General features: G+C 43.6%; 9 protein-coding genes across 21 annotated transcripts; 4 read left to right on the forward strand and 5 right to left on the reverse strand.

Annotated features, from left to right (window-relative positions):
* The first annotated feature begins 18,375 nt into the window (after nt 1–18,375).
* On the forward strand, nt 18,376–36,782 carry DRD3 (dopamine receptor D3). Of its 2 annotated transcripts, none has more exons than XM_027727618.2 (7): nt 18,376–18,411; nt 24,677–24,968; nt 30,001–30,113; nt 31,327–31,469; nt 32,532–32,728; nt 33,585–33,930; nt 34,749–36,782. In XM_027727618.2, the coding sequence occupies exons 2-7, from the start codon at nt 24,687–24,689 to the stop codon at nt 34,943–34,945; spliced, it is 1,278 nt and encodes a 425-aa protein (XP_027583419.2). In that variant the 5' UTR covers nt 18,376–18,411; nt 24,677–24,686; the 3' UTR covers nt 34,946–36,782. The 2 variants fall into 2 exon arrangements, with proteins under 2 accessions (XP_027583419.2, XP_039244398.1); XM_039388464.1 differs by lacking the exon at nt 18,376–18,411 and adding an exon at nt 22,299–22,346.
* An 8,148-nt stretch (nt 36,783–44,930) lies between these two features.
* On the reverse strand, nt 44,931–59,403 carry QTRT2 (queuine tRNA-ribosyltransferase accessory subunit 2). Of its 2 annotated transcripts, none has more exons than XM_027727644.2 (8): nt 59,106–59,403; nt 57,977–58,032; nt 55,584–55,660; nt 52,779–52,988; nt 51,611–51,810; nt 48,856–49,007; nt 47,303–47,420; nt 44,931–46,222 (listed from the first exon to the last, which is right to left on the reverse strand). In XM_027727644.2, the coding sequence occupies exons 1-8, from the start codon at nt 59,306–59,308 to the stop codon at nt 45,961–45,963; spliced, it is 1,278 nt and encodes a 425-aa protein (XP_027583445.1). In that variant the 5' UTR covers nt 59,309–59,403; the 3' UTR covers nt 44,931–45,960. The 2 variants fall into 2 exon arrangements, with proteins under 2 accessions (XP_027583445.1, XP_027583444.1); XM_027727643.2 differs by having other exon boundaries at nt 47,303–47,423.
* On the forward strand, nt 59,364–80,958 carry CCDC191 (coiled-coil domain containing 191). Of its 3 annotated transcripts, none has more exons than XM_027727635.2 (16): nt 59,364–59,461; nt 61,548–61,684; nt 63,985–64,113; nt 64,653–64,831; nt 65,329–65,552; nt 66,335–66,491; nt 68,292–68,482; nt 69,215–69,464; nt 70,786–71,240; nt 71,749–71,843; nt 73,376–73,458; nt 74,864–74,965; nt 76,116–76,259; nt 77,446–77,598; nt 78,000–78,154; nt 79,643–80,958. In XM_027727635.2, the coding sequence occupies exons 2-16, from the start codon at nt 61,645–61,647 to the stop codon at nt 79,773–79,775; spliced, it is 2,490 nt and encodes an 829-aa protein (XP_027583436.2). In that variant the 5' UTR covers nt 59,364–59,461; nt 61,548–61,644; the 3' UTR covers nt 79,776–80,958. The 3 variants fall into 3 exon arrangements, with proteins under 3 accessions (XP_027583436.2, XP_027583431.2, XP_039244369.1); XM_027727630.2 differs by having other exon boundaries at nt 59,385–59,461; nt 61,555–61,684; XM_039388435.1 differs by lacking the exon at nt 59,364–59,461 and having other exon boundaries at nt 61,573–61,684; nt 63,951–64,113.
* A 3,086-nt stretch (nt 80,959–84,044) lies between these two features.
* Nucleotides 84,045–91,242, reverse strand: ZDHHC23 (zinc finger DHHC-type palmitoyltransferase 23). 3 transcript variants are annotated; one of them, XM_027727640.2, is made up of 5 exons: nt 91,086–91,242; nt 90,182–90,868; nt 89,356–89,523; nt 88,406–88,560; nt 84,045–88,316 (listed from the first exon to the last, which is right to left on the reverse strand). In XM_027727640.2, the coding sequence occupies exons 1-5, from the start codon at nt 91,190–91,192 to the stop codon at nt 88,252–88,254; spliced, it is 1,182 nt and encodes a 393-aa protein (XP_027583441.1). In that variant the 5' UTR covers nt 91,193–91,242; the 3' UTR covers nt 84,045–88,251. The 3 variants fall into 3 exon arrangements, with proteins under 3 accessions (XP_027583441.1, XP_027583443.1, XP_027583440.1); XM_027727642.2 differs by lacking the exon at nt 88,406–88,560; XM_027727639.2 differs by having other exon boundaries at nt 84,045–88,560.
* A 1,147-nt stretch (nt 91,243–92,389) lies between these two features.
* On the reverse strand, nt 92,390–145,537 carry GRAMD1C (GRAM domain containing 1C). 6 transcript variants are annotated; one of them, XM_027727528.2, is made up of 18 exons: nt 145,445–145,537; nt 143,983–144,111; nt 126,891–126,975; nt 123,555–123,658; nt 121,721–121,816; nt 120,445–120,525; nt 114,218–114,336; nt 112,947–113,067; nt 108,955–109,114; nt 102,035–102,178; nt 101,116–101,234; nt 99,887–100,029; nt 98,115–98,218; nt 97,237–97,416; nt 95,679–95,736; nt 95,057–95,167; nt 94,132–94,237; nt 92,390–92,611 (listed from the first exon to the last, which is right to left on the reverse strand). In XM_027727528.2, the coding sequence occupies exons 1-18, from the start codon at nt 145,520–145,522 to the stop codon at nt 92,534–92,536; spliced, it is 2,016 nt and encodes a 671-aa protein (XP_027583329.1). In that variant the 5' UTR covers nt 145,523–145,537; the 3' UTR covers nt 92,390–92,533. The 6 variants fall into 6 exon arrangements, 5 of the variants coding, with proteins under 5 accessions (XP_027583329.1, XP_027583328.1, XP_027583331.1 ...); XM_027727527.2 differs by having other exon boundaries at nt 102,035–102,181; XM_027727530.2 differs by lacking the exon at nt 145,445–145,537 and adding an exon at nt 145,105–145,204 and having other exon boundaries at nt 102,035–102,181.
* On the forward strand, nt 145,529–155,502 carry LOC113991317. Its single transcript, XM_027727537.2, has 5 exons — nt 145,529–146,519; nt 148,513–148,614; nt 152,208–152,654; nt 154,196–154,337; nt 155,399–155,502. The coding sequence occupies exons 2-5, from the start codon at nt 148,548–148,550 to the stop codon at nt 155,406–155,408; spliced, it is 666 nt and encodes a 221-aa protein (XP_027583338.1). The 5' UTR covers nt 145,529–146,519; nt 148,513–148,547; the 3' UTR covers nt 155,409–155,502.
* Nucleotides 155,503–157,395: 1,893 nt separating this feature from the next.
* On the reverse strand, nt 157,396–169,833 carry LOC113991357 (phospholipase A2-like). Its single transcript, XM_027727625.2, has 4 exons — nt 169,784–169,833; nt 166,411–166,576; nt 160,723–160,829; nt 157,396–157,630 (listed from the first exon to the last, which is right to left on the reverse strand). Exons 1-4 carry the CDS (start codon nt 169,824–169,826, stop codon nt 157,467–157,469), a joined length of 480 nt encoding a protein of 159 aa, XP_027583426.1. The 5' UTR covers nt 169,827–169,833; the 3' UTR covers nt 157,396–157,466.
* A 20,414-nt stretch (nt 169,834–190,247) lies between these two features.
* On the reverse strand, nt 190,248–198,263 carry CLDND1 (claudin domain containing 1). 2 transcript variants are annotated; one of them, XM_027727627.2, is made up of 6 exons: nt 198,237–198,263; nt 197,700–197,878; nt 193,394–193,692; nt 192,121–192,228; nt 191,607–191,744; nt 190,248–191,513 (listed from the first exon to the last, which is right to left on the reverse strand). In XM_027727627.2, the coding sequence occupies exons 3-6, from the start codon at nt 193,680–193,682 to the stop codon at nt 191,293–191,295; spliced, it is 756 nt and encodes a 251-aa protein (XP_027583428.1). In that variant the 5' UTR covers nt 193,683–193,692; nt 197,700–197,878; nt 198,237–198,263; the 3' UTR covers nt 190,248–191,292. The 2 variants fall into 2 exon arrangements, with proteins under 2 accessions (XP_027583428.1, XP_027583429.1); XM_027727628.2 differs by lacking the exon at nt 198,237–198,263 and adding an exon at nt 198,026–198,118.
* Nucleotides 198,264–205,116: 6,853 nt separating this feature from the next.
* Nucleotides 205,117–206,628, forward strand: GPR15 (G protein-coupled receptor 15). Its single transcript, XM_039388452.1, has one exon. It carries the CDS (start codon nt 205,117–205,119, stop codon nt 206,221–206,223), a length of 1,107 nt encoding a protein of 368 aa, XP_039244386.1. The 3' UTR covers nt 206,224–206,628.
* Nucleotides 206,629–219,104: the final 12,476 nt, after the last annotated feature.

A 219,104-nucleotide genomic window follows, 5' to 3' on the forward strand; every position in this document is an offset into this window, starting at 1 on the left:
GCTGGCACTTGGGAGACACACACAATGAAAGACAGAACTAGGGAGAGTCAGATGTATACATCCATAAGACAGAGGTCATTAATCATTGTAAAGGAAGCTGTATTGGGAATGACACAGCTGTGTCAGAATTGAAAACAGTTCAAATATTCAACCTCTAAAGCAATTTCCCTTCCACCACCTCCTGCCTTCCCTCTTTGCCAATGGTGCTGCCCAGTAATAGCTGCCTACACTGAGGCCTGTCACTGCCCCATTTGCTTTTAGTGTTGTCAAATCCAAGGAGTTTAGCATAGTCAAGCTTTCCACTGCAATCATGTTTTCCATGGGGTATGTGAATGCCAGTTATTTTGCTTTAAATGCACTTTAAATAAAAAAAAAATCAAATCAAAGCTCCAGACTGTTTCAAATACATAGGAGAAGATAGTGCATATGTGTTTGAACCCAGTTGACGTTATCTCCAGTTAAAGTGTACTCCATGCAGTGTGTATGTATAGAACAATGTGTATGCATACAAACACACACGTCAACCTTAAATATCAACAGACTAACCTTTCTCCTTAAGCTCATGAAACCAGATGATACACAAACACAGCAGCAGCAGAGGAATTATGGTTGGGTTCTTGAAATAGATCACAAAAAACAAAAACAACTACTTGGTCCTTTCTGTACATTCAATAATTACAGAAGGAATTGGGTTGTAACCAGAATAAAAAGGAACGGTGCTAAATGAATGAATGGGCAAAAAAAAAAAAAAAAAAAAAAAAGACTAGACAAAAAACTCAGCCCAATAACACAGTTTGACTTTTATACTAATTCTCACATTGGGTTGATTTGTTACCTTTTTTTTTTTTTTTTTGGTTTATATGAAAATAAAATTCCATCTAAACTAATCCACCACAACGATAACAACAACAAAGTAAGCAAACAAAAATGCATCCTGGCCTGAGGAAGCTCTTGTTTATGGAGGATGTCAGAAGTCTCAAAACTCTCGGCCTTGCTCTCACGTACCACATGCTCAATCAGTCCTTTTTTTAAAATGTCTGAAACTGAAAGAAAAATTTAAAAAAAAAAAGAAAAAAAAAACTTTTTGAAGCACCTTATGTGGCTGCCCATTCCTGGAGTGGGAGCTGCCTTTTTTTCTTTGAGCACCTTACTGATGTGTTAATGCTATCTGCTGTCTTTTTGTTCCCGAGTGGCTGGCTGTTGGCATGGGCACGGGGCGTGCGGGGTGCGGGGATGGCTGGGTGGGGGCTGCAGTGCTACACACACACACACACACACACACACACACACACACACACACACACACACACACGTGGGCACCGGCCTTCCTGCAACACGCTGCACATGCACGTGGAGGGGGCATCCAGCCGCATTCCCATTCCCCGCGGCGCTACCTTGAACCCAGGTGGAAATTTGTTGGTCAGTCTTTGCTAAATGGTGGAGGGGAGGGCACACACTTCTTGTGTGCGAATGTAAAAGATAAAAATTGGACATTTTCCTCTTGGGGACAGAAGAAATTCCCAGCATTCAACAGATGCCGAGTGAATGGGAAACTGCACCCAGGCCTAAATCCTGAGGTCTTTATGCAGGCAGCCAATGATGATGACCTCGGGCGCCGGCTTGCCAACATTGAGACTTCAGGATTTGGCACAGGAGTGGCAGGGATCCTCCACAGGAGATGGGTCTCTGCAGGTGCCGACACACGTTGCCATGGTCATACATGTCGTTGGACACCCACCCATCCTCACCCCCCGAGCACGCACTGCTGCCTGCACACACACACACACACACCCACACCCGCTGTACAGGCATCTCTCTCGAGAAACATGGTTTGTGACAATGTGAAGAGCAGGTCAAAAGTTTTGAGGGGTTAAGTTCCTTTTTTTTCTCTCATTATACTCTGTAAATGGTATGTCAGTTATCAAAAACAAGCAAATAGAAAATTGTTAAAAAAAAAAAAACCTTGCATACGCCTTTTCTATCAAGTGCTTTAAAATATAGAATAAATACACACATCCTGCCAGTTTTTTCTTACAGTGAGAGTATCCTTACCTGCCATTTAATATTAGCCTCGTATTTTTCTCACGTATATTTACCTGTGACTTGTATTTGTTATTTAAAACAGGAAAAAAAATAAAAAAAGAAAATTAACTGTAGCGCTTCATTATACTATATTATTATTATTATTATTGTGACATTTTGGAATACTGTGAAGTTTTATCTCTTGCATATACTTTATACGGAAGTATTACGCCTTAAAAAAATATGGAAATAAATTTTACAAGGTTTCTGTTTTGTGTGGAAGAGTAATTGATGTTGCTAAGAATGATGTTTGTTTTTTGTTTTTTTTTTTTAATGTTACCAGCACTTTTTTTGTAAGTTTCACTTTCTGAGGTATTGTACAAGTTCACACTGTTTGTGAAGTTTGAATATGAAGGAATAATTAAAAAAAAAAAGACAAAAGAACGTGGCAGGTGTCTTTGTGTGTTCCTTTTTCTATGGAGGACATGGAAAGTGGATGGCAAGTGTCCTGCGGACCCCTCTTAGCTCTGATGCAGCGTGGCATGAGTCCTGCTGGTGGCTGTCTGCAAGATCAGCCACAAACTTTACCATGTTGGGGTTACTGTCAAGTCTGAACATCAGCAGTATTTGATGTTGGGGCCAGATGCCTGGAAGTCTGGGGTACTGGTGTCTGAGGTACTGTTCAGAGATAAAATTAGTGAGTTTCTGTTCTTCCAGTTTTAAGAACTCTGCACCAAGTCTATCAAAGCAAGGCATTCCACTTGCTCAGCCCTTGTCAGCCCCCTCCAAATATCAGAAACATATTCTGCCAGTCAGTTCAGACTCTGAAACAGCAAGGTGCTCCTTGGGAGCAGCAGGATCCACACTCATACTGAAAAGTCTCATTTCACCTGGATTTCCCCTTCTTGACAATGTCTAGTCCTCAATCCTCTAGTTTCCATATCTTTCTTTCCTCTATTATTGCAACAAGTGCATTAAAAAAAAAATCCCTAAAAGCTACTAATTACTCTATTGAACAGTGACAAAGAACAACAGCTAATAGTTTGTGTGGGTTCATGCTATTCACTAACAATTTTTCCTGCAGACCTAAAGTTGAAATGATCAAAATTCCCCAGTGGCTGTGTGCGACTGAGACATTGCTGAATGAAACAGGCACAATGCTACACTTGAGCAGCTTTTAAAAGCAAACTTTTAAAATGGAGCCAATTTTGTTAACTATGATATTTTAAAAGTTACTGAAGATGTAAGTAGTTCTACCCTTTGGCTTTGTCCTCTCAGCCCTGCCATTTTCATAGTGGATATCATTCTTAACTTTCCATATTTTCACTACAGTTTCCCCTCCATTACCAATTCACCACTGAGTTGCAATATCTTAAGTTTTATGCCTTTCATTTAAAACATTTGGTTGCCAAGCCCCACCAAACTCAATCCTAGGTCACACTTGAGGCATTGCCATAGAAATGCAGAAAATGTTGCCATAAGTTACAGCAGATGTGATGTGTGATGTGTGATGTGAAAAACAAGGCACAGACATTGCGAAGCTCAGGCTGCTGAGGCTGAGAATTAGTACTTTTGAGCAAATCAGAACTGGAAATGCGGACCTAAACTGAGCTCCTGCTCACTGCCCAAACACTGCTCCCACTAAACCAAAACCATATTGGATACAGAAAAGCCCCTAATTTAATTTCCAGGTCACATATTACAGTTAGGTTTACTTTAGGATAACCAGCTTTGTGCTTGGAGCAGAGTGAGACCCAAAGGTGAGACTGTGGTACTCTCTTCTAATTTTCTCCTTGTGAAAATTAGGACCATTTTGGCCTTTTGTTATCTGCTGCATGCAAAACAGTTACCTTCTTCATTTTCCACAATAGGATGAAGGACAGCTGTCCCCACGGAATCCTCTGACCCAAAAGTGGTAGAAAGGAAAGGATTCCCCCCTGGGAGAAACCATGTTGGATAAACCACTCCATAAACAGCTATAAGGGGAGTTTTTGCATGGAACTAAAATCCTGTTTGTCAGCCACCATTAGCAGAAAAGCCAAGCTACCTCATGCCTAACTCCTCACATCTCCCTCTGAGTCAGGAGGACAAATTCACAGACTCTGAATACTGAGGTTTGCTGGGCCACGGTTGGCCCAAGCCACAGCCTTCTGCGGCACGTCCCCTGTGTTTGTCCCTGGCAGAGGCCACCCTAGGGAGGCTGAGACAGCAAGAACCCGGGTTCAGTCCTACCTGACCTCTTGGCTGTGAGGCTTTGCTGCCACCATTTGTGACGTGTGATGGTCACTTGTCTTCTCTTCCTCCCTGCATGGAGGAGCAAGCAGCCCTCTAACCCTTCAGGAGGGGCCTCCACCGCACAACCTTTCAGCCAGTCACACAACAACTTCACTCATCTCCACCAAACAGCTCCTTTTCCTGCATCTGCAACCCTCTTCCAACGCCTGGTCCTGCTTTTACAGAACTCAGAGGAGCCAGAGAGACCTAGATACAACTCATGCCAGGAAAAACAACTGATCTCATATCCACACGCTCTCCCCTCTCAGCCTCTCCCTCCTTCCTCTTCACCAAATCAACCCATTTTTATTGCAATGTTCCTGCCACTGATTAGTACCAGCATTTCAGGAAGTTTGGGAGATGCATTGGTATGACCCAACCAAGGGTCTTACTGTCTCCTGAGGAGGTTTTGGGTGAGAACTCAGTGGAGGAGTAAGAAGGAGATGAGGAATAGAGGTGATGTGGGATGTGTGTCTATACCAACTCCATAGTCTGGAGCGCTCCTCAGAGGTGTCACACACTCAGTCGATGAGGTAGAAACTCCTATAGGAAACCTATCAGCAGTCAAGGAAGAAATAGTCTCCCAAGCTGTACCCTCACCTTTGGTCTGTGAGGGAGAGGGTGGTCCCCTGTGGCTTCTCTGTGGGACAGAGTCGATGCAGCTGTAAGGTGTTCCAGCACACACAAACACACAAAATAAGCCTAAAATGAGGATCCTGACATGAGCCCCTCCTCAGAATTGCACCTGTAATAGCTGGGAGTGGGGAAAATGAAATTGCATAGAAATATACTTCTAGAAATATACTGCATGTCCTCAGTAAACACTTAGAAGGACATGGAGATCTCTCACACAGACACACATGGCATGCACATGCAGATGTTCATTCCTACCATCACAGAGAGGTTTCCTTACCCTGAGCCCCCAGGGGACCCTGAGTGCTGGCCTCAGCTCAACCCCCTAGGAGGCTTGGACCTCAGACCCCAAAATGGATCAGAACACAAAAGCACAAAATTAGGGTGGGTTCAACACCCTCCTTCAGAGCTGCTAAGTCAGAAACTTTTTGCCTGGAGACATTTGTTTTAGTTTGAAATGCTCAACTGAGACCCAGCTGGCTCTAGCTGCTTGCCAAGAGCTGGGACAGCAGGTGCTACCCCAGGGAGAGCAGCCATGACTTGACAGGGTCTGGTCAGGTTCCTTGGCCCAACGTGGAGGTGCACCAGTTGTCCCCCAGTACAGTAAGGGCCACGTGGCTGCGTGGTCCCCTCACCTCACCATGCGTGGGTCCAACCTCTGTTAGAGGCAAGTGGCAAATGTTAATAAGCCCTGCCTTGTTGAGTTATTTCATGCTTAAAATAATCACAGATGGGCTGGTCCATGGCCACAGCTCTCCCTTACCTGCTGGGATGAAGTAGCAGCCTAAATCTACCAGCAGTGCATGCACTCCCTCTTCAGACTGCAAGGTTGGCGAAGGGAGTGCAGCATTATGTTCCTGAGCTAAACATGGTCCCAAGAGTGCTCCTTTCAGGGCTTTCCCCAGTCCTCAGGCTCCTTGCAGCCATGAAACTGGGCAGTGGATGTTGTTTGGAGCAGTAGCCTCCATTCTTAACACCTCCATTCCCCTCCTCTGCCTGGGACCAGACATTGCTGGAGTTCACAAGCCACTTGCAACTTTCTCCATCCAGGTCTGTATGCCCAGACACACGACAAAATAGATGTATGGCTGAGTGTATTGATCATGCAAGGGGTGTACATCAAGCCATATGACAAGGTAGGAGCCGCAACAGCAAACAACCCCCTCCAGAGTCACCATAACCAGCCAACAACCATTCCTAGACCACCAGCAGGGAGGTGAAGCTTCACTGTCAGCTGGCAAACATGGCTGCAGTTCTGTCAAGATCAGTCTTAAGTTGTTGTCATTGGCTTTTTTCTGAAGACCTTTCACTTCAAGAGTCAATGGCTAAATTGTCCACACAGGAAAAAAATAATCCTGTTGATGTACAGTTGTTTATAACATTGAGAAAGAAATGCAAGATCTGTATTTGGAGATTTGTGGCCCAATGTTCAGACTACGGCACCACTCCTAAATCAGGATTTTCAGAAATGTATATTTAAAGCTTCACATTCACATATCTCAGAGTATGGAAAATGGAACATAACTTTTTTTAAAAAAAAAGAACAGGAACCTCAAATTTTTTTCAAGTCACTTTCTCATAGAACTAGAAATACCTCCTTGTGCCAAAACCAGGATGAATAATCCCCATTTCCCATGAAAATGTGGGAGGTTCAAGTAATTTTTATCAAAACTTCAACTTTTGGTAAGTGCTGATAAAAAAAAGTTAAATTACAGTCAAATTTCCTTAAAAATAGCTTGGTTTCTTCAGAAGGGCTGCAGTCCTAATGTTCCAGGCGGATCCCATGGGATACAGAACAGTTGCAAACAGCAGCTCTGATTTCTGAGGCCCACACAGATTTATGAAATGCTTTGAGGTCAGGTCCGTGGGGGCAGTTCTGTGTCTCTCACATGGCTCTGTTTCAAAGGGGGCAAAACATCTACACAGCTCCTCAGAGCTGAGCCCCAGACCCTTCTGAAAGCAGGATGTAGCTGCTTTTGAAATATTGCTTTGCTTTTAAAATACCTGTTTTCCTGCAATTTTCCTTGGCTGACCCATTTACTAGTGGGTCTGTGCACTGAAACCCGAGTCTGAAGCACAATAGGAGAATGAAATATTAAATATTATCTCACCTTTGGGAGCCACAGGAAAGTGCCCTTATACAATTGTATGGAGAGAGACCAGAGGAATACTGCCATCATGGCCCCTACTGCACGTCTTTTTGAGTATCAGAGATGCTCTTCATGGTCCTAGTGAAATGGGGTTGACTGTGCTTCAAGGCCTTGGCATAGGAGTTTCTTTTAGTAATCATCAGTATCCCCATCATCATCAATGACAACTCTGCAACACCTATACAGACACTGTGCAATACATCTTGCAGACTAAGTCATTATATTAGGAGGGAAGGCATATATATCATTAATCCAAGGAATTAAAAGTGTCTGTGGAAACTGAGCTGAACCAACAAAGCTCTCTGTGCCTACAAACCGGCAGACAAGATCTCCCTACCCACATCAGTCCCAGTATAGGACTCAAACATGGGTGGAGAAAAGTACTCAGCTCCCATGTCCCCCTCAGTGGTAGCCCTTGTGCCATTAGAAGGTTGTAGGCAACAATGATTTAGCACCTCTTTCACCCAGAGACTGTCCTTGTAGCACAGCACTGATGAACATCTCACCAATGGCGTGGCTGAGCCTTTCCCCAGTTTTAAATTCTCTGGCTGTGTTACAGGGATTTCATGCCAGGCTTTTCTGCCCAAGCCAGAAGAAGCGCATGATAACAGCACTGGCAGTATTACTGACCACAATACCATCTCTCTCATCTTGTCTCATTAAAATAAGTAAGTGAAGAATCCCACTATTTAGACAAATTCTATTTTCCATGTAGAAACACTGTCTGTCATCCATCGGCCAGCTGAATGAGGCTGAGCCAGCTGTCTGGGAGAGACTAAAAACAAAGCAATCAAAGGAAAGAAAGAAAACAAACAAACAAGCAAACAGCAGGAGCCCAACTTCCCCAGACAACAGTAAAACCCTCTTTTTTCTTTTCTTGTGAGATTTTGGAGGCCTGAAGCATTAAGAGAAAAACTGAGTGATAAAAGCAACTTACCCCCACTGCAAATGAATGGCAGCATTTCAGACAAACCCAGGAGTTCTCATTCCCTGTCTGAACCTCAGGAAAGCCATCATAACCCAGCATCTTCCTAGGACCGTACTTGGACCAGCATGAAGATGCTGATCACACACCAGCACAGACCCCTTGGGAGAAGCAACCAGGCCACACTGCCATGAAGCCACAAAAGTTCACAAGCAATAGCTCTCACAGTTCCCACTCCAGCAGGCATTGCTATTACGGATAGAATTTAAGAGATTATTTTAAAGTTATTCTCTGAAATAAGTATAAATGCTCACGCCACCAACGTGCAGTCAGTTGCATGTGTCTGCAAATGCATTTCTAGTTCCCAGTGTAGCAGCTGTAGGGTGGGAGACAACCCCTCCTGCATCCCTTCTGGTGGAAATAACCTGTAAGGACACCGCTCTGATTTTTCGTGGGAGAATGAAGAGGGGAGAAGCATCTGCAAGCTCATGGCTTTAGTGATGAGGGGAGAAGGAAAGTTTCTCAGCCAAAGAGATCCTCGTCCTTTGAAATTTGTGACCTGCACACCCCATCTCACAAAGTGCTGGGTTTTGTGGCACCTCTACAACCACCCCAGCCCCCAAGAGGGGGGTGCAGGGCTGCAGCCTGGCCAGTCCACCAGCACAACTGTGCCCACAGGAGCTAAACCTGCCCCAGGGATTTGAACAGCAGTTGCTTTGCCTTTACCTAAGTCCTAGCCTTAAGATACAGAGCAAGCTGGCAAGACATCTCTAAAACTTTCAGCTACAACTTGTGCTTTCATGGGTCTTGAAACTCCCTCACGGAAGAAGAGCTGTTAACACATCTCTGCTAAGTCAGTCATACAGCTGAGCCCTGAATACTTGAGGTATTATGTGCCCAACACCTGTCTTTTGAGTCCTGCCTGGAGAAGCTTGCCAACCCTACACCCATCCAACACTGATCAAGGGCAGCTTTACTCAGACTTTCAAAAGTGACCACTGCCTTTCAGAAAGGATGGGTTTGCCAGCTCTCCAACATCAGTCAAATTATATTTTTTCTTCACTTCAACTTTCAATTTACATCTCCTCTGATGCATTACACTTCCCCCCACCCCCATCCTGCCAAACAAGCTGCAGGACAGACAGGGCAAAGCCTGGGTTGGTTTGGGGTGCACAGGTACAGCCATGACGGTCCTGCCAGCAAACACAGTTCTTGGTGCTCACGTCTCTCACCGCCTCCATCCCCTGCTTAACAGTGCACTGAAACTTCATCTGCTCTTAATTTTCCTACTCTTAATATTTTATCTCTTGCCTATCCAAACTCCTTTTAAAGCCAGGTAGGGTTGGCTCCAATGGGATTTACAATCCAGCGTATTGAGGTCAATAGCTTGACTTCACAGCTGCTCATGGCTTTTGGGATGCAAAAACTTTCATGGCCTTTACCAGCACTGACGGCTCAGGGCTGCAGATCTCCCAAGTGCCCCTTGGCTCAGAAGTGCATTAGTGACCTGAGCTAACCATAAATACAAGCTGCTAGGTTTAAGATCTCATGTGCAAAAGGAACCTCAAGGCATTTAAATCCTGTTTTCCCTCCTTCCCTTACCCTAGGTTTTAGATGACACCTATCTGAAACTATATATCTACCCACCGACCTCTTTTCATCAAACCTTTCTTTGGTCCATTTGCATCTGTTTACATGGGTTTGGGGAAGATATTTTAGTGCCTGTGATCCAGGCTTATTTGGGTTTATGTCTTTGGACAGTCTCCAAGGGACTTCATCCAAGGGACTTAATTAGTAACCATTAATAAAGCATTTAAACAGCTGCTTAGGAGAAAAACAGATCATAAACTCAAGTATTTTAGCAAGGTCATTAGTCTGCAGTTATATGTGAGACAGAAAAATGTTACCCAACCATCCTGCACTAGCCTTGGGTGATGTTTGAAAAAGTAGCAAAGAAATCTAGGTGCTGGTATCCTTCAGGTTCCTGGCAGTGAGGCTGGTACTGCAGAGCTGCTGCTCTTCTTGGATGTTTGGGAGTTAGGATGCCTGCAGGGGCCCAAGGGTGGCAGGCACACATATGTTGGCTACATAGATGGTTCATAAGATATGGATCCTGTGAGGCCTGATCTTGAAAGCATTTGTCTAAAAAAATATTACTACCTGAACATGCTCTTGAGTGGACTTTTTGGGAAAGGCCACCAGGAAACACCTCTCCTTTCACACCTACTCTTGAACTGTCCTCCAGTCAAAACACCTGTAGACCTATATGGCCAACCTATGGAAGTGATCTTAATGTGCACATTGAATCCAGAGCTTTAATTTCCCAGTTGTCCACTTGATGTATGTGCTGGTTGGAGGTCTGGTGAGAGCCAGCAGGTTTCTCTTCTAGCAAAAGAACAACAGGGCAGCAGCAAAGCTCTGTGAACTCCAGCCTGAGCAGACTGCACCAAGCACAGCTCAGCAGCTGTTGCATAGCAGCTTAATCCCATTTTCCCCCTTTGGAGGAGCCTCTCCTGAACCTAATATGCATTTGATATCTTTATCAAATTTCTAAAAGTTCGTGATAAAAAGTCCAAAATAATTTCTCCCCTTTTCTGTCATTACAAATCTGTGTCAGCAAATGACAGGAGACCATCCCTCACTCCTATGCATCAAAGCATGTATTTCCTCTTCTGCAAATGTCCTTAGTGTTTTAAGTGCTTGGAATAATTTAAACTTTCCCTCTAATATGTTGAAATACTTCAGAATCTGTAGGGAAGCATACAGACAACAAGAACTTCTATGGATATATTTAGTACCCCAAGGAAGGCTTAGACAAGGAATTAATTACTATGGTTGACCCATACTGACAATCACTGACCCACTGAGGCAAGAACAGCTGGTAAGCAAGACAAGTAACAGCAGTTTAGTTCTCTCCAGCCCCTCTTAGAATGATGACCAGTTTTGCACAGTGCTGGACTAAACTCTGGGCATTTAAAAGTTTCATAGCTTTTTGTTTTACTGAAAGAATATCTCATGTGAAGCTTCCACCATGGAAATTAAGAAAAAAAAGGGGGGAAAAAAAGAAAAAAAAAAAAGAAAAAAGAAAAGAAAAAAATGTAAAAACCCCAAAACAAACAAAAAACCCTCCAAACACCCAAGAAATAAAGCACTCAGAGTACAGCCAGCCTTCTATTCTATCACACTGTAGAGACCCCTGCTTTAGCCCTGGTGTGACAATCCCATCTTGGGCTGCAGGATGGCCTCCCAGTCCAGCTGTGCCCAGAGTCTCCTGCCTTGGTAGCACAGCCACAAGCGATGGTGCGAGAACTGCGTCACTGGTGCGTGCCAGCACACACCACACCGCGTGGAGTAGCTCTGACTCCCTTCCCAGCAGGTAAGACAAAGGAAGACACAGACATCTCTAATGAGGGACTGAAAAGATTAATGTTCTGCATTGAAAGAGAAAAAGTTAGAAAAATATCTAGTTCACTCACTGCATTTGGTGTCTTGCCTGACTTTTTGGGCTGTATCTATAATTAATGAATGCTGATGCTTTTTTCTGCATATCTGGAAGTTTCTTTCCTTTGACTAACACATTCATCCTGTAAATGTGCAGTTCCTCAATGCAGATACACTATAGCTACATCTTACTCGAAACAGTAGCATAAGCACAAGGCAAGGGGGCAAGCACTGATTCCGCGTAAGCAGCAGGAGGAATCCGGTGAACTGAATTGTTGATGGTGCAGAGTTTGCCTCAGGAACATTAATAACAACAACGTGATTGTTTTCTGTCTTTTGGTGTCAGTGCTGTTACATCCACATATTAAACCAGAGAAAGAATGGGTTCTCAATTTTTCCTACAGTTGCAGACCGATTGCAATTACTGTGAAGATTACCTCTCCAAAGCAAAAACACACTGCCTTTAGCATTGGCAGAGGAAGCCCCAAGACAGCTGGCTCTGCTAACCAGAGGTAGCTCCTGAAGGAAGATCCCCTATTGCCTGCAAGGTGACTGCCCACACTCCATTAGAGAGCTGGTGAGCCCATGGAGTGCACCATGGCTTGGGGGAGCTGGACCAGGAGGAGTCTGAGTCCTGACTGGAGATTGCCCAGTTACAGTGCAGAGGCTTCATCTGTTCTCCTGAGCATCTCTATACAACCAAGAGCTTTCAGGGGGTGAACTCAAGGCTAAAGTTTCAGTGGTTTAAAGAGAACCAGCAGATAGGTAACAGCTAGCAAAACACAGTTTATTTGTGGACTTCTTCCTAGGACCAAAGAGGGACAATTAGCAATCTCCTTTGGGTGTTCATATTTGAATCTTTCTGGATGCTGATGGGAGATGGGCCTCACAACAGCAGGCCTTTGCTTTGGGCAGTGCCAACTTATGAGCCAGGAACAGAATAAACAGAGCAAATAACAGAGCCATAAAAGTACAAATAACTTCACTGCTGCTCTCCTATGCCAGCCAGAGCAGACAAGACAGACAAATGGCTTTTCACTGATCAGTTTAACAAAAGGCACTTGACTTAATACCATTTTATGTTTCTCCTACGCTGAAGGTGGAAACACACAGAAATAGCATTTTTATTTCCTTATTTCTGCCTTTTGGAATGAAACCATAATCACTCCACTCCCGAGGAGGAGTTGAAATTTGACATGGGACTTGGGCTTGGAACTAGATGATCTTTAATGCCCCTTCCAAGCATTCTATGATTTTATGACTGCCTGGGAGGGCTGGCTGATCTGCAGACTGCTAGGGAAAGTCAAGTGGACAAGGTTGTGGGATGAGCAGCGCCTAAAATCCTCTTCAGTCACCTCATGTTACAGAGTGGGCCTGTTCTGCCAAGCACCAAAAAAGCTGAAGTTATGTACACCAGAGACCAAACCACAGTGAAAGTCGCTAAGTAGCCAAACCAAAGCAGAAACATGCATCATGGCATGTGTTGGTTTTGGCTGGGGTAGAGTTAATTTTCTTCACAGTAGCTGTGAAGAATGCACTTTGGATATGTGCTGGAGACAGCATTGATAATACAGAGATGTTTACATTATTGCTGAGTAGCTCTTACACAGACTCAAGGCCTTTTCTGCCCCTCACACCAGCGACTGGGCTGGCAGTGCAAAAAGGTTGGGAGGGGACACAGCCAGGCCAGCTGACCCCCACTGACCACATGGATATTCCAGACCATATTTCATCACGGTCAACATATAAAGTTGGGGCAAGAAGAAGGAAGGGGGGCTGTTAGAAGTAATGGCATTTGTCTTCCCAAGTCACTGTTAATGTGATGGAGCCCTGTTTTCCTGGGGACAGCTGAACACTTGCCTGCTCATGGGAAATGGGGAATTAATTCCTTCTTTTGCTTTGCTTGCATGGGCAGCTTTTGCTTTACCTATTAAACTGTCTTTATCTCAATGCATGAGTTTTCTTGCTTTTGTTCTTCTAATTCTCTCCTCCATCCCACTGGGAGGGAGGGAGTGAATGGCTGTGTGGGGTTTAGTTGCTGGCTGGGGTTAAACCACAACATGGCAGTGAAAAAAGACCCCTCATACTGGAATCCAGTGATGACCTCTTCAGAGCTGTGCATATAGAGCCCATTCTTGAGCATTAATGACATTCATTAATCTTCACTCATAAGAAGGTAGTTAGTGAAACTAGAAGAGAAAACACTCAGCACTGACAAAGATTGTTTTTTAAATGCCGTAATTATCCTGTGTGACTCACTGCCACACCATTATCACTGCTACCAAGAAGTTAGATATAGATTTTTTGGAAAAAAACACATAGCGTTTTTATGAGTCAGAAGACTCTACATAGCTGTGTTAGACAGGGAAGCCAATGCAGGATACCTCTTTCTTTCTTTGGAGCATTGGTCATGAGCAGGATTATGAAGCTCTTCTGCAATTCTACATTTTCTTTGAGTTGTTCCCTCTGGCTGAGCCACTGGGGTGCTCCACCCAAAAGGGCTGGGGTTTGGCTTAGTGCTGATGCCAGGATGCTGCAGTACCTCCAGCAGAGGCTGTTCCCCGGAGCGCAGCCCCTTGTGGGGCTGTGGGTGCTCAGACTCTCCCAGCATCCCACCTTACAGCCTCAGGCTGCAGCTTTGTTCACCACCAGCAGGACTGGGCTCCAAGAGAAAATGGGGAGATGCTGCTCCAGTGCCACCCACTGCAGTGGGGCACATCCAGCCTTGCCACTGGCAGGAGGGATGAAGACAGGGGATGTATCAAACTCAACAGAGCACCTACTACATGAAAAATCTCTTTTCAAATACATTTCCAGAGCCGTTGTGCATCCATTCTCACTCTGGGCAGCAACACCTTGTCCCCTCACATCCCACAAACAGGCCTGTGGGCTGCCATCACTGCTCTGTCACTGACCCCCCCTGTGCCCTGTGGCAGCCTCCTGTGCATCCCACCTCCCTCAACAGCCCTTCCACCAGCAGGAGCCAAGTCTCTGCGACTCCAGCTGCAGTCATCCCATGATGTAGGTCTTGCCTGTGTACAGGGAAATAGGTTCCTCTTATGGAGGTATGCCCAGCACTCAGCTTAGGATGATGTTCACCTTAGCCAGGGTCCTAGATGCTGAAGTAATAAAAATATTCAGTCCAAGTAATAAAAAAAAAAATAAAAATCAGTACAAGTAAGCAGAGCCCACGCACCCTCAGAGCAGATATGCTGGTCAGAGCACTCAGACCAAACCTGTTCATGAGATATTAACTATATGTGCAACCTCAGGTCTGGATTGGGGCACATCAGACCAATCCCCACATGAGTAGAAAAGCTCCTGCAGCAATTCCCTGTCAAATTTTGAGTCTGTGCTCAAAACCACCAGAGATTACAATTTTAAGAGGTAGGGTTTCAACAAAGGCAAAACAGCATTTTATTTCCCTGTGTTCTACTTCTAATTTAACACTTTTGAAAACGTTCAGCAGGAATCAGGCCACTGGCATGGAAAATTGCTACATGTAGCACAATTAAAAGGAGTGAAGCAGAAGGTCATTGAGCAGCATTCTGCAGTAGTGTTGAGCAAGTGATCCATAAGCATTGCTGCAGGAGTAGGACAGTGAAAGTATTACAGGCTTTCAGATGTTAAACAGAACATCTGCTCATCAGATCTAGCAAGCTAAATGCTATGGGGTTTTGGCTTTCAGGCATTTTCCATGGCGAGACATTCCCCCACAAAACCACTTTGCTCCCTGTCACCAGCCACCAGCCACAAGGAACCACTCTGTGGATTCAAGGAGCTGTGGTGGTCCAGATCCCATGGCACTCACAGCCTCAGGCCCACAGCACTTACTCCGCAACTCAGTCTGGGAGAAAAGGGTCCCAAAGTTGAAAATAAGTGCATGCAGGAACTCCTGATTTCTGGCTCTCAGAGGCTTGGCTTAATAGAAATAAATAAATTAGCCTGAAGCTCCGTAACACTTGTGCAACTGCCCTGCAGATGACTCTGATGGAGCTGTTGTTTGCATCTTCAGGAAAAAAGCACTTAGAGCCAGGTTTTGAAACCTGAGCAGCATGCAAATAGCAGTGAGATAATAAGATGCTGTTCTGAATTACACCTTAAACCGCTGCTCATCTTCTAATGCGCTTCAGGGATGCAGAGTAGAAAACCAGTGTAGCGGTTCTCACCATTTGCTGTCCCAGCAGACAGCCCAGAATAGAGGCTTGCATTGAAAAGTTTGCAAGAAACCACAGGTAAATCAGAGTTCACTGAGGCAAGTAGATGAGTAAGACTCAGGGCAGGTATTTGAGGGGGTGCAGAAGAGAAAGGGGAAGTCTGTGAGGCAGTATGATTTCAAGGCAGACAGAAAGCAGAGAGAGATTTCAGTTCACAGCCAGGGAAATGCATAAATGCTGCATCCACCCCAGCAATTTTCACTTGATATCATTTCATGGTGTGTCTCTATATAGCAGTTGAAGTACCTCTGAAAGCTATAATGAAGAGTACCAGAATGCAGCCTAATTTCTTGGCTCACTGTTCGGGCTATAATTTTGTGGGCCTTGCCTCAGCTCAGTGTTCCAGTGCTTTTAAGTAAAAATGGTTCAGATGTTTTTAGCTTCATAGCTCTTTGAAGAAAACATGACTTGTGCAATCCCACCATCTCAATCATACAGTAGCAAAAATCTTGAGCCCAGTGACCCAAGTCTGACAGGGGGAGTAGGAGCAAGCCTAAAGAGGATATTATTATTCCAAGCCCCATGCAAACTAGCAGCATGAGGAGGAAAAAGGCAGCAGCCCAGGCTCCACTGCTGCCTGCTGTCGCTGATGTGCTGCTGTTCTTGCTTGGAGAACTCTCCTACTCAGCCAGGGAGCAAAGAAGAACAAACAGTATTACAGTGGTGGGAGGAAGGCAGGGGTCTCAAACTCATGGGAGGGCAGACCCTACTCCTCCCATTGCTCCTGGAACAACAAATTTCTGAAAAAAAATAGAAATGAGATCTTCTGTTGTCTTTCCTAAAGTAGAAACTAAGTGTCCTGGAACATTCTTGCTCTACTCGTGGGTCATGCCTCAGGGCTAGAAAGTCAAAATTTAGCAGAGGTAACACTCCTGCATGACAGTTTGGTATGGCCATCTCAGTAAGAGGCAATTAGGACTGTCCAAGTCTATTTAGGAAGCATGATATCTCCCCAGTGAGCATCCTCTCTAGTGATAGGGATTTTTGCCACGCAGTCACACCACAGTCTGAAAAGGAGAGGCATCCAGAGCCACTGCCTAGTGAAAACATTGTGTGTGCATGCAGTCTCTTACTCGAACGGGAAAAGAGGATTAAAAATGTCTGATAGCTGTGAGATGAGCTTATTACTCTGACCAGCAGTGAGAACACCTCAGAGCTGTGGGCACCAGACAGCCAGATTGGAGCAGGAATCCCAGGTATAGGATATAATGCATCAGTACTATTACTGATGATGCCAAGACCCCAACAACCTCTCAGGATGGAGGAGGTGTGAGGGAAGAAGAGGGGCACAGGCACCACAGAAGGAGCTGATGCCACAGCAGACATTTCTAAGAAGGGATCCTGTTTGCTGAGGTTTCTCAGGCTGAAGCGATGGGGAGGAATGGGAGAAGTATTGCCTTGAGAAGACAATGTAGCTTTAGCATTTGGTTTGGCACATAGAACCTCTCCTCCTGTTCAAATTGAACAACTGTCCCCACAACCAGTCTTGCCTCCAGCAGTGCTTTGCTCCCTTCCAGTAATGCACAGCTGTCCCATGTGGAAGTTAAAAAAACTCCACCCCCTCCCTGCCCCCAGGCGTTTCTGTGGCAGGTGCTAAACCATAACCAGCCTTTCTGAGATTTAGGGCCACTTTGATAAATGACTTGACTGCCCCGGCTCCTGAAAGGCTGTGCCTCATGAGAGGGCATGGCGAGAGCCCCAGCAGCAGAGATTGTCACAGACCAAACAGGTTCATTTTCCAAGGAGCAAAAGAGGGACAGAGTAAAGACAGTCCTGCTGTTCCATGGTTTCTTTGCATGAAAATGTGAATAGGTTTCCCTGAAGAGCATAATGATATTTTTGAACACCGATGCCCTTTTTCTCACATAGGTATTTTTCCTCTCTTGTCTCCTGAAACTGCTCCACTCGGATGAGCCCCTTGGGCTCCCTGTGCATGGTGTAGCATGAAGCTTGTGGGGAGACACCATGAGGTGAGGTATAGCAGTGTGATCCGCTGACCCTCTCCACAGCCCTTCCTCTGTCAGGCTTCCCTGCAGAAGTCACCCTCTTCATTTTTAAAAGCTCCATCTCCTCTCCTCACAAGCAGCATCGATTGCCCAGTACTGGATGCAGAAGAAAACTAACTGTGGCAGGATCCATCCTTTCACTTGCACACTGCAAAACATGTGTTCTAACATGATCAAATTATAATGAAAGGAAAACAGGATCAAAACAGTAATTTTAGAGGGGAGTTTGGCAGGATGCTGGCTTTATCCGATCAGCCCGCTTCATGGGATGAAGTGCCTGAAGTCCCAGTTCTGCCTAATTAGAGAGAGCTCATCTACACCAGATTATGCCTGAGGTGAAACAGAAGAAGGACTTGGACATGAAAGTCCCAGCTTAATACCTAAGCAGTGGATGAGAAAGATTTGTTTTGCTACCACCTACCCTCGAAGTAATGTTGTTTAGCTGTATAAAATCCATTGCAGATGTGATTTGCATGACAAACATTCCCTGCGGGCTAAGCTCACATCTCTGTGTGCTGTGCAGGTTTGTGCCACCTCTTTCCAGACTGCCAGAAGAGGAAACAGGAAAAGTAAATGCTGAGCAGAAGGGAATCAATATCGGCAGGATCTGAATCTCCTGTGAATCTTATCTGACATAAACTGTGGTAGCTTCTTCAAGGAATCTGTCCTGCTTCTACGAGGTGCTATGCATACATTATCCTGAAGCTGATTGAATTCCTTTTTGGTCACCACTGTGAAAACAGGTGAGTTTTGTAAAAAATTTAAAGCTATCAAGGCCAAATAGGCATATCCTGCTTAGATGGTATGGGTATGAACTTGAGTTTCATCTGAAGTTTGCAGGTTGTGCCAGCCAGTAAAGTTCTGTTTACTTTACAACCATCAGGCAAGGCTATTTTCATGGCAGCATAGGATAACTCAGGTTGGGAAGGGTCCCCTGGAGGTGTCTAGCCCAGCATCCCGCTCCAAACAGGGACAGCCATGAGGTCAGATTAGGGCTTTATACAGGCAGGTATTGCAAATCCCCCGGGCTGCAGAGTACTTTAACAATACTCACTGTCAGGAGGGCATCCTTACTTGCAAAATGAATGATGGAAGATTAATTCCACCTGAGTGGCACAGTTTAGACACTGCACATCAAATACTGGCTGTAGTGACAGCAACTGAGGTGTGAAAGCAAATACCATTTGGAAACAATCTTTTAAGCTGCAGGAGTGGAGGGGACTAGCAATCCAGCCAGAGAGGGCAAGATGAAGAATGAGGAGCTTGGGAAGCAGAAGTAGTAAAGGACAAATAGGCTGGATGAAGCTACCAGAGGTTTAGGAACTGGACAGGATGCTGAGACTGTGGATAGAAACCAAAGGAAGAAACACAAGCACAGACTAGAGAGGGACATAAGGGAACAGGAGTGTACCAGCACTCACTGGACAAACTTAGTACAGAGGAATAATGGGACTGATGGCAAGGAGGTGGAGAAAATTGAGAGAATACTGACATTTATCCAAGTTATTTGAAATCTTTACCAAAGAGTTTGTGGACATACAGGACTGAAAAGAAGAAGTAAAGAAGCTGGCATTAGAGATGAGGGCAAAGAAATAGGCTGGAGGGAACCCAGAGGGAATGGACCAGGTTTAAGAACTATGGCCTCTCTCAACTTTCTGCACATGGGGCAGAAAGCCTGTGCTGGAGCTGGAGAACCAGAAGTCTGAGCAGTGAAACCTGCTGGCTCATTCTCTCATTTTGAGGTTCTCACTACTGACCTGTTCCTCTGCCATGCTCCAGTGATACATATTGTCACACCCAAGGCCTGCAACTTGTCCAGTGTTTAACTGGGGCAAATATATACCACACGCTTGATTTTGGGTAGGAGGAAGGCAAAGAGTTTATGAGAGAGACATTGCACACTGTATTAAAGAAGCTGTACTATTAAAAAAAATCATGGCAAATATCACAACAAGATTGCTTATGCAATTTTAATCCAACCTTACCTCTGTGTGTGGTACAACATATTCTAAATTAAATGATCCCATGAATTATTATCTTGCTCCACAAGACCTCTGCTGCAGAGCAAACACAAAAAAGTCATTAAGTCCTTACCCCAAAGGGATTCCAGTCTCAGGAAAACAAGGAGTCATGAAGGGAGCCATCCCAGGAAGAAGGTAGGGAGGGAGCACCGAGGAGAATGAGCTTCAATAGAGCAGCAACATTTCCAACTAGATTATGTTTGGACAAGAGAAGGTTTCAGGAACACCTTAGAGAAGCCTTCCTGTGCCTAAAGGGGCCTACAAGGAAGACAGAGAGAGACTTTTTACAAGGGCATATAGTGACAGAACAAGGGGGAATGGCTTTAAACTGAAAGAGGGTATGTTTAGATTAGATATTAGGAAGAAATTCTTTACAGTGAGGGCAGTGAAGCACTGAAACAGGTTGCCCAGAAAAGCTGTGGATATCTCATCTCTGAAAGTGCTCAAAGCCAGGTTGGAACTAGATGATCTTTAAGGTCCTTTCCAACCTAAACCAGTCTACAATTATTTTTGAGTCTATGATTATTTTTTATACTTATGAGTCCATGATTATTTTTTTTTTCTGGAGTCAGAGTAATATTAAGAAATTAGATAAAAAATAATTAAAGCAAGAAACAAGTTTAACAAGAGGGAATCCACTGACACAAAATGCAAAGCAAAAGGGAAGGTTTCAGCACTGGAAGATAAAGATGTGACAAAACAGCAGTGCTTTTGTGGTTAAAGCAGTGAATTCCCCCAGCTGCACCCCACTTATCTTAGAGGAAGGCAAGGCAATGTCTCCTTATTGATCAGTGCTTAGCTGCTACATGGAACAGATAACAGCAGTAAAGGCTGTTGCTGTAGCGCCTTGTGGTCCCATCATCCTAGAGCCAATGTGAGTACCTTGCTGGCCACAATCCTTTGGGAACTGCCCACAAACAAACTGCATTTAAAAACTGCTAAAGTGAAGTTAAAATGCCTCCATCTCTTTGCTAGCCCCACTGCGAGGAGCTGTGCTTACTGGCCATTCACACCCAGCCCGTGACTCACACAGCCCTCACCAGTAAGAACAAGCATTACAGTGTGTGCTTTCCCCTGAGGTTTTAACCACACAAGTGTGGGTGTGTTGGACCCTTTTCAAGCTCACAGCTAAAAATCCTTCTGCTGGGCATGGGCAGGAGGGCTTCCCCCCTTCCTTGACTGCTCCAGGCACAGTTAGCAAATGCATTTCCCCAAAGATGAGCAGCAAAGTACAGATGACAGCAGAAATTAACTGTATGCATATAATATAAGCACGGTAAGTGTAGTCCATGTCACACCATTTTGGAGCTCCCAAGGGAATAAAGGGGCTGTAGAGCCCTTCATGGGTCATTTGGTCCAATGGCCTAGCAGCTATATCCTCCAGCGAGGACACGTGTGAATGTGTTGCCCATAGGGACTGGGCAGTGACTCATCGCACTCATCCAGCGCCATCCACCGACCTGCCTTAGGGTCACAGTTAAAAGTTAAAGGCATTGGTGCTGATTAGTCCCCATCAAATCCTGTATGGGTACTTCCATCATGCCCAGGCAGGCTAAAGATGGCACTCTCACACCCCTCACACCTAATGGGTATGAGTGTTCTCTACAGCACTCCTCCATCCTACCACCCTTATCCACAGAGAGGTTAGCTTGGATAGCTGCAGTCAGCAGAGATAATCCAGGCAGCCAGAGTCCCAAGGCACACTTCTTAAGAGAAGTAAATTCTTACAGATAAACTCTGCTCTCCACAGTACCTTCTCTTTTGCTTGCCCACCTACAAGTTAACCTGTAGCCACCCTAACCAGTGGGTACATAAAGGGGAACAGGACTTTTCCTCCTCCCTCTTGGGGCCACAACTCCTGCATGCACAGCCCTGCAGCCGAGCATCCTGCACCCTCATGACAACCCACCACATGCCCCACTTGCTGTGCCAGAGAGGGTGGTGGGCACAACCCCGGGAGAGAAAAGGCCCACCGGGATCACTTGTATCCCCACAGAGCTCTTCCAGTGCCCACAGTCGGAGGAGAACTGTGCCTCAGAGACTTGATCTTAGACCTCAGGGGAAGACACATCTCAGAGACAGGGGTTGCAGCTATGGTCTGGCCATGGAAGATATGGCGCGTTGTCCCTACTGGCAGTGGTTCCTGGAGAAGGATACTTCCCAACATCACTCTCCTTTCCGATTACCTGCACTCTTTCATCTCAGGTTTAAGGCAGTTTATTTAAAGATAGACAGATATATTATCTCCCCATTCTCAAAACCATCTCTGCTTTGATCATTTTTTTCAACTAACTGTTTTTTAACCGACAACTTTCTATCCGCTGGGAGAGGCATCTCCCCCCGCTCCGCCGCAGCACCGGCGCCTCGGCTTCCCAGCTCCCGCTTCGCCTCCAGCCCCTCGGCAAAGCACACCCTGGCTCCAAAATTCGCCCGGACCCGTTTCGCCAGGTCCCTCTGGGAGAAGGGCAATCTCTGGGGGCAGCGCGGGGTCCCGGGGCAGGGGGCGGGCGGGGAGGAGGTGGCCAGCCCGGTCCCGCCCCGCAGCTCCGCAACGGGAAGGCGGCAGGAGGGAACGGGTCGGGCCGGGAGTCAACGGGACCGGGACCGGGACGGAGCCCCGCTGGGCGGCGGCGGTGCCACGGCCCGACGGGCCGGGGGTAAGTCCTGATTGCTGCCTCCCCGCTCCCCTCTCGCCCGGCGCCGGAGGTCCCCTTTCCTGCAGCCCCTCCGCCTCCCTCTCGCCCCTCACTTCCTCCCCCCCCGGTTTTCTCCAGCCTCCCTCGCCTCCGCCGGGCTCACGGCAGTCCGGGGTCGGGGGCAGGACAGGGAGCGGCGTCGCTGCCGCTGCCCCGCGGGTGCGGGAGCGGCGGGCGCGGAGCTGCACCCGCAACTGGAGACGGACCCAAAGGCGTCTGGACCCTACGCTCGGACACCAGACCCTTCCCTGCACTCTGTATCCCGCGCTTGGACCCGCCATCCGGGCCAGGACCTACACCCGGACCCCTCCGAGGCAGAGACCCATGGGAGGAATATCCCTTTTGCTCCCTTTCCTCTCTCCCTCCGCGTCCCCACGGCTGCGACTCTTGTCCCTGTCTCAGCTTGCCACCCTGTTGCCTAGGGTGGTGGGTGTCCTCCTACCCCCGTATGCGGGTATCCAGGTGCGCTGGCACTTGCCTGGTTTGGTAGCATCCTGGCCCGGTGCAGAGGGAGCAGGGCTGTAGGGTTGGGGGGCAGTTCAGGGATGGGCAGGGCTGGGGAGCTTGGTAGGGAAGACTGGCCTCCGGGTGAGAATCGGAAATAGCGCTCAAGGATGTAAGGGGAAGACAGGACAGATGACCCAGGGACGAACTGTGTAATATGGTGCCTTAAGCCTTCTGGTTATATTATGCATAATGTCTTGTTTATTCCCTCTTTTGGTTTTGCTTATCAGTCAGTTGTTAAATGTAGGGTTTCTTCCAGTGCTACAGAACCAGCCTTTCCTGGCCCCTGACAATACAGCATTCCCGGAGCAGGAGCTGTGTCGGTGCAAGGGATGCAACAAAATGAGTCCTGTTTGGGGTGGCTGCAGCTCAACTGTTTTATGAACAAACAGTCCTGGACTCAGCTCATGCTACAAGAGATCCTTGTGATCCAGTGGAAGGCTTAACTTCTTTGTCAGGGGCAGGCAGAAGAAAGAGAAGGAGAGACGAGAGCACAAGCACTTTCAAACAAAACACATGCCATAAGAGGTATCCTGAGGGTTCCACAGGACAGAGGGAAGTTCACTTTCCATCTCATTCAACCCTTGTCCTCTCCCAGCTAAAAAGCAGCAGGGGAGAGTGGCACCAGTTTCAAGGATGAGTATATCCCAAGGGACTGGAGCAATTTATACTTATTGCACAGCTACTCTTCCAGGAGTGTAGCTGTGTAGCAGCTATGCATCACAGATGCTGCTGTTCAAGGGGTGAGGTGAAACAGAGTAATATTTATACCACTGATATTGCAGTGTTTTGCCCTTGCCTTTCATACCTGTCACAGTGATGATGAGTTCACCAACGGGAGCAGTAGCAAAGAGAAAAAGATCAGATACAAGCAATTAAATGTCACAGAACAACCTTGGGACAGCAGCCTTCATATTTCTGGAAAAATTTATTCTCCTAAATCAAGAAAGGGTAGGTTCCTGAGCACAATCTTGAATCTATTGTAATAAAAAGAAACGCAGAATACCCTGCAAGCATCCTTCCATTATTTCATCCCAAACTTCGAGTTAGTTTGCTTTTCAGCACAGGTAGCACATCTTCTGACAAGGCATGGAAAACACAGAGCACAGTATGCATGAAATGGGAGCAGCAATGACAGTCGAGCTTTGGCAAGGCAGGCAGGGTCTGGGACAGAAACAAGCTGCAGGAAAAGAGAAATTCTGGAGATTGTGCTGTTGGACACCTAGGGATCAAGAGGCTATGTGAGCATTGCAGGTGCAGCCTCTCTGCCAGGATGCCGAGCACTCAAGTGTATGAAGTTACTGAAGACATTTTTTCATGAGGGAAGGGAGAGGATACTTCCCAGAAAAAAAGATACAAGGTCCAAGCTTGTGGCTAAAGCCCTAGTTTGGGTAACTGCATTGGATCTTCCTCAGCATTTCAAACTGTTGCCTTTCAGGCTGCACTCTTGCCCAGCTGACTTGTGCTGTGACTTTGGCGCCTCTTAAAACAGTTGCCACATCCCATACAGCTGCGTTGGTTGGTAAGAAGCACATTTCAGGTGCACCCAGGAGGTGAAATCTTGCATTCTTCTCTTGGCTTAGATTCAGTGAAAAACAGAACAGGCCAAGCAAGTCTTTAAGTAAAGCTCTGCTTATATATGAGCAGAAAAAAATCCTCTATGATTGGCTTAAAGTAACATTCGTAAAGGAAGTATGAAACTCATATACCACCCACAGAGGGTACTGTTCTCCACAATTATTGTAGAGCTCTGACTTTTCGGTCATCTCTCTCTTTTCTCTTTGCAGCGGCATCCCCATGGCCGTCTTCACAAGAGCCAGCAGTCATCCTAACACCACTAGCCCCATTCCCTGTGGGGCAAACAACACTACAGAGCCTGACCTGCCACATTCACATGCCTACTATGCCCTCTGCTACTGCCTCTTGATTTTGGCCATCATCTTTGGGAATGTGCTAGTTTGCTTAGCTGTGCTGAGGGAACGCACCTTGCAAACCACAACAAACTACCTTGTGGTGAGCCTGGCAGTGGCAGATTTGCTGGTGGCTACTTTGGTGATGCCATGGATGGTGTACCTAGAGGTGAGTGCATCTTGGGAAAGATCAGCAGAATTTAACCACACCACTGCATGCATGATCATGTTCCTAAGAAAGTCAGTGACGAAATTTAGACTAACCTGTGTGGAGCACTTCTGGAGCTGGCCTGCAGGATGTGTACAGCTTGAGTGTGTTACATCAAATGATTAAAAAAAAAAGGAATAAGTGCGTGTGTGTGTGTGGGAAGCCATCCCATTAGACTCTGCAATTTGATTGCAACTAAAAAATATTATTAAAAGTCCAATTTTATTAAAAGTCCAATTTTATTTCAGACTGGAAGAGTCTATCAGCTCAAGGGCATTAGAATCTTTAATGAAATCACATTATGCTTTGCATTAGAAAAGATTTGGCACTTGCTCTTGCTGTGGACAGGGTGGGACTGAGGCACATCTGCAGAGCAGCCTCTGCCCCCATGCAGTGCTGTGGTCACGATTTGTGAGCACAGCAGTAGGTCTGTTCCCTAGTTGTGTTTGTAGACCCATTTAAGACTAATTTCCATCTGTGGAGCTTGGATAATCAAAGTAGCTGATATAAGAGTCATCCAAACAACAGGGAAAGAACCCATACTCATCCTAAACTACCACTCCTGATGCTGTGCAGTGTCTCCTAGAGAACTGGGCTGTAGGACTCTAGCAAGACTAAGATTTAAAAAAGAGTCCAAAAAGTGTCAAAGTTGTTTCAATATTTGCTGCTGTTTGTGGATCAGTGATGCTACTGATGAAGCAGAAATGGCATAATGTTTCAATACACTATGAGCCTGGAAATTGCCAAAAAAAAAAAAAAATCATTGAGTCCCCAAAACTATGTACGATATCTATTCACCTACCGAATGTTTGCCAAACCAGATGTTTGAGAACTGGCCATTATTTATGGAGAAGCTAAAGGTGGATGAATGCCTCTTGTGAACATTCTACTTTACACTCCATTTTTTAGAGTTGTCTCTGGCCATGAAATATGTTATTTTATCAGTCATGCAGACCAGAACTGTCTCTTTCTGAGAAGTCTTTTGGGAAGGCTGTGACAAAGCAGCAATAGAAATATTTTATAGCCTCAAAATCCTCATCTCCACCTAATGAAGTTTCTAGTACAAAAATGCTGTTCAGCAATGTGTCTACCAATCTTCTGGGGTCAACAGGTAGGTCTAATATACCAACACTGCTGCCCCAGTTCTTTACTGATCTCTGATGCTTTGGCTGCCACAGCTGCTGAAGCTCACCAAGGTTTTTAAGACAGTGGCATTAGGGTATCCTGCCAGCTGAAGTTTGATGGCATTGACACCATCATGCCTTACAGTCATTGTATAAATGCAGGAGGACATGTAGCAGCATGGCTGGGAACATCCTTCTTAGTCTTCTCGCAACATCCAGTTCTGCCTCCAAAGGGGAAAAAAGTTTCAGAAGATGGTTGTCACTGAGATCCAGTCTGTTCAGAGCGTGAGAGTAACACTGTCTCCTCATCTGTGTCTCTCACACCTGAGCAGGAAGACCTACAACTGCTCTTTGAGCTCAAGGACTGGACTATTGTCAACGGGGGGACAGACAGCTGAGTTACTGCAGCTCAGCAGTTCACCACTTGTCAGCAGTCCTGACCTCGTGCATGTTCTTCATTTCTCCCACTGTGCAAAACCATGAGCAGCCATTTCACAGCTGCTGGAGCTAAGAGCACCCCCAAGAAGAAGCTCTCCTAAACACAAAACCCTTCAGTGAGCATGCTTAGAGGCACTGCTCCTTACATGCCAGTCATCACCTGATGCAACTTGGTTGTCTACTTTCCCATCTGTGTGCTCCTCATCGTGGCATCTTCATTCATATCTGAATTGCAGAGATTCTTTTGTTTATTTTAAGAATTCAGGAAAGTGATGGATTGGCATAAGTTTTTAAAAAAATATCATTGTGCATTCATAAACTGGAAAGCTTCCTATAGAGTTGGGAAGGTAAAAATAACACCACAATTTTGTAGATAAAGCAGGCTGGTCATCAAGAAAGATGAGGTGAGAATCTGACCTGAATAGTCTATATGGAGCTTTAGCATTTGACAGAGCCAGGATTTCATCTGGACACTGTTCCCACTTCTGCTGCACAGTCACTGAACGGTAATGAGAGATTGTATCAGCTCATCTCTCTGTGGTTTGCTCTCATCAGCTGTAAGAGAATAATATTTGACTATCCACCTCACCCAGGCAGATGTGAGGTCTCATTCAGTTAATACCTGGGATGTCCTTTGAGATTCCTGGACAAAAGGCACCAGAGGGATAAAGAACAGGTACCCTGCTAGCTCATGAAAACCAGAAATGCACACTAGCAAGTTCTAGCTGCTGTAACAAAAATGAGTGGAACAGAGCAATAAAAGGAAGAGCAGAAATAGAATTTTAAAAATTATGAGCTAGGCCTATAATATAAAGGCTCTTCTTCATTGTTAAATTCTGAAATAAATTCTGGGTTCACATACCCCATGGGTAAATATTAACGACTTCACTGACTTCAGCAGAGCTACTCCTCATTTTAGAAGGTATGGCTGGTGGAAGTCAGGATGGCTTTTAAGCCCAAACATTTTGATCTGTTGAGCATCCTCTTAACACAAGCTAGTCTAGTATGCAGATGGTGATATCTGAATGCATCATCCTGAGAGGGCTCACTTCAGAGCCATTCCCACCAGCACCTTCTTCAGTTTTAATAGTTCACGTTCTTGGGTTTAGCATTTTAATGTGCTCAAGACCTTGGAAACTCCCTCAGTTAAGTGTTTGCACATCTGCTGGTCTAGCAGCAGCTGGCTTTGGTGCAAACATCTGTCACTGACTCTTGGTGAAATATTCTTAAGACTCCACAGATCCCATAGAAACTGCATTGCTTTTTGCCTCAGACTGCAGAAACATCCCTTACTGCAAAGGTTTCCTGCATTTATTTTTTTAAATATATATTTTGAGGTGGTCAAGCAAATCTCACTGAGACTAAAGTAAAACCAAAGTAAAACCAGTGAGGAGGTTTCTTCGGAAGCTGAACCTACCTATTAAAATCCCTAATTTCAGAGGGACAGTCTTCAGTTTGCCTGTCTTGTAGCTCACCTAACTGTGCAGAAAAGCTCAATGGGTTTGGTTTGGCTTTTTCTCCTTCACTTACCTTTTTTTTAGAAGTAAACAAAGGAGTCCCACCAGTATCAGAGAACTGGAGAGGAAAGCACAGTTCCTTTCTTCATTCTGCAAGCCAATTCCCATTTCTCTCCCTGCATTCATTCAGGGTCAGAAGGTCTAACGGAGGACTGCCTGGTTCAATACCTGACTTCTGAAATGTAGCAGCTGGGTCCAGCAGAGAACGCCCTAAAGACACAGTTCATGCCAGCAAGTTTCTGTGCCATGTGTGGGAATGCTGCTACTATCAAAGCCATTTAAATTTCTCAGGATTATTTCTTAAACAACTCTCACAGAGTGAATTCTGTATTTATACAAGTCCTTCTCTCTGCAGGGACCTGCATCCTGTCTAGGCATCAACACTTGCTGCAGGGTTGATCCAGTACCTTAGAAGCCAAGCCTACTTGTGGCACCCTCTCCAGCCTGATCTGGGATGGGTATTTTTGAGTGAGTCTTAAAATCCTCCAAGAACGGATCCTGCACAGACTTACTAAGCAACTGCCTCCACTGTCTCACTGTCCTTGTGGTCAGCAAAGTTACCTTCATGACCAGTTTGCACCTTTCTTCCAGCTCATTCCTGTTGCCTCTTGTCCTCCCATGACACACTGCTGTGAAAAACCTGGCTGCATCTTCTTAGTAACCTTCCTCCAACTTTCCCAATAACCTCCCACTAGGCACTAGAGGGCTGTTAGCCTCCCGCCCCTCCAAGCCATCTCTTTTCCAGGCTGAAAAAGTCCTGTTCCCTTAGCTAGTCCTCACAGGACAAGTGCTGCTCCAGCCCCTAAGGACTGTTTTGGTGGACTTCACTGGACTCACTCCTGTTTATCAATGTTTTTCCTCTACTGGGGCCTCAAAACCAGATGCAGTATTCCAAATGTTGTCTAAATGTAAGCAGAGAGACTAGGAACTAGTACCAGTTTCTGGTAGCTTCCCAGGATGCAGCTGAAACAGCAGAATCTATGGGGCTGCAGGCTAAAATCGGGCTCTCTCCTGAGCATGGATTTTTCTCCCTCTTTCTCTCCTACCCCCTTCCCCACTCAGCACAGTGCAGGGTTTGTTTGCAGGTGGAGGCCAGGCTGCTCCTTGTTCATCTCCTACAAGGAGTGGGTGCTGAGACAGACCACCTTGCTCAGTCAGGCTGTCATCCCAGCCCCAAGGAGAACAAGGCCACAGGGCACTTGGAGGATATAATTTTCAACCAAAAATGTAATGTCAAGAATTTGATGGCTGGTCCAAAAAACACTTTTCTCCATCACAAAGATTGGCTGCAGCTGAGTTTTCACAACTTTCACAGTTCCGATTAAAAATTCAAAACAATGAGAACAACAGCTCAACATGGTAGCAAACCCAAGACCCTTTATCTGAATAGCCTATGAGTTCTCACTCAGATCTAATAATCAAAATTTAACTGAGATAAGAATCCAAATAAGGTTTTAGAGAAGCCTCGGTCTCAGGTCCCTGTTTCATACATAAATGCATAAAATTTGCAGTGCTTTTCCAGCTCACTGCCTGCGAAAGCACTCCATCAGCTGAGAAACACTTTCAGCCTTAGATTTTCTCAGATAATCCTTAATCAAGGGATATATACAGTGATATCAAATTTAAATCAATTTATTATGCTGGGCCTTGAGGGAAGGAATAGCTCCTGTTTTTTCATCCTGCCGCCCTCTGCAAGAGCAAATAAAGGAGTAAAATTAAGGTGAGGCTTATTTTCCATGACCTACTGTTGTGTTATATTGAACACAACATGGGTGCCTCGGTTTCCTTCTGCACATCACTGTGGACATGAATTTATCTAGCTGTTGAGATACATGTAAGGAGGTGCTCTCCTCCAGGTAACTTATCAGGACTTGGTGCAGAACAAGGCTGACAGTTTTGTGATTGCTGGTGCAGGTGACCGGAGGAGTCTGGACATTCAGCCGTATCTGTTGTGATATCTTCGTCACCATGGATGTAATGATGTGCACAGCCAGCATTTTAAACCTCTGTGCTATCAGCATCGACAGGTGAGAGACAACAACATCCAGGGGGATAGTCTGGATGTGGGGGTCGACCCTGTACCCCAGTGTGGCAAGGACAAGGAATTGGGGTGTGCACAGACAGCAGTGGTGTCTTCAGGACCACAAACCTCCCTGCAAGTCTGTTCCTGCCACTACTGCTAATAATGTGGGTCTGCCCACCATGAGCTAGAACAGGTCTGCACTGGAGGGCAGAGAGGCACAAGCAACAAGACATCCCCAGTAGGCAGTCAACCACGTCCTTATGCTTTTTGAAGGCAGGAACATCCAATTCCCATTCAGTCTCAAAGAGGGTTTCTCCTTCTGGAGATCTCACTCATGAAGTTTTAATAAAGAAAATCCTGCCATACACATAGGGAGAGGTGGAGATTATTGCTCTGTAATCTTCAGCTTTGCTCTTGTTTTCTGCATATTAAGACTGAACCTATTTTAAGCAATGCTGAGGGTTGGGAGCCAAGACCTTGGCACACGTGGTGCTGTTAGGACCAAGGAGTGGGAGAAGGAAAAAATACTGCATGCTGTACCTTTGTAATATGTGGTTCAAGGGTAATAATGCAAGGCAGCTCTCAGTGCTGGGTTGGTCCAGTGTTCTTTCATGGGCATCTTTATCACCATTTCATTTGGGCTCTGTCTGCAAGGAGCAGCCCCTAGGCTATCCTAAAGGCGAGACTCCTGGGCCTTCCAAATTCTAGCCTTGCTGAGCTGCACCCCCTGGGGCACCCTAGCAGCTGAAGGTCCTGGACACCTGCCCGTGGGCAATCCACTGTCTATCAGTCAGGCTGACACCAGACAAGGCAGCTGAGACAAAGAGTTTAGTAGATTGTGGTTTCTCCAGAGAGTGTTCTTTCCCAGCAGTGCACGTATAACTTTAGGGGCTTGAGGGTTGTGGGTTTCTTGGGGTTTCTAGATCCATCTGGTATCCCAAACCTTGTAGCTTCACATGCTGTCAGTTCTGCAGAGAGTTTTTCTGCAGTGCTGCCAACTAACTCTGATTTCCTCTATTCCTCCCTGCAATGCCCCACTTACCATTTCTGCAAATTGCCGATTCTATCACCTGATCTTCTGTTCTTTCCTCTTCCTTTTCTTCGCCACTTTCACCGTCATGTTCCCTATGTTGCTTTCATTTCTCCTCATAAAAACCTGGTCCTTTTCCACCCTCCATTCTTACCCCTCCTCTTCCTGGAGCTGGTTTGGTCTGCAGATACACCGCAGTGGTGAAACCAGTTCAATACCAGTACAGCACTGGGCAGAGCTCCTGCAGGAGGGTGTCTCTCATGATCGTGGTAGTCTGGATGCTGGCGTTTGCAGTGTCATGTCCTCTCCTCTTTGGCTTCAATACTACAGGTAGGTGATGTCCTGGACAACAGCATGCACGGAGGGGTTGGAAACTGTGTATGGCCAGGTCATATAATGGGGGTCCTGCAGACTTGCCAAGTTATAGGAAATTTTAAGGAACTGTAAGCACACTATGAAGGGTGAGAAAAATCTCCACGTGCTCTTGTCCATAAACTTGCCATTTGCTCAGACAGACACTGACTGTTGCTCTGAGGGCAGACCTACCTGCTCTACTGCCAAATCAATGCCCATCAAGGTGTCCAGGTCTACAGATTCCCATTAAACAATCACTTTGAGCACACAGAGCAAATCTCCAAACGTGCAGCACATACACACCTTGCCGATATCAACAGGTTCAGGCACACAATTTGATACAGGACACATCTCTAAACAGCAAGGGTTGCATATTAGCACTGCTTGTGAGAAACCTTCCCATCCAACTGGCTGTCTGCTTCCTCAATTAATCCCTTGAGGAGAGCAAACAATTTAGCCTCCACCTTGGAAACAGGTTGGTCTTTTTCCTTTCCCTCAGATAGGGCTAGAACCTGTTCTCCCTAGAGGCAGAGGAGCAGCGGAACCTTCCTTCCCACTGAGCCACGGGCAGAAGTCCTCTGCTCCCCATCCATCCTCTCTGCAGTGCTTGAGGCACGAAAGGGGATGAGGGTGGGAAATGCTGCTAGTCCAGACAGGTGGGGGTGAAGGCACATCTCTGCTTCTAAACAGCTCAGAGGCTGTCAAAGAAATAAGAGAAAGGATAAAAGGAGATAGGATCCTAGGAGAAAGGATAAAAGGAGATAGGATCCTCGGAGAAAGGATGGGAATAGACATGAGAAAAAATAACAGAGCTGTTGGCCAGAAAAGCAGGCAGATGCATGCTGGCTAATAATGCTAGATGGCCCTATGTAGAGTTAATTTTAAGTATCAGTTAGGTGAGTGGGTAAGCCACAGCATAATCTGCAGTCCTTAGACTGCCTTTGTCCCACCTTTGCCAACACATCAGAGCTTCCTTGTACTAAACTGAAGCAGCTCAGCCACTCCTCTCTCTCTCTCTCTCTCTCTTCTCCTCCCCAGGGGATCCTAGTGTCTGTTCCATATCCAACCCTAGTTTCATCATCTACTCCTCTTTGGTGTCCTTCTACCTCCCCTTCATGGTGACCCTGCTGCTCTATGTCCGGATTTATCTCGTGCTAAGACAAAGGCAAAAGAAGAGAACCCTCACCCGGCAGGGCAGCCACAGCGCCAGCACCAAACCGTGCCATGCACACAAAGTAAGATCCACATGAACGCAGTAGGAGCTGTCAAAAAAGACAGGGAATGCACCATCTCTTCTCCTCAAAGGGTCAAAACACAGAACAGAAAGGATAAGGGCATGACATGTTTTCATCCCATCCCTTGCTCATACACCATGATATTTGAGATGCAGAAGCTGCAGTTAAATCCATTTCAGCCCTCTAGAAAGAGGATACTCCTTGTGTATCTGCCCTCTAGAACTGGCAACTAGAAAAGAGCATAGCCTACTTCAATATTTCTTCAGAGCGAGGCTTTCTCAGCCATGCATAAGTCTGGCTAATTTCTTCATTTATTGATTTTAATGTCTTCACTTATTGATTTTCGCTCTATGAAGCTTCATTTTCAGGACTTCACAGGCTTTAACCTACATTATTAAAACAGAAAACCCTCTTCATCTGACAGACCTAAGAGGTCAAGATGCTCACAGTGCATGGGGCATTTGTTCCACTGACCTTTCTAGATGAAATATCTGCAACCATGGGAACCAGCACAACAGTTTGAAAGGAATTGCTGGTCACACATATCCACTCCTTTTACCCATTTTCGCACAGTGGAGCTACATTAAAAGGGTGGGGATATTGAGGGGAGCAGGGCCAACACAAAAATACAGATGAAAGGTCAGCAAGCAGGTGTTTCTGCTCTTATTGCTTTTATGTTTCTCCTTGGTGGGATGGAGGCAGTGCTGGTTCACCCCTCAGGTCAGTCCAGAGGATATAGTGCAAACCTAAGAGACAAGTGGGGCTAAGGATGACTCTTACAACTTTCTTCATCATCCTTTGTCCCATTGAACAGTTTGGATGGTTTCCAGTTCCTCTGTGGCATCCTCTTTTGCAGGAACACATGGAGAGAAAAGCTTTGCCAAATGGATGCCAAGGTACCTTTCCCCCCCGTCTCCCACTCAAATGCACAGGCCAGGAGATGTCTACCAAAAGGAAGTTGCTGACTGTCTTCAGCCTGCAGCGGTACCGGAGCTTCTGCCATGAGGCATCCCTCACCAAGACACCAGGGACTACACCAACCAGCAGGCAGGAAGAGAGGAGAACGTGTACTAAACCAGGAGTGGAGGTACAGAGGCTCAGCAATGGCAAAACCATCAGCTCTTTGAAGCTGGCACAGCAGCAGCCCCGACTGATCCAGCTCCGGGAGAGAAAGGCTACACAGATGCTAGCGATTGTCCTGGGTGAGTGAGAGCCACTCTGTCTAGTGGCATGCAAAGGGTGATGGCTTGGGACTTCCTGGAGCACAGAAGCTCCTAATATAGTACTGAGATTTTAAAAAATGCAAGCCAGGTCTGGGCTTCAGCTGTCACTGCTCCACAAACTCAGGAGAGAGAGTGGTGGGACATCTAGGGATCTAGAGCACTGCTCCCAGATGTTGAAAGCCAAGTATGTTAGTGTATTATTTGCCATGTTTTGTTAGCCTTGTGTTTTAAATCAGTCGCCAACAAGCTCTGCTAGAGGGAGCAACAGCCAACACCTTTGCTTTTGCTTTTCCTTTATTTTGCAATTATGAAGCTGGAACAATCCTAAGTTTCCATACATGCAGAAGCTCTTGGGCTCAGTTCCAGGAGTGGAAACTGAGGCAAGGAGCTGAGAGGAACCAGTTCATACAGCTGGACAGAGAAGCCAGCAGACTGGTGCCCCAGTCACCTGCTGTGGTCACCAGACTCACTGTTTCCCCTCATTAACTCAGTAGTAGCAGGGAAATAACTCAGCCCTAATTGTAACTGATTTAAGCAGCTGAGGCATCAGTCTTTTCCTCAAAGTGGTGGCCACTTGCTTTTGTCTCTCACCAGGCCACTTCTGAAGCCCCATCCATCCACTCACAAAGCTGGTCCCAAGAGCCCAAGCTTTTGCCAAGTCCCTCTGTGGCAGGAATAAATGTTGCCTTCAGTGTTTGTGAAATACAGACACATGCATGGGAATAGTAGTGCAGGCCCTTTTCCAAGTAGTTACTCCCCTGAACTCATGATTGTTTTCTTCCTCTCTCTAAACCCAGGCACATTCATAGTTTGCTGGCTGCCCTTCTTCTTGATTCACATCCTCAATGCCCACTGCCCATCCTGCCATGTGCCTCCAAGGCTTTACAGTGCCAGCACTTGGCTTGGCTACGTCAACAGTGCCCTCAACCCCATCATCTACACAACCTTCAACACTGACTTCCGCAAAGCCTTTCTCAAGATCCTGTGCTGCTGACTGCAGGGCCGGCACCGGGCTGCACGGGTTTGGAGCAGACTCCTGGGCCAAGGACAAGGCACAGGGCCCTTTCCTCCCTCTGCTTTACACACAGTGGAAAGGGATGTGCTCCGCTTGGCTGTGAGCAGTGGTGATCAGTGTGACATGGTCATTTTTGACATCCAGGCACCTTCTGCACCAGAGTGAAGAGCAGGAATATGCCCCACCTGCACGGCTGGATTCCCACACCAACCTCGGCGCTCCTGCTTAAGAGAGCACAAGTTCTTCCCATTTCTGGGGAGGGAGAAAGGGGAATAAGAAAAAGTAGTAAGCCAGTGAGTCCCTCAGCAGGGACAGTGGTGCTGAAAGGCAGACCTGGGTGTGCAGCAGTAGATCAGCCACAACAATGCACTGCTCCTGGGAGCTGCCAGGCTCACAGAGTATGCAGGACCCAAATGCAGATGGCATCTCTCATCTCTGTTGCCTACATGCTAAATACACATTCGTCCTCCCACAGCTGGAACCTCAACCTGCAAAAGGCACCCAGCTCATGCCTAGCAGTCCTAGTAAGAGGGCAAAACATGACCTCTTTGATAAGGATCCTGATCCCTTTGATCAGGAGCCAAGAGCAAAATCTGGACAAGGAAATTTGGAAAAGGAGCATCAATGGAGAATTGACAACTTTCCTGTTGTTTCAGTCAAAAGGTTTGCATGTAAAACTGGGTCAAAGTGCTTGAGAAAATCGACCTAGTTGCAAATGAAATCTTCCCTTGTGCTGCCAGCTTGTATTTTATTGCTCCTTGCAAGATGGAGAGGTGGCTGCCATCCCACTGGTAGGTCAGATCACCTGAGAAGTACAATATTATCCCACTGTCCTCTCTCTACCTGACCCAAAGACCAGATAGATTGGCTGCTACTTAACTACCACACACCCCAGTGATCTACTGAGCCACTAAGTGAACAAGGCCTATCATAGCTCCAGTCATGCCTGCAGTAGATTCAAACCTGTTTTTTCAGCTGGGATGGGTTGCATGCACCTCATCTCAAAACTTGTTCATGGTCTCTTTGGAACCAATCTTCACCTGTGCTCCTCTCCTCAACAGGAGCATTGCTAGATTAAGGGTTTGTAGCACCTGACTGCTGAAATAAATCTGATTACAGCCCACACCTAGGGGAGAGCTGTATCATAACATCCCTCCCAGTAAGAACGGACATGTGCCTCGGGATCAGCCCGAGGACTCTCCCTGGCTCCCCTTGCTAATGTTCTTGTCATCACATATGGCATCTGTATATGCCAGCATCCAGGAGCTGGACAAATACAGCCCTGCCATGGTCTCCTTTCCAAACAGCATTTTACAAAGCCATCTCCAGTAGTTCCTGGATGAAAACACCAGATGAGCCCTGACATACCATGTAAGCTGGTCTCATGTCAGGGCACTTTAATGCTCTTCTCCCTGTATAGGCAAACCTGATGTGAGACAGACAGCCTCAATACACTTCTCTCATTTTCCCCCCTTGCTCTACTGGATCAAGGCTTCAGCTCGCACTCCCAAGACTAGGCTTAGCTGTGCTGTTAGCCATGCTCCTTTGACAGCTTTGGGCACAACTCTGTGCTGTCCCTGCCTGTGTCAATGCCACAGCTTCTCCATCTGGGAAGGGCTTCCTCTATTTCCTAATATAGAGCCAAAGCCATTGTCCTCTGCCTCTGGAGCACATAGCAGAGCTCTAGCTGTTCCTTTGGTTTGTCTGGCTTTTGGGAGGAGGATCTTGTGGACAGCATGTGTCATTTGTGTGGGGAGGTGCCCTCCATACTGCACTGTAACTGCATTAATCCAATAAAACACAAGTGTTATTGGAAGTGTTGGTACCTTTGTGGTGAACATACCCCCTTCCATAAGCCTTTTCTCACCTGTAGCCCTCATAACACTTTCCTTGTAAAAAATTATCATCCACCTGGTCTTTATTATTACTTGCGCATTACTTGCGACTAGGAAAGAAATCGAGGGCTGCTGTAAGCACTTCCAGCAGATGAATTCTGAAAATAAGTTCAATTAGTTTGCCAGCTATGCCAGGCAGGCATGCAGTAGTGCTACTCCATCTGCTCAAAGACGCCGGACAGCACGGGAGGCACTCAGCACACAGGATGTTGGAGGTATCAGCTGAATGAATCAACCCGTGGACAGATTGCCGCTCATGTAATTCTCATTTGGACGCTTCATAACAGAGATCACCAGAGACCAGTTTCAGGTGCTTTATACATACAGTATACATACAGTCAGAAAGGAGGAAACGAGAAGAAAGATCTTTTAAAGGATGAGTAGGTCCATTTCAAGCTCTGGCCTAGCATCCCTCAGGGGTCATGTTTAGTTTGATTTTACTTGAATTTGAACCTGTTCTTCAAGCAGTGATCCCCAAGGTGATTCCAAATAGAGGTAAGAACAGGAGGTATGGCAGAAAACTAAGCAGTATTTTTGTATCCACACAGCTATAAAGGAAGGGGAAATTTCTATATCTAAACATTATGGTCCTTCCTTTAATAATTATGATTTGAACTTTCAGATCACAAAACTGACTGCAACCTCTTGAACTATAACCTGCCATGGACCAAAAAAAAAAAGCACCACAAACCCCTTTACACAATTAAAAAAACTCAACTCCAAAACAAAACAATCTCTTCTGCTTCCTCAAGTGCTGCTATAGGTGACCCCACAGAAAAGTCCAAGGAATCAAAGCATTCAAAGGTGCAAACAGCTGGTGCCCCTTTGCCCTCTCCAGCAAGCCAGAGTGACTGCTGAGGACCCCCCCAAGATCTGTGTTTCACACATCCCCATTCCTTATTTACAGTAGAACAATCTGCATTTTCTTCTTCCTCAGTGCCTCCTCCTAACCTTAATTTTCTACAACATTTTCCTCTTTGCTGTTTTGTTTCCCCTGGCTCCATGACTGGCTGGAAGAGGAGAGGTGAGCCGTGACTCTGCGCTCTGCTGGAGAACCACAGGCGTTCTCCAGGGTTTCATTCATGATAATCGCATTAGAAGAGCCTTTGGGGAATGCAGAAACCTCCTCCCCTGCAAAGAGGAAGAGGGAACTCAGAGACAGCCGCAGGCTGTAAATAATTCCCAATGTCAGGAGACCTGCTCTGACGGCACAGCTGGGCAGATGTGCAGGTGTAGCAAGGGGTCCTGCAGTGTCTGCTCACCTTCACCACGCAGCTGGAACAGGATACCTCAGGTCCCCTGTGCTCAATGCTATTTGTAAACAAGCCAGCAGACCGAATAGCCAGGAAGTATCTCTACTGTAGCTAAGGAGAGTTAAGACCCTTTGGAGATGAAGGAGATCTGGCAAAATCCACCGGGAAGAGCAGCCCCCCCTACAAGGTACAAGGCAACCATCCAAGTACTGCCTGTCTAGACGCATTTACAGCACGCCTGAGAAATGGACTGAAAAACACCATTTATCCCCTGCATCCGCCTTCTCCAAGCAGAGTGTCCCAGTCCACAGAGCTATGGGCTCTGACTGAGCTGCAGGAGCAGAGACAAAGGAGCCATTGAGCCCATATATCCCCACAGCTTGCTTCTCCACACACACACCCGGGGCTCCCCAGGGGTACATCTGTGATAGGTGTGCCACACCTTGCACATGTTAAACCTCAGGTCTAGCAGCAAAACCACCAGTTACCCAAGTTACTAAAACCTTAAATGATACCAAGCACCAAACTGAAGCCATCCAGAGCTAAAAACAACAGCTCCTATGTTGAGTTTTATATTGTAAAAATGTAAACAGAAAAGAAATCATAAAACACTCTACCTTGTCAGAGGCAGCAGCAGGCACTGGGTCATGCAGGAGTCTTTAAGCAGGAAAGCACAAAGGCCCATGGGGCAGAAAAAACAATCTTCCACAAGAGAAAGCTGACTACTGGGAAGGCAAGGAAATTATAGAGGAGGGGGGTTTCACCTGCTAGCACAGCCCAATGCTCTGCAGGTGACACTGCTCAACTAATATACTCCAGTGTACCTTCCAGCAGCTGTTGAACATGTTGTTTCAGCAATTCTGGCTGCACCTAGACATTAAAATCCACATTTGTCAGCCTAGAACAAAGGCAAAGCAAAGCCTTGTGGAAAATCTCCTTCCCCAGGTGATCATCCCTAGACTCCTTAGGAGATGGGCAGGCCAGATACTCAGCTGGACCCTGCTGTGGAGCTAAGCGCAAGCAGCTTCCCCCCTGGGGAGAGAGTGGGGGGTACACCTGGAGTCTGCCTCTCTGAGGGGGATTGAAGTGACCTGGGATCCTCTGTCCACAGCTGGGGCCAGCACAACTGTCTCAGGTTAGCAGCTCCTCTGGAAGGGGCAGCCTTATGCAAGACAGAGATTGGCTGAAGCTTATTGATGTTACTGGTGTGATGTTTTCTGAAGAATGTCTAATCAATGTCAGCATTTCAAGGAAGGATCAACAGACTGCAGGCTGCTGATATGGTGACACTTAAAAAACTACAAATAGGAACTGTGGACAACCCAGAGGACATGGGTAGCAGTCTGATTAGTTTCAGCCAAGTGTGTGATGGTTTGTTTGTGAAGTGATGACACAGTCTGGCAGCCTTCAACCTGCAAACACTCCTGGCTGTGAGGTGTCTCATCTCCCAGAAAGAATGGGCACATCAGTTCTTTCTCTGACCAATGCAAGTACCCCAAATTTGCATTAGCTTTTGAGAGAACCACTGAAGTGAATTTTTCCTTATCTAATGGTAATAATGAATTAACATTGTTGTCATCTCCTGGCATCTCAAAACTGTACATCTTCAAAGTCAGCATCAGCTGCTACATACCTCTTGCTGAATGACATTGAACAGGATGTAGAAGACATATCCCAGACCAATACTGCCTTTCAGTCTCAAAAGCCACTGAACTAGCTGTGCTCTGTTACTCTCCAGTCAGTCAGTCTCAAGACAGAGCAGTGACCTTTCTTGTTCTGCTTTCCCAGCATCACTCATGCCACTCTTCCTTGGTTTCATGCTGCCTCAAGTGTCAGATCAGGAGCCCATCAGCTCTGATGCCCACCACACCTTTCTCCAACAGGGATAAGTTTTCCCCCAGACACAGGCAGGGAATTCTCCTGAGCCTCCTTCATAATTCTGAATACACATCAGTGAACCTCTTCCTGCCAGACACTGGTCTCATCTCATTCCTGAATGCTTGTGGAAATGTGAGGCAAAGAAAACCCCTAGAGCCAAAAAAGAAAATGAACATAATTAAAAATTAATTGCAGTGTAATAATTTAAGTATCTCAGCAAGACAAGCACCAGGCTGTTTCCTGTTTGGTGATGTGGGGAAGACCTTTCTGGTTCCCTGCCCTGGGGACTCTTATAAGTTTTAATAAGTTTTACCCTGCAGCTGTGAGCATGGCAAATCGAATACCCCAAATAAAGACTACTTTTCACGAGGCACAAGCACATTTACTATGGGACTCAACATTTCTTTCTGCCACGCTATGCCATAGCAGAAGGGCTATGAGGCAGGTGGATTGCTCACCTTGCTATGCCTCAGCTGAGAGGCAGCAGCACTTCTGTCTCTCTGTGAGGGTCTGGTCAAAGGAGATGGTTAAGGCGACAGGACTTCCTTGAATATTTTTGATGGCACTGGCTGTGGGGAAGAGGGGAGCCAGGTACCAGTGTTGAGTCCAGCACTTAGTTCTCCTGTCAGCCTCAGGTCTGAAGGCCACAAGCATTACTCTGTAACCTTTTGCCTTTGTGAGCAGTATAGCAGCCATTGCTAAACTTCCTGAACAGCAACAGAATGCTTCTTCCTCCTCAAGACATGCACAAAACAAGGGATGTATAAAGGCACATTCCAGTGGCTTCTGCAACTTGATGTTGGCAGTGCTACACATGGACATACTGCATAACTCCCACTCCTTTCCTTGCTGGCCTTGCCAAATCCTCATCATCCTGTTTGCCTGTGCTCCTTCCTCCCAGACGCTCCATCTCCTGTTCCTTCCTTGAAGATCCTGCATCTCTTTGAAGACTTGGGCTGCCTGCCAGTCTCTGTGTTCTCTCCCATCCCAGTTTACTCACCTTTGTCTGAGGAAAGCGTCTGGCTTTCCTAAGGGTTGGTTTCTTCAGGTGTTTTTCAGCACGTGGTACCATTAAAGTTGTCATTACGTTGTAGACAGTTCCATTCTGGTCTGGGAAGGGCAGTATAAAAAAGCTCAAGACAGATTTGCAGCCTCTGCTGACTTCCTGCAAGATGCTGGCTAATCAGTACCTCCCCTGATTACCTCATCAAAAGGCAAACCAGATGTTCTCCTGTGGAAGGAGAAGCAATGAGCATAAAGCATTGCTACAAAGCTGCCTTTGTGTCACATGTTGCAACACATGTCCAACAGCCCAGAAAGGCAGTCAGCTCAAGAGCGCAAAGTGTCACACACAGAGCATGGGAATAGGTCCAGGAACTCTGGCCAAGGACCTTGAAACCACTACTTTCTTTTGTGAAAATCTCTGCTGGGACATTACATGTAAGAGCTGTAGTTTTCAGATCTTTTCATGATCACCAACCTGCAAATCAATCTGCTCTGCAAGTGCCAGGCAGGTGAGATACACCTTGTCCTGTGGATCTGCGGGCATGAACCACAGCCATTGTCCTTCACAGTGCTGTGGCCATCCCCTTGGACCAGAAAATGCTTTACACTGTAGCAGAGGGATAGGGAAGACAGAAAGCTGATTAATCCTGAGCTGCCTAGCAGATCCAGATGCCTTTAGTTATAATTTCTTTACTGTTGGCACTGTCCACCATACACAGCTTCCTAAATTTTCAGGCCGAAATTTGAAGTAATCCTGGTTAATCAGATAACCCTTTTTCATCCAAACCTCCTTCCTAAAGAGCTCTGCAAATGTTCAGACACACAAAGAGCTGCTAAACAGAGCAGATTTTCTCCAAAGTTTTTGTAATGATGGGGAGTAAGCAAGGCCAGGAGCTGGAGGAGCTATGTCAGAAACATGACAGAGCATCCCAATTTGTTGTACATTCACCTGAGCAATGTAATTAAATCATACAGACAACAGATGTAGACATAACCAGGCAGTTCATCATCACCTCACTGTAAGGCAGGGAAGGTATCGCCTTTCCGAGCCAATATGCCACTGGAGAGCGTCTGACAGACACCATCCCACTGGCAACATCAACAGGGAAGCATGAACATTTTGCTGCACCACTTTTGTGCCAGCACCAGCTTTGACAATCCAGATCCAACTTCTCAAAGGAATTTAAATTAATTCTCTTTTTGTTTGAAAAGTCCTGTCATGCCTCCAGAATGTGCATACGAAAGGATGGTAACATGTGCTTGAACATCTTTAATAGTCTAAGGAAGTGAGTGCTGCATTACCAGAAAAGAGATGAGGTCCCTAGTGAATTATGTAGTACAAATAAAACCATTAAACTGGCCTGCACCATCATCTATTTTGTGTATGCCTTCCACATCACAGAGGAAACATCTCTGAAATTACTGAGAGGAAGGTTTAAACATTTTATTGAGGGGCTTTCTCTGCCAACTCAGGTTATGAATCAAAACCCAACAGGGTTCAGGATGAAAAAAAATAACTACCCAATGCTTAAAAGCACCTCTGAAACACACCGGGAACTGATTTTTCTATGCATAAAAATCCCACGATCCAAAAGCCCTCTGAACCTTAGAGATGTAGAAATAAATTGAACGCCCTGCTGGAACACTTCCAGTCTTGGGCAGCTCCTGCAATCCTTCAGAGCCACAGTAGAGCAAACCTAGAAACTGTCAGACAAGGCTTGATATGTCTCTTGGATGCTGTGTCCTAATAATTTAGAGGATGGATGGGGTGGGTGAATGTGTGTGTGGGAGAAATTACATACCTCAAGGAAAAAAGAAAACATTTTTGTGATAAACCAATTTGATTTTTTTTCCTTAATACATTTTAAAGCATACTTTTGAAACTGCTTAAGAGTCTGCAATATTAAAATAGCTCTGAAAGGAGAAAGTTACTGAGCAGAATCCTGATGAAGTGGTCAGAAAGGCACAGGACTTGGCACTTAACATGAGGCCCTGCCAGTTATTCTCATCAGCATGAAAGATTTTTCTTTATCAAGGGGAAGGTTACACTAGAAGTTGCTAAGGGAAAGATTCTCAAGGGTCTAATCTTTTTGTAACACACCATCTCTTTTGTTTTCTGCTCTGCTCTTATTTATATTCTGCCCTTTGGAGATGGATGGCACTCAAGGATGTTTTTGCAGTCTTCTGTGCTTAGTGAAGTTAATTTAGCACAGACATTTTTCCTCTCCTTATTAATTCCAATTTTCACTTCTCCGTGAAAAGTTTAGTTTTTTCACGTAGTTTTCTTCCCCATATTAGGGCAAGAATTCTGTTTTTGAAAGAAATTAGATATCTGCTTTGAAATTAATAAAAAACTTTCTAAGTTAGCATGAAAAATGTTGCTGAACTTTTACAATGTGAAGAGGACTGACATATTGAGAAGTTGTCTACATACAACACATTAAGGTTGTTCCAGACTTAGTGCAGTTTGTTATTGTGTTAGACAGTGAGTAGATGTAGTTGGTCAATTCTTGCACAACAGAAAATGCAAAGCCAGAGCACACACATGTACACATATAAAAGCTAAGCAGAGAACCATAACAGGAAAGCCTGATGGGTATGACCAGAAAAGGAACACAGCAGTAGAGAAAAATCAGAAGGCCAGGAGGAAGAACAGAAGGGTTATTGAGAATGTCATGTTACTGGCACTTAGCTTAGCAGGTCACTAAGATCCCAGTACAGCTACATGCAGCTTCTGAGGACACCCAGGTTGGGAGACAAAGAAACGTTAATAAATCCTAATGATTCACAGAGCTGGGGCAGGACGGGGAAAATGATCAATCACAAGTAGCTTCCAAAAGATACAAAATGGCACTTCCACAACCAGCAGTAAGGTTACCAACCTAAGAAGCATGCAGGAGTATGTGCGAGGAGGACACAACAGCTGGTATTCCTTATCTTCCCTGTCTTCACAGAGCACCCCTGACTGACCTTTTGGACACAAACTTCTTGGTGCCTGAGTGCTGGGCTGACTTGGGCATTTTGGTGATTGAGTGTGCGGATAGAGCAGTATCAGTGAGTGAGAAAAAACCCTGTCCCTTCCCAAAAGGTTTAGCGCTGATACTCGCAACTAGAAACAGACACTGCAGAAACAAGGTTCAAACGCTACCATCATATCCTGCATTTCTCTTGAAAGCAGCATGAACCATTTTGGTTTCATTAGAATTCCCTGCCCTTTAAGTTAGGCAGACCTTCTATCTCACTCTGTGTATCCAGGACACCATCTCCAAGTTTCCCAGTGCTGCGTAAACTTTAACAACCTTGGAGTTGTACTACTCGGAGTGAGGACGATAATCCTATATTTTATGTCATTTCTGTGCTGAATCATTCTCTGTAATTTCTGTTTGAAGACAACAGCAGAGCAATATTTGCACCATTTCTTTAGGACCCTGTGGAACAGAAGTATAGTTAGTACAAATGGTGAATAAGACTGGAATGGTAGAAAGGACTCTGACAACCTTGTGTAGCTGCCCAAAGAGACAGCGGAGCTAAAAACTCCTTATACTCTATGGTAAAGTCATTCTGATGGCAGATATTAAAATCTTAAAATGTTAAAGAAATTGTGAAGAGCACACTACAGATTAATCCTTAATTGCTTTAAGGCCAGCAATTTTAACAGTAGTATTTTTTCAAGCTTAATTAAGGTAGTAGAATTCTTACGGAGAGAGGGATGGACAGGTGTCTTTCACACTTCCAGGTCTATTATGACATTCTTTTGAAGCAAATTATTTGGAACCCTGGTCCCTGACAGGATCCTACTCCTAGATACGGCTCTTCCTCCATCAGACTGCTAAGTCAAGTTTCCAGGAGACAGCTTCTTGAGTTCAAGCCCTCTGGTACATCACCTCTGTCACACACTGAGGAGCCAGTGTAACAAATAATAAATTTCTTTTATTGTTGCTTTGTAACATAAAATAATTAAATCCATGATTCCAAAATAAGGGGCATTTAAAAAAACTGAGTAAGAGGAATGTGACATAACTGTGTCATATTTTAAAACAAAAAGCCACAAGAATGTTTTCTAAATGCCTTTTCCTGTGACACATTTCTACCACAGCTCCATCTCACATAACACAGCTTGCTATGTGACCAGTGATAGGGCAGTTGGAAAGAATGATAGATTCATTATCATCCATGTGCTAACATGGGAGTGAAATCTGGAATAAGGGTACAAAATTAAAAAAAAAACCAAACAAACAAATCTCTACAGCAGGACATGGATTAAACATTTTCTCTGCTTTCTAGCTCTAATGTCACTGACTAGGACTCCTGAGGCAGGAGTTTTCAAGGCCAGGCCAAGGTGGAGGGCTTCCTCCAGGTCCAGAGAACACTGCAGTGCAGGCAGCCTGAGGGAGAAACACACAGCAGCACATCCAGTCAGTTCCTTTCAACGACACAGATGCTGGCAATGTCCTCAAGGACAGTATGTTAAACTGAGGTGGGACTTCTCATCAAGGAGCTAGATGATGAGATAACGACACCACTAGGTTTTTCTAGAAAGATAATTACTGTTGGGTATGGAACAAGAGTCTCAAAACGCTCCTGAGCCTTCAGGTAGCTCGGTTAATTTTACGTATATGCCCTGCTTTATCTTCAGTCACAAGTTCAATAACTTTGTCCTTGCACATAGAAAACCAACAGTGAGTATCTGAAAACAAGCTATGCATACTGGTCTTGTGAGCTGTCCAAGCTTTTCCATAACACCAAGAATGTACCAAGCCAATTAACCAAAAGTGACGTTTGGACAAGATCATCCTTCCCCACCAGGAAGTGAGATCTTCTTGAAATATCTCCTTCAGTTCCCTCCAGGAAGGAAAAAAGGCATTTTACTACTGACAGATCCAGGCGATCCTGCTGGAAGTCCACCTTACACAGTTCCACTGGATAAGGGTGTAGCCTGCAAACTCCTCTGTCCTCTCCGATCTCATTGGCTCAGCTTCGCATTTACTGGGCCTTGAAGTGCCTGCCTGAAGACAAGGTTTTTCAGTTGATCCAGTTTATTGTCTCTTAAGGCATCCCGTATGGCACTGAAGAAACCGAAGTAGTGCTGGAAGTTGTGCATCATGAGCAGGACACCGGCCAGCAGCTCATTGGTCACGAGGAGGTGATGGACGTAGGCACAAGTGTGCCTCTGACAACAGTAACAGGTGCATCCTTCCAGCAAAGGACCAAAGTCATCTTGGTATCTAAGGAAGAAGCAATGTTGGATAACATCAAAAGTCAGAAGACCCATTCAAGTTATAAAGAGTACCCAATTATTACCTGGCCTTTTGCAGGGACCTGAGCCCTGAGGTCCTGATTCCAGCTGCTCTAAGATTTATTGACAACTAAGAGCAGCACCACTGGCACAAAGGACTTCAAATATCATAGATGGTTTGAGTTGGAAGGGACCTCACCTAGCAGGTCATCTAGCTCCAAAACCGTGCCATGGGCAGAGACATCTTCCACTAGACCAGGTTGCTCAAAGCCCCAAGCCTCATCTTGCCAGAATTCACTTCGGAGCCAAAAGGCCACACATCTAAATCAGGATAACTCTGACTACATTACAGCTAACAGCAGAGAGAGGCCCTATCTGTGCCTTCCCTGACAGAAAAGCTGCAGTGCAAGACACCCCTCACTAGCTATCACAGCATTTATGAAGGAGAAACCTATCAAAACTATGGATTTACTGATTTCTCTATTCACAAAACAATATTCCCCTCTACTGTGAGATGCTGGAGAGAACAAAGCAACACAATTGTCTACTCAGACAGCCCAGAAGTACCTTAGGCAAAGAGAAGGAAGGACAAGTGGTAACAATGGTCAAAGTTTTTGCTAAGTATCTAGAAATGGCAGAATTGCTCAGCAGCTGCTTAAACTGAGTCAGAAAGCAGATGGTCTCTACAGTTTAAGTAAAATCCAGTATCTCAAGAAGACCTGAGTAAGATGTGGAAGACCAAAATGATCCCCAGACAAGCTTTGTAACCTATGGTATTTCAGATGGGCCACAGTTATGACCACAGTATGTCTGCTGGATAAATGATCAGAAAGTCCCTGGCTTTAGGTCAAGCAAAAGACAGTGCTTTCTGACATACACTGTTGCCTGATAACAAGCTAGAATGCTCATCCAACACTCTCTACTAAATGTCCAGAAGTACTGTCTTCAACAGCTTTATGTTTTATGAAGTCTCTCATCCAGCTCCTGACCATATGCAACCAAATACAGAAGTCAAAAGTATCCCATTTAGTGATACAGCTGCAGATACCCTCCTCACAAACTCACATACCTTTTGTCCTTCAGACATATCTCAAACGGTGTCATTTCTGGGTCAGCTTTGGAGATTTCATCCTGGTTTTCTTCAGCACCAATCTTCTCCAGGTCCTGGGCCCCATTTTGTGTTAAAACTGCTTAAAATAAAAAGACAACAGCCTTTTACAAACAGAGCAAGGGCAAAGGAAGGATAGCAACTTTAGAATAGGTATTTCTGCTACTCTCCTGCCACAGGTTTACACCTCTTTCTTATAGTAAGCAGCTATTTTCCTTAATTGCCATAGGTTAGTTAACTCATACACTTTTAGATGATTAAAACAACAAGAGACAACTGAAAACTAATCTACTAAAACTAATCAAAAGTTAGAGCTGAAACAACAGTATAACTCTTTGCTGCTCTACTGAGCTAAATTCTTAAAAAATAAGAACTTTTCATCTTTGATTTTATTGAGATTTTATTAGAGTAGACAGGCAACTCATTTGCATTCAATCATTCTACTTTCCATGCTGTGATCAAGACTCAGGGATTTAGATGCCTCTATTTTTTTATTTTTAAACAACTGAAATCAAAACAGGCTGGTAGCACTAATTCAGAAGATGTAGATTCCACATCTGCCTTTTCCGCACCTATTTGAAAAATAAAGAATCATCCCATAACTTTGTAGGTTTGCAATTTTAAGTTTGTTCTTAAGAAGGAGATGTATCTGGAAATACCAGTATTACTGTTTGCACAATCCATGTCTACTGACTTAAAAACAGGCACAGAACAAAACCACTCTCCTTACCCAGAATCTTATGATTTAAGAATATGGTGAAACAAGAGACCTTAAAGACAAGGGTTAAAAAAATAGCAGCAAGCACAAAGAAACAAGATGTTCTGTTCTATTCAGATGGTTTTGAATTATCCAGGCCTGAAAAGCCACTAGGTTTTACCCAAGAGAAAAAATGTAAAATGTTTCCCTGTATTAAAAATATTTAATAGGCCAAAACAAAACAGCTGCTTGAAACACATTTGATAGGTGCTTTAATGGGTGATATGCATGTTCCCATCTCATAGCATAATGAGGAAATAAGTTATGAACATCTCATTTTTGTTTTGATATGTACTGATGAGTGCAAGGACAAAGAGAAAAGCTGCCCAAAGAAATGGGAAACTTCTGACAGCTAGAAAGAAAGAACTTCAGAAACACATTATTATTACAGAGACATAGTCAGTTCATTCTACAAATCAAACATATTACATCTCCACTTAATAGGTCCATCCTTCTAAAGGTAACAGAAGATTTCCCAAGGGTATCAAACTAAAACCCTTCTATTCAGTAGGTGTTTAAGAAATATTTAATCATGTTTTGGCTAATCACATTTAGAGGCCTCAAGTTTTACTCAGTAGGTTTCACACCAAAGTACCCCACCTTCAAAAGCAACACTTGATAGTGGAATACCAGTTTTTCCAGTGGTTACTGTACTTATTTCAGGAACAAAACACTCAAGTACAGATTCCTCCAAAGTATGAATTCTTCTTGCCACAATGTAAACTGTAAAAATTGTAACGACCATCAAGAAGCCTACCTGCTGTTTCAGGATCTGGATGGCAGTCATAACTGAAAACCAAGGCACAGCCTCGCTCTGTCACTTGGAAGGGAAAGAAGCTCTCAAAAATGTCCACTCCCCTTTCAATGCACTCAAGCACCTCATCTGGTTTGCCCACACCATGAATGATTCTGTAAGAGACACACAGGAAGACAAATCTACAACATTCTGAGTAGAAGCAAGAAGGTACCTGAAGATCTTCAGGTCACGTGCAGCTCACGTAGCTTATCTCTGCAACTGCTAACCAGAAGGCAACTGGGGACAACAGTCACCACCCAGAATCCTGTGTGCTTCCAGTTCCCCACCTCCAGCATATCCAGTGCATAGCAGGCTTTTCATTATCTGCCATTTGGAAGACAGCAATAATCCCTCACTTCCTGCGGAACAAACTCATTCTGTTCATTATGTTTGAAGTGATTTGGTTTCTTTCACATACACATAAATACACTTAGATTCAAAACATCTGTGCCATAGAACAGATATTTTCCTTAGTCATGTTTGTGCCCCAGGGAACTACCGATTTCCAGACACATGGACCCTTTTGCTTGTTAACTGTTTAGAAGACAGTCTGAAAAGACTTGATCAAGAGCAGCAGAGACAGCAGTAGATGGCTGGTCAAAGATACAAGTCCTTCAGGTGACAGACACATCATATTGCACTTGGAAAACCTGCCTGGAGGAGAACGCACTACTGAGAAATGTCATCAGAAAGAGCTTCCTTCCTTTAGTCTTTCCTCGTCTTTACACTCTACCTGCTCAAATGATTTACCCAAAAACCTGGGCTGTAACATCTCCTGAGACACGGCCTTAAGAGCCAGGAAGAGCCCGGCTGGACTGCCGTCAATGGTAATAGAGATTCTGCTGTTAGCCAAATTTAGCTGGCAGGTTTGCCGATGGTGGGTGAAGCATAAGAGAGTAGAGCAGTGCCTGCTCTCCTGCAGGTGCATGGGCTGGGCTGACAGCAGTAGAAGTTAATGTAGGGCAATGATCTAAACAGATAATTAGGAAAATACACAGGAGCTGATAAATGAAGTCACAAGGTGCCATTTTTAGTCACTTTTCTAAGTACTCCAATTAAATTGATGAGAACAGAATAAGGATGGGAGAAGTTTACAGCATGAGTGTTTTATGTTTCAGGTTCCCACGGCAGGGAGAAAATGATGTGCAGAAGTCAGAACAGTAGATGTGCACACATGATCAAAGCCCTTGCTGAAACCTCTCTGCACAGTTAAGGACAAACATTTCTTTTTGCAAGGGTTCCGTTGCTACTGGAAAGGAAAACAAATTTTACCAAGAGACTTCAGCATCTTTAGATGCATAAAAGGACTCTTAAAAAGTACATTGATAAGGTTATTTCATTGTCACACAAAAAGCAGTCACTTCTTGAGTGAAGCACAGAAAGTGTTTGTCTTCTAGAGAATTTCATATTGAATTTCATATTGGGGTAGAACACAGGTGCATAACTACTTCTCCAGCCAGAATGGCAAGGGTGATTCAGGAACAAGGACTGTCTGAAATCCACCTGAGGTACTTACAAGACCCCTGGGGCTACCCAGCTTTCTTCCTACTGAGAGGTCAGAAACACTTGTCTTAACCAGACAAGCAAACTATTTGATAGATGAGGCAGATGCACAGGTAGCCAGTAAGGTTAGCTGAGCAGATTGGACTCTAATGCTCCCAGGGGATCTTTTAAGTAGCTCAACCAGACAGGATGGCAACAACACAGCAAGCCTTCTAATTGTCAGGAAAATTCAAACCCCAGGCATCATTAAGCAAGAACAAGCTGCAACACCAGACACGTGCTTTTGCATTTAATTTCCTTTTGAACATCATTAGGTCAGAGCAATGCTCAGCTAGCAGAGGGAAGCAGGACGACAATGGGGCCTCAGTCACTCTCTTTAGGAAATGATGAAAAAAGCACTCATATTATTTCTGTTGCAGGTGCTCTTGTAAGAGCAATCCAGCAAGCTCAACCCAATGCTAAGAAATCCCTCGTATTAGCACACATTTTTGGGAAGTCTTTAGTTACTGTTACTCCTTTGTACCATCAAAAAAGCTGCCACTCCTGTCCAGTCTCTGCCACGAATGTGATGGGCAAAACTAACTACTCAGATACACAATAAGCCCCACATTGTCCAAGAAGAGAATATCATTGTTTTAGGCGAGGCTGTACCACCTCTGGTAGTCCACAGGCTCAGTGTCTCAGGTACCAGGTCAGAGCTGGTTGCCAAAAGATCATGTAAACACTGGCTGCTTCTGTCAGCACCCGTCTCTGCAGCCATCCTGCAGCTGAGACCAGAGAGAACTGGAAACATGACAGTTTTTGATAAGGTCCTCATCATGAGATGAGGTCCCCTCATAAGATGAGGTACCTGCATAATATCTTGATAATAACATTCTTGTTTGAGCTGAACTTCAAGTAAATCATGGCCTCAAAGGCCAAATGCAAGCACCTCTGACATATCCTACCTGTAACTCTTTCTAAAAACTTATATATGACAAATGTGGAGAATACTCATACCCAGAGTATGAGTACAGCTTGGCGCCAATTGCAGCTAAAAACTGAAACAACAGTTGAAGCCTGCAGCCCGACAGTGGTAAAATTTATGCAGTCTGGCACATACAGAGCTGTGCAATACAGCGATTATTTCCTATAGGGATACTGCACAGCAGCCTGTAGAAGCTCCTCATAATAGAACAGATGGATTTCTTGGGATGTTGCCCACACGACTTACCTTGGTTTATCCTCTGGCAGCTCTGCTGTGACAGAAGCTATCAGTTTCAACTTGGTCTCCGTGGCCATGGCACATCCCTGGAAGCCATCTAGCAGAAAGCCACCCACAGGCCGCTTGGCAGTCTCCCTGGCTGATCTGAGCCTCTCTTCCAAGATATCTCCACCTTCAATTGCCCCAAACATTACACTTCCTTGTAGTTCCTGTCCCAGGAGAAAGCTACAAGTGTTAGAGTGTGCTCTGCCAAAGACATGCAAGACATCTCAAAGCCCAGACTTCAGATGCCTGCTACTTAAGCTCCACACTCCCAGGAACTTGCCAGAACCAGTGTTTCATCCCACGTAAGACTATTCCCCACACAACACTGTGAAGTCCATGTGAGAGTGTAAGAAATGGGATTAAGGGAGACAAGATTCTGCTCCTTACCTTGACACTAACTCACTGAGAATTTTGATGCCATTCTTCCCACCTCCCTATTACTAAAGGCAATAACCACACACCATCTTTGTACATGGCTTTTTATGGATGGCCCCTCAGCAATACATGTGTCAGTGCAGAATACAAAGCAGGTGCCATTATCCTGTCTGTCAGAACTCATCTCATAATGATCAGACCAGATCCCACAATGAATTCCCTTCCAGGAGATACTGATATCAGCTCCTGTCACCCATTTTCTTTCCCTTGTAGTGCACATTGAGATATATATCTCCTTTCACCAAAAGGGAGGAAAGTTTCAAAGCTGCTGGAAGAAATGAAGAACAGCACTGACTAATTCTATCAAGTCCTTTCTCCCTTGGAACTGAGGTGATTTCAGGGAAAAAAGATTGTTTTTCTCGACCTGAATGAGAAGATCTCACTTTGCCCATGCATATAGCAATAAGGTAAATGGAAGAAACGCACTACAGTCCAAAAGCAAGGAAAAAAAATTAGAAGTAGTTCTCCCCAACAAGTAAGGATGAGTATTCTAGTGCAGGAGACAATTTACTAAAGGGAGAAAGGAAAACTCCCTATGCTACTGGTTATACCTCATGTAGGACTGTCACCTGGGCATTCTCTGATATACATATGTGACACAATTTCCTATTAAATCACATCCTGGGACTGGCCCAGGATGCGGCACAGACCAAAAAGCAGATGCAGTGCTATTGCCTCAGTATTTTGGGGACCTTACCGGTGATTTTTCTTGCAGCTGAAGACATACATCCAGGAAGGAAAGTGACCTATCCACAGACTTCTTGGCTCTTTTTCTACCAACTTCCCCAGAAATGGTGTCTCCATCAGAGATGCACTGGAACCAGTCCGGCTGGATGACTCGCTGTATGTCCATGAATTTGGAAACTGTCATTTCCATGCGCCCTGAGCTTCCCCACAGGGAGACTGTCTGTCAGGGAAGAATAGGGATGAACATTAGTTGTGAAGGATAGCAGATCCTAAGGGTGAAAGGAGGGAAGGAATTGGTCTGGTGAAATACCAGATACTGGAATGATACCTTATTCAGCAAAGGCTGCAATGGCAAATACAGCTCACTAATTTTCTGTATACAAAACCAGGAAACTGTTTCCTTTTCCAAGCATTTAATCCATACCTCATATCTGAATATACATGAGTATATATAAACCATACAGACACCATACACACTGGGAAGAATACAAAAAGTTGTTAAGCAACTTAATCTTAGAACCCCATGTTATTTTTGAAAGCTATGTATTGCTCTTGCACTTGGTATTTCATCCTTAAGTGTGACTCTTGGGGATGGTCCTATGCAGGGCTAAGAGCTGGACTTGTGGGTCCCTTCCAAATCAGCATATTCTGTGATTCTGTTATTTAGGGTCCAAATTCAGCCACTTAAGAAGGGATTGAAATACCAAGTGCAAAAGCAATACACAGCTTTCAAAGCAAGCCAACATAAGAAATGGCAGGTGCTCATCAGGATTTCACCGAGTCTCTGTCTCAGTGTCTTCACACACTTTCTATTCTGTGTGTGCACTTGGGTCCCCACCTTCCATCATTATTCCATGCTACCCTCAAAAGATTTTAAAGCAAGACAAAAGCCCCTGCACAGAGAGATTATGTTACCTGAACACCTCCAGGTGAGTAGATGTCACCATTCAATCCACTAAACATTCAGATTCACAAAATGTTACTGCAAGTACTGCAACTACACATGCTACCACATTTCAGCCTATTTTACAGAATCTGCAATTAACCTGTGAGTGCAGCTTGGCTGTATTTTGTTGTATTATTGTTAGACTTGTGACACTGCTGCTCCAAAATTTTAAAGGGGTATTCAAGTAGTTAAGCATTGGTCTCAAGCCCTTTAGAATTTGGCTCTTTTCATCTACAATTCTGTCAAATGAGGAAGTGGGTTCAGCTATCAGAAACAGCACATAGCTTGAAGTGTTACGGGGACTTTTTGGGACCTGAAGGTTTAAACACATTCTGCTAGCCTATGCCAGACAGACAGATAAAGCAGTGCAGTTCTCATGCATACTAATTTGCAAATTGAATTCGATCAGCTGATGCAAAAAATATGAGAACAATTTTTTTATTTCGTCTCCACAAAGACCCAAAAGCATTGTGCTAGTACACCACATGCCTGTTGCCTGTCCATCCATCCATCCATCTCTCCTGATTACTTCTGGCCTCCTCAGCCAATTTCACTAAATTTGAGTAACAAAGACAGAAGTCTCCAAAGTAATAATATTGCTGTAAATTTCCCACTAAAATAAGGCAACTCCAAAGGAAGGAGATCCAAAATTAGTACCTGCAAAATAACAGGAAGACAGCAGCTGTACGTTGCTCTGAAGCAGCATGTTGATCAGATAGTACCTGCTGCCTCTTATTGTGAGAGCATTGAGGAACAGCTGGTGAAGGCAGGCAGAGGAAAGTCAGAACTGTCTGAGCCAAAGGGCAGAGTGTAATCACATCTAGTTACCTTCGTTCTGCTCTCGAGAGGAAAAAAGCAGCTTTAATAAATAAAATAGCCATGCAGCTTAGAGAACTGAGCATTATCCTGTGATTATTTAAATCCAGCCCGTGCTAGACTTTCTGGCACAGAATCCAGAGCTTTCTGTCCCATTGCTTTCAAAAAGCTATCATAAGCATTTGTCAGTAGAGATTCAGCTGCAGAAGGCCTTGTAACAAGGTGACAAATATCTTCACCAGCTTATTTTAAAAAAAAAGCTGAATCAAAGCTGCAACACCCAGGCTTAGATTGCTGCTATCACCTCATAGCTGCACAATGGTAGGACAAGCTTGAGATAATTCCTTCCCTGCAAAGAGGCAGGACTCAGCCTGGTTCCCAGCAGCAAAGAATATGCATTGATAGCTGAATGGCAGGAGTTATCCTCTGTCATTCAGTCACCTTTCACCAAATGTGACCATACCCAAACAAGCCTTGAGACTGACTGGATCTGAGCAGGTGCCAGGAGTGGGCCTCGCAGGACAAATTTGTGGCAGGTAGCCTGTGGATTGCATGGGGAATGTCTCTGCCTGTGGGATGGAACAGGAAAATGCCTGCAACACTATGCACTCCTGGATTGCTAAGCCACTCTCCTGTGAAAATTATAAGTTCTTCTCCTTTGTGGGCCTGTAGCAGACTAAATACACACACAGGGGTTCAGACTTATTGCTTATCAGTGGCATCACTGTAAGCTGGTACAGCAAATACACTAAAACACAGGTATTTTCTTTTACTACCATATTAACTACAACAGCATGGGAGGACAGAGCTCTCCCTTCTATCTGAATTGCCACTTAGCTGCTCGGGAATTGTTCAGGGAACATGCTGACAAGTAAGAACATGTACAGCTTTATTTAGTTGGAGGTAGGAGCATGTAAATGACATTCCTCTTTGTGCAAAGATTAGAAAAATAAGTCTTGTGGCTGTCTGAGCACACCCACAGAGATGAAGGGACTGGCAGCTTTCTCTTGAGAACTTTAGGTGGACCCTTTCAAGTCTTTACAGCTACTGTACCTTGTTGGTGTTGTAGCCAGATGGACAGGGACTGACTGGGTCATGAAGGGAGCAGTACAGCACAGCATCTGGCATACCTGGGAGCAGAGAGACAGACAGGAGTAGAGTTTCATGAACTAAAGCAAAGCTAATGCAAAGATGTGGCTTGTCAATTTGCAAAAGGGAACAGGGTATTCTCCCCCACACAAATACAGCCATTCTGACAAAGAAAATATTGATCATTTGTTATCTCAGCATCAAAGAAGGCAGACTTCTTCCTCAGTTTTACTATCTGCAGGGAGAAGAGCGCAGCATCAGGACAAACCATGAAATAATACCCTTTGGTTCTGCAAACTACATAGCTCCCTTGAGATTTATTTCTGTTTTTTCTTGATTAATACTTTACCTACTAAAATCTTCTAGACCCACCAGCTGACTCACTTGACCATTCAATTGATATACTGAAAACATCTGACATTTGACACAATCTAAACTGAGCAACAACCCCAAGCCTAGAACTTTTAAGGAAGGACATACAGAATCATAGAATGGTTTGGGTTGGAAGGGACCTTAAAGATCCTGTCTCATGGGCAGGTACACTTTCCACTAGACCAAGTTGCTTAAAGCCCCATCCAACCTGGCCTTGAGTACTTCCAGGGATGGAGTAGCCACAACTTCTTTGGGCAATCTGTTCCAGTGCCTCACCATCCTCATAGTAAAGAATACAGTACTGAGAGAAGGTATCAGCTACAAAAATGAGAAATATATCACCCCTGCAAGACTGGAGGCTTCAAATGTCAGAAAGGTAGACAGTATGTCTCAATGACAGTCTTCTCTTCACAGATAGTCACTGAAATTGGTAAAGCCTCTAGGAAGTTTCAGATAAAGAGATTCTTCAATTTTTCGTGAAGGAATAAGCTGCCCCAAAGCAGTCGAAGTTTACTGAGAGTTGGGTGCAAACTTCCTTTGGAAAGGCAAACCATAACTTTGTTTATATAATAAAATGTATGTCCCAAATTTTTATGTGCTTAAAAAAAAAAAAGCACACTATCAACATGGATTTTTTTTTCTTGCAAAGTCTGCTATATTCCATACACAAAGAATTGTCTGTAAATTATAGAAATTATGGACACATCATCACTTTCACAAGACTTACCCCGTACCCAAGTGTAACTTGAGATACCCAGAAAAAGCATCCCAGAGAAACTTGCTGTCTTGGCAGATAATCCTCCAGTCCTCTGAGCTGCCTCCCCAGATATAAATACAGGCTATGATACACATATTCACACAAGAGGCCAACCCTGCATTCACTGTGCATTCAGGGTCCTCTGCCACACAAGCCTGACACCAGTGATCTGAGCTGCACAGTGCACGTGGTCAGGCCTTCGCTGATCTGTTGTGACAACCAGAGGAAAAAACCAGGAGAGTTGCAAACACAGGAATTGCTGCTTTACTCATTCTTATCATCAAGGTGATAAGACAAAGATTCCATTCAGGAGCTGCTCCAAGAATGGAGTACAGGGACTAATGAACATCACAAAGGCTTGGTGTAGTAGCCAAAGGATGTGGCAACATTGACTGTTTTTCATATGACTATCCATAAATAAAATTCAGTTAATTCTTAAAATTGACTCTTTAAGATGGAAAAGTGGAAGAGGAATACAGAAAGCAAGTACAGTCCAAACGCTAAACAGACAGGAACAAAGAACAGGGGGAAAATGAGCTTCTCCACCTGCTTCTTTAGTTCCTCAGAGCTCCCACAAATCCAACGTGGGTCCTTCCCCCTAACATTTTCTCAGAACAGAAACAGCTCAGAGACAGAAGTGTCCACCAGCTGAGACTGATTTGATGCGGGTGCTTTACCTGTTTATTCTTCATACTGCATAAAGATTTCCTGTTGGAAATCTTTAGCTGAAATCAACTATTTTAAGGGAACCAAAAAAGACAGGAAATTATTTGAGCAGCTGTATGGGGAAGGCCCTTTTAATGAAAGTTTCTCATTCTCCTCATAAAAGAAGCCAGAAATTGCACCTGGCAAGATTCATTTGCAGCAGTGATTGGGAGCTACAGTGAAACCACTCTCAGTCCTAGTCTCAACTTTTGGGCTAAGTCCACCCCAGTCTGTGCTGAAGCTTGCAAGGAGAAGGCCAGGTGCAGAAAAAGAGGGGGGAAAAGCTTATTTTTGTACGCTGATTGAAGGATTTTTGGCCATACTATTGGCCAGAAGGATTTCTGACCATACCAATGTCAACATACTATTTCAAGTCTTCCTTAGTGCCACTCTGAGTGAGAAAATGCCTAAATGTGGAAAGTCTGTACCTCCATCTTTCTGCCTACTGTACCGCCTGAACATGCTCTAGTGGGATCCACCTGCATTTCCTCTCCAGACATACAAGCAAACATATGCACTTTACCTATAAATTTTGCAGCTCCTTCTTTATACTCTTCCAGGACATCATGAATTTCTGCCCTGCAATCCAGATACAGAAACACATTAACTAAGCAGACAGCTTTCAAAAAAGATCAGTGGTTTTATAAGTAAGGCTTCTGTTTCCATACTTATGCTTAACTGGATCGGTTAAGCACTGATTTCTGCCATCCAGCTATCAGGCAGTAAAGCAGGGACAGATAGAACTAAATTCCAGAGACACAGAGCTCAAGAATCATAGCCCACAACCTAAGGCACTCATAATTCTGTGGCAAACAGGCAGAGCTTTTACCTGCACTGACCAGTGCCCACTGACTTGCTGGAGAACACGGAGCCCCAGTGTGACTTCTTGAGTAGCATCACTAATGTGCATCATTGAGCAACAGCACAACCAGGGACTGGAGAGCTTCTAACAAGCTTTATGATGTTAATCTTTCCTTTCAGTTTCCACCTACCTAACTAGTTTTGAGAGTCAACTGTTGGTTCAATCTTACCTCAAATGTTTCCAGGATGGGGCATCTACCACCAATCTGGGCAACCTGTTACAGTGTTTAATTGTTCTCATTGTAAAACATTCCTTCCTTATATCTAGTCTACTCTCTTATAGTTTAAAACCATTATCTGTCGGGATAAGCCCTGCTAAAAAGTTTGTCCCCAGTTTTCTTATAAGCCCCTTTTAGGTACTGGGAGGCTGATATAAGGTCTCTCTAGAGTTTTCTCTTATCCTGGCTGAACAGCCCCAGCTTTTCTCAGCCTGTCGTCACAGGAGAGGTGCTCCAGCCCTCTGATCATCTTCGTGGCTTTCCTCTGGACTCACTCCAACAGGTCCATGTCCTCCCTATGTTGGGGACCCCACAGCTGGATGCAGTACTCCAGGTGGGGTCTCACCAGAGCAGAGCAGAGGGGGAGAATCATCTCCCTCGACCTGCTGGCCGAGATGGGAAGACGGCTGTGAAGTCACTACCGCGGGTTTGGCCTAAACACACTAAAAGCCACGCGGCCCTCCAGCTCCCTCACCTTCGCCGTTCCCACCGCGCCCCTGCACCTCCCTTCGACAGGGAAGCAGCAGAGGGACCCCCGAGCTCGCCACTTCCCCGCGCCCCCCCGGTACTCACAGGGCGGGCAGGGGCAGCTGCGCCACGCCGGGCACTCCGCGCACCTCCCGCAGCGTGTCGTGGGTGAGGTGCGGCGCCGAGCCGGTCCGCGTGTACAGCAGGCAGCCCGGCAGCGCCAGCGCCCCAGCCCCGCTCCTGCCCAGCCCCACCAGCGTGCCCAGCCGCCCGCAGCCCGCCCCGAGCAGCTGCAGCTTCATCTTCATCCTCGGCCCGGCAGCGCCCGGGGACGGAGGGAGCGCGGAGCTCCCTTCCCACCGCGCCGGGCGTCATCAGCGGGCGCCGCGCGCCGGCGCCGCCCTTCCGTTGCCGTGGCCGGGCAGCGGCTGCCGCTGCTCCGCTGGCGGCGCCTCCCGGAGGTAACGGGGCACGGCTCGGGGGGAGCGCCGGGGGCGGGATGGTCCCCTGGCATCCCGGCACGGCAGGGTCAGGGTCGAGGCTTCCCAAGCAGCGGCCGTGCGGTTTGCCGGCGGGGGGGTTGCATGGGGGGGGGGGGGGGGGGGGGGGGAGAGTCCGCGCAGGGCTCGAGCGAACGGCGCCAAAGTTGGCAGCGTTTAAACTTGGGTTCAGGAAGGGAGACGGGTGGTTGGAACGCTGTTGTGTTTCTTATCCTCCTGCCTAGGTTTGGGTCTGGTAGCGTGGAACAGTGGTGGAGTCGAGGTGGAGTAACTTGCGCGGTAACAATTCAGAGTCGGGTTGGAAGGGGCTCTGAGCAGCCCGAGGTGGTTGACGATCACAGAGTCATTAATGTTGGAAAAGACCTCTAAGATCATCAAGTCCAACCGTTAACCCAGCACCTCCGTGTTCACCCCAAATGCCACATCCACACGGTTTTTGAACTCTTCCAGAGATGGTGACTCAAGCACTTCCCTGGGCAGCCTGTTCCACTGCCTGTTCCTGCCTTTCAGTGAAGAGATTTTTCCTCATATCCAATCTAAATCTCCCATAGCACAACTTGAGGCTGTTCCCCCTTATCCTGTCATTTGTTTCCTGGGAGAAGAGGCTGACCCCAACTGGCTACAAACTCCTTTCAGGGAGTTGTAGAGAGTGATAAGGTCCCCCTGAGCCTCCTTTTCTCCAGGCTAAACAATCTCAGCTCTTTCAGATGCTTCTCATAGGGCTTAGCCTCCAGACCCTTCATCAGCCTTGTTGCCCTGGATATGCTCCAGCACCTCAATGCCTTTCCTGAATGAAGGGGCCCAGAACTGGGCCACAGGACTAGGGATGTGGCTTCCCCAGAGCTGAATACAGAGGGACAGTCACTGCCCTGGTCCTGCTGCCCACATTATTTCTGATACAGGCCAGGATGCCATTGGCCTTCTTGGCCACCTGGGCACACTGCTGGCTCATGTTCAGCCATCTCTCAAGCAGCACCCCCAGGGCCTTTTTCACTGGCCTGCTTTCCAGCCACTCTGCCCCAAGCCTGTAGCAATGCCTAGGGTGGTTGTGACCCAAGGGCAGGAATCAGCATTTGGCCATGTTGACTTCATACCATTGGCCTCAGCCCATCGATCTAGCCTGTCCAGACCCCTTTGCAGAGCCTTTCTACCCTCGAGTAGAGCAACACTCCCATCCAACTTGGTGTTATCAAAGATGTCCCTGCCCACGGCAGGGAGGTTGGACTAGATGACCTTTAAAGGTCCCTTCCAACCCAAACTCTATGAAGAGTAAGGTATCTCGTTGCTATGCAAAAAACTCATGGGTCAACACACAAAACTTGCTGTTGAGCAGTACCGCAGGTTGTACGGGCAAGTAATACAAGAGATTTACCCTAAAGCATCATCTCCTTCACCTACAACCACCTGACGTCAAAGAAAGAGAATTCTAGGGTGAACTTCCCTTTGTTTTGCTTTCTTCAGCACACCCATGCTCCCACCCTCAGCCTGCTTCTTATGGCAGGTATGAGTGTGCATCTGCCTCCTCAGGCAGCATCCCAGGCCTTTGGCAGCCACACAAAGGGAAGGAGTTATGCAGAAGTACAGACTGTCCGAGGTACAGGTGTTGCATGTGAAAACACAATGACACATCAGGACCATTTACATCTCAGAGAGATGAATACTGGACAGTCTCTCAGAGTACAGTGACCAGCCTGGCTATGACAAAAAGCTGGTATCAAATTTCATAGTTGCTGGTTGCTGGGGACTAGCTCAGCAAGTCGCCATCCAGTCCCCAGGGGCTGGGTGTTTGCATTCTCCCTGCGTGTTCTCCAACCTCTGTGATTGACACTAATTGCCAAATGAGTGTTTATTGCTTAATGACTTCTAAGTCAAATTTATCCAGTCAATCAAGCAATCAGAAAAACGTGTTTCAAAAGAAATCTATAACAGCTGTGCTATCTTGTGTTACATTCCCACTAATGTTTGCTATCTCTGGAGGAGAAACATGGGTATGGGAAATGTCAAAATTAATCTGCAGCAATACCTAGAAATGTTTTCCTTTCTTCAGTTTAAAGAGAGTGGACCAAGCTGTCTCTGAAGCTTTTTCCCATCAAAAGTCAAGCTATCCACAGGGGCCTTGGGGTCCTGTAACAAGTTTGGAAACCATGGAACAGCTGCAAGATCATGATGAGGCCTGTGAGGAAGGTGAGCTAAAATTCTGCTTGCCACAAGCTGTCTAAAATGAACTGTTCTTGATCCAGCCTTGCGGTTCTGGTCTGAACAGGCTCTTGCAAAGCTTGAGATCATAAGAAACCATTCCTAGTAGGATGTCTTTCATCTAATGGAGAAAGGCATAAGAAGGATCAGTTCCTGGAGTTCAAGGCAGATCTTAAATAGCATACCTAAGAGAAGGATCAGCTCTCTGTCTCTTGGAGTTATCAGGTCAAGACAGGGATAAATTCTGCCCTTGAAGACACACTGTATGGTCAAACACAAGTTAGTGGGCTGTAGGAAACCAGGTGAAATAACCTGACATATTTTTGGTACCAGGCCAGATGTGGAAATGGAGTTGCTCTGTGTAACTTTCACATCTATAAATAATTGTGTGGTTTTGCTTTGATTCCCATGCAACATTTTCCTCACTAATTAGCTAAATATGCCTTTTGTAATGCCTGCAGTCGCAACCCAAAGTTTGAAAATAAAGCTGTGGTAGATTTAAGAAACAAAAAGGAGGGAAATTATCTTCCATCAGTGCCAGAAGTATGTCTGCAGTGTAAAATGCTGATAGGAGACAGGATTTTAAAAACTGAGTTAACCATTCTTTTTAGAGTCAAAAAAGCCTTAAGGAACAGAACACTGACACATCTTAGGAGCATCCACTTCAATACAGGAACTCAGCTTTTTCACTTGTAATCATCAAGGTATCAACTAATAGCACAGCATACACTTGTCTGTTCACAGTGCACTGTCTGAATGCATTATACAGCACAGTGGCTCCAAAGGTGATCCAGCAGTCTTTGCTTTGGTGAAAAGCTTTGTCTTTTCCTTTGGTGGAAAGGTTGCTTGCTTTCCTCATGTTTTTTATTTTTGTTTGTCCTTCTCTGCTAGGGTTTTCCTTTTTATAGCTACCAATCCCTCAGGATTGTTCCTAGCTCAACTGAAATTCTTTTCTCTGGAATATGTTATTAGAATACTTAATGGTATTAACCTACACATAGCCCACTTAGCAAAGAAAGGTATCAATAAGAAGAGTACCAGAACCCCTTTACTCCAGTTACGATAAGATCACAAATCCTAGTCAAAAGAGTAACCCTTTCCCAAGTGACAAGTAGTTTTTCTCTCTTCTTTCTGTTATCAGATATATTTCCCTGTTCATGAGCTGGCCTGAGAGATAATAAAGGTGATTTGAAGGACAATAAACATTAGATTTATGTTTTCTTCAAAAAAACCCGTCCTTTTTTAAGAAAATTTGAAAAAGGCTTTATTGCCTTAGAAATACCAGGGAGCATCTTCACTTTGGATTAGAACTGGAGATTTGGAGCAGCTGCTTCCTCCTGTCTGTTGACTGTGTGCCTTTACAGGGAATGACTCGCACTCTAGTGGCTGCTGATCCCGGCTCTTTGCCCATCCTCACCACATGGATAGCTCAGGATGGCTCCGCTTCTTGGGGGGCTGCTCCTGAGTTTACAGCCCTGTGGTCTGCTTCAGGAGCAGTTTGGCCACCCGTGCAGCAAGGCCAGGTGGTTTGTTGAGGCAGCAGACAGGCAGCTGTCCTTGCTTTTGAGTAGAAACTCTGAAAAAGGAATATTGTGTTTTCCCACAGAAGAGTGGAGATGCAAGTAGTCCATAGAAGAATTTTATACCTAGTCGTTTGTTAGGTATTTGAGCTCACTGAGGTACCACATCCATCATGGGTGCATTCCTGTAGTGGCAGTCTTAATTCTGAGTACAGGTAGTCCCAGGTGAAGCTTGCCACCTGACAGATTTGTAATCTAGACTCACCAGTTGCTCCTCGAGCTGTGGTACTTGCAAAGGTTAACTTGTACACATGAAGCAAATGTTTGTCCAAACAGTGGTTCTTTTGTATTTAACATATGGCAACCATGGTTGTACATGTGGAAAATAGATCTAAGTGTCTGCGAGTGCAGTGGTAAAACATCTGAAAGCTATCTGAGTTATGAATTACCTCATGTGAATCCCATCTCCTTGATAAATGCTATAATAATCACATGAGTGATCTAAATGTCCACAGAATCTTGTAGGGAAAATGAAGTGGAGAAGAGTTCATATGTGACAGGCAGAAAGTTTGCCGCCTTCTCTTCTTGTTCTTTTACAGATCAAGATGAGAGCAGAACTATTAGCCTTATTTCATTTTCTGTTGCAGATCAGCTTTAAGTTATTCCCAACATGTTATATAACTATTCCAGAGACAGAGTCTTGCTAGCTTACACTTATCCATATATTTTTTAAGCAAGTGAAGTCATCAGTGTCTTCCTTCATGATAGCCCAAGAGCTGCTCAGGAACTGGATGAAGTCCAAACTGCAACTGGATCTGAGTGATGGAGAAGATGAAGTTGACTCTGTCCTTCTGGAAGTGACTTCTGCAGCCCCTCCAAAGTCTGAGCAGTTTGATGGTGAGAGCACTGCAAAGCAGTTCCTGATTTCCTCTCTGAGGATGTGCTGGGGAGGGGGGCCGAGTCTCCTGGCTTGTCACACTGAGAGCTAATAGTTGTTTTGAGGCCAGGATAGTGGACTCGGTAGAAACAAGATTAGATGTGGTGATTTTTCTCCCCCAGTTATTACAGCTTGCAGCTTGCTGTAAGGCTGCACAATTGTACCTCATAAACATTCAATGTCTCCCTTTGTAAAAGAATTTTTTTTTTTCTTTTTTGAAAGGGTATTTTTGAGGCCTGTCAAGTTTAACAGCGGTTTGAGATGCTCAGAGGCAAGGCAGTGAAAATTGAATGAAACATTGTTACTGCTCTAGCCTGTTCAATGGGAGACTGATTATGACTGGGGATAAATGGAGTGCAGTCAGTGTGTCTGTGTTCATCAGAAATGCATTCACAGTCTGGGGAAGTGATCCCTTTAATTACATTAGGCTTTGTGATCTGACACAGAGGGGTTTATTCATTTCAGACTAGCCTGAGATAATCTGAACTTCTCATTTCAGACTTGTGCAGCTATCTGGAACGTGAAATGGAAAGTTCTTCTGTCCAGAAATACCTACAGCATCTTTTGCAGAGTGAAGATGTGAACTGTGGGATAATGAAACATCTTAGACTTGAAGACATCAAAGAAAAACAAAAACTTGCAGATCCACGAATAATCATGGAGCTCAGACACAAGCAGGTGAGCAGGCAAGGCAGCGCAGTTAAGAGGAATAAGATGGAGGGTTACAGGATTAGAGTAAATGCTCAGTGATACCTGCCCACTATTCTCTCCCAGGCTGCAATAATCTCTGACTTGGAGGCAAATACCCAAGGATACTCTTCCACAGCTCAGCTGAAACATTACTGCACTTCCATGGGCATATTAGCCATTCAACAGTAGCTTACACAGTCATCTTCTACTACGTCTGTTCAGGTTACCCCCTTCCTTACTGACAAAAAAAGCTGCCACAGCAGTTAGTTCTGAGTTTTCTCCCATCAAGTAATACTGGTTTAATGTTACTCTCTGGAATGGATTGTTTTCTAATCTGAGAGCAGTATCTCTCCAGTCAGTGCCAGCTACGGATAGGGTTGCTTGCTTCATGTGAAAGGTGGATTGTGACCCACCCTGTCAGTGTACAATGAACCTCAAATTCTTCAGCCTTTCCTGTTTGCTTTTGTCTATTTCCTCCTTCCCAGGTGAAGGAAAACCGAATGAGGCGTCAGAAGGCATTAGAGCTTCAGAGACAAGAAGAGTCCCTGAAGAAAGCAATTCTGTCTGAAGCCAAGCTCCGAGCACAGGAGGAGGATAGAAGGAAGGCTCTGAAGGCCAAGAAGGAGGAGGAGGAGATCCAGAGGGAAATGGTGAAGCTGCGAAAGGAAATGGCTGAGAAGAGGCTCACTGTGGCAGAAACATGGAGAATGTAAGATGGAGAGGGAGGCAGGGAAAGAATGAAGAACACTTATCAGCTCCTTTTGTTAAATATAAGAGTAGTGGTGGTACTAAAGAAACAGCTGTTATTTCTCTTGTCAAAAACCCATCTCAAAACCTTTTAGTCCTTTGTTACCAACATCAGTGGCAGAGTTTATCACAGTGGGAAGATGGGCTAAAGATACTGTTATCCTCCCCTCAGCCATTACCAGTATGTGCACTGAATCACAAAGCAGGAGTGTGTTTGCACCACCAAAGATTCTCTCCATCAACTCCGTGGCCACATCCAGCCTTGTTAGTGTCTAATGCAGCATGGAAGCCAGTACACAGAAAAAAAGAAAAAAATAGTCTGTTGAAAGTCTAGCACTTGCAATACTTCCTCTGCTATGAGAGAATAAAGAGCATTCTTGGCTGAGAATTCTGCAGAGACAATTTTTTTCCTTCTGCTGAGCTTGGATTATCACAGAGATGTTAGTTTTAGGGATGCCATTTATTTACTTAGGCAGCCCTGAGATCCTAAACCTTCTCATATAAGTGCTTTAGTGAAATCTTTACTGAAATGCTTTACTATTTTCTTCTGCCTGCTATATTTTGGAAATGCTCAGACTGTTTAATCTCTGGGACCCCAAACCATTACAGAGTCAGTTTTTAAGAAGGCCGAGTTAAATAATCAGCAACTTTCTAAGCTGTAGAGATGATTCTCTTAGGACTGGCCAAAAAGATTATTAGATTGTATATAATTGCATTAGATCTGTATGTTTGTTCACTTTCCAGGGAGGGGAAGAGACAAGAGAAAATTCAGAAGCTGTCAATGCAGGAGGTACCCATTACTGTGTCACCACCCCTGGTCCTGAGGAAAGAAGAGCAAGGAGTGGAGAAACAGAGAAAGGCTGAGGAGCTGCTGCACAGGATTCACACCAGTAAGCAGAGAGTGAGCATCACCTCTCTTTATCTGAGACTCTGCACTACCTGCCCTCGGCTACCGTGTGCAAAACTGAAGTTAAAAGCCCTGGTTGTGTGGAATTTGTTATTTTTTCCAAGACCTCCTGATACTGGGAAAGTAGGAGAGCAGGGCAAAAAGTATCTTGTAAGACTAGGAGCAAGAAATCCTGAAGTCCAACCCCAGTGTGCCTGTGCCTCAAGTGGGACGTTTCACTTAGAGTTGCAAAAAAGATGTGTCTCTCACACATAAAGGCTTCTGCAGTCAAGGAATAGGCAGATTGTACAGGGAAGGCAGCAGAGCCTTAAGGAAGGAATTAAAAGGGGAAAGTGACAGAAAAGAGGCCGGGGAAGCATTTATTATGTGCGTGGAAAGGCATTTTAAAGATTGCCCTCCAGGAGCAGGGAGAAGAAAGAGAAGTGCTGCAGCCTGGGATGAATTTTGAGCTGTGTCTCCGGCAGTTGAAGCATGTCAGCACATCCGCAGTAACGGGTTCCTCACGGATCCACTCCTGCTGGGTGCAGTAGAATATTCTGTGTTATTGCAACAGCTCTTTTAATAATTCCCAGTAGGAACCTCTTTCTTTTACTTTCATTATTCTGATACCATGGTCAGCTCTGGGTTAAACATGGTGTATCAAATACTTGCAATTAAAGAGTGATCTCCTCGTACTGAATAATTTTATATGGGCAGTCTCAGCAAAGGGAATAAATTTCCTGAGTGCAGGTATGAATGCCATCCATCACATAATGTTTTTAATTAATAGAGCAGTCAAAATCATTAGTGTCTGCATATCTATATCTAGATATTTTTTTTTAATAGAAGAATCCCATAGCTTTTATGGTGATTCTCCTCATGGCTCACTCCATCAGCCCATCTGCTGGATTTGAGCTTGGCTGCTGTTAAGCAGTACACAACCTCTCTCCAGCACAGTCTAAGCTGTGAAGATAAGCCTGAATGAAACCACAGAACAATTTAGGACTGGCGTAATGTGAGAAGCCACAGCTTAGCTGAGCTAAGCAATGGTGACACTTTGATTACTTTCCCAAAGCAGAAAGAATAGCTAATGCACTGACTTTTTGTAAGTCTCCATTTGAAGATTTCAGTGAGTGAGAGGAACACAATTAACACAAGGCACTACGACAAAAGGGGAACAGCAGAGTCCTGTGAGTTGACCCACTTGGAGGATCAAAATGAACAGTGTCTGCAGTGACAGGGCTAGAATTATGGGGTAGATTAGATAGCAAATTGCTGTTCTGTACAATGTAAATCACTCCCAAAGGCATCAAGTCTAATTACACAATAGGGGAAAGGTTTGGCTTCCTACTGGAACAAGGATGAGCTGAGGCCGTGCCATAAATTCACTCTAGGAAGTGTCTTGATTTTTGTCTAAGTTAAAAAAAAAATTTAAAAAGCAACACTTCTTCACAGAAGCATTCTTAGCTGTAGCATCTTAGACATTTTCTAAATTTTGAAACATCTTCCCAGTCTCTAGAAATTCTATATTCCTCACCCATTTTATTCCTTTACACTTGGTGAACTAAGTGCATTTCACTCCAAAGCATAGAGACACATGATATGACGTGTCTTTCTAGATCCTTTCTGCTTTTTGTAGAAGACCTGCACATGCTCTGCATTACTTCTTCTTTACCCTCAAGGTAATTGTTGAAAGTGAGGATTCCAAAAAGAATCTCAAAAAGGAAAGTCAGATAAGGGGAAGGGCGGAGAGGATCAGCATTTGTGTGACTGGCTGTATCTTGCTCATTGGTTTTCTGAAACTCTCCCATGCAGTGCCTGCAACGACATTTCTCTGCTTGGCTGAAAGTCATTCTGGAGCAGAGAATCAAAATGGGAAAAGCCAGAGCCCTTGCTGATTGGAGATGCCAACTGAAGGCCCTGCGAGCCTGGAGAAATTATACTTGGGCCCAGAAAGTAGAGCAGGAGACACAGCAACTGGAAGTTCATCTCCAAAATCAAAACAGGTAGTGACCCTATACTGTGGAATTCCTCCTACTGCAGCAGTATTTGGGCAGAGCAGTGATCAGGGTCTGTAAAAGGAGCTTGTCAGTTAGCCAGCAGGAGGGAAACAGCAGCTTTTGGAGAAAATTGCTACATTGCCTGCAGTCTGCCAGAGGCGTTGTGGCACAGATGAAAAGGAGGACAGATATAAACAAGAGCTTTAGCCCTTTCCAACAAGCCTGTGTCTCATTCTCTCTGTAGGTATTTTTCCTGGAAATCTCACCCTGGCTTGCTCTGGACTCTGGAGAATATGAGTTGCCAAATTTATTCCTGATTAATATATTTATTTGCCATTTCAGTAATAGTATAGCAACGATCATTTTGGATAGTGCCTTTCATTAAGGAGGCTGTTGGATGAATTCCCTGTCATCCAGAGAAAATTTTGCTGTTGCAGGTGTCTGGCAGGCTTCAGTGGTGAGACACTGTCACTTCCTCTATGCTGGCCAGGGAACACGATACCTCTTTCGCAACTATCCCACAGCCCAGGATTGGCATAGGAACAGCAAAATGTGAACTAGGGAGACTTAATTCAAAATAGCAGGCATCCTTTTTGCCCTCTCACTCTCCTTGGAGGAAGTCTGTACAGCTTCAGAGGGCCTTCAGAGTTAAGCAACAAAAAGACTCAGGAAATTATGGGGCTTTGTGCCTGGGCAGAAGCCTTACTCCTGTCATAACACAAGCTCTTCCTCATTCAGGAAGAACCAACTGGCTGCAGAGTATAACCAGCAACGGCTCCTGCGCTGCTGCTTCATGGCCTGGCAGCGCTGGAGCCGAGCAGAGACGGAAAAGCGAGAGCTGCAGATCAAGAGGGAGGAGACGAAGAGAAAGATGGCACAGCTGCTGGAGGCTGTGTCACAGGGGAAGGGTGGTCTGCACAGGCCACTGGAGGTTAACCAGCCTGGGACAGCAGAAGTAATCCATCATCAAGATTTGCAGCAAGACAAGGTAAATCCTTCCCATGTAGTTTTGTCTGTTGGCATCCCAGGACTCTTACAAAGTACTTCTTTTGTGGAGTCTGAAATAAAGAGCACGTTGTCCCAGAGCAAGGCTTCTTTCCCAGGGCAACACCCCAATACCTGCCTGCAACTGTTCAGGAGAGAAGTCTAAAAATCAGAGGCAGATGTGAAGGACAATGGATGAGTTTTAAAAATAATCTCTAGTGCTGCCAGAGAACAGCCCTTCATGTACTGTGAGTTGCAATGAGCATCCCACCCCCAGATCACTTTTACTGAGAGATTAGTTACATCTTTGATGGCAGCTTAGACTTAAAAAGAGTAACTTGACTGCATGACAAGAGAATTTTTTTCATGCCAGTGCAGCTCTCTAGCATTTAAGTGTGGGGGGAAAAAAAAGGTTGTCACTGGCTGTTTTAGGATAATGCACATCACAAGGAGGTAGGAGAGAAGAATCAGAGGTTGCTTCCTTAAATTGTCATTTGTCAGGTCGGATCCTGACCTTTCTTTCTGTCTCTAAAACTTGTACTACAGCAGTATCCTGATCTCAGCATGAGAACTCACACACACATATTTCATGTGAAGCTTTTCATTTGCTTAAGTGTCAGCAAAAGTTGATTTCCTTCAGTGCTTATATTCTCCTAGTAGGCCCGTTTTATTTTTGATAAAATTTGTGCTGGAAGAATGGGACTGAATTTGGGGTTTGACCTAGGAACCAGAAAGCAGACATTATATCTGATGCCACTTCAGAGTATGACCATGTCAGAAAAGCCTCAGCCTCATTCCCCACTGTGCATCTGTTTCATGGTATTATTTATCAAGGCTGGAGAAGAGGCATGAGGAAGCAGCACTGTGTAGACTTCTCTTGCATTTTAAAAGGGACCATTCAGTCATGTAGATCACTTCAACAACTGTTTGTCCCTTTACTCTACATCTGAGTGCTGAGTGGAGGCAACAAAGTACAAAAAGGAGTGTGCTAGTCCTCCAGAAATAAGCTGTCCTAAGATGTGCTCCCTAGCAAAATATTCAGGATATATTCCTGCCAAAGCTCTTGCCTGATCAAGATTTCTTCCTCCCAGTGAAATGGCACAGAGCTCCTTAACAGTTCTTTCCCACAGCCTCTCATTTGTGCATAATGGGGCCCCTCTAGCCTGACTAGGAACTGAATAAAGATTGCATAGCTGAGATTACCCTACTTCTCAAGCATCTCACTTGATTTGCATTAAAAAAAACACTGTATAGTAAGGGCAGAAGAGTGCTTGGTTTCAATCAATGCCAAATTTTCCTCCTTTTTTTTTTTTTTTTTTCTCCAGCCAACTGAAACTTGCAACATAGAGAAGGAGCCTGATCAGACTAGAGACCACTCTTGTTGGGATACTGTTCATACATCTCATTTCTGCAGAAAACACAAATTTGTCTGGGAGATTACTGTAAAACATGCAGCCTTGAGTGTCCAGGACCAGGCTGTGTATAGGAATCAAGTAGCTACTGTCCTCCAGCAGTTTCAGGCACTTGGTCCAAAGACATCTCCTTCTTATGGAAGCTGTTTTGAGCACCGTCACGCCTTCCAGCAACGTCTGATTGAGGAGCAGAGGCAGCAGCTTCAGAAACAGCAAGAGCTGATCCTTAAGCTGCAAGAAAATCAGAGGCTGAGCAGAGATAAGGAAGAGGCAGCACAAACTACAGCTGTAACCCAGCTGATTGACAATTCTGTTTCTCAAACCAGAGAGGAAAAACAATCGAGATGCCAGCATACAATCCCTTTGAGGTATGTGCCCTCAATAAATCAGGGTCAGTTACTCAGCATGTCTCATTCCCACTCAAGTTGAGCCAGAATGTGCCAGGTACATTTCAGTCATACTAGTGCTATCTGCTCTTCCTCTCAGCTGTGTTTTAACCTCAAGGATAGTATCAGGCTAGCCATAGTTCTCTGTCCTTCCCCCTTTTTTGGAATGGCTTGACACCCCGTGATCCATACAGGATCCACTTAGAAATAGCAACACCAGTGTCACACATAGTAGCAGCAGGGATTTATTTTAGTTAGGAAAAAAGGTAACATCATCCTCAGTATTTCAGAACATACAGCAGCCCTGGAACTCAGTTCCTTTACAAGGATGCATCATTAATCCCATTTCAAGCAGAAGAAAGGTATATCAGGGATTCAGAATGAAAATGCAGCAAAATGGAGAACAGAAACTACAAGGCCATAGGTGGTAGGTGTGAAACATCATTTCACCACATTCATTGATCAATTTCTTAACTCTTTCCTTTCATAGTTCACCTGATTCTCATGGGCCAGAAAACACAGGGGTAGCAATGCAAGACAGGAGGCCCTCCAACCAGCTGACCTCAGCTCATCCAATACTGAAAGGTATTGTTCTAGATAGCAAAAACCATTTCTGATTGCTTTTCTCAACAGTTTGTCTCAAAATGTCTCTCTTCCTTTGCCTCAGCTTTGCTGGTTGATGATAGTATGTAAGTAAAACTCAGCACACTCTTTCCCAGCTTGACCAGTGCTGTGAGAGGGTGACCTATTTTCATGCCCATGTCATGTAAAACATAGGTCACTGCAAGACCCTTACATCCACACTTAGTACACTGTTGTAGCAGTTACTCCAAACACTTGTAATCATTTCTGGTGTGACAAGATCCAGAGAGAGAAGCTCTACAGGTTTTTTTGCCATCAGTCTCCCTTCATTACACATCCAAGAGACGCTTAAACTCACCAGTCATTTTCATCTGACTTTGACAGAGGTGTTGAGATTTCAAAAGGAATTAAGTACCTACCCAAGGTTTTCTGAGACAACAGTAGCCAGGCTGGGGAAGGAGGTCCAGATCCCTTCCTTTTGTGAGATATCTCCCTTTCTCTGGCCACACTGGAACAGCACATACACGATAAACACTAGTTGTCATGATCAGCATTAAAGGTTGTCTGGAATATGACTGTTGTGATATTTTAACAGTTTTGGGATCATCAGAGTTTGGTATTAGAAGTTGAGTTTGGCATTAGAAGTTGCCTTTCTTTGACTGTGTTGAGCTCCAATGCTACCTAGTCCAAGCCATCACTCACTCTGATTTACCTGAACTCTGTACACCTTAGAGACAGTAAGCATATTTTTCAGAGCCCTCAAGTGCTTTTGTCTAAAGATTCCCAAAACTTCAGTGAATAAGTTACCACTGGATGATTTTCCTTGGCAGAGGATCCTGGGACAACTGAAAGAGAAAAGACTGTGAGGAAACCTATTGTGTTCAAAACACTTTGATGCCCCCAGTTATCGATTTCTCCAGCCTGTGCTTTGTGACTGCAGAGGAGGCAAGCACAGGTTCCCAACTCCACTGTGTGTTCTGAGTGGTCACATCAGCACTGTAACACCTTTGCTGATGGCCAGCAAGATCATTGCATTGCAATTTATCTCCCAAAAGAAGCATTAAGCAGTAGTTTCTCACTAGCAGGACCAAATATCCCTATGTCACTGTGACAAGGATGCTTTCTGTCTTGAAATTGCTCTTTGAATAAGCAATTTCCTGGAGCTTCCTGGAGACCTCATAGCAATCACTGCTAAATCATGTGCCCTGAGCCTCAGCCCTCAATCAGGAAAGACAGGGACAAACTCTTTGAACACAGCTTATTTCATAACTGAGCCTCACGGCTGTGACTGTCAACCAAGGAGGGTGGAGTGAATGTAATTGCAGTAGTCCTGAGTCATCTCATAAGCATTTATAAGTTCCTTGTTCATGGCACTGCCAGCCGTAAGAGGCAGCGGAAGGCAAGTCCCTTTGTGCGGGCAGTGCCAGGGCAGTGCGGGCCTGGCAGTAGAGTGATGTGGTTATCCTTGTGCACCAAACTTCTGCCATTGTCCCATAGCTTATTTTCACTAAGCCTTATGTCCTCTGTTTCTGCAGGGATGGAGGAGAGAGCAATTCAGCGGGCAGAACAGAGGAGGAAACTAGAGGAAGCCAAACAAAGAAAAGCAGAGGAAAAACTGGTAATGGAAGCGGAAAATGAAATACAGTCTTTCACACCATTCCAGTTACAAGAAATGCTGATTTAACCCCAGAGTCAGCGACCAAGAAAAAGCCCTTTATCCAAAGGAGGAGTTTTTTAATTTGTGAGAAAGCAGATGTCCATCACACATCAAAAGAAGTAGTATTGTTGCTTTTGCATATGGCAATGAATATGCTGTATCGTGAGCAGACACTTCATATTGAAGTTTCAGTTCTAGAAGCAGCCTCCCTTACCACCCCCAACACTTTTTTCACACCTACCCATGACCATAGCTTGTCTTTGCTGAGAATGATAAGTGTGAAAGTGCATGCAGAGATCCACTTGATGGGACCTGGCAGTGGCGAGTTTCCCCTCCCTACCTTTCCTGTCTGGTCACGTACAGCTTGAGGACATGCAGTCTCTAGTAAAAGTCATCTTTCTACCAAATCTCTGTTGAAAAGAGAAGATACTGACAATGTTTGCATAGTTAATAAACAAATTCTGTGATACACATCCAATAAAGGAGCCTTCTTAGCTTCAGGGTATTAAGGTGTTACTGAAAACATTGCTAGTAAGTTGCATTAGGATTAGAAAGCTTATAACTGGGATCCTAAACCAACAGGCATTTCCTCTTTCTCCAAGCAAGAGATATATTCACATACATAGGAGGCTGAAGCGAGCCTTACAGAACACTTTAACCATAAAGTGGACAGACAACTTCAGGTTAGGTTTTCTCAGCTGCAGGTGCCACAATTGTAGAGATCAGAAAGCAAGCACAGTCATGGTAATCCTGCATGATGGTTGGTTTGGGTTTTAGGCCTTTGATGTGTACACCAAGAGCAGAAGCTTTGTGAAATGAGAGCAGAGTGTGGTTTGCAAGGAGAGGAGATAAATATTCAGAGAAGAATATTGTGCCAAATATGATAGTACTGAAGCAAGACAACTTTGATTTTCAGTGTTTGGGGAAAGAAATATTTGGGTACGTGTAATGCTGCTTTGCATGTAGAAATGAAACTTGAGAACAGAGCCCAGGGATTCAGAACTGACTTCAGTGATCAAGTTACCAATTAATGACTTGGTGTACAGTTTACATTTTTTTAGGGGAAGAGTGGACAAATACTATAACTTAGGGCAAAGAAAGATAAAGATATGTATAGGTAGTAGAAAGATAGATAGATAGATATAGGTAGATAGATAGATATAGGTAGTAAAAAGAACAGTCCCTCCTTCTCCCCTCTGCAGTTCATTGTTGAGCACAGATCATATTTAATATGTGACAAAGTCTGCTTCTTTCTGAAGTTTCAGGTGCTGGGCAATACTAGAGGAATACTAGGGAAGCGTAGAGGTCTGTGTTCACTGTAAGGGTCATATGAATCAAATTAAATTTCACCTTTCTCCATTTTAAGGCCCAGCTGAAGGCTGAAGAGGAAGCGCGACAGAGGAAGAAGGCTGAGGAAAAGGAAGCTCTGCGGGAAAAACGACGAGAGGAGAGAAGGCAGCAGAAGCTGGTAACCAAACACCTCACTTGTTTCTCTCTCTTTAGCAGGGATAGAGAAGAGCCATTACCCGCTAGTATTTGGTCAGCAGCCAGAGTAACGTGACATGAAGGTCTTCCTTAGTAGAGCAGAGTTCCACACAGAACTCAGAGAGGGTAGAGCACAGCACCTACTCTACAGACTCACCACCTTCCCCCTTTTTGACAACATTAGGGGAAGGGCTGTGTACCAAACACTCTAGGAAGTACCATAATGTCTGTCTGAAAAGCAGGACTAGAGGCCCCAGCGGGTGCTGAGATACAGCCACATCAGCCTCCACAGGGGCAGCATGTTCAGTCTGCTGCTTTCAGACTGCTCCTTTCACTTGTGTTCCCCATCCAGTGTACACAATGATACCAGTCACTAATACACAATTTAAAAGTAAACAAGCCTGACAGTTATATTAAGGGCGACTTTCCACCTGAAGAATAGAACCATCCTCTCATTGGGGCTAGCCTAGGAATAGCTGCACTTCATTACTGTTACTTGGAATGAGCTGTCCTAATAACTCAAATAGCACATTTTAAATCCTATAGGAATTTGACCTGCAACTACTGTTCTACTTGGTTTGAGTGTTTTAGAATGTTTGACCTAAATCCCTAAGTATTGGTCAAAAGTAATATCATACAGTTAGACAATACCCACATCCTTCCCCTACAATATAGGCTAGATTAAGTGGTAGGGTCCATGCATAAACTCAGAAAAATTTTTGGACGCGTTTTCCATCTAGTTTTATAAGCACAGAAAGCTGCACTCCCCAAATTCACTAAATCAGCCTGCCCCACATGGATGGAGGTCCATAAAAGGAGGTTCCTGCTACATCAGCCCTCCTGGTAGCCACAGATGACATGTCTGCTACAGTAGTACCAAACTGCAGTGCTGATACATGGCCCAAGGAAGTGTTCAGAAACACTGTCATCTCCCAGGAGAATTTTCAAGACAGTTTGCTTTCAAACACAGGTTCTAGTACATGGGGTCATCTCTGGTCTGCACTCCTAAAGATGATGCAGATCCCCATTTCCTGTCAGGTCAGAACCTCCAGCTCCGATATGATAATCTATTGTAATTGCTTAACATCCTCTTCATCCTGAGGGAATTAAAACTACTGCTTTTTGTATTGCAGAAAGAACTGGAGAAGCAGAGGAGGCTGGAGAAAGAGCAGCAGCTCCAGAAAAAGGCTAAAGATCACTATGAGAAGGTCCTGCTCAGAAAGCTGGGAATAGTGCCATGGAAAAGGCTGAGGGAGCAAGCCAAGGAAAAACTGGTGGTAAGTGCTGAGGATAAAGGAAATGACTGGTGCCACGGAAGGAAGAGAAAGAGTGCTGCTTCCTAGATGCAGCACTTAGCAGAAGCCTTAATAGGCTTTTAAATCGGGTAGAGACGGAAAAAGCAAAAATTCTCCCTGCACACCCTGCCCTATATTAGCTCTTTAAATCAGCCCATCTGACAATAATCATGAGAAGTCATCAAGTCCCACAAGGATGGCATCCTCATTTATAGCTGATTAAACAGGAACCAAAAGGACAGAGAAAGGAAAGCATTTCAATCTATTGAGAAGTCATCTTTTGTTAGCCTCCACTTGTCTGCAGTACTAACTGCCATACGATTTGATGCCAATAACACAGGGTAAGTTAGTGTGATATGGCCAAAAAATTAAATTGAAGTTATATGACATGAGCCTGTCAGTTCTGTTACTCCACAGCAAAGCTAATCAGTAAGACACCACCAAGCCAGTGTAGTTAGTTGTTGACCCCAGCCTATTATCGGGGCTTTCTTTCCCTGTCTCTGGAGTTGCTGCTGGTGCAGAGTTGGCCACTGCTAGTGGCAGGACACTACAGGTGATGATCCAGCAATCTATTCTATCCTGTCCATATCCTTCTGTGCAGAACAGTTCTGAGACCTTGATGCACGAATATTGCAAATGAAACATTTCTGTACGTGACTGGATCGACGTGCCTTACCAGAGGTACACTAACACTCAGCCATATCCTGAAGATTTAGCCAGAGCCCAGGGCTAAGCTGGCAAGCGTCCATTGAAGTCACTGGAACTGGAGCTACTCACAGTAGTTCACCAAATGCACACAGGCCTCCAGCTGGGAAGAAGTAGAGGGATACAAGCTGCTCCATATGTCCACCCTGCTGGTCAGCATTATGGACAGGGTTGGCCTAAACTGCTACAGGCCCTGCCTCTGCTCCATTTACAATATGTTAAACTGAGCATCTAATTCAAAAGGATATTCTCTAGAAGTGACAGCAGTGGCCTGATAGACTGGATTTGTTCCTTATGCTGACCCCTCTTTTTGTGGGGGGGTTATTCCAGCTGTCAGACATCTGCATTTTGGGGGCCCCAAAAAGCTGAGGTGATTTTCTAGTGCATCTGGTTTTCTGTAGCTTTATACTTACGTAGTCAGTAGTCCAAGTAACCAGCTGCTGTCTCTGCTGTCTTCACTCAGGTGGCACAAAGGCACCACTGCTTGGGCCTGCAGAGGAAATGCCTGATGACTTGGCTTCAGGACACCCAGCAGACTCTCATGGAGAAGATGTCTCAGGCTGAGGACTTCTATTCCCATATGTTACTGAGATGGGGCTTCAGGAACTGGCTAAAGGTTGGCCTGCACCAAAGTGGAGAAATGATACCAAGAGAGCTGGCTGCTGCCACAGTTTCCCCTCACCACACCCTCCTCACTTCACACACCTGTAGTACAACTTTTGCTGAGTTATACTGTCTCCATTCCAGCAACATATTCCCTTCTCCAGAGACTGTCTTTCAGCTCTTCACTCTCCATCATTCTCTTCCACCCAGAATTTTCTCCTACACACTACTCCTCCACCTTTGCACTCTCTCACCCTGCTGATTGTCCTCCTCTCCTGTGCCCACGACCCTTCACTGCCACAGTCTCACCACTGCTCTGTCTCTGTTTATTGGGTCAGAGGTTGGGAGAAAGAGGAGGGAAAAAAAAAAAAAGAAGCTATTCTTACCTGTTTCTCTGTCGTCCTCCTTCCCTAGTACAAGGATTATCTCTCCACTCAGGAGGAGAGAGCGAGTACCTTCCATGCAGCCTGCCTCATGAGGAAGTACTTGCGGGCATGGCTTGATCTTATCATGGAGGAAAAAAGGACGTTATGGGAGAAGCTGAAGATTGCTACTGAACACAGTAACAAGTAAGCATACACCCTCAGCAGCAGTTCTTTTTACTTAGATTTAATATACCAATAGACTATTTTAGGGATTACTTTTGACAGGTCAGTAATCTGCTCCCCAAGAGCACATGAAACAGGTTCTATACTGCTGGTATTTTGCTTCTGTAATATGGACAAACATCAGCAGAGGTTTATGCTGTTTCCATGCAGCCTGGAAAAGAAAATGTAGTGGTACCCTTCACAGGACTTTTAAATCTGCTGAAAGAGAATACAGTGAAAGCAGATAAGTAGCTGAAACTTTCTAAGCTGATTAACAGATCTGACCATGCAGCTTCTGCTAAAAGCTGCCTTAGGAAAATCTTTAAGTACAATTATAGCAAGCCAAATGATTGTGTAGGAATTACATAGTACTGTTTTGTCCACAGCAGATGATTTAGTTCACAAATCCAAAGTTGATCAACTATAAATCCTACTTAAGGAGTCTTTCAATTTGTGCTGTCGTCAGCCTGACTTGGCAGTGAGAACTAAAACAGATAGTTCTACCAGTCATGACTGGAGTTGGACACACCCAGTCCATTCCTTGTCCCATAAAATGCATTTTAACAGGAAGAAAAAGCTATTGTCAAAGTTCAGCAGAAAACTGAAGCATGCTCACCTGCCTCATTATGAAAGCATGTTAGCTGCATGCAGTCATGAATAAGCTGTGTCTGTACATAGCCCAAACAGGATCTGCAGCACCTTGGAAGAAAAATTAAATTAAATTCACCTCTTATGTGGTAAAGCAAACCTGTTCTAGCTTGCTGGGTCAGTAAGATCCGAACGGTGCATGATTTAACATTAACAAGCCAGCAAACTGGAGGAACCAGGAGAAATTCAGACGCAGGAAGAGACTGGGTTCATTCTACATATGACCTCCTATTAGGAGTGTAATCACCTGTTGTTCCTCATTACCTCTTCCTCTGCTCACTGATAAAAGGCAGTTCAGACATTGTCATAGCAAACTGTTCTTTAGACAGGACTGTTATTCCCTATCACCCATATGGGAAGCCAGGGCAGGGCATCTTTGGTGGGGTGATTAAAATCAAATAAGAATTGGAACCCAGCTGCCTGTACTCCCAAAGGGTTGGTCTGGACCAAAGGAGCCTGTATTTTTCCTGGAGAAACTTCTTCCAGAGGCTCTGTTTATTCTTCTAGAAACACCTTTCCTGTTCAGAGTGCTAAGTCAACAGCAGCTAATGAATTCTGTCGGAGGGAGGAGCAAAATTCTTGGTGGAGAGGAGTAGAAAAGGGGCAATGTGTTATTTTTCCCCAGCACGATTGACATATCAATGGAGCAATCTGCACCTAGATGCTTAACATGTCACAGCCCTGGCTAACAGCAGGACTATATCCCACAGCTGTTTTAGGGGAGTTCCCCCCTCAAATAGAAGTCATCTTTTTATTACCTGTTGTGTTTTGTACACATCTGCATATTGTCACTTTGTTCCTTTTGTCTCTAATTTCTTTAAGGAGACTTATACTGAATGCATTCAAGGCATGGAGGCAGTACCCATTGCTGATGAAAAAGGAAAGGGAGAGAGAAGAAAGGAGAAACCAGCTACGGAGGAGAGTAGCTGAAATTCTCCCCAACTTCCAAACCTGACAAAAGAGAGTCAAAGGAGATGGAAGGGAGACAAACAACCAGTTCTGTTCAATGCTATCTCCCTGCTGACTGACACAAGTCCAAGAAGAAGGCCTGCCAAGTGACAGCCAAAGAAAGCTCCCTGCGGTCACTGTTGTTGTAAACTAAGCATATATGGAAGCTTATCTGACAGTTTCACTTTGCACTTCACGGGGTCATTCCCCACAAGCTCCTCATGTGAAGCCTCTGTAAGGGTGTCTTGGCTGGTGGCTGTGAGGCCTAGGTAACCAAAGTCTAGCACGGGGTGTGTTTGAGGCCAAGGCCATTTCCACACACAGAGCTGCGGCACTAACGGGAGTCCTCCGCCAAAGGAAGCACAGGACTGAACTGCACCACTTTTTCCTTAAGCAGTAACCTGGTGCATTTCTGTTGCCAGTACTCTATAGAGTGAGAGCTCACTCAAAGAGCAGACAGACCTGACTGTCAGCTGACCCCCAACCACTGCTGCAAACTTGGCCACCCAGAGCACAGTTTCTGGCTAACTGTGCCACAAAAGTTTGGATGGGAGGAGGAGAGGGAAGAGCTGTTTATGGAAACCATATTTGCTAATGATCCAGATCATTGCATGGCATATGGATAATCTAAAACCTGGATTCTTTTTTGAGGGACTACCTTGCTGGTAGCACTGGCCAGTTCACAAGCACAGTGCTTTGACTGTGGCAGCAAGTGGTGATTCCAAGTTTATGAGCCTCATTGTCTTGTGATTTAAACACTTCCCAAGCTGTTTAACTGTAGTATTTCAGGGTGTATTGTGCAAGTCTGTCTGGGATGTTTCACTTGATACAGTACTTCAAAGAAAAAAAGACAAAAATCCAGGAAAAAGGCAGATGTGTTTTTTATATAAGCTAAAGCTGACATGATTAAAATGGAAGGTTTCTTACTTAACCTTAACCTGCAGCATAATGCAGACAGTGCAGTTCAGATACAGAATGTCTTAGCAACAGCATAAGGGCAGGAAGATGGAATCACTTCCCCCTCATAAGATAGGCAAAGCTCTCTCGAAAAGCATTTGGCAGCAGAGGAAGCACTTGAGTAACACCAGGAAGAGAAGACAACAGTTTACTGTTATGTTGTGTCAGATCATTTGTAAAACCCATATAAGCACTGAAAGTTTCCAATAAACCCAAATCTGAAATGAACACAACTGAGCTGGTGGTGCAGATTCTGTGTCAGAAGTCGGCTGAATGGCTCTAGACAGAAGTCCAGGGTCAGGAACCTAGACCAGCACTAAGCACTGCAGATAAAGATGACCTGCATAGGATAGGTCAGGTGCCCAAGCGCAGCAACAGGCTCCAGAGCTTTAGCTTTGGGAATTTGTCCACGTGGACAGCTCACAGGGATGTGGCCAGAGACCCTCCCTGCCCACACATGCCAGGCTGTCAAGCAGGCTCTTGGTGCAGGTCTGAAAACAACTGTCACTCCCAGATTCCCTCCCACATCCATCCTCTACCACACCTGAACGTTTACCATCTCCTAAAGGCTCTTTACAAACCTGACCACCAGGAGGTCAGACGAGCACATTATCCAAGTGCAGGGAGCTGAAGGTGCCTGCGTGGAGTGTGGGCGAGTACAGACCATCTGGCTACATTCAAAGGCAGATTGTGAGAGGAAGTGACAAGCTGAGAGAGGGCTGAATAACTCGTCTTGCAGCAAAGAACAGGCACTGCAGAAAGGTAGTGTTTTTCTCCCTGAGCCAAACAGGCAGGGAGAAGCAGAGCTGGGGGCTGAGCTACCCAAATAATGCCCCAGTGCAGCCAGCAGATACACTTGGTGCTAACAGCAGCACGCTGTGGCAGCACAGCAATCCACTTTCTCTTAGTACAATCCTCCCCTTTGGAAGCCTCTGCCATGTAGAGCCTAACAAGCTCCTGGAATACCTCTGAGCCAGCCCTTACGCTCCCATTTTACTGGTGGCCTTTTCCCAAGCTCACTTCCTCCTTAGTGAGGCTTGACAACAAACACAGCAAAGAAAGTCTCCAGCCCACCTTCCATCCGGATTCACGGCATAGGCAGGATAGTGACCCAGAGGACAAAAGGCAGAGTCACATCCTTCCTCAGCTGGAAGAGGGAAGGCAGCATTACAGAGAGCTGGAGACAGGACACCTGCAGCTGTAAGGGAGTATGGAGTAGTAGAGTAGATGGACCCACATGCTGCCCGGTCTTGACTCCAGCAACAGGCTGAGCAGGGGTTGAATCTACATCTCTCACAGCTAAAAGGGTACCCCAAACCATTGGCTACTCAGGGGTGCATCCAGTCTTCTAAACTGCAGATTCTTTCCCCAGCAATGCATATTTTGTCCTCAAGGCCCACAGCTCCCACTCATTTCAGTGCCCACTCACCATCCATGAAAGTAATGCTGCTTATGTAGAGCATAGTTCCCCCCTAAGAACTTGAAGTACAGTCAACACTTTTGAAACTGGCCTTAGTCTCCAATACTCTCACCTTCCAGGGTTTTCTTATATTCCTAGCAGCTTTGAAAGATTATCCTGGTGAGATGTTCCTTGGTTGGACAGTTTCAGAAGCAAGAAGCCAAAAGATGATCCAGGAGGAGCTGTGATTTGAGAACCCTTTGCCCTTGCCTACTGCCAGTGCAAGCATGGAGCTGAAGCCTCAGTTGGATCCAGCTATGGAAGAGAGATGTTGTTCAGGATCAGGCACATTCATGCTGAACGTGCTGATCTCTTCTTATCAAAGCAGAGATAAGAAGCCACTTGACTTCTCCATTCAATCCACACTTGGCCAAAACAACTCAAACCTCCTTGGAAGGCTGTGCCAGATGATGCCATTGAGATACTGCACAGGGGACAGTAAAATCCCTGGCACAATGATAGTGTTTTGCAAATTGAAGCTCCAGCAGGAGGTTGAGATTTAAGAGAGCATATCAGACCAAGGAAACCGCTTCAGCCTGCAGCTGTGCCAGAGCATTCCTCATGCTCCAGCACTTGGATAGATGCAGATGTCAATGCCTTAATGCTGGTCATCAGCCCACACTCTCACAGCTCAGGCACACTCCTGCCTGTCAGCTCCTTGCTTTTCTTAGCAAGAGAGGGAGGTGGCTGCAAAGCCAGACTTTCCTTCTGCTGCACAGGGATAGGGGGGAGGATTTTCACTTTGATACAAGAGCAAATGCAGAACCCTGAAGTAATTGCAAACTCCCCATCCTCTGCTGACACCTGCCCTCCAGAGTTCTTACAGAGTTTCCCAAAAAGCTTGACCACAGATTCTTATTAAATCTGTATACCAATCTCTTCAAAGTCTCCCAGGCCCAGCTCAAACTGGGAAACAGTGCCTGAAGTATTAACTCCCTCTGCTCCCCCCAGGCGAGGCGGGACACAATAATTAGCCTGGGAAGGGTCCATGAACCACTGCAGTGTGATCCACATCTTTACAGACCTGTTATGCATTATGGATACCAGCCACAGCAGCACAGGAGCTGCCACTCCAGACATGGCCCTGCTCTGCAGGGACAACATGACAAGCCATGAGAGGAAAAGCTCATGAAAAAAGCTGAGAGGAACAGAAGTTTCACATGTCCCCATTAACAGCACTGGAGTTAAAGAAGCTGGGCACTCCTTGGGTGTCAGAAGCCTGACACTGCTGCACACACCACTCTCACCTAACTAAAATCCTGGTTCACTGCTAGCGCAAGGTCCTTGTTGTCAGCAAGCATAAGGTAATCTTCAAAGAGGAACAGTTGAACAGCAGAGAGAAATGCTACCCAGGCAAATCAAAGCAGAGCTCTGGAACAGTCAAAGGCACCTGTGATTCTACTCATTAAAAGTCATCTTGCCTTTCAGCAGCTGTCCCAAGATACCAACAGAATCAAAGGCTATATATCTCTTCCCACTACCTACATGGAGAATATCCATGTCATTTCCAAATACAGCTTAGAAAAGGGTTTAAAGTAAGAGATTGTTCCTTTTGGGGGTTCTGGATCAGATAATGATAATGGATTGCTCATAGGATAAAAGATCCCCATTCAAATTCCTACTGCAGGGGAATATGCCTGGTTTCCAGGATGGTGAGAATTGCCAGCAGGTCTGTTTCATCCCAACACCAAAAAACCCAAAGGGCAACTTTCGCAGAACTTGTTTCCTAACTTTTCCTTAGCCTGTTGCTGCCTTATTCCCAAGTCCAGCTCCCAGCTAAATAGCCATGAGATGACAGCAGCTTTTGGTCATTTGGCTTGGCTGAGTGTGTGGGCATAAATCAACAGGCCACTCCACAGATCATTTCCAATAATTTATTTTGAGTCCTAATTGTATCCATTTGGAAACACTGAATATGATGCAAAATGGACAAACACATACACACACACACCAGTCCTTTCAAAAAAAGATCACAAATGTTTCACAGTTTCTTCCTCAAGCTTAGGTTAAAAAAAACCCCCAGAACCCAAAACATCCCACTCTCCGGAGCCCATTGCTCTTCACATCAATCCTTAGAGGAGTTCCATAAAGACAAGATCTTGGGAGGCTGAATTCCCACATTTCAGAAAGAACCTCACCTGTCTGCAGAAAGATTTTTGCTGTCCAAACATCCTGGTAGTGGGGAAAAGAATCCTAGGTAACTGTAAAATTTTTCACTGAAAGGAATACATGAAAACACATCCATAATCACACACGCTTTCTGCCCTAATGAGGCAATATACATTCATATAGAAGGAAAAAACCAAGCACATTATTAAGACATTAGGCAGTGAGGCAGTATCCATTTTAACTTCAGAAGAAATTTTACAGCAAATGGTTTCATTAAGACACTTGAAAGCAACCTACTTTGAAAGGAAAAAAAAAGCACCATCATAGCATGAAGGCTGAAATGTGATTAGGAGTCACAAGCAGCACCAGCTCAGGCTCACCAGTGACTTCTGTCATTTAAGGACAAGTTAAATGGAGAAACAGTCGATGTGGGGACCTGTGACTTGCCTACAAAAAACCACAATGCAGGAAGACACAGTTAGAGAGTGCCAAGCCACTGTTTACAGGCTGTATCTAATGGTGCACAGTTCTTACTACAGTCACCAAACAGTAGGGTGCTGGCATTTGGACATGGAGGGTTTAACACTACAACAGCAGCGACATCAGAACCCTGGCCCTTTAAAAGCTGCCTGGTCTGCAAAGTCCACACTATTTGTGAAACAACAAATGCCTCTTAAAAGGTCATGGTTAAAGCAGGATAAACTAATTTCCAACTATGGGCTAGCTATTACCAAAATCCTTCCCTGCTGCTGATCAGCTCTAGGTCCTCTCTTACACAGGGAAAACTTTTCAAGGGTCAGCAGGGTAAGGTTTTCTGCACTGCCACGCAGTTTTACAGGTAAGACACTGGTCCTCCCCTCGAAAATGCCACACACGACCCACAAGTCACCTGTCAAATGCAGGCTGTTCCCACTGCTCCAACCCCCAGGCAGCACAGATCTAGGCAGCTATTAACACAGCGAGCCCAAGGACTGACTAGGCCTAGATTTTAACATTTTTCTACCAGCGTGGTCAATAACAAGCTTGGCAAAAAGTTACTCAGAAAAAAAATTGTCCTTTAGTGCACCAGGTCACAACAGTTTGCCCTTGCTCTAACTGCAAATGGGAGAGTTGCCCTTCAAGTGTTTCCTGCTAATTCTCAGGGCTGTTAAAAGGAGAGCTCCAAAGTATCCATCCTTTTAAGATGCCTTTTAGATATATCATGTTACTTTATGCTTCCCATCTCCCAAGGCATTCACAAGGTAAATCCTCCCGAGAAGATATGCCATTTAAGTCACCACTGCTATGCAGATTACAGCCATCTGAACTTCCTGTTCACTGGGGAATCAGCACTGCATTCTCCTCCTAGAAAAAGGTTGCAAGGCTGGGGTTTTAAGTGTCCCAAATAGTTTCAGTTCCCCCTGGAGTGCAAAATTAAAATTTACTTTAGCACTTAGCCCTCACTGTACTTGAGCGAGCTTGAACAACATATGGAATGGTTACATTAGTCCCAGGTCCTCCATTCCTAACCTGCACTCCAAAATCCATGCTGCCTGGGAGAACAGCATAGAGAGTCTGTGCAAGAACAGCACAGAGTGCAAGCAGTTCACTAAGAGAGAAGGGACAAGGCTACACTGACACACAGGCTGCAAGGTAGCAAGGAATCTCTGCCTGTAGGAGAAAGTGAGCACCACAGGGTCAGCGCTGCCAGGGAAATGATCTGCGATCTGCTCTGCTTTCTCCCAGCCAGGAGTAGCAGGACTCTGAGAAACCGCTTATCTCAAACCTGCAAATGCTTCCAGAGCCTGTTCGGTTCGTGGGCACATGACTGATTTCTGTGCATACGGGGACAGAGAAGTTGGCTGTCTCCACTGTAGGGGTTCGTTTAGCCCAGGAAGTCATTCTGCCTCATATTCCCTAGCATCAGCAGGATGAAATCTAAGATCACAAGCCTCCTAGCCCACAGCATCCTTGTCTCCAGGGTTGCCAAGCTCCAGTTCATCTCAGCAGGCATCACAAAATGCATATGTGCCATGGAAACATTTACAGAAAACTCATGTGGAAACGTGGACTTTGTGTCAATTTGTACTCCTAGGGACAGGCTCCAACAACCAAACAGAAGGTTGTAGAGGAACAGTCTGTACAGTCTAGCTGGGTGTCTTTTTATTCACATTAGGGCCAGGAAAGCAGTCAGAAACCTCTCAGTGTATTTGGTTAGAGGCAGGAAGCAAGAGAGGTGTCTCTTTACCTACTTAAAAAGGATTGCTCACTGGATGACCAGAGGGCAAGAGGAAATAAGGGAAACTCCGGTAAGTCAGTAACTCTGCACAGACACATTCCAAGTGCAGCTGCTCATCCATTATCTGCTGGTTATGGAAAGTACCACTTAAGGAAACCAAACAGTGCAAAGAGGGACACGGTCTCTACATTAAACTGGGACACATAATCAATAACATACACACCAAATACAGCAGGGATCTAAAGGGACACCCCCAACCCTGCTTTCTTTCGGCACCATGTACAGTCCATCCACCCTTCAAAGCTAATGCACAGCAGCACACAGAATTTGCATCACTCTGCCAACATCCCCCAGCTGCCTGCCATGCAAATGGAGTCAGGAGCAGGCATGATCTGTGCCTCCTGCACACACATCTAAAAACATCAGTAGCCAGGACAAGGCTCTTATCTCTGCTTCTGCATCTTAGTTCCAACATGTAACTCTTGTGCTGTGGTCTCCAGCTCTTCCAGCCAGACCTTTCACTGCAGGGCCTACAGCACACATAAAGGGTTTAAAACAAAAAGTAATAATAAATTCCAGCCACAAAAAAAACCAGAAACCATTTCCATCAAAACCTTGTTATTTCAGCTGAAGCTCAAGTCCAGGCAATAATACAGTTCTAGGCTAATGAGAAACAAATGGCATTCTTGCAGAGCACGTTCAACATGTTAACATTCACCTGCCAGTACGGGTCATCTATCCCCAAAACAGAGACCTCCAACACATCCTCTTCCTCTTCCCTACATACACAGAGGCTGATCTGTTCCTTGGCTTCTTGGCTTGAGAAAACAGATCTACAGTCAGGTAGTTCACAGTAACTGGGTTGATGGCAGATGGGATCACTATGTTATTAGCAACACAACTGACCAAATGCTACCTACCAAAACAATTAGTAGGACTGCCTACTCTCCCACAGACTGCCTTATCCCATGACGGAGGGGGAAAGGTGACTTCCATAAAGCTACAGTAACACTAGACAGACAGCACTCTTGTTTTGCCCTCAGAGTTCACTGTTGCATATTGCTTCAAAACATCTCCTTGGTATATTTACCCCCTGTTTCAAGTCACAATCCATAATCAGAGCAGAAACACTTTGAAGGAGATGAGCCAAGCCTTGAAACCAGCACAGACCCAGCCCTACAGGAATGTAACTCACAAAGGCACTTAATAGAAGCATGTACACAGCTGGATGGAATAAGAGATAGTAAAAACAAATAAATGCACCAGAGAGGAGAGCACTGCCCAGTGACAGTCTCTTTTAGCCAGACAGCCTGGCTTCTGCAGGGGTCCATCTGTTATCTGTATCCAAAGTTCATCCTCCTGACATCTCCAAAATGCTGCATGTAGATACAAACCAGGGATTCCTCCACCTTTGCAGGAACCAGTGCATGTTCTGAAGCCCAGCAGTGGGTTCCTCTTGATGCCAGGGTTCACACCTAATGAAAACTCAAGTTCTCAAAATCTTGTGCTCTTCTTCCTGTTTCCCACGGTGGAAAAAGGCAGCAGGCTCCTTCTCTCCATGTTTGTGCATATGGCTTACTGCTTTGTGCATCCTATTGCTGGCTGACAGCACACGAAGAACCAACCATTCTGCCTGGGAAAACCTCTGATGTTGTCAGTGGGGGGACAGGTAGCCCATACACCGCCCACAAAGGAAGGGTGTGCGAGAAAGGAGTCCTAGTGGAAGGGGCCACTCCCCTGCTAAAAAGAGTCAGTCAACATCATCTGCAGAAAGAGGGGTGTCACACGATGTCTTCGGCAGAGCGCTGTGGAGGAGAAGACCCCAGGCTCAGGAAATGGCCCCAGTTGCATAGGAACCCCCTGTTATACTGGCCAGTGTCTATCACTAACCCACCCAGGAGTCTGCGCCCAGTGTTGTCCCGCAGAGCCAGCCGAGCTTCCCTCTCGGTCACGTTGTAGCTGATGTTCAACAGCTGGATGAGGAGGATGTATCCCATGCCAGCTGTTACAATGGCACAGTACCATACACAGGTGAACGACAGAGCAGAGCTGGCAGCAGGGAAAAAGATGGGAAGGAAGCCATTTAGTTTTGGAGCAGCTGTTTTAGAGTGACTTTCCCTGGTAATCACTAGCCTTTCAAATCCCTGTCTACATCTGCCACAGTGATCTCACTTTGCTGCTTTCATCAGATAATCCTTAAAGGCTTTCTCAAAATTAAAGCTTCAGGACTCACTTAATGAGGGCTTTTAGTGCTACCAGAGTTACTCCTGCATATTGCTGTCTCACAACCTAGCTCTTTATTCTTCCTGCTGTAAAGAACACAAGGAAGTTCACACTCAACAGATCACAAGATGGAGTACAGAGGAAGGTAGAGTCATTTGTTCACCAGCCCTATGCTCTGCTCATCAGTGGTAGTGCTGGTCTCTGAACTCGTGTCCAACAGTTCTCAGCACCTTCCCTGCTGAATAAGGCATGTTGATGCTGTCTGTTCTAAACAGACAACTTGGAGGGACAGTCACTTGATAAACAGGGAGGAATGAGAGGGAGAGACAGCATGTGGATTCCTGACTGTCGTTACCTGCATCTGGGGACACACATTTAAAGGTGTATCTACAGAAGACACAGTAAATAAATACTTCAAATCACAGCTCCTCCAACAACTTTTTCCAAATAAATGGTGAGCTCTCTCCAAGTCTCAGGCTGCCTACCTTGGCAAAAGCAGTGATGCACCTTTGCTTTCCAGAGTTTTTTAGGGAGCACTTTTTGGTCAGGTTTGACAGCTAACAGCAGCTAAGCTGTCTGACCAAACCTGTTCCCACCCCAGCTCTCTCCCAGACATCTCACCTGTAGTCAGAATAGGCCCCAGGGCAGTAGAACAATGCCACAAATGGAGTTTGGCCCCTACAGACGGTGTGCAGGGTCAACATAATCCCATACACAGAGGTGAGCATGAAGAAGGAGAGTGCAAGGATGAATGCTTGATGGTTCTGCTCCCCTACGCAGCTGTTAATCCTCCAAAAGGAAAGAAGAGATTACTTTGCTTAAAAAAAGAAAAGAAACTGGCTTCTCTTTCCTCCTCCCTCCCCCCAGCTGTCAGAGAACCTAATTTCCAAGGTGCTTCCATACAACGCAGGCTAAGAACTTTGAAATATGTTCAAAGAAGCTTTAAAGCTTTTTATAGAGAAGTTATAAGCACAAGTCAATAGACTAGCAGCAGACTGTTTGCCTCAAGTTTTTAGCAAGTTTATCCTTTGCTGAGACACATCATACCCTACTGCTCCTTGTAGGGTATGATCATACCATCATACCCTTACTCCAGTGCTCCTTCCAGCACTGCATGCACACAGGCAGTTTTGAGTTCCCTCCCCCCAGGAGAGTACTAATAACCAAAAAAACCCCAGAGTCATGAAAGCCAGTAGAAAACTAAAGGCAATTCTGAAGCATGCTGTAGAAATTATTAGCTATCAGGTCAACCCACTTAGAATAAACAGTGCTTCTAACTATTCTTTAAAGGGGAAATACAAAGCTTTTTATATTTAAAGAACGTTCCCAGGTCTTGCACACAGCAAAAGCGACCCTGTTTGACAGGGACTGTAAAAAAAGAAGCTAACTCTAGAAAGGGGGGGACTCAGAGAGAGAACACACGCAGCCTCAGCAGTGCAAAACCTACCAGACGCAGTGATGGTCCAGCCTTCTTACACACCTGCCACAAAGCCTGCAGTGCCCTGCTCGGGCTGGCCTGACCAGCTGGCATTTGGTGCACCAGTCCTTTTTCACACCTTCTGGCTCATCAGCTGCCATCCTGGTATAGCCTTTGGCCTCCCCATTCACAGCACGACTGCTGGCAGCACCATGGAGCCCGCTGGAGCTCCCTCTAACACTCCTGTTGGGCAAGACCTGGTGCGATGGCTTCTCATTGCCTGCTGGAATGGGAAGGTAGCCAGGGTCTTTCTTGGCTCGAGACAGGGCTGCGAGCATAAGGATTAACCCGCAGGTGAGAGCGACCACTTGGGAATGCTGCACGTGGCCCCGGGGAACCACCTCCTGGAGGAACACATAGTACATGTAGCCCAGGGAGAAGAGCCCCAGGCTCAAGAAGAAGAGGGTCCGCTCCTTCCTCCGGTGGGTGAGATAGTAGTACCAGAGCACCACCACGGGCAGGGACGTCAGGACCAGGAGCCCCAGCAGGAAGTGCAGGGCGGCAACGTGGAGCAGCACGGGCAGCAGGACGAGCGGCGGCACGAGGCTCACGTTGATCTTCACGGCCCCCGAGAACCACGGGACCCGCAGCCGGTCCGCGATGGTGTCGGCGATGCTCTCCAGCGCTCCCGGGGGCAGGGATTTGCACGCCAGCCACCTACGGAGCGGGGAAGCACAGCGCCGGCTGGCACCGGGGCACCGCGCCCCCCGTGCCCTTCCCCTGCCCTGCCCCGCTCCCGGCACCTCCCCCTGCCCTCCCTCCAGACAAGTTTCCCGGGAAGCGGGGCGCAGTCCCGCTGCCCTCCGGGCGGGGACACCGCCGCGGGAACGGATTCGGCAGCTGGGCGGCCCCCGAGGGGTCGCGGCGCCGGTACCTGTCGCAGCCCTCGTCCAGCTCCTGGCAGTCGCAGCAGCACGCCGCCAGGTGGCTGCGCTGGCCCCGCCGGTCCACGTACTCGCAGCAGCAGAGCGGCTCGTCCATCGCCGCCCGCCCGGGCGCTCCCGGGGGCCGGGACGCGGCTCCCGCCCGGCAGCGCCGCCGCAGGTGCCGCGCGCCCGCCGCGCCCCCGCCCCGCGCCCACCCGGCAGTGCCCGCCCGCCATTGGCCGCGCGCGCCCGAGGTGTGCGGAGGGGGCGGGGCCCGGCGGGGGGGCGGCCCAATGGCGGCACGGGGGGGCGGGGCCGCGCGTGACGCGGGGGCACCTGCCTTAAAGGGGCAGCGCAACAGGTGGCGGCCGTGGGGCGCGGGGGCAGCGCGGGGTCCCGGCCAGGTCCCGGCCAGGTCCCGGCCAGGTCCCGGCCAGGTCCCGGCCAGGTCCCGGCCAGGTCCCGCCCCGCCCGGCGCCGCCGCTCCCGGGGCTGCGCTCCCAAGGCTGGGAGAGTCCCCGACCTGCCACCCCGTGGAGGGCTGTGGCCCCAGGGCTCTGTTTGTGGGACCCACACGCGCAACCCGCACCCTACACCTACACCCCTCCCCGGGCTCGCACCAGCGCCACACAGGCTGAGCACCACACAGCCAGCGCTGTCGCACAACCATGGGCCACCCCGCGGGCCGGCTGGCGTTCCACTGGCTTTGGGGTTTTTATGTTCATCTTCTTCCCTTTAACCCGCCTAGAAAAAGCAGGTTTCATGTGCTTCAAGGTGTTTCATCATCAGTGGGCACACGGCGCTACAGAGCTGAAGCACAGACCTCGATGGAGGGAAAATACCGAGGGCTGAAATTTCTCTGGGAGAGCTGGAAACATATGGCAGAAGGCAGACTGCCAAAGCTTGCAGTGTGCAACAGATATCAAGCTTTTTCCTGTTTATTAATCTTAGGCATGTTCATCCTTAGAAGGGTGCGTTGTTTTAAAAAGGTCCCCACGGCTAAAAAAAATCATATGAAGATCCTGTGGCTGAGAAACCACCATCATTCTTTTTCTCCAAAAGACTCTTCACTGATGGTCATTTTCTAAGTTGAGATAAAAAGATGTGATTTTCTCGAGACAAGCCCTGCTCTCTGCTGAGGGTGTTCTCCCCCCTCTGGAATTTGCAGATCCATTAACCAGCAGTAAAACTGCCCTTGTTCACTCACTACAGGATCCAAGAGCTGTCCACCGGTCGTAAGCAAGACCCCCCAGGGTGGAGGGCTGGCAGGACAGAAAAGGCTGCCAAGCTATTGGGGAATGCAGAACCCAACTTACTTTTTCCACAAACCTTTATTCTGTACAGCTTTTGAGCCAAACAGTGAGGAGTCCAAAGGTGACAGTTACATTCCCTACCCCACCAGTCCTCACACACACATCTCTTCTTCCCATGTCTTGAACAAAAAGCTGATGTGGTATTAACTCTCAGTCCTGCTGCTCTGTGTCCTGTTCAAGTGGTCAAAGCTTCTTTGGAGCATGGAAAGGGAAGTCTTCAGCTGTGAAGACACAACCATCACACCCCCCCCAATTACTTAAGTTAATCTCCTACATGGGCGAGTGGTATCAGGAAAATAATGTCTCCCTACTCTTTTTTTCCCCCCTCCAAGATTTCATGTGATTTCCTCCTCCCTGTTTCCATAAACAGTTGACTTACTGTGCTCTCCTAACAGCTATATCCTGTGCAGTTTATAAATAGTAACAGTCCAGGATGATAAAGTCTTAACACCTCACCAGACAACAGTGCAGAAGATAAGCCACCCCACTCAGTTTTAGTCACAGATAATGTTCATAACAAATACTAAGGAACATGGCGGCAAAATATGAATTTTCTTTTAATACCTGGCCCTCCTAGTGCATTCTGGTGCACAAAATGTGTTTAGATTATTGACAACACTCAGAAAACACAAAGTAACAGGCACTATGTCAGAACTTCCAGGCAAAAAGTGTTATTTGGGATGAAAAAAGTGGTGAAATTCTCACCTTTTTTTTTTTTTTTTTTTAAACACCCTGTGTTCAAAAGGCACTTAACACTTCAGAATTAGGAATTGTTTGGATAGTAAGCAGAGAAAATGAAAAGGGCATGGAAACCATGCTGTGATCAAAGTGGTTAATTAATAGATTAAGGGCAATACTGTGTGCAGAGGCACCTCTAAATAAGGAATATAAAAATGGTTTCTTTTTCTACCCACTCTTAATGCATACAAGAACACAGAGCAAACTGGTGATGGATAGAGGAACATGTGAACTTCCCTCACAGCTTTCCTAATATTCCATCACATTTTAAGGTTTAATAAAGGAACTTAAAATCAGAACATTAATGGGTTGCAAGTTAAAACTAAAGCATGAATTACTGTCCCTCACTTACTGAGTTGAAATTTCAGCCAGAGATTTACCAGCCATAGACTTCAGAATCAGAGAGACAACAGCATTCAGCAAGTTACTGTAAAGAAGGATTAATTCTATAGCTATGGAACCCCTCAGAAACATATGGTCTGCAGTTATTTATTTTTTACTGGAGATTAGCTTTGGTGTCAATGGGCCACCTAAGTGAAGCTCTAGCCAATATCTAGAAGAGTAGTGGGGAGCAAAAGCCAGCAAAAGCAAAAACCTGAACAAAGACACCCCATAATGAGGTGGAAAAATACCTAAGTCTTTGCTTTGTCATGATTCAGAACTGCATCAACATTTCTCACCAAAACAAGTACTTGACAAGTTTTAAGAAAATTGACGTGAATACTTATATCTTAGTCAGAATAACAACAACAACAAAAAAACCCACACAAAAACAAACAAACAAACAAAAACCCCACCAAACCAAAACCAAACCAATCCAAAACATCAGAAACATAAGCACTGCCTACTTACTAAATTCAAGCCTAGGGCAAAACAGATCAAGGAATCACGAAAACTTTAGTTAGTACCAGAGGACATCAAACAAAAGGTATGATAACATATGGGAGAAAACTTGAGTTGTTGAGAAACAAGAACATCACCAGAGAAAGACTGTCAGACCTACCTGCTCAAGCATTTCAATTGAGTCTCTTAAGACTCCCTTTACATGTTTAACCTGTTCCTTATCATACTGAGGGATCTCTTCTTTTGATACCATTTCTGGAGATATGCTGAAAAAGATTGATATTACATTAGAAACATGAAACAAGCACCCTGACACCTTTTTGAAAACAACTGCTCTCTGCCACCCTTGCTCTGCCATTACCAAAACCATCCTTTTACAAGAGCCTCAGAAAAAGCTGCCTGCAGTTGAATTCCAATCCCTGCTGCCTTCAAGATACTGCTTCACACCTTTGTAGACAACAGCCACTAAGAAAAAAATGTGCTCACATTACATCTACAAGTTCTCACACTTCAGTGAGCAAAATCTTTCTTATAAATAAAGTTGTTCTAATCAGTTCTGAGATGGTCATTACAGGAGGTCACCACACCATTTCCAGACTCAACATCAGGTTATGATTTTTAACTTATTTACTGATACTGTATTCAAGAGAGGAAGCAACATCTTCCTGTGTCCGAATACAAAAGGCATGCAACATGTAAGTTTGAGGGAAAGATTTGTCAGGAAACTCACAGAAAGAAGCTAACAAGTTAAATGAATCTTTAACATTACATTTGAGATCATGCTGGTTCACGTAGAATGAACACTTCGGTTCTGTGATATTCACAGAAGATGAGTCACAGCAGGGTGATAAATGCAAACTAAGGTTAATGTTCCCCAAAAACCAGCTTGTCAAAGGAGAAACTTGTTACTGCAAGATGCAGTCAGACATGTCCCTGGATCTCAACACAGACCACAAAAGTGCAGCAAGCCCCAGCAACTTATGAAAACTTGCCACTGAATTTCAGTGTTTAGAATTTATTTCTTTGGATCAGATTCTCACATAAGCTGAGGAAGAAAACAAGCAAAGACTGTGAATTCAACTTACTTCAAAGAGCTTTCTTCCTGAAGCTGGACATGATAGAGAGACTGAGCTGCATGCTCTATCTTTGACAGTTTGAGAAACAGTGTTATATTCAGCAAGACCAAGAGCAGCAAACTGTAGAGAGAACAAAAATCAAGTCCCGTAAGAATTTCAGTTGCAATGCTAGAAAAACAAGATCTAGGCTAAAAACAGCTAAGGAAACAGTCATTGTGGGAGAAAAAAGGTGTAGGGCAGAACTATACTGAAAATAGAGATCTATCCAAACAATTCTTAGCAGTTAATGTTAAGCTGTGGAATAGGAACAAACAGAAAGAGCAATAGTATCTCCTCTAGGAACTTTTAAAACTAGGAATTAGTAAATTCTAGACTTTTTTTTTTAATAGGATCAGACCTAAGAAAATCTGTAAGGTAGAGTAGTTTGGCAAATCAGCATTTTCATTCCAAGTGTCATTTCTAAGTCAATTCATTCCCCTTCTATACCCACATATTCCACTCATTTGTTAAATTAGGTTAAGATCTATTATGCTACATGCAATGTTAACATGCAAAAGAGGAACAGACAAAAACAGATAAAGACTAAGATGAGCTTGAGTCAAGCCACATTTTAATGCAAGTGAGTACTTACAAGACACTCATTACTACAATGATGGTGGTGGTCCTACTTACTGCATCTCTTTTCCTTCCTATAGGGCATGGAAGAGAAGGAGGTTAAAAAGTACTGAAGAACATTCCTAAAGGATGCCTGCAGATATATGTCAGTGCCCAACACTTCACAGAGAATAGCTCAACAGCTTCTGATGGAAAAAAATAACAGATCATGTGGGTGCACAGGATCATCTCCAACATTCACCAAGGCATTTTTGCAGTCATCTCCAACAAGTCAAGCTGAACAGTCAGGCTCTCCCATCAGAATTCCCCCTACCCCAGTATGCTGGGGACAACACAGCACCGGGGCATGGCACCACTAAACATAGCCTGAGAAGGCTACAGTCCATCCATTACTAACATGCCTTCACCACATATACTGCTGGTCACACATGAGCAGAGACAGGCTGCAAAGTGGCTCTTTGCTGCTTGTTCTCATGCTCACATTAATCTTTCTGACAACCAGTGCCAATCAAGTTCTGTGACTTGTCCCATCATTACTGGCTTGGTTTATCTATTGCCCTGAAGACAGCCTTTCAAAAGACTATCTGCTATTCATCAGGCAACAGGGACCAGACGCTTGTGAGGGAGAGGAAGTGTGCATGCCCTCTCCAAACTGAGCAGCAATCACCTACCACGGTGGGCAGGCTGATCTTTAAATGTAATTACAGTTTCATACATTCACACCTCCTGCCTTGGACAAAGGACATACACGCAAGTTGTAGTGTATACAGAGACAGACACACTCATCTGAAAAGGTGGAGCAGCAGTAGCAAAATTAAGTAATCAAGAAGTAATTTCAGATAGGTAAACAGTCCTTTACACATGCTGCTGATTCAAATATTCTCTCAGTGCTATACTCAGTGTTGCTTCTCCCTTCAGAGAAGTGCACTTGCTCCTACTTCAGTGTTTACAATTCAACTTCTGTCATGGAATCCACCATTCTCTGGTACACATTAATGCACAGATGTTTCTGATCTCTCTAGGTATAGCTAATACTGTATGTGTTAGTGGCCAAGTCTGTCATGCCTTAGGGCAACGGAGCTGCAAGAAGTACTTCAGTGACCCAGAAATTACAGAAGCAGATGGGAAACAGACTTTAACATTAAAAAAAAAAAAAAAAACCGAAAATGAGGTGACAGGGCCAAGACACAATTGACAAAGTTGAATCAACTCATTACTTGGGTATGCTGTTATTTGAAGAAACAAAGCAATTTTTCTGAAACTGTACAAGAGTCAGGTTAATTTTTTTTTCCTGATTCAATCTTATTTTAATCTTATGCACATTGAGAGCAGCATTTTAGGTTTTAAAACTGAAGGTGATATTAAGCTTAATTTCATGAGATAATCATGTTAAAAGTGACTATGCACACTCCCAACCTACTTTATGCAAACTTGAACATATTAAAGCATTTGCTATCACATTGATTAAATAAAGACATGAGTAATATATACACAAGTGCTACTCTTGCACTATTATAAGAGTTGTGCTTCCTTGAACACACCTTTTGGAAAACACTTAATATAAAAATTCCTACCTATTATGCTGCTCTGGGACTCTACTCCCATGTCACCAGAGGAATGTTGGGAAGAGCGTTTGGGAAGTGATTCTGCCAGACCCCGGTGTAAAGTGCGTCGTCTTCGTCTCAGAGCAACTAATTTTCCAGAGTCTTCTATGGACTGATTAATTGCATATTCCTCCATTAGGAGATCTGATTCTGCAGTGGAAAAAATAAAGTTACTGAACTGTCAAAAGCAAAGCTGAAAAGCTTAGCACTGAAGACTTAAAATGTCAGTTATGGAGGGCGGCAGTGAGAGGAACAAGTGCATCTTCTAGTAAATAAACTTAAAGCAGGTCTAACAAACTACACCTTGACCTGTACCACCTGTCCTTTTTGCTAGAGGGCACTTGGAACACTTTTCAGAGATGGGTGCATGTTCGGCCTTGGCGGGATTGTTTAATGATATGCAAGAGAGCAGCCGGAAGAGCACTGCAAAACACTGTTAGACTGAGACTAGGAATTGCGTTAGACTGTGAGCCTGAAGCCGTGGCTGGCCAGGCTGTTAACAGACATATCCATGGGGCCTGCCAAGTGCCACTGCTTCTCTTTTCATGTGCACAATCAAGGAAATGCTTAGAGATAAGCACATGCAGTTGAGAGTAACAGCTTTCCTGCTGCTCTTCATGTTTCCTTCAGAAAGCGATTCTGACAAGGTATACAAGGTATACACGGTATGTTAGCTTCTTTCATACCCTGGAACTGGCAGATATACTGATGACAGGAAATTCTGTCTTCGAGACTGCTTAGGTGTCTTTTTTTCAACCCATTCTTTAAGGAACCAAGTTTGACAGATGTGAAAACATACAGAGCAAAGGTAGCCTCCTTACTCCAGCACAAAGAAGAAAATGCCTCACCAAGTTGTTTGAAGTTTTCCTGTATTCCTCCCCATGTATTCTTCTCGATTACAGTCTTGACAAGGCCCCAAGGCTGTTTTTTGTACTTCACTTCTGCAGAAACCCTAGTAAACAGAATGCAATAATGAAAGAGCGGTCTTCTAGGCATCACAGTGATAACAGAAATCTCTCATCAGAAGCAGGCCTCTAGCTTATGTTTATTATCTGAACCACCAACTGGAACTGCCCTGGCTTTCCACCTGGGCAGCACTTTCATTGAAGAAACGCAAGAAATAGACAGTAGCAAAGACAACATCTCTAGCCAAAGCCTCAAAATCTGAATGTCCAAACTATGGGAAACACTTTAAACTGTTCTCCTTCAGACTCAGACTAGCAGACCATTTTTACCCACTGAAGCATTCTCATTTTAAGATACATTTAAAATAAGATTCAGGGTTTCAGATCATAAAGTCCTGATTTTTACTTTGTATGTGTACACATATATATTACATGGGCACTTCAAAAGCAGCAAGTAAAATTCATTATCACCACTCACAAATCAAGTGCTCAGACCCCACCCTGAGTAGACAGAAATTAAAATCTGTCTTTCTGTGAGCATGATAGAGTGGAAATGGCATTCCTGGCTTGCATTCCCCAGGTCAAGCTAATCAATAGCACTTCCATAACAAAAATTAACTGGAGTAGAATCCTTCAGAAGGATGCTTCTAGCAACTGAGTGAATCCCAAAGCCCTCCATAAGGGACAAAAAGATAGGCTGGGACTTCAGTTTCAGTCAAGAACACTGACCATCCTAGAATACACTTTTTTCAACTTTTCAAATAATCTTCCACATCAATGCAAGGCCACTGCATTTCTAATCTAACAAAACGAAATCTTTCAAATGGAGTTTTTGAGCCATTTTAAACACAGTATAAGGCCATCTGTAACATCACCATGTGCTTTCCATTCTGTACATGCCTGCTCTGTGCACCATGTTGAAACCTAAGATTTTACTCTTACCCTAGGGTTGTCATGTGTCTCAGATAAAACAAACCTAGCTCTCAAAGAAGAAGTGATTCACTCAAAAAAATCATCTAGAACAGTTTTATTTTCTTCCATCCTCCTCCCAGTAGAGGGGGAGTCTTTACTACTTTTATATCCTGAAATAAGCCAGAACAGAATCCAGGCTTGCTTACCTTTCCTGCTGAAGTTTGAGATACAAGGTCTTACTAATGACAACACAAGAACTACCAAGGATTACATAGTCAGAGAGCCATGGAAATGTACTCAACATGGAACTTGATCACTTCAAATGTTTTCAACAAATGGGAGAGGAACTCTCCTATCTAGGTATAGTTTAGTTGAGTATCCTTCCAGCAAAACTGAGTACGTTCCATCTTTCCTGCACCTTTTGGTGAAACCACTCTCCTCTGCAGGCCCTCAGCAAGGATATCTAGGAAATTCTGTAATAAAACATCTCACTTTGTTCCAACATATCCCACTCACACAGCTGTACTCCAAAACCCACGGCTGGTCAGAACCCAGTTGGAGATGAGTTCTGTACCTCAGAGTCAACACGAGTTCATTTCTCACTGCATTAATGAGATCCAAATACAGCATACATGTGACAAGGAATAAAGCAAGCTTATGTTTCAGAAGATATCTCCAACTTCAAGAGAAACTGACAATCTCTATGCAGCTGACAGGCACGTTTTTTTAATAAGCACACATCATCAACCTGGAAGATCTGTGCCTTGGCTTCTCCCCTCCCACTGTGCCCCACCCAGGCTCACCGCAATCGACACTTGTGACTGGACGTGCGGCTGATACAGTATCTGTTCACAGTGTAGAAATAATCGTGGTAGGGGACGTCATGGGTCAGTACCTCAGCATCCACCTGATAAGACTGGCCTTTCTGGCTCTGTTTATGCAGGATCTATCATAAAAGAAAGTAAAAATAAGAAGGTATATTCATGGTACACAATTTTTTCCCCTCTTTCAGCCTGAGTTCCTTAGGCTAGATCAACCAACTATAAGTGAAATAGAGAGGAAGCCTGAAGAACCACTATAAAAATCAGTTAAGAGTGTCAAATATAGATGGGGTTAGAAAAGAGAAGATACCTCCTGCTATAGCCAGCATAAGCAGCAGCAGTACTTCCCCACTGCCACTTCAAGTACCAGATGCAAGGCTGGCCACTGACTCATTACCACAGCTCTTCTTTGAGACCTGCATCTTTCCCAAAGCAGAATTTCAGAGTGGTTGAGATTGGAAAGCATCTCTGATGGCCATCTTGTCCAAAAACTGTTCCCAGGCAGGGCAATCTAGAGCGAGTTGCCCAGGACCATGTCCAGGTGGTTTTCCAGTATCTCCAAAGAAGGAGATGCCACAACCTTTGTGGACAACCTGTTCCACTACTCATTCACCCTCACAGTAAAAAAGTGTTTCCTGACGTTCAGAAGGAATCACCTGTGTTTCAATTTGTATCCATCACCTCGGTCCTGCCACTGGGCACCACTGACAGCCGTGGTAGTGAAAGCCTGGCTCAGACTTCTTTGTACCTCCCTTCAGATACTTTTATACATTGTAAGATCCCTTGAGCCTTCTCTTCTCCAGCCTGAACATTCCCAGCTCTCAGCTGTTTCTCCTATTAGATGCTCCAGTCCCTTCATCATCTTACTGGCCCTTTGTTGGACTCTTCACCTCTTGTACTGGGGAGCCCAGAAATGAACACTGAAAGCATTTAATTGCTTCTTTTCATCCCCCAATTCCTAAGAAGCATTAATACCTTTCCCCACAAACCCTGTGGGAGTTTACAGCCATCTGCAAAGGTAGAAAGCCTCTCTGATTTCATGACCATTTGCTCACTAATGTTGAGAGGGGCTTAGAGATGCCATGTTTAAACTACAGATCCACATTCATCTCACTGAACTTTAGTCTATAGTCAGAACTCTGACAGACCAGAGAGCTGACATCTCCCTTGCTTTAAAGGGCACCAGACAGACACACACATGCACACAGTACCTGCTTTTCAGTTGCAGTTGTGAACTTCCCACAAAGTGGATTGTTAATCGTTACAGTGTACGTCAAAGTCCTCAACTGATTGCCATTGGAATCTCTATTCCAAGGGGTTGATACAGCATCTAGATGAGAAGTTACGCAAAATCTCACATACAAATTACCTAAAAGGCATTATCTCTGCCCAATCGTATCTTAACAGCTTGAGAACAGCAGTGGGGAGAAAGACAGAAAACTGATTCCAAATAGTTGCGGTTTTCTTCAGGAAGGGGAAAATTGTAGCTCACTGATGAACAAAGCGGAAGCACTAAGTAGCTGAACCTGAGTCTACTCAGGGAGACTTGAAGGTATAGAAAAGAATACGCAATTAAATGAAAATATGTCATTTCCCATCTGCTTAAAGTTGAATAGATTCACTCAGCATTATCAAAAGCTTTTGCCACTTTGCCTTCCAAGCTGACACCGAATAAATATTACCCTTTTTGACTTAATTTTCTGTTCTTCTGATCTCTGTGAATAAAATTTACCCATCCAGAGAATTAAGGCCCGTGAGTATCATTTAAGAAGATGGAGTGATTGTGCCAGCCATACAAATTTCACTATTTGTGGGACACAATGTAATGAGAAATACCCCACAGAATGCATCAACTTAATAGCCTACCCAAAATTCAGGCGTTAAAGTGCAGTTTTGCATTAAGGTACTCTGAAATAAGGCTTTTACTCCAAAACATGATTGATCTACATCTGCTATGTATGGAAGCAACAGTCTAGCTTTAAATGTCCTCTCTCGTAGTGAAACTTTAAGGCTTCAAAATTCTTTTAAAGCAGGAAGAAACTTAAAATTCACCTTAGCCCTATTTAGCAATTCTTAGTGGTCAAAATTTTCAGGGTAGTTTGTAACAAAGAAGGCAGAAGAGTTTATTACCTACTATACTCCTGGAACTGAGAAACCTCTGCATGAAGTGAGAATTGGTGAAAAGGATTTCAAACATCTTGTCTGCAGTGATGTGGAAAACTCTGTTTATAAAAAGTCTCCCATAGAGATCATTCTCAGAGACTGTCTCCTTCACTGCTAAGAAAGGCAGAGAGAGCAGGTTAAGAACAGTATTATGAAGCACCTTTATATTATTCTAAGCTTTATTACAGCTCAAATTCTTCCCAAGCTTACATCAACATTTGTTTCTCATTCTCAGAAACCCAATAATGATATTGGCATGTGATTTGATAGGTTGGTTGCCTTCAGGAACAAAGTCCAGAACTGATTTTCAAACATAAACCACTACCACCACCCCCACCATCTCCCTGTGCAAATTCAAAATCAACATCAAAAGATCCTATCTCCTTAATTTTGCCTTCAGTATTCTACTAATCCTACAAGAAACATTGGGGAAAGACAAAAAGTTAACATTATCTTTATTAATATGTGTGCCTATTGTACAAAGGACAAGCAAACAGGACAGTGAAACCATAATAATTTTCTTCTCAGCTGTGGCTAGTTTCAGAATTCTGCTTTTAACATTTGTAATGCTGGTAGCATCCACAGTCTAAGAGACCAGGTAGACTCACAAACAGTTCCTCAAACCCTTCCTCCCTCCATACCTATTTAACAGGAACACAGGAGGTACCCTGCTGCATTTTGCAGTCCCAAAAATGCACCAAGGGGCTCAACTGCATCACCCATTTCAAAGCCACCAAGCACCCCAGAGGCGTTGTGTGGCTGCAGCACTGATCTTTGCTATTTCTGCTTCTGGGTGGTTGCTGGCATGATTCAGCTTTGTGGTTGTCTCAGCCACTCTTGCAAGAGATAAGAGACAGAATTACAATCCTGGAGGGCAAGCAGTCTCCTGTGCCAGCCCCAGCTCAATCTGCTTATACAGAATCACCAAAACCACAAAACACTCCCCCCACACACACACATATTACTAAAATGAAATAAAAAGCCCAAAAGCAAATCTTGCAGCAGACAGACAGTTAGGATGCCTAACCTTTCGACTAATACAAATGACTGCTCAGAGCTAGGAAAGGTCAGTGCCAGCCACCAACACAAAGGTAGTCTGAATATCAAGCTATAGGTCACACACTGCCTACAAGCTAAAGTTGCAGCACTTAAAACATTACTGCTTAGTAGAAGTCAGGATTGATAAATGCAAATGCAGCAACTAAACACCACAGCAGTCCCCAACAAAACCCAATTCTGACTGAGCGGATTTCCTCTCTAGTGTTGCTTCTAGCCTGCTAAAAATCCCCATTACACATCTGCCTCAAAAAAAGTTCTTTTTGATCTCTCAGGCTTCAATGTAGGACCCCAAAAGTGAAGCGTGAGTGCCGTATTTTTGTGCTCACACAAGAGATTGACTTCCTTCCTGTGCCATGTTCTGCTTATGCAATTGTAATTCCACACAATTACAAGATGGGACAGAAAGCAAACACACATTTCAAGAGGCCTATTTAACCAGTCAATATGCAGTTATTATGTGTAGAATACAAATTCTGCTGTGCTGAAACATTCTGTGGGAAGCCAGAAATTCTGCCTGAGTTTTCAGCTTATGCTCACTATATTTCCTCTCCCAGCCAAATCCAACTCTAACAAAATGCAGGCCAAGTGAACTGTAAATTTGACCTCGGTTAACAAGATCAGCATTACAGACTTCTCCTTTCAGAGTGCACCCACCACTTCCTCTCTATCACTAAGAAACAGGAAGCTTCAGATATTGATGTTGACATCCCTTTTGCCTACTGTGCATCAGCTAACATATGTGGAGTCAGGTACCAGGTAATTCAAACCTAGTTACTCCAGTTGAGCATTACTCAGCTGGACCTTGACATGCCCAAGAAATCTGCTACCACTTAAAAAATGAAAATACAAAGGCCCAGACACATGATCAAGTCACCATGCATCAGATAAGCTTTGTCAGCTATTTGTATATGTCTTAGCAAATACAAGATAATATAAGTTACCTCTACCCCAGTAAGCCTTAGCTAAACAGCACAACGTCACAATCACCTGAAATGCCTGAGGACAGCTACTATTTTTCTGCTAATGCAAGGTAATTTGGTAAGCCACAGAAACTTATGATATGCACAAAGCCCATGCATTAATACCTTAGGGTGCAGACTTTGCTACTGAGCTGTTTTGCACTTCATGCAAGAAGCCTGTCCTCCTTCTAGTGAGTCTTAAGCAAGAACACTAGCAGGTCTGCACAAAACTTCCTGTTAGTAGATTTACTTACACTTTATTTCTATCTAGTCATGTCTTTAATAAGGAATAGTTAATGAAGTACAAAGTGCATGACAGTGTCTATCGAGAAATACATTTTTACTTTAATCCCTCTCAGTTCTTAGAACACACAAAGAAAAAAATTTTAAAAAATGTTGTTAGCACATAAAGCAGTATTTTCAGCAACTCCAGCCTGAAACTGGGTTTATATATCAGGCCCATCAGCTACTTTAGATGCCAGGACTCAAACAGCTGTTCTCCAGAAAGCCTGGGAATCTTTTAGACGACAGGTCTGGAAGGTGCATGTATGTATAAATGCTGCTCTGAGTTCCACATCTGTGGAAGCAAGTTGCTGCATACACCAAGAGCTTGACAAGCTTCAAGTCACTTTCATCCAGGTTTCTCAAAATTTATCTGTAAAAAACCTAGACAAAGCAGCAAGCACAACCAGTAGCACAGCAAAGAATAAGTGATATGCTTGGAATAATTGATATGCTTGGAATTTGAATAGACAGCTTTAACCACTTACCTCCGCTACAAATAAAGATGCACGTTTGTCTACTGTTTTGTTTGTTTTTACTCACACAGGTAAACTTGTATCTGCCTTTATTTATCTCTATACTAGAGCAACATCATGCATTTGACCTAGGACTGGCTTAGAAATATTCTTTATGAACAGAATGATTTGTACAGGTATAGAGATATCAGTCTAACTCCTTCCCTTTTAATGCAGTTCTAACCCCTCAGCAGCATGCAATTATCAACAATAACTCTCTTAGCCTGAATACATTTATAGCTGAATTGGAGCTGTCTGATAAAAGAACATGAGATTATTCCGACTTTGGGTAAGAATCCCTAGGGACCCAGAAATCCAGAAGTAAATATATTACCCAGAGTGTCCTGGTTCAGCCCGAAGACAGCAAGTCTGTTCCCTCCCCCTCTATTGCCTTGCACTTTATAAGGTCATTTTCATCACTGCAAGGCAAGCTGTGAAATAATGTTTGAATATAATACCATTATGTAGCAGTGATTGTAGAGGTTTAAAAACATATGCAGTGCAAGAAAAGAGACAGAAAATGGTGGGGCGGGGGAAGTGGGCAGCAAGAAAAAACTTGTTCTTAAAATTGTCATCAACAACCAACAGCTGAAAGCTAAACACACATCACAAGCAAGTTAAGAAAGCTGAATTGATAGGAGCAGAGGCTATCAAACAAATTAATAAGGATGCTGATTCTTCCACTCCATGGAGTTAGGGGAGGATCAGGATTTAAAAAAAAAAAAAAAAAGTATGCAAATATTGGCACTGTTCAGCATTTCTGTACCACTGGGGATGGGGGAAAAAAGTGCACACTGCATGAAGAACATATACAGGTAGAAGCCTTTGACCAGATACACCTGAAATCAAGTTAATAAAACCAATTCCTAGAAGTGAACACGTTCCAGACATCATCTATTTGAAGACTGTATCAGCAGAATTAGCCATTTTCAGAGAACTCTCCTATACTTTAAAAGACTAAGTACAAAATTAATTTGGGGAGGTACTAAGTACTGTCTCAATGCTAGCTTTTTCCAGTTCACAAGATAAGAAACCCCCAACCATATGCCTTCTGCCTTTAGACAACTCAAACATACATCCCCCAAAACAGCTGTGTAAACAGATAGATACAGACATATATTAAAAAAAATATGTCTTTTCAGTATTTTGATTAAAATGCCAACAAGATAACAGGGCTACTCTTCCTTACATACACTGTGTATCCAAAATTTCCTATCTTGGGGTGGGGGGAAACCAACACAAGGCTCAACCAATTTCAACCATCCTGTATTTCAAACACTGTATGCCCCATACATCCCTGTCTCCAAGAAAGGTCAAGCCACTGCTGTACCCATCTCACAGCACCACACTGCAGACAGTTACACTCTCCTGCACACCACACATTTAAGGTGGTTATTAGTACAAACAGAAACAATGCAGTAAATCTGTCAAGTTATGCAAGGAGATCAGAAATTTATTATGCCCTCATATACAGTAAAGTTTTCTAATAGAAAACATTGTTTTCCAATTTCCTGCTTTCCCCTTTTTTCTTTGAAGTATTTCATGCAGCTGAACATTGCCAATGACAGAAAGGAAAAAACAAAAAAACCCACCCTACATACAAAAGAGTCATTAGAGGAAATTAAAAAAACCTCTTGGCCCTGTTTTGGAAATGTGTATTCCATGCTTGAACTAAAAATCGTTTTCTAAAATTTACAATTAAGACCACAGATATTAGTTTTTAGCTTAGCCAAAAGTTTGTCATGGCTCAAGAATTTATACTCCGATTTATGAAGCCAGACAAAAGCACCAAGATGCAGGTCCATAGGCCAGTGGTGCCTAGTGGGATGCACACCCTACTTCCCCCAAAGTAACCAGTGTGAGAACTGCTTAGGACAATGGAACTAGTGTTGGGAAGAACAAGAGTTTTGAGCTTGCCCCTCACCTTATTTGCCAGGACACCTCCATGGGCAGCCTGAGTATGAGCCAGAGGACACAAGAGAAATTAATCGCATGGGTAAAGCTTTGTCATGTAGGAAAGCTATTTCGTTTGCGTGAAGGAATTCACCTTGTAAGGGTATGGGGCAACTGCAATAGAAAACAGACAGAAACAGAAGAAAAAAATTCTAAGCATGAAGAATCTGAGAGAAAAGATTAATGCTGTGAGTCTAGAAAATCCTGCTCTGAATAAAAGACTAGTCTTGGGGGAGGGAGGAGAAATAAGAAAAGCAGCATGAAGTCAGTTGTCTTTTTATTAAAGAGACATCTCCAGTTTAAAATGTTCTATTTATTCAACATCACTAATGCAAGGATGACAGGGAGTATTTACTGCTATTGTTCAGGCAGCTAGCAGCATGAAAGACAACAGGACTGTTTTTCAGTTAGTTCCACTGGAGACCTTTCCCATAAAAAATAAAACCCAGAAGAGAGATGTGGTACTAAGAAGATAGGAAAACTGCAAGATATCTAAAACATCCAAAGGCCAAACTTTCTGCTGCTCTCAAAGACACACCTGTGAAGGAGTAAATTAATTTGTGAAGCTTGTTAAGTGTGTAGAGTATGGCATAAACAGCATCCTGTTCAATTAGGTATATTCACAAAAATGATAAAATCTGACATGCATCAAGTTGAATCTGAACTCCAGCAAACACAGAAGGAGTATGGGTGAGCAAAAGGAAAATTAGTTGAATAAAAAGTATATCCCCAGGCAAAAATCACGATTTGCAGGCAGCCAATTCAATCCATAACTTTAAAAGCTTTCCTGGACTCCTCAATGATCCCAACATAAAGACCCCCGCACACAACTTCCGTTGTCAACTCTGAAAGGGTAAGATACAAAATTTCCCAGAGAGATTCAGAACCAGCCTCAATTAACTGAACTGTTCTATTTCTGCCAACGAGTGACAAAAGTAAGTTCTTTTCACACATGAAAGAAATATTCAGCTGCTACTAAGCACACTGCTGCTGTTGAGCTTTTCTGTCTTTCATTTGCACACCACCATATAACCTTGGAACCAGTACAGGTTTTGCACACTTCACTTTAAAGGCATTTACAGAGTCCAAGATTCGGATATTTAACAGAACATCCATCACAACTTCAGTGAGCTGCTTGAACAACCAGAGCCCTGCAGCACAGAAAAGTTCCCCATGGTAAGTGAAAAGCTCTCCTTAGAAAGTGAGAACTTGCAAGGGGCTACTGGACCTCAGCACAAGTCTCAGTGTCACCCAGCCCTGGTAGAAGGCAGGCTCCAGCCTAACTCTCTCCCAAGGACATAGCAAAAATTCTTTTACCAAAACCATTTTGTGAGATAGTGCTACACTTTCCCTCCTACAGCGAGAAGATCAAAAGAAACATGTAACAGTCAAGTTACCATCTCTGTACCACTGTGGTATCCAAGTTTCTTCTCATCTTGTACTGGGTAATGAGGTATGAGTTATGAGGATAGTATATTAGGATCCCTTAAGACATTAACTGTTGGCACAGAAAGTGTAATCTGCTCCAAGATATTCATTAAGGTTTTCATGAAGGTTTTTCATTTTCAGATCACATTCAGAATATGCACAATACTATCCTGAAAGCCGGGAAGTTGTCTTGCTTGGACTTTCAGTGAGTTCCTCAGTTTACTTCATCAGTAACACTGGAGCCCACAAGCCTTAAGAAAGTAGAAGTGTAAAGAAGGGGGATGGGGGAGACCTTTCAGAAACTTAAGAACTGTTATGCCTGAAATGTTTTCCCTCAGTTTCCAAGAAGTGCAAACAAAACAAAACAAAAATCTTTTCAATATCTGTGAGAACATAAAAAGTGAACTAACACCACCTCATTGTCAATAAACTTTTTTTAGTTTAAGCTGTTAGCAACTCTCTACCCACCAAGAGAGAAAAATCAAAACCACAGTTTGTGTTCATTCTAAACACCCAGCAACTTCTTTTTTCTCCCCAGAAACTAATATACATAGATGTTTTTGCTGCAATTCCATGAAACAAATAAGCAAACAAGTTTCATAAGATCAGAAAGTTCTCTAACTTGCTCCACAAGTGAGATGGAACACCAAAGTCAGGTTGTCTTACTGTTCCCAACTGTTTTAGGATTTACCTTCTTCACTATCTGAGGCACTGCTCTTCTCTGGAAGATTTTCATTCTCATTAAGGTCCAAGGACTTTTCTAAAGACCTGCTCCTGACTAGCTTAACAGGTTTTCTTTCTGAAGACGTTAGAGGGCTCTTTATCTGCTTCTCACTTAGGGACTCCTCCACCTGAAACAACCCAGAGGACAAAAAAAAAAAAAAAAATCAGTAATCACAGACCGTTAAAAAAAAAAAAACCCACACCAAAACCCAAAGAGAAAGTTACTTTCAAAGAAGACAGCCATACAAAGGAAGCCACAAGTTCTATCTACTTGATCACCACACAGTTAAGTGCTAATTTCTCCCTTGTTCCTCTACCCCAGACAACCTCCCTTCCTCTTTATTTAAATCTTTCACTAAATCCTGGTAGCAAGGAACAGACTTACTTGTATGTGCCGTTGATACCAAGAGCTGCCTTAAATGGGACAGTTTACACCCCATCCAGTCCCCTGGCACCCACCTGCACAGTTTGGTCCGCTTCCCTACATCAACACAAGCATAAATTATATATTATATATAATATAAATCCATTAACCTAACACAGATTTACTTTGTATTGATCAATTTAATTTTTTTCCTACCAGTTTAGCAAAGGTCCAACACTCTGGAGGGGAAGCACAATGAAACATAGGCAGGGCCTTCCTCTTTCAGTAAGATTAGATTATCCCAATTGCATCTTTGAAAGGTTCTTATTTTGCAGGACTTCTTTACCCTTTTAAAATACTGTCTAGAGCCATCCTACCTATAAAATGTTACTGCTCAGAAACACAGTGATGGAGTGTCATTTGCCATCTCCAAATCCCCCAGAACATCAGCCACTGAATCAATGATGCAGCTCTTAACCCTAAGCTGTAATAACTGTTGGCTACGCATACGTGCCATTGCACACTTCAAGAAGTAAATCTCCAATGAAACTGTATGGACAAGGTTTGTGTATCTCAAAATTCCACCCAAAAAGCTAATCTGTGAGCTTTCTATAGTTTTAATTCTAAAGCTCTCCTCAAAGCCCCTTTTGCCTCCAGTGGAACACCTGGGATCAACAACAGTACAGCCCCCATACACAGCAGTACATGGACCATAGTAAACATGATCAGACCTCCTCAACTGAGTAGTTCTGATTCATCTGCAATATCATCATCCTGTAAAATTATTCAGCACTGACTCAAGAAAGAAAAAGCATCTGCTGTTTGAACCGTCATCATGTACTTCCTGTATTTCTTGCCTTTTTTCAAAATAAAAACCATTTACTTTTTTTTGTGCAACTAAAGGCCATTGGCAAAAGGTGGGTGGTTGGAAAACAGGCATGAATCTGACTGCAGTATAAGCAGACAAAAAGACTCCTTTCAAGGTAAAAAAAAAAAGACTGAATCAGAAAAGCAGATCAATTAACAAATGCTGCTATTGAAAGGACCTACCATGCCTACAGTTTTACTCAGTCAAACAACAGGATCCAGGAGAGAACTAATATTTAAATGTCAAAATACTTTACCAATATAGACAGAAGTCAAAAAGGAGCTAGTGATGATAGAACGGTCTAAAACTTGACACAGATCCAGCACAAATCCAAGGAACTCTCATAGAGTTTTGATATCAATTAAGGATCTGGTGAACAAGTGGAGCTCCCACTAGCAGCATCAGAGCAGCCTACTATGCTATAAGCAGAGCAGGGAAGTCAGGCGATAAGAGCAAGAGCTCCAACAAAAAAGCCTTTCACGATGTCAAAGAAGAAGACATTCATGCTGAGGCTTTTGGAATAACTGATCACCTTAAACACAGTTTTCTTGGGGTTTTGGGTGTTGGGATATGGGGTTGGTTTGGTGCGGTTTTCTTGACACTAAAGAGTAATGATTTTTAGATCTGTCTCTGGAATAAAGATGTGTAATTTCTTCCCTATGTACATTTATCTCCTGAGCTAGTCCAGTACTGCTAAAACCTGTGCCAAGGTTTTTCTGGTTTTTAGCCTGCGAACAGCAAGCTCTGGGACTGGAAGGGCTCCCTACAAGGGGCAGAGAGAAGATGATAGCTGTAAACACAGGCAATAAGGTGGTACCCACATTACGATGTAGTGAGTGAGAGAAGCAGAGGAGCCACAACTGGTGTTCCACACAGACTTTTTTCAATCAACTATAGACAGCCATTAACAACATTTTTTCCAAGATGGGCCAAGTACTACAACCAACTCAGATTTTCCACTGAAGAGGGCTTTGGGACTTGCTTTGTCTATCAGAGCAGTAAAGGGGAGGTTAAGCCTGTTTCCCTCCAGTCTTTGGAAGGTGATTAACTGTGTTTTGTGTCATCAGTGCAATGGTTTTTGATAAATACATTCTAAGCACTGCCTCCTCCTATTGCTCTTGTGGTTCTACAAAATATGCTGTAATCCCAGTGCTGTGGAGAGAGTGTTGACATTCTTGAGAAATGCCAAGTGACACATATAGCTGAACACAATCATTATGCATTTTAGTTACTCTGAAACAGTAAACTAAACAGTTTAGTTACGTATTTATCAAGATTGCACTTTTACACTATAATTAAAAGACTTTTTAAAGGCAGTTTATTCAAGGGAGAATCCTGGCATTTTTCCTTGCTTACAGACCAAATCCCCAGGCATTCCTCCTTACCAACAAGCCCAATTAGATCTAGCACTCACAGGAGACATTTCTGGGTGTGGCTTCTTTTCCAAACATAGCAATTATTTTTAAATGGCTTGTTCTTGCGCAAATAAGACTTACAAGTCTAAACCAAGGCTACGTGTGTATATTTTTAATTATTCTAAAGAGCCAAAATTCCAGCAGCATCCACAGTCCTGTCAGGCTTGCCTTACCTCCAAAAATGTCCTATATTGCTAGGATTTCCATGACGGATACCCATCGTGCATTTAACTAAGCTTTTAACATCTGACAAACACCAGTATAGTTTGCTGGATGAGTCTCTAGCCATTAACTTCGATTTTGGCAAAACTATTTAAAGCCTACTTAACCTCCAGATCAGTTTTAGGAAGTGAAAAAAGCCAGATTTATATGGTAGTAAAAGCCGTTAAAATCATCTCCTTTCTTCCTTCCCCAAATTTTCCAGAGCAAAAACAGCAATTCAGTACCCAACTTTAGTGAAGCTTATAAAAAAAAAAAAATGCTTTAGTAATTCACTTGCTGTTCAAAGATTTTTGGGATATCTAATAACCAAGAGAAAATGTTTGTAACCTTTTAGGACTATGACTACACAGAGGAGTCCCTGCAACTGTGCTAGACACTGTGCCCATCTCAGATATTGCTACTAATGCACCTGCCATTCCAAACAGCCAAATATGTTCACAAATTCATATGACACGAATGAACATGAGTGAAACATTCATGCTGCTTCAGTTCTACTAACCCAAGGAATTACAGTAAAACTCATCTTTATAAGAACAAGTGCAGAGGTTTTCCCCTTCCTTCTGAAACATTTCCACAAATTTCAATAAAAAAGGTGTCATATATTCATAATAGTAGGCTAAGTGACCTTTGAAGGCAAGGAAAACAAAGTATAACTACCCTCTAATAGAGCTTATGTACAGGAGATATATCTTTTTAAATGACAAATACCACAAGTAAGAAAGCACTGGAAGTGAAAAAGGTGTTACTTCCATAAAGCACTTGGATAAAAACACATACGGTCCCTAGGGAAGTGGATTTAAAAAACCCAGGTAATTTTGTTTTTAAAGGAAACAATAAAAACAGACCAGGGCATAAGGCTCAGTGTTCCAGCCAGGTTATGCAGTGAATTAAGTGACAGGACATTGCTGAAACTCACACCAACAATGTTCTCTTATACAGAATTTCGTTCATTTTCAAATTCAAGAAACATTCTTGAATTCTCAAAGGCTTCTGAAGTTACAAACCCCCTGCCTCCTATGCTTACAGATACACAAGTTAAGCATATATGCCTATCAGTTACAAACAGCAGGAAAGGCTGTGTCAGCACTTACTCCCGGCAACATGTGTCTGTTGAGTGACTCTTCTTCTGCTTGAAGTGTGGGTTCACGAACTAAACCAATCATTTTAGGTAGTTTTTCATCCCTTTCTCCAGAATCATCACAAATGCTGGATCTGTCCAAAGCAAAAAGGAAAATATCTTTGGAGATAAGTGCTGAAAAATCTGAGAAAGCTTATGTGTGATTTTTGCATTCAAACGATGGCTGTTAATCTAACATTAAAAACTACCAACTCCTTTTTCCCACATACAGCTCAGTAATCTCTCAAGCCATTTTCCTCATCCTAAGCACCTCTCAGAAGATTCAGCTTCTGATCACAAGGTTAATAAAACCAAGCACTGGTGAATCACAGAGATAGTGAGTGCTGCGGGGAAAGATGAAACAGAGATGGCTTAGAAGAAATTTGGAAAGAAAATGTATTAACAAAGTGTGATAACTTTTTTCCTGCATCCCTTATTCCAGAGTTGCACAGTTGTGCCTTTTTTACAGGCAACAAACAAACAAACCAAAAAAACCAACCAGAAAATATTTAATAGGACATCTTTTAAAGCTTGCAATGAACTTGAATTTTTCTAAACAAACATAGATAACACAGGATTGCAAAGAGACAAGTTACATTGATCAGTTTTGTAGAATCATATTTATTTGCATAAAGTGCTGTTATTAATTGACACTGGCAGTTCATAACTTAATTCACATTTGTTCAAAACAAAAAATCAGGGCAATTCTTAAAAAAACCACATTGTTATTGCAATTATTCCATCGTATTATATTTATTATTATTCTAGTTTTCTAATTCAAGCTGAGAACAACACAATATTCAGCTAACACCACAGACATCAGGAGAGCAAAGCAAAACAAGTTTTTCAGTGTCAAGGGAGGAGGGAAAAAAGTATCTGAAAATCATATATAGCTCCATTTCATTCAGCCCGTCCATACTGCAGAAGGGTAGAGAGGTACTGACTAGACACCATCATGAAAAAAGTCAGTATTTAAGCTGTCCTATGCTGCTATCTGCCCAAGTAGATGCAGAGAGAACAACATCTTCCTACCTACCTCCTCCACTGTGCTCCCACTATTTTAGAAAATGAACACTGTTAAGTTTTTATGCATGCTCAGTCTGTGCAGGTCAGATTTTTGCATCCTTTTACTACAGGATTAACCTTTCTGGTAAGGCTACAGCAGTACTTTGGCAAAAGAACTTCTAAGAAAGAGGACAGTGCTTCTCCCCAAGTGTTTCAACAGGCTTTATAGCTTCTCCTTACCGAGACTGCCCGTTGTCCTCAGACGACGAGTGGAAGCTCTCCATCTCCTCACTGTTCAGACCCAGCTCAGAACCATAGCTCTGGTGTACCAGCTGCCAGAATTCCTGCTTGGTTAGCCTCTGAAAGAAAGCAGGCTAGTCAAGAACCACAGTATGGGACAGTAAGGCACAGAAGGTAAAACAGCAACAAGTCTGAATTACGCCACAGCCTTTAACCTCAATTCTGAAAAGCACTGAAAGCATTTAGATATCACATTCCAAGATTGGATTTCAGCATTTTGGGCAACTGTACTCCTGTCTACTCCATATTCCCAACCGATCACTGTTTAACCAGACGTTAGATTGTCATTTCAAGAAAACACACACTTGTAGCCACTACTTGCTGCTTCGTGTGTCATCGATAATTTCACAGATACCTTCAAGGTACCTCCCTCTTGATTTTTGCTCAATACAGCACAAGATCAGTAGCTATTAGACAGTCAAGGACTCCCTCTTTGATCCCAGACAAACTGCTTAATTAATAGATACCTACCTGCCTGTTTCTTGAGGATGCTTAGAGTACTTTACAAATTGTGAGAGGCTTGCATTTCAGTCACTACAGTGGTGTCCACGTCAGCCAACTGCCCACTTTGCCAAGGTGAGACAGGAGGTCCTAACTTTGGACCACCAGCAGCCTCTTTATGAAAAATAGCTGATTTTGTTCAGGATTACCTTGACTCACTACTACCTATGTTCTCTTTCTCTACAATATCTCTGCCCTGTTCCATGAATTCCCATAGCTACTGGAACATATTTAAAGTTCTCTTAGATGCAAAGTTTGGAAAGTGAAAGCGGTATGAGACATTCATTTATGCAAAGTAAGCAACAAGTTTCAAAGTTCACCTCAACTGTAAAGGGCTACAGGGAGAAGAGAAGAAGAAAAAAAGAGAGAGAAAGAAATAAAGGAAATAAGGTTTTGGTATTCAACAGAGTTCAGAGAGCAATACTAGCGATCTTAAAAAACAGAGACACCACACTGGAAAATGTGTCTTGGCCACAATTCATATTGATCAAGGGAACAGGACTGTGCTAATGAGGCAGTAACACAAGTACTGCTTACTATTTGCATGAAATCATGACATTAAATACGCATGCATTATTTAAAGGGCTTTTAAATGATCCTCTCCACCTCCCTGCTTCACCTGCAGAGTGTTACACTACCCGCAATTTTAGACAGACACGAAGGAGCTGACCCCCGGGCAGGAATGTAAATGCGCGGCCTCACGGTTCTTCCCCCCGCCCGCTGCCCGCGCCTTGTCCCGCACCGACACCAACCTGGCGCTCCCCGCCGGGCAGCGCCGCTCCCGGGACACCCCCGCTCCCGCCGGGAGCCGCCGCCGGGGCCGCCGCGCTCCCACTTCCTGCTGGGCGGCGGCGGCGGGGCCCGGCCGGGGCCGCCCCCGCGCCCGGAGGGGGGCCGGGGCAGCGCCTTCCCCGGCTGCTCCCGCCGGCCCGGGGCGGGACCGGCAGCTCCATCGGGGTCCCGCTGACCCCGCTGCGGGACCCCCGCGCCGCATCGCATCTCCCGCCGAACCTCAGGGTAGCGTGAGAGGACCGGGGCAATCCCGGCCCAGTTCGGGAGATCAGGAGGGGTTTTTCCCTCGGGTGTTTTCCAGCACAAGAAGGTTTCGGGCTTTTCAGAAAGCAGCTGGCACAAGCACGCTATTGGCAGAGATCAGTTTCAAGGTATTTAATCCTACCGAGGACAAAGTAAACATTAAAACACAAAACACACAGCCATAAAGCAAGGGTCATAGCAGCTAGTGCCAGCCTCCTTCTGCCACGGGGTTTGCTCTACAGAGCAATGCACTGCTAAAAACACGTGCATCAACATACAGCTGCCTTACTTTCCACCGGCATGCTGTCTTTTGGAGCAATAAATTCATAATCATAAACAGCTACCTACAGCTGCTATCACTAAGTGGCCAAAAACAGGTGCAAGCATTACAAAAATATTTAAAAAATATTACAAAAAAAAAATTCAAAATACGACTGAGGTATCTCTAGATAGCACACTTTTCAATCAGAAATCAAAGGACAGGGGGAAAAGCTACTTTCACTTCCATTGCCCAATACTGCCAGTGCTTTTATTTCCAGTCATAAAAAAATAACTGGGAAATAGTTAATGTCACCAATTAAATTCACTGGCACGTTCCGCAGCGGTCTATAGGCAAATCAGACTGCCCTTGTATAGTGAGCTTAATAGTTTGAGGAAAGCAGAGAAGCTTTTCAGCTACGCATTTTAGGAATCTATAAAGCTGTTTCCTGTGGTTTTGTAAAGTCAGTGCTACCAACTTCTGCTTCTAAAACAGCATTCTTGTGCTCTGCCCAATTATTCCTAGCTCAGCTAGATATAATAAGTTCTTAATGGTCATAAGCCAAGACCAAACCAGACTTGCTTTATTTTCTCAGAAAGGATCAGTTCTGAAAGCAAAGAAGGGCATAAATTTTCTGGGTCAGACTTCTGCTTCTGAGAGGATGGTTTAGAGAAGCTCTGAAGCTTGAAAGGCTGAATCTAAACATGAATTACTTTGCCCATTCAAGGTGATGGTCTATGCTGGGTTTTTCCTCAGTTCTCTTTGTGTGCAAACACAAAGGCTACAAGAAGCAGCTGCAAAACTTTTGTCTTTTCAGCAAGAGCATAAAACATCAATACTTTGCTTCACAGTCAACAAAGCAGTGTCATGGCACAAGCAATACTACAGAATGCCAATGACAGAAGCAAAGCTGCTGATTTTTACCCCCATCAACAAGTGCAGAAATAAGAACAAGACATGCCATATAGATTGACTCAAGAGACATCCCACCACACACCACACTCCTGCCAGGCAACTCTGCTACAGAACTCTGTCTGACTGCTTATTTGCAGAACAGGGGAGGAAAACAGCAAATTTGCTCTCTAACTGCCCAAACATGAAGGTCAGAATCAAAACAAGCCCTCTTTAATCTCTAAAAAAACGGTTGTTGCACACAAAGGTGCAAATAAACCTCTCTTTTTTCACAGCCTTCCTGAGAAGCTGCTGGAGAAGGCAGAAGTGTTGTCCTGACAGATGTCTGCCATAAGAAGCCCAACTGATCAGAAATTCTGGTCCCTTCTCACACCTCTAGACTTACCTGCTACAATGTCTCTGGAGACAGGTGCAAATCTCTACCCAGCAAAGCATACAAAGAACAATAGGAAAGTAAATCCAACTCTAAGGAAGAGGACTCATGGGAATCGAGACCGATTAAGTTAAGATCTTGTTCCATTAGAAATAAGGAGTGCTGTGTTTGTTTGGGATTTGAATGACCTGTCTAATTACATTTTAATTTGTTCCTTCTCCCTTAAACTGGAGGGATATTTGACACCCACAAGCTTTAGGAAAATAAAGCAAAGGTATAAATGGCATTGCTCTTACTGTCAATAGCAGCCACAGTAAACTTGTTTTACCAATCTGGAAAGCCTATTGCAAAACAGGATTTTCAGCTGATTTTATAAACCAATGCATTATTGAAAGCTGTAGTGGATATGGAAGCAGCTATCTGTTTTATCAACACTGGTGTCATGTCTCTTCCAGACCTGCATTAATGATTCCTTTTTTTCCATGATGCTGGATCATTTAAAAAACAATGGCAAGGTAAAAGCCTAAGAGACTCACTCTGCACACATTCTGCAACAGGGATGGAGAAAAAAAAGACAGAATTTTGCTTGAAAGAAAAAAACATCTTTACATGGACATTTACAGAATAAAAAGCCTAAGAAAGGACCATCTTAAGAGGAAGATACCCACTGATTCCCAGAAAGGCACCAGATGCACAGTACTGTATTCTGAACAAGGTCTAAAGGAGAAGTTATGAGCTAGAGAATTACAACTCAGCTAAAGGGGACCAGGAGTCCTGTCAGAACAGTGATGCAAAGTTGGAGGAGAGCATCTGGATGGATAAGTTTAGGCACAGAATAGCATCTATCCATTTGATGTTTTTCTTGCACAATGCAAGCCACTTCTAGTAGAAAGGCAGACTTAACAAAGGACTACTTGTTCAACCACCTAGGACGTGCAATACTTAAGAGGTACAAGACAGAACGGCCACAAGATGGAGATCTGGGAAAGGGCATGCTGACCCCACCAAGAAGTTCTGCAGGTGGTGAAAGCTTCAGGTGTATCAGGTAAAGCAGACAGGTCACTCTTCAGAGGCGAGACCTCGTAACAGGAAATCTATGCCCAGGAAGTGTTGAAGAGGCCAGTGACTGAAAGTTAACTCAGCATAGACGTGATTTGAAGCAAATACAATTCCAGTCCCCTGGATCCAAATCCTGGAAATTGGGGATTATTCACCATCAGGTGGCGCTATCCAGCACTGTGACAGCTGCAGTCAGTTATACTTCAGATTACAACAGAATTACTTTATTTCACAATTTAACATTGCATACCATGCCAGGGCCTCAGATCTATGAGATATTTTTCAAATGTATGTTGTCCCTGCCATGGGGTAGTGAGGAGAAAGCAGTAAAACTGCTTGGATGTACCAAGGGCTCTCTTTTAGCAGCAGTTCAATAGACAGCTGTCATTGTAGTGGAGTCAGTGGATCCAGCTCTAGCAACTTCAGTTTCTACTTTCAACTCCACAGTGCCCCCCCTATAGCTTGATCCAGTAAAGAATCATAAAGTAGGCTGACAGGTGACTCAAACACATTCTAGCAGAGAATCAGAAGTCATTATTACATTGCAGAAGTAGGAGCTCAACCTAACAGAAATCCTGTTTCAGTAACTAGTTCCAAACATACTACATTAAAAAGCCCTACACATACCTCATGGAAATGTTCCATATTACAACTGAGAACCCCAGGCAGAAAACCTCACAGACCTACCTTTTAACATACTTCAGTGAGGATGGAAGCAAGCTAACAGAAAGATTTGATAGAAAGAATAAAGGATAGTTCCCAAGCTACTCAAATGCACCGATCCCTAAAAACGGCTAGCTTAATACATCTCATCTTACGTGCAGTCCATGCCTCCTGCTTTCTTATCTATCCTTCAGTTAGTGCTCTGAAGTGAAAAGTCATTCCTTATGTGACACCCATTTCAGTGTCACAGAGTTGAAACACACAAGGAAAACTAATACTGAACAGCACAAAGCTTGTTACCTCTGTTCCAGCCCCTTGGGCAGATTTGTGTACCTGAATGCCCATACATTCACCCCCCAGCACCACAAACTAATCAACTGAATAAGGTAATTGCTATTCCTGACACACTGAATAACAGAAGAAAGCAGGGTTACTTCCAGTTGCACATTCCAGTTGTTAAAAGATGACACAGTACATTGTGGCTGGATTCAAGACAAGATGGTTATGATGTTACAGTTAAATGGTATTTGATTTGAGGGAGAAGAGATTAGTTTTGCCTTAAATTGCACTTCCTTATTATTTTCAGCTTTTGTTTGACAAAAAGTGCCTTTAGTCTGCCCTAAAATTAACATTAAAAAAAAAAAGAGGGTAGCTACAATCTATAAGTAGTCCAACGGCTTTAATCCTTTGGGGGCCATTGTAGCACAGTTATATGTGGATATTTCAGTGTGCAATTGCAACTGTGTTAAAATATTTAAACAATGAGAGCCATAAACAGGAAGAAATTGGTTTACAAAAATTATCTTTCTTACAGTGATGTTCTGCAAAAGTGTCAGTGCATTTTTAGAAAGAAGATTAGCTTAAGTAACCACAAATTGCAATATAAATCAAACTAACTCACACAGGTTGCCAAAATACACTTTCATGTCATATAGCCTGCCTTTGTTGCATTTATTCAAGGTCAGGGGAGTTGTAATGAGTTGGATGGCAAAGGTTCAGCTAACTTAACTGAGAAGGAGATTTTAGGCCCTTTTCCTTAAAAGTTTTCACTGAGAAAGCCGCTTGCCTTTTGAATCACAAATTAATCATAAAAAATGTAAAGCAAGTGCATACTAATTTAGTAACGTATGCTTGAGCTGGTAGTGAAGAGAAGCATGCAACCTATATGCTCCATCAACAGCAGAGTTTAAGTGGCAGTATGAGAAGGAAAGGATGAGAATTTTCTTTGGGACATAAAGTACAAGGAACCAAAGGAGAACATCATTAGAATTCTAAGTCAGAAAGGAAAAGCTATCTTCAAGTCTCTTATCCTCCAAAGACACATATGCCCACATTAGAAAAAGGTACTGACAGGTACAAACTCACCTTATCCAGCAACACATTCTGCCATAAACGGAAGATACTGAGGTAGCTTCTGTCTCTTGCACTGAATGACGTGAAGAAAAACTGCAGGAAAAACGAAGGTGGGAAAAAAAAAAAGCTCACTTGTAGGTACTTTCAAGAACCCCAGAATGCTTCCTTGTATCTTGAATATCGTAAGGTTTTCAGCAACAGCATGCCTCTTTTCACATTCAGCAAATCTGGAGCATATTCCTCACACTCCACACTTTTTATCACTTTCCATAAGTAAGAGTCAGACCCCCAATGTCCACATAGTATATAAAGACACTTGCTCTTCCAGGCATCTGACTACCCCTGTCATGAAGGAAGAGCTCTTCCTCAACTAACTACACACCTAAATGTCTCTCACTTCCACATGAGAGGTGAAGCAAATCATTTCTTACAGGCCACAGCTCTTTCCATCCTTTTGCCACACATTCCTTTTACTAACATTTTCATGTGAGATGATGTGAAATTAAAATAATTAAAATATGAGATCAAATTAGATGCATCATTTGCAGTATTAAAATCTTTCCCATTTGAAAGTTATTTTTTCGTAAAGAGGTCTATCTTCCTTGTTGATGAAAGTTAATATTGGATAAATTGAGAAGGAACAGCCAAATATGAGGAATCACAGTTCCTTCACAAAGGACAACTCCACATTAACTGTGGAAAGCTATTCTCTGCATCCACCCAAGAATTATTATTTTCAAGGCACTTACAGAAGAACTGTGTTGCACGTAAGAACATTCTGCATCATGCTTTTCAGGTTTTCAAATACACACTCACAAACTTAATTTCCCAGCACATATAACAGCATGTTCTAGGGTAAATTTCTCCATAACTCAAAACCCATGACACCACAGTCCTTTTATTTTCAGCAGTTTTCTTCCAGGGGCACTTTAAATCCAGTGATTCATATCACTTTTATATTTTTCCAATATCAAGAATGCAAATTCTGATTTCATGTCCTGAACTTATAGTTTTCAAATGGCTTTCCTTTCAATCAGTGAGACAAAGCCTCTTCCTTCCTGGTTACTGCATCAACACTAAGAAGGGATTCTGCAATCAAACTAAAGTTGAATTACTAAGCCAATATGCACAGGGACCAAACCACCAAGTCTGTCCCAATCCCACCAAGTCAGTCCCAATCACACTTAAAATTTGACAGGGAAGTTACTTATGCAAATATGAACTAGAACAAGTGCTCTATCCTAGACATTATAATTTAACAAGAATATATTTTAAAACAACTTTTCACCTTCTCTCCTTTTGTTGCTATTTGTATGGCATTTGGAATGAGCCGAGCAGTCTTCTCCTTTGTCATGAAAGTGATATCCTTCAAGGCAATAGAAATCTAAGCAGAAACAGATAAGACATATCAAAAAATAACTGTTAAGACTAAAAATTTAAAGTTACAGAACATGCAAGAGGAACTCTAACCCTAAACCCTGGGATGCAATTTAGTTGAGATCACAAAAGCAATTACAGTCTTCACTTGCTAAGCTTAACAGCAAGTATTCCAAAGTAGAAGCTAAGGTGACTCAAGAATAATCTCCTTTCATATTAGGACTAGGGAAGCAAGTGGTTCTTTCTTCTTTCCCTCCACTCCTCCAGCCATACTCCACAATCCCAACCAAATAAAAACCACAGATGCAAAAGCCAATCTCAATCAGCATGCTAGATATAAAGCAGGACAGTCTATTATCTGATCTCTCTTGTCTATGTCATCTCACAGAAGTTTGCAATATATCCCATTTTCAGAGATTTATTTGCAGTCCAGACACTGCAAGAAAATCTTCCTGCTTAAGTGTGCTTGCCTTGTATATTAGTACTTGAAATTTAGAAGAGCATGGTCTGACTGGCTGCAACAAGCCATTTCCATTCAGCCTACTCCCTTCACTTGCAGAGAAGGCTGTGCTGCCATTTTGCTTGGAAAAAGGAAGAACATACAGCTGGATTTGCTTTTTCCCCTGTGTGCAGGAGGTCCTCCACTTATTCTCTCTCTGCATCAACACAACCTGCTAAGGAGGTCCCCAAATTTGGCTCTACCATTGTAGCTGACGAGCTCAGATTGCCTAAAGATTATCACTGAAGATACCACTCTGCTAAACAGGCAGCAACAGCATACCAGGATGTATGCTGTTTTGGCTGAAAAATCAGTCTTGAAAGAGTTTACTTGTTCAAGGGTGTAATTTCAAGGGGTTTATTTTTAATTTATTTCAAGTCTCAAATAAGAAATATTCAGTCAAATATACTTGATGAAATTAAGCTTGGTTTTCAGTTAAGTATTTCCACATACCCTCACTGTCCTAAAGTATACCAGCTATTTGTTGTTTGTCCTGTGTATTTCAGAGCACTTAAATTTAAGAGATTAACTTAAGGTATGAGCAGTCTTACAGCTCACAGAACATTTTGACACAACCATCACCTACTACCTAGGTTATCTTCCTTTTCTCATTCACTGCCTTATGAAAGTTCTACACCAGATGCAACAACTACTTGAATGAAAAATTTTAATTCATTAACCTAATTTTTACAGAAAAAGAGGGCCAACGTATGACAAATACCAAATTTTGTCCATACTGTTCAAAAGCTACAGACCACAACATGAGAACTTGCAGAGATCATTTATCAATTCCCTTTTGCTGTTCTTAGATGCTGATATTTACATGTGAGACTAAATCAAGTGAGGTTCAATGCTGGAGAGTTCTCAAACACCATGTATTGTGTCGTGCTTCTGGTCTTACGGGAGAAGATTATGTGTTACATCCCTTGGGTAACTCTCCTTGGTAAGGAGAGGCAAACTGTCACCCAGGATCATAAAAGATCAGCTTTTGCATAACTCCTAAACTTCCTATGCTGAATGACTGACTGAGCAGGCTTACTTAAGCATTAGGATGTCTCCAATGCTATTCTCATTTTACAGAGCAGTGCATCTGCATATCGACTCAGGGATGCAGGCTCGCTCTTCACAGCCCAAAGCCACTAGTATGAGATTGACAAGACAAACTTTGCTTGAGGGACTCTACCCCAATATCCTGATAGCATAGGACAAAGAAAAGGGGGGATTCAAGTGTGCTAAGCGATCTTACTGTGGTCTCCCATCGGAAAATGTTGCTGTGGAAACAGAGCCAGTTTTCAGAGAGATACAAGCGCCCTTGCAGCAGGATATCCTTCTGGAGTGCACAGGCGTAATCTATGTAGAGAGAGCAAGAGCAAGTTACTCACTCACTGCAGCACAGTTGATCCAAACTTCTTAATTAGAATGAGATAGGAATATTACAACATAATAAAAAGCCTTTTCTTTCACTCTTAAGAAGTCTACAAAGGCAGACTTGTACTGGGTTGCATCCAGACCATTGTTCTGGGAACATCCAGAGTTAATGGAATATCTCTGTGTATCAACCCTCTGTGCATTATCCTATGCTTTCAGAGAAGAGGTATCAGGCAAGACCAGGAACATGTGAGAAGTATTAATTAGTAAAACTTCGAAGTGCCTAAACAACAGAACACACAAACGTTTTATAATATAACAGATTATACTGTCAACTCCTACAGAACAGTAGTTCATATGTTGTAGTAGAATAATAATTTTCCACTAAACAGATCCTATCACTAGCTAAAACTATCTGCAGAGTGAGACACTAAAGGGCATCTTGAAACTATCCAGTTTTCAGGCGGGGGATATTTTCAGAAGCTGTCATTTTTATAATACTGCCTCTGACTGAAACATCCCTATTGAGAAACAAGTTTCAGCTAGAAGGTAATTATGCATCATCAGATACCTGCTAATTAAGAACAAGAGCAGAGGATTTCGTTGCACTTTATAAAAATCTCCAAGAGCTTTCACTATTTCAGAGCCTGAAGATTCAAACAAAAGGAATTTTCAGAAGTACTACTGCTAGATAATTAAGACAGACCTCTTCTGGAAGCTCTGACCTAAAGAAGGCTACCTTACGTATAGAAAATACCCAGAATGTAGGTATTCATGCAGGATATTAATGATTTTAACTTTAGAGGTATCAAATGTCTTTGTTATTTTGAAAAGCATTGTATCTGGTATTGTCCGAGCCAGAATTTTGCTTTTGTGTACTACAAGATGAACACAATTCTTGTTCAAATATCAAGAGGTTCAGGAGTCCTCAACATCCTAACTTCAAGCTAAGTCTGCATCTACAGAAGCTTTTATTATAGTTTTTAACGTTCCCTTGGGATTTTCCCCTCAAATAATCAAGTGGAAATAAAGTTTCTTGCAACAAGAATGAGACATGTATACAAGCCCTTGGAGACATAACTGTAAACAGAAGGACATAAACTTAAATCCAAACCAGTAAGTGCATGTTTAACAAAAAGTCAGATACCAAAATGCTAAGAGAGGAATGCAGCAGGAGTTTGAGGTTAAGGACTTGAGGAAAGCATTACTAAGAAGTTTGCATGGAAAGGATTTAGACCTATAAAGGTCATCACTGGGCAAGTGATGAGCAACCCCATCTGACCTACTTACACAAAAGAAAATATCAAAACAAAAGGGAGAGATTAGCATTTCTCCCTCTAAGTTCTCAGAATCAGTAACTAAATATGCTGATTGTAAACAACAGTTTCAGGCAAATTATAACAGCACTCCTTTAAGCTCTGATTTAGAAAGTCTAAGTAATTCTTTTCATTTTAAGAAAATATTTCCTACAGTCTTTGTATACTGTGCTCATTACAGTGGAATAGTTGCTTCTTTTTAACAGCTAAGTTAAGAACAAGAGGAGTTACAATTCTTTTAATGAACAGCAGCAAGTAAGGGCTTCTCTGAGCACTGTAAAGCCTATAAGTTTTTCTGCACCGAGCAAAGGAAGAGCTCTTTGCCTGGGGGACGCAAACAGTCATTTCAGAGAAGCGCTGTTTTTACAGGGTAAAAAAAAATTATATAAAAGTAGTGACTTTGCTTCTGATGGAGCAGGTGCTAAATTGTTGAGATTAACCCGTTACTAAATCTTTCTCTAAGTCCTAGGCAGTCTGTTCTTTGAAACTGTGCTTCAGAGTTTGCTCCATGGCTTTTTGTATCAATCAAGTATAAGGAGAAACATGAAAACAATACTTTGAGGTAATACCCATTTCTTCTGTTTTACTTTAGGTACTAAAGTATTTTAAAAATTCAGAAGGCATTTCAGAGGATAACTGCCCCCTTCTGAGGCTGGAAAAAGACACAGGGATTTAACTGTTTCAGAGCTGTCACCTGCACACTGTGAGCATACACTGACAGCCTCTCAATATTAATTTCTTTAAAGGTTCCATAAAATGAGAGAATTATTTTAAACAGTCACAATGCCACTTTTGTATAAAACTAACACCCAATTCTTGGACAGGGTATTTGTTAAACAAATACAGTGCAGGCAGGTAATAAAGGAGGGAATAAGGTGCATCACTGTATTTGAAGGAGGTAGGTTACATGTTTGCCTTCTATGGATTCTACAGTGGACTGAATCAGGGAATTGGAGCTCAAAAGGAATATATCTCTGTGCTGAGACGTTATGCACCATAGTTTGATATTCTCTGACATCAGCTTCTTTCCTCTCCTGTTCATCTGAAAAAGTCTTTTAAATTACAAACACCCACTGTGCCACTCAGTCCCACAAGTCACATTAATCAAGGTGCCTAAGGCAAGGGTGTTAGTTCAAGGGAGCAAAGAGAAATGCTCCTTGCAAGGATGATCTACCTACTTAACAGGGTCTCTGAAACATCCCTAACTTTGTATCCACGCCCCAAACCATTACAACTGCAGAATCATTCCCCCCTCCCCCAACATCTACAGCAAGTGACTGTCATAACTATTTGCCCCTTTAAAGTAAGAGAGAGGATGCAGACACTCACAGGATAGAAAATAAAAGGTTGTAACACTGCAAGAGGTACACCAAGTTGGTTGCCCACGCTGGAAAGAGCATAAAACAAATTCAGTGCTCTCAGGATTAAATTCTACCTCTGCTGTTCTCACACTACCATCTCACAAGCCTGACAATGCATGTATGCAAAGTTTATGTGCTCAGTGCTCACCCTGACCTTGCATAATGATCTAACTTGTCCACTGTCAGACAATCATATCTCCACTATGGGTTTTGTCAAAAAACACACTAAAAGTAGCATCAGGAAAAGTCATTAAAAGGTTTACATCCTGTATTTAGATGAATTGGAGGATTCTGCACCTTCTCCTTCACTTCTTAATCCCCAAAAAGAATCTGTCATTTTCCCAAAGCAGTCAGTACAGGAGAGGAGTAGGAACCTGACTTTCCCTTAAGGCATCTGGTGCTATTTCAGAGACAGGAGAATAGAAAGTTATCAGCTCTAGTTAGAATTTGCCATAAAAAAATCAAAATGCTTTGACACTACTGCAATCTGGAGTTATCAGCCAGAAGACAAGGATTTTTGCTGTGATTACGTCTTACCTACTATGAGTCTCTCTGAGTCTGGCAGATGAGAAAACTGCCTCTTGAATTCTTCACTCCTATATTTGTAAGTGGAACTTGAGAGCTGCAACAAAGAACAGTAAAAGGTTATGCAAACAGATTTATTTTCAGCCTTCAACTGTCTTCATACTGGAAGTGTAATTTTATCTTGAAGAACAAATGAACATCAAAAGAGCAATAAAGAATAGGTGGTATCTAAATGTGATCATCACTGTAACTTTATGCTTGCTTATATAAGAGTATTTAGGAGAGCATGGGCCAAACTATTCCCCGTATCAGGCCAGATGCCAATTACAAGGCATTACAGTTGTATGATGGCAACCTGCTGCACTCATAAGGAGATGAGAGCCCTTCTGGGACTAAATATTCTAGCACAGGCTAAATGAAGAGGCAGCAAGGCCACAACACAGAGGTGACAGACTAGATCAAGCCCTCACGTAGGCCACTAGCTAGACACAAGAACACAACCTAGAACACTTATGTCTTGGAGCACCATTTCAGGAACACTACAATGCACTGGATTTTTCTCCAGTTGGTATAACTAGACTTGTAGGAATAAAGGTAATAGTTTCCTCCAATAAGGAGGAAATCACTTCTTGATTTTCTGATCTGTTCTACATTTCACCTCATATTCGAGATCACTGTTTATATGATTCATTTGAGATTCAAAGTGGGCAGCAAACTCACAGCAAAGAAGACTATCTTGATGGACTTTTAACTCCTTATTCCTATAAACAAATGTTCCTGCTCCCATTCAAATAAAGAGCTTCAGCATGTTCTCCAGAAAATATTCTGCTGTGAAAGCCCTATTTTTCATTTTGCAGTTATAACAGGGCCATTTTTTTCTTGACAGATGTTGGACACTTATTTTAGAGGCTGTCCTAACTATCTAACTAAATGCTGTATAAGGCCATGACTCAGCTGGACTACAGCTAAGACAGGAAGAAACCACTTTCAAGTGTTACTAAAATCAGGTATAAATATAACGAAAAGACCTCCTTTACACTTTTTTTTAACCTTTCTGAAGATCTTAAGCACATGGCAGCTATTCTCTCCTTGCGCAATTGTATTACTCCAAAACTTGACATTCACCACTAAATCCATCTCTGCCATAAGATTCGTTGCTATTTACTTTTAGCATGGGGGAAGAAAGGAGGCAAAGAACCACTTTTGACTGTATAACCTTGCAGGATGTTTACTACTTTTGACACACTCCTGTTGTATGTTAGTTGGTCTATCCTTTCATTATGTTTGTGCTTGTTGTCAAAACAATCCCAGAACAAAGACAGATTTATCAGGGTCTTTTAATAAACTAGAGCCAATTCTGCTCCCACCTCCTCAAGATTCTCATATTTTAACTCTTTTTTCCACAGAGGACATCCCTGCTTCTTGCAGTTCAAAAGTTCCCTGAACACCACTCTAGACTCACAGACTATGATGGTCTGTCATCTACTTATACTTGAGAATTGAGTTCTTAGGCCACAACAACATGTAAGGTCAAATGTTTAAGTGCACCTAACACGGGAGAGAGCAAAGTTGCCCTGACTCGGTTCAGCTTTAAAAAAAAAAAAAAAAAATGCTAACGTTTATTTTATTCATGGTAATTAAAGGTAAGTCTTTACATATGATCACTGTTTGAGGACGTATTTGCTGTCCACTAATATTCTGAGCATTGTAATGCAAAAAGACAGTGAGGGATGGAGACTGAAAAGACATCCACCCCACCCCCCTTCTGAGAACAGTAAACATGAAAGCTTTGGGTGCAGGTAAAGGGCAACATGTTTAACATGTCCTCTAAGCTGTATGCTTCCAGTTATATTTCAGTTGCTTCTGAGAGTATAAAAATAACATTCTTGGAGTGCATGTAACCTCCTGAAGTAGATAGGCTGTGGTTTCTTGGCCTAGCCACATCAAGCCCTGAAACACACTTCTAACTGGTCATCCAAAACAAGCATCCAACAACTGCACTGCTTTGAAGAAACCGAGTTCTTTGCAATTACTCTGGAAAGAGACACAGGGAAAAGTGAGAAATTAACTCACATCTGTAAAGTTTCCACCTGTAGTTCCAGAGACCCTATGGTTTACACTCAGTCATACCTCAGTTGACTGAAGTATAGCTTGTGTTGAAAATGCCAGCATACAAGGAGATAAAAGAACTGGTCTGCCACGAGAGCAAAAGAAAACTCACTATCTCCAAGTCTGATTTATGAAACTGTGATTTAGGCAGCAACACTTTTAAGGAGGAAAGCAGATTCTCAAACACACTATACAAGAGAAAAGAGCTACACTGGAGTTAAGCATTTTTGTCACTATAAGACAAAAGGAATCAGAAGGAAAATAGGAACATCATAGTATCACAGACACATTTATGTTAGTGTCTGAATCAGCCAGTTCAACAGCTCCAAGAATCCAAATGCGAGACACCGAGTTTTACTTAGAAAGGATTTTTTTTCTAGAGCATAAAACCTGCTATAGCTTCTGAGAAATTCTTGCTGGCATTTAGAAGTGTTGTCATGAGCAACAAATAAGAAAGCCTCTTATTAATTGTAGCTTTCTACTGAGCTCTTAGGCCATTTATGCGGAGCTTGCTCTGAATCCTTATCTAATCAGCAGGAAAAGAGAGAGTGAGCACACTGTAACTTTCTACCCTTATCTTTTCTCTACTTTGCATGAAAACAGGCTCACTTAGATCTGTAATTGTTACCTATTCAATATATGGCTTGGTGATTAAGAGATCCCTCCATGGACTTGGGAAACAACAGGGACATTTTTAACACTACTGGCAATTTCAATTTCCCTGAACTGAAGAAAATAAGACATTTCTATGAATACAGCATCTCTTATAATGGCTACTATAATGTCCAACGTGTGGCAGCATTTGAAGCAGGTTGCCACCTCTGGATTACAAAAATCTAACATCAAATATTAAAAGAAGAAAGACATAAATCAGATTGTAGTATGATATTTAAGAGATGAAAACAGCAACTCATTTTTAACACATACACATTTCTAGGTTTAATTATAAGTCATCAGGCAAACACTTTGCCTGAGGATAATCTTAGCCATTTACGGTTATGCTATATTTCATCACCAAGGAAATTAAGTCCAGCCAACAATATATTAGCATTTTCCATCTGAACCAAAAAAATATACCAGAAAACTGTAAACTAGCATAAATGGAAGACCATCTTCAGTGACAACCAAAAAGTTTTACAGAAGACATTTATGTAAGAAACAGGTATTACTTGGAGGCACATAACCAAGTGACTCTCATATGTTGTTTAGAAAAGGAACAGTCCAACTACATAAAGTCATGTTCCAGAAAAAAATATGTAAACTTAAATTAGCACTAAGCTGAGTTATTTATAGGATAGAAAAAAACAGCTTCCCTTCACATTTACATCTTCGAAGTGTGGTCACTGCAAACAATTTGAGCCTCTTAGCAAACTGCAGAGGAAAATTAAGCTATGTCTTCTCCCAGGAGTACAGCAAAAACCCTAATCATTATGAAATTATTTGATTGCACATATCACTAAGCATGCAAATAGTCAATCAACCTCAGCAGAATGGTTTGCACATTTTTTAACAATCAACTAATGACACTAATAATTTTGCATTTACTTTGTTAGTGTTTTCCCTTTGTTTTGAGAAACTACAAAACCCAAGTCACCTGACAATTTGCATTCCGGTGGTTTTGACATGCAGCTACGAATACAACAGCTGAGATCACAGGTAAGTTGACCTCACCAGTACAGCAATGCAACTCTGATGACACCTCATTTTAAGAGATGCATAGCTGAGATCACAGGTAAGTTGACCTCACCAGTACAGCAATGCAACTCTGATGTCACCTCATTTTAAGAGATGCACACGTGTCTCCCACTGAGATTCAGTCTTGGTATCAGTTACCACCAAGTGCTTGGGATCCCAGAATCAAACAAGCCTACAAGGAAGCTGCCCCACCTACTCCCCTTTTATGCTCAGAAGCCTCACTCAAGCAACAAAATATGGCCCATGGAACGCATGGCTTTGCTTCTCTGTAAATCCACATAAAGTATATAAATCCATGCCACCCTGTCTAAACCCCACTAAAGACCACCTGACATGCAATTCCCCAAAGACAGAAGAGTTTGACCAGTAATTTCCTATGAAGTTTCTAGACATGGTCAAAAACAAATTTGGAGATATTAGTAAGGTTAGGATGAAAGTACATCATAATCTTACACTAGCACATTAAAACAAATATTAAATATTCTTGCAGAAGCTCCTGCATTTCTACTGAAGAACACATTGTGTTCCTCCCTCTTCAAATTCAGCTAAAAACCTTCTTAGCATCAGCAGAAAGAAAAAGAAAGCAGCCTTCAGAAGAACACACAGTCAGAGAGGAGGTTTGATTTTATGCAACAAGACTACCTTATACTGGAAATATTCTTTAAACTTATCTGATAAGTGAGGAAAAAAAAAAAATCAACCCAAAAGCAAACTAACAAAAAAAGCCAAACCGAAACATACCAACATCCCATTTTCAGTGAGACTAAAGCCTCCCTAGGCTAGGTGAGAGCCAAGTTAATAGCCCTGAACAAAAGCCTCATTTAGCAGTGCGAGGCAGGCAAATTTAGGGCTTCACATACCCTAAAATAAATTCAGGCATGCTTACCTATAAACACAAGAACAACTCCCCTGGCACACTGAGATGGTGGTCTCCCTGCTGAGGCTACCTGTAGAAGGTGCCAAGTCTGACAAGCCTTTCCATCAGAGAAATGTGGACACCACTGCAGCCATTTCTTCAGTCCAGAAAAGTTCATTGTGACCACCCATCTAATCTGTATCACACAAACCACACCCCTCCTACTTTAAAACTAGAGATGTGATGACAAAATTTCCCTTTGGCAAAGAATAATATATATAATATATATATATATATATATATATATATATATATATATATATATATATATATAACCTTTTTAAATTAAAAGTCAATCCTGATGGAAAAATCCATCCTAGCTATGTATAGTTCTTCTACTGGTCTGTTAGTTAATCTTATCTTCACTTTGTGAATTATTTTTGGATTGTAAGCAAGTTACTCCATATCTTCTTTTGACATAGGGATTAAGCTTCTCAAGATTTTATTTTTTCAGACCTGTTCTTGTGGCTTTTCCGAATCCCCTCCTATTTTTAATGTCCATCTTGAAAGCTAAATATAGCATTGTCACACAAACACACAAATCTGACTCACTTTTGCTTTTAGGCACATAAATCACAGTGAAAGCCCATGACTGCCAGCCTCCCTTATCTTTTTGTAGTTACTGGGCAGAGTTTTCCATTTCTTCTGAAAACAAGCACTAGGCTGTATGTTAGAAGTGTCAGACTTGTTCTGTATACCTTATCACATGTACACAGTCTAGATCCACTCTGTTAAAGTGATTTATTTTCACTAACCAATTCCTGACAATCACAGAAAAAAATGATTGAAAATTGTTTCTAAACCAGTTTGAGTACTCAAAAGCTTTACTAGCAGTGACTTACTCTTCTTTTCTTTCTCTTAAAGGACAAAAACATTAAACTTACAAAGAGAAAGAACAACTCACAGGGTGTGAAGAGCAGTACCACATTACTTAGCATGACTTACTGTGCTGTGTACAGTATACTGTACACTTTGGTTCACTTTTTTTTTGGTTTTGGGGGGGGGATTTTTGGTTTATTTTGTTGGTTTTTTTTTTAAATAAGGAGGTATTTGATCACACCTGCTTATCCACACAGTTGTATTCAATTCATAGGTCATGAGAGGCATGTCAACCAACTAAAAAAAAGAAACCAAGCAACTGTTGCCAGGGTTTGCTCAGCCACTGTACTCCTTAGGAGCCTGCTTTCCAGAAGTTCCCATGTTCTCAAGGAAACGCAAACAAGGTCAGAGTCACAGTGGGAGGGGGAAGAGTTTAGGCAGCCAGGACTATTTTAATGACATTCATTATATGCTTTTTCCTTCACCCTTACCTCTGGGGAGGGGAGTCTCATAAGCACAGGGCTGCTGGCAGGCACAGGGCTGTGCACTAGGGTCATTATGTCCCCACTTCCGTGGCCCAGCCCCCCTCTTATTTGTAGAGGCTGAAGGAGAAAGATTTCTTAGTGACTAAGCAGAAAACAAACCAATGGCAGTTCTTCAGTGGCATCTGGGTACAGGCAGAGTAGCATCCAATAGCATTTCGGTGAAACTATGTCCTTCTTCTGTTGGAAATACAGTACATAAAATTTCAACAAAGGAATATTAAAATACAGCTCATTGGCAAATACTCCAGCTACTGTATCTTCTAGGGATTTGTTTGTTTGTTTGTTGGGGGGGGGAAGGGAATGAGGGGTGGGTTGTATTTTTTTAAGCCCACGAGATCCCATAAAGAAGGCTAAAGACAGAGTCCCTACTCCCCCTCAAATGTGTTATTATTAACTAGTTCTCACAGATGCACAGGCAGGCACACTGAAAATGTTTAAGAGACTATTATTTACAACTAACACCAGTAACTTCCAAAAATCCATGTAGAAAGAAACTCCTCAGAACTATTTCATTATGGAGATCTTCTGAAATATTGGACACCAATTTAAAAATCTTCTGACACCCAGCTTCCTGAAGCTGACTGAATTAGGTATTTCTGAAAGGGAGACTTTTTATTTAACTTTCAAGACTAGGTATAGTATGTCAAAAGCACTGTGTCCCACAAGGGTACTCCAGCTCCCACAAGCTCCACTGTGGACATCAGATTCATCCAGCCATCATTGACCTGACACATGGTAAAAATCTGTTTTTCTGGAAAGCAGTTCTGCTCAACTACTGAGCAGGGAGACCAGATCACAACTGTTTCTCCATAGTGTGACATGAACTTGGCTGAACTGGAATCCTGCTCACAGAAGGCCTGGTCATTTCCTGCACCTTATCAGTCACATGGCCCTTCCAAGTGCAGGAAGGAAGGTCTCATACTTGAGCTTCACCTGTATAAGTACAAATATCAAGTCATGTTGGAGCATAGCTTGGAAAACAGCCTAGAAAATCCACAACCAAAGCTGTCACGATTACAGTTTTGACAGACAAGAAAATTTAGCATCATACGAAATACTATGCTGCTAACATCAGGTTATATAATTATAACAAAAGTATCATTTTTGTGAAGAATTTTAAAATTTGGCATCCTTCCCAGGCAGAAAAAAAAACTCAAAAGACTTAAAGAGTTGAATGATACAAAGGTATTTCTTCAGAGAACTTTTGGTTGCATAATCAGTTGAAAATTACATTTTTAATGTTCTTTAAAAAAACAAATCATAAAACCAAAAACAAAACCAAAATTAGAACAGACCTGGAAGAATTTTGTAACAGAGTATTTTAGTTTAGAACATGTGAGGAACTCTCCCAAGTTTCTCTTTCAAGATCCCACAAGAATTAGCCCAATTTCACAAGCCATTACATTTCATTGAAATAGGGTTCAGCTGAAGCTACTCCAAACAAGGTGCTTCAGAAACAAGCTGATAAGCTTCTTATCAATGATAAGGAAGCCTCTTGTCATTAGCAGCATTATAGACTTTTCCCAGAAAAACAGAAGTTTGGATTGAGAATATTCCCTGCATATTCTGGAGCAGTTGTTATGTAGTATTCAGTATTTTCTTCCTGCAAATAACTGTTCTAAAGCATTTTTAACAGTGGAGCCAATGTACTTTCCTGACAACTCTGATTTGGAGATATAATTGCAAGTTTGACACATACAGTACAGAGCAAAGCATATGCTCCATTTCAGAATAAAGCTGACTGAGGCATGAAGCTAATGTAAAGTCAGGAGACACACACCCCCCCACACATACCTCCTCCTCTAGCTGCCTGCAGCCTGTTCCAAACCATGCAAATCCCTGGCCAAACCCTCTCCAGCTCCCCCCTCTCTCCCCCACTTGCTCAGAGCTGGTGCTGGACACCATCCAGCAGAGCCAGCTAGTGTTCTGCTAGCCTCTGCTTGCATGCCAGCTTGGAAAGCAGGCCAAAACACACCAGCCTTGCAGAACAGGCACACAAATGCTGCAGCAAGTGATCAAAGAAAACTTAAGAGAAGTGGGACACACTTTAGAGCTGCCCAGCTCCCACCTAAAACCACCATCATCAAAATGGATTTTGGGAGACAGACTGCAGTAGCATTGATCATTTCAAGTTCACAAAGAGAATAGCAGAGAAAAGTACTATCACCAGGGAAACACCAGCTTGGAAAGGAGCACTCGAGTGTCCAGTGCTCCTCCTCTCTGGATTACTGAAGGCTACAGTCCATGAACCAGTCCCAGAGTACATCTACATCTGGTAACCTGGCATTGTCCCAAGTCTACTCTAACACAAGATGTGGCCCTTGCTAAGAGATCTTCTCAGTCTGAGCTCCAGAGAAGGGGAGGGAGGAGAGCAGGGCATGCTTCATGCATAGCCACGTTCCCCAAATGCGTACACTACCACACACCCCTTCACCAGCTGCCAAGAGCTCAGTTCTTCACGGACACTGAGCAGACACTGTGAGGCAGGGATACAGGGCTCTGCATGCCTGGCAGATCTCTGCCTGCCCTGAAAGACAGACACACATCTGTTCTGCTTTCTTTAGCCTGCCTGTCCCTTTCCATCTGCCTTACCTAGGACCTGTCTGCTACTGCAACTAACTACATGAAGTCAGGGTCTGGATGCCATTTGTATCAGGGGCTGTTCTAGAAGCAAGGAAGATCACAGAGGGAACAGGAGGCTGCACAGGAGCTTCATCCTGCACACATTGTGAGCCATTAGAGCACAGTAGAGTGAGAGGCTGTGGAGCCCCTCTTTGCTGCAAGGCACCATCCACATCCCCAGCTGCAAGACTGCATCCCTAGAAGCTATCACAACATACACAGAGAGCTACAGGAGAAGAGGCAGGTGTGTCTCTATGCTGCACCCACATCACCCACTGAAGGCCCAGCCTTCTACAAGCCCAATCCTCTTGGGCACATGGCTGAACATTGAGCTAATGATTCAAGAGCAGCAAAGAGAGATCATTCTCCTAGCACAGCCCTACTAAGGAAGCTGACAGAAGAAACAGAAAAATGCTTTTCAAGGCATTTTAATCAGAGATTTAAATCTGAAAGCCTGAAAGATGATAATTGAACACAATAAGGCTATATTTACAGTCATTCTGCCAGCCCAGGCTGCTCCCTAGGATAAGTAGCTGTCTCTGTGCACCTAGCTGGGTGGTGGTGCTTTGGATGGCCTGCAGTTCTGTTGTCAAGATCAGCTACATATGCAAATAGCAGGAACTGGTTTCACCAGAAAAACGAGACGACTCTTCTGCCTTCCCAAAGCAGACAGGATACATCACGGGAAATCTCTGTGTGCTGAAAGAGGAGCAAGATATTGGGAAGCATATCTGTACTGAAAAACATTCACTGGCCATTTCTTTCCATCAGAAAGACAGTGGGAAGATTCAAAGCAATCTCCGAAAAGTTCTGCCAGAGCCTGGGTACCAATGTGAGAGGTCTCAGAAGTAGCATGAGCATGAAGTAATTTAAGCTCATTTCCTGTTTATGAGATAACACCATCTGCAGCTGATTAAACACCTGAGTCTGGATGTTTGCAATTAGCAATAAGGCTCATTATTTCAGTTTCAAATATAATTATTTATGTAACTGCTACCAAGTAGCTCTGAGTTTGGATGAAACAAACATTTAAGTTTTAAATAAAGTTAAGCAAAAAGTTCAGGAGGTTTGGACACTTGCATTGATAAACATCTTCCTCAACAAGGAATTCAGGTGGTTTTAGCTTCCAAGAGGTAAGATATTCCAATCTCAGATTTACTCTGCATCCTCACAACACCACCCGTAGCTGGTAATAACTCCTCCAAACCTGGTAGTAAAATTATGCATGTAATGGCCACGACAGAGACCATGTTTCATGCTGCTCTCCCCTCCCAGGACACAAGTACAAACCAAGTTCACAAGGCTCTTAAATACCTAATTCCTTTTCATTTTAGGGAAAAATTGTGGATCTGTACCTACTTCCTTGACTTCAAAGATGCATCATTCAAGCATTTCTTTTTTGTTCTGTTTTAGTAATTTCATCTATTGCATGAGGATTTAACCAAAAAAAGAAGAAAAAGTAAACCAAAATACAACAACAAAAACCTGTGATACATCGACTTCTAAAACAAGCTTAATACAAATAAACCAAGCATGTTTGGATGAACTCTGCAGTTAACATTGTGTAATTGAAGTGAGTTTGTCACCCTTCCAGCAGAAAGGTATCCTTTAGCTCAAGACAATTTATCCACTCCCCACTTTGAGTCCTGAAACTATGTTGTCCAGGTTTCAACAGCCATAAGTGTACTAACTAATATGATGCAAGAGCAATTAAAAGCTCAGTCAAGATGACTTCCTTTTGGATAACAAAATACATTCCTTTCTGAACAGCAGTTCCATCTGACTCAAGTTTGTTTCTACAGCACGTGTATGAGAGAATTAGCCAATGTTAGTGGTTAAGAACATTTGTTCTTTCACCTGATCTTTCGCTGCAGGCTGCCTAAGTAATAAACTGTTTGTCTTTAGACGTATTTGATCCATTTAATAAACAGGAGAAAAAAAATCCAGATATTTTTCAGGGGAGGGAAAAAAGCCACATACAAAGGAACTATAAGATATGAATTTTGAACTCTTGTCTTCCTTACCTGCAAAGTACCACAAAGATTACTTAATACAGAACTAGTCAAATACAGAATGGGCATTTCCCTCCTTACTTTGCCAGCAAGATGCATATCACTATATCTGCATCTCTGATCCGTATTTATGTTTAGTAACAGTACCCAAATATTGATCAAAAAGAATCACGAAGGAAAGAAACAGTCATCTTGGTAGGAATTCCCTTTGGTGTCATTTAGTTTTCAGCAACTGATGAAAGGATACATAAATACTTTGGATCAGGACTAGGGTGAAAACCTGAAGGAGCGTATTAAGCCACAAGAGTAGTTACGTAGTTAAGGCAGTAGTGACTGTAGCCAATTACATAAACTACTTTCCTATAAATTACTCTGGTCATCTCATTAAGTCTGCCGGTAGCCCTACTGCACTTGAAATTACATGGAAAATAGCACTTACCAAGCAATTGTCCCAAAAGTGTTTTTCCTATGAAATATCTTATTTGATCTCTTCCTTTTATGCCTTAGAAAAACACCGATTTTGCTCTTAGTCATTTCTATATCAAAAGCATGAACCATTCTCGAAGACAAACCACACACAATTTTTCTTCAACTTTATATAGAGTGAAATGCAAAGGGGCAGCTGTTGGGAGACCTGCATGTCAGTACAAGCTGATCAGAGCTACAGAGACACAATGGTTCACGACCACATGCCACCATAGCTGAACAAGGGGTGATATCTTGAGTCCTGGTGGGTAGTACGCACAGTAGAAAACAGGAGGAGACACTGAGAGGTTGTATGAACAGGCCAGAGTCCTGAATGACTTTATCTGTCATTCCCTAGAGGCTTTAGAAGGTTGCAGTAACAAATACACAAATATCACAGGTATAGGCTTTACTGACTCAGCAAGCAGCACCAATAAAAAACACTACTTAAAAAACCCTCTTACTCCACACATAATTTCTAAAATGCTGCCAAGTGTCACCAAGGAATCTTGACATAACTCGATTAGTGCATAGCCATCTCCTACACAGGATGACAAAATATAACTTCCAAAGTAATCATTAGCAGAAAAGCCATATACTTTTGTCTAGAACACTCTTATGGTTTTGGATAGGTAATTACATGTCCCAAATAATCTAAATGTCAAATATTTCAAATTTTAAATATTCTATCTCTTAAGCATCTCCCAGAGAATTTTCTTCTGTTAGTTGCTGCCAATGACTTAATTAAGCGAACCACTAAACAATCACATCCTGTTTTGTTTACCTGTCTTCTTTCCCTCTCCTTAGATACAAGTGGCGAACCTGTAGCGAACCTGAAAGAGACAGTGCTCCAGCACTGCCTGTTTGCAGAAATACAAGCTGTAAACAAACACAAGGACCAAAGAGAGAGCTTACTCCCATCTCCTAGAGTTGTCTTTTAAACTTTTCATTCTGCAGCTTAGGAACTGCCCTTTCATTAAAAGGATATCACTATTCTATCAACTCCATGTGGATTTTCTGAACTACGTTGCATTTCTAATGGTTTTGCTCACAGAGACTCGGGGGAAAAAAGAAAAAAAGTAAACCACACAAATCTGAAATATTTTCTTTCTGATCTATGAATATTATTCTTCAGGTTCTAAACTAATTCTTTACATGTGTGCAATAATAATCCATATTATATAGAGCTTCCCACTGCTGCAGCTAGCAAAAGCTTACTTAGGGCACCACTGTCAGTCTTTGTTAAGGATGGGTTGAAACTTGATGACAGCCAGATCTACCCCAGTGCTCAATTTGGAGCTGCATCAACAGCAGTAAGGAGATTCCCAGTATGACAAGAAGTGAAAAAAACCCTTTAGGCCTAATCAGCCATGTTCAAGGGCTGGTCAGAACTGCAGTTTGTCTTTTCTTACCATGTTAAAACACTGATGCTATATAATCAGTGCTATCACAGGGCTGAAAAAAGGCACCTATTTGTAGGGATTCCAGACAGGTAAACAAACAACACACCAGTGCTACGAAAACAAAAGCTATTTATACTGAAGTTATAACATTAAAAAAAACCACCAAACCTAAAAAGCCTAACAAAAAGCCACACCACAACCTACCACAACCTAGCACTAATGTGATTAAGGTTTTTATTCTCTTTGGAGACCTACAGCATTTAACCAATTCTCATCCTCTTTAGCAGACTGTTTCATACCAGCAAATAAAAAGGCGGTTAAAAATCCTCCCCCAGTGTCATAAGCATTGATGTCTCTCCTTCACAACCCAAACATTTGATTTGAAGGCACAGATAATAAGAAGAAACATACCAAATACACAACACAGGAGATGTAGCTACCGTCAGAGGGCCTTAAATACCAGCCTGACAAAACATAGTGACCAATTTAACCAGCCCAGTAAACCATTTCAAGAATGTTGTGAGTCTTCAGAGAAAAGCAGAAGGAGCATCCAAACAACCATAAATACAAGAAATATCTCATTCAACGCTCACCAGTCTTGGGCCACAAAGTACCTCAACTGGATTCTGTGCTTCAATAAGTCATCTTCCAAATTGTGAGGCGTATCTGCATCCCTCCAGTGCAGGTTTGAGACATATATGCCAGTTGTATTCTTGCCATACATACTTGTCACATGCTCCCACAGATTAGCTCTTTCTCACAGAAGCCAATTCTATGTAATAATTCAAAATGTTTTCCCGATCTTGTGCAACCTCACTTGCTCTTCTATTATGAAAAGTAAAAGTTTATTTTCACTTTTCACTCTATCATTTGCTTCTATTGTCAGACTGCTTTGTACTGACCAACTCTTAAAACTGGCATTACATTGCAATCAACTGGCTTTTTTAAAGCCTCTATTATTTTCAATCCATCCCCTCTTTGACACCTCATATTTCCAAATTCTTAAACAAGCCTCCCAGATACAAGCAATTTTCTTAGAGATGCTCATTTGATTTCAACTCTTTCCACCTACCTTTTCATTCCAACAGGACTCACTTTTTTGTTCTTTTTTTCCATGGGCATTCTTCTTATTGTAGACACACATGAACTTTCTTTGACTGTTCATTAATATAAACTAGAGTCCCCAGGCACAATACCCTCACTTTTGATGCAAAGATCCTTTTCATTAGCTTCCTCATTCACCTTTACTTTCTTCATTACAGTAGGAGAACACTTAAGACTTTCACAGGTTTCTTCTTCCAAGTATATTAAATTGAATTATATTTCAGTATGAAAGGAGTAAAAAGATGAATTCAGAATCTTGAGATAGGGCTTCCAGGTGTAACGTAATTTCCAAATCATCTTTGACTTTCATCACTTCTATTTGCAGTTGCCAAAACTAGAATCATTTAATCAAATGCAGATAAAAGCTTTATGGTTTCCAGTAAAGAGGGGAAGCCCTGAGATTAATTTTGTTAGTAGGCTTTTTTCTTCCTCCAGTGAGGTTACAGAAGTCCAGCTTTCTACACCTCCAGCTGGAAAAAAAAATCCATCAAAAAACCTACACAAAAAACATCCATGACACACCATCAACCTTAAAAACAGCAGTTAGTAAAACTACCAGTTTAAGATTACAATAATGGAAAATTAATTATTTCTCAAAATTTTTCAATATTATTCTGCATAGTAGGATTCTCTTCTTTTCTTCCCTCCCTTCTAATTTTTCTGCTACCCTTTCTTCTCCCCACTCACCATAGCTAGGAAAGAGATTGTATCCCAGAGGCTGCCAACCCTGTCTTGCTGCTAATTACATGTGCTCACAGCACCTACTGAGCATTCAGGATATCTGGCCTGACTTCCAGGGGCATGGCACAAGTACCTACTCCCACTCAATCCATGAAAAATTGAAGTCAAACCAGTCAGGCTCCAACATCCACATTTGGTTTCCAACATCAGAGAAACAAGAGTACATCACACTCAGAAGAAATGAACCCTTGGAGTAAACCAAAGTTGTCAGAAACAGGCAGCCTCTCAAAGCAAATAACTCAGGCAACAAAGCTGATCCCTGGATGCTACCACAGGCTAATCCTGCTGTTTCAGCAATTCCTTTCTTCTGCTGACAGAAGAGTAGGAACAAGCATAACAAATCCACACCTGCTACAGGACAGTAACATCATCCTTCGTCAAGTGCTAGTGACACATGCTTTACACACTGCAACAAGCTGCCTTCCATGCTATCACCTACACATTTACTATGACTCAGAATGTAGGGAGTTTGAACGATTTGCTTTTACAGTCAGCAGCCCATCATCAACCATGCAAGTTATTGAAATACATTTTCTGTCAAGAAGAGGAGGAAAAATGCCAATGATATAACATTTTAATGAGAAGATCTTAGTTTTGCCTTGAATTTGTGGCTTTCTGGCTCCTGCTACTTTTAAGTTCAGTTCCCTTGAGGCTGACAAAATAAGTACCGTAGCTTCCTATAACCAGACTGGTAGAGATTTTTTTAAAACTAATCAGTAACAGACGGTATGGCTAGAACACTACAAGCCACAGCATTATCTTACAAGAGGCAAGTATTTACACAATGACTTTGTTTTAACTGCAAGGTCATATTTGTAGAACCAGATAAACACTAACATCAAACAAATACTGAGGTTCTTGAAGTATAAATCATAGACAGAAGGCAATCATTTAATCATGCTGGAAAACACCTTACACAGCAGCTGCCACTGCACTGAAGAATCCCACTCCACTGAAGTTACAGGGACACATTACTACAGGAAGCAGAAAGTGGTACTGTGAGGACACACTGTACAGGCTTAAAGCTCTGTTCAAACAAACTTCAGACCTTCATTATGCACCTAAAACCTAAGAATGCAAAGCCAATTATGTGTGCAATATATGCAGTTATATTCTTCATATAGTATACTTTAGTGACTTTATTTTCAATTGCCAAGCTTACCAAGGAAACACTGAGTAACTAACTGCAAGTCCAACAAACTGATCCCAAGACCTGAACAGGCTTATTTCTCACACAAACTACCACCTGCATTAATGGTTGTAGGCAAACCATCAAGAGTTGGTTTACACAGTCTAATCTGCCATCTAATGAGAGCATAACTGGCAGCTACAGTGTCTGCACAGCAGGATTTACTATTGATTCGAGTACAGAGGTACAGCTGGGCACAGGCAGGACAGCCCTGTATCACCTTTGTCTCTGTAGGAATAGTGGAAAAAATACTGAACAACCCAAGTACTCGCTCTCTAGCGACACAAATCTACGACCTGCTGGGATTCATTAGGCCTGTCCTATTTCCATTGGCTCCAGACTACTATTGCTCAGTTTAAGAGTACACATACATTTGTAGGGAGTTTATCTTAGGGCCTGAGATGCACAAACCGATGTTCTGAGCATTAGGACTTCCACTTAGTTTGAACAGAAGGGATGAAAACACATACAAGCTAGATTTATAAATAAGGAGTTGGGAAACCTGATGCCCCCAGTTCTGCTCACAGCTCTGCCACAGATTCCATATGGCCTTTGCCAGTTACTTAATCTTCTACCTGCTCAGCACAATGAACACTCGGATGACCTCATCAGGAGAAGGACAACGTAGTCCAGCCCTATGCACAAGCTGAAGCAAACCAGTTTACTGAGGACACCTGATGCAGAACCTTAGTCAGACTGCCAGAGCTGTGAGGAAGGGAACTTAAATCTCTCACATGATCAGCTGTTACCCTGCCCATGGCTGCATGCACAAGTAATCCTCTTCCTTACCAAACAACACCAACTCATCTACCAAACTAACAGCAAAACATATTTACCTTCTCTGAAGGCATTAAAAAAACACTACCAAAAGTATGAGAAAAGTATTCAAATCAGCACTTATTATTACACCCTCTGCTTTCAGTGAAGCACTTCCCTGGAGAGGAACAAAGTTAAACCCCTCATTTCTGCCCTTCTTATTCACAAATCCCATTTTTACACAGAAGACAAGAAGCTTACTTTTGTAGAAAATAAATGTGTTTACTTGACAAAAAACAGACAGTAAGAAAGCACATCAGAAGAATCACCCAACAATGGGAATCAAAATTCAGCCCTTACGGTGAAAAGGCATCAATAATGTTTTTCTAAAGGCATAAAGAGACACGGGGTACATTAATGAACCATGCCAGGAACTGGGAGACAGGACTGCGCGCAGAAGCCAGAAGTTCTGTTACTAACTTGATATGTGACATCAGGTAAACAACTTCACCCCCTCTCAGTCTCAGCTTACACTTTGGTAAGCCCATAATGATAAAATTACCAACCTCACTACATGGGTGGAGAGCACTTTACTAATTCATGACTACAAAGCAACTTGAGAACAGTGGATATAAAGCTTGTACATATACACACATATATAAATTAAAATATACATGTATTACATTTATAAATTAAAAACAAATTAGAAGAGAAATAAAACACATTACCCAAAAGCTCCAGTCAGCACTCCAGCTATACTGAGCAGGACCCTGCATTTTCTCTGTGCACGAATTAAGAGTCTCCTCTGAATCAGCAAGTAGCTGGTTAACAAGACCATGATCTACTTCATGAACTTCCTGTGAACAAAGAAGCAAGGTATGTAATTCAGCAGCGGTGGAGAAAGGTGAAATAAGATGGCTAATCTGTATATTACACAAAATGTGGCATGCTAGTCTCACCAAGGTGAGTGTTATTGAAACACTTCCCATTGACAACTTTTTGACTTTTTTCCTAGAATATACTATATTTAATTATTACTTACATTTTTTTTTCAAAGTATTTCATTTCCACAGCAGCCCCCCAACTCGCACATTGAAGCTGCACAGATACTTAAAACTGAAATAATATCAACAGGAAACATCAGTCCATAACATGCAGCACATCTCAGGAACCTGTGAGACCTCTCAAAACTTGAGAATTGTCATACAGCTGTAGCACTTTTACCAGACAACTGATCTATATTATTATAATAACGATACATCAAATATTTTTACTTACACTGTAAATTGTACATTTTGTTGTATATAAATACAAGCACAACACTCAGAGGCACATACTTGGACTCATATAACTTAGAAAGATAGTAAGTAGCTCTATATTCCAATTCTGTAGCACTGTCCCTTGGTATCAGTATTCCTCACTTTGAAGGTCAGTTTTACTTTATGAAGGCAAACAGAGCCACAAAAGTCACTTGTCCCAACCCACCCAGCAAACGGTACCAAACCAGCCCAGGGCCCTAACCAGTAACATCGCCTGTACTACCGGATCTGCCGGGATGAGACAACGCTGAGTTTGGAGTGCAAGCCGACTCAACCCCGAGCCGGGGATGGGACACACACGCCCCCACCGCCAGCCCGGGCTGCGCACACCGCCCAGCGCTCCCGGGGCTGCAGCCGAGCCCGCGGCCCAGGCAGGGGACGCGCTCCGGGGCGGACAGCGGGTTGAGGCAGAGGCAGGGGCGCTCCAGCATACGTGGCTGAGAGCAGGGCTGACCCGGGGGGGGGTTTCCACGCAAACACCTGGGATAGCTACAACCTCCACCAGTTGCTGCCCTCCCGCTCCCGACCCACCATAACGCCGGAGCTCCGCGGCTGCCTCCCCGCTGGGTGTCCCCCCGGCGGCTCCCGGGAGCCCAGACTCTCCCTGTGAAGACGCCGCGGGGCGCTCGCCGCCCCTCCTCACCGGGGGCCCCGAGGGACACCACTCCTCCCCCCCTCCCAAAAAAAAACAAAACCCAACTTCGAGGGAGAGGAGTGGAGGCGGCGGCGGCGCTTCCCAGTGCTGCCCGCGGGGCCCGCCCGCGCGGCTCCCCGGGGGCAGGAGCGGGGCTGGCGCCCCCCGCACCTACCTGCGCAGCCCGGGGGGCGGCGGTGGCCCGCCGGAGGGGCGGGCGGGGAGCGCGGCGCTTACCATGGAGGGGGGCGAGGGCGGCGCGGCGCCCGGCGGCTGCCTCCTCCGCGGGGCGCACGGCGGGGCCGCGGCCGCCATTTAAAGGGGCCGTCGCCGGCCGCGCCGCCGGCGCGCGGCGGGAGGGGGTTGCCAAGGGCGAGCGGCAACGCCGCTCGGGGGAGCGGGAGCCGTCATGGGGGGCGGAGAGGGCGGTGGCGCCTCCCAGTCCCACCCCCCCCCGGCCGGCTCCGGCGACCCCTCTGCGCCTTCCACAAGAGTTAACCGGGAGCCGGGGGAAAGTTTGAGGGCTGTGGCAGGAAGAACTCCTGGCAGCGGGGAGCCGGGGGGGGGGGCGGGGGGGCGGTGTTCGCTGCCTCCATCCCCAGGGATTACCCCGCGCGTGCAGCCCCGGTAGTGGATTCAACAGCGCCCGGGCAGCAAAAAGGTTCCCAAATCCTAAATTCTTGGGATTCGATGGAAAACACCGCCGGGAGGCCGCTCCAGGGGGACACCTAGGGGGAGAGGGGAAAGGCTGGCTGCGGGCTCAGCGGAGGATGAGGTGACATAAAGGAAGTCAATGCGGGAAACCCAGGGTCTCGTTTTTGAAGCTGCTGAGCAGCGCCAGGTGGTTTCTGCCCCAAGCTGTGAGCACACGGAGGTTGGGAAAGCTGGAGTCCGTCTTAGACTGCAGCAAACGATGCCGCTCGAGTCAGGGGACCCAACCAGTGCGATGATGGCTCACAGACTTGTGCCCTCAGGTCACTTTACGGAAGAAGAAGAGCCCTGTGAGGTGCAAAGAAATCTCCACCTTGCTGGGCAGCTGCCTGGTAGATGATGAAAAGGGATGGATGGATGGATGGCCAGCCAAGGGAAGGAAGGGTAGAGCAGACTGTAGTGACAGCACTGTTTCTTCCTGCTGTCCCCTTTCTCTCCACGGATTTCCCTGAAAGCATGTGAAGGCTCTCCCTGAAACGACATCTCAGGGCCCTGCGATATCTGCCCTCTGATACATTAGCAAAGGTATCAGTGAAGTCCCAGTGGCTGATGTCCCCTCCGAGCTGTTGGCCCAGACAGGAAAGTTTTAATGCAAGAGACTGTGAGTCTCCAAAATTTACAAGAAAGTGTGAAAAAATGTGTGGTTTGTTTCATTTTTGTTCCTTGGTTTCTTGATTTGGACCTCTAAAACTCAATTTTTTTCCATGCTTTTATCAACAACAATCTGTGTACCAAATTTACTTTTCATTTTGTCCAAAAATTGAGATTCTCTTAGGATAGGATTGGGTTATCCAAGTGGGAGAAGCTTCATTTTCAACTCTTGGCTGCCAGCGACACTAAACCTCCTTTGTATTCCCTCGGTTAAAAGCTGGCTGATCTGGCAGTTTTGCTCAGGCATTGACCTATTCAATGGAGGATTCACAAGAGAATTGCTATTACAGGATGAAATGAACATAAACAGCATTTGCATGAACAATGGTAGTATGTCTATCACGACACACTTGAAGGGTTTTTTTGAAGCACACCAAATACTTGGGTTTGAATCAGACACTGTTTGGATTGCCTTTAGTCCACCTCCATCTTCCCATGCTGACTTCTCTGACATGCAGTCATGACCAATACTCTAAGCTCAGTAACTTGGTCCCAATTCCTCTTCATCTGCCAGATGCCTTTGACTCTACTGGTTTTCCCTCCTCAAACTCTTGATCGTTTCTGACTCCTCTAATTTTTTCCTTTCATGGATAATTTGGTTTTACTCAGTTACGCTTTGGCAGTACTTCCTTCAGAAGACCCTCACAAACCTCCTTCCAACTTTCCTCTGAAGTGCTGTGTTGCTCTGCACTTGATCCCAGTTCCCTTCTTAATATATACTTTGCTTTGGAGCGATTCCTGCCTGGTAATCCTAGGTCTTCCCACTCTTCCAAGCTATTTCAGAGAAGTATTTGCCCTCCAAGTTCCTTTAGCTATACTCCCTCTAGCCTATCCTGCTTTTGCTGATACTACTGCTTTGGTGTCAGCACACCAAAGCTAGAGTAACAACTGGTGACTACAGGAATGAATTGTTCCTCTTGACATTGTTTGGTCAGCCAAGTTTTTCAAGTGAGATATGGGTCCTTTTTGCTTTCAAATGCAAAGAAAAGCAGAAATACTCATGCCTCTCTCAGCTGAACTGTGGTTTGTATGTATTTTAAGAGATAGGGAATTGAGTTTTTACTGGATACTCAATCATAATTCCATTACCTGGAGAGTTTTAAAGATATACAAGATCATTAGACAAAATGTGCAGTAATCCCTAATCCTGTAGCTGAGGGAAGAGGTGTCAGCCAGGTACTGAGGGTGGCACATGCTTGGTACAGGGGTACACTGCCGGAGGGGCTGGATGGTACAGGTAGGGTTTGGGGCTGCTGCAGCTCTTCCCACAAAGTCATGCTCCATGTGTGCCTCATGTAAACCTAGACTCTGTTTCAGAGTACACCTGCTGGTTTTGCAGATAGACCACCTGCTTCAGCAGTTTTCCCCTCCACCCTGGTGGCATGGACAAGCTCTACTTAAACAGAGTTTAAGTAATCAAATTTTGATGAAAAAGCATTTGTTCTTCACTGAAAAGAATACCTTGGGGAATACATTTTACCTGTAAACATCATGTACATATAGTCACAAAAATATTAAATTTCTGAAACTTCCTTTTGTGGTGTATTAGGATGATAGAGTCCAGCTGCTCAGAAAATTAATCCAATGCTCTTTCTCTTCTCGCCTCCACTTACTTGGGAGTGGTTCAGCAGAAGAAAGGTCTCCTTTTGAGTATTTGGATACTCTGTGTTCAAACCAAAGTTGTGGTTTGTGCAAGGCTAAAGTGAAAAACAATGTATTATCTTTCCTCTGCTCTCAAAGCATTTTCGACATCTTCTCAGAGGGAGCTCAGAACAGCCGCCGGCGAAGTCATTGTTGTCACTTCAAACGTGGCTGTCATCCAGGCAGCAGGCAGAGCACTGTGAGCTCAAAGCTGTGGTAACTTTAGTAAGTGTGACATTCACTGGGCAGAATGTGCGGTCCTGTTGCTATAATACATACATATTTTTTGCCCTTACGACCAGAGGGAGAGACAGTGAGGCCATATACTTCAGCAACTATGATTCGGCACATTGGGAAGCTCTATAGGTCTGCAGCAACTTCATTCCTCTTCTTCTTGGTGCTGGGTGAGTACTAAACCTTAATTAGAAGAAACATAGCTTATTCCTAGAGTTTGGCTTGAGAGGTTCTCTTCTATTTTTCAAAAAGCAACTTTCCACTGAAGGTTTCCTCAGGTTGCAGAGAAACAGTTGTGTTGTGCATTGCATTAAAACATACTTTTCTTTTTAGATACATTCCTGTTCAGCTAATATAAATGTTCAGAAAGAGTGTATTTGCCTGTCTTTTTCGAGATGTGTATCATCATTGCTAGAAGTTTCTTTTTTATTTTGGTTCTTTGATGTATTAGCAACCAGTTATTGTCAAAAGGTAGTTATTCATATCCATTTGTGAAAGCCAAGTTCAGTCCAGGGCAAAAGTCATATAAATTAAGAGTAGCAAAGTGCAGTCACTGATCGCTGGGAGCTGGATACAGCTTTTAAAGCACCTTCATGGCATCAGCATGGCCTGAATGTGAAGCTGAGCTTTAAAGCCAACAAAACCACCTGAAAGACAGTCATTTCAGCAGGAGAGGATTTTTATGTGGGTTAGAAATCAAACCCTACTTGCCCTCAACCTCTCCTCCAGCTACTGAGTGTGAACAAAGAAAAGGTAACATTCTGCGCTGACCTCTGCCCACCATTTTTGTTCCCCCATGTTGCTGACAGCTGGCAAAAGAAGCTTGCAGGGCTGCTTGGGTTTACTCCAGGCACCAAAGAGTCAGTTAGAGGCTCCAGGACAAGAAGAGAGTGCAGTTATATTTTATGCTTTCTGTTTGTCACCCCACCTCCTCTAGCCTGCTTTGTGTATTTTTTGCTCACAGGCCTGATATGGCTTTACGTGGGAAAGTATCAACCTGCAGATTATGTAAAGGGGGGCTGAGGGCTTAGTAGGTGCCCTATTAGTGCTGCCAAATGTGGAGCACACTGCCACATTACAGGGAGTCCCAGAGAGCTTTCTCCCCTCATAGCTGAAAACTTACCGTGAACTAACGACTTTATGTGACACTGACCTATTAGATCATCTAATCGTTTTTCCAGGTCAAGACAAGGTTATTCATGCTGTATTTCTCTGTATTCTGTCTTGCTGAAGTGCTTTCACCAAAAAGCCTTGCATTGCTCTCCATCCCTACAACCCGCATGACAAGGGACCTACACATCATGAAGCACTTGACTTACACATGAAGCAATTGACTTAAAAAGAGCTTTGAAGCAGAGTCAACAAAGCATTTGGCATTGCGTGCTCCCAGATGCCAATACGATAAGGGCATTGTGTATTTGAATACCAGTGAACTAATATGTTCCAGTTTTGCAGCCCTAAAGAAGAAAAAGAAACAAAGAAAGAAAAATAGAGGCAGTGCTGTGACCTTCTCAGTGAAACACTCAAACAAAGCTGGGATGAAACAATACGGCCGACTCTTCTTATGTTTTGATTTTCCTGATTATCTTCAAGTTACATGATTTGTATTGAATCAAAGATCTGGGATAACACAGATGATAAGGCCAGTTATTTCATGACAGGAGATGCAAATAAAACTCATGATGAACAGAGGCAACATCGGAGCACATTGTTCCTGCTCAGTTATGTTCTCTACCCACTAAGTGGCTATATAAAAATGATACCTTTTGCATCACTAAAAGGAATAAAAATTACAGTTGTGTTACAGGGATGCATATGGCAAGGCTAGAATACTTGTAGTGGAGAAGAAATTTTGTGGCCATTCCTTGAAAACAAGGTAGCAGTAGCACACACTGCTTTGGTTAAAACAACAGGTGAAGATGATGGTTAATAAACTGAAATTTTAAAAGAGTACTCATTATGAAACTGCTCAAATTCACTCTAATAAATAACCAAATATATCACATCAGAATATTGGATGCACAAATATGTAGTATGTCAAGCTACTATCAACTTAGTCAAGTATTTCAATTATGCTCTGTATTTCATCAAAGTATTTTGTCAAGGGACTTCAACTTTGTGACTCTTGCATCAATACACGTATCTAACTGGAAAGGGAGAATACAGAACTCAGACTTCCCAAAGAAGCTCCAGCAGGCTCATTGGTACAATTACATATGAACAGGAGGATAGTATCTCATCCAGTATCTTTAATAAGGGTCACTAATTTTAGGGAACCAGATGCAAAACTATATTGGGGTGCCTAATTCTCAGGCATTTGATTTTCATGGTTTGGAGTTTCAGTTAAAAGGCAAAAATTTTCTCTTTGAGGTAAGAGCCAAAACAACTCGTAATGTTTTTCATATGCTTTGTGGTTGCCTGGTTTCATAGCCTGTTTATATATTTCCTGTATTTTTGCATCCACGAGTTATCTCTTGTCTGATATTTAAACTGTAAGCTATATACCCCATCCTTTTATAAGGCACTCAGAACAACAGGACCCTGCTGTCTGAAAGAAATCCTCTACTCCCATAAGAGTCATAAATAATAATAACTATGAATACAACTGTGATTTTGTGTACAAGCATGCCTGAAGGAGCCATTCAACTAACTCCCAAACCGACTATCAAGGGGGTTGGTTTTCTGTTGCCTTGAGACATTTGTCCCTGAGCAGAGAGCATCTATTGTCATTGTGAAGCTTTACCAGACCTAGACAATAGTGTTTCACACTCTATGGATGGCAATGAAAGACTCAAGACAATGGAAAATCAAGACCTTCACTCTGCAATTGTCTGCAATCCTTGAGAGGACATCAACTAGTTCGAAAGGAGACTATTTCACTTGAAGAAAATAAAACAACGGAAGAACCTTTTCCAAAAATTGGTCTGAACACTTTCTTGGCAAAAGCTGTTGGCTTATTTTTAGGTTTGTTTTCCCCTCTTTTTGAGACAGCAACTATTCCTCTCATCTTCTGCGCCCAGGTTATTGTTTCCAGAAACAAGATCCACTCTCACTACTCGTAGCTAGAGGTTGTTTGATACTACGATTAGCACCTGAGTGTGAGAAGGAAGGTTTAAATATCTACTACAGTCATGCTCATATTTTTCTAGCAAAAGTTAACAGGACAATGGTCTCTTCAGAGAGAACAGCTGTCACCCTCAGTATCAGTACCTGCACGAGGCTGAGGTTCTGTCTCCCATACTGCTCATCAGATCTGCTGGGGGTTCGGTCTCTGGCAATGGACATTCTTCCCACAATTTCAATTTCCACAGTTGGAAATGCACACCAGAACTTCTGAGAAGCTCATATTATGTTTTGGGATGCAGGCAGTTGCATTAGGATGCACACTTATTCACTGTACATGCCAGAACAGAATTGCAGTGTGTGAGTGTATGTGCATTTTTTGATTTGCCTCAAAAGCAGTTGAGGCAGGAACATCGAGCCCTGATGCTTTTGGGGTGGGAAGAAAGAGTTTAGTGTTTCAGGTGAAAATGTGGCTGACTGGTCTAGTATGGCAGTAGGAAGGAATTGAGGTTCAGGAAAAGATCCATCTGTACCCAAGAATATAATCTAAGCAGGAATTAGGAAGAAAACCCCATCATCATAATATTGACTGCCCTCAAGTGCTAATTCCAGGAGCCATTCTTTGTGCTGGTTAAAGGTCAGGAGTAGCTGGAAGGTTTATCATTCTCAACCGTCCTCTTCTTTCTCTCTCCTGGTGCAGATGTCGGTGTTACTGGTGGAAGCGCAAGCAAGGAGAATGCAGCAGCTGTAACTCATGTAACAGCACAGCCTTTGTTGTTGACAACACTTGAGCCATGGAACCTTTTGGTGACTCAAACACCAGCCAAGGAGAAAGCCAAAGAGGGTGAAACTGTGGTCTTAAATTGCCATTTTAACAGTCCACGACGCCCCTCCCTGAATGACCTGATGGTGAAGTGGTACAAAGAAGATGAAAAGGGGCAGATGGACCTGCTAGAAAACAATGTGACCGTCCTGCCAAATAACTCCAGGGTCTTCATGAGTGGAGACTTGTCCCAAGGGGATGCCTCCCTGGTTATCCTCCATGTGACAACCAGTGACCATGGTATTTATTTCTGTGAGGTTACACTTCCGGACGGGAAGGTGGTGACAGGAGATGGCACAAAGCTCAGGATCAGGAGGGCTCTGGGTAACATTTGATGTTATTGACTTCTTTTCTCCTTGTTTTTCCTCCAAAGCTGGTTTACATGCTTGCAGAAAGGGAATTTGGCCTGTTTGTCCTCTAGCTGTAAGGGCCCAGTGTCATGGAGTGTAATTGCTCTATAGCATTTCTCATTATTTTTGTAAGGCCAGCTAATTTTGATTGGCTTGTCTCTATAAACAGTCAAACAGGTATTATATAAGGAGGAGCATATACAACCAAAAAAAGAAGGAATAATTTTATCCATAAAAATTAAGTCAGTGCCAAGAATGAAACAGACAAGTTCCCTTGTAATCACAGCTCTGGCAGAACCCCCATGAGTGAAAGGTGTCAAGATATCATCTCAGGGAACAGCTCCAAAACTCTTTTTTTTTGACATTATTTTTCTCCAACCCACTAACTTGCATAGTCATTCCTTAACTCTGGATGACATAAGTAATCCCATAATGAACACAAGGATCATATTGTATAATTTCTGATTAACTTCATTCACATTAAAATCAAAGTAGCATTAAAAGTGCCATGCTGTGTTTTCTTAGCCTCTCAGATAGACACTAGGCATCTTAAGTAGAGAGATAACTCACTTTGCCTTTATCAGCTGGAAATGTCAACCCATTTTCCATAGGCTAAACACATTGCAGTCCCAAAAAGTCAACACATCAGAAGGGTTATTATCTTATTATCTAATTAACAAAAAATAGCACCTTCTGTGTCAAGAGTAAATTATGCAAGTGCCATTTCCCCCTTATTAATTACCAAAGCTTCTAGCTCACCAAGATTCACTAGGTCTTTGTTCTTTTGAGCCTGATTTACTAATGTGTATGAAACTATTCAGTTTAAACTGCAACACTAACAAGGCAAGAAAACTGTGTTCCTCTGCAAGGGCTTAGTTGTGTAACTAATGGGGTCTTCTCTTGGCTTGATCTCATAGTCTCAGTAGCGCAGGTTACTCTTGCAATGTCTACACTCTAGCCAGTATAATTGCTTTTGTGTGTTCCTGAGACTATGAAATATGTAATTTCAGCACTATGCCATCTCTGCCATGTAACAGTCCCAAAGAGCAACCAATTGAAGAAAGGATTTCAGAAGAGCTCTGTCTGCTCTCCCATGCTGTCTTCTTTGGAGACAGACAAGGAGACCGATGATTTTGTTGAAATTGTCAGAGTAATTTTTTTTCCATTTGAAAATAAAGCATACGGCATGAGTCCCATCAATTCAGGGAGCAGCATCTTTTGCCATCCCATAGCACCCAACTGTTAAAGGAGATTCTGAGGGCAGTGGGGCTGTCCTGTCTCTAAAGCCCCAGAAAGTGTAGCAGCTTGCTACATTGGAGTGAAAAAAATCAATACCTCTGTAGTGCAATACTCCCTCCCACGTAGAAGCCCATGATTTCATGTCAGACAAGACATCAGCATAATCGATATCCTAGTAAGTAGCTTCCTCTTCAGCCACGGCAGAAAACATGCTGGCTGCATTGCATGTCTGCACAACATCTTATGTTACTCTCTCTACCTTCCCTTCTCCTCCAGCCTTGTTTGGTATAGAAGAATCCATTGGAACAATCATTGGGGTTGTGGCAGCCGGTATTGGAGGCATAGTGGTTCTGATCATTGTTTTAACCCCGCAGCTGAGGAAGTGCATCCTCTGCATGAGACAAGAGTCTCGCCAAAGGTACCTTTTTTTAACTTACTTAAAGAGGAGTTAGCCATTTACTTACCTCTGGTCAGACATCGGATCTAGTTCAGGAAATAAGCAGTGTGCATAAAATGCTAATGGGGCTTGTTCTATATTCCATCTCTTTTTCAAATAATTCTTTGTTTATGCTCTGTAGACCTCGATGCATGGGCCTAATGAGTTACTTATAAACAAAACAATACGATCTTCTTTAATTGCCACTTTTGATAGAGTTGTTCAATGAGATGCTGCTGCTTCTTTCAACAAAGTCCTAGGACTCATTCAGTTCTTTTAGATTTATGCTGAAGGATGGTTCTTCCTCCTACCCACTACATGCTGTGTTCTTGTAATGCTTATGTACAGAAAGCCTATGATGGCTTAAATGAGTGAGGTGTGGTTTGTAAAACCCAATAATCTTTTTTATTACATCAGCTGATCTGGTTGGAAAAACTAGAGGTTTTCATCACACATGAGCCAAAGAAATGATGCAATAAGAGGCTGATGTGCCTGAAAGCTCACCTGTTTTTTTTTTTACAGTTCTGTCAACTAGTCTAGTTTGAGGAGACTGACACAGAAGGCTGGATTTTGAAGCAAGCTTAGTTCCCATTTTGTGCAACCCGAGATGTGGTATGCGTTTCAGACCGAGCTCAGCTGACTTTTTGGCGTTCAGTGAGGAGATGTGTGATTCGTACCTCTTCTCCTGGCACTCAAAGGTCTTGCTCGGCCTGCTGAAAAAAATCCCCTTTCGGAAAGGCTGAAGGGAGAGCTGCTCCTGCCATTCACTGGAGCGCTGCCGCCACCTGATGGACAGTGTGGCAGCGACAGGGACGCGCCAGGAGCTCTGCCTCCCTCAACGGGGAGGGTCTTCCACCCCTTGCTGGGAAGCACGCTCACTCCCTTAGGCTAATGCTGCCTCAGCCCTCTGCATCAGCCCTCTGCAAACCCTCTGCATGAAGAGTTCACAACTTATTTACTTGCCAGAAAGCCTTGGAGGAGTTTGTTGTATTGTACTGACTCTGTATCGTTCACTCACTCTCTCTCCTTTCCTTCTTGCTCAGCGTCGCTTGAGGTGCAACATTGCAAGAGTTGCTGGAAGATGCGAAGCCTGCAGGTGGAACAACTTCTGATGCCCTGTAAGCCAAAAAATGGAGCTCTAGACAAAATAAAAGCCTTTGTCTCTACATGTTGTCTTTGAGATTTTTATTTTTGTTAGCCTGTTTCTTTTCCTGCAGCTTTGACAGTCAGAGTGGCATATTCACCATCCTCCTGCAGCAAGGAGCAAAGCAGCCTTTTGTGAAGAAATTTGTATTCTCACCTGCCAAAACGCCACATAGTTTGGCTGCATTTGTCTGAATTCAGACTCTGATGAGGTACTTCGGGTCTTTCCATGCTATTATTTCTTATTTTAAAGGTGATATCCAAAGTCTGTTGGCTGTGCTTCAGCAGAGACAGAAGGAACCCGACCTACCCAGCTGCTTCCACCTACCCAAAGAAATCAAAAGTGTTGCTTCTGGGGTGTAGCTGTGGCTCCCATCTGCCTGTGCCTCCCAGTATAGAGGATCTTGTCCTGTTGCCTTGCTCCAGCCTACGGGCTTATAACAAAGGCAGAAAGAAGGCCCACTTGTACATAGCTACCCCCTGGCTGAAAGAACGGGATTTTGTTTTACTCTTGCCAGAAGAAAATGTAGTGTTTCGATATAAGCCTCTAATACCCTTAAAAAAAAAAAAGAGGAGAGATGAAAAATATTCTTGACATGACTGATATTTTCCAGTCTCCCTTTCCTGACATGACAATAATTGATTCCCAGGCAGTCAGTGACAGGGGGATGTACCAATATAGGAGGAGACCATCTTCTATTTGTATCAGAGAGCAGCATATCAGCTCTGAAATGTGTATAACACGTGAAGAGTATATTCTTTTGCAAAGTATGGCTGCACCTACTAGTAAGTAGAAGTCAGAAACACTGATCCTTGCAACACAGCTCAGAAGTGTCCCTAGTGCTGGGAGGCAGGCGCATGAGGGATAAGACAGCTGGGCTTGGAGCAACCTGATCTGACTAAAGATGTCCCTGCTCATTGCAGGGAGATTGAAACTACATGATCTTTAAAGGCCCCTTTCAACTCAAACTACCCTATGATTCTGTGATTTAAAAAAAAAAAAAAGAAAGCCATTTGGTGACAGGTAATATGTTCCCACTGCACTGCAGGCCAAACCCTCTGTTTCTGCAAAGGACACGATCAGACCAGGATCTTGTCCTTAATTCAGCATATATTTTACCCTGTCACAGAATCACAGAATGGGTCAGGTTGGAAGGGACCACAGTGGGTCACCTGGTCCAACTTCCCTGCTCAAGCAGAGTTATCCCAGAGCACATTGTACAGGATTGTGTTCAGACAGGTCTCGAATATCTCCACTGAGGGAAACTCCACAACCTCTCTGGGCAACCTGTTCCAGTGAAGGGTCACCTGCACAGTACAGAAATTCTTCCTTATATTTGAGTGGAAACTCCTGTGCATCAGTTTCTGCCCACTGCCTCTTGTTCTATTGCTTGGCACCACCGAGAAGAGCCTGGCTCCATCCTCTGGACACCCTCCCTCCAGATACTTATAGACATTGATGAGGTCCCCTCTCAGTCATACCTTCTCGATGCTAAACAGGCCCAACTCTCTCAGCCTGTCCTCATAAGAGAGATGTTCCAGTCTCTTACTTATTTTTGTCACCTGTTGCTTCTCCAGCAGATGTCAGGGTAGTTAAAGTCCCCCACCAGAACCAGGGTCTGTGACTGAGGCTGCTTCAAGCTCCCTGTAGAAGGCCTCATCCACTTCTTCCTCCTGACCAGGAGCAAACACCCACAATGATGTCACCCTTACTAGTCTGCCCCTTTACCCCAACCCATAAGCTCTCAACTTGCTCGTTGTCCACCCCAAGACAGAGCTCGATACATTCCATGTGTTGCCTCACATAGAGGGCAACTCCACCACTGCGCCTGCCTGGTCTGTCTCTCCTCCCCATAAACCCTGGCCTGATAGAAATTCTCTCACACCATTGTTAGCTCTGGTAAAGGAGGAAGAATTTTATTGCAGCACCTTTGTATTCAAAGGGTTAGAAGAAAGGTCCTAAAAAGACTATTCTGGCCCCCCATTTCTGACATGGCAGGTGGGATGAGTCCGTCCACATAAAAAATCTGGCCAGAGGATGAAGTGTGGGTTGTATGGGGCTGCTCCCCAACACTTGGCTGCTTCTTGGTCACACAGGCACACCATTTTTTCACACTGGTCTGTCAGGTTACCTGCAAAAGAAAATGTGAGCAGAGGATGAGAGATTCTATATCAGTTGAAGGCAAGAAACAGTTTTAGGAGGAACAATTCCCTGAAAAAGCAACTCTTAGGGATCAGAGGCTGTGGCAGCAGGCCCAACATGTCATGTTGTGAGTGGATCTGACCCTCCCCTGTCCTCTCTCTGTCAACAGACCAAGAACATCACAAAGTAGCAACTAAATGTAAATTGGCAGTGCTTATAAAAATTTGCCCAGTACAGAGCACTCCCCGCTTCTAGAGCTCTGTGATCAATGGGGGCTTAATTCAGCAGTCAGAGCTAAAGAAGAAAATTATTTTATCTTAGCCTGAACTAAAAATATTCTACCTTTCCTCAGTCAGTAAATTTCCCTTCTAATTCTTCTTTCTGCAAAACAGACTGATTTCAAAAGGAAAAAAATGCTGCTTTGAAAGGAGGAGCCTCCCATAGGCAGAAACCTGAGGGCATAGAAGCACCCAGTGGGCATTCTTCACTCATGTTCCATTAGTTAATGTTACATCTCTCTCTGACCATGGCAGAGGAGCCAAGGAACTCTGCAACAGGGCCAGGTACCTGAATTTTATGAGCCAGCAGCTAACAAAGCTGATCAAAGCCATACATGGAACTATAGAGAATGCAACTTAGTCATGACTAGATGACTAAGTAAGGACCATAAGGAACATCAAAGCCACCAGCTTAGATGGCTACATTGCAAATGACTGATTTGGGGTTAATGAACCCCATCCCACCTCTAGGTGGCTCAAATGCAGCCATTGGGTTAATATAATTTCAAAGCAAAGTGCCTTGTTTCTTTGAGGCTGCTACCGTGGATTATCTAACACCGACAAAACCTCCAGTATGCAAAGTTCAATATATAATGTCATGCAAAGTTTCACTCCAAAACCAACTGCAATGAGTACAGGAATTGTTGCAGATTACACTGGACTTTGCTGGATCAACCCTGTATCTGATAAATAAATAAAGCCTGTGTTTCCTAAGTTGGTCTGAACAATCACACATTTACTGGTAAAAAGTGTTTCAAGGATCCTACCAACTAGTTCTTTAGCACTAAGGCCACTTTTTTTAGCTACCTTTCTTGTGTGGTATACCAATCTTGCCCCTCTGCTCCTTTAGTTCTTCCTATGCTGTGCTAGCCACTGTCTATCTAATGTGAGTACAAAAGCCTGGCTTCACAGCATTTCTGTTAGAGCAGAATGATTTTTTTTGACCAGCCTCCACAACTTACAGCCTTTCCTATATTTCAGATATTTATTGAATGCAATTTGCCTACAGATTATGGCATATATGGACTGAAGAATATGGTTTTGCCAATTATTTTCATATCACAAATAAAACCACTGAACGGTAGCAAAAGGAGGAGAAATCCCAGGTAAAATGAGTTTCTATTTAATTTACATGAAAATGTCTGTGTTTATGTTACAGTGTCAGGCAACAGGCATTTAATTCCTATTGCACTGGAATGACAGTGCAAACAATTCTGCTTCTAAAGCTTCTGGACATCATTACCCTGGGCCCAGCAAGCATGCCTGGAAATTTAATTCTTCATCCCTTTTGTTTGAATGGGATCAGACATTACACCTTTGCACCCCAGTAACACCTGCTGTGCTGTAGCTTGGGGTAGGAAATATGCCTTCAGAACACATTCCTATTGTTCGTCCCCATGGGGTATATCAGGGGAAGTGAAACTTGCTGAGTGCTTGTGGAGAACAAGCCCTCATGGATGCATCTCAGGTCTTGCGGGGATGTCAGTTAGGGAATTAATGGCATTTGTTTAACTAATGTTTGTTAGCCAAGTCAGAGCAACTGCAGCCCACTGCACTCCTATGGGACAGACTCTGCACATGTCTCATGGACTCAGTGATACATCTCAAATTCACAACTTGTTCCCTCACGGCAAAAAGAAACAGGATTTTTTTTTTTTTTTCATTTAAAGATGACTTGCAGAGGATATCAGTCAGTTATGGAAACGTGGGTAAGCAGAAGGAAGAGCAGTTATACATTAAAGTGGTACATTCCTTAGCCAGCACTTTGTATTTAATAGGTTGTTCTGGCACTTGGAAAAGAGCAACTGCAGATGTGCTGTGCCCCATCCCATACCTCCTGGCATGTTTTCAGCTGCTGGCGAGGCTGAGGATTGCACCAATAGAATATGGTCTTCTGATAAGTTATCTTTTAATGTTTGAGCAAGTAGCTTTGATGATTATGGGGACAAGTTTTACTCTCGTGTTTCTTTTCAAACTTTCAAAGTGTGCTACAATGGATTTTACCACTAGGGACTTCTCGAAGACTTAGAAGTGACAAATACTAAGACTCAAGTCATCTGGTGCATGTCAAAACAAACTCTGCAAGACACTGACGGGCTGTGATTGTGTAATTCAAACCTTCTTGACTGGGTACCAGCTGTAGAGCTCAGCACAGCCTACACTCGTTGTATGCCTGCAGCACTGAAGAGCATTTGATTCTACAAGCTTCAAAATCCCTGCTGGAACCTGGGGATTTTAGGCTGGAGCCCCACATGAGGCAGAGATGCAGGCTGGCACCCTGTTTAACCTGTCTTGCAGCCATGCAAAACAGCATGGCTCTTCTCTAGCAGCACATAAGGGTAAGTAAAAAAGTGAACAGTCCTATTGGAGGGAGGGCCAAAACTGCAATGGGAAGAGCACCCCTGTAGATCATTGCACAGCTGTGGAAAGAGGTCAGTAAGGAGCAGGCAATGCTTAATGCCAGTGAGTAGAAGGTCTACAGAGAGGCATCTGCACCCCTGCCAAAATGAGATGGCTTGTGGACGCCCCAACTCTCACTCTTCAGCCTGGGGACCACTCAGGTTACCTGGAATGGGTGGTGCTGGGGCTCCAGCTTTCCTCCCAGCTCTAGCTGGGGACTCTTGGCAAGCCTATCAATCCAGGGATGGGCACAGATCTTGGTAGAGAATAGACGTTTCCTAAAGCAGCTTTGAGAGCAGCTCAGCATATACAGACCTGCCTCTGGGGCCCACAAAGCTCTTTGGTCAGCCTAGTGCCTGCAGAGGGAGAGAAACACACCCGACAGGAGCAAACATTTCCTTACCACACTGCACGGTGTTCTGCTCACACGCCCACCGGTAGCGCTGCACCTTGGGGCTGCAGCCTGCCTTCTCTGCCTTGTCGTAGCAGCAGTCGTGCATGTGGCAGCACCTGGGAGAGAATAAAAGGTAGAGTCTGGGTGTCCTCCTGCATCCTGCATGTTTGCATATACTCCAGGACGGCTCAGCTCACACACAGCTCATGACAGCACCGTTTGCCCCTGGCTGTCGGTAAATCATCTGCTGACAGATGAACCAAGTATCCCGACATCTGTGTGAAGGTTCACATCTCTCAGGAGCTCATTAATGCCATATTTGCTCCCATCACCACTGTGCTTCTTCCTTTGAGCTTCTGCCCTCAAAAAGGCACATATGGTCAAGACATGGTAATGTCACTGAAAGGAAGTTTTTTGCCTTCCTTAATATCACCAAGAAGCTTCATCTCTTCAGTTCACCTGGACCTGTCACATGCTCTTTGGCCCATCCATTTTCTGAGGGCTGGCTACAAGTTCATCAGTCTCAATGGTTAAATTTGTATCAGTTAACTTCAGATCCTTAAATGCTCTCTCTATGCATATCTGGGGCACAGTGCACATTTTCATGCTTCAGAGACCTAACATAGGTGAAAACCATTGTATTTGAAAGTGCAATTGCATTTTGCTGACCATAGAGGGGGATGAGGGTGAGTAGCTCAGCTGATGACATCTGTCCTACAGACTAGGAAGTGAGATAACTCTCACTGTCAATTACTTCAGAATTTATATAAAACTTGACCCCACTTGAATTTTATTCTGGTAGTTTAGGGACTCAAAATAAACTGAGAAAAGATTCAGCACTTAAAGAGGTTCTCTGCTGAATAACAAAGGTTGTTTCAACAAAGATGCTAAGTCAGAGGCTGAAGGCAGATGGGAATGATCTGTATTTCCAGAAGCCATCCCTGCACAATTGCTCTGACTCTACAGAGAAACTACTCTACTAAGCAGGAGGAATTGAGACAGGCTGGGTTTAGGGGTAAATGATGAGTGGACAGCTTTTAGAGAAGTTCTGGAGTTGTGAATGTGAATCAGTTCAAGAGGTTGATGAGCTGACCAAAAGGGAGCATGGCTGTGCTGGCTGCTTGTAGATTACCAAACACAGTTGAAGATCTTGATTATCTTCAAGACCTGAAGCCAATGTACCTGAAAAGTCAATAGAAGTCTGGGATCCATCATTCTGTCCCTGTGGAAAAGTGGAAAAACACTGCGAGAAGGATAAGGATTTCTTGTTCAAGAAATAGGGCTTCTCTAAGGATGTGTTGGGAGCTGCCAGTACCTTATTCGAGAGCTTAGGAGCATCAGGAACTTCATTACCCTCTGCTGCAGGAGGATTTTGCCCTTTTAGGAATTCATTTATGGATATGAGGGGTGGTGGGCTCTGTGAGGTGATAAAGCCCAGGAGAAAAAAACAAACCAAACCAAACGAACCAACCAACCAAACAAAAAAACCACCAATTTTTGAAGTGCAAAGAAAATTCACCACTGATGCAAATTCTAATAAAATCCCTGGAACCAGATCAGGTGAATCAGGTGAAAGAGACAACAGATCAAATTCAGCCTTCATGTAACCCCTGTGATTATATGGAGGCTGTATTTAGTTCAGTCTGCTTTCCCTACTGACTGAGGTCCCAATTTAGTGGTTAAAAGTAGCAATTTCATCCCACAGATGAGTCTGCAAGCTAAATGCCTTTTTTCTCTACCACCGAAGATGAAAGCTGTGTGAAGATTACAACCAGACTGCTCACTGCATTGTGAAACCTAGAAATGTAAGTTAATTGTAGCAGACTAGTATCTTCCATGCCAGCTCCTCAAAGGACTTTGGAAAGGGACTAAGCCCTATGGGACATACATATCTAGAAGTTTTCCCATGAGGAGTTGCAGCAATTGCTATAATTGAGAAGACCTTACCCAGCCTATGGAACCAGTTCCGTTGGACATGACAAGAGTAGCAGGCTGTGGGTCAGACCTTTGTTGGTCTGGTAACACTTGCCTCCTAGGCTTGTCCTGAAGAGGTCAGACATGAAAGGCTAAAGGAGAGAAGAATTTGCAGCCTTGTGGAAAGTGTGAAAGTCTCGGCTTTCTCCAACATTTGAGTCCATATGCAATGTGTCATAAAATATGGCAGAGATGGACTAAGGCACTGAGCTACAACTGGGGTATGTGTCATCTGGAGGATTTGCTGTAGCCCAGGGCATCCTGGCTAAGACCTGAAGCTTCAGCAAAGCCTAATCCATCCTCAGGGGGATGACAGAGAGCAGAGCAGGCCCATCATCCATCGGTGTCTCATATATGGGACACAGTGCACAGGAGGCCATGGTGGAGAGCCACAATCAGGCTGAGCTGAGGCAGAGTGCCAGCTGTAGAAATCACAGGGTTTGTGAGGTCTGGGGAGTAAACCAAGAGGCAAATTGGGAAAGTTGGTGTCAGGGATGGAGGTACGTAGGGAGGAAGAACAACATGAAGGTAGATGGGCAAAGGAAGGTGTTAAGAGCCTATGCCAAGGGAAAGAAACTGTTCTTCATGGATAGCCAGAGGGTACAAACACAAAAAGAGGTAGGAGAAGAGAGAACAGATATTGCTGGAGTAAAAAGATGGCCTGTGAATCAGGTAAGGACAAGCAAATAAGCACTAGAGCGGTGAGCGAGTTAGCTGTGAGAACTCACTGCTCCTTATCTGGCTTGGCAAAATCAGGGAGAATTGCATAAATTCTGCAGGACCACAGGGTTTGGGACACAGTTCTGTTTCCCCTTACAGGAGTTCCTCCTGATGACACCCATAGCTGCAGCAGGGTGACATGTAGCTTACACCAACTCAAAGTGAGAAGACTTTGGCTCATATTTTACAAACATCTGTTTCAGATGTGATGAGATGCCAGGGAGCAAAGACTGAGGAAGCCTTTTGCTGTCCTTTGCCACCTTTAGATAGTCCCCTCCTGTCTGGAAATGCCCTTTGCTGCACCTGGGTCAGAGTGCTGTTAAGCTTTTAATAACCTGCTAACACCAACACAAACAGAGCCAGCCAACATCATGGCAGAGCACTGGTCAACAGGTATGGAGAACAAATACAACTGTGTCATCTAGATAGTAAACAACCTGTTCATCACCTCTGGGCTAGACAGCCCTAATGGCTACGGACAGCTCCGGCTGGTCCCCAGGGATCAGCCGGCCAGACCCCTGCTGTGGAGCAAAGGCCAGTAAATTAAGAATTTGTCACATTGTATTTGTCATGTTAACAGCCCCATCATTGCTGTGTGGCTTTTTCTTTTGCTTTAACTTTGCAACAGAGGAGAAATCGTTCTCCTTCCTATGCGTTTTCCAGGACTTAAAGGTTGGACTCAATGATCTTAGAAATCTTTTTCAACCCTAATGATCCTATGACTTAGATGAGTCATATATGCCACCCTGCCTCTCATGGCATTGGTGTTTTCAGGGAAACAATGAGCACCCTCTAGGTCTTGCTTTACAAAATAGGTGCTGCAGCAACCCAGGGAACCAGAAAGGAGAAGGAGAGAAAAAAAAAATCTATTTACGATGTGGAAGAGATGCCATTATGTCTTGAAGTGGTGAGACTGTAAGAGTGGAACAAAAGGGAAAAGGTAATTACTGACAACACCACATCAAAGTCAGTGTGTGGAATAAACCTTGTAAAAGGATTGCTCACTTAGTGGCTTTTTTCTTTTCAAATAAAAGAGAGGTGCTTAGAAGCATTCTAGCCCTGTCTAGACAGATTGACTGAGTTACAAGAAAATTACTCCTTTTGTAAGGGTCTCGGTAACAAACCTAGAATGTCAAGAGAGTGGGTAATTTCAGACAGTGTTTGTCATTCATGGCCAGTAGTTTTTGCCACTCTGCTTCCTTCTTTTTTAGAATGGCAAATATGGAAAGTAAGTGGTCACTTTCACAGGCATGGAGTACTCAACCACACTGATCTTTGCAGCATTCTCTGTAACAGAAATCAATATTTCTCTAACAAACAGAAAATAGGATATTTTAGGGCTAAATCTAGTGGGGCATTGCTGGTTCTTCCCAGCTAAATAAAACCTCCCAGTTTTTCTATTGCAGCCAAACATTGCAGCTAAGGAATAATAATGACTGTACTTAAAGGATCAAGCTTCCCTTTTACAAACTATCTGGTATTTTGAGGCATTTCCAGTTGCAAAGTCTCATTTTCTGCTTTTAGGATAAAATCCATATCCAATGGGATTCAAACAACAGCAGAAACACTGGCTGCTGAATATGTGGCCATATTTTACTCTCTGTTTTTTAGGAGTGCTGACTATTTGCATCTCCTGGAGTCACATAAACTTGGAGGTCACTCAGCCTCTATGGAAAACAGCTTTTAGGTCCCTCTGCTCAGCCCTTCAAAATAAAAGCAGTACTCCAAATTAGTGAAGTCATGTTTTACTTTAAAGGCTTTATTATGAGAACTGGTAAAGGGTAACAGAAATAATTAGACACCTCACATCCACTGCTGTAGATGGTGATAAGCAGATCAAGAGATATTACTGAAAGTTAAAAGAAGCCTATACACCTGAAAGCTATGACCCTTTGTAGGTAGTTACTCATCATTTGTGAGCCCCATAGTGACTGTTCATAGAAATACTTCACAGATAAAAAAAGGGGGCATGATGAGATGGCTTTGGGAGAATAACATCTCACTGCGTTAATGAAGGCAGCTCCATTAGTTTTAAGGGACAACTTCTTTTTCATGCCCACAGAGGAGCTGGTCTTTAACCTTGACATCTTTTCTTCCTTTTTTTTCTCTCCCTTTTTCTTACCTGGCAATTCAGCAAAATTTTATAGCAATGTGAAATGTCTCCAGCAGCAGGGTATTCTGGAAAGCTCAGTTTCCTTTCCAGTGAGCTGCAGACTGCCTTCACCGCTGCTAAAAGCAGGGCTTGCTTATCAGTAAGGCCTGGTGTGTTGACTAGGCAAAGACAGACTTGTGTGCTCTGCCTTTGGTATTTCAAACTGGATGAGATTGCAAATAACAGGTTCAGAGCACACGAGAGTCCACTGTGCTCAAGCTTTACATGTATGCTAATCACAAAGTACACGAAAGAAACCTGATTACAACATTTCCTAGACACATTGCTTGTAGTCTTGGGAATAACAAGCACATCATCTCCCCTCACTAATGAAGAAAAGGGGAAATAACACCATGCTTCCCCTTGTTGTTTTTCCCTGATTCAGTGTGAACTAACAGGCAATGAAGGCAACAGGTTTGATTGATTCCTCCTTGCAAGAATCTGGATTTTTTCAAGAGAATAAACAGTGATATTCCCATTGCTGACATTTTAAGGACCTGGGTTAAATAATCCTCCAAATACCTTGGATCACTCTCTTTTTGTCAGGCAGAGTTTGCTCTCTATGAATACATATTCAGCTATTTCAGGAAATTATATCCTGGTTTCCCCTTTGCCTTCTACCCCACATAGCACAAGGTCCCAAGAGCTTTGGTCTCATCCAAAAGGAGGCTAAACCCTCATTCAAATCCCAAGTGATATGTGGGTCCTTACCCACGAATCCCCAGTACTGTTCATATATACTAAGTTCCCTCTCCACAAGGCAGGAAATGAGTCCATGGAGTCACAGTAGTACAAACAGGGAAGGGTGGGGAGGCCACTGCTTCTGGACACATAGATGATGTTTTTCTTACCAGTCTGTTTTATCTTTAGGCCAGCCTCGTCCTCCCAGTCCACAGTAGCATCCATAGCCAATATATGCCAAGGGAGACCGTCCCGTGCCACATGATATAGCTCCAGCCAATTCAATGATTCCTCGAGTGTGCAGTGAATGCGATTTTCCCAGAGTACCTTCCCAAACTGCAAAGACAGGACATGGCTACACAGAGGAATTAAACTCACCTGTCACTGATTTTCCTACAGTCCTTAAAGGGAAATGGTTTTGGTTTTGACTGGTTAGTTGGTTGCAGCCCTAACAATCTAATTAGCCATGACATTCAGCTGGTAAGGGAGACTCTGCAGGAGGCTTTGCCTGAGGTCTGGGATGACCAAGAGGTGGATGCAGAAATACCCAAGCAGGGTACTTCTTCTAAGGGAGCTCAATTCAAGCAAGATTTACTATTATTTCCAGTCGATTAGTCTGTGATTGCAACTCTATTGCACCCAGGAACAGCATGCCTGGTTCTGCACATCACAAAGCTCAAGCTGCTAAGCTTTGCAGGGCCTGTGCTGGCACCATGCAGAGCCAGCTAGGCTTCACTGCACTCCAGAGCTTCCAAACCTGGGAAAGTTTTCCAGCTATGCTGTGGTCCCAAGTGGGACATGAAGCAGCAGAGTACAGCCACGCAACCAGACCTAACCTGGGCTGTCTGGAAAAAAATGAGATTTCTGTGTTGCCCAAAATTTCTTACGTTATCTGCTGTCCAGGATGTTTTAACCCATTCTCCAGGTGGCAAAAAGCTGACAGTACTATTAGTTTGCATTAAGGGATAGCTACAAGTCCCTGAGCCTGTACAGTACATACTTTGTCAAGAGTATGTACTATAGATACATACACAGAGTGCCTACATTAGCCAAGAGCTATGTATATATCACCTTTCTTTCGAGACTTTGGAAGTGCTGGCAACACTTGCATCCACTTCCGTTATTAAGTTCCACTCAAGTCATAACAGGTTGGCCACATTAATTTGGGGGAAAAAAAAAAAAGAAAGGAACTCTATGTCAGATGAAGTGTCTGAATTACCACCCAAGCCAGTCTGGAGATTTCTGAGTTACAACTTTTTGGTGTTGTGATTTCACATGTTAATCTGCAACTTTTTTGGAAACCACAGACTCTGCAGTACTGTTATGGAAACCAAGAGCACCCTGCCCCTAATACTCAAACCACTGTGATGCTCAGCTGCAAATGCTGATGCTTATCATGCTAACAATAGTGACAAATAAGAGAATTTTATGCCTGGGCTTACTGTGAAGGACCAAGTGCACTTTGCTCTACTCTGTCCTGAATTGCAAAGCTACTCACCATTAGCATCAAACCCCTCAGACCAACAGCCTAACCCATGTGCTCATCCTACCCATGCACAACCACTCCAAAAAGAAACAAGGGGACTTTGGGGCACGCTTGGATGGAGAGGGAAGTGATGCCTGGGAGCTGGGAACTTGACACTGAAGTTGCTTTGCCACCTGCCCCTGGTTATTGCAGCACGCTTGACCTCTTCAAAGTGTTGTGCAAACATGGACTAATTAATCCCCTAAACCACCCAAGGACTCAATACTATTATTAAAACAGTTGCTTTCCTTTTAAAACCTAGCCTCTAATCCCCTAGCTTGGGCCTCTCCCCGCATCTTCTGGGCTAGCTCGCCCTCCGAGCCCAATCCAAGTGCCAGTGAGGACAACGAGGGTCTCTCCTCATGAAGGACAAAGCAGGGCTTTGTTCCCTCTCCACAGCCCAAGCCCCCAGCAGGAACTGGCACTGTCCTCCACTATTTTCATCCCTGTCCTCCACCATTTTCACCCCGGTGATCGCATCTCGGGCTGTCCCCGGCACGGCATGGGGCTTCAGCAGAGCCTCCCTCTGCTTCCTGGGGCATTCCTCGGGGATTAAATGCACATTCCTGAAAAAGTAACAGCGCTGCTCACCTAAACACTACTTGAGTGTTCAGGTACTAAAAACACATTATATGGCTGTTATTCAAAACTAAAAAGACCACTTATTTTCCTTGTCTAAACAGCAGGGCTTCAGAGTTAGAAGGGGGCTCAAGCTCTCAGGCACCTCAGGGGAAATCACAAGCAGTAAGCTGCTTTGGATTCGGGGAACTAAATCATGCTTTTTTAACCTGTTGCAGTTTGCAGACCCTGAAAATGTTCCAATGGAGACAAAAACTTCTTTGTAGGCACTCTGGCTTCCTGACGAGCAGATTGAATTTTTTATGGCTATCTTTCACTGGCCTTTTAAGCCAGGACTGCTGGACTTGGTCTGTTGGCCACTGGCTGAAAATGATGTAAGGTAACTGTACCTCCCCCAGAAGAAAGGCCATTCTTCTTTTGGGGATATCTCTGAGGATCAAGGAACTGTAATTACAGTGCAGACCTGCTCATGAAGTAGAGTGAAAGCCCCCAAGGAAATTGAGTCCAAAAAACTCAATTAGTGTGCTTAGGGCTGCATGTTCTGCAAGAGGCATCCAGGCAGCCTCTGATGTTCCTGTTCTTTGAAAGCTGCCTGGATTTTGAGCCAGCAGCGGGTTGCTGCAGCTGAGAGGTCATCCCCAGAAAGTACATTTTAATATTCAGGTGCACGGCTAATAACTTGACCAAGAACTGAAACTGCTTTTTCTATGCTGGGCAGCCAAGCCAACACAGCTAGGAAAGCCTTGAAAAAGTCTGAATCTCCACAGTAGCCTGCATCTAGCCACATCTCCCACTAGGAGCATGTCCAATCATTAGTTATAGTACTAATGGAGCAATGGAGCACCTTGGCTAGGAACATACCTGCAGAGAGGTGAGCAAAGGTGGATCTGACAACTTACACTTTCTATGTCCTTCTTACACTGGCAGCCTTTAGATTAAAGCAGAGTTTTGCTTTTTATTTTGAAACTCTACTGCAGGTATAACCTCAGACCTGCCAGTTTACTGTTGTCTCCGTGTGTAGGGGCTTTATGTCATTTATGGCTTTTATAAACAGACTTCTTAAAAATGATTTTAAATTCAGATGAATTGAAAACTGCTTACTCCATAGTTACTGGTATAAAAAGAAGGTATTTTTATGAAACACGGACACTAAAAACTCTGTAGCAGAAAACTATTAAAAAAGAAAATGGCTTGTGTCATACAGCCCCAGCTATGCAAACCATAGCTGGGGCTGGGAAGTGAGGTGGGCAGGCAGGTCACTTACACAGCCCCTCACTGTAAAGTTCAAAATTGTCCAGTGACACTTTTTTTTTCCTCACTTGGCCAAATCACACCGAGGTGCCTGCTGTGAAAAAGGCAAAGCTGACGGCAAGGGGAGAGGCTGTCCCCAGACGGGGGGGAGGCATGGCAAGGCAGAGGGACCGAGAGGTGGTACTCACCTGCCTGAAGCAGCATCAGTATGAGCAGCCAGCGGGAGCCCATGGGCAGATCACTTCCACGCTCGTGTACTTCGGGGTTCAGCCGCCGGCACTCCCGGCAGCGCCTCGCCGTGCTGCCAAGTGAGCCGAGGTGTGGTTGTGCTAAACAATCTTCCCGGGCTGCTGCTCCAGGGTTTATATATACATGGCTCTGCGCCCGTCTGAAGAGAAACACCCTCTTCTGCGATGTCCCTGAGCCCCAGCTCGGGTCCAGTCCGTCCCCGCAGAAGGCTCCTTGCTGCGTGGGGAGAGGGCGAGGGCTGGCTCTGTTTGCCCAGCATCACCTTTGGGAGGGAGGGGCTGCTGGAAGGGCATTAGGGTGGTAGTCTCTGGGACAGCCCAAGACACCAGGCACTAAGCCGGGCTCCTTCTTTAAGCTGTTTGCTTACAGACCCTGGTTAACCTCTGAGTAGCTGCGGAAAAGGGAAGCCTTCAACTGGGCTTGCTGTGGCTTGGGCTCGCTGCTGTGGCATCCCCCTGGCAAGGATTTTCTCTTTTTATAGATCACTTTCCAGGGTATTTTTTTAAAAATTATTTTATTTTAAGACTGATTATTTTTCATGTTTAAAAAAGAAGAGACAAAACTATAAAAATCCAACAGAAAGAATACTGTTAAGTGCAAGTACCCAATTATAAACTGACCAGCAGAGCTAATTCTGCACCACTCTGAGGGAAAAATACTCTCTTGGCCTATTGCTGCACCTGACCAACCTCAATTGATTTCATGAAGTCCCATGTATATGGGTACCAGCCAGGTAGAACACCAGCAGCTGGGGCCAGTCCCACAGGGCCAACTGAGCTCTGGTCACAGCAGGCAGCTGGATTGGAAGGTGTTCTTCTCGTTGCACAGTCTCCACTTGTACAGAGTCTCAGGCAATGTGGGCAGGAGGGATGTCCAAAGTTATTTTGCCTTTGGGCTTGAAACAGCTCTAAAACTCCCACTCCCACTTGGTGCAGCAGCCACCTGCCTTGCTGGGGTCTAAATATCTGCCCCTTCCCTGGTGTGGGCATGATGAGCAGGGGGGGCTGCTCTGCTGGGAGAGGAAGGGGAGGGGAAGAGGGCTGTTTGCCTTCTTCCCCTGCACTGCCCAGGACTGCCTCAGCAGCACCCCTTGCCTGAGTTGCCCATGGCAAAGGTGTGCTTCCCTTCTTAATGGCATGGGTTTAAACATTTGCTTTCTAAATATTGGTACTCAAATCAAAGGTCATCAGCAAGTCATTTAATGGGCTTCCTTCTGCTGAGTCCTGCCCTAGTGCAGCTGCTGGCACTCTTTGCCAAGCAAGTTTTCAGGATACAGTATATACTGGGTGCCTTTGATATTGGGCAAATGAAACAGAACTGAGCAAATCTCATGAGCACCACTCACCCAGTTGCTCCCTGCACTACCTCAGAGGGGCTTGGGAGGAGCTGCACAGCTTATTCTTCTGCCTTTGGAAACTCCCTTCAGTAATTATTAATTTACTCAAGTAATAATGCCAAATCATACAGAATCATTGAATCATAGAATGGTTTGGGTTAGAAAGGACCTTAAAGATCATCAGTTCCAACCCCTCTGCCACAGGCAGGAACACCTTCTACTAGGTCAGGTTGCTCCAAGCCCCATCCAATCCGGTCTTCATCACTTTCAGGGATGGGACATCCACAACTTCTCTGGGTAACCTCACCACCCTCACAGTAAAGAATTTCTTCCTCATATCTGATCTAAACCTGCCCTCTTTCAGTTTAAAGCCATTCCCCCTCATCCTGTCTCTACATTCTTGTAAAAATATCCCTCTCCATCCCTCTTGTCAGCCCCTTTTAGGTATTGAAAGGTGATATAAGGTCTCCCCATAGCCCTCTCTCCTCCAGACTGAGCAGCCCCAAGTATCTCAGCCTGTCTTCATAGGAGAGCTGCTCCAGACCTCTGATCATCTTCACTGTTCTCCCCTGGACTTGATACAACATTCCACCTCCTTCTTATGTTGGGGCCCCAGATTTGGATGCAGTACTCCATGTGGGGTCTCACCAGAGTGGAGTAGAGGAGCAGAATTACCTCCCTTGGCCTGCCGGCCATGCTCTTTTGATGCAGCCCAGGACATGTTTGGCTTTCTGGGTTGCAAGTGCACGTTGATGGGTCATGTCAACCTTCTTGCCCACCAACACCCCCAAGTCCTTCTCCTCAGGGTTTCTCTCTATCCATTCTCCACCCAGCCTGTATTTGTGCTTGGGGTTGCTGTGTATGTGAGCTGTTGTTGGCCAGTGTCTAACCTTAAGAATATAAGTCTGAGGAAGGAGAATGCTGGAGGGCAGTTGTGCTGTGATCAGTGGCTCCGTGGATACCAATCCCGTGGAAGTGCAAAGAAGAATACAGGCTTTGAAACACTGTGGGGGGCCTGGCTGAGCAACATGCCCTGTTAGAGCAAGCTCCAACCCTGACAGGTGCTTGGCAAGCCCTGTTCTTTAGTGAGGACCAAGAGGGAGTTGTGAGGAGCCTCTACAGGTGCTTTACAGGATTCCTTGGGTCCCCAAGCCTGGGAACTTCCTCCAAGGGCCGAAAGTGTCTACTCTATGACTTGGATTTGAAAACTGACATTTAATCTTTTTCTTTCAAAGCCTTGATGAATTATAAACTTGATCAAAAAAACACATTATAAAGTTTCAGATCACAAATTAATTCTATTCTTCCCATTCTCACAGCCCCCCAAATAACAGATGAGGGGTTTTGCCCCCCATTTAGCAACAAATACGAAATAAAGAAATAGAGACTCCTTTCATAGCCAAATATATTTGCAGTGTTTGAAGAAGACTTCTGCAGGGTATTAGGGAGGGATGTCCAAATTCAGCCTTAAAGTGGGAAGCAGAATTAATGTATTGCTTCCTTGTGATTGTTTCACACCACTGACTGGTCAAGTTTGTTATTTATCTATGCAAGTACTGGTTACTGTTGCCTAAGTTAATGGGCATATTTATTAAACAGTATTAAGTGCTAATCACGTTCTTACTATGTTATGTCAAATGCACTGAGATCAGGAGGGCATTTTTTATTACTGTTTAGGGAAACAAAATGAATTCCCTGATCCCACCCCTTCATGTGCATTTTGCAGGTTACCTATTTGAGCTCCGCTTCTCACTGGTGACGGGAGGCAGCACATGAGGCTGTTGGATATCATCTCATCAAACTCAGCTATGCAGATTACCATCTGTCCAAAACTGCAGGTGCAATAAACTTACTTTGAGCCTCAGGTCACTTGTGTGGGGCAATCGATCTGTACTGTTGGAGGCCTATTTCTTCAGCTCTGTTGAAAACAGAGTTCCTTTGGCATGTACCACCAAACCAGCTGGCCTTCAGGGATGATATTACTTCATGCTCTTGGACTTGTTGTTGAAAGACAATATTAGGGAAAAGTCTTCAGTTGAAGGGGAGAAGAAATTTCTAAGGACTCTACAGTTTTTAACGAAGTTTACCTAACACAGTTCGAGATGTCAGATCTTCTTGTAGAAGCTGTGCTGTCCTTCACCTCATAGAGTCTGTTCTTCCTCAAATGAAATACCCAGACACCTCTGTGGATGTCACCACTAACCACAAGAAAAGATCTCTGCTCAGTACCAGCAGAAGGAACGATGCTTTTGCTGCACAGGCAAGGGTTTTTCCTATAAGGGGCAGGGGAAGCTTTCTTGCAATACTGGATCTGCCCTTCCAAAGACTGGTTTGTAGGACTAAGGAAACTGCAGGATACAGAATGACTGTTTGGGTAGTCAGATTTAGAAGAGAAAATCAGTTCTAAAGGGAAAAAAACTCCACGTTACCTCTCAGGAGGAAGAAAAATAACCCTAAGACTGCCACATGATTTGTGGTGACATAACCAGTTACGGAGTTAACATAGCAATATAATAAGCAAACAGTCTTGTTTAATATTGACTCGCATGGAAGGTCTGCACATACTTTACTGCTGATACAGCCCAGTCAGACTTTGATGAGGAAAGACAACATTATTATTATTTCCAGTTTCTAAGACAGCCCCAAAAGGAGTTTTAAAAGTGGCTTCTGGTTTGTGGATGTCCAGTATGAATCTCCTTGAGCTTCACTGCTGTTCTGCACCGGTCTCATCTTGATGGTGGTGTTTCTGAATAGTGAAGCTGGATGTCTCCAGCCTGCAGCACCCTCTCAAAGTCAGTGCCTGCTTTGGTTGTCAATAGTCAGTCACACACACACCTCTCTCAGATGACAAAGGAGAAAGGCCACCTCTCTCCAACTTTTGCTGTCACAGGTTTTTCCCATCAGAGTCTCAGCAGGTGCTGTCTCCTGAACCGACTGTCGGGGACCTTCCCCTTGGAAGTTGTTTCTACATATGATGTTCCCATTCTGCACACTTTCTTGGGGTTATCCCATGAAGGAGTGGACCTCATGGTCCATATGTATAACTCTGCTGGAGGAAAGGAGGTAGAGCTGATACAAGTCAGAAATGATGGATAGTTGAAACAGGGGGGTAATGTGATATGCTGAGGGAGCAGTAGCTTCTTCCTTATTAGCATTGCTGGATGTAGGGTAAACATTGTAGGCCATGTGCTGGAGAAGAGCTACACTACCCCAGCAGGCTGCCTTTCCATCCTCATGGCTGCCTCCATCCAGCCCTCGTGAGGATCTGCCACCGCTCAAGCTCTGTTCATTACACATGAAACCCAGAACTGCAACCCTTCACACATCCCTGCCACAGGCCGTGGAGAGAGGAGATGCAATCCACAGAAGGGAGATGGGGTGCAGGTGTCCCCTTGTTGTGCAGTCACTGCAGATGGGTACAGGCCCTGGCTGCCTCCTTCTCTTGTCACTGGAAATTTCAAGGCTTTCTGGCTTTAACAGTCTTCCCAAGTGTTAGCGACACTATCTCTTATGCTGAGGCCTTCAGAAGTGTCCATTCCCTAGTTTGTTCTGCCCCCTTTGCTGTAGAGCAAGCAGCTGTCCTGCTGCCTGAGGGACAGGCTCGCTCAGGAACAGAGAGGTTCTTCTGGTGGGCCTCACATAACCTACTGCATCTGTCAGGACAATGGGGCCATGACTCCAAAAAGGTTTTCAAGACTGCAATCGATGTCCCTTGGCCACAGATAGCCAGGAATCAGAAACGCAGCATGCCCTGGCAGTGTGGAAACCTGCTGCCATCACCACCTCGAGGCACTGCTGTTGGTACAAACCAGGGAAAAGTGCATCTCCTTGGAACCCCACTGAGTGCTGCCTGTAGTGAAAAAGAGGCATATACCATTAGCTGAGCACCCTGAGACAGCTGGCTTTTGTTTTAGAGCCCTGGTGACAATTCCCACTTGAAAGAGAGGATATATGTCTGTATCACCAGGATTAAAGACCACTTAAAATGGGAACAAGCTGAATAAAGGTGTCTTATTTAAATACTGACACCCTCTCGAGCTGCTTAGTCTATGAGATCCACCAAGAGTTTTGGCTATTTTATCCAATAGGAGACCCAGAGAACACACACACATGGAGATGAACATACACTCTGATATCCCAAACGAGTTCCTGAAATGCCCCTGAGTTCCCTGAAAAGGAACGACCAACATAAATGTCTGTGTCCATTTAACAGGAACCCCTGTTGGAGGCAAACTTGAAAGACCCATGACACCAAGATTTATGATACTCATCCAGACTCTGAAGCCCACTAAAATACTTGTTTTGATGTGTCAGTGTTTTGAAGTCTGTTGTTTAAAGTCACAGGCAGTCCTCAACAGAGCAAAATTACATTTTTCTTTTCTGATTGTAAAGGTAATGTAAACAGAGGTGTGTTCGTAGATCCTCTTGGGAGACAGAGGAAGGAATGGCCTGGGTGGAGAAGGCATAATACAGATCAGGAGCACATAAAATTATTATTTCACCTTTGCAAGTATATTTCAACTCTGACAACTCTAGACCACAGTATATTCCAGTGCTGCCTAACTGTGTAGTCTGCTATGCAATGTCTGAATTAGCTTCTCATTTCCCCATTGTTTAGGCTTCATTTTCCCTTTTTTCCAATTGCTAAAAGATTTTCTTGCTTCTACACTTGCCACCTCATACCTCTCTCCTTTCACCTTTTGTCCCAACCTACCACTTTCACCTACAACATCATAAACAGCTTGAAGACTCATTATGGTATTGTCTCAAGCCTCAGGCACCAACAGAGACAGAAAAGTGTGGGGTTATTCTTTATGGAAGGCTTCCATTCATAACAGCAGTTGGTCTTGTTTAGATCATGGAGCACTTGGGAGATCTGAATTTTCCACTTTTAAGAAATGGTCGACTAGAGACTTCCTGAAGAAAAGAGAATAAAAGTTACAATACCTCTGCTCCATTATTCAGATTGCTATATTAGGATGCACCGAATACACAGATTAATGTCTTTTATATTTCATATCTCATATTTAGCCATATTCATATTCATATTTAGCCAATAATTGGCTAAATTTTAGGTGGTGTTGCTACTCGTACAGGAAATGTGAAATCATTCCCTGAACATACTACTACGATGATTCACCATCTGTTTTCCTGTAGACTTTTTGTGAAGGCTGGCCATGAGCTCAAGGTTACTGTTATAGACATACTGGAAGAAACACTGGAGAATAAAGGCTTAGCTGCTCTCTTTTCTTGACATGAACCAGTGCTGCATATGGCAAGTGAAACCGTGACAGCAAGTTTTTAAGTGTTCCTGGAATCCCTCTGCTGTTCATCAGACCAGGGTTTCATTAACTCATACATATGGTTAAGCTTATATTGATTAAAATACCCTAGAAACTCCTCTTTACTATTTCCACAATCACAGTCTGAATTATCAAGCCCAAGTTCAAATGCTGTAACTCACATGGTTAATATCCTTCCACAGGCCCTACAAAACCTCTCTCTTTCTAAACATATATAAACACCTGCACCAACACTCATATTTGCTGCTGCTACCTTATTTTGTTACATGACTCACCACCTCTTTGCTGCTTTGGAAACTGTTGTCTTTAGAGTTCCATACTTGGTATATTAAAAGGTTTGGAAAAAAAAGAAGAAAAGGAAAAAAACATCAGGACAGTGAAAAGAGCTCCACCCTTCAGGGGGAAGAGAGGAGATGGCTTTGCAATTTGTTCTGCTGGGATGGCAGAACTGAGCTGGTCACTGTGGTCACCCGGTTGGTTTGCGTTTCCTTCCTCTCTGACCAGCCCCTAGCTGAGGGCACTCTGCCTGTATTACATCTGCTCTTCAGGCTTTGTGCTTGTAGCAGGTAAATTACCACATTTGCAGTCCCAGTGCCAATCCTTTTTGCTCCCTTACATGACAAGGGTTTATCCGATCAAAGCCAATACCTTTTCGCCCAGGGACAGGTTAGGTGAGGGCTGGATGCTGCTGTGTTCTGGATGCTGAAGAGCTTAGTGCCTCCTGTGACCAACATTCCTTGAGACACAACAAGGAACTGCCAATACAGGAAGCTCCCAACCCCAAAGAGACCTCCTCAATTCTTAGTAAATCTGCCTCTTTTATATTCAGCAAATAATCCTGATGAGGCATTTTGATTATGACTTCATGTAGTCTCTTGCTTACAAGTATAGTTTCAACCTTTACCTGGCTCTCTTGCCTGTTTTCATACCAGTCATAGTACTTACAGTAAACCTAAGACCACACTGAAGGACACAGATAGTGTATTTATAATTTTAAGTACTAATATATGATTAGAATGCTGTTGGTTGTGAGGTGGTGGAATGAGATAGCAAGTTGTGCCTGATGAAATGCCTTATCACTTCACAGATGTCAGTCATCACTTGGGAGTTCAGGAGTTCACTCAGTTCTCAGCACACTAAGAAACTGCCTGCAATAAGAATGTTTGTATAGTTAGCAGAAAAAATCTGCAATGATAAAGAAGTGGATAAATTATTATAGGGTGTGTGGCCTTCCGTGCTGGGCAGCAAAGAGTAGGTCAGCTCTGTATAGCCCTAGTTAAAATGTCTACGTTCTACTTCAGTGCATTTTCTCTCAGTCAAGCCACTCACCCTTGCCACTTCGCTCCATTGTACATTTGGAAGTTGCGTATTTTCGTTGTCTCTTTTTGCATCTTGTTCCCATCCATATATTCCACTGGACATCAAGTCCCTGATCTCTATCACAGTCATATTTTCATAGTAAACAGCATCTGTCTCTGCCCAAAGGCATTCTTCTCATTCTGGACACTCTGATACATGTTGCAATCAGCTCCTGAACTCTCTGACATAAGACTTATTGAAGGTTTCAGTGTCTTCATAAGTGATGCTATATTGAGCACTCAATCCATAGTGAGAGTTTGGGATACTTGAGAAGATGTGGCTTCTCTTTTCTCCACCCAGAAGAGTGAGTGTGAACACCGGTAAAGTTTATCCCACTTCTTTGCTTACTCACAGTTTCTCCATGGCTTCTGCCTGGAAATTAGCTCAGAGGTGACTCGATGGATGTTTACTTCTAGTTCTGTTGGACTGAGAACATAGATGCCTTTGGTTCTCAAATTCTTCTGTTGGGCAGGCAGCATATGATGAGAGCTACAGGTATGGGCTTTTTTGTGGGGACTTTTCCAGCCTTGTATCATAGACCTTTGAGATGAGCAGGTCTGCCATTCATGCTGTTGCACTTACTCCTCAAACATTTTAGTTTATCTTTGTTGGCTGCTTCTAGAAGACACAAGAATAATTCAACCAGTTGTCTTCACAGTCATACAAATTTTCCTGGTAGATGACATTCTAATATAACAGCTACTGTGCTGTGAGGCTTCATGTATTCCCCAAGTCAGGTCCTCAGGAGCATTCTCAGTCCCTCTGTTCTGTTACTGATGTTCTTGCCACAGTAGGGAGCACTCTATCTAAATTGCTGATATTTATTCTTGGTACCAAATTGTAAGAAAATCATGACTTTTATCTCAATCAGATGATATTCCTTTTGTTGCATGCATCTGGCAGTCAATTCTTGAGGGTGCTTTGTTTAAATTGTTTGAATGTAGGCAACCAAGCATCTTGGCTGAGTTTTCACAGAATCACATATTGGGTAAGATTGGAAGGGACCACAGTGGGTCACCTGGTCCAACCTCACAGCTCAAGCAGGTTCATCCCAGAGCACATTGCACAGGATTGCATTGACAGGTCTTGAATAACTGCAGTGAGGGAGACTCCACAACCTCTCTGATCAGTCTGTTCCAGTACATGGTCACCCGCACAGTAAAGAAGCTCTTCTTCATGTTCAGGTGGAAATTCCTGTGCATCAGGTTCTGCCCTTTGTCTCTTCTCCTCTTACTTGGCACCAAGAAGAAGGACCTGGTTCCATCCTCCTGACAACCCCCCTTCAGATACTTACCGACACTGACATTATATACATGTCTCTCCATACTGAGGAGCCCAGGATTGGACACAGCACTCCAGATGCAGCCTCACTAGGGCTGAGTAGAGAGGCAGGATCACCTTCCTCAACCTGCTGGCAATGCTCTTCCTAATACACTCCAGGATACCATTGGCCTTCTTGGCCACAAGAGCACTGCTAACTCAAGGACAGCTTGTTGTCCACCAGGACCCCCAGGTCCTTCTCTGCAGAGCTGCTTTCTGGAGGTCAGCCCTCAGCCTGTACCAGTGCCTGAGGTTATTCTTCCCCAGGTGGAGGACCCTGCATTTGCCTTTGCTGAATTTCAGTTGGTTCCTCTCTGCCCATCTCTCCTGTTGGATCATGTTGAGGTCCTTCTGAAGGGCTGCACAGCCCTCTGGGGTATCAGCCACTCCTCCCAGATTTGTGTTGCCAGTGAACTTGCTGAGAAGGCACCTGTCCCTTCATCCAAGACATTGATGAATAACTGAAACAATACTGGGCCCAGTATTGAACCTTGGGGGACACCACTAGTGACCTCCAACTAGACTCTGTGCCATAGGGCACTGCCATTCAGCCGGTTCTCAATCCACCTCATTCTCCACTCACCCACTCCACACTTCCTGAGTTTGCCTATGAGGATGTGAGAGACAGTGTTGAAAGCCTTGCTAAAGCTGAGGTAGACAATACCCACTGCTCTCCCCTCATCCATACAGGTAGTTGCTTCATTGTAGAAGGCAATCAGGTTGGTCAAGCATGATTTACCTTTAGTGAATCCATGCTGACTACTCCTGATCTCCTTCTCATCCATGCGAAGAGATGGCCTCCAGAATGAGGCGCTCCATTACCTTGCCAGGGATTGAGGCAAGGCTGACTGGCCAGTTGGTTACTGGGCTTTATGTACTTCAGGACAAGGATTCTGTCTATTTGCCTAACTTTTTCTCTTACTTTAGAAATACAGGTTATTGTAGGTTTTTCTTTTTCTTCAAAAAGAACTTCGTAAAGCTCTTCTGGACTGAGTGACACAAGCAGTCTAATTCTTGGAGTAACTTATCCAAAAGTTGTTACTTCTTTTCTTTCCAAAACATTATGTTTTTCTGCAGCTTCGCTAGAGAAAAGCCAAAATTGCACGCATGCTCTTTCAGTAGCAATTGTTTTGTCTGTAGTTCTACCGAGGTCATCACTTGCCACTTGTTTAGCAAGTTTAACTGTAAATAAATACATCCATCAATCAAAACATATTTCTCAGTAATCGCTATATTCCCTGATATTTTAACCTTTAAATTTTCCTTGGCATTGCAGTTTGGCTTTCCCTGGCAGAGTGATAGTTCGTCCACTGTTTAGTTTAAATTTAGCTTGGCAAGTTTGCTATCCTCTCTTCCACAGCACTGAGCACGTCTTCACACATTTCAACCACTGCCAAATTATGTGTTTGGTGCTTTGTTTCTTGTTTGTACAGCGAGTATTTTTTCTGAGACTACTGCTGAATTAATTTTTGCTTATTGGCATTATGTTAATGCCAGATATGACCAAAATCTTGTTTTCTGAGTCATGGCATACTTTCTTTGAAAGAAAGTTTTTCTTTCATGTTCTTCTCTGCATACTTTTTCTGGCTACAGTTACTGTACTTGGCTAGTGAAAGAACATTTCTGAATTTGCATTGCTTACTACCTACACATGCTGAGAGGTGTCAAACCTGATATTTTTCACATGTCTGTAGTAGTGTACTTATGCATTTACTTTAACTTGTATACTCAGGACTCTGTTGTGCTCGTTGCTCAGGTCTCTGAGTACCATCATACAGAGCTTTAATTGGAAGCCTGATATTAACAGGCTAATGGCAGGGTGCTTTGTGAAAAAAAGTAGGGATTGGAAATGTTCAACTGACTGCCACTTTCCCTTCACCAATATTTTTGTAACTCTTCATAGGATAATGCCTCAAATGAGGTAAATGTGTCAACCTCAAAGCACTCTGACAATTGACAAAGCAACGTAATCCTAGAGATTAAATGTGTTGGTGCAGTGATCTCTGGGGAGACAGTTCTCTTACTAAGATCTTCTTTGCCTCAAAAACAAACAAAACCTCAAAGCAAAGCAAACCCCACTGAAAACCACAATGTGGTTTCAAAACAAATTCCCTATACCACTGACTCTAGGCAAGCAAAAAAGTCTTGAACTTTCTCCTTATTTTTCTATAAGATTTAGGGCAAGATTTTGAAACAAAATTAACATCTAACACTAAAATCCTAAATTTTTATTTAAAGCCCTTAAATGGGAGAACTGGTCATCAGAGTTGAACTCACACTGTTTCCTTCTAACTTTTGAATACGAGACCTACTCCAATCAGCTTCATATACCCATAGAGCACAAAGTGCACAACACTGTCACACTGGGATGCTAGAAATTACCGTCAAATTTGATTTTTCCAATTGGACTGGCTCTTCTCTCCATGGGCTTACCTGCTCATGATTTTAATTTTCTCTGCTTGTTTGTTAAATTTTGTCACTATGAGAAGATTTGTGCAGCATTGGATAACATGAGCTGGGAACAGTTCAAAGAACTCCTCTGGGAGAAGTCAGTCGCTTATTAGAAAGAACTTTCATTAAAATATAAAGACACAGAGAACAAAGTGAAGCTCAAAAATGAAGCATCTCTGATAAGGCATCATGACTTCAGATAGGGCAGAATTTTTTTTGGAAGAACAGTATGATGAGAAACAAATGAACAGTTTGATGAGAAATAAGTCTTTCCTATTTTAAAGATAATTCTGTCTTAGAAATCTGTGACAAGGAAGAGAAATCTATAACAAGGAAGAAATCTTGCTTAACAAACCTCATTTTCAGTGGTAAATTCCAAAGAAATTTGTGGAGAAACAGCTGATGAGTACTTCCTTGTGAATAAGCTCAATACCATCTCAGAAGAGATATGAATGTATCACTAATATGAAGCTGTCTGCTTTCCTGCAAGGTCAGAAGGAATATCAGCTTTATTATTTGCAGTTCAGACTTATTTTCCAAACTTTGCCTTTGTCAAGTTCTATGTCACCTCTATTTTCTGATGCTTTCCTTTGATCCCTTTCATTTCAGCCTGACTCAGCATAAGAAACATCAAAAAGAAGACTCGCTGCATATCAAACACCTGCCCTTATTCTGCTATTTATGACAATTTTTTAATGTAACTCCATATGAACTACTTCATCAATGTCTAAGAGACAGCAATTCTGAGCTACAAATAATATGTGTGGTCTCATTTCACCCCTACAGGAAATGGTGTAAATGGGACGGGAGTATGATGAGATGTATCATGCAGAGTGAATCAGTGCTTCTTCGTTACACCAAGCAACAGACTTTCTTAAAATGCTTCACCAAGGTTCAAAACAGTTACATAAGACCAGATCTGCATGGCATCACTCAGATGTGTGTGGGATTTCAAGGCTACTCTTTTGTTTGTTCTGAATCCAAGAGGTACAAACCCCAGTGCGTTCATTCAGGCCTTGCAATATCACCTAAAGAAGTCCAGATACCCAATACCTCCCATTCATTGTATAACAGTAACACCACTGATTAAAAAAGAAGGGTAAGAGGACTATGAACTGTAATCAAGACAAAGGACTGTTCTTGCTTAGTAAGCACTCAGATGGCAATGCTGCCTTCAGTGGAGGCACTAACAGAGCCCCTGTCCTCTATGAGGCTCCTTTATAGGAAACAGAATCAGTATGTCAGCAACTCCATTTTGAACTGGCCAATAAATTCTAAAAGGGAAGGAAGGACAATAATCATAAATACATAAACATCATAGTTTCCTCAGGTTTGTCTCACTGAGAAATTAGATTAAATAAGCCCCAAACTAAATACATCTCAAACAAATAAAATAAACAAAAACTTTAGGAAAAAAAGCTATGTAAGTGACTTTTTGGAACACATCTTGAGCCAGTGTCCTAGGCAAAATAAATAACTGGATCTTCACCATATTTCACAACACTCATTTGAGGGTCCATGTTCAGTTACCAGGTTTGGTAATTTGTATTTCATAAATAATTCTGCGACAGATTAAGCCAAGACAGTCCCTCAGAAATGGTGTCACTCAGTAGATGAGCCCTTGGTAAAATGTTTTCCTGAAGGCAGCTTGGATGAGGAACAGTGTAATGCTGAAGGGATGGATAATCATCTAGCCAGGATCAAGCACACCTAGACCTAGAATTCTTTTTTCTGTCCATCAGTTTAGTTCTCCTTTACTACAGACTAAGCTGGTTACCTCTTCTCCTATCACCAGTGGATGTGGAGAACTACCAGCCATTTTCTATATCAATTCCCTTTGTAAAAAAATGTTACTTGCCCCACTCAAAGCGTCCTTCCTTCTACATAATGGCTCTGTTGCTCCCTATCTTGTTGGTTTCTAAAAATTCTAGAGGTGCTGTTCACTCCTCTCAGGATATCCCCAGCTATCTACAACTTCAACATACAATGTCAGCTAAGGCTGAACATGGTCAAGTGAAAAACAATTATTTCCTGCATCTTTTATGCATATCCAAAGTTACTACATTCCAGAACAGGAATCTACAGAAAACATTACCTTTATCTGAAATTCAACTTCCTGAATCTTCATTATCAGTGACTTACTTTGTTCACTTACTTCTCATTGCTTTAACTAACCCTCCCAACTTTCTATTGGGTCGGGGAACTTGGAATCTCTGACATCTTTGTTGAAAATCTTCCTTTCCAATGAGAAGACAAAGGTGATCCCATAATTTCTAGGAACCCTAGCAGTTAATCTAAAAATTACTGGCAATAAAGGAAAAACCCAGGCTAAATGTATGATACAGCCTCTGAAAATGGGGGGAGAAGTTCCGCATGTACTGTCTTTACCTATAGATCAGAATCTTTGTGTATGATGGCACCGTTGCAGTTTTCTTTACTGCTCCATCAGTTGATCCCTATTTCCTTGCCAGCTTGTTGAACAAACAATATCCATATATCAAGAAGCTATCAGCCCTCTACTGGCATCTCCTGGGGTGAAGATGACCTGGAGTAGGGAGCATAACAGAAGCAGACAGCCCACACTGTACCATGCAAATCTGCTACTGCAAATTAAGGTCTTATTTCTCATTGTGTAAACACTGGATGTAGAGAGTTTAAACTGCAAACTGGCAGAGCTAACATCATCCAGGCCATGTTAAATAGGGTGCCAGTGCTTTAAAGGCATTCATGGCTGGAGCTGCATGCCCTTACCTGTTCCTCCGCCTCAGCTTCCAGACGCACCCAACTGGGTGTGTAATGGGGATGTGGACAGATTTAAGATCCTCTGCATAGGGCCCAAAGTGCCCCTGAAGTGAGTAGCTAATTTATTTATTGTGGTAAAAGAAGCTATGAAAGAAAGCGAACAGTGTGGGGAGAATCAGTGCAGGAGTTGGGAGAAGAAAGCAAGGAGACACAGAAGGGGGACAAGTCTATCACCTGGATGATGACACTCCTGTCAGCTCACAAAGGTGGCTGAAGGTAAAGCACACTTATCTGCTGCAAAACAGGTTTGACTTCCTCTCCCTGTAATGCCACACACTTCCTTGTGCTCCCTGCAGGGACAGCCCTGGCTGCCACAGCCTGCATTTCGATCCCCGACCCACAGGGGAATTCACAGAGTTTGGTCCATTCTGTCCCTCACATGGTTGATAGTTGTCGCTGTTCCCAGGCACATCTGCAGTGGCTCAAGCAGAATGGTGAAGCTGCTCCAGAACCTGGAACTCAAACTCTCAAGGGCTGCTCATTTCCCACTGCAGCCTGTCCTGCTCACCAGCTCCTGCTGCCTCACCTCACAGTTCAGCGATGGGAAGATGGGGTGACTCTGCCAGCAGCATCTGCTACTGACACCACTCGTGACATCCTCGTCATTTGTGATGGAACTCCAAGACCTTTAGCAAACCCAAGCAGTTCCAGCACTGGGCAGACACTGAGGCTTTACACCGCCACTGCTGTTGTTCTGTGTGGAAGTAAACATCAAAATGCAAATCAAAGCTAGCTGCTTAAATGGGTCACTTCAGTACAGGACAAAAGGGATTTGTTTGCAAAAGAAACTACTGCAACAGCCCCGTAAAACGCTCAGAAAGCAGAGCTGATTTTGTAGTGAAGACAAACCGCACCCCTTTCTCAATCAAAGCAATTTAATGAGGGCTGGAGAAATGAGTAAAGTCACTGGGACCACAAAATCACCCACACAAGCAGTTTGTTTAAATTAGGGAATTAGCCGTGGGTAAGTGAGGACGGTCCAATGCAGGACTGAGACCCAGAAAGGATTTGGAGAGGCTGTGAAACCAGTTCTCCAGCATCTGCTATCAAAATCACCAGCAGGCAGGAAGGCTCTGTCGCAGTTGAGACATCACAGAAAATTAGCACTGGCTCTGCCACTCCAGCACACTCCTGATCTCACCCAGCCAGTGCTCCAAAACACACCAGCTTGGTGATTAACTGGTGGATTCAATCAACAATGAAATCAACATCACTGTGAGCACTTCAGGTGGTCAGCTTTGGTGCTCTCACGTGTGTTTGTCACAGGCAAATCCTCTGAAAATGAGGGAAGTTCTCAGTGAATTTACATGGAAACCACTAAATGTAAAAAGGTATCGTCACGGTGACTTGGCCAACAGTGTCAGCTACCTGGCTCTGTAGAGAAATCTCCCAAAAAAATCAAATTAGCTAAAGGTACAAGCTGTACTTGGCCTCTGAGGAAGGAAAAAAAAATCATAATTCACTGCAGTGCTGATTCTGTTGCTCAGTCCAAGAGAACCTACACTGATGGCACACTGCAGTTGGACAGTGCTGGGAAAGGCTCCAAATCACACTCGCCTGACACAGAGCGAAGGACACTCAATACTAACAGAGCTAATGCAACTCCCCACGGCTGAGCTTCCACGGGCAGACATCCTCTTTGCAAACATCAGTCTAAAAAATATAATATTCTAAAATCTTTTAATGTAAGAGACACTTCAAAAGAGGCAAATGAAAGATGTGAGAAAGCTGAAAAAAAAACCCAACTTTTTTTAGGAGAATTTTGATTAAGTAATAATTAACTTTCATTAAACAAAAGATTCTAGTTTTCTTGAAGATTTCCAATCTTCATCTCAGAAAATCCCAGGCTACAGAGATGCTTGAATCCTCTGCAATAGTCATCTTCGCCTTTGTCTGTACACAGAAAGCATGGAGCAGAGACATCTGACAATCATTGCTCTAATCTGATCAATAAATAAAAACACTCTCCCCATGGTTATTTTTAAAAGGGGAGACTTTAGAAGGAAGGAGGAGACAGAGGAGTGGGACACATTAATACTTCCAGATTTTTTTCATTGCTCATCATTTGTATAAAGATTTGGCAAGTATCAGTAGGCAGACAGGCGCTTGCTAAGTGTTGATTTTGCACATGCCTGTTATTGCCATATCCAGATACCTACATAGTATTCCAGTGACAGAGTATCCACCCTTCCACTGTCATATATCCGAACTGCAACTTGAGCAAAGGCTTCATTTTGCACTCTGTAGTCCTGAAAGCTGTAGTTTAAAAATATAGGGCAATATTCTACAGCAATAGAAGAGTTAGCAGTAAACATGCAAAGTTTTGATCCTTTCCTATTAGAAACCAGGTTATAAAGAAGTAGCACAAACTCCAGCTATTCCTGAGGAAATGGAGAAAAAAAAAGCAGCTTCAAGATGTTATCCTCTCAGTTGAGACACACAATCCACTTGAGCAGGAAATACACACAGATGGAGTGGACAATCAGTCCCAGATGTACCGCTGACAAGCTGCTGACATTTCAGAATTTCCCTTTGAATAGCAGGTACTGGCTGAATACACAGCAAGGCTAGAGCATAGAGAAAGAGCTTTTCCGAAGTCATTGCCTTGAATCACTGAATAGCAGCACTGCAGGAGACTGACTTCGAGCTGGTACATAACTTGGTGCCAACAGTAAGTGACAAAGAACAGAAAAAAACAAACAAAAACCCCCCCAACAATGCAAACACCTTTCTCAAAAACCACTTCAGATCATTTTAGATCTGGAGAGATTCATTATTACCAAAGCAAGAAGACTGCAACAGATCTGGCTGGGAAGGCCCACCTGGCCAGCACATGGTCCAGCAGGAAAACTACTTCAACACACATAGTTTCTGCCAGGTCGATTTAGAAGGGCCCCTTGAGTCATCTAGGAATCTCCTATCACTTGCACCCACAACATATTATTCCTTTTTGAAGTGGCAAACTGTCTCCTTTACACAACAAAGCAACTTTTGGTGTCTGCTCTTTGTTGCTTCTTTATTAAAGGAAATGGGATGGACCATTCTCCTGTTTTCAGTGATCTCTCCTCTAATACAAGCAGGAGCTGTCCTTACAATCACAATAATAAAACCCCTCTTTGCAGCTTCATTGACCAGTCCCTTCTCAGAATGGTTTGGAGCAGGGGGAGAGAACAGGGAAAACATCGACTTGAGGAAAAGAATAAGAGGCTGCTACCTAAACTAAAAACTTAATTGCTCTGTGCAGCTTTCTGCTAGTCCTGCTTTCCCAGAGGTTTCAGTGTCATCAGCAAAACAAACCCAAGCCTGTGAAGAAGGACAGTGTCATATAAAGGCATGTTTGAAAGGCAAATGCAGCTTGCTCACCTCAGATTTGGGGGACAGGACCTTTATGAGCTTCTCATAAGCACAAGAGGAGAATTCACCCACTTTCTTAGGCTGCCACTGTGATGGTGCTGTGAGTGGGGAGGAAGGTACCTGTGGTGAAGGAGCAGCAGCTGGCCCTTGCTATGCTACTCAGTATCACGCAGGGAATTCACACTGGAGTCCTGGGAGCTTGCTCCCGTGCAGTGCCAAGAGTCCTCAGTTCTCACACTTAGAATCTGACTGGATTCCTCCTCCTCCTCTTTTGCTTCTCCTTTTCCTTTGATATGCCTTCTCTTCACTTTCACTGGCCCATACAAGAATGTTACAGATGTGTGCCTTTTCCTCTGTGATAACATACACACAAGATCATCCCTTTTTTCACCTGTTTTCATATAACTGCATGTATCTGCCTCATCCCTATTTTCATATGACTGTGTATATCTGCCTCATCCCTATCTCCAGCACTGAACCAGTATCAGTAAACATCTCACATGGTCAGACCACAAAATACCAAGGAACACAAATCAGCCTTTGATCTCACCACTTTCTTCCCCAGTTGGAGCACTTGTGCCTGCATTTGCACATATGTATGTGACCACAAACATATACACACAGCTCAAGATCCTCTTGAATGCAGCCTCTGAACCTGGCATGAGGCTCTGACAGTGGGAAGGGCCTGTGCCACTGGGTCAAGAGCTCAATCATTATCTGTTAGTGTGCTTACTCAACTCTCTTTTACAGAATTACTCCATCCTCAGTATCTCCTCTGACATCTCCTTGCTGTTCTGTCCTCCAATGCCATTTACTGGACCCAAGCCAGCAGTCTAAGAACTCTTCTTGCTCCCTTTACACCTTGAGCAAAGCACATGGGTACAAAGGAAAATAGTGATGCACAGATCCACCATCCCAGAAAACAGACCAGCCTCCTATCTAGGTGAAATGTGCCTCTCACCAAGATCCACTCTGATGAAGAAATCTTTACACAAGAGTGAAACAGAAAAAAACCCACCAGACCTGAAAGGTGACCCTCTTTTTAGTTAAAATGGTCCAAACTAAGGCTCAATTAAAGCCTCTTCATTTCTGGGCAGAAAGAAACAGAAACATTTATCTTAGGCACAGACACAAGCAGGCAATCTTGGTTTTGCTGATACTTAAAATGATCAAGAAAGGATTGACAGCATCTCTAACATTCCCTTTTCTCCCCATAGTAATCCTTATTTCGGAAACAAGAAAGTTAACATTTGAAAACTGAGATTTACAATTCAGAAAAATAAGCATCTGATACAAGAAGAGAGAATGAGGGCACAGGATTTCCACTGCTCAGATCAAAATCACACAATACGATTATTCTGCCAGCTCCTGAAAAAAAGACAAAACCCCACAAACCGTATTAGATAAAAAACATCAGCAGCGTTTCCTCTCCAACTGCAGAATAACAACTCCAGTCCCTTTGACCCAAGCTGAGGTTTGCATGCCCTAGTAATTCTGGCACATGAGGAAAACTAGCAGTTAGGCCTTATCTAAATCAGAGATAATTACACTGAAAAAGCATCATATCAGTACAGATCAGCAGCACAGATTTTCATTTACTCTCAGTTACAGCACAAAAGTATCACATCCCCTCTCACAATGTTACACCTGGCTCAGACATTGCAGAGAGGGAAAGAAGCTGCTTAAGGAGGAAAAGTGAAAAATTGCTCCAAACCAGGATAAAGAGGATTATCTTGAATGGCCTGCCACTGCTTTTTCAGTTATCTTTGTTTTCATCATCATCCTTGTTTTACTTTGTAAAGATTCCAATGATGATAACGAAAGAAGTAGGTTGATTCCTATCACACACTTCAGGAAAAAAAAAAAAAAAAAGATACAAGCAGATATACCTGATCTTCAAGGAAATCATGACAAGGGCTGTTTGCTGACCCAGCAAACACAGCCTGGGTAGAAACATTTACTGTGAAAAAAAGAAAAAAGGTACAAAACAAAACAGAAAAACAGCCATGAGATAAAAGTGCCTGTATCTGTGTCACTGTCATCAAAGTGTCTCACAGAATCCTTGCCATAACAGACTTACTCTTTTTGTCAGGATTTATTTCTCCTAACACATACTTCTTATATTAAGCATGGAGTACGGAAACGAGGAGTTAAGGCCTCAGAATTAAACAGTTTAGTCTTGGAACATTGTTTTCTCGATATGACACGTCACCCAGTCTGGCTAGAGTTGCAGTAATTTAGAAGAAATATGTGCAGTTGTGAACTAATTAGAATTTATGGGGTGTTGTGCCCCCCAGTGATGAGGAGAAGAAAATTTAAAATTAATAGAAGCCCAAATCTAATATCTTTGTTTCTGGATGACATTGTTTAAGGGTGACATTTCCCTTAAAACAGAGAGTTATCTACACATTGGCTTTACTTTCCCCAGGCAAAATTCATTTTAGATCATTCCCTACCTTCCCATTAGATTCACGCAACGCTGAAAATTTCTGGTTTTTTAGTTTTTATTATTTCATTTAAACATTAGGTTTTGGGCAAGATAGGAAAAGAGCAGCACCTTTTAAAAAAAACCTGATGTGTGTTATATAGGACAAACAGGTGAGATTTAAAAAAAGTTAAGTTTATATATGTACATATACACACATACACTAAACCAAATTAAAACCAAAAAAACTTGTGAGGAGGTCATTTTCAACAGGAGAGAAGAAAGCCTTATTTCACAGCAAGCAAAAGCACCACAAGTTAAGATCAGAGTGCACAATCACATGTAGTGCAGATACCAAACTAGCCTGGGTCCTGGAAGCAGTGTAGCTAGAGCAGCACAGAGCTCCACGAGGGCCGTCTTATCCCACTCCTTGGCAGAAGCAAGTGCAGAGCCTGCACTCAGGAGGGTGTGCTGTGCAGGCACTCCCACAGCTGGCTGCTCTGCCTCCATCAGTTTTGGCAGATGCCACAAGATGTAGCAAACCAGTGAGAACAGGAGACCCAGAGCTAAGCTACAGACTGACCTAGCTACAGTATTTCCGTAACGGAGGTTTCTGAGTTCCCCCATGTCTCTTGGGTGCTCCCTTGTAGGTACTGCCTGCTTGGGTCACACAGCAGACAGCTCCTGATTATTTATTATTTGTGCACTGAAGTGCCCATTCTTGCCTACCTGCACCCTTTCCTATCTCTCTTTCACCCCACAACACCACTTCTATTTCCTCCAGGCTGACAGGGTAATAAAATTAGGAAGGGGCATGTACACCTAACTAAGGGGAATTGTCAACAACCAATGAAGCTTAAAAAATAATAGCAATTCTTAAAAAAACCCAATTAAAAAACCTGTTCAAGTTCTGCAGACTTCTGGCAGAGTTTGGTAATTTAGCCCAGAGGTCTTTGTCTTCAGGGCCCACAGGCTAAACTGTCTCCACTGGCAAGAAGCATGCAGTACACGATAAAATTCTGACTAAAAGAAAAAAGTAGTACAGGTTGGGAGGAGAGGAGGCTCTAACATGGAAACCCCAAAGTGCGGCAGCAGCACTTATGCTACCCGGTACGCTTTCAAGAGGGTGAACTCCTTCCTGTTGGTGCGAGCTGCCCAGATGAAAAGAGCAGCTGCCATGAACTGCAAAGGTGCCGACACACAGGCGAGGCAGAAGGACCAGCCAAATTCACCCCTCACGTCATCAGGCAGAGGCAGCTTCTTGTGGAGCAGCTCAATCCCAGCTACGTAGCAGCCAACGAGGCCCAGCGTACAAAGCCCTGGGGAAGGAAGCGGCAAAGCACAATGAGCTCACCCCTGCAGTGCTCTGGTGGGCACAGTGAGCCTTGGGAGGAGGATGGCAGGACAACTACCTGCTAGGAAATGCAGGACTCCAGTGGCAATGGCTGGGTAAAGGCTGCGACAGGCACAGGCACAGAGCCCAATCAGAGCCCCAAAGCACATGAGGCCGATGCTGACAAAGGGCAGGAGAAACTGCAGTCGCCAGAGATCTGAAAGAAACACACAAGACAAGTTTGCTGAAGATGTGCTAGAAACTGATCTTCTCCCACCATCTTACATTGCCTTCTACCCATGCTGCTGCTTCTTCACGAGATATTCTACATTCATAGCTAAAAAGGACCAAAGGCTCCACTGAAGTAGAAATAACTTAATTTGTTAACTCCCAAATTCCTGTACTGCATTCATGGGCAAAGCCTTTGCTAACACATCTACATTTTCCTTTCAAACTTTGATCTACTGCCTGTGCTACTGTAAAAATAAATGCAGAGCAAGACACAGCAGCTTTCCTTACTAGTGACTGTATTTGAGAAGCATCTTTTTTTTTTTATTCTACTTGTTTACCTGCCAGAAGTGAAAGACACTTACAAGTCCGATTCAAATCTGTGCCACTATTGTGATTTCCAGGCTCAATGTACTTTTCCATAAACTGATCAGAGAGGGAAAAACTGATGCAGTTTGTAGTCATGTCGTTTTCTGGGAGGGAAAAAAGAAAAAGTTACTATTAGGTGTCTTCCCTTCCCTCTCCCCTCACCTTTCAAATCCTCCTTTCCCAATCATTTGAGCTGGGAAGCTCTTGAAGAGTTCTATTGAGAGAAAAAAATTATGTCTCAAAACAGATCTGTAGATGCCTTACTATGATGTAGTTAGCATTCAAACATGCAGCATCTTCAGGCTTACCTGGGTTACCCACAAAACTGTTCCATGCTTGACAGCTTGGGAAAGAAATGTGGCATATGATGCTCAACTATGCTGCCACATATTCTTGTGCTCAGAGTCCCTTAAATAAGCTGTGCTTATCTCCATGTGCAGAATATAGTCTCATACTAAACATTTAATTCAAAAATAGGATAGAAAGAACTATTTAAAGAACACGAAATATTTACTTCTTTACACTAAGTTTCTCCCTTTTTACATCTCGGTTAGATTTTGCTTTGAGAATACTATTGAGCAAAGCTTGTTTAAATGTCTTCCAAAATAAGTATTTTCATGAGAGGAAAAAAAAAAGAATTTCACGTTTTTTCTTTAGAAAATGTTGTTGAAGGTACATTTTTAAGAGGGTTCAAAATGAAGGGCTTCACACACACAAAATAAGTACACAAAATCTACTTTGAAGCAATTAAAATAATTGTTTACCACACCTATTTTCCCCCAACCAATGTGAAAAATATTACTAATATTTCAGTCCGTATCCACTCATATCTAAAATGTGCTGATGCAATGGTAGGATATTTGTGACACGCAAACAAAGTGAACGACTAGCTAAAAGGAGTTCCTCCTTGACAAAGTGGTATCTTTATTCCACTGCTGGATCCCAGGATCTCTCCTAAAAAGACAGTGACTGGTACAGCAGCTGTAACTGTATCCTAAGCTGGACAGCTGATGCAAAATAAAAATCAAGCCGTGTAAGACTAAATTTAGATCAAGTATGATGTGTCAAATCCAGAATCTGCAGTAGTGACAGCCACAGACCATTTTGCCTGTTGCTCCTTTAAAAATCTGGACTGTCTTTATTAAACAAACAAGCAAACAAAACATAAGCTAGCCTTCTGGAGGAATAAAGTGGCACAAATACGTTCTGAGGAAGTTAGCACATACCACCCCAGGCAAGCTAGGGAAGTGTTAATTGCTCTGGAGATACCTGGTGGGCTGTACCAGTGAGAGTTTTTGGGTACAGTGATGCACCTCCGCCACAGTCCAACCGTGCCGTTGCACCGGAAGAGCGCATCTGTGTAGGTCTTCTCATCTGCATCTTTGCTGAAAAACTCCTCCCAGATGCTTCTACCAGCTTCACTAACATTCTCAGCTGGGGACAGGGTGTGGTATTCGTACCAGAAGTCAGTGCCAATGGAAGCTGCCATGTAGATGGTGGAGATGAGGCTGAGCACACAGGCGATCACCAGTGCTGTGGCAAACCGGTTATCCATCATGGCGCCCTTCCTGTGGCACGGGAAGAGAGAGTGACAAGTGAGCAACTCTTCTGATGGCACATATAAAGTTATCTTAGCGGGGTCAAACTCATCGCATCATCCCTCTTTTATGCAATGTCCTGTCAGGATACCCATGTCTTCCTCTTCCAACGTGCTGGAATCAAAGAACACTGAGCAAATCTACAGTACTGGCCAGCACACATCAGATCTGCGAGTTCAAAGTATGGATAATATCCCAGAGAGTGTGCTCTCCCAGCCACACTGCACTAGTGGCTCTCTCTGAAAGAGCAACTGACAGAGCAACACCAACTCCATCCCCAAAGCAGGTGGCTCAGCTCGCTGCCATTTGTGATCCTGATTGTAAGGAACGTCAGGGAATCCATCCACAGCGTCCAGGCAGAAGACTTATCTTTCCTTAGGCGATTACCAAGGGTAGAAGTTATTTTTAGCCTGCCACCCCATACGGCTTTCACAGCTTGTGTTTACAGCAAAGATAAGAACCACAGGCATGCCAAAAAAGCTCTTCCAGACTGTTCACTAAAGCCAGCCATGCCAAAGCACTGGAATGCCTTTAGGGAAGCAGAGAAATGCATCTAGGCACTAGAGACAGAACATGAAGGAAGAACTGAAAGACAGATTCGAAGTTATGGTAAATGGTGCACTAATGCCACAATACATATTGTGATATTTCTGAAGAACTACAGCAATGCAGGAGGATACCCTGCTCCATGGGAATAAGGTGATAAAACTGAAGGGCCTCCATATGCTCCCACAAGGACTTTGCTCTGCCTCCTTCTATTAGGGGTCATTTATGCCCTCCTTTGCAGGGCTGTGTTCACAAATGGCATGGATTCAGGGTGAAAGGAGGCATGGGAAAATACAAATACCACACACTTATGACAATATTGTGACTTTAATGAGCAAGTGATTGGTAACACATGAAATGTTTTGCGGATAATGCAATGCACCAGACGACTCCTCTCAGATGCCTGTTGTTCTCATGCAGTTTCTGTGCTTGATTAAATTTATGGATTACTATGAATCAGGATTGATGCACTAGCCAGAAGGGAAAAAAAAAAAAAAAAAATCAATGGAAGCTAACTCGGCAGCTAGGCCGGTGGCAGGAGCTACTATCTAATCAGCTCTTGTCCATTGCTTGCTCTACCTCCCCTTCTCCCACATACTTTGATCAAAATATTTTGGTCTAGTTTCTTTTCAAGTGACTGAACCGCAAGTGGAAACAGCAAGTGCCTTAAAACTCAACATTCTCAAGGAAAGATGCCAGTGCTCAAGTCAGACCTGCCAGTAAGAAATTCTGAACTAAGAAACGAGGTGCAAATTAAAACAGGGAGTTTCAAAGGCATCAGTGTTTGCTGTTAACAATACCATTCTTTTTCTTTTTCCTTCCATCTGCTCCTCTATTTATCTGAAACTGGCTAACAAGGAGAAATTATGTGTACCCATATCATTCCCTATGCTTCATTTGCATATTAAATGAAGCACACTCTTTGTAATATCCATCTTTGAACTGCATCCTTAGCAACAAGCACGAATAGAACTGATTTTTGGTGAACTGACAAGAAGCACCCATTTAAAATACTGCAAAGTTTGCATACCACAACTGCACTTAAATAATAATCCACAAGCTGTGAACTTTTATAAGCTAACTTAAATACTGAGAGGGAGAACACATCGTATCCAGGCTTATTTATCCAGAAAACACACAATCAAGACCAGACTTGGAAGCAAATTCTCCGTGCAGTATTTAATTCTTGGTCATGTACTTCCATTCTCTTCTGATATCCCAGCATCTAGCTCAAGGAACACAGGGTGTGGGATAAGCAGGACAGGGAGAGAGCACGTTGCTGCATAGATCTGGCCTCACCAGTCACCCGCCACTGAATTTACTGAGGGATCTCCTCCCCTTCACAAACATCTCACGAAGCAAACAGGGCATGTGGCACCTCCACGGCCAAAGCTCCTGCCCAGCCGAGCTCAGAGCTGAGCAGATTCTCCAGGAACCCACTCTCACAGCAAGCAGCAGAACAGGCTGGCGAGCAGGCTGGTCTGGATTTTCCACTCTATTGCAGTCACATTCACTGCAAGAGGAACCCTCTGCAACAGACTCCTCTCTTTAGAAAGTGCTCTCTCTGGGTGGAAGGATCACAAGAACCTACAAGCTCCATCCTCAGAGTGGTGTCTAACGAAAAAGAACGTAAACAGGACATGACTGGGCCACTGATCTGCTGTCACTGCCTCTCAATACAAATGCTTATAATAACAAATGCTCAATAACTGCTTATAATAACAAAGCCCTATCAACTTTGTGCCTAACATACAGAAAGAAAAGAACTGACTCAAAAATCTTACTTTCAGATACAAATCCCTGCTGCCAGGTGCAGAACACTGCTGCTGGAAATGCCCCTATCAGACCACCATTAAAACACGACCACATCCTTCTGACCAGCCTCCTCTGTGCTGGAATACTGTGGACATGGCAGAGCCGATGCCAGTTGGCAACCAAGAACAGATCATAAGCAAAATGAAGGGTTAATCACCAAACAGTAAATTAAAGCACTGCCCAGTGTTCATTATTCACTTGCTAAAAGGGATGTGGCAATCTACTGACTTCAACCTCTGTAATGTAACTCCAGGCACAGGCAGAGAGCAGCTAATGGGGCTACAGACCCCAGAATCTAGTGGGTGGCTTTGTGTGGCATTTGTCCCAAAAAACACATGCAGATTTTCCGTATGGACAAGACAGTGCAAAGGCATGAGCACACCCCCAATTCCTTACAACAAAGGTCCCCTCAATGCTTCTGCCTAACATTTCAACTGCTTACAGAAAAGATTAAGAACTCCACAACACTTCAGGCAAATTTTGAACTAGTTTTTCCTGCCACAGTCTATGTAGTAGACTTGACTACCCTGCCCATTCACTGTGTATATCCAATGCATCTTCATGTACAGCAGACACATTCCCACTTAAACAAAGTGTCCTTTTAAAAGGCAGAACCCTCTGCCCAGCCCCAGGCAGAGCCCAATGGCAGTCGCAAGCACAGTCAGTAAGAAATAGTTACCAGAGAAGACCATGAAGAAGGACACTGCACGTTCACAGGATTATGCCACACTTTGCAAAAGGTTCTGTACAGAACAACGTGTAGGTGGTGCTTTGGAATAAACTTACTTATGAAAAAATAACATTACTGCCAAAGATGACATGAATTATAAAGACATAAAGATTGATTACAAATAAAAATATTTTGTCTTTACAGGCTGTCAGCAAGACCCTTCATTGTTTTACAGAAGGTTTGTTCATATAGCACTGCCAGTACATTTTACTCTAACAGCAGAGGCTATTTCAAACAAGTCATGGCTGCAACTAAGCTATGCAACGAATCTAAGACAACATAAGGCAGTTGTAAACAGGCAGAAGTGCTTCACATGATATCGTAACTATTAAAGAAGCAAGACGTAAAAATTGTAAAAGTCCACCTCACAAAGAGAAGGCAAAGGCCAAACCGGCAGCAACATTCAAAGGAATGACTGGATGCACGCACTTCGGGGGGGGGGGGGGGAAACAAAGGGGGCAAGTCAGTAGAGCTGAAAAGAGAAAAAATATGGAACAGAACAAAAACAAGTATTCTGGCAAAAAATCAACTTAAGACTGAAGAATGGACAGCTTTTGTAAGAAGTTACTGTACCATGGCAGAAGGGAATACAAAAACATGAAGATTTTTATCTTGTTACTGTGGTCACTCCTTTCAACCAACAGTGGGCCACCACATTTAAAAATCTCCTGTTACGTGACATCACCAAAGAGGGAGGCTGCGTCCACTGGCATTCTCTCGGGAAACATGCTTGCAATCTGACTGCTCTTTAGGAAAAGGGATTAGGGAGAAGGCCTACAAGAAGGTGTAAATACGGTGAGAGGGCTGGCAACAGCACCGAACAGGATCATCCTTTTCATATGGGTAACGGAAGGTTAGGAAAGATTGCTACCAAACACTTTTTTACCTTCGGCGGTCCTCAGGAGTCCCTCAGGACACGCAGCTCCAATGATTCCAGGTGGCTTCAGAGGCAAAGCGTTGGTTGTAACCTGTGGCCAGCAGAGAGCACGAAACGCAAACTTCCCTTCTGCCCCGACTGTGCCATTCATTCAGCTCCTTCCGCACCACCAGCTCACAACAAGTGATCTAGAAGCAGAGAGCAAACCGAATGGTTTGGAGACAATTACTTAACTCCGAAATTACTTAACGGACACCTCTCAGCGCTATTCATTAAGGAAAAAAATATGAAGGGGAGGGAAAAATGACTCGAAAAGCTCTAGGGTTTTTCACCACCTGCTGCACCAGGGCCAGCCGAGCGCAGGGCCGGGCTGGCCGGGCATCTCCACTGGGCGCGACCACCTCCGGGGGCTCGGGCCTCACAGGCGACAGCCCCGCGCGGGGGGGCGGCAGCCGCCGGCTGGGAGCCAACGCGAGAGAAGCGCCCCGATCCCCGACCCCTCTGCCCCGTCCCACCGCCAGGAACAGCCCCGCTCCCAGAACCCACCGTCCGCCGCCGCCGCCGCCGCCGCCTCGCACCCCCGGCCCGGCCCAGCCCGGCCCCGCTTCCGCCCGCCACGCCCGCCCGCGCGGGGCACCCTGGGCCATGTAGTTCTGCCGCCCCCTTCCGGAGGTGCCGGGCGGCGGCTCCACCACCGCGCCCGGCAGCCCATTCCCACATCCAGCCCCTTTTCTGTGGAGAAATTCCTCCTCGTGTCCGTCCTAAACCTCTCCAGGTGCAGCCTGGGGCTGTGTCTTCTTGTTCTGTCGCTAGTTACCTGGGAGAAGAGGTCGACCCCCACCTGGCTACAACCTCCTTTCTATTTATTTCTATTTTGCTTGAGTGCTTGTAAAAAAAGGAAGGACTTGGGAAAACACCAAGTAAAGGAAAAAAAAAGAAATTCAGTAAAAATTGCAAAAATTTGTCAACACTGGTTCCACGCCCCAAACTGGACATTTCCCTGGTACATGAACCCACTCGAGTTGCAAGAGGACTCTTAAAAGTGTTTAACAACTCCCCTGGCCGAGAGATCACCCCACCCAGTTTTGATTTTACAAACCACCAAACTAGCAAACAAATACTCAGAAAAAACAGAAATATCCCAGGTTTTCACGCCACTGAGGACCTTCTGGGGAATTATCCCAACCAACTCCTCCATCAGAACAGCGAGGAAGCGTTTTTGAAACAATGTAAGAAGTTAGAATGACAAAAGTGAAAGCGGTGATAGAAGAAACTTCTCTGACTTGGTGCAAAAAAAGATTTTTTAATTAAAAAAAGTACTAGAAGTAATATTATACTAAAGAAACCTCTGTCTATACACCCCGCCTTTCCAGACCAAGGAACTGTCTCACCAACACCTCATAATGTAACTGTCTGCAAGGATGTATTTTGGGGTCTGACTGGGGTTTATTCTAGACTCCAAAATACTTACCGTCTTTATAGAGGGCCTGGAAGAAAGCAGAGCATTGTTGATAAACCTCACAGATGACACAAGGCCTGAGGGATGGGTAAATAATGACATGGAGAGCGCACTGGTACAGGGCGACCTGATCATTCCGCAGCTGGGGCAAGCAAACATGCGTTTCAGTAAGGTCAGCGATGAGCTCATTAATTTAAAAGCAACGACTGGAGGCTCACTGACATGAGACTTTATCCTGGGAAGCACAAAATGAAGAGGAAAAATGTTGGTGAATTACCAACTGCCAAGATAGTGCTGTGGCCAAAAAACCCCTAACTTTCCTGCAAACTCAGATGTATAAACTGAGAAATAACAGGGAGGAAAGAAGTTGTATCACATCTGGAGTTGCTGGTGGGTGCTGAAATAGCATGTCTAGTTTTAACATGTTGATAAAGTAGAGATAAACCTAAAAAGGTATGTGAAAATCACTGAGCAATTAGAAAACCTCTCTCAATGAAATATATCACAGAAGGTCAGTCAATTTAATTTATAGAAGAGGAGTTTATTTAAGGAGTTAATTTATTGAACTAAGGAGTTGCAACACCATAAAATACATGTAAAGGGAATAGGGAAGAAAAAAATCAGTAGCAGTTCTTTCTGTATACCTGACAAAACGATCAGAGATTGAAGCTAGAAAATGTTAAAAGGAAAAAACAAAACCTGTCCGTATTCTAAGCCATAGGATAATTGGAACCATTTACTGTAAATTACTGTGAATTATCTAACATTGGCGAGTCTATAGGTTTTTCTCCTAAACGATCTAATTTTGTAAAAATGAGAATCAGTTCTGGAAAATTTTGTAGCCATTGCTACTTTTGTTATTAAATTAAATTACAGTGGCCTCTTCTTTTTCAAAATCTGCCCTGATCAATATGAATTGTGCAGCTGCTCAAAAGCATCCAGAGGGAAGAGATGTGTTTTCATTTTCATTTTATTTATTTAAATTCAAATAATCCCTCCAGATTTCACTTGGATTATTTTTTTTTCTGGAAAAATACCCTCCCATATTTTACGAGTAACCCAATAAAAACATTACAAATGAACGCACAGGGTCATTCCTTGCCAACAACAATCTTTTTTCTTTTTCTCTTTTTTTCACACTACTTCAGTTTGCCTCAGCAGAACCATTGGCCAATCAGTTTAGTCACAGAACAGGATCATTTGGGAAGGTTATAAAAGTAAAAGTTTGCTTTAGTGTGCAGAAACAGTGGTAGTTTGCACAGGAAAGTGTGAAAAGAATAATGCTGAGGGCTATAGCTTAAATGTTGTTCCTGCTTTTTGTAAAAGTGAAGTTTCTTCGATAGAAGACCTGGATCATGTGCATTAGTAAGTTCTCAGGCAGTGACAGACAGTTTAACATCAGAGTGCTGCAAGGAAGACAAACAAACCCCCGGTATGTTGCAAAAAAAGAAAAAAATTGTTTAGTACAAAATTTGTCATTTTTCTTCTCACAGTTTAAGGAAATAAGTAAGTATTTGTAGGAGGTGGCACCATCTGTATTAAATGAAGCTGATACAGGATGAGAAGAGAAAAAACCCTTCATATATCACATTCACTTTAGGAGGTACTGATTCAGATCTGAAAAAGGCGTTCAAAAGTCTGTCTTTTTTCTAATACTACTCGTTAATTTACAAGATATTGCATCTCTCAACAAACATTCTTTCTGTAATAACAAAAAAGGCAGTTTTAGTTTTTGTGTTTTAGGCACTTAGCCAGAGGGAGCAGAAAATCCCATGGATTCGTCTCAGACTTCCTTATACAGTTTCTGCCTTCTTTATTTTTCCTACTGTGGCACAGAACACAGTAGGATAAGAAAATCCTACTATAATTATAATTTTCACAGAGAGCAGATCTTCTAGATGCACTTCCTCCAAATACTATGAATAGCAGTGGTGCATTTTAATTATACTCACTTACGTCCATGCTCTGCAAACCTTTTTATCATGCACCCCATCCGCAAAAACTTTGTGAGCAGGCACCCCTCTAATATGTATATATTTTTTTAGAATTATATAAATGTACTACTGTACCAAGAGATTATGTACATTATAAAACATATAGAAAAATATAAATTAAAAAATGATGAGATAATAAATATTTCAAAATTAAGTGTACCAAAAATATCTTCTTCCTGCACTGCATTTTGTAGACCACTACTCTCAGCATGGAACTATTTCAACCTATCGCAATGCGTTGTCTCAATGGCTATGATTTTACCTGAATTGGTTCCAGCCTCTCCTCTTTGTTGAGGGGTGAAACTTCTGTTCGTTATCATTCACTGGTCACCTCTGAGCCTGCCTTCAACTGGTTATGGCATAGTAGGGCAGTTTCAGCCAATTTAGTGTGTTTTTTGGATTGTTTTTTAATTAGGTCTGCAAATCTCTATTCCTTACGTATTTTTGAAGCACAATCATTTAGAAACTACTACATTTTCTTTTACAGCCAAATGAATCTCTTTCCTTCTCAGCATTTATCATCATTAATAATTTACAGACTCACAGCTTACTTTATCGAGATGCCTGTACTTGTATAAATGTGCATATACAAGCTGGAATAAGACCACATTTGAACTATCAGTAAAACAGAGAATGTAAAAGAAAAAAAGGAACCACAAAAAACAAACTCACACCTCGCTACCTGAAATGCTTCAATTGCAGAAATTTGTAAGGGGGAGGTGGTGTGTGTAACAAACTAAACCAACAATTCTGCATACTTCCTGTGCTGATGGTTCTGCTGCGCAGCTCTTTTACGGATTTTGTCACAAAAATAGGTGGCTACCTGCCTGCAATACGTGTATGGCAAACACTACAGAACTGCGAACAACAACATGAAATCTTTTCCCTTGCTACTGTTGGAAGCGCCTCAGCATTTCCTATGAGGAAGATTTAAGGAATGGTCCAGATACTGCCGTGACAAATTTCACAGGTGCATTTGAGAAAGGCAGGACACCATAGTAGACCAATGCTCTTTAAAGCAGAACTGGCCAAATTCGAGGCCATGATCCCAGGAGCTGCTCTGAGTGTCTGGTTACAGAAGCTTTAGGTTCACTCTCAGGTTCAAAACTAATCAGCACCCGGCGGCTGCATTTTTTCAGACCTGTGTCAAGGGCTGGACAAGATGGGTATCCCAAATGGAAGAACATACACCCAAGCCAAGCCAGTAGCTGTTTTCTTCAGCAGAAAATTTTGTTCAGGAAAAGGGTTTACGTGCATCTGGCAAAGTCTATGAGGAAAAAAATTCTGTGGAAATCTAGAAGAGCGAGGAGGGGATGGAGGCTTTCTCTTGATGATAAAACATCTCACCACATCTCTTGGATCTTTGCACGTTACGTGCTGACCTTCCTGGAGAGTGTTATGAGGGGAATTTCGATGTACTCAGTATTTTTGAGAGCTTGGCTCTGCCTCAGGGAAGTGAGCTCTGGGAAGAGTAAGACCCTACGTGGTGCCCTCAGTGAATCAATATCACAGACTGTAGGATTCAGCTGATCTTCTACTCTAGTACTAATACAAAGACAATGCATCTATTTCCCAGGGCTCCTGGGAAGAAAAAGCCTGAAACACATTCCTTGAAGTAGAAATAAGCAAAGATGACACAAAACTCACCTCTGCACTGAATCTATCAAACATAATTTCTGTAAACTGTGAGCTACTCCGGCACTTTCACACAAGTCTTGTCTGGAAACTCGCTATATCTTTTGTAATCTTCAGATGGTGAGAAGATGAATTTTAGCCTGTGGTTTCTTACAGGTTTACACTTACATCTGTCACGTACAAATCACAATGTCCTCAACCCAACCCGATTTTAAGAGTTTTATGAATTTTGATCTACATTCCCTTCTCTCAGCTTTGCCAGGGAAAGAATAAGCTGGCACATAAATCCATGCTGTAGCTGACCTGTGACAAGTCTCACAGACAAAAAGACTTGCAGCAATAGTATCTGCTCACTTTCAGCACCATGGAAGAGACTTTTACTTTGCCTTGAAAATAAGAATTGTCTTTTAGGCAATCAGGTGCAGGAGATTACTCCTAGAATAACAATGAGGCATTTCACAAATCCATGGAATGTTATTTTTACTCTAATTCACAAGTGACTAACTGAAAAGGGTCACTGCCTCCTACTTAGGAAGAGGACACAGTTATTTTTAAACTGAACGGTTACACCCAAGTTGAGACGGCAAGATGGTTTTTAGCCTATTCTTCCTTACAGGTTCACATTTACATCTGTGGCATACAAATCAGTAATCTAATCTGGGGTGTTTTTATACACCTTGATCCTTTTTCAGAGTTTGTGATGGCTGAATTGCACTCGCTAAGTAAATCCTTACGCATTCCATTAGAAATAGTCAGCTAGAGTCCACTAGTGCACTACTGATAGGAGGGCAGTTGTATATAACTAGCTCCTTATTAGACATCAGCACATATACACAAGAGACAGTGCCCACCTAAATATCCTTCCATCCAGCAGCCAGTTTTTAGTAGCAGCTGGCTACTTTTCCAGGTGCCTGGAATTCTACCAGGCACCTGCTGCACAGGACCACATAACCTGAGCACTGAGAGAGTGAATCTGAGTGCATCCAGAGTGCGCTGGAGGGACTGATTTGCTGCCCATCCGATCTGCAGTTGCTCTTTGCCTGTGGACACACACACAGACGCAATCTATGTGCCCAGGGCTGGAGCCTGCACCAGTAGGCAATTTCCTGAAAGCTTTGAGAATCCCGAAGAAGCGCCTGGTGTGTGAACATGCAGGTGGGAGAGAGTGGAAGGAGAAAATTAATTTATCTGCAGAAGAGGGGAAGGATGATGACGACCAATAGTAGAGGTTTCAAATTAGTATGTACTGACAAATCTGTAATGAATTCAGTAGCTTAAAAAATGAGAATTTCTGTTTGATTTATGCAATGCTGAAAGGGCTGTCTGTAAGGTAAGTCACAGCTGAAGCAATACAGATACTACAAATGAAAGATGAAGGAAATCAGAGCTCTTTAAGGGAAGCAAGCACTGTAAATAAGAACAGCCCAAGAGCCATGCAGCCTGTGCAGTCAGAAGAAGAAGGAACAAACTACTGCTCTGGAGTCCAGGACTGTGGCTGATAAGGAAGTCTGTGAGGGGGATGGGAGCATCAAGTCAAGTTTCAAATTACAGAAGAATATGTGACACTCTGGAAAACTGTTCTCTAAGTTTCTAACACATTAATTGAGTTGGGTGTGGAGACTCCATGTCTAGGGGAACTGAAGGGATTGCAGGGCAGGAGGGGTGCACTGGCAGAGCAGCAAAGAGCCTGGAACTGATACAGAACAACCAATACAGTGCAGAAAGCATATAGTATTTTTAAGTGTTTCTCCTTGTATATTTTCATATAAGATAACTCTCAACAGAAAACAACAACAATAAATGAACAAGTAAAGTAAAAAACTCCAAGCCTCAGGAAAGTTGAACTTGCCATGACAAGCAGTTTGTACAAAATATTTTGAGTATAGATAAAGAATGTGACACCCAAATTCACTGTTCTCTGACTTCTTCTGAGCTGGTACAATCTCAAATCTCTGCAAGCTACCAATATCCTGTGCTAAAAAATAAAAGGTTCTGTATCTTGAAAACTACATTCCCTCCCCCAAAAGAAAAAAAAGCAAAAACTGAACCTCGTTTGCTTTCATGGGCAAATGCAAAATCGAGATAGAAACAGTAAAATTAAACCTGATTTTTAAAAAAAGCTGCAAGTGTTTATTCTGAAGACAAGGTTTCAACTAATCAGAGACTCTTGTTGCTTGTTTGTTGCCTATGCGGTTGGTTAAAAGTATATAAATTATCTCCCCACAAAACCACTGTTCTCCTCCTCCCTCCCTCCTCTCCTCCCCCCTCACTCTATAAAATGTTTTTAAAGACCTTGAAGGGAAGGGCAGGGGAGCTCAGAGCCTCCCTCAGAGCAGGGATGAGAACAGCCTGGCCAGAAATGGAACTCAACCAGCTCTCATCTGTGTCTACAGTCACCCCCAACTATGAGTACTACTACGAGGACAGCTGCCAGTATCAGCACCTGCAACATATGTCTATTTTCCTCCCTATCCTGTACACTGCTGTGTTCCTGGTGGGCATTGTTGGCAACGCAGTCCTGATCGTAGCCTTGGTCTTCAAGCGACAGGTCCAGAGGCTGATTGACGTCTTTATCATCAACCTCGCTGCATCTGACTTCATTTTCCTCATCACGCTGCCATTCTGGGTGGACGAGGAGGTGTTGGATGGGAGCTGGAGGGTAGGATCTTTCCTCTGTAAAGCTAGTTCCTATGTCATCTCAGTCAACATGTACTGCAGCATCCTCCTCCTCACTTGCATGAGTGCTGACCGATACCTGGCTATCATGCACCCCTCTATCGCTAGACGGATCAGAACAAGATCCTATTCCAGAGCACTCTGCATCTCTGTCTGGTTGTTATCCTGCTGCTTGGGGATGCCAACCCTTTTGTCTAGAGAACTGAAGAAGCAATATGGAAAGACTTACTGCACAGACAAAGCCATGACAGAAGCCAAACAGATTGCGTCGCTGATGCTTTTAATCCTGGCCTTCTTCTTCCCACTGTTGAGTATCTTAACCTTTTACTGCTCTATCACCAAGAGACTCTGTGTGCATTATCAGAAGACTGGGAAACATGATAAGAAATTGAGAAAATCCATCAAGATCGTCTTCATTGTAGTGGTGGCTTTTGTTGTCTCCTGGGTTCCCTTCAATCTGTTCAAGCTTATGGCCATTCTTTTGGGACTCCTGAAGCAGTCTGACTGTTTTTCCAACATGGTTGCCCAACTGGGCATGAAGGTGAGCAACCCTTTTGCTTTTGCCAATAGCTGTGCCAACCCTTTCATTTATTATTGCTTTGACAGCTATATCCGCAGAGCCATGCTCCAGTGCCTGTGCCCGCGGGTGAAAATCAGCAGCAGCAGCAACAACTCTGATACTCTGGACACTCGCCTCAGTCATTCCTTATCCAATTTTGGGGCGGGGGAGTATGCTGCTAGGAAGAGGAAGCGCTCTGTGTCCCTGTGACTGGGAGCTGGGACTTCTCTCTCCAAAGATAGCAGGAAAAGAAAAAGAGAAATGAGCAACACAGACAGAGGTGCAAGTGTAATGCAATCAGCGCTTCAGGTGGGAGGACTTACCCTGGAACCCCAGCACAAATGCTACAAACAACAGAAAAGAATCGTGTGATTCAATCAAAGCCGCTCCAAGAAAAGCTCTGAACTTAAATGTATATAGGTTTTTATTCTGTGCAACAAAACCAACACAAGTGTTTCTTTTTGGTTCCTAGCGTACCCACAAACATGTCACAATGTTCTCAAACTAACCTAATCAATTCTGGTTTTTTGGAGTTTTTCTGAATTTAGAAATTCAATGTTTTAATGAATTTGTGCGTTACCAGTTCTTATAATTTAAGTCCTGTGCATTTTAAGTCTCTGCTTCTTATTATGGCATTAAATCTTTAATTTTAATAAAAATGAGTAAAGTGTCTAGCCCCTGTGATTTTAGTAAGAAAGAAGATAACTTGAAGGCAGAGAAACCAGAAGACAAGCAAAACAGGTCCTGCATTTAACCTTTTTCTTAAAGGAAAAAGACCATCAAAAGCACACTTGTGCTTTTAAAGACTTTTTTAAGGACCTGACACAATTTCTGACTGCTTGGGTCAGAAGTAAGGAATCAGTCCCTCCTACTAAGGAAAAGGACACGGTGAGTTCCAGGGTGAATGGTTACACTCATGCAAACCTACCAAAAGGCTTCAAAGAAAAGACAGCTATACCAGCTAATGTAATTAATGAAAAACAGAGAAATGGGTAAAGCCTGAAGTCCTGACTACTGTCTGGATAGCAAAAAAAAAAATAAAATTGGAGTCTGAATGACGGAAGGGGTCTCCCTCTGATGTAACTACAGCACGAGTACCATTCACCATAGCTTTTATTTTCACACCTCTGTATTTTCTAAACATCTGTAAATGAGAATGACTATTTTGAGTGTTACAAATAAATCCTGGTATTTGCATTCTTTATTGATCCTTGCAGTTGAGCTGTGTTGTGCACGCAGAGAAATGAAAGCAGATCTCACTCAATGGCAGTGCAAACCTAGAAACCAAGGCATGGACATCTTGCCCAACTCCCCAGCCAGTTCTGTACTGGACCCACTGGGTAATGGAACAAACCCTCACTGGAGCAGGTGGAGAGCTGGCACTGCAGGATCCGTCAAGGCAAAAGTATCTTTCAGCAATTGCTGGTGGCATTGTGCTCTCTGGCACCCAGTAAGGTACTGGGACATGTGCCTGGGCTACAAGGGGGGTATTACAGAAACACACACTAGCTCTTTGCTCTCCCCTCCCCTGCAGTTTTTTCTCCACCACTACCTCTTCTAGAAGATTTTGATTTTCTTTCTAGACGTAGCTGCCAAACTCCTTTTTCAGCCTTAAAATTGCATGAAAAGCACCAACTGTGTTTTCAAACCTTCCAGTGTTTGAAAATCAGACCAATGTCAGTTCAAATTTTAAAGTTATTTGCAGTAATCATCAAAAACTACTGCCTCTTCTCAATCTCTTATCTTCTCTCTACCTTTAGTGGTGTATAACAAGAGACTTATATATATATTTTTTGCAAAAATTAGCCTAAGATTTGCATTTCAACCAAGCTATGATTTTTATTACAAAATAATTCAGTAAGTCAGCCTAATTCATTATTTCCTCAATTCCCAGCCAAAGCTGTACATCATCTTTGGAATCTATCTATCTATCTATCTATCTATCTATCTATCTATCTATCTACAAGACTTTAAATAATTCTGCTAGGGCTTCTGTTTTCTTTCTTTCTTTCTTTGTTAAATACTTCAAAATACCAGATAAAGTCGGAAAAATGACTAAGGAAATCTACCAAGATCTCCTGCCTCAAGCTGTAGTACAGGCATTTGGCAAATAATAAACTTGATAAATATTGCTACGCTTGAAGAGAATCACATATAAATGCCACAGCAAATGCTCCACATGAGCAAAAACAAAAACAAAAACAAAAGCGGCAACTAATTCAGCAACGGAAAACTCACCAGATTGTTTTAGACTTTCATCCGAAAGAGTGTACTTTATATTCTTCTGAACTGTAGATCTATTTGTCGTTTTCATAAGTGTAAACATTATTTTCAATTGTTTTTTTCAAAGAAAAGACAACCTATGCTTGAACAAACTAACTTCTCAAATTTTTACTACTCCATGTTAATACTGATTGTTTTTTAGCGCTAAACAGCATAGGGTGATACCAAAATTATTGTGATTGAAAGTATTTAACCTGGTAGGCTTGAGTAATATAACAGGATGCCTATTTTATGCATGTTAAAAGAATTTAATGACTGTAAATTCGTTTGCTATGTGAAATGGAAATGGTGCAATTCTGATATGACACCCGCCGAAGGTCTTGGTAAGTAATTTGGATTGTTGGGGTTTTTTCTCCCACTTCCATTATTTTAAAGTAAATTCAATGTGATTGCTGCAAAGAAATGTGGTTCGGCTTTTTGGAATTGAACTTCTGCTTTCATTGTCATGAAAAAGTAGCAAAGCATTACTAGAGAATCTGTCAGCAGATTTAGATGGGAACATTCATCTGCCTATCCCACCACAAACATTTTCATGACTTCAGAGATGCTGTTGTACTGCCTTGGAATGAAATCAAGATCTTTTGAGGTTTTTAATGAAAACAACTACACCACCACTACCACCCCCAACAATCTAGAGGTTGGTGCACTTTCATGAGAAGTGCATAATCAAGGTTGAAGTGCCTCTGCTTCTTGATATAAATCAGGACCCTGTTGGATGCATCTCTGGGTCTCCATTTTGGCTCAAGTGAATCAGCATTTTTTCAGAAGTAGAGTATTTCATCTCAACACAAAGAAAAATCGTATGCAGACCTGATGCTTCCTTTAAATAGGCAAAGAATTTTTGCAACCTTAATTTCAGCACCAGATGTGCTAACACTGTCAACTGCACTGCAGCTAAATGGCACTTTGAGTTGCAGGGAACTGAGGAAAAAGTCACACAGGGAATAGCTTCAGATGGAATATAAGCAGTGCCTCGGGTTTCAAATAGGGTGAATTACAAAAAGAACATCTCCTGACTTTGCAAAGATGTTGCAGTGATACGTTTGTTGACTACTGCACAGGAATAGTAAGGTCGTTGACAAAAGAAGGGGTTTTTTTCAGGTGTTTGCAAGGCATACAGTACAAAGAGATGTCAGCTCAGCGGTGGGGACACTTACATGTGCTTTTAACAGTTATATACTATTGGAATACTAATTTGTTATCCCTGTATGATCACTTACATTCATGAGGTCAGCAGGAACTTCTGAGTAGATTTACAAGCTGTGAGCACAGTTCATTACATGTCCCAAAATTTCTAACAGAAACAGTTGGATTCAATGATCTTAAAAGTCTTTCAAACCTAAACAGTTCTATGATTCTTCTCTTGTTTAAAAGGCTCCACCCGGTTAAGAGGCACATTACATGGCTGGTGAAGAACCGAAAGCAGTGACCACAAAGCCTGCAATTAGTGCACTTCAAGTTTCATTAACAGTCCAATCACCTGCTCACTTCGCAGATGTGGGTGTTCAATATCCTGCTGGAGTCTTGCTGCAAGTGACAGGAGGCTTTGGAGTACTCCAGTCTCAGTAAAAGTCAGAGGGAGTTTGGCTCCAAACATCTGGGCAGCTAAGATCTGAGTTCATAAAGAATGCAAAATATAGGAGATGAGAAAGCAAGTGCATTGGAAACCAACAGAATTCAAGATGAAAGACAGTCTTCCACCTGTGAGTTGGTAAAAAAGTCCTGCCCAAGGCCAGCTGCTCGGGTTGATACTTATTTTTAAATATGAATTGAACTGTAGATTTTATTTTTCCCAATTCACCTCACCCACGTTTCTGTAACAGATTGCAGCAGCTTTGGAAATGGAGGCCACATGTTATGGTTTGAGAGCTCGCAACATTATCAGTATTGGTCACCTAAATAATGGATTGTGACCAAAATACATATTTTCAAACTTCAAAACAGTTTCCCTATTAGTAAGAGACCACATTCTTAGTCAGATGCTCCCACTAAGTTAGTAAGTGAACATACTTCCTCTACTGTTTACTTTTCACATTTTCTAGACCACATGGGTTTTTACAAGAGGCATCTCAACAACAGATCTCAAAAAAGAAGAGGCAAATGTTTCTCTTGAAATTTGGACTGTATTTTGCTGCTTTGGGGACTAGAGCAGGGCACAGGGAAAGTAAGGCAAGAACCTGTGCTGAAAGAGAATGCTTCCCCCAAAGTGATTAGTAAATTCAGAGGCTTTCACTTGTAAATGCCTTGCTTCAGATCCTTTGCAAAGCACTGATATGCAGAAAGGGCTGAATACTCACTTTCTAAACAGCAGGTTTTTCAAAAATAAATGGATTCAATAATATCAGGAAGTAACTGGATGCATCCAGAAGTCACTAGTCAATTCTAGAAAAAATCCCACACCTCTGTCTTCTATAGTGCCACAGAGATCCCAGAATCTGATACCCTCTTTCTTTCTACACTGACAAAACTAGAATATAAAAAAATAGCTGTTCCCCAAAGGATGCCCTTTCTTTTACCCTCAATCTGAGGCAAAGAAAACCAAGCTGTGAAACTGTGTGGCACTCTGCTCAGAGAATGAAACTTGGTCAGTGGTTTTTAAATCAATCCAAAATTTCAGTCTAGCTTTAAAACTGCTAAATGTCCAGAAAGTCAGACTTTAAATGCAAGGAGCAGTTTTTTCTACTGAGAAGTGCTGTGTATAAATAAATACCCCACAGATGTTTGCCATCTACAGTGTTATGCACCTGACTTGACCACTCACTTGACTTCCCTCTATGCACTGCCTGAACAACTGTGTGACCACAACCACCATTTCCCCTGTCACTGACTCCTCACCCTCCCTCCTCTGGGAACCACAGAAACATCTACCCAGGCCTCACACAGAGCAAAACATTCAAACCATTAAAAAAAAAAATTAAAAAAAGAAAAAAGAGAGAGAGAGATGTGCATATTTGGTTTTGCCTGTCTTTGAACCCGTGGGAGTTACCTTTCGTAGGTATAATCATACCACCTAAAGAAGTGTTGCAGGTAAGAAGAAAAGCTTGACAGCTTTCAAGAAACACATGTTCTCCTTATAACCAACCAGGGCATTATGGATAAATGGGTGCTAAGAAGCACAGAAAGAGCAGGAGGACATTTCAGAGCAGAGCTGCTGCATGGAAAAAGGACTAAATTTAACTAAAGAAGAGAATAACCCTTGAACAACCCTTATAATCCCATAGCTTCCAGGACTAACATTTTGGCAACATGCTTTGATGGTGCTGTGGCGCACACATTTCGGTAGCCACTTTAGAGACTGAAGCCATCCTGAGGCTATTAAAAATGTCTGAAATCCCTGCTGAGGTGTGCATGCTCTTCTCCTGTAGCTGCAAAAAGGTGATAAACTGTAGTGTAAAAAGGCAAAGGCTGAAGTGCCTGCTAACAGCTGCAGAATACTACTGGGTTTTAACATAGAGCATCTCATGTTCATAGAAAGGACAAATATGACATGCAGCCTTCCTCCTTTTTAACTGAAAAAAGTAAACTTGTATTCTGACTCACGCTTTAACACAAGTGGCATTACCAGCATGGTTGGAGAATACTGCAGGCAATCATCAGGTTCACTAAGAGCAAATACCTATAGACTATCCTTGACATATATCTGCCAAAAACCATAAGGGTAGGTGGTCATTCTTTATCCTAAAAGAATGCGGAAAATCATGAGATGCCATGCAAATATATTCCGAGGTTCCTTTTAATTGCTTTTGAACTCATAGGTTTACCCTTTAAACACATGCTTTCTTTGCAACAAACCTTCATTTAAAAGGAAAGCTTAAAGATTTTGAGAATATTATCCACTTATTAGAATCACCACATAGTTCACTCAGGGAATGGACATGCTCACACATACCAGTTTAGATGCTTCAAAACCAGTTTTTTTATTTACTCAGTTATTTAAGTCAGGCCTGTGATTTACTTCATCAAGGGAATCAACCATAAATCCTGGTACCCTGTGGGAGCAAATGCATATTGAGTACTGAAGTACTTTCTGCATTCATGTATTTTGATTCGTTGTATTTTCATTTAATTTCATTTTATTTCCATGTATTTTGATTTTATGTTATGACATAGGATGAGTTAGCAATGTCTGCATTACCAGCCAGCCCTCTATGGTGGCTAGCTGCCAATTAGATGCCCGAAACACTTGTAACAGTGCCTGGTGTTCTTGTCTTTTTGTCTTTTGCTACAAGCATTTTTCTCTAGATTGACAGATGACAATTCCCTGCAGCCTATTTCTGACATTCCTCATGAGCTGGCAAAAATTACTGACCTACAGTAAGTCAATTCAGTAAAGAAATATTTCTTTTCCTCTCCCATTCAGCCACCCCGTGCACCTTGCACAATAATATATGACGGAACAAAAGGTGCTTACAATTGAAGTGGAAAATTTTTAAACCTAACCACTAATAAAAAGTCCTCAGAAAAAAAGACAGAGTTTCTATGGACAAAGGACATTTTTACAGATACAGTTGATCAGATGAATGACTATTTTAGATAAAACATTGTTCCTCAATAAGTAGTAAAGTATTACATGTCACGTGTATGTGTGTTGATTTTATACAACAGATCTTTATTTTTCAGAGGTATCAGCATACTACCTGGAAAAATGGGTAACTCCAAGTAAAAGTAGCATTTGCTCCCTCCAGCAATATCTACCAGTTATTTTTACAAAATAGAACTTCTATCAAGTCAGCCTTATTATTACAATACTAAAAGCTCCTTTGAAATCTAAAAATCATAAGCTTTTATCTGCCAAAAAAAAAAAAAAAGGCTTAATTAGTTACTGAAATTGCTAGAACAACTGTATGGAACTCCAGCTATTCTTGACACCCAAAAAGGAGAAAAAGGAGAATTCCCACTTTCACGCCAAGAACAGCAGCTCAGAAGCAAGGGAGACCTGAAATGCTGAATTAGCTACATCTACAGCAGCAGTTAAACTGACAAAAGAGCATTAAACCAAGGATACGACAGCCTATGCTGTTAACAAGGTTTGACTTAGGTGGGTTTCTTTGTTAAAAAAAACAAACAAAATCCCAAAACTTTGCATTTAACCTACCACAGCTGAAAATAGATGTCGACTGTTTTACAATTCTGTGCTCTCCAGGCATCAAAGCCGACCTGAGCACGCCATTTCAAAGCTGTCGCTGCGGGGAATGTTACCTGGGAGAGTCCGAGGGAGCAATCCTTCACTGGCAGGAACTTTAACATCATCACCCCAGAGAAAGACAAGAGACAACGGGGCCTTTGCAGAGTAGAGAAAATGTTACAATTAGGAAAAAAATAACAATCTTGAAGTGTTTTTTCTAAGCAGTGAACTTGATTCAAACACTGGTTCAGTTACACATTTTCTCTCACATCTGCAGTTTTTGCCTCTCACGCGGACTCTGAGAATAAAGCAGCCTCAAACCCAATACCAGAACCCGTTTAACAAGGATGCTGCTGTAAACCTGGAGATAGGAAGCTGTGAATATAAACGATCTTTGCTCTTCACCGAAATATGTCACAGCTATACTTGTAAATATTTATTCTGTTAAGATCTTCAGTAATCAGTGCCACTTGGGGTTGATAGCAACTGCTCTTATAAACCATTTCCAGATACACTCCTCTCATGGCAGTGAGCAGGTTAGTGCATCTCCCACGCGACGTGGGCGGTTCCTGATGCTCTGTTGCCATGTTATGGCACTGAGAAACTTTATTAAAGAAGTCTTTTCACAGCTACTGTCAAAACAGGTAACCTGTACTTGTGCTGCAATTTTCTAGGGCTTTGAATAGCTAAACCTAGAAATGGTTTAAGGAACTTTTCACAAAGAAACATTTTCGAGAAGTGACCTAGTCTTGTATCATCCCCAAATCTAAATGTAAAGAAGTCTGCAACACGGGATCATTTAATTAGGCACACCATCACTTCCCCCCAAAAAATTGGGTCTGCAAAGCACAGAGTGATCACTACACACCCAAGCGAAAGGAACTCCCACCTCCCTGGTGAGCAGGCCGGTAAGAGAACAAACACATGCGAAAAACTGCCTTTCTACGTATTACAGAAACAACATTCAAACACTCCCCACCCAACGCTGTCCCACCTGCAGCCTCTCAACCCCAACTCGGCCCATGCCGAAACACCCTTCCCGTTCCACGGGGTCAACCGCCCAGCAGAGAGCAATTTACCTGTCCCAGCCGCCCCTAAGAGCGGCTTTATGGCTGCAAAGCTGCTCCTCCCTTCCTCCAGCCACTTCTGCCCGACTCCCGCCTCCCCGAGCATCCCCTACTGGGCTGGGGACCCCCTTGGCCTTCCTTCCCAGGCACCTCTCGGTGCCCGAGCCCACCTGCGCTCGGTGGCGGGATCGGGGCGGGGGATGTGGGAGCCGAGGCCGCGGCATCGCGTGCGAAGCGGCGGTGCCGCTCTGAGTCAGTGCTCGCCCTGCGGCGGGAACCGCGGGCGGGGAGCGAAAGGGAGAACGGCGCTGACTGATCTCTGCCGCCCGCCGGGGCCCGCCTGGCACGCAAGGCTTGCATTCCCCGGCCGGCCTCGCCGAGCCCCCGAGGTGCTGCTCCTGCCCCGCTGGAGGTGGCCGGTGACCCCCTCCCTCTGGAGGGAGCGCTGACCCTCAGCCACCTGCCGCATCCGTGTGCTGCCTCTTCTCCTTATTGGCTCCACGCACAGGCACCCCGTTGGTGATTTTGGTGTTTACTTTCAAGTAATCTGGAAAAGCCTCTTTGCCAAAAGTCTGTGGAAAGCGCAGAGCCATCTGACAGACGGCCGTGTCAGCTCTGAGCCTCAGAGAACATACACCATCCTAGTCCGCTCCCTCACCTCGCTGTGCCTGCCCGCACAGCCCTCGCCAGAGGGCAAACAATACGGTACCTAGAGATGGAAATGTCCGTGTGTGTAGGTGTGACTACCAGCCATTAGTTTCAGATACTTTACGTGACTTTTTTTCCAGTCCCCGTCTTCTCTCCTTGAAAGGAGAGAACACGCCGCGCTGGGATTTCCCCTGCTGAAGGACTTGGGCTGTTTGTCGACAAAAGCAGCCGCTACTGCTCACAGCAGTGCAGAGCCCGAGGCGTGCGTTCCCTAGCATTAGTTAGGGATTTTAACAAGTTAAAGTAAGAGGTGAGGGGAACTAGAAAATGTGAAAGCCATCGACACTGAGCTACTGAAAATGGTGTAAAGTATTTACCATAATAAATACTTTCAAAGAAAGGGCATTTTTGCAGAAAATTGCAGGTTATTCACCCATCTCGGAAGCAACAGAAACCTGACATTTCTTAAGATTTTTTTTCCAATGGACTCAGTTGAACCCGTTACACCACAAGCTTTTCCAAAGCTGTAAAGTGAATGATGATTACTCACAAAGAAATTTCCTGTGACACGAATCTCACTGAAATGAATGCTTCACTTACGAAGTCTCTCCAAGAATCTTGAAGCACTCAGTGAACTCTAACAGACATCACCTGGGAAGTGATTTCTATACATATTTTAGAAAGAAATTACAGATTAACCTTTTTATTCCGACTGAAAACTGAGAGTTGATATGAAATATTTAAATGTTGAGAGTAAAATATATGTCCCCCTCATTACATGTCCTATGAATTTGCCCCAGGATCCTTTTGACGATTAAAAAGCTTTTTTATTTTCCTACCTGGTCCCTGCCTGAATGCTGTCCTGACTGCTAGTTTCTGCCTTTAAGGAACACACCAAAGGGTGATGCCAATAACGTCAGAAGTGGCGGTGGGAGATTTTCTATTTTCTACTTTGCTCTTTGTAGGTTGCCCTACTTTGTAGATTGTGCAGCAGATTAACCACCTGCAAGCTTTTCTTTTTACTTCATTTCAAGCATAAAAATGCAGAGATAACTAACTACATGATCAGGAGATTGAGTACAAACGAATACAGAGATCTATGGGCTGATTCAGTTTTGACCATATTCTAAAATCAAACAGCTAATGAGCATGTGGCTGGCTTGAATTTTCTGGAGGTTGCATTGCAGAAAAGCAAAAAGATACAATTAAGTGCATTTAACAAAATATCAAAACTTTGTTAAGTTTTAGTATAGAATTCATACCAGGTACCGCTCTGCTCCAGCTGTGCAATGATGCAATACAGAAATGCCTCTGGCTTGCACTGGTGAAGTCACACAACAGGCTCAAAATGCAGTATGAGACTCCTATGCTTTCCAGACTTTTTCCTACTCTTTTTGGCAGTGCAGATAGATTGAAAAGGCTGCAACAAAGACTTCCAGGACACTAAACTCTTAAGGGCACATTCAGGCTCTGTCATGACTTTCAGTCTTTCAGAAAGGAATACTTTTGAAATACCGGAAGAACCAGCTCAATTCCGAGAAAACTCAGAAAGCTATATTTCTTTCCTGGGGCAAGAGGGAATTTAAGCTGCAGGACTTCTCCTACAAGGGTTATATTTGGGAAAAAAAGAAAGACTGAGCAGACATATGCAAAACAAGCAGGTAGGAAATCATCCTAGTAGCAAAAAAGCTAAATGTCCTGGGTTTTTCACATGGTAAATGTTCTTATTTGCCCAAACTTCCGCTTTTCTAAATCTCCCTCTAAATACTGGTGCGTTTACATAATACATATGCATGTGCACATTCATTCATGGCCAGGGAAGAACAGACTGTCTAAGCAAAACAGGCAGCAATAAAGAAACCTGCAAAAGAGCTCTGCAGAAGTGGTAAAGCAACCGGAGATGGAAGAACTTGCTGCTGCATGGGGACACTGACTTCATTCTGATTGCACGTAGTATCAAGGAGCTGCTGGGACAAAGGAAATGCAAAAGAAGGGCTTTTTATTCCAGACAGGTGGTTAAGTGCAAGATTATAACTGATCTGACTGACAGTTAAAGAAACAAAAAAAATCAACAAAATAACGAACCCCCAACACTGGGGACTCATTTCTTCTGCATTACTGAGCCTACTAAACTGCTCCAACAGGACAACAGCCACAGCATGTTCAGTTTGTGCTGAAGCAAACTTCTCAGTAGCAAAGATTGTGGGAGATGAAATTCAGATTGGGGCAATAGGAAGCTTTGGAGAATCAAGTACTGCTGGCAGTAAGTCTCTCTGATCATTGAGAAAGAAAGTGAATAGACAGATGTTCAACATCCAGCACTTCAGGCTGGAGAAAAAGCCTTGCTTAGGGCATTTATCCCCCACCCCTATTGCTACCCAAGTAATAGGAGTATTGAAGCTCAACAATGGCAAAGCCTGCTCTCCTGAGGTGGTCAAATACTTCTGTAAAATGTGGAGACCAGGTTAAAATAAAAGTCTGGTTACAATAAAAGATGTATGTGATGTCAGGGCAGTTCTCCCACCAATGCTAATGGAGACTGGCAGAAAGATACTGGATGAAATATAGCCTTCATCTGTTAATTAGCCTTTCCATTAATAAGCCTTTTGTCATCTATTTGAGTTAATTTCCATAGTCAAACCCATCAGGGGGATAAAGGATAGCCTTGGGGAAATACATTCAGCTTTTAGCACAATTGCTGCTGATTCTTTTACTTCCTTCAATTTCCTCTATTGCTTCTCCCTTCTCCCTGTCACCCCCATTTTCTTCCTTTGCCTTCCTGCACACTTCCATGGGAAGGGCCAAACACTGACATCTCTCAGTTACTCCTTGGGCTTCTCTGCTTTTCCAGCTTTCCCTACTCAATTGTTGATTAGCTGATAATCTAGAAATACTGTCAGGGAGCATCAAGAGCTGGGATGTTCTAAGAGGGAGGACAATTCAGGAGCCAGCAGAGACCACAGCACAGGTTGTGACGTCCCCAGCCGGGGCACAGTCCCACTGTACCCAAGTGTAGGTGAGGCAGTAACTGTGACGGGGCCCTTCAGTCATACCAGGGAGTCTGCTCAGGACACTGGGAGGCAGAGCTGGAGGCAAGGCTACAACACAGATCCAAGGTCCATCCAAGAAGCACAACCAATGATGGAATGAGGCTACTACCTACAGTGTAGGTCCAACATCAATGCAAGAAAACCCACCAGTAAGCCAAGACAGCCAGGAGCAGCCATAGGTCTGGGTGCCCAGAACCTGAGCTTAGATGGGGTTCCTGGGCCCATAGGCAGAGTGCATGGATGAGGGTCATTACTGCTCCTCTCAAGTCCTGACAAATACTTAAGGGTAATGCTGAAGCAGAATAAAGTTTGAGGCTTAAGACCCCTATGAGGGAAAAGTAAATGGAGATGTATCTAAAAAGACAGTAACATTGTCTTGCAGTTATTGGGCAAATCTCATTTTGCCAGTTGTAGCAATGCTCTCCCTCCAAACCAGTAGTTCTACCTATGTGCACGTGACTTCTAGTTCTCAGCTAGCAGGGTTTTGTTTTAGCCTCTGCCACAGCCTCACACTGTGATTTCAGACAAATTGCCCACTTGTTTCTGCTTGCTTAATGAGAAACCAGATTAATGTCTTTGTCCAGTGTGGGCATCTGAAACGATGCGGTTACATAGGGCTGATGAGGACCTGCCAGGTCTTCATAGACAGTGCTGGGCATGGGTGCCCTTCTCATAAACTGGTCAAGATAGTGAGACATTTTCCCCTTGTTTTTCCTTTGGAAAAGCTTATTCAGTAGTCTCACTGAATAAGCTGATGAAACACACTTCTAAAGTCCTGCTCAGGTTGATGGACAGTTTGGTTTACTAGCACTTGTTTTCCCAAATTATCTGAAATCTTAATACATTTGATACAGGTGCACCTACTTGCTTCTTACCTAACCAAGAAGCACAATCAGTAGGACTTAAATTTCATGGTCT

The sequence above is a fragment of the Pipra filicauda genome, unplaced genomic scaffold (genome assembly GCF_003945595.2).
Source record: "Pipra filicauda isolate LSUMZ 115617 unplaced genomic scaffold, ASM394559v2 scaffold64_size3178608_pilon, whole genome shotgun sequence".
Classification (NCBI taxonomy): Eukaryota; Metazoa; Chordata; class Aves; order Passeriformes; family Pipridae; genus Pipra; species Pipra filicauda.

Coding starts and splice junctions, on each gene's coding strand:
- LOC113991317 (XM_027727537.2), top strand. CDS start 148,548: ATGATTCGGCACATTGGGAAGCTCTATAGGTCTGCAGCAACTTCATTC. Junction 148,615..152,207: donor CCTCTTCTTCTTGGTGCTGG/GTGAGTACTAAA, acceptor CTCCTGGTGCAG/ATGTCGGTGTTACTGGTGGA. Junction 152,655..154,195: donor CAGGATCAGGAGGGCTCTGG/GTAACATTTGAT, acceptor CTTCTCCTCCAG/CCTTGTTTGGTATAGAAGAA.
- QTRT2 (XM_027727643.2), bottom strand. CDS start 59,308: ATGAAGATGAAGCTGCAGCTGCTCGGGGCGGGCTGCGGGCGGCTGGGC. Junction 58,033..59,105: donor CAGCTGCCCCTGCCCGCCCT/GTGAGTACCGGG, acceptor TCTGGATTGCAG/GGCAGAAATTCATGATGTCC. Junction 46,223..47,302: donor ATATGTCTGAAGGACAAAAG/GTATGTGAGTTT, acceptor CTTCTTCCTTAG/ATACCAAGATGACTTTGGTC.
- GRAMD1C (XM_027727527.2), bottom strand. CDS start 145,522: ATGGCGGCCGCGGCCCCGCCGTGCGCCCCGCGGAGGAGGCAGCCGCCG. Junction 94,238..95,056: donor CAGGAAGAAAGCTCTTTGAA/GTAAGTTGAATT, acceptor AATCTTTTTCAG/CATATCTCCAGAAATGGTAT. Junction 92,612..94,131: donor CAATTGAAATGCTTGAGCAG/GTAGGTCTGACA, acceptor GTGTCTTCACAG/CTGAAGACTTCCCTTTCCAT.
- ZDHHC23 (XM_027727639.2), bottom strand. CDS start 91,192: ATGGACGAGCCGCTCTGCTGCTGCGAGTACGTGGACCGGCGGGGCCAG. Junction 90,869..91,085: donor CTGGACGAGGGCTGCGACAG/GTACCGGCGCCG, acceptor CCCGCTCCGTAG/GTGGCTGGCGTGCAAATCCC. Junction 88,561..89,355: donor GGGGCCTATTCTGACTACAG/GTGAGATGTCTG, acceptor CCCTGCTGCCAG/CTCTGCTCTGTCGTTCACCT.
- CCDC191 (XM_039388435.1), top strand. CDS start 61,664: ATGATGAGGCCTGTGAGGAAG. Junction 64,114..64,652: donor AAAGTCTGAGCAGTTTGATG/GTGAGAGCACTG, acceptor TTCTCATTTCAG/ACTTGTGCAGCTATCTGGAA. Junction 65,553..66,334: donor GTGGCAGAAACATGGAGAAT/GTAAGATGGAGA, acceptor TTCACTTTCCAG/GGAGGGGAAGAGACAAGAGA.
- GPR15 (XM_039388452.1), top strand. CDS start 205,117: ATGAGAACAGCCTGGCCAGAAATGGAACTCAACCAGCTCTCATCTGTG.
- CLDND1 (XM_027727627.2), bottom strand. CDS start 193,682: ATGATGGATAACCGGTTTGCCACAGCACTGGTGATCGCCTGTGTGCTC. Junction 191,745..192,120: donor CACAGATTTGAATCGGACTT/GTAAGTGTCTTT, acceptor TGTTTCTTTCAG/ATCTCTGGCGACTGCAGTTT. Junction 191,514..191,606: donor AGTCCTGCATTTCCTAGCAG/GTAGTTGTCCTG, acceptor TTCCTTCCCCAG/GGCTTTGTACGCTGGGCCTC.
- DRD3 (XM_027727618.2), top strand. CDS start 24,687: ATGGCCGTCTTCACAAGAGCCAGCAGTCATCCTAACACCACTAGCCCC. Junction 24,969..30,000: donor CATGGATGGTGTACCTAGAG/GTGAGTGCATCT, acceptor TTGCTGGTGCAG/GTGACCGGAGGAGTCTGGAC. Junction 30,114..31,326: donor TGTGCTATCAGCATCGACAG/GTGAGAGACAAC, acceptor TTTGGTCTGCAG/ATACACCGCAGTGGTGAAAC.
- LOC113991357 (XM_027727625.2), bottom strand. CDS start 169,826: ATGGGCTCCCGCTGGCTGCTCATACTGATGCTGCTTCAGGCAG. Junction 166,577..169,783: donor ACTGATGCTGCTTCAGGCAG/GTGAGTACCACC, acceptor CTGTCTTTGCAG/TTTGGGAAGGTACTCTGGGA. Junction 160,830..166,410: donor CCTAAAGATAAAACAGACTG/GTAAGAAAAACA, acceptor ATTCTCTCCCAG/GTGCTGCCACATGCACGACT.